Source organism: Homo sapiens, chromosome 7 (genome assembly GCF_000001405.40).
Source record: "Homo sapiens chromosome 7, GRCh38.p14 Primary Assembly".
NCBI classification, from domain to species: domain Eukaryota; kingdom Metazoa; phylum Chordata; class Mammalia; order Primates; family Hominidae; genus Homo; species Homo sapiens.
In genome coordinates, this window is record NC_000007.14 from 155160705 (window position 1) to 155408261 (window position 247557).

Sequence of the window (247557 nt, forward strand, 5' to 3'; positions counted from 1 at the left end):
TTAATTTTCACCATCTGAATTACTAGACTTTCTATCATTTTCCTTGCATTAATTCACAATTTGTCTAGGATAACCCAGGGTCCCCTTCCTTTTATTCTACCAACTTTTGTCCCTCAATACAGGATACCTGGAGCAAGATTTTACTTCTGTTTGGTTTCTGCTGGAAAACCTAGTTTGGAACTGAAGAACTTCAGTCTTAAAACATCAGCTGTTTGCCTGACCTGTTAAGGAGACTATTCTCACCTTTAACTTATCTTGGAAATCTCCCGCCTTTGTTGGGTTCTTTTATTGAGTTCATCTATCTAACCTATTCCTAACTCCCCCTCCCTTGGCTCCCAGGCCACAGAATCTCAGAGTTGGAAGCAGCCATAAGAGCCACATTCTCCAGACTCTCAGCCCAAGCAGCCATCCCCATTGTGTGCCCATGGACTTAGTCAACCAGCATTGGTGCAAATGACCAAGATCTCAAAGTTAAGATTAGTCAAAAATGGCTTTCTAGCCATTCTCTATGCATGGAACTCCAGTCTGCTTGTGTCTCTAGGCACCCTCTTCCTTGTGGACTTAGGATCTCCCATTTTAATGAGACTTCTTATATAAATAACATTTCTAAAGTATCAGTGAAGCTTTCAACCACTAGGTTATCATAGATATGTCCTATCTTCCCTCAAAGTGGCTGTCTCTAGTCCATTGTAATAATTTGTAATAAATAAATGTAATGGGATCATCTATTGGATAGAAGAACTTTCTATTGTGGAGATGAATTATTAATGCAGAAATCCACAAGCTTCTAAAACCTAGCACTGGCTTGGGCAAAGGTATTGTCTCTATGTGAACACCTTTAAAAATAGAAAAGAAATCAGTCAGTGCCTCTCAAATTGATTAATGTATACTAATACCCATTCCTCCAGAATTTATGATAGTGACTCTGTTATATGGGAAAAGTATTACTATCCCATAAGATACTGAAATGAACACCTACATTTATATCAAACACACTTGAAATAAACTGCTCAGTAGCACATCAGGGCTGCACAGGTCAATGCTGCCTGCGGTGAGGTTAGACCAGCTTCCCTCCCAATGGTGGAACACATCACAGATGTCAAGGGAGAGGCAGGAACTCAGGGGAAGAAGACCTGATCCAGACAGCTCCCATGTGCTACAGACTTTTTCATCACATCCCGCACAACTCATGTCCTTGTCTCATCTTTATGACCTATGATGACACCTGGGCCATATCCCACAAACACAAAACACTCCTGACTCAGAAGCTGACGGCCAGTGTTTACTCAAGTGGCAAGAAAGGCTTTGTGTTGAAAAATCGCAGAAGGAAGCCATCTCCTTGGAGGCTCATGCATCGCCTTAACAAGAAGAGTGTTGTTCATATACATTTTCTTGATCAGCCCAGGATCCTCTAATGTTTTTTGAATGTCTAACATGTACCAGTTCAAAGGAAAAACTTCTAGCTTCAGAGAGAAAGATCAGAAAGAATTCAGAAGTTTTCTCTGAAAACAGGATTCTCAGTGTCCTCACCTTTTCAATGTCATACAACTTCAGACACACAGACACATGCACATATGCACACACAGATACACACACACACACACACACATCTTTGCTCAGAAAAATCGAACTCAGTTTATTTGAGATCCATCTACTTTGCTTGAACTACTAATGACTAATGCAAGGAACTCAGAATAGGCAGACAGTACCTCTAGCAAAGCCCTCTTGTAATGAAAGGGCAGCATTCTAAGACATACATGAAACAACACAGTCTAACTATCTAGTCATTCTCTGTATGAAGAACACTGACCACATGTTAAAACTGTTCCTATCCATTCCTGTTCTTCTTGGTTATTCAAATAACTTTGGCTTTAAGACTTTTTTTAAGTGACTTAACAACTTATTAGCTTATTTTCCTGAGGCTAACATGCTGAGCTTGCAAATACAATTTTAAAAGGAGCAATAATTGAATGATTGAATAGAATATTCCCTTCTGTTTTATATGGATTGCAAAGTTTTTGGTATTGAATAGTAGATTCAATAGTAAAAATTAAAAATTCAATATTCAAAAATTATATTTGAATATTCAAAACTATCAAATAGTTTTTAATAGTTTTGAATATTCAAATATAATTTTCTTCTGTGAATTAACTATATAAAGTGTTTTCTCTTTTCCAAAATAATGACCTGGTATTCCATATTCGCTTCCCTTCTGTGATGATTTCTGCAGAAGATGACAGATAATGGCCAAATTCTTACCAATGCTGGGGAGGAAGATATGACCCATGGACTGGTCTACCATTAGCTGTCATTGTGGGTTTTTAAAAAATTAACTAGAGATGAGGTCTTGCTATGTTGCCGAAGCTAGTCTAGAACTCCTGGCTGAAGCAATCTTCCCGCCTTGGTCTTCCAAAGCACTGAGATTACAGGCGGGAGGCACTTCCCCAGCCATTATCACTGTGGTTTTATTTTGCACTTTTATAAAGGTCCATCTTTGAGTTCTTTGCTTTACAGAACCTCTAGTCAGTGGGTTTTTTCCCCTCTTTAAAATAATACAGCTCTCTATTGTATCAACTGAAAGTTTCTTCAGCTCTAAAACTATGATTCTGTCACTAAAATGTATTTTTCTGTCCACATACTGACTTACTCAATCTCAAGTTACAAACTGTTTAATTTAACAGTTGTCAACAGGTGTATCAGCTCAGCCCTGTGACTGGTTCTGTAAAAGATTGTGCCCAAGTTAAACATGGGACTCAGCTCCTGTTAGTGAATTCGAGAACCTGGCAAACTCTTTCTCACTGAAGAACTGTGCAGTATTGAGCACTGTTTTAATCCGTGTAAATCTTCCTTCCTCGGGGCTTTTGGCATAATTGAACACCTGCACAAGGATTGTCAGTCAAGTCATGGGATGTGTAGGATGTACCATGTTTTTATTTACATGTTCCTATTTCCACTTGTGTGATCCTGAGCATAGAGAAATTCTAATCCGGCAGACTCTGGAGGAGGGAAGGAGGGCAGGAATGTTTACTGTGGAGCTGCTGTGAAGGCAGCATTGCACGTCTGTTGTTTCCACTAATTTCATCCTCATCACAGTGCTGTGAGCCAGCTTCTCCTTGTTTGTGTAGGAGGAAGCTGAGGTTCACAGAAGTCAAATAATGGGCCCAAGGTCACCCAGCTAGTAAGTAGCACAGCCAGAATGCAAACATAGGCCCACATCCCTGGCGCACGCCTTCCACCTCCACCAGAGCCAGGAGCCGTGAGTGAGGCCAGGTGCAGAGATTGGCACCTGCTCTCAGCGTCTGATACGAAGGAGAAGTTGACAGATCATATCCCTCCCTAGCGCCTCCTTCAATGATGGGTCTCCAATCCCCAGTTACCTCTATGTTAACACAATTCCAAAAATGTGACAATTCCAAGAAGGAAGTTCCAGTTCATCTTTAGAATGACTTCCTCATCTGTAAAGTGATAATCATACAGCAATATGATGATGCAAATCATGATAACCTGGCTGGTGTCTCTCTGAAGCTCTTGGGGGTGCCGGGCATTGTCCTGGCCAGGTTACCTCCAAGCCTTATAACAATAAAGACAAGGAAACAAAGACTCAGAGGTGTACAAGACCCCATGGCGAGTAAATGACAAAGCCGGGTGTATGAGTTACCTACTGCTGTGCAAGCCACCCCAACCTGTGAGGGAGAGAACAGCGGACGTGTTAGCTCTCAGCATTCGCCACCCAAGAATCTGGAGTAGCTTGGCGGGTGGTCCTGGCTCAGGGTCTCTCATGAGGCTCCTGACTCCTGGTTCAGGGTCAGCTCATTCAACTGGCTGAGGCTGAGGGCAAGTCTCAAATAATCGGCTTCTAACTTCCCTCTCCAAGGGGATGCCTCACTGCCTGGCCGCTGTCTTCCCTACCATACCTGGCAAGGAAGGATGGGCACAGGAGAGTGGCCTAGAGGCCAGCCCTGCCCAATACTGGATCTGGCATCCACCATCTATGCCTTATTTTCTTCATTAGAAGCTAGTAAGCAAGTCTGAGTCACACTCCAGGGAGGTGGTGTTACACCAGGTGTGCGTTCCAGGGTACAGGGGTGATTGGAGCTCCCAAGGCTCCCGTCATACCCGGCAACTGTAATTCTGTGATAAAAGGTTCCAGTCATTCCCAAAAAGCACCCTCCCCGCAGATGAGACGGAAAGTTTCATGTGTCAAATCTCTTGCAAAGTTATTGACTTACTTTTTTTCTTTAAAGATACTGACTTTTTCATCAAGAAACTGAATTTTAGATAAGTGAGGATATAAGTGCAGAGCCCTCTGGGGCTAAACGTTGCCTGAAAAGTTTTGAAAAATAGATGAGCCCCAGGAATGTGGAACACCTTTGGTCTCACTCTAACATAGCCCTAGAAAAACTGCAAACTGGTTCTGTCATGTCGGAATTGCTAGACAGTCAATGGTTTGCACCCTTCCATTTGAAAAAAGTGGCCAATGTAGACGCTTTGCGGCAGCATCAGTTCTGACCAAACCATCATCTGAGCAAATGCGCATTTTCTTCAGGCTCAGCCTTCCCGCTGGTGTCCACCAAAGGAAAATCCGCCCTGGCCAGTGAGTCCTTGTGTCAGGAGCTCTGGGGCCTGTGTTTCCCTTTGCCTAAAAGTAGGGGCTGGCAGCACGGAAGGCCTCCTCATGAGCTTTCTGGAGTGTTTTCTGAGCGCAGAGGAAATAAGCGAGGCAAAGGTTTGGCTAAGGGTTCACACCTGTCCTCTTCTAATCTCTCACCCACTTTCATCATTGTGTATGTAGTCGCCATCGTCTTCCAAAGTTGCTATAATAGGGGTCCTGTTTCATTCTTTTTATTTTGACTACGTTATCTAACAATTCTTTATACTTGTCTCAAAATACTCATTTTTTGGTGGGGGTGATACAGGAGGGGGGCAGGGAAGTGCTGGGTTGTGAAAGGCAGGGGTCCTGGTGAGGGCTCCACCTTCAGGCCTATGCCCACGGACCTAGGTGAAGACAGGCACTCCTGTTTTCACACCCAAATGTTGCATTTCCCAAGACTACCCTGGCCTGCCACACCACCCCCCCCCATCCTGTGCCTATAAAAACCCTGAGACCCTCGCGGGCACACACACAGTGGCTGGAGTCGAGGGGGAATCACCGGCAGAAGAACACACACACACACACACACACGCCGACGGGCCATCGATGGTGGAACAACACGGACACTGAGGGAACTTTGGCTGGGGGCAGTCGGAGGAGAGCCTGGCCTCTGAGTGGCCTGATTCCAGGGAAAGACCACCTTCCCACTCCATCCCCCTTCTGGCTCCCCAGGCATCTGCTGAGAGCTATCTCCACCATTCGGTAAAACCTTACACTCATTCTCCAAGCCCACGTGTGATCCAATTTTTCCAGTACACTAAGGAAAGAACCAGGGATACAGAAAGCCTCTGTCCTTGCGATAAGCCAGAGGGTCTAACTGAGCTGATTAACACAAGACACTTGCAGATGGCTAAGCTGAAAGTCAGACTGTGACACGCCCACTGGGGCTTAGGGAGCTGTAAACACTCAACCCTAGATGCTGCCCTGAGGTCGGAGCCCAGGCTCCCCACGACCTGCCCGTCTGCATGCTTCCCCTAGGGGTTTGAGCTGCGGGCACCGAAGACGGGAGCCATACACCTGTCACACGCCCTGCGAGGGGAATATGGGAACTTATCCAGTTTCAGGAGGAGGGAATGACTAGCTACCAAACAACCAAAGCCAATTTTCCTGTGAAAGGGACGCTGGGGCATCTGATTACTTTTGTTGCTATAAAGGCCTTGGAGGCTGGGCACAGTGTGGTGTGCTTATAGCCTGCACAACGTGGCAGGATCCTGTCTCTCTAAAAACAAGAGGGGGTGCTTTGGTGAGGATGGAAAATTCTGAATAGCTCTGCCTTGATGTCTTCTGCTGTCATTACAGCAAAAGTGGTCTGGGGTGTCACTCAAACAGAAAACTGTCTTGTTTGGGACTTGAGAAGATTTTTGGTGCCTTCACCACCAGAAAATGAGGAAGAAGGAGCAAATAAGGGAGGAACGCCAGGCACTGAGGGCCGAGGGCCTTCACGGCCTGCACTGTTCTGCCGAGCAGGGCTGTGCGCAGCTGAGTTGAGTCACGCTGCCTGCGTCCTGGGCTGTGCGCAGCTGAGTTGAATCACGCTGCCCGCGTCCTGGGCTGTTTACAGCTGAGTTGAGTCACGCTGCCTGCATCCTGCACGCGGCCCTGTGCTCTGCATGTTTGAGGTAGGCTGCTTTCTCCACACGCATGGACATCTTTCCTATGGGGTGAAGGCTAGGCTTACAAGCCCTGTCTTTTGGATGTGGACATGGATCCCTTGCACATGTGCCTTCCGTGGCATGAAGACTGTCAGCACCTGGCAGGACTGGAGCGACTAGTGAAACACCAGACACCAGCCCCTCAGCCAAGGTCTCGCCCAGCACCTCCTTCCGAACCCTGCCCTGCCCCGGAGGCTGCTGGCTCCAGTGCAGGCCTGACTGTCACGGGCACCTACAGCATAACCCTGCCAGTGACCTCGCAGCAGCTGCAGCACCAAGCTCTCCAGGCAGCGCCCTGGCGCAGGTGAAGCAGCCCAGGCCCGCGCTGCAAGGGAGCCACACTCCAGCCGGCGCATTGGCAGAGAGAGTGCTCTCCCAGGAGAGGATGAAGCGCTGCGTGGGCTCAGGGTTTCAAAAAGCCCACCCCAGGTTCACTCCCCCGAACCTTGCCCTGAAGAGCTCCCCAGACTCGGCGGTGCCAGATTCCCAGGGATAGATTTTGTTACTCAGTGCTAAGCTTCTGGACTCTTTATTTTTTCTTTTACAGTGGTCTACAGATATCCCCATAACATCCCTTTCTTATTAATTAATTCAAATAAAGATAAATAATAAACTGTGTGGCTCAGTGTGGTTAAATGTGTATGGCATTTAGAGGTTTTGATGTTGTCGTAGACAAATGCCGCTTCTCTCCCAAATTGTTTCCACCTCCACTCCAGGCCTTTCTTCACCCCATCTCCTCCCAGCCCCAGACCCACTCCTTGCCTGAGCTCCAGGGTCGATCGCCCTGTAGAGCAAGTCTGCCCGGGATGAAGCTGACACACGAGGCTCATGGCTCAGCCCGCGTGTCCTCACCTGCTGATGCAGCCCCAGGTGGCCTCCCCAGGGGTGCGAGCCACACATTAGCGTGAGTTCGTTTTGTATCAGCTGCAACCTAAAGAGTTTCAACCCATGACTCAGAAGGAAAATGCTCCGATAGACCACACAACCCAAACTTGTAGGAGACTTGCATCTGGATGTCATTGTCATTGGTATAGATGAAAGGACACGGCCCTGCCATTGAGAGTGGCCTCACATCCCCCTGTAGGCTCCCGGGATGTCCTGAGCTGCACTTCCTACTTCACCCTGTCCAAGGCTGGCCCGTCGTCCCCCAGCATCCAGGCTCACGAAGGACGGCGGTCCCCTGCCCCCTAGGAGGGAGTCAGCTCCTTGCAGCCACTGGAAGCCCACCCAGCGGCTCACCTGGACTCAGCCCCAGCCCCCAGCCCACATCTCAGCTGGGATTTCCCCTTCCTGCTTCCGAGGCTAGGAGGACCCTGGAAAGGACTCTCACCCTCCTGCTGCTGCATGTTCTGTGTCTGCTTTCCTCTTTCCAAGCCTTCCGTGGTCCCTGCCCCCTTGAAGGGCATATTCCAGTGAGCAAAATGGACATTAAATAGCCAACATTCTCTTTCTAAAGCACCAGCTGGCCCAGCAATACTCCCCGCCCCCGGCCCCCAACCCCGAGGTGGCCACTGCAGGTGTTTTCGTCACGTCCCAATGAGGAGAATTTTAACCAGGACATCAGATGGCTCCCAGTGGTCTTAGCCACTGTCTGGTTTTCTCTCTTCCTGCGCCCACGCTGATCTGGACTGACCTCCTCACTTGCCTGCCCCAAATCAGAAATGACTGCCCTGCTGGGCAGGGAGCTGTGATTTTCATTTTCTTGGGCAGTGACAGATGATGTTGCAGTTTCTGAGAAAATTAAGTCATCAACTCCTGGACGCCCCTGACATCATCAAAATGTCTGGGCTGGAGAGCCACAGGCCCTCAATTTATTATTGGAAATAATGGGGAAAAGACAAGCAATTACGTGTTGACATCGGGCTCTGCTGCTGTGAAGGGGTGGAGAGCTGTAATTCCTGCCCTTGGGTCGTATCAAGATTTGGAACCAGGTCCAATCTGAAATAACATAAACTAAAAGAATTGATTAGACCAGGTGTCATTTGGGGTGCATCTCTCTGAACTGCCCCTAAATCCCTGCAGGTTATAATCTAATGCACAGTGACTGCATCCATTTCCAGGGGCCTTGCAGGGTGGCGTGGAGCAGGTGATGGATGCCCCAAGCCTTGTCTGGACTTGCCCTCCCCAGCGAGACGCCTCTTGTTTCCCTGTCCTTTCTGCACTGCACATCATGAGGCCACCATCACCAGCACAGGTAGAAGCCCTCAATAATGAAGGCAGCTGATCACAGCCAGAGGTGCCCTTTAAACACCCAGAGGCATGTCACAGAGGAGGTGAAGGCTGAGTCTGTGAGGCGACAGGAGAGGTGGAGTTGCTGGGTGCCAGCTCCGGAGACCTGGGCAAGGCCAGTAGTGCCAGGTAACACAGACACCAGCAGCATCCAGGGCTGAGGTTCTGGGGGTCCGCCAGGGACTGGGACTGCTTCGGCTCAAAGGCAGCCAGGCAGGGGCCGGGAAAAAGGAGCAAGTGGTGCCCTGGGTTACTACAGACTTTGCCCACATGTCTGCAGGGGCAGGGACCCAGTGCACACCTCCCGGATGTCCAGGAGCAGACACAGAGTTCAGTGGATGGGCTCCTCCGACACCCTGAGCTGCTCAGGTGAAGGGAGGGTTTGTGTGCAGGTGAAGCAGGCCCCCGCCAACCTGACGCTTTGCCTCGAGTGTTTGCCTTCCCTCTCAAGGCTGTCTCAGGGCACTCTGTGTGCTCTGTGTGTGGGGCCTGGTCTGGCATCCAGGCACCCAGGACACCAGATCACATGGGGGACACGAGGAATCACATGGGGCTCTCTCCACAGATCCTCCATGTTCTCCTCCTTGCCCGGCTCCAGCAACCTCTGTCAGTCAGGGGCTGTTGCCCCTCCACCCATAAGAACCCCAGGACACACCTAGACGTCTCTGGGTCCCTACCCAGACTTTCCTGTTTACTTACTTATTTACGAGATACTGAACCCAATGTGTTGCCAGTCCCCATCCGTGGTCCTCGGGACGCAGTGGTGAGGAGGACAGGCTCCTTGCCCTGGTGGGACTTCCATCGGGTCCTGGGGAGTCAGACAAACAAGACAACAAAAAATGCAAACGTCAGTTACTTAGAGTGACTTAAAAGTAAAGTGAAAGTGGTGGGGAGTGAGAGAATTGCATGTTACTGTAGAGTACGTGATAGGAGACGTTCACTTTGTATTGATTTTAGGGGCAAAGAACTTCTATTTATGTGCATATTGTGTTTATTGCATATATGCCAATTTATAAGACATAGATATCTATGTGTTTCTGTTTGTTTAAGCAGGAAATAATAAACACAAGAAATGGCGAGTCACTCCCAGAAAAAGGTAAATAAATGCCAAGGAGAGGAGACGGATCAGCCCTGGCCGTCACATGAAATAACCAGGTAAGAGAAGATCCTTGAGGTGCCCCAAGTGGTGACTTCACCAAGTGTCCCAAAGAGGAAAGCCAGCGTCGCTTCCAAGGTGACAGCATTAGATATCCCTGGTAGCCATTACATAATATGTAAATTTCCCCTAAATGCTGAGATAGCAAAACAACAGCGCAGTGGTCAAGTCACGTCAGATACTTTTTTAAAAAGAGAAAAATTGAGCAATGCGTTCTTGAAAAAAACACCAAGTCTCAAAAATTAATACATAAATAAAGTGAAACTTTAAAAGATTCAAGACAGGCTAGGCACAGTGGCTCACACCTGTAATCCCAGCCCTTTTGGAGGCCAAGGCGGGTGGATCATGAGGTCAGGAGATCGAGACCATCCTGGCTAACACGGTGAAACCCCGTCTCCGCTAAAAATACAAAAAATTAGCCGGGCATGGTGGCGGGCACCTGTAGTCCCAGCTACTTGGGAGGCTGAGGCAGGAGAATGGTGTGAACCCAGGAGGCGGAGCTTGCAGTGAGCCGAGATCACACCACTGCTCTCCAGAGCCTGGGCAACAGAGCGGGACTCCATCTCAAAAAAAAAAAAAAAAGAAAGAAAAGAAAAAAAGAAAAAGAAAAAAAGGAGAGAGAGAAAAAGGATTCAAGACATAGCAAGCAACATTTGAGTATAGGCAAGAAGTCAGCCAGCTGACTGAGCAACCAGGTCCCACCTGGCCCCAGCCTAGAACTCACACACCAACAACTCAGCTAACAAAGGCAGCTTTCCTGAAATTCTGTTCGTGTTCTGTAGAATTTGGAAAGAGTCATAAAATCATGGGATGTGTAAAAATAGAACCTGATAGAACTCCTAAAATCCCAGGAGGGCCTCAGTAATTGGATCTCCAGGTCAAGGTAAGAAGGAATAAGGACAAAGAAACAAAATGCTTACATTTTTGCCATCACTTTTGCTGTGGGATGCAAGTGTGTTTCGCAAGCATTTTCCTGTAATGTGGGCTTTGTCGGACACCACACAAACTTGGAGCCTGGGGGAGCCCTGAGCAGCTTTAGCAAGCTTGTCCTCCCATAAAGGGTCAGAAAGAAAGTGTTTATGGTTTTGCACAACTCCTCGGCGGTCATCACTATTCAGTTGTGCTGTGGTGGTGCGATAGCACATGCTCAAGTGGTGTGATTCCGTTCCAATAAGACTTCACAACAAACAGAGGAAGGCACCAAACAGAAGGGAAGGGCTCCAGGGAGGGGACATGGCCGCCTGTCTGCAGATAGGCCGGGTCAAGCCTGGGTGGACCTTCACAGCAGTGGTCACAGGAGTGACGTTGGCTGCTGCAGGTGGGAGAGGGTAGTGTGGCCAAGTCCAGCCCTTAGGCTTGTAAGGGACCACAGAGGGTCCTGGGAGGGACAACTGACATGTTGGGAAATTGTACCTGGGAACTGGAAATCCAGTCTCTGTGATTCTCTGGCAGTCTGGGCACTGTCACACAAGAGCACTGGTGAGCAGATGTTCTTTACTGGGCACCGGCGCCCTTCAGGAGTGTCCCAGAGAAACCGCAGAAACCCACAAGGATGCCCACAACCAAAAGACGATTCAACACTCACCTTTACAGAGGGGGAAGTGAGTTCACACTGCCACTCTCTGCACCCCGTTTTCCTTATGTGCCACAGAGAATAAACCAAACTCACTCTGTCTACTCCCCCGCCTGAGGTTGGAAGTTAGATCAAGAGGTTCCACCCCTGAGCCCACACTTGTCCTGCGAAGATCTCGATACCTCTCTCACGGCCAGTGCCTCTGCCTCCTGTGCAGACATGTGGGCCCAGCCACAACACAGACTGACTCCACTCCTCCTAGGACACCAGACTGCACTGAGACGGTTGCTACCTCCTTCCTGCCTTCCTCTACTTGAGTCCCAGAGACCTTGGCTGCCCTCCCTGCTCTCCCAATAGAGCTCCTTCCTCTCTGTTAAGCTTGGCTCCTGGTCTCCCCTCCACTGGCCTCTTAACCAAACACAACACTCAGCAGTAGCTCAGCCCTGCCCTGAGCCTGGCTGGAAATGTGAGGGGAGAAGAAGCCAGTGCATTCGGGGCCCTATAGAGACATCAAGGCTGACAACCAGAAATTCCTGTTGAGGTGGGCACAGAAATTTACACTTACGGTCAAGGATAGGTCAGTCCAGGGTACCCTTACTGAGACGAGTCCTGTTGAAAGAATCAGATGTTGAAGGAAATAGAGAATGTAGAAAGATAAAATAACTTCTAGACAATAGTTTCACACAAAATCAGTGTATCTTTGTACTGACTTTTCAAATTATTTTCCCACCCAGGACAGCACAGAAGAAAGAGCACGCATTTTTGAGGCAGACAGACCTGATTTAAAATCTAGATTTGGCCACCAACTTGCTGTGTAGCCTTTAGACAAGTTTCTTAAACCTCCACACATCTGCTTCCCCTGGCTCAGTGAAATGAGAGTATCAATGGTATTTGCTTCATGCCTGTTTTGAGATCCGCAAGGTCTCATCCCTGAGAAGCAAGCACCAAGAGTGTTCTGGTGAACGCGTTGTCATCACCGCTGCAGCCACCAGCTCTCAAGCCAGCCCTGGATCTCCTTGTCCCGGGAACTGCTCCCCCTCTGAATCTGAGCAGCGGCTTCCGAGGCTCTGACCCCTCTCTCTGCTGCCTGCCTGCTGGCCCTAGGGCCTCAAGCCGCGATTCCTCAACCCTGCTGAGACCAGCAAGCCATTGATCCACACTGCCTTCTCACTCGCCATCAACCAGCTCATGTCTCAAGATTCTTATTAATTTGAATGAAATTTCCAGTATTCAACCATTTTGATCTACACAATGGCTATTTGATAAGGCTCAAACCAATCATAAAAATACAGCAATTTGTCGTAGTGGCTCACGCCTGGAATCCCAGCACTTTGGGAGGCCGAAGCAGGTGGATCATGAGGTCAGGAGATCGAGACCATCCTGGCTAACACGGTGAAACTCTGTCTCCGCTAAAAATACAAAAAATTAGCCGGGCATGGTGGCGGGCACCTGTAGTCCCAGCTACTCGGGAGGCTGAGGCAGGAGAATGGCGTGAACGTGGAAGGCAGAGCTTGCAGTGAGCCAAGATCGCGCCATTGCACTCCAGCCTGGGTGACAGAGTGAGACTCTATCTCAAAAAAAAAAAAAAAAAAAAAAAAAAACAGCAATTTTTCCGAGTAAGTGCATCCCAGACTCTTGGATTCCCAGCTCGAGAGTCCCAGAAGGTGCACTTTGAAGGCATGAAAGGTGCAGGCATGATGAAGTTGTCGTCTTAGCACCTGCAGCTGCCGGGTCTGCACAGCAGGAAGAAGGCAGGCCAGCCCTTGCAGGTGGGGCCAATCTCCTCCTAGACTGATGAGAACTTAACAAAGGTTTTCTGTGTCTTGGCGACCCCAGACACATCAACATAGAGTAAAGAGAGGGCTGGACTAAAGGTTTGTGAGCCTGGGTTCCTAATCCTAATTCTGTCACAATCCTAATTAGCCCCATGATTCTAGAGGCCTCTAAACTGATATTGTCTCTGTTTTCCTTTTTTGGAACGTTGTGTTTTGCCAACCGCACACTGCCAGTCCATGGCGCTTTCTCCACCACACCTTTCTGGGAACCTCCATGCCCCATCCCCCAGAGTGCCAGGTGTCCCCTCTGCTTTGCTTCTGTGATTTGTGAAAACCGACTTCTTAGCACCCCTTCCCGAGAAGAAAACGAACCTGCGCAGGAGGTGACGTCACCATCTGGCCCAAGCTGCTGGAGCCAGCAGATGGAAAAATGAAAAATAGAACCAAACTCCAGGGAGGCAGTGGGGGGGAGATGCTGACCCTCCTGGGGCCCAGGGCCTTCAAATTGTTAATCAGCAGGTTGGAGACAGCCTGGTTCCCATCCTAGATCTACCGCTTACTCTCTGGGTGACCTTGAGCAAGTTACCTAACCTCTCTAAGACTCAGCTCTTTGCCTATAAAATATTATCATAACAATTCGTTCTTCAAGAGAAAAAAATGAGGAAAAAGTACACAGGAAGCAGTTGGCACAGTGGCCGTGTCTACCACAAGGGGTTGGCATATATGGTGATTGTGGTGGGTGTGCAATGCCCAGTGGATCTCACCACCAAAGTGGACTCCTCTGGTTAAAATAATTGAGTTACCAGAAGCTGTGTGTGAAGTGCATATATGGAAAATTCAGCCATTCTCAAAGCTGCTTCACCTTCTCACATGAGCAGATGCTCCCTGCATCGCCCCCCAAGCTCCTTCCTGAGCTCATGCTGATTTGTCCACTCCAATCAGTGACCCCTGAATCCTCAGGTGCTCACAGCCTGCTTCACACCACTTAGCTCTGAAGGTGACCATTTTCTCTTTCTGCCACATGCTTTGGGGCATATGGGGAAGAAAAGGTTATGATCTTTCTGTGTAGGAGCTCATCTAGGAGGAGAGTACAGGTAACACAAGAGGTGTTTGATATGTATTCATGTCATTGAAAAGGAAGATTCCTATTAATAGAAAAAGTTGTCCTCTGTTGCCTACCCCCCACAAATATTCATTTAGGTTTTGATGTGTAAAGAAGGGTGCACCAGACCCTGAAGGCTTTAACATTCCACCCTACAAAATACTTGGGAACGGTTACTTAAGATGTCTACATAAATTGATTCCCTAACATTGTTGGGGTCATAGACCTCTCTGAGAATCTAATGAAAGCTGTGGGTCCCCTACCTAGAGAAATGCACACACATGTGCGTGCGCGCACACACACACACACACAGACACACACACACACAGGCTTCTTGGATGCCCTGAACATTCCTCTCTGAATGAAAGGAACAACTTCAGAGGCAGACAGACCTGAGCTTAAATTCTAACACAACCTTTCTTTCAATAGCTGCAACTCTGCAAGACATACTTACCTTTGCTGGATCTGTTTCCTTGTTTTTAATATGGAGATAATACCTGCTTATAGGGCTACAGTAAAGATGAAATAAGGTAATGTCTATAAAGCACCCAGCACATAGTATGTGTTCCAACACATGGTACCTGGTGACTTCCCCTTTACCAGCAAAATATATTGTTCCCCAATAAGTTATTAGGCGTGTTAGACATACAAAGTTAGATAAAAAAAAGAAAGACATTAAATAAAAAGTTTGAGAATTCTTGCTAAAAATAAATAAATAATCTTCTCTACCACATGTTTTCTCTGAGGCTTTGGTTTAAACTCTCGATGTGGTTCTACAAGTGAAAGAAGGAGGATGTAGCAATTTCACTTATTTATCTGACCTTAGAACATTGTCTCCATGACCATCATCTGGACCCAATCTGGGAACTGTGGCCCTGATGGTCAGTATTTCCACTAAACTGCCAACCTCATGGAGAGCAGCACCAATCTTATTCACTGTTTGTTAGAAGTTAATCAACCTAAAGTTAGAGGTCCACACGACAATCTGACTTCTGACTTTAATTATATAGGTTTGGGGAATTCCCCAAAACACTATCATATTTGCTCTAGAAGCCTTCACAGAACTCACTAAAAGTTGTGAAACTCACAGTTATGGTTTATTACAAGGAAAGGGTATGGACTGGAATCAGCCAAGGGAAGAGATACATGGGATGCAGCCCAGGAGAGCTCCAAATGCAGAGCTTTTCTTGTCCTCTTCCCACAGAGCCAGGACAGCATCAATGTGTGACAATACCATGGAGCATTGCCAACCAGGGATGCTCACCAAAGCCTCAGTGTTAAGGGTTTTTGTTGGGGTTTCCTTGCATAGGTGTGGCTGATTGCCCATATAGCTAATCTCAATCTCTAGGATCTATGACGGTCTGCTGATACCACAGGACTCAAAGCCTCCACCATAAATCAATTGTTGATGTTTCTGGGTGTGGCCAACACCCACTCTAGAACTATCAAGTATGGCCATCCCCCACCTTACAACACATTTTTAGATTTTACTGTGTGGCCAAGACTCCCAGGTGAACAAAGATTCTCTCATCAGGTATGACATTCAAAAGTTTTGAGCTAGCCAGGTCTCTTTTTATGGCAAGTGTAAATTTTTTACTGCACATTGTTATATCTTGATAACCAGAACTTGGTGGATCCTCAATGGTACTTTGTTGTATGGATGAATAATAAATATATTTGTGGAATTATGAAAGGTCTTGTTAAATCCCAAGCTGCTTGGGCTTTCCTGCCAGTTCTGTTGTCCCCAAACACCCACTTCTTATGCTAATTACTGACTCACATATCTCTTATATAAATGTACCCTAATCAATAGCTAAGCAAACCTGCAAATTTCAAATTCAACATCCTTTCATGACTAAAAGTCTCTTATAATGAATAAAGGAGAAATTCCCTAAATCTCTACAGAATATCTAAAAAATACTTAAGAAAAATGTCATTTACTTATTAAAAGCTTTCCCTCAGAAATCAAGAATTAGATAAATGTGCTTACATCACCACTCCTACTTAACATTATACTAGAGATTCTATTCAGTGAAATAAGGGAAGAAATGGTAATAAAAGGCCTAAAAAATGGGACAAAAGAAGTAAAATTTGTAATGTCATTATTCACAAATGACATCATTGCACATGCAGAAACTCCAAAAGAATCTATAGACTATTAGAATCAATAAGTGAATTTAGCAAGGTGTTATGGTTTAATATGTCTGTCAAGAAGCATGTATTGAAAATTTAATCTTTAATGCAACAGTGTTAAGAAATGGGACATTTAAAGAGGTGGTTAAGCCACGAGAGCAGAGCCCTCATGGATTAATGCCATTATTGAGGGATGGGTTTATTATTGTGGGGTGGGTTCTTTATAAAAGAAAGAGTTATCTCCACCCCCCACCCTCTCTTGCCTTATGCCACAGAATGACACAGCAAGAAGGCCCTGCCAGATGTCAGCCACTTGACATTGGACTTCTTAGCCTCCAGAACTGTGGGAAATAAGATGGTTTTCTTTACAAGTTACCTAGTCTCTGGTATTCTTTTATAGCAGCATGAAATGGATTAAGAAACAAGGTTACTAAATAAAAGGCCATATATGATAATCAGTTGTATTTCTGTATACTAGCAAAATGAGTAGAAAATAAATAAAATGCACACAAAGCAGAATAAGAAACTTCAAATACCTAGGAATAAATCTAGTTAAAGATATGCAAAATACATACACTGAAAACTACAAAACATTACTGAAATTAAATAAGACCCAATAAATAGAGAGATATACCATGTTCATGGATTGGAAGACTCAATATTATACATATGTCAAAGCTCCCAATATTGACTTACCAACTCAGTGCAATACCAATAAAAAGCCTAGACATTTGTTTGTCTGTTTAACTCACAGGCTGATTCTAAAGTGTCTATGGACATCTAAAAGACCAAAAATAGTGAAGTCAGTCTTGAAGAAGTAGAACCAACCTGGAGGGTCTGCTTGACCAGATGCCAAGACCTATTTCAGAACTGTAGTGATAAAGACATTGTGGTGCTGACAAAGGATAGTAACTAGACTGGTGACTAAAATGCAGAGTCCAGGAGCAGAACTGTGTCAGTTGCCTATCGCTGTGTGACAAACTTCCTCACTACTTATCTGGGTCAGAAATTCAGAACAACAACAGGGGCAGTCCACTTTGCTCCACAATGCCTGGTCCTTCCCTGCAATAGTCCAAACATCAGAGAATTGGCTGGAACAACTAACGGCAATGATGTATCTAGGGCTTCAGTTCTTGATGTCAGTTTTTCTCTTCACTTCTCTGGGTGGCTAATCTGGGATGCCTCCTAGCGTGATGTTCCCAGGGCAGTCAGACTTTTCATGCAACAGCTGCTTTCCCCTACCATAAAAGTGGAAGCTACCAGATGTCTTGAGGCCTGGCCCACAATAGGAACAGCAGCACCCACATCCAAGCTCTGTTGTCAAGATAGGCTATAATCCTGCTTGGAGTCAGGGAGAAGTGAAATGGTGAGAGAGCCTTCCTGTCCTGATGAGTGGGGTGCATGTATGTGCAGAGTGGCCATCTCAGAAGACCATCTGCCACAGCCCTATATTTGTGCAGGCACCTATTTTGTGGCAGAGGTAACACTACAATGCAGTAGAGAAAAGATGGCTTTTTCGATAAATGATGCTGGGTCAAATGGACATCCAAAGGAAAAAACAAAATAAATTTTGACCTCTACTTTACACACTATTAAAAAATCAATTATAGAAGGATTGTGGATCTAAGTATAAAAGATGAAATAGTAATATAATTAGAAGAAAGCCTAGGGCAATTCCTTTCTGTTGTTGGAACAGGCAAATATTTCTTAAGCAGGACACACAAAATACTGATCATGAAGGAAAAAGATGATAAATTGAACTACATTCAAATTAGGAACCTCTGATTATAGAAAAGGAACATTAAGAAAGAAAAAAGACAAGCCACAGAGTAAGGGAAGATATTGCAACACATACAGGGCTGATATTGAGAACATACATATATTTTAATGGTCTATAAATCAATAAGGAAATGGTAAGGAAACCAATATAAAAATTGAGAAATAAGAACTTCATAAAAGAGTATATTCAAATGGCCAATACACATATGAAAAATTGTTCAACTTCATTAGCCATCAGAGACATGCAAATTAAAACCACAGTGAGATACCATTTTACAACCAGCAGAATGGTAAAATGAAAAAGACAGACAAAACGTTTGTGAAGAATTTAGAACATTCATCCACTACTACTGGGTATGAATTGCTACAGTCACTTTGGAAAATTGTTTAGCAGTATCTACTAAGGCTGAACACACATAAACCTCTGCCTGAGTAGTTTCACTCCTAGGTGTACATCCAATAGCAAAATGCATAAATATATTCACCAAAACACATGTATAGGAATTGCACAGCAGCACCATCCCTAATAGGCCAAAACAGGAAAAAAAAAATCAAATGGTTAGAACAATAGAATGGATAAATAAACTGTGGTACTGTCTATTCATGCAATGGACTATTCTGCAGCAACACAAGCAAATGAAGTACTGAGACACACCACATCGTGGATGAGTCCCAAAGACATATGAGCAGAAGGAGCCAAATATTTAAAAAGTACACTTTCTATTATTTTACTTAGATAAAGTCCAAAATCAGGCCACACCAATCTATGTTTGGTGTGTCCTGACAGACAGGAGAGGGGCTGTATATTAGTCAGGCTTCTCTTAGAGAGACAGGCCTAAAAGGATAGATATGTATTTATAAAGGGGAGTTTATTAAGTATTAACTTACATGATCACAAGGTCCCACAATAGGCTGTCTGCAAGCTTGAGGAGCAAGGAAAGCCAGTCTGAGTCTCAAAACTAAAGAATGTGGAGGCTGAACGTGGGGGCTCAGGCCTGTAATCCCAGTCGTGATTTTTTGGGAGGCCAAGGGGGGCGGATCTCAAGGTCAGGAGATTGAGACCATCCTGGCTAACACGGTGAAACCCTGTCTATACTAAAAACACAAAAAATTAGCCAGGTGTGCTAGCTGGCACCTGTAGTCACAGCTACAGGAGACTGGGGCAAGAGAATCGCTTGAACCCAGGAGGCAGAGGAGGTTGCAGTGAGCCAAGATTCTGCCACTGCACTCCAGGCTGGCAACAGATTGAGACCGTCTAAAAAAAAAAAAAAAAAAAAAAAAAAACTTGGAGTACGATGTTTGAGGGCAGGAAAGGAAACATCCACCATGGGAGAAAGTTGTAGGCTGGGAAGCTAGGCCAGTCTCACCCTTTCACATTTTTCTGTCTGCTTTACATTCACATGAAGCTGATTAGATTGTGCCTACCAGGTTAAGGGTGGGTCTTCCTTCCCCAGCCCACTGACTCAAATGTTCATCTCCTTTGGCAACACCCACACAGACACACCCAAGATTAATACTTTGCATCCTTCAATGCAATCAAGTTGACACTCAGTATTAACCATCAAAGGCTGGCTTGGGAAGGGACAATTACCTAAAGGTTGCAATGCGTCTTCTGAGCTGCCAGAGCTTCTTGTGTCTTGAGCTGGAGCTGGGCATGTGGTGGTTCATTCGCCATGTGACATTACTTGAGCTGAACTTGTCATTTGCATATTTTTCCCTGTGTGTGTGTGTGTTATACTTCAATCAAATTTAGTAAAATAAAAGTAAAAAGCTCTTACTCATGTATTTACTTGCTCAAAATACTCCATTTTTCACAATTACACAAATTAGAAGAGAGAAAAGGGGGAGGTTTGTATGTGAGACCAAGAGAGAAAGGAGACATAGAAAAAAATAAAAATTAGTATTTTTACTGAAAGTGGTAAAACTATCTAAGACATGAAAGGAAAAGAAGGTAATTCTGCTTCCCTGGTTGTTATTGTAATTAAATTAAGTTTTTGCCATTAGAGTTGGGAATGTCTCGTTCTCATTATATTTTATATATAGGCCATGAAATCACCCTTCCAGGACACAGAAGAGGAAGTAAATTGGAATTATTTTTAGTTCTCATAAAGGTTCTAGCCTCAAACAGAAAAAAAGGTCAAGTTTAATGATTCCTCAAAGCACTAAACTAGAAATAATTTTTTAAACTCCTTTACTGTGTCATACCTAGGTCACTAGAAGACACTGTATTTTCATAAGAAATTGCAGCTACTGTCTATGAGAACTCTAATTTTCTGTACAAACTGTACCAGTTTTTTTCCACAGAAAAATTACTGCACTTAGTAGAAGAAAAAAATTCTCCCTAAAAATGAATTGGGAAATTAAAGTGTAAGCAACAGCATGAATTAAAATGAATTCTCCAAGAGAAAAGTAGAACTGGATTCCTACCTCACCCAATATGTGAAGGGGGGCTTAGATGAAGGGAAAGTCTACACATGAAAGGTAGCAATGTGGAGTTCACAGAGGGAAGTTCAGGAGAATATCTTCATGATCTTGAAGGGAGGGAAGGATTTCTTAAACAAAACTTCCAAGCAAAAATACTGTAAGGCACACGCACACACATAAACGCACATACGTGCATATGATTACATAAAAAATAATGGTTTCTGTTCAAAAAAAGACATCATCGGCAAACTAACAGAAGACAGAAAGATATTTTAATCCTCCAAACTGCAATTAAAAAGAAGTCTTGAAGATCAACAAGAAAAAGATGGTGACCCCAACATTAAAGACGGGTAAAGGAGGCTGGGCACAGTGGTTCACGCCTGTAATCCCAACACTTTGGGAGGCCGAGGCCGGCAGATTGCTTGAGGCCAGGAGTTCAAGACCAGCCTGGCCAACATGGTGAAACCCAGTCTCTACTAAAAATACAAAAATTAGCTGGGTGTGGTGGCTCACACCTGTAATCCCAGCTATTCTGGAGGCTGAGGCAGGAGAATCGCTTTAACCTGGGAGGCAGAGGTTGCAGTGAGCCAAGATGGCACTACTGCACGGCAGCATGGGTGACAGAGGAAGACTCTGTCTCAAAAAAAAAAAAAAGATCCAAATCCACTGGTTTACAGAAGAGGAAACCCAAAAGGACACCCAGGATGTGAGGGCGATCTGGTTGTGACATATGTCACCCCTTGATCCCCAGGGTTTATTTGGCGATCTGGCTGACTAGGCGGGTGTCCCCTTCCTCCCTCACCACTCCACGTACATCCCTCCCAAAGCTGCACACTCCGTTGAAGAGGACGACCATCCCCAACAGAGGAGGGCCAGTCTTCGGTCAAGGGTATATGAATAGCTGCAATCCCCTGCTACAACCTCCAAACAAGCTCCCAGAAGGACATCTGGCAAATAAAGAAACATGCACACAACTAATTATCAGAGAAACACGAGCTGAAACATTGTGATATCACTTCACACACTTTTGATTGGCAAAAGTTAGTGATTTGGAGCTGCCGAGGGCTGAGAGGCTTGTGGGCAGCACAGGTGGAAGCATGGCTGGAGTGGCCATTCTGAAGTATGCTTTGACACTGCTTGGTCAGGTAGACCTGCACATACCCTGTGACCTGGCAGAAACACTCCTGGGGATGCACCTGTGGCCAGCGGGACGGCGGGTCCCATTCCACCTTCGCTGTCGTAGATTACACACCCACACCCTTTCCCCTGTGGCTCTGATGCTCCTCACAGCATGGGTGGAGCACACTTCCCCACCCCATTGAGTTGGAACTGTCCAGGTGACTTGCTGGGGCTGGTGGACTCTTAACAGGACAAGACAGAGGTCTCAAGTGTGCTATGTGTTTCGTCTTCATCTCTTGCGCTGCAGCCATTCATAAGAACATGCCCTGGGTAGCTCCTGGTCCAAGGAGAGTGAAGAGAGATGGGAGCAGACCTTAACCCAGCCCACTCTACCCCCAACCAAGCCCAGCAGGTCACCTGGGTGTGTCTGTGAGTGTGCTGCCAGAGGAGACTGACATTTGAGTGGGTGGACTGGGAGAGGAGGATCCACCTTCAATGTGGTGGGCACCATCCAATCGGCTGCCAGCGCAGCCGGAACAAAGCAGGCGGAAGAAGGTGGAATCACCTTACTTGCTGGGTCTTCAGGCTTCCTTCTTTTTCCCCTGCCAGATGCTTCCTTCAGCTCCTCCTGCCCTTGGACATCAGACTCCAGCTTCTTTGGCCTTTGGACTCAGAGACCTGTACCAGTGGCTTGCTGAGGACTCTTTCAGGCAGCCTTCAGCCACAGACTGAAGGCTACACTGTCAGCTTTCCTGGTTTTGAGGCTTTTGGACTAGGACTGAGCCACTACCAGTTTCTCTCTTCCCCAGCTTGCAGACGGCCTATTGTGGGACTTCACCTTTTGATCCCGTGGGCCAATTTTCCCTAATAAACTCCTTTTCATATAGACATGTATCTTACATTTCTGTCCCTCTGGAGAACCCTGACTTATACTCCGGCCAACCACAGATCAGTGAGAAAGAGAAGAAAATGCTTGTTGCTGTAAGTGCCTCAACTTAGGGTGGCCTGTTACACAGGGCTTCTGCAGCAGTAGCTGACTGCTGAGCGGCATGTACAAGGAGATTTACACAGCATCACTTCTGCTGACCTGGTACAGTGGGTTGAATGGTGGCCCCCAAAAGGAGTGCCCACCCGGAACCTGGGAATGGGACCATATCTGGAAAAAGTTCCTTGCACCATTAAGTGAAGGATCTGAAGATGAAGCCATCCTGGACCAGGTGGGCGCTGACTCCAATGGCAAGTGTCCACAGATGAGAGAAGTGGGGGAGACGCACAGACCTGGACTATTCTCCAAGAGAAGCAGACTTCTTTGTTCATTAATCCACTGCATTGTTGGTCCCTTTTGTAGCGTGGTTTAACTTTACTCCAACTACTACCTTTTAAAGAAAAATCCTGCTTAAATAAATGAGGAACACACAGGTCATGGAGATCTGGCTATGGAACAGTGAGTTCTAGTCTGGAGTTTGGACTCTGGCATGTCCCATCCTGCCACCTGAATAGTTTGTCCAGGATTCCCGGGACACAGCTTCTCTGAGGGAATCAGCTCAGCCAAGGAATAAAGGCTCTCTACCCACTCTCCTGGTGAGCCCAGTGAGTCAGAGCCAAGGCCTGGGGCACCACTGCCTGTGCACTCCACCTGCCACCCTCTAAGCAGCAGTTGTCTCTGATGTGTTATGTTGTGGGGGAGTGGTACAGATGAGAAGAGCTTCCAGAGCCTCCCCACAGTCACATCTCACACTTTCTCAGAAGTCAGTAATTCCTTGAAAGGAAGCCTCTTCCTTCGCATTGAGGATATAGAACCCATATACTGTTCACTATATCTTTCTGTATTATTTTGTTAACATTTGCAACATATATCCTTAACTTTTCACACGTTGCTTAGCGTTAATTTTGTACTACTTCATGTAAAATATAGAATCCTTGCAACTGTATGGCTCCATGTACCCTGCCCCCTCCTTGAATGTAACTGATATGCATGCCATCTGCAGATGTTATAACTGGGCTCACTGGGCTCACCAGGAGAGTGGGTAAAGGGCCTCTATTCCTTGGCAGAGCTGATTCCCTCAGAGGAGCCGTGTCCCCGGAATCCTGGACAAACTATTCAGGTGGCAGGATGGGACACACCATATTTATTCTACACTCACACCCTAAGTATTAAGAGGAAAGTAGTCCTTTCAATGTACCCATTGATTTAATATTTCTGAAGATCATCACCTCTTTCTAAAGATCTAGATTTCCATCTGGGATCTCTTTGTTTTTCAGTTTGAAAAACTTTCTTTAACATTTTTACTAATGGCTAATTGTCTTAGTTTTCCTTATTTGAAAATGTCTTTATTTTATTTTACCTTCATTATTGAAGGTGTTTTGTTTTGTTTTTGAGATGGAGTCTCACTTTGTTGCCCAGGCTGGAGTGCAGCGGTGTGATCTTGGCTCACTGCAACCTCTGCCCCCCAGGTTCAAGAGATTCTTCTGCCTCAGCCTCCAGAGTAGCTGGGACTACAGGCGCGCACCACCACGCCTGGCTAGTTTTTGTATTTTTAGTAGTGACAGGGTTTCACCATATTGACCAGGCTGGTCTCGAACTCATGACCTCGTGATTCGCCTGCCTTGCCTTCCCAAAGTGCTGGGATTACAGGTGTGAGCCACTGTGCCTGGTCCTGAAGGATATTTTTGCTGAATATAAATTACTGGGTCAAAAGGATGTTTTTTGTTTTGTTTTGTTCTCATTTTTTCCCCTTTTGTTCCTTTAAAGACATGGTTCCATCATCCTCTAGCCACCATTGTTTCTAATGAGAAGTCAGCAATCGTCTGAATGATTATTCCAGCCCACAGCATATCAGGAAAGAGAATTCACTGGCTAAAGTTTAGCCTCAGTCCACTCAAGCCAGCTTCTTGGGTAGGTGTAATTCCTCCTCCCTTCCACACGTGAGCAGCTTCCTAGAACACCAAGCTCAGCGTGTGCTTCTCACATCGGAAACTTCATTCCTGTTGTCTCTGCCATCTCTAGTGCTATCCTTCCCTCTCTCTCCTGTAGACTCCCAGTCCCTTCTTCCTTCACACCTCTTCCCAAACACTACCTCCTCCACAAATTCTTTCCTGAAGGATAGTCTATTGGGAAGCCTCATTGATGTGTGGGGTTTTTTTGTTTGTTTTGTTTTGTTTTGAGACTTCCACCTGCTTGGGTCCAGGCATCCTCTTGGCAGAAGCAGCTACATTTAACTGAACAGAAAGATTCATTTGGCACCTACAAAAGGCACCAGGCCCTATTAAATCAGTCAGAGTGCATGGGATTGTCACAGTGGTTCCATTTCATTGTCACTTCTATGGAAAGATCTGCTTAAATAATATTCTATTGTTTGAAGTAAAGTCAAGCACTCCCTTCCCATCTGTCTCCTGAAAAGCTGCACCATCACACTAATGGGAAGAATAACTGTAACTTGACCCTTTCCAATGGGACTCTCACCCCACTGAATGCTGAAAAACCTTGGACATTCCAGTTCAGGGCCTGGCCCCTCAACCTTCCTTGCCAGTTATATCTGGTTGTAGCTCAGCCTCTGTAAAGGAGTTTAGGAAAACTGCACAAACTCAGAGGATATCAGCCCCACAAGAATGCCTTCACTTCAGACACCAGCCATAAGTTCAGGGATCCCATGACCACCCTCAACCTTGAACACTTGCTAGAATGACCTACAGAACTCAAGAGAACGCTGTTCTTAACTATGACAGTTTTATTGTAGTGAAAGGATAATAAATTAGAACTAGGCAAAGCCAGAGATGCACAGAGCAGAATCTGGAAGGGGTTGAACATGAAGCTTCTGGTCATCCTTTCTCCATGGAGCTCTAGATGTTGTCACCTCTTCCCAGTAAACATGGAATGCTGTCTGCCAGGGAAGCTGCCCTGAGCCTCTATGTCCAGAGTTTTTATTGGGGCTCCAGCATCTACTGTCCATATGGACAGACCTACTGCTGTCTCCATTTCCTCCAGGGGTCAGAACTGAATTGTCATGTCCCAGAGCCCTCATCATAAGTCACAGCTACACTGTCCAGTAGCCAAAGCCCCCAGGCAAACAAGACACTTCTCTCCAGGAAGACATTTCAGTGACCTGGGGGTCACCTCCCAGTGGCTGAGGGCAAAGGCCAGGCCTCTCTTTAGCCAAGGTTAATTCTTCATTACACAGTTTTTATTTCTCCATTAGAAGAATTATAAAATATTTTATTTTCTTTCTGCTTTTAAAATTTTTCTATAATGAATTTTTTACTTACATAATTCTTGTTAAGATGATTGTGAGGTGGGGCTCACAAGCAGGAGAAACTTCTTTTCAGTGTAGCCATTGATTTAACATTTCTGAAGATTATCACCTCTTTCTAAAGATCTAAATTTCCATCTGGGATCTTTTTTTTTTTCAGTTTGAAAGACTTCCTTTAATATTTTTACTAATGGCCAATTGTCTTGGTTTTCCTCATTTGAAAATGTCTTTTCTCAACCCCAGCTGGGCCACTAAGCCACAGAATGACAAGGTTCTCCCTAGGGGAAGGGCCTCAGAGGTGAAGAGCAGAGACTCGAGCCAGCCACACAGACCCCCACCACCGACCTCATTCACCAAGAGGAGTGCTCTGTGTACTGCTTCATGAATGGCAGCTAGTGTCCTTGACTGTCTGATTACTCCAAAACATTTACCCACTCTCAGCCTAGTCAAATTCTACTCATCTCTGAAGGCCAGTTCAAGTTCGTCCTGCATCAGGAAACCTTCTGTGACTGTCTCTTGCCACCCACTCTCCTGATGCATGTGCAATGAGATAGAATAGATGGTGGGTTTGTCCAAATAATTTGCAAATAAGTTGTCACCTGACCTCGCAGAAGTTTCCGACACCCTGATCCCATGCATGGTCTCACTAAGAATCTACATTCAGACCAAGGCCAAGCTGGGCCAGGTCCTTCCTCCTTGTCCCCTAAGCACCTGGCCGGGCTGCAGGCAGCAGGCTGTCAACCCACAGCAGCTGACGTGGAAACTGAGCTGTGTTTTCCTCCAGCATCGTCTTCTCTCATGAAGCGGCATCTGCAGTGGCATGGGAGGCAAGCCCGGCCCCTTCACGAAACTAGAGGCCACAGAAAGAGCTGCTGCCTCTCCACGCCAATGCCAGCAGCTCTCCTTGTCTGAGGAGGGATGATCTGGCTGGAGATCCCCACGACTTTGGATGGGAGGAACTGTCCTCAGCACCGAAGAGGCACCTGTTCAGTTCAGAGCACAAAGTGGGAGGTTGCAAAAGAGCATTAGCCGTACTCGCCCAGGAGGTCTGAGTGCTGCGCTAAGTGGCCCATGGGAACCTGAGTTCCGTGGGGTTGACCATGCCTGGGGAACTGAGGCTAGGAGGGGCCCCAGTGCCACTGAAAGAAGGGGGCATCCATTTCCTGGCATCTTGGGGAGCCTGAGGGTGACCACAGGGCCAACCCCACTTCCCTGCTGTGCCCTCTGCTTTGGGGGTGCTGTGTAATCTGGGGCTGAGGAAATGTATGGGCCCAAAGGAAGGGCACCAATGTGTCCAGACCACCCCCACACAGCTGCTCAGCCCATGCGTCAGGCCAGGTGCAGAGGACGTGGCTTGGCCTCCAGAAGGTCTGATGGGACCTTTCTCTCATGTGTGCTCCCACACTGGGTGTCCCTGTTGGGGAAACCCAGGCACTCACCCCACAGCCCCCACCATGAGAGAGAGAGAGAGGGCCCTTCTCTATGTGGCGTCTGATCTGCAGGCTCCCTCCTGAAGTCTCTCCAGAGGAGAGCTCTGATGTAGGGATGTCTGCGTTGGGTCTATGTCAATCCATAGTGGATTTTTTTTTTTTTTTTGAGACGGAGTCTCACTTTGTTGCCCAGGCTGGAGTGCAGTGGCCTGATCTCAGCTGACTGCAACCTCCGCCTCCCAGGTTCAAGCGATTCTCCTGCCTAAGCCTCCCGAGCAGCTGGGATTATAGGCGAGCACCACTACGCCCAGCTAATTTTTATATTTTTAGTAGAAATGGGGTTTCACCATGTTGGCCAGGCTGGTCTCGAACTCCTGACCTCGTGATCCACCCGCCTCAGCTTCCCAAAGTGCTGGGATTACAGGCATGAGCCACCATGCCCAGCCCATAGTGGATATTTAGGGCAATGCTGCTGCCAGCCTCAAACGACAGGATGTGGTCAGATGAAGTTTGTATTTGCCTTCTTAATGAACAGTCAGTTACTTAGACACTTTTCTAAGACAAAGAGAAATGTGACTTTGGGTTTATGACTCATGTCTCTGAAAAGGATAAAATGGTCATACATAAATGAAATCAATACCTGTACCCCACCTCCACACACCCTTTTTCCTCTCTAACCTCTCCCCAACCCTGAAGACATTAGATATTCAATTCTTGTTATTTCCAAGTTCCAATCCCAGCTGCCCTAGACAACTTTCTGATGCTGACTTGGATCTGCCTGTAGGGAGTATTGCTTTGTGGAAGGGACTTTGAGTTTTGTGGTCCCCATACAGTCAATTCCCATGTTAGCCTAAGACAGCCAATGGCATTTGGTCTTCTGTGCCCATCTTGCGTGCTTGGCTAATGTGAGTTGTGTCTCAGAGACACAGCGACCCACCAGCCTTGACATAAATACATTTTATGCAGGCTCCAGGCCTGGCCTGACTGGGGCTGCTCCCCGAGGCAGTGAAGGGCTCCCCAAGATCTCCTCACAGGCTTTTCGCTGTCCTGACAGCACTGCACTGCAGCCTGCAGCAGGAGTCGTGTTGCCACACAAGTTGTGAAGGTGCATTCAGTGTCATTCTAATTGCCCAGCTGCAATGTGGAGAGGCTGCATTAAGGTAAAGACCCCGAATTGCATTAGGCTGCTGGGAATGGGACTTGATCTCTAGGAAAGTGGTTCTCAACCTCGAACATGCGTCAGAGCCGTGGACACTGACGGCTGGGCTGCCCCAAGGTTCTGACTCAGTAATTCTGGGCTGGGGCTTGAAATTTTGCATTTCCAACAAGTCCTGCCCTAACTGTTCTAGGGATAATCCAGGGTTGATATTGGATAATCCAGGGTTGATATTGCATCATCAAGGAATTTGTTTCATTGCAAGGCCAGTAAGTATCACCAGTTTGTAAGCAGCTTACTATTTCTGTATCATCTCGTATTTCAGGCATGAGAGCGGAGGCGCCTCTGCCTGGTGAGCTGAACAAAAGTGGATCCACTTCTATCTGGACAAAGGCCCACTGCCAGCTTCACCTTCAGATTTTACACATCCTCTTCCTCAACTTTAGAGTGACAACAAATGTAGTTCACACATATGAACCAGTGAGTGAACGTGTGCAATGAAAATGCGCTTACATTTAAAAATCAAATTGCAGCAGGCCTTTCTGAGCTGGGCAGACCCTGTGCTGGGTCTACGACAGCACATCCCCCTCAGACGTGGCCCGCACGCCGCACATAGCCCAGCGAGGGGCGTTCTGCAGAAACGTCAGCGAGCTCATGGCTAACGTGCTCAGAATAGACACTGCCAGCTAACTTCCAGTCACCTGGCTATGACACACTCAAGCCTGTGAGAGTGAACCGGGTTTGTAAAAACCAGGACTAGTCAAAGCCCATTATTAAGTTTTACACTTTGCTCCCTGGCCTAAGGGAGTAGAAATCCAAGCTTGAAGGGAAAGGAGGGGTCTGATTTGGTGAACAGAGATATGAGGCTGAGGCTTCTGAGCACGTGGGTTTGGGGTAGGGGTAGGGGCGTGGGGGTACTGAAGATCAAGAAGAGGCTGAGGACACTCAAGGGAGAAACCCGGGCTCTAGAGCCAGCCCCCGTGGGACAGGCCCTGGCTCTGTGTGATCTTGGGCAAGTCTTAGCCTTTCTGTGCCTCAGTTGCTTACTGTAGAATGCGGTAACTACTGCTGTTATGGGCAGGGTTATGTCCCCCCAAATTTATAGTTGAAGCTCTAACCCCCCAGTGTCACTATACCTGGAGATGGGGACTCTAAGGAGGTGATTAAGGTTAAATGAGGTCAGAAGGGTGGGACCCTAACCCAATAAGACTGTGGCCCTAGAAGAAGATGAGAAGCTCTCTCTGTCTGTCTCTCTGTTTCTCTCTCTGTCTCTCTTTCTCTCTCTGTGATATAAAGGTGGCCATTGGAAAACCAGGAAGAGAGGCCTCAGGAGAAACTAACCCTGTTGATCTTGGATTTGGACTTGGACTTGATCTCAGACTTCCAGGGTCCAGAACTGTGAAGAAATAAATGATTGTTAAAGCCACCTCGTCTGTGACAATCACCCCCCCCCCCCCCCGCAGCGATTTGGTGAACTGGAACTGAACATACACAACACCCCTTCTTCTTCCAACTCTCCTTCTCTGTGCATTCTTTCACTCCCACCCGACTCCCACCCCCAAATCTTCATAGAAACATCTGGAGAATGTGCTCAAATCTCAAACCCCGGGGCGGGACCCTGCACTACCAAGCGCGGCCACTGAGCGGCACTCACACCCGGCGGCGCGCGCTGGTTCTCCCGCTCCGGCCGCGGGACTGGTGCGCACCTGGGACGCGGCCAGAGAGGCTGAACCCCTAACGTTTTATTCTGATGAATTTAGATTGAAAGATGGAAGCTATGTACGTTATTTTTCCTTTAAATGGACCTTCATGGTTCCACTAGGGCGACATGTTGCTGCAATGGCTAATCATTCAGCCTCCGAAGGAGACGTGCGGCGACTGAAACGCACGCCAGATTTTGAAGACCGTAGGAAAAAAAAAAAAGCGAGCCAGTCATTGAGACTTTTTAAATTGATTACATGTGGAAATGCTAATGTTCCAGCGGGACTGGATTAAACAGGACATTATTAACATGCATTCCACCTGTTTCTGGTTACTTTTTAAATTTGGCTAAATGGGCATTTTACATTACAGGTGTGTGGGGGTGGGGGCTGACCTGTGGCCTCGGCTTCTGGCCCTGGGCCTTCCCTTCCTCCCACTTGCCACGGGGGCCGGGTCCGGGAGCAGAGCTCTGCAGTTAGGGCTGCTGAGAGGCGCAGGTGCAGAGGACGGGTGGGTGCCCAGGCCCAGGGCACAGGGTCAGGGGTCGGAAACCTGCCAGTCTTTAAAACTACATTTCACAGAGGATCCATCCCGGCCGTCTATACATAGGGTGGGTCCTCCGTCAATCCATCCAGCACCCACTGAGTTCACCCCATCTATCCTATGTATAAGAAAATCGCGGACCGATCACGGGGGCTCATGTCTGTAATCCCAGCACTTTGGGAGGCTAAGGCAGGTGGATCACCTGAGGTCTGAAGTTCCAGACCAGCCTGGACAACATGGTGATACCCCGTCTGTACTAAAAACACCAAACTTAGCCCTGCGTGATGGTGCATGCCTGTAATCCCAGCTATTCAGGAGGCTGAGGCAGGAAAATCACTTGAACCCAGGAGACAGAGGTTGCAGTGAGCAGAGATCACGCCACCGCACTCCAGCCTGGGTGACAGAGCGAGACTCCATCTCAGAAAAAAAAAAAAGTGAAAAAGAAAAAAAAGAAAATCACCCAGTGCTTGGCAGTCACCATACAGCCAAGACCCACCCATCATTCAAGTCCACCCCAGGCTGGCTTCATTATTTTTGGGGAGGACTGGACCTTCATTTGACTTGCTATTTACCATTGATTAGGGCCTAGACTTTGTGAAGTTACATGTTAATTTGTAGATATTTTGTCAGTAGAGATGCAAATGATTTCAGTCTGGTGGAGAATGAAATCACTGAAACTACTGGCCCCCAAGGCCGTGGTTTTAGTTTGCGGTAGGATATTGATCACTTTGGCCTCTAACTTAGCAGACTTCCTTTACAGGGGCTGTGTTGGCTGATGAAACAAAACTCTGTCAGCCACTCTTTGAACCAGTTGTACAATTTTGCCCTTTCCCAGTCTGGGCTAAGCAAATCTCTGATGTGTTCATTCCAGATTTGTATGAGAGTCTTATATTTAACTGTTAAGTTTATAAGGTTTACTCAAGTAGTTAACTGAATCAGGAGAGAAATTTGAGATGAGGTTGAGGTTAACCCCTGGGGAAATGATGTCCACAGCATCACAGGGAATGGTTACCCTAAGCCGGGGCATGCACGTGGGGAGGGAGGAAAACTGGAAAGACTCTTTCATCCAGAAAGATGAAGGCTGAGAGGGGAGGCAGGTGGCATTTGTGATTCCATAGACAGCGTCAAAGAGAGGAACCTAAGCTTGTTGCCAAACCTGAGAAGTAGAAACCTCTTTCAGGTGAAAAGAGGCTGTGTGAGAGGAGAAAGGAAGGGAGTCTCTGCTTCAATGGTGTCAGAAGTGGAGGAATCTTTGACAGATGCTGGAGTCAGTCTGTGTCCCGTGTCTTTGAGGAACTAGCCCCGTGAGACACAGCCCCTGACCTCAGGGAGCAAGCAATCTAGCGGTGTCCACAAAAGCAACACCTGAAGATTAAATAATACAAAATACATTTCAGGAAATACGTAGAACATTTCAAGCCACTGGTGCAGACAGTGGGAGCTCAGAAATCAGAGGAGGAGGTGCCAGTGGGACTGGGGTCTGTTATGTTGTACAGCAAAACGCAATGAAGTTAAGGACCTCGAGAGGAGTTGCTGATCCTGGGCTATCCAATGGAGTCCTAGGTACAGTCACATGTGTCCCCATAAGATGGGCAGAGGGAAATCAGAAGCACCACAGAGGACAGACAAGGGTCTTGAAGACAGAGGCAGAGACTGGGGGATGCAGCCACAAACCAAGGAATCTCAGCAGCCACCAGGAGACAAAGATAGATTCTCTCCAGGGCCTCTGGAGGGAGTGGGACCTGCTGGCACCTTGATTCCAGACCTCGGGACTGCAGAGCAGCAAGAGGAGACATTTCTGTTATTCTCAGCCACCTGGTTTGTGGTGATTTGTTACAGCCACCCCAGGACGCGAATACCTTCCCTCACATGCCTAAGCTGAGACGGTTGGAACCACAGGGCAACTGGACACACACCCCGACTCTCTGCGCTGCACTTGGGCTGCCTCCCAGCATGGCAGTCCCAATGGTCAGACTTCACAAAGGTGCTAGCCTCCAAGAGGACAGTTCCCAGGATGGGGAAGCAAGAGCCCCAGGCATTTGAAGAGGAAGTTACCCAGCCTCATCCCTCCCACCCCTGAGCAAGCTTCAGGGCCAGCCCGGCACTAGCGGAGGGGAAGGAGCCCATTCTCCCCATGAGAAGACTACAAAGCACCCACCCAGATGGGGTATGTGGGGCTGCTCCTCTGAGCACTGACCCCCGGCTTCCAACCGCAGACCATCCTCAGAGCTCAGCGGGTCCCTTCTCCACATCCTCAACCCTACAGCCTAGAGTTTTCAGTGCCCAGGACCCTTTCAGAACAGGAATGTGTGGAACAAGCTCTAAATCTAGAGTGTAACTTAACACATACATAAAATTGCTTTCTTTCAGGTTTATTTTTAAGAAGCAAATGTTATTAATTTCCGGAGAAGGAAATGAAAGAAGATGCTGCAATGATAGTGTCTGCAGAACAGCTTCAAAATCACACAAAGAGACAGACTCATGAAGGTGATATTGCAAAACCAGCATGGCATGGGGGCAGACACTGTGCTGTGGAGGGGACAGTGTGGAAGCCACATTCCCTGTTTCCTTCTATCCTCCTCCCACTCTCTTGAGTTGAATCACCCTCTAGTGGGGCCTGGGCCTGCTTGTTCACCCAACGTCTGATGCACAGTTCATTGTTACTCCTTCTTTTAACTGCATCATCCTTTACTTATAAAGAATTTGGAGAGGCAAATAAGGTCGTATTAAAACCAGTTGGAGCATGATATATAATGCATGGTATAGCCAACAAGCAACAGTGAATCCTTTGAACACACTTTCTCCAGTGTGCATCTGGTAAGGAGGCTAAGTTCTTAGTGGGATAGCGCTATTATTAATCAGAAAGTTTGAAGGTGCTTTTTGAGAATTAACCCCAGAGCTACAGAGTTATGCATCATTATCAGTATACCAGCCTATACTTTGTTCAGTGCTTTACAATTTAATAAGTGCCTGATTTCTTTCTCAGCACTATGTGAGGAAGGTGTTACCATTGGTTAAGGATGCAACAGCCAAGGTTGAAGGAGACTAACTGCTTCGCCGTCTGCTTATTCTCAGCTGTAAACAGCTTGCAGGAGGACAATCTGCATTGTTCGCAGAGAAGCAAATATGACCCAGAGGTCAGAGTCGCAAGAGCCCAGCAATTTGTCTTTGCTCCTTAATCCACTCTGTGCCATCCAGGGAGAGATAGTAACACTGATTTCTGAATAGTGCTTTGTGTGTTACACAGTGGCTTCATATCCAGCGCCTCCCCCACCTCCTCCGCCCTCACTAGGGGTGGATTGCCCCTGAGCAGGGTCTGAGGGGCAATGGATCGGGGTGCTGCAGGGGCTGAAAGCTGCAACTTTGCAGGATGTTTGTGTAGTCATGACAGCCTCGCGGAAAGCCTTGGGAGCATGGGGCGTCCTAATCATCCTGACAACTCCGGGTGGAGGGTACACCGCCGTGCTCCATGCCATCGGGACAGAGCTGGGATATGCAGGCCATGGCGAACAAGCACACAGCACAAACCTGTGCCGCACTGTCCAGGTCAGTGCTTCTCATCCAGAGAGGCTTCATCCCCCTGGACAAGCTTGGCCATGTCTGGGGACAGTTTGGATTGTCCCAGCTGGGGAGGGGTGTGGAGGGTGCTGCTGGCATCAGTGAATGAACGGAGACCGGGGATGTTACTAAACATCCTACAAGGCACAGGGCAGCCCCTGCCACAGAGAATCACCAGGCCCAAAGTGTCAATGAGGCAGAGGTTGAGGAAGCCTGGCATAGGGGTTTTACCTGTTATGAACATGTTAATCCACCGGCTGATGTGAAACAGATGCCAGGATCAGTCCCCACTTTGCAATTGAAAACAGAAAAAGCAGGGGTCTCAGTCCTTGTATGAAACAAGGTAGTTTTTCAGCCAAACAAAAAACATTAAATGAAATAAAGTCAAGGTACTTTGAATCATTTTGCCTCATAATTTATAAAAAAAATTAGCAGTAATGAATATCAACAGACTAAGTATTGTAAAAGAGGCTTTCAAAAAGCAGAAATTACAGAGAAGACAAAGAAAATAGGCAAAAACACATGGCTTATAGGAGATTTTGTTCATTTCTTTTGCTTTGTGTTACCCTCTTCCCATGGTCCTGCCTTCCTTGGGTTATTTGAATATATTTTTTATTCCATTTTAAATAATCCATTGTCCTTTCTGGCTATATCTTTTTGTATCAGTTTATTAGTAGTTTCTCTAGGGATTACAATACATATATTTAACATTTTATAGTCCACTTAGAGTTCATATCTTACCATTTCAAGTATATTATAGAAGGCTTATGACTCTATTGGTTCATTTATCCTCCTCTCCTTATGTTATAATTGTCATATGTACCACATCTCAGTAATAATTATACCCAGAAAATGTTACAATATTTGCTTTCAACAGTCATATACATTTTAAATAATTTAAAAAGAGAAAAAGAATTCATTATATTTACCAGATATTTATCATTTCTGTTGCTCTAATGCCATTCCTGAAGTTCCAAGTGTTCCTCCAGATCATCTTCCTTTTTCCTGAAGAACTTGGCTAAGCATTTCTTTTATAGGTCTGTTAGTGACAAATTCTCTTACTTTCTCTTAATCTGAGTATGTCCTTATTTCACTGTCATTTCTAAGATATTTTTGCTGGATATAGAATTCTGGGTTGACAATTATTTTCTTTCAGTAATTTATAGATGTTGTTCCACCATCTTCCTGCTTCCTATTTTCTGATGAGAAATTTGCAGTTATCCAAAGTACTCTTCTCTGATACATAGTATACTGTTTTTATCTGGTTGCTTTTAATTGTCTTTCCTTTACCTTTGATTTTCATTTACAATGCATTTTTTTTAAGTTTATCTTGTTTAGAGTTTGTTAACCTTCTTGAACCTATATATATATACGTTTTTCATCAAGTCTGGGAAGTTTACAACCATTATTTCTTCAATATTTTTCTGCACCAGTGTCCTCCTCCTCTTCTTCTGAGACTCCAATAATAAGAGTATTAGACTTTTTGATATTGTCTCACAGGTGCTTGAGGCTCTGTTTTTGTTTCATTTTTTTTTCTCTCAATCTTCAGGCTGTGTAATTCCTATTGATTAATCTTCAAGTTCACTGACAATTTCCAGGATATCTCCCACAATTTTTGGCATTCAGGGCTCTCCTTTCCTGGTTCTTCTGGACAGAAAGATAGTGTTATCTCCAAGATTTAGCTTCCCGCACTGCCATGCAGCTCTGCGTGACTAGGACTACCTTAGGAATAAATTGGTAAAAGAAAAGACAAAAAAATTAACAGGGATTATCCCCCCATTTTTAAAACAGCTGGAGCTCTTTTTCCAGTTTTCTTCTGTCCAGAAAATCAGGTTTTTCTTAGCTTTTTAATTCTTTGTGCTATTGTATAGTTCCACATGACTGGGGCCATCTTTGGAGCCAAGTGGCAACAGTAAAGAGGAAGAAATAAACAGGGATTCACCCCACTCCATTTCCAGTTCCTCTGGTTGGAGAGTTGGGTCTTTCATCAAAGTTTCAGGGCTTCCAGCACCAGGACCAGCAGCATAGTGGTGCAGCTCCACAGCTGGAGCTGGCCTTGGGTCAGGGTCAAGAGAGGAAAGAAAAAGAATAGTGAAAATTTCTCCCACACTCCCTGGCACGCAGGGGTCCCTTTTCCTGGTCCTTTGGCTGGAAAGAGAGGTTTTATCCCAGATTTTTGTCTTCTGGGCCCACTGCACAGTTCTGAGATTCAACCCACCCTCAGGTCAGAGCTAAGAGACAAAGAAAGAGGAACAAGGCAAAACTCACCCCCATTTGGGGTCATTATCAAGTTTTGACATCAGTTGCCCATCCTTTTGTCGTTACTTACTTTTTAGAGGGCTCAGGGAGTTGTTCTTTATGTTCCTCCCAGAGTTTTCAGCGTTCCCAGTGGGACGGTAGACGGAAGTGCACGTATTCCACCTTGGCTGGTACCAGTGGTCACTTATAGAAAATGCAAATTCTCTCAGCCCAGGTTGGAGCAAATGTACAAAAGAAAGTAATGATATAAAAGACCAAAATGACATGATCAATTTAGTATACCTGAGGGATATCTACTAAACTTTAAATCCTAAAAATATAGACTATATTGTCTTTCCAAGTGACCATGGGACACTTCCAAAATTAACTAATAAACCACACAAATAACTTCAATTAGTTCTAAAGAGGAGAGATAATGCAGAAAACATTTTCTAATCACAATGCAATGAAACTAGAAATTGATAAGAAAGTCACAAAACCAAAAAGGCCTTGACCTAGAAATCGTATGATTCCTTATTAACCAACTTTTGAGTCAGAGGGAAATACAAAGTGAATTATAGAATTTCAGGGAAACAACAATAGTGAAAACATTAAATGTTAGAGTTGAGAATATAAATACAGTAGTTGATAGACTTAAATATCCATATCAGGTATAGATATTTAACAACACTGCACTCCTTACTTCCTGTCCTAGGTCTGACTTCCACGGTCTTGCTGGACACAGACCCTTTGTGGACATTTGACAATGTCTGGAGACATTGGAGTGACATCTTGTTATTGCATACTTAATAGACTACAGTATAGTATAAACATAAATTTATATGCACTGGGAAACCAAAAATTTTATGTGACTCACTGTATTGCCGTATTCACTTTATTGAGGTGGTCTAGAACCCAACCCACAATATCTCCAAGGCCAGCCTGTATGTGATCTCATTTACTCTTTATAAAGACATCTGGCGACGAAAAATCTCAGAACTCTTTCACAGATAAGAAAACTTAGGCTAAGACAGATGTAGGGAGAAGAGTGAAAATCCCCAAACCACCTTCCCCATTTTTTCCTTCCCCAGGGCTCACCCCGAATCACTCAGTGCTGTGTCACGTGTCATCCGGACGTTTTTCCTTGAGTGACAGGCATGACTACGCAGGAAGGCAGAGGATCGCTGTGGGCCGGAGGCCTGACCCACCCTCAGAAATGGTGGCCAAGCCCCTCAGGGCCACTTCGTACAGCAACCCTGTCACCATGCTCACCGGAAACTGGTCTGATCAGTCCTCGTGACAGCAGAGCAGGAAGAGAGCTGGAGGTTCATCAGGAGTCACCCAACACGTCACAGACCGGGACATGGAAGCCAAGAGAGGTGTGGTTATCCTCATCACAGTTGACGATGATCCTCAGTGCTGGCCACCAGGATCAAACTAGCCACCATTGCCTGAGTTCTGCGTGCAGCTGGTCTGCAGCGCTGCCCCACATGGGACCCTCTCCTTGAGGGGCACATGACCTTGGGCAGAGCAGCTCTCTTGCGATGAGGCGATGAGGGCCTCAGCCCGAGGCGGATATGGGCCCCACACCCCAGTGTTCACCACAGCCACCAGGATGCTCACTTTAACCCGGCGGTCACTGAATTGAACAAGGCACAGGTGACCCCTCTTTGCGAGTGACCTCCAATCCAAGCATCCTGCAGCTGACCCAAGTCCTCACCCTGGAACTCTTCCATAAGTGTCGGATAACTCTTATTGCTGACTGGTTTTAGCTCAAGACCCTTTGAGTTTTAGGACCTTCCACAAAACACTTTGCAAATATAGCTCGTGAGCATTGAAAAACAGCCCCTTCCCCCACCAATCCCACGATAAGGGAGCCTGAGAGTCAGATCTCATCTCAACCAAGGCTGTGCTCTGAATCACCCAGGAAATTCCCCACTGACATTCACATGCAATAGATGGGGGTGGTGGAGGCGTCTGTGTGTGTTGTTTTTAAGCATCTCAAGTTGATTAATGTATAGCCAGGTTGGGAATTACTGCTCTAGTGGAAAACTTACTAGGCATAGAAGCAGAAAACGAGGATGTGTGGAAACCTGAGGGAGCAGGACAGCTTCCTTAGCCTAAGTGTCTTTATCCATCAAGCATAGTTGATAGAACAAAGCAGGTTCACAGACACACTCCAGGATGCTGGAGGCTGGGTACGGGCCCACCCCTTAAAGACAGCGCAGTGCCAACTTTTCCCAATTCACAGCAGGGGAAGTTAGTGGATAGAATTGCCCAATTTTAACTTTTGGTTCCTTTTCTCTCATAATCTTTTCTTGGCCTTGACATCTTCTAAAACTCCTCTTTCTAAGCCAATGACCAACAACACTGCCATTGTCCCAGTGAAGGCTGCCTTTCCCATGGCTGAGAAGCCAGGCGAGCCAGAGGCATGGGTTCTTTGCTCCCTGATCTCAGGGCTGGTGCAGGCTCTGCACGGCAAGGTGCTGACAAGGCCTGGCAAACAGGTGCTCAGTGCCTTTCCGGCTGGAATCTTATGCTTTGTCAGGTGAGTGCTCAGCAAAAAGTGAAGCAAATTGGGTCCCCGCCATTCTGTGCCAGTGATGTAGTTTTCAGACGTTGACCTTCCGGGTCTGTGCTGATGACCCCTCATGGTGATCATGAACTTCTCCCTAGACCTCCGTGTGAGGACCCTCTGGAAATCTCTCACCACACCTTTCAACTTTAGCCCATCACTGAAATGATCACATACTGCTTATGAAGACGTTGGGACTTGGAGATGCGTTGATGTGCACATAGCCCAACTTCAAATTCAGGCTATAGCATCCCTGGAGGTAAATATTGATTTGGCATTTCAGTTCTATCAATATTTACCTCTTAAGTCAATAAAGCTTGATGTTTATCTCAACTGACATTGATATCTGCTTAAAGTGTATTTCTCACTTCCTTCCCTTCTTCAAATAGCTGGAGAAGAGCTTGTGTTGGGCAGGTCAGAGGGAATGGCCGATGGACCCGCTGGTATGGAATGAGTCCTGAGACTCTCATTTCCTCTCTGGGCCTCAGTATCCCAGTGAAGCAGCTACGTCGTCTGGGGTAGATCCCCTGGGGCTTGTTGTCGCCTGCCAGGAAAATTTAGGACAGGGACACTAAAGAGGAGTATAGGAGTGGAGGTTTAATAGGGGGAAAAGAGAAAGAGAAACAGCTTCCTCTGTAGAGGAAGGGGTCTCCAAGCAGAAAGGACGCACTGGTGGTGAATGCACTGTGTTTTATAGTCCAGTTTGAGGAGGCAGTGTCTGATTTACGTAGGGCTCACAGATTGGTTCGATCAGGTATGAGGTTTACACAGTGCGTGGGGAAGGCTGCTCTTATTATGCAAATGGGTTTTCCAGTTGATAGGGGCCATCTTGTCTGCTCCTTACAGAACACGTGGCTGGCAGAGAAGTAAAGGTGGAGCTGCCATCTTGAAAATGTCTAGCTCTGACTGGGCTCGGTGGCTCACACCTGTAATCCCAGCACTTTGGGAGGCCGAGGTGGGCAGATCACCTGAGGTCAGGACTTCAAGACCAGCCTGGCCAACATGGTGAAACCCCATCTCTACTAAAAATATAAAATTTAGCAGGGCATGGTGGCAGATGCCTGCAATCCCAGCTACTCGGGAGGCTGAGGCAGGAGAATTGCTTGAACCCCGGAGGTGGAGGTTGCAGTAAGCCAAGATCGCACCACTGAACTCCAGCCTGGGCAACAGAGCAAGACTCCATCTCTAAATAAATGAATAAATAAATAAATAGATAGATAGATAAATGAAAATGTCTAGTCTTTAGTTCCTGCCAGCATTCACCCGTGCAAGCTCCCAGCTTGCAGGCTGCTCTTTGTTAGAAAATGATTTGGGGCTGCTTTTCGTTAAAAAGGAAAGCCTTATGGAGGACTCCCATACCCTTGCTATCTGCCTAAGTAATTCCTTCTTAACTCCTGGATCTCTAGGTTGTTTCGGAGACCACTTCGCTGCTGACATCTCATGGCTCCGCTGTTGCATATTCAGAAGGACAGAGCAGGCGGGCGGCCTCAGGTTTGCAAGTGGCAAAACCTGAAAAATAAAACACTGTTTTTTATTCTGATTGACTTTTTAAAAAGTGCTGATTTCAGCTGGTACTGCTTGGAAGCAAATTTCTGGGGAAAGTAAAGTCATAAAAACAATCAGACAGCCTTAAAACTGGGACCATGAAGATGGGGTCCCATCAAAGAATCCTGGCTCCTATGGTTGAGGCTCAGCGGAGGGAGCAGTAAGTTCCCTGCAACGTCTCCAAGCCTACAGCCCGAGGCCTCTCGGACCCGACACCCTGGCGGACAGCTGCAGAGGGGCAGCCCCACCACGCCTGCCTTGCTCAGAGGCACCCCGGGACCAGCATCAGCTAGCAGAGCTGGGAGGTCACTCAGGCCAAATGCTGGCAATTTCATGGAGAACCCACAGTGACAGAACTTCCACAGAGGACTGTCCTTGAGATGGTAAAATCAGTGAAATGGAGTCAGTAAAACCGAGCACACGAGGCCTGGTGCCTGGGAGTGGGAGGAGCCCAGGCAGCCTTCACCAGTGTGTTGGTTCATTCTAACGTGTCAACTCGACTGGGCCACAGGATGCCCAGATATTTGGTTAAACATTATTCTGGGTGTGTCTGGATGAGATTAGCATTTGAATCGGTGGATTGAGCAAAGCAGGTGGTCCTCCCTGTATGGCTGGGCCTCTTCCAAGCAGCTGGGGGCCTGAAAAGAACAAAAAGCACTGGTCAGGGAGAAGGCCCTCTCTGCCCGTTTTCAAGCCGGGCTGGCAGTCTTCTGCACTCAGACTGGAACTTACGCTAGTGGTTCGCCCAGGCCTCCAGCTTGCCAACTGCTGATTTTTGGACTTGTCAGCCTCCACCTCCATAGCAGCATGAAAAATTCCTCATCATCAATCTCTCTATGCATATATCCTATATATCCTTTTGGTTTTATTTCTCTGGGGACCCCTAGCACACCAGGCAAGGTGAGAGGCCCTTGAGGAGGACCGGCTGTGGCTCGCTGGTCTAAAGCTCTAAGCTCCTACTGCTGCTGACTCCAGCTCTGCAGAAGATACAGTGGTGACATCTCCTGGCTGCCAAAAAGACGGGTGAGTGTGAGCCTGGGGCTCTCAGATGGCTGCAAAGATCAGGGTATCCAGGGTGTTATGTAAGCAGGCAGCTTCCCCTGCAGTCTGTGCTCTAGGCTCAAAGCACAAGGGCCACAAAGAAGCCCAGCCCAGGATCCTGTCTGCCCGGTGAGCTGGGCAAGGTGAGCATGCCTGAGGAGTCATGGCCGAGCACGCAGCACTGAGCACAGATCCTGGAGGGAGAGGGATGACCCTCAGCCCCTGCCCTCCGGGACCTCATGGTACAGGTGAGGGAGGGTGGGTGCTCAGGTTGGAGTCAGTGCAGCTGAGGAAATCTGCATGTGCCCCTTGATGGCAGAGGGCCCCGGGATGCTTCCCCTCTCTCAGCCCCCACTGGAACGCAGCCGCACCTTCCCCAGAGGACGCCAGGTAGACTCAGTGGCCAGAGGTTAGGGGGATTCTGCACAGGCGGCTCAGGGTGTGCTGGCACATACCACCCTCGCCAGGGCCCAGGGCCCTTGAACGCCCCAGTGTTCAGTGCTGGCCTTGAACCAGGGATGGCCTTCGGGTGAGTGCTGTGGGGCTGAGTGAGCCTGAAGGAGGACCCTCGGGTGAGAAGAGGCTTCTGGGAGGAGCAGGAGAGAGAGGAGGGGATTTGGGAGAGAGGGGGAGGGGAAGGGACAGGGAGGGAAGACAGACAGCCCAGCTGAGTGGGGAGGAGACACAGGGTGGAAGGCTGGGGGTTGCCCTTGAGGTTTGGAGTCTGAGTCTGGATCAGGGTTCTGCTGCTGGTGGGTGACCCTGCTGCTGGCTCAGCCCCAATCGGGGGCCTGGCTGCCTCACTCAGATGAGGGGCCGGGCTTCCCTCTCCTGCTTTCCAGTGCTTGGACTGTGGCAGCCACCACACCCACAAGGGAGTTGGTGGTTGATTCCCAAGGGTCCTCATGGTGGAGTTCCCCCTCCCTGCTCTCCCTTGGCCCTGTGGGTGCATTTCCTGGCCTAGGGCTTTGTGGAGTGAACAGTGGCTCCTCCTGCTTTTGTGGGCCCCTAGCCAGTGAGGTGAGGCCAGACCTCCTGAGGGGAGGGTCCCATGTCCCCAGAGTCAGGGGTCGGGGTCAGGGGTTGAGGTCAGTGGGTCAGGTGGGTACATTGCAGTCAGCATGTACTCAGGACTGCCTGTGACCCAGAAAAGGCTTTCTCAGGCCTATTCCCACCCGCACCAGCCTGGAGAGAGCTCTGTCAGGCTGAGGTGGAATTTTCCGGAGCCCCGGGGGCTGTGCAGGTGCGGGAGGGAGAGTCTGTCAGGCTGAGGTGGAATTTTCCAGAGCCCTGGGAGGAGGATTCCCAGCATCAGGTGAGCGGTGACTTCTGACGCACTGTGGAAGCTACAGGCAGGGCTGAGTCGGCGGCAAGGAGCAGGACCTCCTGTTAGAAAGTCCCAGAAAGAAACAAACCCTCGGGGACCACCCAGAAGGCCAGGATCATCCGAGGGGCCGCCCCGTGGGGTCTCCATGGCTGCACGTGCATCCTGAGGCCCAAGTCCTCCTCACAGTGGCTTCACTGGGTGCTGGGACTCTGCAGGGACCGAGCTGTTGGTGCTCCAGCATTCAGGGAGCTCCTGCCTTGGGGTGGACAGACAGCAGGTAAAGAAGCCTCATGCAGGGCAGCAGGGGATACCCTGGGAAGGAAAGTGAGGCAGGAAACAGACACTGGGCCAGTGGCTCCTGGTGAAGGGATGGGCACTCGGGGATCTCGGGGAGGGTCCAGGTGAGGACAGCAAGGGCAGAGGAGCCTGTGGGAGGGGTAAGCACGAGGGAGGCCGAGGCCCTGAGATGTGAGGCCCGCATCCTGCTGCAGGCGCTCTGCCTCCAGCAAGAGGTGGCTCTGGGGGACAGCTCTCCATGGGGGACAGCTCTCCATGGGCTTGGACACCCGTGCTCCCAGACAACAGCTTCTGCCGTGCTCCCAGATGAGAGCCAGAGCCCTGCCTATCGGGAGGCCACACTCATGCCCAAGACTTCTAGGCCTCAGCAGTGCTCCCAAGGGTGTGGCACCAGGTGAAGCAGGGCAGGTGTGTGGACCAGGTGTGCTGGGGGGGCAGAGGGAGGGCAGCACCCCGTGGGCCAGCTACCTCTTGTGTGGGCACACAGCACCTGTGCACTCAAGGTCACCCATGTGCACGCCGCCTCTCCACTCCTGGCAGCAGCCACCCTCGCACCATGTGGCTCTGTGTCCTGGCTCCACAGGGCTCCCTGCTGCTGCCAGGAGCAATTCCTGGAGTCCAGCATGTGGAGGTAGCAGGGCCTCTGCTGGCTTTGGGACTGGACCAGCAGCACTGCAGGTGCCCTGGCTCTCCCACCTGGGCACACCTGAGGCCTCTCGCCCTTATCTCCCAGGGCCCTAGCGGTTCCCCTCCACCATCCCATCCCAAAGCCTCACCTTTCCAGTGTAGCCCCAGGCCCCAGAGCAGGTGTATCCACTTTATTGTACACACAGCATTTGACTCAGAGCCCAAGACATGTATCTGATAGGAATAGGGCTGCTCTGGATGAGGGAGGGGGTGCCCAGCCCCCCAGCCTGGCTCCCCAGCACGCCCACTGCCCTGGCTCTGCGGAGCACCTTCCAGACCATATCAGAAGCCCTCAGGGAGGCCCCTGGACCCTGACATCCCCGAGACCCCCTGAGGGACCCACTTTGCTAGCTGCATGTCTGTGTCACACGGAACTGTCTCCATGCTCTGCAAGCAGGTGGAATGCAGGAGCAGGCAGGAAAACCCAGCTCTTCCAAGTCAGACACTGGAGAGCTCTGCAGACACGAAGACAATGCCATGCCTCCCCCTAAATGCTTTTTGTTTTGGAAAATATAGCTGTTCGTCATAAGGTATTTACGTTGACGTATGACAGGTTTATGATTGTTTTAATGAATTAATAGGTATTTTAAATGCTCTTAGTTTCGATTTCTAGTGTTTCTCATTGGTGATTTCTAACGTGGCATCGTGGCTGCATTCAACCCCCATAAACGCATGCTCCGTGGTGGCCTCCATAGCTCTTCAGACCCAATGTGTGAGTCCCGGGCTCCAGATCGTGTCTCAGCCCCTCCCTGCTCCCTCAGCCAATAGCCTGTGTCCGTGTGGCCCCTCCCCCGAGCTTCCCAGTGACGGAGGAAGGCAGACGCCGCGTGCTTTCCAGGCGCTGTCCTAAGCCCTTTGCAGATATGGAGCCACTTGACCCTCCTATAACGCGTGCAGTGGGTCCTATTACCCCCCCATTTACGGACCAAGGGCAGGGAGGTGGAGACACTGGCTGGAGGCCGCGCAGCAGGGAAGTGGCAGTCAGGAGGCAGCCCAGGCCCTCCCATCCGACTTCAGAGGCCAGACGCACGCCTTCTAGACGCTGACTCACAAGCCAAGTCACTCCTTCCTGACACTCACGCCACCATGTCCTCCCCAAAGTGCATTTGCATTTTAACAGCCATCTTCCGTGAGCTGACTCTGTGGTTTTCAGTCAGTGGTTTCCAGTCGGCTATTTGTCATAAGGTATTTACGCTGACGTATAACAGGATTATGAGTGTTTTAATGAATTAATAGGTATTTTAAATGCTATTTAAATGTACTACCTCAAAAGGCTGAGAAATGTGGGGCCTCTGTGTGGATGTGTCAGTGTGTGTGTCTCTGTGTGTGTCAGCGTGTGTGTCTGTATCAGTGTGTGTGTCTGTGTGAGAGTGCGAGAGTGTGTGTCCGTGAGAGTGTGTCAGTGTACGTGAGTCTGTGTGTCGTGAGTGTGTCTGTGTGTGCCCGCGTGTCAGTGTGTCTGTGTGTGTCAGTGTGTGTGAGTGGTCGAGAGTGTGTCCGTATGTGAATGTGTCAGTGTTTGTGTGTGTGTGTCAGTGTGACAGAGTGTGTGTGTTTGTGCCTGTGTGTCAGTGTGTCTGTGTGTGTCATTGTGTGTTTCTGTGTGTGAGAAAGTGTGTGTCCGTGTGTGTTAGTGTCTGTGTGTGTGTGTGTGAGTGTGTGTGTGCACGCATACACACGCATATAACTCTGCTGTGGCTTCTATAACAAAGTACCGTGGACCGAGCAGCTTGAACAACAGAAACTCCCTTCCCCGCAGTCCTGAGGTCCGGAAATCTGAGATCACGGCGTGGGCAGGGCTGGTTCCTCCTCAGGCCCCTCCGTGGCCTGCAGACGCCATCCTCTCCCTGTGTCCTCACGTGGTCATCCCTCTGTCAGCGTCTGCTTCCCAACTTTTTCTTCTTAGTCCGTTCTCACCTGGCTATAAAGAAGTCCCTGAGGCTGGGTAATTTATGAAGAAAAGCGCTTTAATTGGCTCAGGGATCTGCAGGCTGTACGGGAAGCGTGACGTCATCTGTCTCTGGGGTGGCCTCAGGAAACGTCCAGTCATGGCGGAAGAAGAAGGGGAAGCCAGCTCATCACAGGGGGAAGCAGGAGTGAGAAAGAGGAGGGGGGATGTGTCACACACTTTTAAAAGACCAGGACTCCTGTGAACCCAGGGCTCGAGCTCACTTATCACCAAGAGGCTAGCCCAGCCATTCATGAGGGATCCACCCCCATGATCCAAACACCTCCCTCCAATCCCCACCTCCAACACTGAGGATCACATTTCCACATGAGATCTGGGCAGGGACAAATACCCAAACTGCATCCTAAAGACACCGGTCAGATTAGATTAGGGCCCACTCCAAAGCCCTCATCTTAGTTTAGTTACCTCTTGAAAGACCCTGTTTCCAAATACAGCCACATTCTGAGGTCCTGGGGGTTAAGACTTCAACATATGGATTTGGGGGATACAACAAACGCCATTTGGGGGTCACAGTGACTGAGGGTGCTCCTGGATTTTGTTGGGGTGATGGTTGAGCAAGGTTGCTATTCACCCTTCAGTAGGTAGGACACCCCCCCAAGGGATATCTACCCAGCAAAACGCCAACAGTGTGCTCTCTCAGGAAGACTTCCTGAAAACAAAGAGCCAGGTAGAATCTCAGCACACGGCAGGTCGCTGGTTGATGTTTTCAAGAAGCAGCTTTGGGGGTTTCCTCAAATCCATCCAATGAGATTCCATCTCTTTTATCTGAGCATCTAGGATGTTCAAGGAGAAACGGCTCCGCTTTTTCCTGCTTCTCCAGGAATCCAGCTTAGTGGGTTTACCTGCCTCTGTCCAAGGTGCTCCGTTGTGAGTAGCCCCTGCCTCTGGGTGTGCAGGTGATTTGGGGACTGAGAGCTGAGGCGCTAAAGTTAAAATGGCTTAACGTGTGTGACTGTGTGTGAATGTGTGTGTGTACGCGTGTGTGCGTGCGTGTGTGTGTCTGTGTGTGGGAATGGGTGTGAGTGTGTATGAGTGTGTGTGGGAATGGGTGTGTGTGGGAGTGCATGTGTGTGGGAATGTGTGGGGGAATGGGTGTGTGTGGGAATGGGTGTGCGTACGTGTGTGTGTGGAAATCGGTGTGTGTGTCTTGTGTGGGAATGGGTGTGTGTGTGGGAATGGGTGTGTGTGTTACAGTGTGTGAGTGTGTGTGTGTGGGAATGGGTGTGAGTGTGTGGGAATGTGAGTGTGTGTGTGGGAATGGGTGTGAGACTGTATGAGTGTGTGTGGGAATGTGTGTGTGGGAATGTGAGTGTGTGTGGGAATGGGTATGTGGGAATGGGTGTGAGTGTGTGGGAACGTGAGTGTGTGGGAATGGGTGTGGGGGGAATGTGAGTGTGGGCATGTGAGTGTGTGAGTGGGAATGGGTGTGAGTGTGTGTGTGGGAACATGAGTGTGTGGGAATGGGTGTGAGGGGGGAATGTGAGTGTGGGCATGTGAGTGTGTGAGTGGGAATGGGTGTGAGTGTGGGTATGAGTGTGTCTGTGTGTGGGGAATGAGTGTGTCTGTGGGGAATGGGTGTGAGTGTGTGTGTATGACTCTGTGTGTGGGAATGGGTGTGAGTGTGTGGGGGGAATGTGAGTGTGTGGGAATGGGTGTGTGTGTATGAGTGTGTCTGTGTGTGGGGAATGGGTGTGTGTCTGTGTGTGTGGGAATGGGTGTGAGAGTGTGTGTGTGTCTGTGGGGGAATGGGTGTGTGTGTGTGTGGGAATGGGCCTGAGTGTGTCTGTGTGTGGGGGGAGGGAATGGGTGTGTGGGGGGAATGGGTGTGTGTGTGTCTGTGTGTGGGGGAATAGGTATGAGTGTGTATGTGTGGGGGGGAATGGGTGTGTGTGTGTGTGTAGGAATGGGTGTGTGGGGGAATGTGAGTGTGTGTGGGAATGGGTGTGTGTGGGAATGGGTGTGTGGGAATGGGTGTGTGTGTGGGAATGGGTGTGAGTGTGTGTGGGAATTGTGTGGGGATGGGTGTGAGTGTGTGTGGGGGAATGTGTGTGGGAATGTGTGTGTGGGGATGGGTGTGAGTGTGTGTGGGGGAATGTGTGTGGGAATGTGTGTGTGGGAATGGGTGTGAGTGTGTGGGAATGTATGTGGGAATGGGTGTGTGTGGGGGAATGGGTGTGTGTGGGAATGTGTGTGTGGGAATGGGTGTGAGTGTGTGTGGGAATGTGAGTGTGTGTGGGGAATGGGTGTGTGGGGGGAATGTGTGTGTGGGAATGGGTGTGTGTGTATGAGTGTGTCTGTGTGGGAATGGGTGTGAGTGGGGAATGTGAGTGTGTGTGGGAATATGTGTGTGTGTATGAGTGTGTCTGTGTGTGGGAATGGGTGTGAGTGTGTGAGAGGCTCTTTCTCAAGACTGTAGGAGTGGGGGCTTCTCCATGGGGACACTTTCAAAGGAGGAAGAAAGAACAAAGGAAGAAGGGTGGATTTCACTCCTTTCCTTGGAAATGAGTCATGACTGAACAATGAATTTGGGGAAATTTTATTGAATTTCATGCCACGGCCTTGGTGCAGGCACCACATGATCTACTACATTCGGGGCACATAGGTGACGCCCCCCAGCTGTGAGGGCAGGTGCCCCGAGACTGGGTGTGTGCTGGGCATTCCTGGCAGGCGTCACGTCCCCTTTGGCGGCAGATTGCTCCTGTGGGGCACTCTCCACCGCCTTCATGGGCCACGGTGAATGCCAGCCGTGACATCGGGGCAAGCTGCCCATCGAGGAAGCCGAGTCGGCTGTCTGCTGACCTGGCAGCCATGCCTGCTGGTGCTTCACTCCCTGCGAGCAAGGGGCTTAGGGACTGCTCTAAAGATTGGGGTCAGAATCCCAGACCCCAGGACCCCCCATCCTGGCCCGTCCTCAGGGAGAGCTGCCAACAGGGTCCCCACCCGTTCCTTCCTCTGCTTTCTTTCCACACTTGGAGCCAGCTTTCTTTTTTGTTGTTACAAAACCTGTATTGAAGAACAACAGACTCTAAGACAGAGGTCCCTCAATGTCATCACCAACCCCATCCGTGTTGGCGTCGGCCCTGTGCCTCCTGTTCCTGCCCGTGTGCATGTTCATTTTTACAGATTTATAATGACAAGAGAGGGTATTGTCCTCTCTTCCCTAAGTTTATGCCACGTGGACCTTCTCATTTTCGCTGGTGCCTTCCTTTCTCAGGAACCTCTTTCCCCCGCTCCCTTCCCCCTACCCTGCTCCATTCCCACCCCTCCCCCGCACCCTGCACACACCTTTCATGCCCCTGCTCCTATGAGCAAACACAGCATGCGTGGGGAGGGTCTTCACTACGGCTTCTCCTCCGCAGCTTGCTTAATTGCTCCGTGGTAATCAGGACCATCTCCCAGTTTGGGAACCGGATTCCTTCTGGGAGGTGGGGGAGCTGGAGGGGTAGGAGCCTCAGAGGAGCTGGAGTCCTGCTGAGACGCCCCACCCCCATCACCATCATCTCTCCCCCATCTTATTAGCAGGTTCCTGCCCCTGCACTTGGCGGTGTCTACCCAAGCTGCCTGAGCCGGCCATGTGAGCAGCGCCTCCAGTACCGCCACAGTGAAAGGGAGGCCGAGCATCCTGGAGCCCATGAACCCACACAGCCCCCATAAGCTGCCCAACATCTTCTGGTGGTTTCTGTTCAACCCCAGAGACTCTTGGAGTTTACCTTAACACTGTCACCTTCCCAAACTCCATGGAGGAGGGGCTGAGCCTCTTAGCATCTTCTGGGACGGCCCCTTCCTCATGGGGGTGGGTGGTGAGGGCGGTGCAGGGGGAGACTAGGAGGGCTCCTGCATCTCCTGGTCCCTCTGTGGATAAATACACGGCCAGTGCCCCAGGCCTGGGTCCATATGAACACTCTCCCTCCCCCACCACCAGGAAAAGCAGTCACAGCTACAGGTGGGCATCCTCCCCTCCTCCCCACTGTGCTCCCAGGCACCTGCTGGCTGTGCTATGCTCTGCAACACAGGGCTGCCGGCCAGGGTGGGGCCACAGTTAGTCTCATTCCACCTGTGCCGTCTCTGACTCACTGCACTGTCCGAGTGGGCAGAAGGTAGGTGCCGGCTCCAGGGCCAGGGGACACTTAGCAACTGCTCAGAATCTCCCAAAGGTGGCTTTTCCTCAAGGTACCATCTCCTTCCTCCTTTCACCAGCTCTCCCAAAAACAGGTGTGAGAACTAGTCCCTTGATGTGAGAGATACTGTGAAGTTCTTGCTTTATTTTAAACCCCAGCTTAATCAGATGATTTTTCTTGTGGGCTAAGCACTTTCATCCTTTGCCTCCTTGAGAAAATTGTCAAAGCTGAAGGTCTCCTTGCCAATGAATCAATTTCTGCCTCTAGCACCTTTTCCCTCTTTCACTTCCATTGTGCAAATAACCAGTTCATGCTCTGGGTCGGTTGGCTGAGCAGACAGGCAGGTGGCACCTGCACAGGTAAGTGGTTGGGATGAAAGTCAGGTCCTTTTTTCTCCCTCCACAACCAGAACCCCAATTAACCTGGTACCCACAAGTTCCCGCCCTGGCTAGCGCCCTCCAACTGGGCCCATTTTGCATTCAATGCGATTCCAAAAACAAAAAAAAGTGTTTCACGTAAGCCCTTAAGATACAACAAGAGTAGGGCAGAATTTTAATACTGGTTTTGCTTTAAGACGCAAGTAAGTCTCTTTTGGGAGCCAGCATGAAGTGGGGGCACCACCACTATCCAACTGCAGATGGGGTTGGCTCCAGGCAACAGGTGGATGCTGGACGGGGAAACCAGGAAAGGCTGGGCCCTACAAGGAGCCCACCATGACCTGCAAAGGCCAAGGAGGCCAAGCACTCAGGAACTGCAGGAAGACAGGCTGTAGGGGACATCAGGAGAACTAAGTGTCTTAGTCTGTTTTGTGTTTCTATAACAGAACACCACAGACTGGGCCGTTTATAAAGAAAAATTTATTTTGCGCAGTTCTGGAGGTTGGGAAGTCCAAAGTCGAGTGGCCGTATCCGGTGAGAGCCCTCCTGCAGCATCATCCCATGACGGAAGGTGTCCCATGGTGAGAGAGCACGTATACCAGCTCAGGTCTCCCTTCCTTTTCTCATAAGGCCACATCCCCCATCGGGTCCCATCCTGATGTCCTCATCTAATCCTAGTTACCTCCCAAAGGCCCCACCTCCAATCAACATGTGACTATGGGGAGTAAGTTTCCAGCCTATGAAACTGGGGGACACATTCAAACCACAGCACCAAGCAAGCTGGAGCAGCCAAGAGGAAGCCACATGTTCCTGCAGGGCAGGGCAGCCTCCACCATGCAGGGCTGGGACAGGCCAGGGCAGTGAGGGCTCATGGGGGCCGCACCCACGCCAGCTCCTGCAGCACCAGCCTCTGGCCAGCTGTGTGCCTGGAGCAGAGGGGAGCAGGACCCACGTCCCAGTCCCCCACATCCCAGATCTCACCGAAGAGATCAACTAGCCTAGGGCCAGGCCAGTAGGAGAGGACCTTGTCCATTTTCTCCATGAAAAGTCAACATTTATCTCTCCAAGTACAAGTCACTTCCTAATCTTGAGATGTGTGGAAACAAGCTCTTTATGCTGAAAATCAACTTCTACATTTTAGTTCTGAGATGTGATTCTGCCAGCCATGGTGGACGAGGAGGATGGTAGGGACTTAGCTAGAGTAGCACGTCCTCACTAGACAGGGGTGGGTGGTGTGGGGAGGTGGGGGGCTTGGCCTTAGCCTGAGTGTGACGTTCAGCCTGCATCTTGAGCACAGTGAGAGCCTGAGCCACTGCACCACTGAAGATGCTTAGAAGAGAGACCACAGCAGGCGAGGAGGCTTCCCAGGGGTCTGCGCTGACAAACCAGGGATGAGGGTGGCCAGCTGTGCATGAGCCCCCCAGCGCCCATGCAGGCGTCCCCACCTTCACCACCTAAGTGTGGTCACGCACCCAGGGAGAGCTTTCAACCTGGCTCTCTCAAGTGTGTTTCTAAACACTAGAGCCAGGAATCCTGTCCTGTGGGTCCCTGAAACATAACCGGTGAGCCCAAGATCTCCTCGGAGAAACAAGGCTCCCCTTAGGGAGGGCCCAGGAACGTGGGGGCCTCTGTGAGGCAGAGGGTCCCAGAGGGTATGACCGTTTCTGCAGAATGGTGGCCACTCTGCAGAAACAAAATCACAGCCCAGGAAGAGCTGCCAAAGTGGGGGCCAGGGGAGCCGGAGAGGGGGACTGAGCCAGATGCCTGCAGAGCCGTGGCTCACAGCCTCTAGGAGGTACGCCCATGAATGTTTCAGAACACATTTGAGGACTGACGTATGTGACCAACTTTTTCTTTTGTTAAGCAAGGATTTTTAATCACCATTACTGGATTAAAGAAAAAACATTTTGGCTGGGTGCAGTGGCTCACACCTTTAATCCTAGCACTTTGGGAGGCTGAGGCAGGCGGATCACTTGAGGTCAGGAGTTTGAGACCAGCCTAAGCAACATGGCGAAATGCCATCTCTACTAAAAATACAAAAATTAGCCAGGCCTGATGACACGCACCTGTACACCTGTAGTCCCAGCTACCTGGGAGGCTGAGGCATGAGAATTGCTTGAACCTGGGGAGGCGGAGGTTGCAGTGAGATGAGATGGTGCCACTGCACTCCAGCCTGGGTGACAGAGTGAGACTCCATCTCAAAATAAATAAATAAATGACATTTTAATACCACAATTAGGATAATTTCAGAATAAAAATTTTTTTTCTTTAAAACTTTGTAGAAAATCCCACACACCCAATTTGGCCTTGTCTGGGAAATGTGAGGATTCCTGTCTCCTGGGACAGACAGTCTCACTGCCAGGCATCCTCCCCCTGCAGTGATTCACATCCTACAATGTCTGCCCTGATGTGTCAATTGTAGAGTAGGTCCCTCATGGAGGCCCAGAGGCCCCAGCCCAGAGCCCGTCTGTCAGTCATTGGCTGAGAGTGGTTGGGACAGGTGACCCCGCAGTTGAGGCGACCCCCCACGATCTCTGGAAAAGGCAGCTGAGCCCCAGTTGCAGCAGGTTGGGGGAGATGGTGCTGCCACAGCACAAAGGACCTAGCCCCAGTGGCACCCACCACTGTCAGAACTCTCCACTGAGGGCCAGGGTGGATCTTTCCTCCCACATCCAAGCGCATCTGACATCTTCACCTTGAATCCTGAGTTTCTCTCTTAACTCTGTCTCACTTTGTCATGAACAAACTCTTTCTTGAAAGTTGTATTTCTCTGGGGCCAGAAAGGCGAGGAAAGAGGCGCTTTCTCCTGGGAGGTGGGCCTCGTGTGTCCCTGTCGTGGCTGAGAGTGACTGCCCCAGCACCTATGAAGAAAGCCCAGAGACTCTGGAGGCTCAGCTGGGATAACGCCTGGCGTGCTCGGGGGTCATGGCCACCGCCTGGACTCTGGAAAAATGGGAAAAATGCTCTTGGCAGACAGCGGGGCAGTCAGGAGGGAGCTGGCCCCACCAGCCCAGGCAACGCCCAAGAGCTGTCCTCCCACTCGGCTCCAGGAGACGTTTAAATGGGGCCTGACTCCCCCATCTCTGATTTAAAAGATAACCAGAAGCAGCAGAGAAAACATCTGAAGTGCTTCCTGGACACACCTGTTAGGAAGTTTCTGCAAGAACCCAGGTAAGAGCTGGACTAAGCGGGGGTCCGTGGGTGGGAGGAGGGAGAACGCCTGCCTGGGCATTTACAGAGATGAGTTTGCAGAGATAATGATGCCAGGGTTTCAGCCCCAGCCCCAGGAAGAGAACGGCAGCAGGAAAAGTTAGAGAGGAGAGGGAGCAGGAGGTGGAGAGCTCGGCCCCTCCTTCGCTGCTGCCCTCTGGGTGACGCTCAGCGGAGGCGCCACGTAGCAGCTGCGAGAGCCCCGAGACAACCTCTGCACTGTTTATGGGATCGCATTAGGGGAGCAGCGGCCCTGCATGACCCCACAGGTGAGCAGGACACCTCATCATAGGGTAGGCACGTGAGCAGACTCACCCTCACACAGCTGCCTTCAGGGCTGCCCAGGTCAGGTGCTCAGAACACAAAAGAAAGTGAGACAAAGTCGCCACCCTGGAGTTTACGAGCTGGCGTGGGAGACAGGCTGGCACTGAGGATGACAGTGGAGAGAGATCGGGCTGGGAAGAACCGGAGGCGCTGGGGAAGCCGGGTCAGCAGGGAGACCCCAGCAGAGTGGGAGCCGGAGGACGGCGGCGACTGCAGCCCGACTGTTTCAGGTGGCGTCCTCGTCACGAGAGGAGCTTGAGCGGGTCGTGGCCTTCCTGGCAACCTGCCTACAGAGAAAACGATTGCTGGGTGCAGATGTCTCGAACATTTATTGCATTCCACGTTGTCAGTCAATAAAACAGCTTTGCGAGCGTAATACTGACAAAATCAAGTTCAGGCGGTAAGCCCCAGGGCTTCCAAGAAAAGTGGATCGGGGGGCTTGCTCAGCTCTGGTATCCAGGGGGGGCCACTGCCTGGTTCCCAGGCAAAGGAGTACAAACTGCCGGGAGAAACAAGGACCCTGCAGGAAGAAGGGACCTGCCCGACTTGTTCCCCCGCACCCACATCAGGAATTTTCCCAGAAAGCCATCCACTTTGTTAGAGACAAAATAAAGGTCATTTGGAGAAAAACCTGCCAGCAGCTGCTGCTGCTTGAAAATAGAAAAGATTTTAAAAGTAGCAGTGTTGGGAGGCCAAGGCAGGCAGATCACCTGAGGTCAGGAGTTCGAGACCAGCCTGGCCAACATGGCGAAACCCCGTCTCTACTAAAAATAGAAAAATTAGCTGGGCATGGTGGTGAGCACCTGTAATCCCAGCTACTCGGGAGGCTGAGGCAGGAGAATCACTTAAACCTGGGAGGCGAAGATTGCAATGAGCTGAGATTGTGCCACTGCACTCCAGCCTGGGCAACAGAGCAGGACATCGTCTCAAAAAAAAAAAAAAAATGCAGCAGTGGTTTGAAATCATGCATTTTTATGTGTTATCCTCAAACATCTGAGGGAGATAAGAAAGAATATACCACGGATGAGAATATTTATAATTATCAGAAAAAAAACTGCCTCCTAGGAACAATCCTGTGAGCTCCATCATCAAATCTGATTCAGAAGCCTCCAAATCCCCTACTTGCCCTGGCAGCTGCTACCCACCTCACAGCTGTCCTTTGCAGATTACTACAAATGTTCTCTTAAATATTCATTTATCCCCCAGCATTGACAGGTGAGGAATGATGTTGCTTGGGCTATTTCTGCCCCAGGTGGCCCCTGTAAAGCCGGGACCTTGGATCCCCTCTCTCATATGAGCCTCCTAAGCGGGCTCCCAGCTCCTGGATGGGGTCTTCTCAGGGCCTAGGGCCCCCTCATCTGCCCAGAACAAACTTCCTCATCCAGATGTCACCATTCACTTCCCCAGGTCCTCCTTCCCACCAGACATGAGGATTTTAACTTGATCATCTCTGCAAAGACCTTATCTTCAAATACAGTTACATTCTGAAGTCCTGGGGGTTAGGGCTGCAACACCCGAATTGGTGGAGACAAAATCCAGCTCCTGACAATACCGCGTATGATAGCTGCGTCTCTGCCTGCAGTACTGTTTTCCAGGGAAAGCATCTTTGAGTGTATTCAGAAAGCCTCTCTCTGGGGCCAGGCCTTGCAGAGAATCCTTCAGAAACTGGACAACCCCACCCAAGGCAGTCAGTGGGGAGGACACATTTGGTGCCTCATTGGTCCCTGGATCTGCCTCACAGTCCTCAATGTTCCTCCTCGTTCCCTCTACTCTTTCTCCTCTTTGGTTGACCTTGAAGCTCATTCCTGGTGAAGGCCCCGTGGGAGCAGTGCAATGACAAGAGGAGCCTGTTTTCAATAGCACCCTCACGCTCTCCAGGGGTCCATTGGAGGCGCCTATGACCTCCTGATGCTGAGGAGCCTAGAGTGGGCAGCCCTCGGGCCCAGGCTCCACCTGGGTGAGGCCTGTTTTATTATCAATACTCACCACAGTCATTTGTGGGAGTGTAATGCTCATATTCCCATTTAAGAGATGAATAAACTGAGGCAAGGTGAAGTGACTCAGCTGAGGCCACACCACAGTTTAATGGGGAAGCCAGGATAAGAGCTGGCGGCTTCTATGTCTGATCTACACTCTGATGGGAGGTCGTCAGAGAGCCATGTAAACGGTGAGGAGGTGACATGCTGGTCCCTTCCATAAAAGCTGTTTTGCAAAATTAAAACACACACACAGTAAAGATCCAGATTTATGCAAGTGAGAGTGAGGGGCTGACTATTTACCAGTCAACAGATCTCCCCAAATGGTTCTCTGCTTGGGGTTGAGATGCTCCTGACCAGCAGGGCTTGGGGAGAGACATTCTTGCTCCCCCTAGAGCTGGCTGACCCATACCCAGGGGATTCTGAGCACCAGGGGCTGGGAGCAGCATGTACCACGTGTTTCCCAAGAGTTAGTCATGTTTGCTCCTAAAACTTATTGTAATCGAGGAATCTAATTAAACAATACACCAACTGAAGAAACAGTGCAAAAAGAATGAGTGACTGTTTCTATGAAAACTTAGATGAACTACTTTGGAAAGATTCAATAAAAAGCATGCCTAAATACATATACTGGGGCCAGGAGCAGTGATTCACACTTGTAACCCCAGTGCTTTGGGAGGCTGAGGTGGGAGGGTGGCTTGAGGCTAGGAGTTTGAAACCAGCCTAGGCAACATAGCAAGACCCTGTCTCTACAAAAAAACAAAAATTTTTCAACTGGTTGTGGCAGCACCTGCCTATGGTCCCAGCTGCTCTGGAAGCTGAGGTGAGAGGATCACTCGAGCCCAGGAGTTCAGGCTGCAGTGAGCCGCAAGTGTGCCACTGCACTCCACCCTGGGCAACAGAGCAAGACCCTGTCTCTAAAAAAATAAATAAAATATGTACATCCAGATACAGTATTATGTGTGGGCGAGACACCGGTAAAAGATGGAAACAATCATAAAAGTCAGGCAGGATTCCACCTAAGATTGTCTTTAGCTCTCAATCTACCTTGTTTTAAAATTTTTTTATGAGCCATAAAAGACCTAAGACTAGTCTTTATTGTACAACTTGATGAATTCTGATCCTGTGGCCATACAGTTCAAAATAGAGCATTCTAGCACTCAGAAAGCTCCCTAGTGCCCTCATCAGTTGGTGCCTGTCAACCCCAAGGATGTCATAGTCATTTGGACACCCCTGGCACAGTCATTCCACTTAGAGACTCTGCCAGAAGTCCCAGATCATAATCAGGAGTGAAATTTACACAAGAAGGGGCCGGAAGCCCTAGTGAGTAGTGAACTCAACTCCAAAATAACCCTACACTAAAAATAAAACTGGAACGTACTTTTTATGTTTGAAATTTAAATAAGATAGATGTATTTTTGTTAAATCGTTCCAACCTGTACAACTTTTCTATTCATCAGCCAACTAGCCAGAGAAAGGGGGTTTCTGCTGCTGTCAGAGTATAAAAATGAGCTGCAATTTTCAAAATTTGACCTCATCTAACTTTCTCCAGCTATGCCATTCCTGGAGCATCCTCAGTCCAGTGCCTGATGCGTAAAACATAATAAAAAGGTGACCCCACCACACCAAACACTGGGGTGTCTGTAGCAGTGACCGCGTCTCACGGGGATTTTGTCTGAATGCCTGTTCCTCCACTCGCCTAATCCATGGAGGTCAGGGAACCACGCACCTCAACACACACAGTAGCTTCTTAATAAATGTTGGTCCATGGAAGTCAAGTCAGCCCTTAAAGGGAAGGGTAGGAAACAGGTGTGCAGGGAGGGAGGAGTAAAGCTGCCCTGGGCCTGCCAGGCCTGGGGCCACCCCGCAGGCAACTCTGGAGCCAGACAGCCTCGGGGCACCCCAGGCTGAGGGAAGGAGCTGGGCACAGCCCTGTGTCCCCGTCTCTCAGCCAATGGAGGAGGAGCTTGGTCAGTCCCTACAAAGGTTGCAGTGGAGACCCTGCACCAGGGTACCCACCTACCCATGAAGGCACAGGAGGAACATTCTGGAAATGAGGAGGCCCTTGTGAAGCCACAGAGGTGTGGAACAGCATGGCACAGCACCCCTGCAATTCCCATACCCTGTGAGGACCCCACAGTCCTCATCTGTCCCTGGATGTAGTGCAGTGGTTGTCCTCGGAGTCGCTGGGGTCTCTGCCTGCTGGCTCTGCCCTAGTCCCGAACTGGACGCCCTGGCTCACAGTCCCTCCCCACGGCACCCCCTCCTGCATTCCTTGGCTCACCCATGAGCCCCTCTTGGGAATGGCTCCCCAACTCCACTGCTTCAGGAAGGAGCAGCTTAATGCTTCCCGAAGCTTCTCCAGCCCCACCCCACTTACCCCCATGATGTGAGCGCTTGGACGCACCGTCCCAGTGACCTGCCTCCACGGTAAAAGAGGGCCTGAATGGGGGTTCTTCAGTGCGGGGATCAGGGGCTGATTTCAGAATCTAACGACTGTCATTATGCCGCATACACAGAAAAATGAACACGAGAGCTACAATTTACATAAAAATCCCGGATTTGGGGAGCCCCCATAGAACCCCAAGACCAAAGACAGGTCTCTCAATGGGAAAATTTCAGGAAGCGACGCCAGGTGTCCTAATCCTCTGAAGCCCAGAATGTGTGTGCACCGGGGCGGGGCTGCCCCGGAGAAGGTTCAGGCGACCTTCGCGTGAGGACTCCAGGCCCCTCCGGAGAACATTCCTGAGCCTGCACCAACTGCCCTCCGTTCGCTCCTCTCCAAAGGGTCTCAGAAACCCTCAAAATAGTGTTAGGAAACCATCTTACTAACGAATGTCTGCCTCTTGCTTTCCACCGTATTTAAAACTCTTCCTTAAGCTGATATGAATTTTGTTAAAAGCACACGGAGAATGTTTTCTCATTGCCTCCCACTCTGAGCTAGGTATTCCATTCCCCCAAACACTCCTACATTTAGTAATGCGAAAAACAGTGAAAGATCTCAAAGCCCATAGATGAAAGTTAAATCAGTTCTGACAGACCCCGATGTGTGATGAAATATTATGCAGCCATTTAAAATGATGGAATAATACTTGAAATATAAAAAAGTTTAAAATGCAAACCCCAGAAGCATCTACAGTATATCCCCAATTTTCTAACACACACGTGCACACACAGGCTTCTAAGAAATGATTAGAAGGAAATACACCAATGTATTAATATTGGTTATCTCTGGTAAGACTAAAAGTAATTTTAATTTTCTTTTCTTCTTTCCTGTATTTTCCATGGTAAGCATACATTGATGTTAATTTTTTGATTGAAAATTCTACTGGCTCCACGGCCTGTCTTGTGTAATCACAGCTGAGCTCACTCATCTTCTGGGCTTTGGCACCGTAGGGAGGAAGGCAGCCTTTCCCCAGTGTGCCCTTGGGCAATCCAGATCCACCCCGAGCCTGGGCCCTGCTGGGTACTGCCCAGGCGATGCCAGGAGAGGGCTGAGTGGTGGCCGCAGCTGAGTGCAGACACATGTGGTGCAGAGCACAGCATGATGCAGTGTGGGACGGTGGGCTTTGCAAACCCCAGGAAGGGACAGCGGCCAGGTGCTCCGCTCCAAGCCCAGTCCCCCAGGCCTCAGTGAGCACCCCCGGCTGTGACTTGGGCCAGCCCTCCATTCACTCAGCCACTGTCTCTCTGAACATGCCCTGCCCTCCTGCCGGGCTGGCTGGGCTCTAGGAGGGGGTGTCCTGTGCAGGAGGCACATGTGAGCTCAAGGGCACACCAACCCCTCTCACTAGTCATGAGTTGGGCCCAGTGCAAGCCCGCTCACTCACTGCTCACTCCCGCCAAGGTCAAGCTTCTGAACCCCTTCTTAGAGACAAGGAGACCTGGGCTTAGCCCTCGAGTCCACGTGGTCGCCAACATGACATGACGGAGCCAGGGCCCCCAGCCCTGCCCCAGCCTGGCCCCTCCTCCACACTGGCTTCTGTGCCTCCTGCAGGGCCAGCTTCTCAGCAGCGCCTCTCTCTGCAGGAATTCACTCACTCGGAAGCTGGGCAGACTCAACCCAGAGCTTTGGCCTCCTGGACTTGGGCATGCTCCTGTGTAATGAGGAAGGGCCTCATTTTAAACAACCAGATCTTGTGAGAAATCTTTCACGAGACAGTAGCAAGGGGAGGGTGCTAAACCATTAGAAACTGCCCCGTGATCCAATCACCTCCCACTAGGCCCCAGCTCCAGCACTGGGGATGTCAGTTGAGCCTGAGATTTGGGTGGGGACACAGATCCAAACCGTATCAGAAGGGAAGAGAGCCATCCCGGGAGTGGGCAGGCTTTCCCGGTGGACCTTGGGGAGTCACCCCACATCTGTGTCAGTACAGCCAGACTTAACAATGGAAAGAGCCACCAGACCAGTTCAGGAAGCTGGGCGGGAGATGCCTCAAGGAGATGAGGCCAGCAGTATGGAGCAGCAAGTCCCCCTGTGCCCCCACTCTGGGGAGCTGCAAGAATGACCTCACAGGCCCTGCCTTCCCCCACACCCTGTAGGCTGCGCAGCTCCCCCAGCAAGACATGGAGCTGTCTTCCCACCCCTGGAATTGCTGGTCATGTGCTGTGCCTCAGCCAGCAGAGGTGACAGGGTGACCTTGGCCTGGTTCCCCCTGAGCTCACTGGCTTTTTTTTTTTGCTTTAAGTTCTGGGATACATGTGCAGAACGTGCAGGTTTGTTACATAGCTATACATGTGCCATGGTGGTTTGCTGCACCTGTCAACCCGTCACCTAGGTTTTAAGCCCGGCATACTTTAGGTATTTGTCCTAATGCTCTCCCTCTCCTTTCCCCCAAGGTGAGCAGGTCCCTGGCACAGCCACACCCAAACCAAAGGTGCCCTTGGAAAGGTCACTGTCTTCATTGCTCAGGCTGGTTTGAGTCAGGTTCCTGTCACTTGTAACAAATCCACTGGATTTCCAAGCCTCCAACCACACCTCTGCCTCAGGTCCAGTGCACTGAGACCCAGCCCACAGCTCTCATCATGTTGCAGCCCCTTCACCACTTCCAGCATCATCTCATTTTCCAACAGGCTGAAATCCAAATGTGTTCACTTTCGTAATCCAGTACTCCCCATGACCTGGTCCTAATCTGCATCTCCACCACCATTGCCCATCATTCACTAGATAAGCACATGCCTACTATTGCAGGCACTCAGATCGTGAACACATATTGGATGAAGCAGCAAAGAGCCCTGCCCCCGGGGGGAAGACAGACACCAAATGGGGAACACAATAAATAAGTAAATTGTATAGTATGTGAGAAGATTGTAAGTGCTTTGACGGAAAGGAAGGAAGGGAGGGAGGGAGGGAGGGAGGGAGGGAGGGAGGGAAAAAAATAAGAGAAAGAAAGAAAATGTCCCCTTTCCAAAAACAAGAACGCTGGCTTCCAACAGCACTGGTGGAATCTTGTATTTGCTCAACCCTACAAGACAGAAAATCATTACAGAATTGCTACCTTGCACCACAGTGAAAGCAAACCCACAAGTCAAGTTCAATATTTGTTTGCAGGTATTTTGTCTGCAGGACAAGGGTTATAGGTCAAGGTTCCGTGTTCAATGTTACTTGGGTTAGTTTCTGTTGTGGTGGTGGGGTTGGTTTGTTGGTTTGGTTTCTTGCCTTGTTTTGATTTGGTTTGGTTTTGGCGTGGTCATGTTACTATCTGAAATACAGTTAGCTCATATTTCCCACATGCTGTGATAAATGTTGTTAATAAGTCAGCCTCTGTGGACCAGCTGGATTGTGTGTTCTCCCTGCTAACCCAGAGCACACTGAAGGCAGGTGCTTATTATCCTATTCATCTTTATGTCTTTAACGCCAATCACAATTTCTGTCATAGAGTAGGTGCACAGGAAATATTTGTTAAATTCAACCACTGAACCTAAAGGGTTTCTGGAAAACTTTTTTGCAAAATCCATGTAAATGCCATAATAAATAATTTGCCTATATATTCATAGACTAGCATCCAAACCACAAGCACTTACTTTATGAATAATTCAGACATATGAAGAGCTGATTAATGACTCATAATTTAGAACCCCACCTACTGTCCCCTGGGTGGGGGGGCCAGGGCTGCTCTCCAATGCCTACCTCATGCCCTGTGCAGAACACGTGAGGCTCACCCACCTCCAAACAGATGCAGTGCGCCCTCTGCCTCAGGCAGGGCACTCCCCAACACATGGGCAGCTGCTCACACAGAGATGGTATTAGGGCCTTTTGGGGATTTGGGAATCTTGAACACTCATGGGAAGATTGATAGGCTTCTGGGATGCCTTCCATGGAGCGGCTCGGGACAAATTTGTGAATGCAGCGGCCAAAAGATCTGCAATCCGTCATGGGTTGAGTAGAGCTACCCAATGCGCCAGCAGCATAGGGAAAATGCTGAGGAAAATGTGACGGCAGGTGCCCACTCTTAAAGCAGCCACAAGTCTTTACTGAGGTCCTGCCGGGTCAGATCCTATGCTGGATATAATAGGGAAGGCGTGCGTTTGAAAGGATTTCTCAGCCGCAGACGCAAGCCACGCATAGCGCTCGGTGAGAGACTGGTGTCCAGGAGCATGGACCGAGGTGCAGTGGTGGGGCTGGACTTGAGAATGACTTTCAACTGCCAGGATCTGGTGACCAACCGGATGTCAGGGACAGAGAGAAAGGCCCAGGTGGGGAAAACTCAAGGCTTCCAGTGTGGGAGGCTGCTCCACTCAGCTGGACCCCAAGGGTCCTGGGGAAAGGGCCTATTTGACGGGCAGCAGAATGAGCTGCTCAGAAAACAGGAAAGAGAAGACATCATTTCAGACCTGAGGCAGCGCCGACCTATTTGGAAAGAAGAAATACACAGATGAAGCCCCTAAAATCATTTAAGTGAAAGGAAAATAAAATCTCAAGACCCAGTTCATTCTGCCAAAGGGAAAAGCTAAGCTGGGACTGAGGCATGCAAGCCTCTGCCTTTCCTTCTGCTCCAGAGCAAATTGCTGCGGAAAGCAGGCCAGGGGTCTCCACAGGGAGCTGCTCTTATGCTGACTTTATCTTATGCAAAGATTTACTGAGCACAAGACAAATACATGATGGATGATTCCTGTACCCGCTCCTTTCCAATGCGATGTGTGGACTCAGACATATGACCACACCCCCTCCCCTTCCCCTCCTGCCTGCTTTGCCCCTTTCAGTATTAAAGCCCTCAAAATCCTCTTTGGAAAAATTGGATCTCAGGTTGTTCCTGTGGTTTCCTGTTCCTTTTCCCCAGGCACATCCTGAATGTTGGCAGAATAAACCTCTGAGTTGATTGAGGCCTGTCTCTGCCACTTTTTGGTTTACAACTATAAAGGGTGACTGCATAAGGGCTGAGATAAATGACAAGAAATGTATTGGAAAGACATGGTATTCATCCTGGAAGCCTTCCTGCAGTTGGGGAGACTCAAGCCAGGCTTTAAAGAACATGAGGGGTGACCAGAAGAATATCCCCAAATGAGAAGGCAAATACTCAGAAACACAAACCTCTCGATTAGAAATTCTGTTTTAAGATAAAGCACTGGTGGAGGGGGGACAGAGAGACAGAACCAGAGAGGGACAGAAAGAAAGGGAGGGAGAGAGGAAGGGAGAGAAATAGACACAGAGGAAAGAAGAAAGGAGGAGAAAAGAGAGGGAGAGTAAGAGCGGGGAGAGAGAAGAGGAAGGAGAAACGTTTCATTTTGCTTGGGGACAGAGCACTTAGGAAAACAATTGAAATCTGTCCAGGAAGCGCCTTTCTATTTTCTTTCTGCTTCTAAGTAAATAATCTAAAGCCTCATGTCAAGTTGTTTGCATAGCTCTAGTAGCTAAGGTTAGTTTATTTAATTAAAGTGATGATTTCAGGCCACCACCAGGAGTGAATTAGAACTGTCTCCTCGCTGCTCTCCAAAACCCCATCAAGGTGACTCTCTCCGCCCGACCCTGGAGGCTATTTTTATCCTCTTGATCTTGGTGTGATTAGTAAAGGCAATTAAGCAGCCGGATCAAAGCTCAGGGCCTCACGCCTTTTAGATGTTCCTTAACAACCCTGGCAGGGTTTGCAGGAATAAGCCCGTGTGGAGGCAAGCATGGGCATGAATAAAGATCACCTGAGAAGGCGGAGGGCTGCTGGGGAGACGGTAGCAGGAGGCCATCCAGGGAGGGGCTGGGAGGCAGGGATGCCCCATCCTACTGCTCTGGGGTGCCTGTCCCATTCTGTGCCCTGTGCATGTGCCTCCTCCTAAGAAGATGAATTCTTTGGGGTTTATAAAGAACCTCTCTCTTCTGTCTTAATTCAGTGAGAGACACGCCCCTTCTGCTGTCCTGCAGCCATAAATTGAAGGCCCCTGCAGGCCCCTGAGGCCTACCCTAAATTTTGCTGTGGTCTTAAAAAATAAAGGTGTTCTACATTTTAAAAAAAAGAATTCCTGAGACACAAGGACCAGTCAGTATTTATAGGCTACAAAACAAATAAACCGGGTTAACTTCATTTTCCCATTGAACCTGTGTGAGGGGCATAGAGGGGTCAGGGTTCAATCAGGCTTCCCACAGCAGGGCAGCTCCCAGGAAGAGAGGTTGAACCTGAAAGAGCGCACAGACAGGCGGGGACCGCGCTCTTGCCCAGGCCTACAGCTGGTGGGCACCAGACCCTGGGCTCGGACCCCTGGTTCGATGCCGTGTGATGTTGCACTGGCTGCCCCGCAGCTGATGCAGCGGGGAAGGAACGGGACTGAGGAGCAGTGGCATTTGGAAGTCAGAGTTTCCACAAGCACCAGTTAAGTGCATGGATTTCTCTCCCAGGGATTTCCTTCTTCCCAGACCTTGGGGCCTTCATCTCCAGCCTCTCAGAAGGAATAAATTCTCAGAAATACAGGATCCACACACATAGCCTGCCAGAAGCCTGTGCCACTGCGTAAGTGTGAGTGACTACGGAAGACAAGGTGGACTCCAAACCCGACGCTATGATCCACTCGAGCCTCGTCCAGGGAATTTATGGAGCACGTGGGACCTCCCTGCCATCCAGAAGCACAGAGGAGGTGCGTCCCCACAACAATGCCAGGAACACACAGCGGGGAATTCTCTGACATCGAGAGGCTTCCAGTGAGGGGCACTGGCTGCCCTGGAGGTGACAGAGACTCCACATCAGCTACCTGCTGAGATGGTGCTGGGAGCCTCGTGGAGCAGAGCAGCCGATCCGATCCAGGGTACCTGCTACAGGCCTGGCACCACCTGGTAGGTCATTGCGGGAGGACTTGTTCAGGCTCTGATGACCCTGTCAGACAGAGAGACAGAGAGTCCGAGAGAAACAGAGACACAGAGAAACAGAGAAGCAGAGACAGAGACAGACCAACGGAGGAAGAGAAAAATACAGAGAGAGACAGAGATAGAGAGAAGCAGAGACAGACCGAGAGAAAAAAATACAGAGAGACAGGGACAGAGACAGAATCAGAGTGAGACAGAGAGAACAAGGGAAAGACCCGGAGAGAGAAATGCAGAGAAAGAAAGAGACAGAGACAGAGAGATACAAAGAGACAGAGACAGAAATAGAGAGACACGCGTGTCTCCCAGGCCGCCGTCCCGCCCAGTTCTAGGCCTGGCTGCAGTCCTGCCCCCGGTGCCCAGAGAGCCCTTCTCCCATCACGGGCCATCTCCACTGAGCCATGTGCTAAGCATCAGCTCCTGGGAGCCACGGTGTCCCCTCACACCTGCAGTGAGGACTGAGAAAGCTGCAGATGGGAGGCGAGGCAGCGACACAGCCGGCTGGCACTAGGCATGGGGTGACAAGGTGCATGGCGCGGCCAGGACAGCCTTGTGCAGGGGACAGCGGAAGCTCAGGAGACAAGGTCAGAGGTGGTGGGGCCCCGCCACGGAGGGCACCGAGGGGAGGAACTGGGGCTTCATTTTGCGGAATGAGAGTGGAGGCCATGAAACCGAACCTCATGCACCCCCAGCCACAGCAGCCTCATCAACGGCCCCGCTGCTGCCGCGGGAATCGCCCACACTACCCACAGGCTCCCCACCAGCCCTGGGTGCAGGAGACACTGAGGTAGGTCCTGTCCTGGGAGGTGTGGGAGCCTGCTGAGGGCTGGCTTTGGCGGGAGCTCCAGCCCATGGGGGAACAGTGGCCAGCGCTGGGAAGTAAAGATCCCCCACGCCTAGGCTGGCCAGTTTCCATGGGGGCAGCACAGCCCACCTCACGTCTCCAGTGGCTCACACTCGGAACGTTTGCCAGCCTGCTCTGCTGAGCGGTGTGAGCCACCTGAGTGGCCCCAGCACCTCCCAGCTGATGCCCCCACCTGCAGCCCCCAGGACGCACCCCCACTCCTGCAGGCTCAGACCCCACTGCAGCCTGGGCTCCCAGCCGCCGCCAGTGCTCACACGTTTTCTCCTGCAGGTGTTTTTCCCAATAAAATCTGTGCATCTCTCATCCTGTCTTGGTGTCTGCTTCTCGGGAGACACAGAGTCTCACACGGGAAACGTGTTGTCAGCTGTGAGGGGTGGGTGGGGGTGGAGATAATTGCCATGAGCCATGCCAGGGCCTGAGAAAGGAAACAGACACAGAGAAACAGAGAAGCAGAGGCAGAGACAGACCAATGGAGGGAGAGAAAAATAGAGAGAGACAGAGAGAGAGAAGCAGAGACAGACCGAGAGAGAAAAAAATACAGAAAGACAGGGACAGAGACAGGTGGCGCCCTGCAGGAGGAGGTGGCAGCTGGGTGGAGAATCAGCAGGGGCGGCGGCATGGCAAGCCCACCTCTCTCCCAGGGTTCGCGACCGTGATCTGCTGACAGGTTGGACAGGCACTGGCAGGTCACTACCAAGACGTTAGATGCTGCAAAGCACAAGGCACTCCTCATAAGAACGCAGTAGTAATTAGAGGTCCTGTGTGGGAACAGTGCCATTCATTAACAGTGATCACCGTTTGATATCGACAGGGTCCGACCAACGTGCCCGCAGGATGCAGAAAGGGCGCGTGATGAGCACAGGAGAGTTTAGAGTGGCCCCGCGCCTGCTTCCCAAGCTCCAGAGACACTTTCTGCAGCAGCCGCACTCCTGACAAATGGGATTTTGGGGGAATCAAGTGTGATTTTGATTCACTCGGGGAGCTCACCACTTAGAAGAACGCTGCGGTTTCAACCAGTCCTTCAGAAATGCAGAGAGTGTGGGAATTCCAATGAAAAGGCCCTGAGGAGGGCGTGCGGTTACGGGGTCCCTTGAGCTTGATAAAGGTAAGGACAAGGGACAAAAGCGCAGGCAGAGGCTGCGTGGGGGATCGGAGTGGGGGCTGTGGCCTCGGTACACAGAGGAGGAAGAGCTCAGCAGAGTGAGTCCATGTCCACAGCCTGCTCCGAAGATCAGGGCAGTGACCCCTGGGGAAGAGGATTTTGAAAGATTTGGAGGGAAGGGCTGGTTGCATGACAAAGAAGCGGCAGGAAGAGGTTACAGGTCCTGTCGGAGCCGCGTTGCCTCTGCAAGGCTGGGCGCTGGAGAATTCTGCGCTGGGTGGAGTGAGCATGGTGACCCAGGGCTCAGGCCACTGTCCTGGGGCTGGAGGCGGCCACAGGGGGCTGTTGTCTTGGGCCCCCCGCTGCTCACTGCTCCTAAGGAGACTGAGTGTCTCTCGCCCCACACATCTCTGTCTGGACAAGGAATTTGCCCAAGGGACCTCCCTGAGTCCGGAGGGAAGAAGGGAGAAAAGTTCTGACCCCAGCCCTGCCCCCCACCTTCCAGCCCTGTCCTAGGTCTGCCAGCTGAGCTGTCCCAGCACCGTGCCCCGAGGCCCTAGAGCACATGCGGGCGACCAGCACTAAGTTAGAGGACCAACAACTCAGTGGCACACTGCCTTTCCCCCACCCTGGCCTCCTGATGGGGAAGACAAGAATAAGTAATCATGTTTGCTCACTTCCACCAGGGCTGGTGAGAAGCTCAGGAAAGCCAGGGGTGGTGAGCAATGTCTGGAGGAGGCGATGCTGTGGCAGCTGTTCCCGCATGGCAGCTGGCCGTGTCTCCCTCCTCCCATGGGGCCCGTCAGTGAGCACCGTCCCAAGAAAGAGGACAAGGCACCTAGGCCAGCCAAGGGGGGAGGGGAGAGCAATGAATCAGGGCCTCCTGGAGCCCGGAAGGGCTGAGGCCACAGCAGTCCTGGAGCCCTACATGGCGGGGATGTCAGGCTAAGGGCAGACATGATCTAAAAAACGAAAAGTGGAAGAAGAAAGAAAACCACGAGGTGAGCTTCCAGAGGCTGGGAATACGCCACTCCTGATAATAACAATAACACCAACCACCAGCAGCACATGTGCACACATGGCACGTCCCACTCTCCAAGCTCCTCACATGTGAAGTTCCTTCTTCCAAAGCCCCAGTCTCATTCTGCTCAAGCTGCCATGGGAAAGTACGTCGGACGGGGTGGCTTATGCAGCAGACGCCTGGGAGTCCAAGATCAAGGCGTCAGCAGGGCTGGCGTGGTGAGGGCTCTGCCTGAGGCTGCGGGGGCACCTCCTGCCTGTGTCCTCACCTGGCCTTTCCTCTGCCCACAGGAGAGAAGCAAGCAATGGTGTCTCTTTCACTCCTTATAAAGACACGACTCTACAGGGTTGGGCCTCCCCTGTGGCCTCACTTAAGCTTCATCCCCTCCCTACACACCCTGTCTCCATGTGCAGTCACACCGGGTTAGGCCTCAGCATAAGAGTATTGGGGGCATGCAGTCCAACCTCTAACAGCCCATTGGAGAGAGGCACAATCCTATTATTCAGCCCCTTTTACAGGTGAGGGCCTGAGGCCCAAGAAGTTCTTTCTTACCTAAGTAAGTGGCAGAGCCAGAACTCCAACTAAGGCAGTTTCTCTGTTAAAAATAAATAGTTTATAATCTCCAGAAGAGCGGCCTGTCATGGCAAGAGGTAGGTGTCAGTTTGGCTCAGAAGGGAGAGGTCCTGTGTTGATCTTCCTGTCCCACTTCTCGCATTTTCCAGCCTTCCTGTCTTTGCTAGGGCAGCTCCCTCCTGCTAGAAGGTTCTTCTCGATCATCTCTTTTCCCATTAAAATCTCATCATCTTTCAAGACCAGCTCAAGTGCTGCCTCCTCCAAGAAGTCCTCCTGATCACTCCTGGCAGAAGTCGCCTCCTCTATCTCTCAGAGCGTATTCCATCACAACGTTCCCACCTGGAGAGTGGAATTCTGTACATATGGATGGAGAAGCACTTGTTATGCTGGGAGATGAGACGCTTCACGAGCTACCTGCCTGCTAGATTGCATGTTGTCTCCTGACCTCAAGAGCTTGTTTTATGTGCAGAACACTAGACGTCTGATGATGCGAACACCGCTGGAACCCTCATTCTGTTAGACGGCAGGCCCGAAGAGCACACGCCAAAGTTGGTGGCCTAATCCTCTTGGCATCTGTTATAGTAAATGCATTTTCATGGGAACACAGCCAGGCCCATTTGCCCAGGTATCACCCACGGCTGCTTCTGCACTACAACAGCAGAGTTGCACAGCCACAAACCCTAAAATATTCACTGTCTGGCCCTTTCCTCATATTTACCCGCCCCTGCCCCAAACCCTCCACCACGCGGACCTGATTCCATGCTTCTGGCTCCCCAGGAGCGAAGCCGTAGATGGTGTCTCTTTCACTCCTTATAAAGATACAATTATACAGGGTAGGGGCCCCTCCCTGTGACCTCACTTAGCTCCCAGCTGACCCAATCAGCTCGCCTCCTCCACTGAGGGAACCCTGCCATTCTCGGAGGAGGGAGTGTCGTCTGACCAATACGCTGAGGAATGCCAGCTGTCCACAGGCTGCCATCTGATCCCTCACTCACAGAGGAATCCTTTGTGGAGGTCAGAGTCATTGATCATCATAAAAACAGTCACATTCTTGTGATCTTGGCAGTGCCTCACGAAACACAACCTACACCACATCACTCTTGAATGTTGTCTCATAGAAACTTGTGGACGGATTTTATTCTGTATTAAAAATGATAAAATGGAAGGTGTGGCATGTTACATAACTCTGCATCAGCTGCAGACCATCACTTTCTTTCTTTTTTTTTGAGACGGAGTCTCGCTGTGTTGCCCAGGCTGGAGTGCAGTGGCACAGTCTTAGCTCACTGCAACCTCTGCCTCCTGGGTTCAAGTGATTCTCCTGCCTCAGCCTCCCGAGTAGCTAGGATTACAGGCATGTGCCACCATGCCCAGCTAATTTTCATATTTTTAGTAGAGACAGGGTTTTGCCATGTTGGCCAGGCTGGTCTCGAACTGCTGACCTCAGGTGATCCACCCACCTTGGCCTCCCAAAGTGCTGGGATTACAGGCGTGAGCCACCTCGCCCGGCCCAGACCATCACTTTCATGTGTGGTTGCCAAAAAGCCTCAGTCGAAAAGAACATGTAGATTTACCTAAAGGCCCAGGAAAGGGGCCTGTTGAGGTGAATGATGATGGGCCTCCCAAGGGATGGTCCACCGTGCAGCCGTTACAAATCATGCTGGGGAAGGGAATTATGTATGAATCTTAGGTGGAAAAGGTTAGAAAAGATCCTATCTACCAGGAAAAGAAAGAAAACGTGGACTTAATAAGGTCATTATGCCGAGCAGGGGCTTTGGGAATGTGCTTGATCCCTTCACGGCTCTAGAACAGCTATTCCGCCCCAGACTCCCATCACAAAAACCGCATTCGGGGTCTGTTGCCCGCAGCACCCACAGTTATCCCGCCCCAGACTCCCATCACAAAAACCGCATTTGGCATCTGTTGCCTGCAGCACCCCATGGATCACCACACACGGCTGTTTCTTACATTGGCTCAAGTTTCAGGGATGAGTGTGGGCATGAGTGCCACGGGGAACGAGGTGTGCTCGAGCCTCCTGAGCACTACCTGAAGGAGACAGACCGACCAGTCCTCCCAGGTTTCCGTCTCGGCAGCGGCCGTCCATCCGGCTGGCCCGTCCATGCCCATGCCCATGCCCATGCCCATGTACTGGCGATTCCAAAGCTTCATTTTACGTGAAAATCACAGGGGAAAAGTGCAGCTTCCCTGGCCCCTGTTACCAGGGACTCTGATTCTGAGGGACCAGACTGGGAGTAGGTTCCTTCCTTAACAAGTCCTCCGGGATTCAGACGCTGGTGGCCCAGAGGCCACCCAAGAGACACTGCCGGGAGCCGGGCGGGTTCCCCCACATGGCAGGCCAGAGGTCTCACTCTGCACACATCTCTCCTTTCTGCTGTTAGAGTCATTCTTTTGTGGAAACAGCGGCCTGGGCTGGTCCCCATCACTGAGACAGAATCCATAGGCTCAGATGAGGCCTAAACAATGATACACCAGTCTCATCCACTCCACAGCACCGAATTTTCTGAGATTTAACGAGAGCCGACTCACTGGGAATATCTCCGGAGCAAGGAATTAAACGCCTGACCAGAGCCTCAAAGTGGAGGACAGAGGCCTCCACCCCTGGCTGCCCACTGCAGCTGCTTCGGCCAAGTCATGCGACATTTCTGTCTTGACCAGTGGAAACCCATGCAGTTGTTCCCTGTGGTCGAGGGAACAATGGCCCCAGAGACATCCACGTCTGGATCCCTGGAATGCGAGCCTGTGTCAGGTTCCATGGCAGAGGATGATGGTTGCTCATCGGTGGCCTTGAGACGAGAGATTCTCCTGGATCATCCAGTGGGTGAATGTCATCCCAGGTGCTTCTGGTGAGGAGGAAGGGAGAGGAGTCGGAGGAAGGGCTGCGCTGCCAGATACAGTCAGAGAGATGCTGCTGCAGCTGCAAGACAGAAGGGCCCAAGCCCAGTGAGGTGGCCATCCTCCAACCTGGAAAAGGCAAGAAAACGGGGGCTCCCCTGGAGTCCCCAGAAGGATGCAGTGTGCTGACACCTGGCCGTAGCCCAGTGAGACCCGTAGTGGACCTTTGAACCACAGAACTCTCGGATAATAAATTTGTGTTGTCTTAAGCCATTAAGTTTGTGGTAATTTACCATAATAGCAGCAAAAGAAAACTCCCACAGCCCTTGCCCACTTGAGGACCTGCTGCAAAGCTGGGAAGAGGAAGGAGGCAGGAGGCTTCGCTCCGTCCGTCCTTTCTGTTTTAGGGCCTGCACATTTTGTTGTTCCTTCTTGATTTCTATCCTTAATGATCACAGTGATTTGGGGTAATATGAGCATCAAAGTGCTTTTTTGCTGAAGACCTGTTTGCTTGTTGCCAGTTTTATAGTGACCCAATAGAATAAGACCAGTAAATTTATTGATGGCAGAAATTAGCCATGTCCTTAAACGCTTTCACAGGGCAGACAGAGACGTCTTAGTCTTCGTGGTGGAGTTGAGACCGAGGCAGTATCTTCAAAGGTGTATTAAGGTGCCTTTGTTGTCGGCTTTCAACGCCTCCTTTGAAGGACTCGCTCACTTCCCCGGCAGGTGAGTAAGCAGCTCACAGGGACCCCGTGAGCAAAGCCTGCAAGGGGCAGAGCCAGGCTGCAAACCCAGGCCCTGCACACGGCTCTCACGCTTCTGTCACACCACACCCAGAGCATCAGTGCCTCTAATCAACCAACATTTCAGTTCCTACGGTTCAAAATGGGCCTTACAGGACTTCAAAGCATCGATAATTCAGACATTTGCTTGGTAAATCCTCTATCATGGAATATGATGAAGGCAACTTCAGATCAACAAACTGGTGTCTGAATTATCACACATTCTGAAATCAGAGACGTCCAGTGAAAAGAGATTTGTCTAGTAAAAGTAATTCCAGATGTGTAACCCAAAGGACTCGTCTAGGAAGTTCCAGTGGGAAGGACTTTGCTGCTCTCCAGCACGAGTTATTTTCTCCCAGGACTTTTTCAGCCTGCCAGCCGTACACTTCCCAGACATTTCACCAAATGAAGAGAGAAAGGAAAACAAACAAACGAAAAGCTTTCTTTAAGTAGCTTTGAACTTTGCACTAGACAGATCCAAATTCATTGGCTTCTGCACTAAAGCTGTCTCCAAGACATCCCTGTTAGGTTCGTAACTAAATCGCCCACTAATATTTATGCTCTGTCTTAAACAAAGGAAATAGGAGCTGTTGTCAAGGACACGGTGGGGCAGGCAAGGCGAGCCGGTTTCTGGTGCAGACACAGCCCAGAGACAAGCTTCAAAAGGACAGCTCTGCCTGGGCCCTCAGAGACGCGCAGCTGCGTCAGCGTGGACTCTGGGTGGTGCCGGATTGTGGATAATTTGAGGGAATGCACAGCACATTAAGGAGGCTGGGAATGCCGAGGGTCTGGTGGGCCAGGGTCTCTGAGCCCGACGTCCTCTCAGCCACCGTTCAGCCTGACCCAGGACAGGCCTCCACCCTCCCATGCGCTCGACTTCTCACTCAGCAGAGACACGCAGCTTCAGCCAGTGCAGCAGCACCACGCAGCTTCAGCCAGTGGGCAGCACGTGGGCAGCAGGACCACGTGCCCACCAGATGCCTAGTGTGGTACGTCTTGGTCATAAATTAGATCCTTAAACAAAAATGTAAGTATACAAAACCACGGCCTCACCCCAAAACGCCCAGAAGGCAAACACACTCTCAGCCGAATGGCCTTCTGACCGAGAGCCCTTTTGCGGCTGTTACCCCATTTGATGTTTAGAACAATCCCAAGAGGCAGCTGTGGCATGGGCATCAGTCAGGGCTCCACTGGAGGGCACTGAACCACAAGGAACCAGGGCCAGGGCCTCAACCATCCAGCAAGGTGGCCTTGGGGGAACACACGAGGATGACAGCCGGGAGACTTCAGTCCAAGTCTCTGCTCTGTCCCTTCATCCCCAGACCTGGCTTTTCTTATCTGTAAAATACATGGAGGGCCTGCGGTGGTGTAGACACAGCATGAGAACACTGCTTCTCAAGTTTTATTGCATGTTTTTTAAAAGGCAATATCCCAGACCCTATGTCCAGCGTTTTGTTTTGTTTTGTTTTGCTTTTTGACAGAGTCTCACTCTGTCGCCCAGGCTGGAGTGCAGTGGCCTGATCTCGGCTCACTGCAAGCTCCACCTCCCAGGTTCACACCATTCTCCTGCCTCAGCCTCCCGAGTAGTTGGGACTACAGGCGCCCGCCACCAAGCCCGGCTATTTTTTTTGGATTTTTTAGTGGAGACGGGGTTTCACCGTGTTAGCCAGGATGGTCTCGATCTCCTGACCTCGTGATCCACCCGCCTCGGCCTCCCCAAGTGCTGGGATTACAGGCGTGAGCCACCGCGCCCAGCCATCCAAGGGTTTTGATGACTATTTCTGAGATGAAACCTAGAAATCCATATTTTAGCAAGCTTCTAGGCACTTCTGACACAGGTGGTTCAGACTACTGTCAAAACCTGGAAACTTTGGAGAGCAAAAGTGAGGTGATTAATGATTAAACTGGGGCAACAGCATAGCCTGAGGCTGACGTGGGCAAGTTTCAATGGAAGGTCACGCGAGGGCCGGCCATGCTTTCGGAAGACGTTCCTCTGTGTCATTGGAGGAGCAGCGTTGGCTGATCTGGTCAGGGATTGCACTCATGCCTGTCATAAACATCAGAAGAGGGTTTACTGTCAGCTGTGGATTAAAACTCAAAGGCCAGAGATCAGGCTACTGTTCTTCTTCCCCATGAGTGCAAATGCTTTTCCCCTGCATCAGTTGGCTCCAATAGGCTGATTCTTTTAAGGGTCAAAGTCCCACACTCTCCTTTTTATTATTACCCTGTTTCCTAAACGAATAAGAAGCAACAGCACATTTGAGTCACCTTTTATCATCCTAAGATGCCGCTCTTTAGTTTCTCTTTGGGGCACAGCCAACCGTGTCCAATATCCATTCTGCCTGTCCTCCTCAGTAAGGAAAAACCGAGTTTGAGCTCTCTCTGTGGCCATCTGGAATCAAGATTCTGTTTCCCAGCTCCTCATGCAGTGAATTGTGGCCACGTCGAAGTTCAGGACATGGGATGGAAGTAGACTTGGCCTGGGCACCTTCTTGGAAGTGCTCCAAAAGAGAAGGGCATAATCTTTCTTGCCCTCCTTCCTCCCTGTTGGCTAGAATAGGAATGTAAGAGCTGGCACCCTGGCAGCTCTCCTGGGCTATGAGCAACCTTGGGAATGGAATCCAAGCACAGTGGAACAGAGGGCTAAGGAGGAACCCAGTTCCCTGCCCCAGGGGCACGTTTCAGCCAAGGATGTAATGTTTCCAGGCCTCCTAGCTGTGACAGAGAAGTCTTATATCCTTTACACAATGCTGTTAGTTGGAATTATCCTTTGCTTGCTGTCATAACTAATTCTGACAGACACACCTTGCCTGTTCCCTCTTCTGTCAGCCAAGGCTGGGGAACAGAACAGAAAATCACGATGCCGCTGCGGGAGCAAGAGATACCAGGGTGGTCACGGGAAGAGATCCACCGGGGCAGGTTCCCAGAATTCCTTTTCTCCACCATAATTCCACGCATCAGCCATTGTATGAGGCATCTGTCATATAAGCTCAGTCACTGGAGATGAAGGCACTTCACAAATTCAACGCCTTTTGCAAATGTACCCACTGTCTCTCTCAACAGCTGTGCTAGGTGGCCCGGCAGGGACAGTAAATGCACTGGGCGCTGAGATGAAGCTCCCTGTTCACCATTGGCGGGCACGTGCTCGGTGTTTCACTGTGCGTGGAGAATGCCAGGCTGCCATGTAAGCATCTGAAGGAGGCAAAGCGACTCTACCCTATCACCTCCGGGTCCAGCATCACTGAGGATCCCCCCAAGTGTGGCTCCTGTGGTGACACCCAGACTCACCACCTCAAACGACCCCACCTCTGAAACCATCAGCTCTAACTTCACCTCCGTGCTTCTAGGCCCACCGAGGCCCCTAGCACCCCCTCAGCCCACTCTAGCTTCACTTCCTCTCCAGCCTTTCCCAGAGTCCCCGGCCCAGCACCGAGGGCTCTCCTGCACCCTGCCCTGTGCACATCTCCATGCCACACAGGTCTGTTCCGGCACCTGCCCGCCTGCCACCGCCTTACCCTGGTGTTCCCAGAACTCCTAGAGAAAGCTTCAGTCACAAGGGTGCCACTGCCATCCCTGCTCCAGCCCAGGGCTCACGGCGCCCAGCAGTGCTGCTGCCATCCTCAGAGAGCTGTTCTGCCCTCCTGCCCCAGGCTGCCAGGCCTCTGCCCACTTCAGCTGGAGCAACAGGGCTTCCCCTGGTGCACAGAGCTAACGAGAAAGCCAGAGTGAATCCCACATTCAGCCTTCCTACGCCTCTCTCTGTCCCTATGTCTACCTCTGTCTCTCTGTCTCTATCTCTCTCTGTCCCTCTCTGTCTCTGTCCCTCTCTCTTTCTCTCTTGCTTGCTCTGTCTCTCTGTCTCTGTGTCTGTTTCTGTCTCTGCCTGTCTCTCTGTCTCTCTGTCTCTGTCTCTCACACACCCCTCCACTCCACCCTATCTGTGCCCCTCGCCCCTCAGTGGCCCGGGCCCCCCTCTTCTTCTGCTTGTAGCCACCCCCTCCTACCAGCTGGGTCCTGCCCCATTTCCTCCAGGCCCTTGGTCCATTGATTCTCTTTTAACTCTAGCCTATCCCTTTCAATTTATTATTTTTAATAAGCAGAGAAAGATTCCCAAGACTTTAATCTTAAAAAGAAAAGAAAAGAAAAAATTCTAACCTAGAAACACATCCCCCTAAATGTGGCCCTGTGACTCCCTCCCAGCTCAGGCAGCCAATCCTCCAGAAACTCCCCTCAAGGGCTGGCTTCCTCCCGTCTCTGATTTCCTGTCCCTGCAAATCTTCCCCCCAAGGGAGCCAGGGTGCTGCTGGGCACCTCTCTAATGTGCCTTCTCGGTGGCATGAGACACAGCCAGGCACCCTCCCTGAGGGCGGTCTCCTCTATGACTGAGTCTCTCTGGCTTCTTGTCCTGTTTTGCCACCTGCTCTCCTCCTGGCTCTGTCTTCACTGATTCCCTGAAAGCAGAGCCTGAGCCCGAGCTTCTCTCTGCTGCCCACTGGGGAGTCCCAAGGAGGGGTGGGGAAGGCCAGGAGGCTGATTAGGCAAGTATGCAGAGTCGGGGTCCCCAACCGGCCACTGAGGGCTCCAAACACAGCTGGCTGTGCCCTCTCACAGGGCTGAGAGCCCCCATGAGCTACTGAGGCCCAAGGTGGCCCATCAAAAGGACAAAGGGAGGAGAGCTCCTCACCATCCTTAGTCCAAGGCCCACTCCTGGGACTCTTCAGTAGCACCACTGAAGAGTGCTGGGTGCATCCCAAATCCGCAGCAGCAGTGAGCACGGGGCAGAAGCAGCCAGCACCTGGGGCCTGAGGCACATACTGTGTGCTGTGCCCCAGGGCTCCCAAGACCAGATCACCTCGGTGGTGTCTGGGGTGACTTGCGGGGCCAAGAGTCCAGGAGACAAGTGAAGGCTGAAAGGGCCCAGGGCAGGGCCAAGGGGTGTCTCCCCATGAATAGTAACAGGCCCAGGCCCTGCCCCCGTTCTTCCTGCCCATGCTAGTCTCTCAGCTCCACATTCATATGTGCCATCCACAGAGACCTCAGCTTCACATGTCAGAAACTAGGCTCAGGACGGTGGTTCCCACAAAACTTAGAAACAGAAGTGTCAAAACTAGCTCGGTCGGGGAGACCCTAACCCAGCGGTGCTGGAGGAATTAAAGACATACTCACAGAAATATAGACGTGGGAAGTGGGAAATCAGGGGTTTCACAGCCTTCAGAGCTGAGAGGCCCGAACAGAGATTTACCCACGTGTTTATTAACAGCAAACCAGTCATCAGCATTGTTTCTATAGATGTTAAATTAACTAAAAGTATCCCTTACGGGAAACGAAGGGATGGACCGAATTAAAGGAATAGGTTGGGCTAGTTAACTGCAGCAGGAGCATGTCCTTAAGTCACAGATCACTCATGCTATTGTTTGGCTTAAGAATGCCTTTAAGCGGTTTTCCACCCTGGGTGGGCCAGGTGTTCCTCGCCCTCATCCCTGTAAACCCACAACCTTCCAGCCTGGGCATTAGGGGCCATTATGAACATGTTACAGTGCTGCAGAGATTTTGTTTATGGCCAGTCCAGTTTTGGGGCCAGTTTATGGCCAGTCCAGTTTTGGGGCCAGTTTATGGCCAGATTTTGGGGGGCCTGCTCCCAATATGTCCCCCTTCTCTGATTTGCAAATCGATAAAAGCAAAGGCAGCTTTGTCACGGTGAGCTACTTCTTGCAGGAGTCAGGATCCACATCTGCAGACTATACAAAGACAAACAACACAGATTAAAAGCACAATCATCTTTGAAATCACAGAGCTTCCAAGTGTTTTTTCTCCATTTTCAGCTCCTTTGAGCACTCCAGGTTCTGGAATTAAGGTCAGGTGTGCCTGGGATGCTTTAAATATTTGTTCTTTTCATTTTAAATCCTTATGTTAAGCTCCTAGAGCAGCCCATATCATTTGAGGTTGAGGTGCCACTATACCGCCATGGTTCCAGATAATAGGAACTCTTGCCGTACTTCTTACCATTTCTACCATCTGACCGTTTTGTTCAGATCATCTGAACATAGTGTGGCCGTGGCACGCAGACTGAGAGGTGCAGTTCAAGCTAAACATCCCCTTGGGGGACCAATTAATAATGATTCCGCAGGAATCGTTGTGCAGCACCTCTGCCTGTTCTGCAATGCAATCTTCCAAACAAGTACGCTCATTTTTTCTAACTGGTTCCAATCCTGTTTACAAATAGGTTTTTGAGGGTGGTGTGTGTCAATTATAAGAGCAGATTTATTATGGTGAATACTGAGATCAGAAAGCATGTGTAACTGTCAGAGTGATTGCATCCAGTCATTATTGCCAGCCAAGATGGATAAATAAGTAGAACTGTTCTCTGTGTAAGCCCTTATTGAAGGAATACTCACGGCGGTGGTGATAACCGCTATCAGAGCTATCATTAAATTATTCATTGTGACTGGTTGTCCCGCTTTCCTCAGGTTTTCTTCCGCCATCTGTGACAGCTTCCTGTTCTGTCCCCAGGTGGGTGGCTGTGTTCGATGGGTGTTGCTCGTGACAGTTGGGGTCCTCCGCAGCGTCAGTCTTGACATGGCTGCAACCGGGGGTCCTCGGGATCCTCCTGGAATCTCTTCCTCTGCATCTGGCTCATGATAAGGTTTCAGGTGTCTTGATGGTATCCAAATCGGCTGTTGATTTTGGCCTGGAGAAACACAAGCATAACCTCTACCCCAAGTTATTATTTTACCTATTTCCCAACGTTTTGTAATTGGATCTCTCCACCAAACCAGTTGTTCCGCTTTTGTCTTTGCAGCTGGTTTCTGTAAATGCTGTTCAGCTGCTGATAACATCTGGTCTTTGGGCAGGCTCAAAAAATTTAAAGTTAATAATGCTAGGTTCAGTTGCATCTATGGGGTTCCATATACTCTGTCTCCCCCTTTCTGCTTTTGCAACTGCTGTTTTAGGGAAAGATACATTCTTTCCACTATGGCTTGTCCTTGAGAATTGTATGGGATACCAGTAATGTGTTTAATATTCCACAAAGAGAAAAATGTAGCTAGAGTTTGGCTAGGATAGCCTGGGGCATTATCTGTTTTAATAGAAGCTGGAATGCCCATCACTGCAAAACACTGCAAGAGGTGACATTTAACACAGGCAGAAGGCTCTCCTGATTGGCCTGTAGCCCAAAGTGAGAAAAGGTGTCCACACATACATGTACATAAGCTAGTCTCCCAAACGAGGGAAGATGTGTGACATCCATTTGCCAAACAGAGTTAGGTTCCAATCCTCGAGGATTAACTCCTCCTGTAAAAGATGAAGAATGGGCCATTTGGCAAGTTGGGCATCGCTGGATAATAGCTTTAGCTTCTTTCCAGGTAATACTGCATCTGCGTTTGAGACCAGAGGCATTCACATGGGTTAAATTGTGAAAGTGTCTAGCATTTGAGATTGCATTAGCAATTAGGCGGTCAGCCATTTGATTCCCTTCAGCCAAAGGTCCTGGAAAAGGTGTACGAGACCTAATGTGAGTGATGTAAAAAGGGTGCATTCTACTTCTAACTGCTCTTGGCAGTTGGGTAAATAAAGTCATCAGTTGTTCATCTGTATGAAATCGTAACTGAGCACTTTCAATTAACTGTGTGGAATGAACCACGTATGAAGAATCAGAAATCACATTAATAGGCATATCAAAAGCAGTCAATACCTCAATTACAGCTACAAGCTCTGCTTTTTGAGCTGAAGTATAGGGCATCTGGAAAACTTTACTTTTCGAGCCAGAATAGGAAGCTTTACCATTACTAGACCCATCTGTGAAACAATGAAAATGCTTAGCAGGCTGCAGGTTGTTTACTGCAGGAATTGTAAATGCAAACCCTTCACAGTCTTGCTCAGCTAAAGAGATAGTAAAGAAACTGTCTTTTAAATCTATGACTATTAAAGGCCAATTTTTTGGAATTATAGTAGGAGAAGGCAATCCTGGCTGTAATGCTCCCATAGGTTGTGTAACTGAATTAATGGCTCTTAAGTCAGTTAACATTCTCCATTTACCTGATTTTTTCTTAGTTAGGAAAACTGGAGAATTCCAAGGGGAAAATGTTGGAGCTATGTGCCCATTTTCTAATTGTTCGGTAACTAATTTCTCTAAAGCCTCCAGTTTCTCTTTGCTTAGCGGCCACTGTTCTATCCAAATTGGCTTATCTGTTAACCATTTTAAAGGTATAGGTTCTGGAGGCTTAACAATGGCCACCATCAAAAATGATATCCTAATCTTTGGCGGGAACTTTGTTTTTCCACTTGAAGCGGTTCCTTCAAACCTTGCAAATTTTTTCCTGTTCCCATGCCAGGGACATACCCCATTTCATGCATCATATGTTGACTTTGAGGGCTATATAATTGTTCTGGAATTAGAACTTGTGTTCCCCATTGTTGTAATAAATCCCTTCCCCATAAATTTATAGGTACAGAAGTTATAATTGGTTGAATAGTCCCAGATTGTCCATCGGGCCCTTCACAATGCAAAACATAACTACTTTGATATACTTCAGGGGCTTTACCAACTCCAACTATGTTAAATTGAGTGGGTGGAATTGGCCACGCAGACGGCCAGTGCTGTAGAGAAAGGATTGAAATGTCCGCTCCTGTATCTACCAAACCTTTAAATTTCTTTCCCTGAATAGTTATTTCACAGGTAGGACGTTTATCAGTAATTTGATTTACCCAATAAGCCGCGTTGCCTTGTTTATTTGTGCTTCCAAATCCACCTGTTTGTTTAATTTCACTTTTCCCCATTTTCACATACGGCAAAATTAGGAGCTGTGCTATGCGCTCTCCTGGCTTTGCTTTCCAGGGAACAGAAGTAGATATAACAATTTGAATTTCCCCATTGTAATCTGAATCAATGACTCCTGTATGTATTTGTACCCCTTTTAAACTTAAACTAGGCCTTCCTAAAACTAATCCTATTGTCCCCGCTGGCAAGGGTCCACAGACTCCTGTTGGGACCTTTTGCAGGGGTTCCCCAGGCAGAAGACTCACAGCTTTTGTGCAGCATAAATCTACTGCGGCACTACCGGCTGTGGCGGGGGACAGACATTGTACAGGGTTGAGAGAATGGCCTGAGCTGGAAATGCCCCGGTTTAGAATGGAGCCTGGGACGGGCCCCTCATAGCATTTCCTGAAATCGAGTTCCCTTCTTTATCAAACTTAGAGTGACACTCATTAGCCCAATGTTTTCCTTTTTTACATTTTGGACCTATTTCAGGATCAGCAGTTTTCTTTTTCCCCTATCTGGCAGACTGACTTGCTGATTTTTTCTACATTCTTTTTTAGTATGACCATGCTTCCCACAGTTAAAACAAGCTCCAGGAAATGGAGTATTTTCCTTATCCACTCTCAGTCCTGCCATTGCCTGTGCCATCAAAGTAGCTTTATGCAGATTACCTCCAATACCATCACAGGCCTTGATATAATCAACTAAATGTGCTTTCTCTCTGATAGGTCACAGAGCAGCCTGGCAATCGGGATTAGCATTGTCGAAAGCTAATAACTGCAGCACTATATCCTGAGCAGCCGAATCTGCAATCATCTTTTCAAGAGACTCCTGTAACCGAGCTATAAAATCAACATATGGTTTTCTTGGTCCCTGTTTTATAGCACTAAAGGAAGGGTATTGTTTCCCACCTGAAGTGATTTTTTCCCCAGCTCTAATGCACACTCCTCTAAGGTGTTCTATGGCATCATCCTGCATGACCAGTTATGCATCGAAACCAGCCCAGCCGCCAACCCCTAAAAGCTGGTCTGCAGCTATATTAATTCGAGGTTGGGCCTGGGCATTGTGAGCAGCCTGAATGGAAGCTTCATCTGCCCACGAAGTTTTAAATTGTAAGAAATGAGCAGGAGTTAGACAAGCTCAAGTAAGAGCGTCCTCATCAGTAGGAATCATCCTATTGGAAACAGCAACATTCTTTAACTGTCCCATTACCAAAGGAGAACCTGGTCCATACTGATTTATAGCTTGTTTAAATTCTTTGAGTAATTTAAAAGGAAAAGGCTCAAATGTAGCTATATTTCCCATTGATCTGGGGGGTGTATTCTAACAGGGAACTGCCAAGCCTCGAAATCACCCTCTCATTTAGCTTGCTGAATTCCTGCCTGAATAGAACTAAGAGTGGTCACTCAAGGCACTGCTCAAACAGTCACTGGGGCAACTACTTTTCGCCCAGTGTCCTCCAGAAAAGAAAGATCTGGAGGGTCTTTTTCTTCAAAGTAGTAAGGAGGGAGTGCAGAAGGGTAGGGATGAACCTCTCCTTCCTTTGCTGCTTTAGCTTTAGCTGGTAAATAAACATGCTCTGTAACCCCTTCTGTTACTTCACTATACTCTCCTTCCTCATCATCAGTGTGAAAAAGTTCCAAGGTGAAACGAACCAGACCCCACATCTGTCCCATTGTTACCCTGATGCTTCTGAGCTCCCCTTCTTACTCACCACAGGGATTGCTTTAAGAGTACTCGAGTGTCCTCCAGCTAGTTTTCCACTCCAACCATTGTTCTGGCAACCCTTCGACCTGGATTTGAGTCCCCACGATGGACGCCACTTGCTGAGACCAGCTAGGTCAGGGAGACCCTAACCCAGCAGTACTAGAGGAATTAAAGACACACACACAGAAATATAGAGGTGTGAGTTGGGAAATCAGGGGTCTCACAGCCTTCAGAGCTGAGAGCCCTGAACAGAGATTTACCCATGTATTTATTAACAGCAAACCAGTCATTAGCATTGTTTCTATAGATGTTAAATTAACTAATAGTATCCCTTATGGGAAACGAAGGGATGGGTCAAATTAAAGGAACAGGCTGGGCTAGTTAACTGCAGCAGGAGCACGTCCTTAAGGCAGAAATCGCTCATGCTATTGTTTGTGGCTTAAGAATGCCTTTAAGTGGTTTTCCACCCTGGGCGGGCCAAGTGTTCCTTGCCCTCATCCCCGTAAATAGACAAGCTTCTAGCTTGGGCTTTAGGGCCATTATGAACATGTCACAGTGCTGCAGAGATTTTGTTTATGGCCAGTTTTGGGGCCAGTTTATGGCCAGATTTTGGGGGGCCTGCTCCCAACACAGAAGTGCCATGTGACCCCTCAGTTCCACTTCTGGGTCTATCCCCCAAAGGACTGAAAGCAGGGACTCGAGGAGTATGCCCAGCCATGTCACAGCAGCACCATCCACAGCAGCCAAGGGTGGAGGCAACCCACATGTCCATCAGCCAATGAGGAATAAACACAGTGTGCCCCACCCACGTGGAACAACGGATTATTCAGCCTTAAAAAGGAAGGAAATTCGGACACACAGCACAACACGGAAGAGGCTTGGAGTTGTTACACCGAGTGGAGGGAACCAGCCACGGGACTAGCACTGTGTAATCCCACTACGGGCCCCTGGAACAGTCAACCCATGGAGACAGGAAGTAGAGGGGTGGGTGTCAGGGTGGGTGTCAGGGCTGGCAGAGAGGAATGGGGAGCTAGTGTTGAAGCAGGACAGGGCTTACTTTGGCGACGAGAAAGCCCTAGAGAGCCAGTGCAGAACAATGCAAGTATACTCAACTGTAGAGCTGAAAATGATTCAGATGGGAAATTTTCTCATGTGTATTTTACCAAAAATCTTAAAAAACAAAGCTGCACTCATCTCTCCCTCCAGACTTGCCCCTTCTCCGCATGTCTCACTCTTGGATGGCACCTCCATGCTCCTAGTGGCCAGGCCAGGGGTGGGCCATCCTGACTCACTGCCACCCAGCTGGTCCCAAGTCCTGCATCTCCACCCCAGCGGCTGCAGTCCTCCCCCATCCCCAGCGCAGCACCCTTCCCTCCTCACCCAGATCACCCAAAAGCTTCCCAGCAGTTTCCAGCTTCTTGTCTGTTGCCATCCGTGTAGTTACCCCAGCCATCTATAACTTTCTAACGGTTACATCTTACCATATAATTATTTTCTGTTTAAAGCCCTCCTGCAGCCCTCGATGGCCTCAGGATCAAGTTCAAACCCTCAGCAGGGCCCAAGGCCTCTCCATCCCTCCCTCTGCAGGCCCAGCTCCTGGATGCTCCCTCCTCTCACCCATCCCAGGGGCCGGCACTATTCTGCCATCTGCGTAGAGTGCCACCCCTGCCTGCATCAGCTCATCCTCAAAAGCATCTCTGTTCTTAGGGAGAGAACATCCCCAGCCCATTGCCTCTGCAGGTCTGGGTAAGCTCATGATGTCCTCTGCCCGCCTCCATCATGGGGGCTAATTTGCCTTCTATAATGAGGCCTGAGAGGGAGGGCCCCATCCGTCCATTTAAGCTTTGGACACTTGGAGGCTGAAGCAGTGAGGGGGTGAGCCCCATTTTCTCACCCACTCTGAAAGTGCAGGATGAGCCCTCAAATCCAAAGGCCCGGGCATAGCCAGGTGTCTCCTTGGAAGTAAAGATCTTTTTCATGTGACTTAAAAGAAAATTACAAGGCTTCAGAGACCTAATGTGCTCCTAAAATGTGAAAGCCACTCTTGATAATAAGCCTTAAGAAAGCTCGCTCATTTATGAAGCCAAAGGAAAAGAATGGAATTTAAAAGATCTGTGGGTAGAGCTCTTTTGAAAACCTTGATGTATTAGTCCATTCTCACACTGCTAGGAAGAAATTCCCAAGATAGGGTAGTTTATAAAGGAAAGAGGCTTAACTGACTCACAGTTCTGCAGGGCTGGGAAGGCCTCAGGAAACTTACGATCATGACGGAAGGGGAAGCAAACATATCCTTCTTCACGTGGTGGCAGCAAGAAATGCAGAGCGAATGAGGGGAAAGCGCCTTATAAAACCATCAGATCTCGTGAGAACTCACTCAGTATCATGAGAACAGCATGAGGGTATCTGCCCCCATGATTCAATTACCTTCCACTGGGTCCTTCCCACCATGCGTGGGGATTATGGGAACTAGAGTTCAAGATGAGATTTGGGTGGGGACACCACTAAACCATCTCATTCAATGAGAAGGGAAAAAAGTGAATGATGTTATTTAGGTATCTGTTCATGTATTTAACGAGCATGTGTTGAGCACCAAGTGTATGCCAGGAACAGAGGCTCCTGCAGGCAGTTTCCTGATTTCAGGCACTAATGACGTGACTTGTTTCAGCACAAATTTATCAAAGGCTTCTGTGTTCTGATCACCTGGGTGTAGAACAACACTCAAGGCAAAGTCATTGCTTTCGTAGTTTTGAGTTTTTATCCGCTAAGGAAGTATGACAATATAAAATAAGATTTAGTAAATAATTTCATTCAATTGCAGATGGTAATCAGTGGTGTGGAAGAAAAAAATAAGGTGAGGTGAGTGCGTGAGCGGGTGGGAGACCCTCACTGAGTAAATGGCTTTGGAGCTAGCTAGAATCAAATAATGTGAATAAAGCCATTTTTAATGGCAGGGAACGAGGGTTCTAGGCAGAGGGAAACCCACATGCACAGGCGATGCCAACCTTGTCACGTCTGGGGAGCAGGTGGGGCTGCGTGGTGTGGGCCCATCGCCCACGCCGAGGCTTTGGGATTTGTTCTGGGGAAGCTGGGAGGCCAAGAGAGAGCTTGGGGCTTAGGGCAGAGCAGTGTTAGGCCCTGATTTGTGTTCCAAGCTCACTGGCTGCTCTGTGCAATAGAGGACGGGAACGGCTGCAGCAGGGAGCCCACCAGAGGCTGTCTGCACACTCCAGGTGAGAGTGATGCCCAGGGGCTTAGCACGGCGAGGAGAGGCCCCATCCAGGTGTGTTTTGAAGAAAGAGACAGTCCTGCTGCTTGGTTTGGATATGCAGCATGGGGGGGCATTGAAGAGTAAATAAATGATGCTTTTCAGGTGCTGCCTGAGCAACTGGGCAAAAGGCAGTGCCATTTACTTGGACATGAGAACCTAGGGAAAGTCGGGCTTCTGTTTTGTACAGTTGAAGAGGCCTTTGGATATCAAGTGGAGACGCACCGTTAGTTACAGAGTCAAGTCCGGAGTTCCAGGCTTGTAGACTGCAGACGCTGCGAAAGATGGCATTGAAGCCTTGGAAAAGACAAGAGTGTGTGGAGGGAGTGTGATCGCTGGACACCCTTCCGCAGGGCGTAGGAACACAGGCCCCTGGCAGTTGCAGATGCACAGAAATGATGGTATTGGAACTGGGTCAAGAAGAACACGAGATCTTTAGCAAGTGGAGTTGCGACAAGGTGCTGCGGGCAGATGGAAGGCTAAGCGGAGGCGGGACGAATAAGATGTATATTCCACGTGTAAAATATCTGGAAGCTTAGCATGACTGGAATGTTCCGGAGAGACCTAAGGGATGTATGCCCCCCTAGGGAGTGTCACCTTGATTCCACAGCCAGTGGAGTACCAGGGACATCTTCAGTTTTGTTTCTTAATTGACACAGAGCATGGTGGACCTGTTAGCATCTTGTTCAAAGATTGCCAGTTACATGTTGACTCTTGCTCAAAGAGGAACGCACACAGGCACATGTACTGCACACCCCAGAATCTTCAGCATAGTGTGAATCCTGTGAAGTGAAGCTCTCTGTCTTTGGGTTAAATATCTGCCTTTAGGAGATTTAAATGCTGAGTCACAGTCGTGAAATTCTTGACTCGATTATATGGAATTGACTTATATGAGGCATCTGGAAATTTCTTTTGAGAGGTCAGTAGCAGAAAAATAAAAAAGCATTCTCTGTTTCCCATGATTCATAAACCCATTAGCAATTCTCTGTAAACTGCTCAGAAACCAGAGATGAGCAGTGAGTTCCTGAGCCACCCAGCGAGGGGCTGAGGGGCTCAGGACACCTTCCCAGGCCCAGCTCCAATCTGGGGTGAGGCTCCCGGACAGGGGCCCTTCCTCTCCATCTCCTCAGTGGTCCCCTGTCCTCAGGGCCACGTTGGGACTGCCCCATGCTGGGGCTGTCCCGCAGGCTGGCCCGGGTGCTATTCACCTGCTCACCCTCACAGCTCAGCAGCATGTGCTGCCTTATGACATCAATGTCTCTGTCCCATGGGGCCTCACAGAGCTCCCCAAGAACTCCGTGTTTCCCGATGAAGGGATCAAAGACCCAGAAAAGTGACTGGCAGTCCAGGGCCCCAGATGTCCTCAGCTCAGGGCTGGACACCCGGTGCTGCCTGGGCTCTGTGTCCATCCATAAGCACGTCCCAGACCCTCTTACCTGCCAGGGGCCCTCTTTGTGGGGGACCCTACAGGCAGGACAGTCGGGAAGGTTCCTGCCTTCAGGCAGCTTCTCGCATAGTGGGAAGACAGACCAGAAAAGAAAAGAAACACACAGTGAGGCCTCAGAACTGTGGGCATAGGGAGAATGTGCGTCCCTGAGGGCATCTCACCTGGCTCTGGAGACCCTGTGCATGGGGCAGCTTCTCTGAGGGGACATGATTGAAACTAGGCCAGGACGACAAATCTGACCAGAGCCCAGGGTTGGAAGAGGTGGTGAGCAACGAGGCTGGAGACACTGAGCCCAGCTGCTCTGGGTCTCTCGCAGACCTGATATAGCAGGGACACAGTGTCCATGCCCAAGGTGCCGGTGCTCCGTGAGGATGGCTGGCCCACTATGGACATCTCCCGAGCCTGCCGTGTGCTTCACAGGGTGAGGATAGGGCTTCAGGGGTCGCACACATCAGCTCAGCCTCCATAACAACGTCCCACAGACTGGGGACTCACACAAGAAGTTCATTCTCTCATGTTCTGGAGGCTGGAAGTTCAAGACCAAGTCTAGCAGGGTTGCTGCCCTCTGAGGCCTCCTGTATTCATCAGTCGGTTTTCATGCTGCTAATAAAGACATTCTTGAGACTGGGTAATTTATAAAAGAAAGAGGTTTAATGGACTCACCGTTCCACATGTCTGGGAAGGCCTCACAATCATGGCAGAAGGTGAACGAGGGGCAAAGACACGTCTTCCATGGTGGTAGGCAAGAGAGCTTGTGCCGGGGGAACTCCCCTTTATAAAACCATCAGATCTCGAGAGACTGATTCACTACCATGAGAACAGCATGGGTGAAGCAGCCCCATGATTCAGTCATCTCCACCTGGCCCCAACCTTGACGCATGGAGATTATTACAATTCAAGGTGAGATTTGGGTGGTGACACAGTCAAACCCCATCCCCTCCTTCTTCAGCTGGTAGATGGCATCCTCTCCCTGCATCCTCACAGGTCTTCCCACTGCGTGTGTCTGTGTCTAACCTGCCCTTTGCATATTGCACTAAGGTCCACGCATATGACCCCAACTTAACTCAGTCGCCTCTTGGAAGACCCCATCTCCAAATACATTCTGAGGTCCTGGGGATTAGGATTTCCACAGACAGATTTGAGGAGATGCGATTCAGCCCATACCAGGTGTTACATGGTTTTAACCCACCCACAAACCCTGCAAGACCTTCAAGCTTGACTCTCCAGGGGTCGAAGGGGATGCATCTTGCCCTAATTCACTCAGCCAGAAGTGGCCGGGTCACCTCTCATTCCCCAGTGACACGTTTTCCTTCCACGTCCACAGCAGCTGAAATGTCCTGGCAGTAACCTGAAAGACAGTGAGTAAAGGGCCCTGGGAGCCCCGTGGTTCAGTGTCGCCCGGGTGCTGAGGAGAATGTGAGGAAACCCAGGAGAGGTTCCCTCCACTCAGGACGGGTGCAGTAGTGTTGGGCTGTTGTTCTAACACCCAGGGGATAATTGGGCGCTGTTCCAGTCTCTATCCTAAAGAACATGGAAGGAACTCAACCTCAAGATTCAAGATTCCTTAAAGATTCCCCCAGCCACCTCTGGGACAGCAAGGACAGGGAGGGGAAGGGAGGCCCTGCTGTTCCTGGAGGCAGCTGTGTCCCTGCCTTCCCTGGAGTTGCATCAATTTTCCAATAAATTTCCCCTGCTACCAACATGAATTAGGTTGTATTTCTTCTATTTGCACCCAAGAGAGAACAGTCGCTGATGTAGGCTTTTCTCAGGTAACGAAGGTAAGATGACTGTGACATGGTTTCTTTCCATTGCACAGCCACGGCCTGTGTCTTTCAGGGTCTCAAAACCCTCCAGGGAGGGGGTAGCGGCTGGGGCCACCCTTACCCAGCCTTCCAGCTCCTTAGAAGTACAGCAGAGAGGTGGCCAGGTGCGGTGGCTCACACCTGTAATCCCAGCACTTTGGGAGGCCACGGTGGGCAGATCACCTGAGGTCACGAGTTCAAGACCAGCCTGGCCAACATGGTGAAACCCTGTTTTTACTAAAAATACAAAAATTATTCGGGCATGTTGGTGGGTGCCTGTAATCCCAGCTACTTGGGAGGCTGAGGCAGGAGGATCACTTAAGCCCAGGAGGTGGAGGTTGCAGTGAGCCGAGATCCTGCCACTGCACTCCAGGCTGGGTGACACAGCGAGACTCCATCTCAAACAAACAAACAAACAAACAATAAAGAAGTGCAGCATGGAGGTGTCCTGAGTCAGAGACCCCGCAGACCCATCAGTACAGTTTTCTCCAGCAGGAGGAAGGGCTGCCATAAGAGTCGCAACCCCACAATGGAAGGAGCCCCTTACAGGTGGGCGGAATGGGAGCTGTCAGAGCCCAAGGGCTCCTGTCACCAGCTGCTCTCCCCTTGTTCGACCTTTGCCCTGTTTGGGGCTGAATGGTGTCTCCTCCTCTCCACATTCCTATGATGAAGCCCTGGCCTCCAGCACCTCAGAAGGTGACTTTACTTGGAAATAGGGCCATGCAGGTGTAATTAGCTAAGAAGGGTCATCCTGGAGGAATGCATCCCCTAATCTGACTGCTCCTTATGAAAAGAATACCCTGTGGAGAGAAAAGGGTGCATATGGAGGGAAGACCAAGAACAAGACACAGGAAAAAGGCCATCGCTAAGCCAAGGGGCCAAAGATGGTCAGCAGCCCACCAGGGAGAGAGGCCTGGGGCCAATTCCCCCTCACTGCCTCCAAAGGAGTCAACACTGAGGATCTTGACCTGGTCTCGGACTTCCAGCCTCCAGAACTGTGGGGCTGTCCATCCTGTTGTTTAACCTGCTGGTCTGTGGTGCTTTGTGGCTCCCATGACAAGCTCCCAGCATCCTCTCCCTCTCCTGGACTGGGGTTAGGTCTCTTGTTTGCAATCCATCTCTCTCCACCACCTGCCCTGGGGCACTGGAAGGCAGATGGCACAGGATAAATAGGCATGGGAGGGAAGGGGTGGGATGCTAGTGGGAAAGAAAGAATTAGGATGAATCTATACAAGAGGGAAGTCAAAAGGTGGGGACCCAGGCTCAGAGCATCTCAGCAACAGAAGTCACAAAAATATCAAAAGGAGGGTGAAGAAGCTGGGCTTGGTGGCTCACACCTGTAATCCCAGCATTTTTGGAGGCCGAGGCAGGTAGATCACTTGAGGTCAGGCGTTCAAGACCAGCCTGACCAACATGGTGAAACCTACTAAAAATACAAAAATTAGCTGGGCATGGTGGCACAGGCCTGTAGTCCCAGCTACTCAGGAGGCTGAGGCAGAGAATCGCTAGAACCTGGGAGGTGGAGGCTGAGGTGAGCCGAGATCATGACACTGCACTCCAGCCCACGTGACAGAGTGAGACTCCATCTCAAAAAAAACAAAAACAAAACAAACAAAAGAAAGGTGAAGAGACTCCAGAAGGCAGGTGGCTTAGCAAACTCTCAGCTGCCGGTCTTGTGCCTCTCCGTTCCATGGCCTCAGGGTGGGGCAGAGGTAAATTGCAATCCCTGGACAGGCTTGGATCCACAGTCGACCCAACGTGAACACAGGCTGCGATTCCATGGTCTCTGGTGACCACATGTCCTCCTGGTCCCCTCCCTGATGGAGCACCTTGTATCCTACCTCCACTGCCCACTCGCTCTCTCAGGTCCAGCCAAGTCCTCTGACAGAGGTAGTGTGACCTAGGGAGTCTCCGGAATGGCACAATCTCTCCCAGGGGGTGTTCCCATGGTGCACAGGGCAAGGTTATCCAAGTTCCAAGAAAACATTCTGTTTGTGGACCTGACTTACCGGAGCACATGAGTGAAAGCAGATAGGAATAAGCAGATCACGGCTCAGCTCCGGGTGCGGGGTGGAAATCAGGGTTAACCAGAGGGCAATGGGAGAAAATGATGTGGGGCACTCATTTAAATTATCTGCAGGACTCTGTATCATGAAGATAAACTTATTGCAGCCCTAGCTCATGTTTCCAGAGCAGAGTCCTGAGGAGAAGGAGCACTTACCAAGGACGAATGGGTCACTGCGTGGTCTGCAAATAGCATCTGGAAAACAAGAAGCTGGGACCTTGGAAACAGCAAGAGTCAGAGTTGGTCGGGGAGCTTGCCCTGGACACAGTGGGCTTCAGTCTAGAAGACACCGAAAGACAGAGCGAACTCCCTCCTCCTACAAACTGTTCACACAGTGGGAAGGAGGACGGGGTTTAGCAACACGCTGTCTCAAAAATGTGCACTGTCAGGCAAATATGTGCTTGTAACACCAGCCCTGGAGAGGAAAGTCTCTCTGGGCTTCGGTCCCTAACCTTTACCCTAAACATTAATATATCAATCGGCAGCGGCCCTGGAGAAGTTGCTGATGGCATCAGAGAATGAGGGCATTCACTAAGCTGTCACAGCAGACCCAGATGCAGTGGCGGAATTAATTTTTCCTTCATTAATCATATCCTAATTTGCATGATTAATATGTCATAGTTGATGAACACGGGCGGATACAAATAAAATCACTGAACAAAAATGCCACCTGCTGAGCAAAAAGAATAAGACAAACAAGTGAGTTGGCACAGCTAAATGAGCAGGAGTCACTTTATTTCCCAAAAACAATATTCCAAAAGCTTGAAACAATGCCACTATTGGGGCCGCTTGCCGAGGACTGTGGAGACAGACATTCCCAGAGTTTTCCACGGTGGGATGAGCTCCAGGGTACACACAACTGTCACAGCTTGCCATTGGACAATTCTAAAAACTCACCTTTCGAACCTCGCCTGTTTCCCAAGCGGAACCCAGGCCAAGGGGCGGGATGTTCCAGGACAAAGTGGTGCCACCTCGTCAGCCCAGGCCCACTTCCTCCAGCTACGAACCTCAGCCATTTCTGGCCAGCGGCTCTGGGGCAGAAACTGGGGCAGGGCATTGCCAAGGACACAAGCAAGGGGAGCGGAGGAGGAGAGGAAGCAGGGAGCGACCGTGGAATGGCCTCGGACCTGGGGCAGAGCCTTCGGGATGCTGGAAGCTGCTCAGGGGCCGTGGCTGAGGCCCAGGCAGCCACCAGGGGGGACTCCGACTGGGGTCCAGGGGCAGGCAATGCCCAGCCTCCCTGGAGCGTGGGTTTCCTTCAAGGCCACGTGGCAGAAGCAGCCACAGGAGAAGCAGCGCAGTTTTCCGCAGCGGTGGGAATGTCCTAGACCTGGCACATCCCGACAGTAGTCACTGGCACACGTGGCAGTGGAACACATGAATGTGGCCAGGGCGGCTGAGAAGCAGACATTTTCATTTCATTTTAATTAATTTAAATTGAAAAACCCACGTAGGGCTAGTGGTCCCTGGCGGGCAGCTGAAGGGAGTGTGGGGACCACAGCACTTCCCTGGCTGTGGGACCTGGAGAGGTATTCCTCCTTTGCAGCTCCGTCCTCCTCTGAGGCTGAGGGGTTGGATGGGGGCATCCCTGGAGCCCCCAGTCTGCACTTCCTGACTGGAGTGTGGAAGGCGCCTGCTCTGTTTGTTTCCACTATCCTTCCACAACCTTCACTGTCTCCCTCCCCTCTGCTTACCGAAAACTGCCTCCTGCCAGACTAAGTTCCTGGCCCCTCACTTTCCAGCCGCATCCCCCACGTCTCTACCACGTGAACAGACCCTCAGCCCTCAAACACACCTGTGCCTCCCACACCACCCCGTACCTTGTCTGTGCCATTCCCCATGGCTCTTCCCCACCCACTCAATACTGATGGAGACCCACCTCAAGCCTGATGTTCTGGAAGCTTCCCAGAGCTCCATGGCCCACAGGCTTCTCACTCCCCCACCATTTAGAAGGAACCCAGCCTCTGGCTGTGGTAGCTTGCAGGGCAGTCCTCTTTATCTCACTGTTACTTGATAGCAACAATGTTGCAATGTCTTGGAAACTGTGTAACAACCTGGCAAGGCTGAGCACACCTGCCCACAGAGCGGGGAGGTGCGCAGCCTGTCCTCAACGCCAACTAGCAGGGCGGCCTGAGGAGGTGACTGCATCTCCTCATGGTCTCCTCACCGGAAACATGAGGATCATGCTGCTTCCTTTTGGGGTTCATGTAAGAGCCAGGCGCTCACCTGTGCCAAACGCCCTGCCCGCCCTGGCCTGGGTTCAGGGTTTTCAATCCATGCTGTGCTCCCTAAAAGACAGGCCACTCCTCTGCTCTCCAGCACCTGAGGAAACGTTGTTGCTGGTTGCAGGATTCCTTAGTCTAATCCTAACACCTCAGTGGCTTCATCCTGGCCTCATGCATTGTGCTGGAGCCTGGTTTCTGGTGCAGGAAAGTTGTAAGAATGCGTTCCCTGCCATCTCGTTTCTATTTTGAACTATCTGGCCCAAACCCTTTTCTTTAGTTTTCTCCTCTTCCCTTGGGGAAAAAGAAAAGGAGAAAAAAGGAAAGAAAAGGACAAAAAAGAAATGGAGAAGAGAAGCAAGACAGAGGCTGCTCTGAAATGGTTTCTGCACCTTCTCCAATACAAAGGGCAGTAAGATTGAGTAGGATGAGACAGCTATGACTTCCTATTCCCTTTTCCCAGCCCCCAGGCTAAAAAATATGGTGGGTCTGAGGTTCTACTCCCCAACCCCGGCCAACGCTCAAGCCTAGACAAGAGTTGGATGCTCCACGGGAGTAACGTGAGACCCAGGAAGGCCACGTCTCATTTTAACTTCCTCTCCTCTATTCCATACCACAATCTCCGGGGAGCTTCAATGGATGGAGAAAGTTCTATGCCTGCAAGAACTGAATTTACCATCAGTGCCTTCATATTTGTGATAACCTTGTTTTCCCGTTCCTTCAGGGATGCTGCGCTGAGTGAAGATCTTCATGAATACCGTGTGTGAGGCAAGTAAAAGCGGCTCCTTGTGGCTCATTCGCTGCATAAGGTCCCATTCAGAGACTCAAATCCAGAAACTAAACATCATTGAAAAGGAATCCTAACCTCTGGTGCTCCTAACCAGGAGCCGCATTTCTCTAGGACCTCTGCCTTGGCCTTTCCAGCGCCCTGTGCCCACAGCGGCCCTGCTTGAGCCAGTCATAAGCAAGGCCCCCAGCTCCTCCCCAGCCCCGTCCCTCTGGGCTCTTCTATTTCCCCGCCCAGAGGAAAACATTCCCAGCTATACAGAAGCAGATGGGATGGGGGTTACCAGGGAGGCTCCAGAGAAATGGGGAGATGCAGGTCAAGGGGAGAGAGTCGCAGTGAGGTAGGAGGAATCAGTCCAGAGGCTGGCTCGCAGGAAGATCGCAGTTCACAGCACTGCAGCACACCCCGGGACTTCACCAGGAGAGTAGATTTTAGACTCTCTTACCACCAAAATGATGAAGAAAAAGAAGAAGAAGAGGAAGAGGAAGAGGAAGAAGAAGAAGAAGAAGAAGAAGGGGAAAGGGGAAGGGGAAGGGGGAGAGGGAGGGGGAGGGGAAGAAGAAGGGGAAGAGGAGGAAGAAGAGGAAGAAGAGGAGGAGGAGGAGGAGGAGGACCGGGCGGTGATGGATTTGAGAACTTGCCTGACTGTCTTAATCACCATGTCTATGGATATCAACACAGCAGGTCATAAATGTTAAAAATCACGTCCACCCTTAAACATATGCATTTCTTAAAAAGGAAATGCGTCACCAGCCACATGTGTGAGTCGAAATTATCTCATAGACACATTTGTAAAAAGTAAAAGAAGGATGAAACTTAATATTATGCTTTAACCGAGTACATCCAAAATATCAATGAATTACTTATAAGATACATTACTTTTTTTTTCTAAGCAGCCTTCGAAACGCCGTGTGCCTCTTCCACTTGACAGCATGTCTCCATTTGGACTGGCCACATTCTCAAAAGCCGCAAGTGGCTGAGGACTGCCACGGAGGCCACACAGCTCCAGTCCATTCTACTGGTTGTTATGAGTTCAGTGTTAGTGCCGCCCCCACCCCCCAAAATTTGCATGTTGAAGTCCTAACCCCCAGTGTGATGGGCTTGGACATGGGGACGTCAGGAGATAATCAGGGTTCGGTGCAATCCTGGTGATACAACCCTCGTGCTGGGACGAGTGCCCTCATGAGAAGAGGCCAGAGGACTTGCTCTCCTGCCACGTAAGGACACAGTGAGAGGGTGGCCGTCTGCAGCCCAGGAAGACCCTGACCTGCTGGCACCCCGATCTCAGACTCCCAGCCTCCAGAACTGGGGGACATGACTGTCTGTTGTGGAAACTCCCAGTCTGTGGTATTTTGCCACGGCAGCCTGAGCTAAGACACTGGCTTTGCATGGCGAGAGCCTGCAGATGATCCAGCAAAAACAAACTGTCCCTAGCAGGCCTGGGGCAAGGGGGAGGACCGAGCAGACCCCATATCCAGCATCACAGGGTTCGTGAGTGAGCTGTTATGCTTGGTGTTGTGTGCAGAGATTAAATGTCCACAGTCTCTGAGTTCACGAGGCTTATCATGTCATGAGGGACAAGACGATAACTCCGGTTTATGCCTGCGTTACTACTTTACCCACTTTCTGTGCGCATGGAAAATGACAGGAGAGCACAGAAAAGCACCCGTGTAGCCCAGAGATGGACACAAGTGCTAAGGAATCCAGATGGAAATGGAATGACTTCGGAGTAGGGTAGAAAGAACCTACTGCTACTATTATCTACTCTTGAAAACCTAAAAGGTTCGGGGGTTTTTTTTGAAAGGCCTCTCCCAGCACAGATAGGAATTGTGTCCATAGTCAAGGGTCACTCCAGCTTCTGATGCTGCAGCTAATATGATTGGACTTTTGCCCAGATTGTTTCGAATTGCCCCTGGGCCACATATTAATTTGTTTCAGATGCTACCTTTTCCCACTGTTAGACATAAAAGAATCAAAGTGAAAAAACAAAGATGCAAAGCCCTGGGATTGTTAAAAAGTTAATTGCTCAGTGTTGGCCTAAATGACAGAAAAGTCCCCAACTTCCTCAAGGTCAGAATTTTACGTGTAAAAAAGGAAACCTTGAGAATTTAGAAAACACTTGCCTCAAATAAGCATCATTAGCCATTGCACCAGTGGCTTCTACACACCAGGTTAAGCCACATCAAAGAACTCCCACGCTCCTAGACCCAGAAAAATAGAAGAAAATAATTAAACAAAGTAATTGGAAGCGCCTGGCAAGGTCAAAGTACCAGGAAATGTCCTTGAGTAAAAAGAAGCCTGGGACTAAGCTGAGCACATCTAAAATCTCTCATATCCAAAGCCTGTATTTTCCTTGGCACGGGAGATGGAGAACTTGATCCTGACCATTGACAAGGAGGCCAGGAGGCTAAATCCGCCACATGCAGGCTTCCTCCTAATACCCTGACGGGACTTCCGGCTTCTGTAAACTTCTGTGGGAAGTAGGCACACGCCGACTTGGGGAAAGTTGACCAGGGTAAGCCTAGAGGAGGGACAATATTATAAACTGTGTGGAAGGTCCCCTGAGACGTTCACAGACTCAGAGGGAGGAGCGGCAGTGCGGACTTGAAAGCAATCCAGGCGGAGCTGCCAAGAGGCTTAGCCACAAGCACGGATCCAGCCACAGAGCTGGGGCGAGGCTGTGAGGAGCAAGCCGAGCCATGGCATGCCGCTCGGTGGTGGGGGAATCTGGCGGCACTGTCCAGGAAGAGCCCCTCTGCCTCCCCGGAAAGCTCCCACCGATGATCCACTGAGATGCACAGACACGACCCAGAGGCCGGCTGGGCTGATCCCACACGTGGCTGGTGGCCAAGGGACTCAGCCGTCCACACCCAGCCACACACAGGAGGCTCGTCCTATGAGACCCTCCTAGGATCCTCGCTCCTGATGTGTCCTCATTCGGCCTGAGCAGTCGCGGCCATCTCGCCTCAGGCTGTCCCCATCTTGCCTCCTACCCACCCCCACGGTCTCCCACTGGCTCGAGCCCCTGCCCTCCCCAGGTCACTTCCAGGTCTGTCTCCATCTGGCTGTGCCACTGTGCTCCCAAGGCCTCCCCAGGGAGCCGTCCCTGCAGGGGACATGTGGCATGGTTTTGCTTTGTAGTCGTGATCTTGGAGAGAGACACTATGCCCTAATCTCAAAGACAGTCCCTAAGGCTGTGAATGTCAGGCCCTTACCAGGCCTGGTGGTAGCAACTATTTCAGAGTAGGCACATTCTTTGGGCTCCTTCCAACCACACGCATGAGTAACACTGGGCCTGCCCAGGGTGAAGATCCAGTGGAAGACATCATGTGGATGAATTCAAGCTGGAAAATAATCCCAATGACATGAATATTTCAACCTAAACTTTGATTTGTACCACAATTATATTTTTTCTGATTACAAAAGTAATGCAATGGCATTGTAAGGGATTAAAGCCTTGTTTTATATGTATATAATTTTTTTTTTTTTGAGACGGAGGCTCGCTCTGTCGCCCAGGCTGGAGTACAGAGGCGCGATCTTGGCTCACTGCAAGCTCCACCTCCTGGGTTCACGCCATTCTCCTGCCTCAGCCTCCCGAGTAGCTGGGACTACAGGCACCCACCACCATGCCCGGCTAATGTTTTGTATTTTCAGTAGAGATGGGGTTTCACCGTGTTAGCCAGGGTGGTCTCAATCTCCTGACCTTGCGATCCACCTGCCTCGGCCTCCCAAAGTGCTGGGATTACAGGCGTGAGCCACCATGCCCGGCCTATATGTATATAATTTTTGTAGACTTGTTCTTTCAATATACCTCCAGGAAGAAACACAGCCTAAATTTACATGAATATGTTTCTGGACTTCTTTCTTCTCCTCCTCCTCCTCCTCCTCCCCTCCTCCTCCTCCTCCCCTCCTCCTCCTCCTCCTTCCCTCCTCCTCCTCCTTCCCTCCTCCTCCTCCTTCCCTCCTCCTCCTCCTTCCCTCCTCCTCCTCCTCCCCTCCTCCTCCTCCTCCCCTCCTCCTCCTCCTTCTTCTTCCTCCTCCTCTCTCTCTCTCTGTCTCTCTGTGTCTCTCTCTCTTCTCTGTGTGTGTGTGGATGTGTGTGTACTCACACAACAGAGCTCTGGAGATGCATGCAGCACACGCATATGTAGATATAACCACTATAAGGACAATATCCTAAGAGCTGAGTGTCCAGGTCACTGATTTTCCTTTCCTTGTTTCGTTGCAAACTCAGGGTGTCACACCTGGGCCGTGTGGAGGCTGAGGGATGGGTGAGGACAGATGGGGATGGGCACCCTGCTGTTGTCTGAGGGCCGTCAGCAAGTCTCTCAATTGGTGATACGTATGGACCTGGGTCCTCATGAGAGCCATCCTAATCTTTTCTCAGTGATGCAACACCGTCTGTTTCCATGCCATCAGTCTTATTACAGGATGATGGCCAAGGAGCTCATCTGAACTGCCAGGTGAACAGTGGGGCCCTACCACATCCCCATCTACCCATAGCTTGGTTTGGGTTCACGGTGCCAAAATCATATCCCCAAGTTATAGTATAGGCTCATTGCCAAGGGAGTTTTCTTGTAAACACTCCCTGGCCCTGGGAACCCTTCTCTGACCTAAAGGAGGCATCGCTGGACTAGGTTCCGGGTAATGCAATCACCTAGTGACCCGTGTCCCCAGCCTGTTCTCAGGTCCTTTGCATTTTCCTCAATGTCCTTCCTGCTCATGCCCTCAGGCCCCTGCTTTTGGGATGTGTGGCCAGCAAGCCCAGTGCAGGAAGTACTGAGCTGCCGACTGCCACTCCACAGAATCACAGGACAGAGCCTCCCAGAGGCAGTAAGTGCAGCGTGGGCTGGAGGAGGCCACCTGCTCCGTTGTGATGAGGGCTGGCCTCTGCTGTGCTTTGATTTATGAGCAATCATGTGTTCACAAAGTACCTACTACTATGTGACCAGTGCAGCAGCCAGCAGGGTCTGCATAACAGTGGCTGCAAGCTCTCCACCCAGACTCCTGCCCTCGTCCATGGGGATGAGGTTGGGGCAGCCTCCATGCAGTTAGCACCTCCTTCCACTCTCCCCCTCCAGCCAGCAGGAGCCACAGTGGGCCACAAGGAGGACTCTGCCCTGAAAGTGGCAGATCCCAGCCCAGGAGAACCTGGGTCCCTGGACGGCAGCCTGGGCCTGCACCCCTGACCCGGGCCGGCCCCCAGGAGCTGTCTTGTCAGCGAGCAGCACCCACGTTTTCAGGTTTCAGCAGCTTAGCTTTATCCTGACCGATGCTTGGCACTCAGGACACGCATCTGCTATCCCTGCTCTCCACTCCCCTAAATCTTGAGGACCGGTGTCCTCTCGGTTATAGCCTAAACTACAAGTGTCATCATCGTCTCTGTGCGTCGGTGGTCAGGAAGTTTGATTGTAGAATATCAGGATGAAACCTTTCCGCCAGCCTCGTTTTCCCTGGACGTGATGTCTGGAGTCAGAGTTAACAAGTCTCCTGCTTCCTGGCTGGAGGCTGCGGTCTTTATTCCTCAGAAGGGGGCCCAGACCGTTCCACTGTTGACATTGTGTCTTCGCAGACGGCTCAGTGGCTCCTTCAGGCTGTGCCCTGCTGTGAATCTCAGCCTCGACTCCAGCCTGGTGCAGGGGTGCAGGGCACAGAGCACACGCCACACAGTCACCGCAGGCCCTGAACCCAGTGGAACCTGCCCTGTGGGGCTGGGGTGTTGCTTAGGACCCGAGACAGCGTCTTCCCTCCAGTTTCTCCCCTTTGGAAGGGGACTGGCTTTCTTCTGCCTGTCCCACCATGGCATTTGGGAAGCAGATAACCTGTTTTCCAGACAGAAGATGCCACACCCTGTGAAGACATAGACTCTCAGGGAGAAGACCCCAGAGGACAGAGGCAGGGCTGGGGGTGACATGTCCACAGCCAAGGAACACCAAAGACACCAAGCCACCATAGTATGCCAGTAGAGAGGCCTGGAACAGACTCTCCCTCCCACCCTCGGAGGGAGCCTGCCCTGCCGACACCTTGACTTCAAACTTCCGGCTTCCAGGATGACGAGAGCATCAGTTGCCCTCACTTTAAGGTCTCAAGTTCTGTACATTCTGCACATTCCCAGAAAAGGTTGGTCACAGCAGCCTACAGTATTTCAGTTTAGCGTATTCTTCTGTGTTCAGTGCATATTCCCAACACGGTCTAGAACGCCCTTTACTTCACAAGCACAATTCCATAGTAAAACTTAATAATGGTGCTCTGGGCCAGGCCATTTGATCTGGCTGGACTGTGTTCCCTGGCTGTGCCCTGAATGTGTCACCTGCAGCCACACAGGGCGCCCTCTCATTCTTGCACTGACCCAGCTCCTAAACAGCAGCTTTCCAGCAGTGGTTCCTGGACTTCCAGAGAGCTTTTCTGCCACAGTGGACATTGCCATCCTTTTTTTGGCCACCAGGCATCTGAAATCCTTCCCAGTGTTTGGTGAATCCTCCAACTCGTGACACAGGATCTGAACGTAGCTACACTACATTCAGAAAGTGCAGAGGCCAGCACTCGCTTTGCCCACAGGGGCACTCGCACCCATGAGCCTAGCTGCAAGCCTACCCTGCCGGGAAGCTAGTGACTCCCAGAACTCAGACGGCTCAGACACCACCCTGGATGGCCACGCCGTTCCCATGGGCAGAGGTGTCAGCAGGTCTAGCGGCAGCCTGCAGCCTCTAGCCTGAGGTCCCTTCTGTGTGTGCAGCCAGTAGTGCTGGTGGTAGAGACTTCCCTGAGCGGGTCCCAGTGTCCTTTTTCCCAGCATCTTTCTCGCTGTGGTAGGCTAGGAAACTCGTTCTCCTCCCCACGCCACCTCCATTCCTTGAGCTAGACAATATATAATTCTTTTAATAATCGCTTTAATAATTTAAAGGAATATTTAAATACTCTTTTAACAATTCCTTTTCTGCTTCAGTTACCCAGAGCTGTGTTCTGCCACCTCCCACTGAGAACCGTAAGTGGTTCTTTCCTCCGTAAGCACATACTCCTGTTTGACATGAAAATGTCAGCAGAGATTTTTCGGCGTGATCTAAAGAATGCGATCTTGGCGGCCGTCTACCACACAAGGAGGAGGGCACGTGTGGATTTCCTGGCCTTGCACAGTTGGTGATGAAAGCGGAGTTGCCTAGTGATCAGCTGACTTGTGATCAATTACAATAATGATGGAATTTCAAGGTCAATGTCGTGCTGGTTTTTTTTTTTTTGCGAGCTCATCTTTTCTGCTTAAGGAGAAAATGCTAGATAAATGCATCTCCATGTGGGCCTGGACCTCTCCATGTTGCTCTGTCTTGTCTGTGGATGTTTGACAGAGACCGGAAGACCTGCAGACCAGCCTGCCAACACCGTCTGTCAATGGGGTGCCACTTTCACGGCCCTCCCCTTCCCATCAGCCTTAGCCCAAATCACCCTCCAAAATCACCAACCATAGGAAACATCTTTAATGTAAACTAATTCCTTCACACTGAAAATGTTTACAATTTAGCTGGGTGCGGTGGCTCACACCTCTAATCCCAGCACTTTGGGAGGCTGAGGCGGGCAGAAGGCTTGAGGTCAGGAGTTCAAAACCAGTCTGAGCAACATGACGAAACCCTGTCTCCACAAAAAATTTAAAAAATTAGCTGAACATGGTGGCACATGCCTCTGGTCACAGCTACTTGGGAGGCTGAGGTGGGTGGATTGCTTGAAGCTGGGAAGTTGAAACTGCAGTGAGCCAAGATTGCACCACTGCACTCCAGCCTGGGCAGCAGAGAAGGACCCTGTCTCAAAACAAACAAACAAAAACCAAAAATGAAATAAAATGCTTACTGTCGGCCCCCTTTCTCTGCAGAGGTCCAGATGAGGAGCCTCTAATCAAGGTGGTGACTGGGCCACACAGCCACGCCCTTCCCTCGGGGTGAGCCCTTCCCTAGGGGTGAGCCCTTCCCTGGGGTGAGCCCTTCCCTCGGGGTGAATCTTTCCCTTGGGGTGCACCCTTCCCTCGGGGTGAGCACTTCCCTCTGGGTGCAGCCTTTGCTCGGGGTGAGCCCTTCCCTCGGGTTGAGCCCTTACCACAGGGTGCGCCCTTCCCTAGGGGTGAGCCCTTCCCTCGGGGTGAAACTTTCCCTTGGGGTGCGCCCTTCCCTCAGGGTGAGCACTTCCCTCTGGGTGCAGCTTTGGGGTGAACCCTTCCCTCGGGGTGCAGCCTTCACTCAAGGGTGAGCCCTTCCCTGGGGGTGCAGCCTTCGCTGGAGGGTGCATCCTCCCCTCGGGGTGCGCCGTGGCACATGTTGCCTCTCCACTCACTGCTCTTTCTTGGCTGCCTCCTTCCTGGTGAGTCCTTTCCCGCTGTTGCTCACTATCTGCGGATTTCTGATCACTTGTCTTCCCTCTTGAGCTTGGTGAACAGACCAGGAGGAGGGCACAGGATGACCCCCATGGCTCCCCGAACATTTCTAAGACCAAAACCAAAAAGCCCAAGGGGAGAGGACCGGACCCCACTCAGGGCTCAGAAAGCTGATGCCTGGCGCCCCGCAGTGGCGTGGGGTGGTCTTGCGTGGCTGTGGACCCCTCAACCAGGCAGGCGAGAGCAGGGAGGGAAGTGGGTACAAGTGAGCAAGTGTGTGAGTGTGTGGGAGTATGACTGTTAGTGTGTGTGTGTCTGAGTGTATGTGTGACTGTGTATGTGTGTCTGAGTGTTAGTGTGTGTGTGAGTGCGTGGGAGTTTGTGTGTCTGAGTGTAAGTATGTGTGTCTGAGTATATGTGACTGCGTATGTGTGTCTGAGTGTTAGTGTGAGTGTGTGTGTCTGCGTGTTCGCGTGTGTCTGAGTGTATGTGTATGTGTCTGAGTATGTGTGACTGTGTATGTGTGTCTGAGAGTTAGTGTGTGTGTGTCTGCATTTAGTGTGTGAGTGTGTGTCTGAGGGTTAGTGTGTGTGTCTCAGTGTTAGTGTGTGGGAGTGTGTGTGAGTGTGAGTGGGTGTCTGAGTGTTAGTATGTGTCTGAGTGTTAGTGTGGGAGTATGTCTGAGTGTGTGTATCTGTTAGTGTGTGAGCGTATGAGTGTGAGTGTGTGCATGCTGGGAAGAGACATGGGCTAAGAATAAAACACTTTCCCAGAGTGTAGCAAATAATAGCAAAGTTCACCCATCAGTTCTCCTGCCTTAAGCAACTATGGGCTTTCACTCTTCAACTTTCTTCTCTCTCTCTCTCTCTCACACACACACACACACACACACCATGAGACCTCTTCTGAGCTCTCCTGGCAAGGTTGGGCTCCCTGCTGCCCCCATATCCCCTCACTTACACCAAGTTCCGTCCCCCTGACTGGAATGTTTGGGGTGAGAGCCCCTCCTTTGTCCTATTTGCACCAGCGTCAGCTGAACGTGTTAGGAAGTGTGACCGCCGCCTCTCATGGACCCCAGAACAACCTCCTGTTCGCACAGGGGCCCACTCCTAATCTTCTGGAGTTGGCATCATGGGAGATGACCAAACTCTCCTGAAAAGTCTTGCGCAGTACCATGATCAATAAAACTAGGAGAGTATAACAGAACGCTCTGAATTTGGAGCCAGAAAACCTTGATTCAGGTCCTTCATGTGGCCTTGGGCAAATCACTTAACCTTTCTGAGCCTGTACCCTCAACCGTATCTTCCTGTTTCTTAAGATCAATGTGAGGTTTAATGATAAATAACTCTTAAAAGGGCTTTGCATCATGCTTGGGCATTTTGGCTATTCAAGAACCTCGCGCTGCATGAAGAAAGATGCATTCTGTGTGACTCTGGAGGCTTTTCGAGCAGAGAGAAACAGCAGGTTCACAGGTAAGAACCAGGAAGGCCATGTGGGCTGGGAAGATGGTGAGGCAGCTTTGAATGCAGCAGTGGTGTGGGGGCACAGGGTAGGGGGAGGTTAGATATGCAACTGACTTCAGAGTTTCCTTCTCAGCTTCCCTGGATGGGAGTTAGTGTTAGGATCATAAGTCAGAATACAATTGGGATCGTAGAAATTTCCCAATTCTAGTCACTCTGTGCTCAGGTACAACTACTTAAGCACGATCATTGTCTCGGTCCAGGACACATCCATTCACACATGCACACACACACGCCATGTGTGCACACATAGGTATATACAAGCATTACATGCACACACCCCCACATGTATATACACATATAGACACACATGCACACACCCACATGTGCATGCACACACCCATAAACAGGCACACACGTGTGAGCACAGGCATAAACATGCATACACTTACGCACACACATGCATACATGCCCCTTAAACTCACTGCAGAGTCTGAAGAGAGGTTGTTGACTTGAGGAGCAGCACTGTGCGTTTAAATGAGGCAAAAGAAAGTTGACCACCCCCAGCCTGACCAGGAGTTGTGGTTGGCCAGGAAAATAATATTTGGAGCTCATGAATAAAGAAGTCATGATGACTGAGATGGGGGCACTCGTCTCCACCCAAGGCACCTGCCAGGCAGTTGCATCACTACCTCGCCCCTGTGCCCCAGGGCTGTGAGCCCTCCTGGCTGCCAGCAGTGCCTGAACTCAGAACCAACAGGACCTTGGGGCACAGCTCCGTGGCCCTTTCAGTGACCGCCCTCTTCTTCCTCTTGCAGCCCTCGGCTTGTTCCTCCTCCTGCTCACACTTCACCCTTCACCCTGGCTGACCTGCGTGTGCCAAACACGGTTGTGAGCTCCCACAGAACGAGGAGAGGCAGCCCGTTCCGCTGCATCTCCCCAGGGCACCGGCAAGGACAGGCAAAGCCTCGTTGACTGAATTCACGGAGAGCAGAGACTGCGCCCAGGCCTCGACCCCAGGACTTCTGTGTTGTGTGAGACGTGCTAGTGATGCCGCTTTAAGCTCTGCTTTGAAAATGGTCCTTTGACAGATTCTGAATGCAAGTGGCCTCCTTACGAGATCCTGCAGAATAACAAGGACAACTTATCACAACTTCCTCATTGTAAAATCCAGCTCAGATTGCAGTTGAAGATCACAAATGCTCTCTGTTTCACTTTGCGATGTTTGTGGTGTCTAATACAGCAACACAAGCCTAGGTTTCTGTGCAAAGACTTCCTTATTGTTTATTTACTATCCACTTCCTCTGAGCAGGACTGATCGACTTTTCACTTCTTAGGCCCCTGGTGGGTGGCCTAACATTGGGAACGTCTCTGGGAATCAATGGCCTCCCATGCTATTGCCCTAAGAGGAAAAACTATGGACCCATTTCCGGCTCGTGAGTTGGAAGTGGAGGTCTGCTGGCGGCCTTTGTCTCCCTGCCTTCCCCTCCTGTCACTGGCTGGAACATGTGCTTGATGCCTGGCGTTCAGCAGCCCTGTTGAAACTGTGAGGTGACTGGCAGGTGTCAGAAGGAAAGCAAACTGCCTAGTGACGGCAGAGGCTGCATGCACTCCACTGCCCTCTGCTCCACTGTCCACTCACCTCCGCTGGCTCTGTGCCCCAAGGCCCTGGCCTCTATGGCCGGCATCCATGGGCTTCCCTATCCTCTGGCCTCCAGGTGGATTCAGTCACAGCAGAAGCTGGGAGGGGCAGCTGGAGGTTGGAGAAACATGAGGCTAGTGTCCAGTTCCCTCCCTGGCCGAGGCAGCCGTGGAGGTGCTCCTTTCCAGGAAGCCAGCACTCCTTTCCGGTGGTCCTGCTCTGACCACGGCAGCTCGAGCTGAGCACAGAGTGACGGCTACAGCTCCCTCCACATCTGGCCTGGGGTGGGAACAGCTCCTGGATGCTTCTTCTTCCTGTGCTGGCATCCCTTAGTCCCTCCCACCTTTTTTTTTTTAATATAATAAACCTGCTTTGTTCAATCCTCCTCAACCACCCACTGAAGCAAGCCCTCCTTTCCTTGCCGGGACCCAGAGAGCTGCTGGGAAAGAAAGGGTGGGCCCCCCGCAGTGTGGTCAGCACCTGGGCAGACCCCACCCACCTTCTATGATGAAAGCCCTGGATGGATTCCTATCCCCACCCTGAGCTCCTCCCCTAACTCCCCAAAACATTGGGAAGATGGGCCTTCTGTCCTGGAAGGGCCAGTCTCCTGGGCAGAGCGCTATGCATAAGAAGGAAAGCCGTGTTACTCAATGGTTCTACTGAACCACTAAGCAACAGGGGCTCTGGGGGCACTGTGGAGATAGAGAACCCTTAGGAAGGCGATGCTGGATCCTATGGGTCTCAACAGAGGGCCTTACGGGTAGGCCCTGTAGGAGGGACTGGGAGGCACAGGTCCCAGGAACACGTGTGCTGGGCACACGTGAGTACATGCAGGGTCAAAGCTGGCAGGCAGACGGGTTGAGCCTCTCCGTGCTCCCACGGGGTCTGCATCAGATTTTGCACTTAGCAAGCGAATTTGCTTCCCAGGGCCACTGTAACAACCAACCACGAATGGGAGGCTCAACACAACTGAAACGCACGTCCTCACAGTCCTGGAGGCCCGAACTCCAAAACCAAGGCGCCAGCAGGGCCACGCTTCCTCCACGGAGCCTCGGGGAGCAGACGGTCTTGAGACGAGACTTGCTCCCGCAACCCTTTCCCAGCTGCAGCTGCCTCTCCGCCATCTCTGCCTCCGTGGCCACGCGGCATCTTCTCCCTGGCATGGGCTGAACCACCGCATCTCGGGCAGGTCTGACGGCGTTTCTATCAGCACAGCCCACAATGATGGTCTTCTCCCTCGCTTCCTGATTTTGTTTGACATCCAACCTCCTCTCAGATGCTGTAAACTATAAGCTGTACCATTGTTTTATGCACTAACAGGGAAGAAAAAAATGCTGGCAACTAAACCGTGAGGTCCCTTCAAGAGTAAAATGGAACCTAAGAGGAAGACGGAACCTAACAGAGATGTCGGGAGGAGAAGCAGCATGCATCTTAGAATTGATAAGCACGATACATGACGACAGGTGTTTTGGTTTTTTGTTTGTTTGTTTGTTTGTTTTTGAGACAGTCTCGCTCCCTCTCCAGGCTGGAGTGCAATGGCGTGATTTCAGCTCACTGCAACCTCCACTTTCCGAGTTCAAGCGATTCTCCTGCCTCAGCCTTCCAAGTAGCTGGGATTACAGGCACGTGCCACCACACCCGGCTAATTTTTGTATTTTTATTAGAGATGGGGTTTCACCATGTGACAACAGGCTTTTTAATTAGACACGCCCACCCCCATCGTGAGGTCATCGTTTTCTGCCGGGAGCCTCCTGGGCCCTGCAAGGTTCCATGTTGTTCCGGCTGTGTTGGACACTGCTGCCAACGGCTTTTGGTTGCTCACAGGACTGGGTGGTGCTAATCCTAAGGACTGTAGGGGGCGGGGGGCGGCATCTGCAGGGGAGAGCACTGGGAGCACGTGGCCCTGCAGGTGTGACCAGGACCCAAAGAGCTCCTGGCATATAGCAACTGCTCAAACCATGTCTGCTCAGGAACAAGCGAGTGAATAACTGTCCAAATTCTTCATTTGAGAAATAAGGCACAGATATGGTTTAGCTGGGTCCCCACCCAAATCTCACCTTGAATTATAATAACCCCCACATGTCGAGGGTGGGGCCAGGTGGAGATAATTGAATCAAGGGGTTGGTTCCCCTCACACCATTCTCATGGTAGGGAATCAGTCTTATGGGATCTAATGGTTTTATAGAGGGGAGTTCCCCTGCACACGCTCTCTTGCTGCCACCATGTAAGATGTGACTTTGCTCCTCCTTTGCCTTCTGCCATGATTGCGAGGCCTCCCCAGACATGTCAATTAAACCTCTTTCCTTTATAAGTTACCCAGTCTTGGGTATGTCTTTATTAACATTGTGAGAACAGACTAATACAGGCACCTCGGCCAGAGGGGAAAAGGGCCTCTCCATAGTCACACAGCAAGGATAGCAGATCAAGACCCAGCCTGGTCTCCTGATGCCTCATCCCATGACATCTCCACCACCCCCTGCCCTGGCCTCTCATCTTTCTACCCAGGCTGAGATCACAGCTTCCACCAACAGGAACTGGGGCAGGAGCTGCAGTAGACACTGGAGCTGGCTCCATTGTGACCTCATTCATAACTTTCCTATGAAAGAAATCCAAACTTTACATCCAGAAGAGTTTCAACCCAAAGTGCTGGGTTTGCACTTAGCAGTGGAAGCCTGAATTGGATCCATTCTGTTTTCTGCTGGAAGAGGCTGATGTAAAATTATGTCTACTTTAGGTTTGATACAAAGGTGGGGTTAGAGAATGGGGAGGGAACTGTTGTTTTTCTTCTCACCCCTTTCCAAGTGGGCCCCTTTTTACAATGCGTATCGGTTTTGTGGTCTGTACGGTGCCAATGATAACAGAACCCACTTGGTTGCATTGTGCAGAGTGGAGCTAACATACACTGAGAATTTAGGGTTGTGCCTGGCACAGAGCAAGGCCCATATATGTGCTTGCAATGATAAATAGTAAGGAAGAATGAACCAAAGTGTTCACACGAGGAAGCTCTGACGAGAGAAAAATCCAAGCTAATGAAGACATGCAGTTAAATGAGAAGTTCAGGTCCTGAAACTGTCTCTGTTATGTCCATCAGGCAGGTTCTTAGCTGCAAGCAACAGAAACTGACTCCAGCAGATTTAAGCCAATATGAGACTAATTGAAAATCTCATATTGGGAGTAATTCACAGAACTGCTGGAGAACCCGGCTCAGACGTGAGTCAGAAACGAGGGAGAGGCCGAGCAGCAGCAGGACCAGGAGCCCAGCCAGGGGCCTGGGGGGCAGCAATACTGCAGCTCCAGGGCCAGCACAGGTCAGGACTGGACACGGGCCCAGTGCCACTGACCCACTGCTCCTGAAGAGGGGATGAAGCCACCTCCGAAGCCAAGGATGCTGGCCTTTTGCCTTGTGCCACCAGCTTCCACTTTAGAGCTGGCTGTGTGTGCTGTTGGCTGAGTCTGGGTCCTGCACCTGCACCCAGCAACCAGGGCAGCTGGGAGGTCTGTATATCCCCAAGATTCACCTTGCCAGGCCGGCAGGGGGGTCAGGGGCTGGGAGCTAAACATCCAGTGTCTGCCTCATTGTATGGTCTCAAGTAGGTCGCTTTTGTTTGGTTGGTTTTTTAAGGCAGAAGAAAACGCACTGAAGACACTCTAGACATTGTGCAATTTCATTTGGGGTTTGTTTTCTTTATTATTTTCCTTCCAAGCCCATGACAGTGCATTTGGAATGTGTTGTTTTTATGACGATGCACAAAACAGCGATGCATAGGTTGAAGTAAGGGATGAACTCTGCCCCATTGCTTCACGGACGATGCGTGCCGACAGCACACTCTCGGTCTCCTCCAAACATCTCCACGTGACGGCACCAGGAGTGAAGGGCAGGGCAGGGAAACAAAAGCAGAGGTCATTTTGCAGTAGGGGTGGCAGCAAATGCAAATGACCCGCGATCTGCAGGTGGGACCACTGGCACCCAAATGTGTCACATCTATAGAAATTAAACATAAGCCGAGCACAGTGACTCATACCTATAATCCCAGCACTTCGAGAGGCCGAGGTGGGTGGATCTTCTGAGGTCAGGAGTTCGAGACCAGCCTGGCCAACATGGTGAAACCCCATTTCTACTAAAAATACAAAAATTAGCTGGGCGTAGTGATGGGTGCCTGTCTTTTCAGCTACTCAGGAGGCTGAGGCAGGAGAATCGTTTGAATCCAGGAGGCGGAGGTTGCAGTGAGCCAAGATTGTGACATTGCACTCCAGCCTGGATGACAAGAGCACAACTCTGCCTCAACAATAAAAATAAAGAAATTAAACATAATGTCGAGTGTCACCAGGTACAGTCCCACATAAACAGCCACTATTTTCCACTCATCATTCAGGTGAGAAAAACTTTTCTCTTGTCATTGCAAAACATCCGTTCTGACAAACCCAGAAGAAACTTCTTGAATTGTAGCAACTTAATGTATTTCTCAACCACAAAAAAAGAGTTCCACCTGCACGATTTGGTGTAAATGTAAATAATGCCAGAAAAACACAGGGTGACAAGGAACAGAGGAAGCCACAATTTCTTATCAGTTTCTTCCACTGATAGGCCTGACTTTTGATCTCATTGATTATCAACCCCAATACACACATGGAGAATAATGTATCAGTAGAGTTTTTATAGCAACAGAATTGGCCTTCAATGATCATCATAGAAGAGAGCAATTATAGAAATAATTTTAAGGTAATTTCATGATATTTATTTTTTCAGCAAAGTATGTAAGTGTCCTTATCCCTCAATGGATTATGGATGTACTTACAGTGTCAGAAATCAAAAGGACAAAATAAAACAAATGTCACACTGGGTCAAAACCATCATTCTGTCTTTGATGGGAGTCCCAGGGGATATTTCTTAGAAGAATATGATGTCATTACGGAGGCTAAGGCTGCACTCCAGATATTCAGTTTTCTATCAGATATGGATTTATTTAAAACTTTCTTGAATGAACTTATTTTTCTTACTTTACGTAACAAGGTCAAAAAGGTAAACCTCTCAGTGTAAAGAGGTGTAAAACCTTTTTCAAGAGTGAATACATTCCTGTCTTAAAGAAAAAATGAATTAACAATCGATCCCACTCTCAAAGGAAATGATAAAGCTATACTTCATTCAAATGGAAAAGTTGGCCAGGTGTCGCGGCTCCCACACGTAATCCCAGCACTTCTGGGAGGCCAAGGCGAGCCCCCATTTTGGGTGTGGGCAGGACTGAGAGTCCCTTCCACATCATGGAGTCCGGGAAGAGCCAGTAGTGACTTTACAGTTCACAGTGGGGACTCTGCCAAACGCTGCCTTCCCAAGTGGTAAAGGCCAGGTTCAGCCGGGATTGATGTTGTGGGTACCAGGACCCCTGGATACTGGGGGATGAGAGGGAACCTCACCTCTGTAGTTTTCAAAACTCCCACAACCCCAGTCTAACGGTGAGAGAAATGTCAGACACTCCCAGTTGCAGGACATTCTATGACACACCTGCCCTGTCCTCCTGAAAACTGCCAAGGTCCTGAAACACAAGGGAAGCCCAAGCACCTGCCCCAGAGCAGAGGTGACCAGGGAGACACAGGACTCCTCCTGGACGGAATCCTGGAACAGAAAAATCCGGGCAACCCAAACACTGCCTAGAGTGCAGATGACCGCATGCACCAATATTGGCTTCATAGTTTTAACAAATGTGCTATGTCGCAGTGGGTCATGCCTCTCATCACAGCACTTTAGGAGGATCACGTGAGCCTAGGAGCTCAAGACTAGCCTGGGCAATATAGTGAGACCTCATCTCTACAAAAAATCTTTTAAAAATTAGCTGAGCGTGGTGGCATGCACCTGTAGTCTCAGCTACTTAGGAGGCTGAGGTAGGAGGATCACCTGAGTCTTGGAGGTCGAGGCTGCAGTGAGCCATGATTGTGCTACTGCACTCCAGCCTGGGTGATAGAGCTAGATCCTATCTCAGAAAAAAAAAAAAAAAAAAGATAACATCAGGGGAAACCGAAGACATATCTTTTCAACTTTTCTGTAAATCTAAAGCTATCTCAAAATGAAAAGATTTCTTAAACACTATGAGAGGAAGAAAAATAGATTACTACAAAGGAACAAAATTAGACTGAATTCCTGTCCATAGGAACAAAAAGATGACAACATAATGTATTCAGAGATGTGAGGGGAAATAGCTACAAGCCCCTAATGTTGCACCCAGCTGAATTCGCACGCACGTGATGGCAAGACTAAAAAGATTTTCAGACGTCTGAAAACCCTGAGGGTTTATCACCTATGGCTGCTCTCTGAAATAACAAAGGATGCATTTGACCAAAATAAGCAACAACCCAAAGTGAGGGATGAGGCACAGTATGTTGACAAATGTGATTAAAGATTGGCTGTGAAAAATAGCACGAGCCAATTAATAGTGCTTGTTAAAAATGATATAAACTTGCACCTGGTCAACAACAGAGGAGGGGGTTGCTCCCTGCCGCGAGGGAGTGGGCTGAGGTCCTTGGAGTATCTTGGAGGAGGCCTGGATGGTGCACGTTCTGGTCACCCCGCCCCTCTGACCAGAGCAGCTCTTTCCTAGCTCGGCTCTACCTGTGACACGTGCTGATTCGGGACCACAGAATCCTCAGATACAGGAGCAAGCTGCTGTTTCAAGCTGCCATTGGCTTCTGGTTCAGCTGGTATCACTGTTAAAGCAGAATTCCTACTGTAAAAAGTCTGACCTTTGTGGGGAATGGACAGGGGTGGACCAGGGAGGACCGTGCATGGTTCCTCGGTTACTCAACGCTGAAGCTCAGCTTACCCTCTGCAATGGAGAGATGGAGGCTCCGGGGGCCTATCCGCTCTGCCTGAGGATGTGGAAGGCTGCCCCCACCCTGACTGTGTGTCATAGTTTGTTTTATGCTGTTCTAACAGAATATCTAGGACTGGGTAATTTATAAAAAACAGAGATTTGTTTCTTACAGCTCTGAGGGCTGGGAAGTCCAAGGCTGAGGGTCTCATGATTTTTGGGGGCCTTCTTGCTGCATCATCCCACGAGCAGAAGGCAGAAGGCAGAAGGCAAGAGGGCATAAGAGAGAGATGGAGAGAGGGAGCTGAACTGGCTTTTATAACGAACTCACTCCCACGTAGCATACACACTCCCCCAGGGCTGAATCCACTCTCTTGATGAGGACATTAATCCAATCTCAAGGGTAACGTCTTATGACCTAATCACCTCTTAAATGTTCCACCTCTCAACAACGTTGCCCTGGGGCTTAGGTTTCCAACATATGAGCTTTGGGAGACACATTCAAACCACAGTCCAGTGTCATATTGATTGGGGGAAAGAGGCCAGGTGAGCTTCAAGGGTCCAGGGCCGGGGGAGAATGCCCAAAGTCTTGCCTTTTTTTTTTTTTTTTTTTTGCTCCTCAGCTTATGTTTTCTTTTTCGCAATGTAATTCCTTTCAATTTCCCATAAACTCCTCAGCTTATGTTTTCTTTTTCACAATGTAATTCCTTTCAATTTCCCATAAACTCCTCAGCTTATATTTTCTTTTTCACAATGTAATTCCTTTCAATTTCCCATAAACTCTCAGTAAAAATGTCTTATCTGTGAAAACCTGGGTGTGCTGTGTTTTCAGGAGTTAAGACAGGGGTGGGCTTGGTGAGGTGTGGGGTGAGAGGCCTTTTGAGGGTGAGAAGCCCAGCCGGCAGCAGGGAGGGGTCCTGGAACAGGTACATCTTCCCTGAGAATGGGCAGAAATATTTGCAGAAGGAACCCTGGTCAAAGGCTGCACCTCCCTTATTCATGAAAGAGGGTCTGGATGAGGTCATAAGGCAAGTTGAGAAAATGATCGGCCAGGCACGGTGGCTCACACCTGTAATCCCAGCACTTTAGGAGGCTGAGGTGGAAGGATCACTTGAGCCCAGGAGTTTGAGACCAGCCTGGGCAATATAGTGAGAAACCCGCCTCTACAAAAAATAAACAAATAAAATGGTGGCAGGAGGGCTGGGGAATGTGGGTATGTGGATCATTTACGAAACAGGTGTCAGTTAGCATTTCATTAGAAAAAAAGGTTTCCTAAGTTTACTTTTTAAACATGTAAACTCCTGCTAAGATTATTTCTTAAAGCACATGAATGGATTCAGCCCTGGAGAGAATCCCAAGCTGGCTGGAAGGAGGAAAAAAATATTTTTGAGAGCTAAAAGTGCCAGAAAGATTGAGAAACTTTTTTTTGCTTTCCCTCCCAAACAACATTTCAGGTGGAACAGTGAGTTTTTCCACTTGGTCTTTCCCTTCTTTCTTCTAAACAAAAACGAGCTTTTAAATTGATGACACTCGATATAGAATCAAGACAACAGAAGTTGATCCTATGCCAGCAAATATGTTCTGGAACACTCAAAGCTTTGGAAAATAAATCAGTATTTTGCTTTTCTCAGTTGAGGTTAGGAAGAGAGAACACTTTGTTAAAATGTCAGTAACATCTGTGTTGCAAGGCAGTCACTGACACCAAACACCACTGTGTTGTTGACATCAAACCCCACGCCTGGAGTCCTATGTGCCTCCATCTGTGCCAACCAATGCTTCCCTGCCTGCAACAACCAGCATGTCAAAGACCTGTCCACTGAGAAAGCATTCAAATTTGGGGCATCGATCTATGAACACATCATCAGCCCTCAAATCCTGGGCCTGAAGGACTATGGAAAGGGAAAGAGGAATCCTGTCTGTCTCCCATTCCTGTGGTCCAGTTGGCCCCACCTAACACTGGTTTGGAGCAAAGCAACTCCAAGCTCCAGGGAGTAGTGAGCATCATTGAAGGAGGAATTTTGAGCACCTTTTTGTGCCAGGTATGGTGGGCAACCCAAAGATGACTAGGACATAAATTCAGCCTTCAAAGGATTTATAGTTCAGCAGGGAGGTTCACAAATATTACTAATACCAGTTAATGAGCTTGTAAGAATCAAAAGAAGTGTAGTAGCAGGCCAGGCTCAGTGGTGCACGCCTGTAATCAAAGCATTTTGGGAGGCCGAGGCGGGCAGACTGCTTGAGCCCAGAAGTTTGAAACCAGCCTGGGCACCATGGCAAGACCCCGTCACTATAAAGGATACAAAAATTAGCCAGGTGTGGTGATGCACGCCTGTAGTCCCAGCTACTGGGGGGGCTGAGGTGGGAGGATGACCTGAGCCTGGGAGGTTGAGGTTGCAGTGAGTCGAAATTGCGCCACTGCACTACGACCCCAGGCAACAGAGTAAGACCCTGTCTTGAAAAAAAAAAAAAAGTGTGGTAGCAACCATGAGTGGGAAAAACTGTCTCCTTCCAAGGAGACCAGGGTAGGGCAGTTGAGCTGCACCACGGATAATGTCGCAGTTCTCTCGAGCCTCATTTCTAGAAACACAATTTTAAATTAATAAAAGCTAATTAAATCAAATTTTTGCTTAGTAACATATCACAGTACATAGGAAACTGGGCACACATCTATCCTAATATTTAATGCCTTATGATCACTAAGCGTTTCCTGAAGCGATTCCTTTAAGTGAGCTCCCTGAGAGCAGAAACTGAGCATCGGATGCAGCGTCTAGCCCAATAATGTGCCGACGGAGTGTTTGATTATCTTCTGTCATAAGCACGTCACATGATGCAGATGCTCCATGGTTCAAGGGCTCTCCTGATTTCCCAGTTCACAAGGAAATACATTACAGATAAGGATTTTTAAAATCGTCTCCCAAACTGGCTTACCAACGTCTGAAGGAAAGAGATCCAGGGAAAAGGGAGAGGAGGCGGAGAGGAGACAGCATGATGTATGTTTCTGAATGAATGTTTTTCCGTAGAAGTCTATGCTGACTGAAATCGTGCTCACGTTCTCATGGGAGACAAAGAAAACACACAAGGCAGGTTGCGTCATTTGTGACACGGGTTTCCTTAAAGCCCACTTCTCAAAGTGGGGTCCACAGGCCCACAGCTTCAGCCTCACCTTGGAGCTTGCTGGAAATGCAGAAGCCTGGGCCCCACTCCTGACCTGCTCACCTGCAGAATCTGGGTACCGAGGCCCCAGGGGCTGTGAAGGCACGATTCGGTTTGAGCATCAGCTTCCACTTGCAGATGCCACCGTATCTTAACACATGTTCAAAGAAGCTGAGGGGATTGCAGACAGCCACCTGCCTCCAAGTGTACTGCCCCACAGCCATCCAAAATGACAACCCTGCAGGCTACTTGCAGTGGCCGGTGAAGCCCAAATCTCTGGGAAGAGGGCCTCCTTGGCCATATCCCAAAAGGTTGACTTTCTTTAACTTGCTGCTGTTGGACCTCTCTCAGTTCGGGAAAGGAATACTGCAGGATAAATCAATAATGCTGAGCCAAACAAATACTCCTGACGCAGTCACCACAGGTCATGACCAGAGAGGACAGGAACAGGGAAGCCTTCCAAACCCAGCAGGGAGGACAGTCCGCACCCTCCAGCCTCGCCTTGAAGGACCTGGTGCCTGCAAAGCCATCACAGCTGATCGAGTAAATCTGCTCTGCTGTGTTTGAATACCTTTAATTGCTGTAACCACAATTTTACCTTGAGAGAAGGCAGAATGGGGGATGGGGAACTGCAGAAAGCTAGCAGGAGGGGAGGGCCGAGCAGGTTCCGGGGTCTCCAGGCTGTCTGCAGGCACTGCCTCCCCGGGCCGCAGGACTGTTCTGTGAGCTGGGGATGACTCCTTTCTCCCTTTACTCAATCACGGGAGCACTGAGGCACTGGAGATGAAACCACTTCCCAAAGGTGCTTGAAGGCGGAGCCAGTGCTTTGTACCTGGATTTACTTTCTATGGTTACAACAATTCCACGAAGAGGGTGGGGAGCGGGTAAGCTAGTGAGGGAATCTAGCTGCCACAGATGTTAAGTTCCGCACAAAAGGACTTAGTGTGTTTCCTACGCAAGCACAAGATTATGAAAATATTTCCAGCCTTATTCAAATTTCCTCAATATGCTTTCAAGGGAAATGGTTTTACTTAGATAATTCTTCAAAGACTTTATGCAATAAAACTGTATACCTCATACCTTTTTGTAAAAATGGTTAAAATATCCAAAGCCCAGAATGAGTATCCAATTCCTGGAGGTGGAAATGGTCCTAAACATTATCTGATGACTTTTTAAACTGTCTACTGACTTTTAAGGAAACTGTAGTTCAACGAAGTGTATGACTTATTCCAGGTCACGAATTGAGTGGCCAAGTCACAACCGGAACTCAGAACCTCTGACTCACGGGCCACATTCTGCCACACACACTGCAACTGGAATTAAAGTCAGGATTTCTGATCACAGCAGGGGAAAAGGGGTTTTCTCTTGGTTTGTAGACAGTTCTGCAGAGCGTGCATAGCTGGGTGTCGACTAGGACCCCTGTACTAACACCCCAGCCCTGTGCACCCGGCAGCCCTCCGAGGAAGTTGGCCCAGGGTCTGCCTGCTTCTCCCTCATCGCTGTTGAGGCTTGCTTCATGATTCTGAAACTCTGTTACTGGGCTTATATACATTGTTGGTTGTTATGTCTGTTATGTCTTCCTGGTAAACACACCGTTTCATGATTATGAACATCCCTCATTGTCTCTGGTAACGCTCCGTCTTCAGGGATCTTATCTGATATTCACAAAGCCCCTCCAGCCTTCTTCCCACTGCTGTTTGCGTGGTTTGCCTTTTCCATCTTTTCTTTCAGCTTCTCTGCGTAGCACTGCGTCTTGCATTTTTATCCACTCTGAGTATCTCTGCCTTCTCTTTGGAAAGTGGAATCCAGTGCATATAATGTGATCTTCCTTATGGCTCAGGGTCTTCCATTCGGAGATTTGCTTTCTGTTTGTCCCTCAGTTTCATTGTTGTTGTTGCTGTTTTCTTCCTTTTTTGCCTTCTTTTGAGTTGACTGATTTTTTTACAATCCCATTTTTATTTACCTATTGGCTTTCTATTTATCGGCTTTTTAAGCTATGTTTTGTAATTTTTCTTTTATCATGTCAAAACATATATGACATAAAACTTCCCAAATGGTGAAAACCGTGGATAAACTGTATAATTCAGTAGCACTGCATGCATTCACAATGTTGTGCAACCATCACCACCGTTTATTTCCAACACTTTTGTACCACCCCATCATAATCTATATCTTCTTTTGCACTTTTGTTTCAGTGGTTGCTTTAGTGATGGCAATGTACATCCTTAGCTTGCCCCAGCCTATTTAGTTAACACTGCTTCACTTCACATAAAGCCAAGAACTTTGCACCTAAAAAAGGTCCATCTACCACTGTCCCCCTTCCTAGTGGCCTATGTGTTACCTCCACATACATATAAGCCGCATGAAGTGTTATAGTTGTTATGTAAACAGCCATAGGGGTTCTAGATGAATTAAGCAGAGGCACGAGTATATAAGTCCGCACAGAGCCCTCCCCTGGGTTTGTGTTGCTGCCTCTCAGAGGGGCTTTCAGGCCCTACCCTTTGAGTCTTCCTAGCACTTTGCAGCTGAAGCCCTGGAAACCTCCGCCCAGGGTGCGGCTCTCACAGCACCCACGGCGAGCCCCACCCATGGCTCTCAGTCAAGAATGGTTGCAAAGGGCGGTCAGCTTCCCCATCACGCAGCATTTGGGAGGCTTGTCTCTGAACGTGATGTGGTTGATCCCAAGCTGGTTCTGAAGTTCATGTCCAGTAAGAGAAACATTTGAAACAGAGTATTATTTATAAAGCCAGGGAATGGTCTTACATTCTTGCAGTCAATACATTTTAATCTGAAGCCAGGGTGCACTAGCAAGGTACTACGGACCTCACTCTGATTCTAGAAGTTATTTCAGAAAATAAAAATCAGCAACTTGCCTGCACACAGAAAGATGAAATGACCAGAGACAGCAGATTCATAAGCAAGCCCTTAGGAAAGCCAGCCGCAGTGTCACAGATGGGCGAGGGCACACTTCTCACTAAAGTCCTTCATTCAACATCATTTAGTGATAAGGTAGTTATAACATGGATGAGAAAAAATAATTGATCCCCAGAGGGGCCACTGTCTGTGTGGAGCCTGCATGTCCTCCCCATGTGCTGTGGGTTTCCTCCAGGTACCCCGGGTTCCTCCCACATCCCAAAGCTGTGCACATGAGGCTCACTGGCACATCCCCATCTGAGTGAGTGTGAGTGTGACTGTGCCCTGCCATGGGATGCCGTCCTCTCCAGGACGGTTGCCCGCCTTGGTCCTGAGCTGCCTGGATGGGCTCAGCCCCCTGCCACCCTGAACTGGAATAAGCAGGTTGGAAAATGAAAGGATACAAATTTTGTCAAATAAAAATTCGTAAAGCATACGGTATTCACACAGAGATGCAGGACAATACCAGATGCAGTAGGAAAGGCCCAGCGGGCTGAGAATTGGCTCTTGTTTGTTTTGAAACCACATGATAGGGGGAGGCACTTCAGAGCTTTGGCTTGGCCAACATTATTTTTGATTTAACGCAGCCCCTCCACGACCTGGTCACTCATAGATTCACCAGAAATTGGGTAATGATCTTACTTTTTTTTTTTTTACTTTAAATGTATATTCTCCAATTTAAAACTTAATTAAAAAGTAAACTTTAATGTCGAAAATGCAAACTTGGGGAGGGCAGAAAGATCACACACAAGGCTGTCACTTCACACTTGGAGGGTTGCACAGCGGCTGGGCAGAGGCGCTCCTCGCATCCCAGACAATGCAGGGGCCGGGCAGAGGTGCTCCTCACTTCCCAGACAGGGCGATCTTACCTTCTTAAATGCACGTAGAGCTCACATGTATTTCAGTGTTTCGTATTAGAAGTGTGCTTCTTTGGTGATGTTTTTGTGGCCAGAACTATACCATAGGAATGTAACTCTTGTTTATATCAATTAGCCTCCGGAGAAATTGATGTTTGATATGTGTCGTTTCACCTAAAGTCACAGTTTCCAAGAACCTATGGACAACCCCAAGTGAGGTCTTGCTGTGTAGATGCGTGCACTGTGGAGTGAGTGTGGAGCTCCCAGCAGGGGACACTGGGCGCCCAGCAGGGCTGCCTGTGAGTCTGCATTACCTGAAACAAGAATTTGTATCTTTCCCAGAGACATGAGCTTTCTCCACTCTTATCTGCAGGGACGTGTGCAGGTCTGGGGAGAAGCCTGCGTTCACCTCAGGGTCTCCCCCACAGCGGGTGGCAGCCCTCCCCACCCCCAGCCCCATCTCTGGTGACGCCTGTCGAATTAATCACAGGAGCCACTTTCCTTTTCCTTGACACAGGTTCTCAGCACTGACTCAGTCTGATGGGGCTGTGAGACAAAGAATTTCCTCCACTTCTTACTCTGCTGCTCTAGTTTCCTCCACCCCACCCCAAGTTGCAGACTTTTATTTCATTATTTTATTTTATTTTCCGGTCTGGAGAAGCCTGTGACTCCATACCACCCATCCTAAGACACCGCATTCTCTCAGTAATCCTCTCTTTCTTGCACCTTCAAAACCTGTTTCTGCTGGTTCCTAAATTTCTGACTTTCGTTAACTTAAAGGAATTAGATGAAGGCTTCTTTTTTGAAGAGGCTTTTTGAAATCTCCCTCCCCTGTGTAAGAGGCCAGTTAATTATTTTAACTCAGCCTATTTGGGAAGGAAAAAAAATGTGTTCCTCTTTTTTTTCAAAAGTGCCTACTACAACATCATACTTACCAAAAACATGTAGTAATTGTTCAGCATTGTTGAGGATAACAAGCCTCTTTTGATAGCAGTTGGCTCCTCATTACATAAAAAAGACAAAGAGTGGTAAATTCAGCATCTTCAAGGAATATTTATCAAGTTCCATCGAAAGCAAAGCTCTCAAAGGTTAATGTATGCACGAATCACCAGACTACTGACATTCGGTTCCGGTGCCAGGGTCTGAGTGGGGCCCCAGGTTCTGCCTTCTCAGTGACCCCACAGGGTGTGGACCTTCTCTGGCCAGAGGGTCACACCCACAGGGAGAGAACCATTAGGAGTTGGGGTGTGTGGGTGCCATGTGACTTCTCTGCAGGAACAGATGACCTCTACTTCTAAGCAAGAGGAGACAGCCTCCAGTGTAACCTGTTTTACCTGCAGCCAGGTGTCAGCCTCCAATGCGACTCACTCAGCAGCAGTGCAATGATAAAAGGTCCACACGCTGGACCTCCATACCAGGACCACATTTGGAGCAGCCCACAGGTAGGCTTCTGACGTCTGGCACACTAAACCATGCCCCCGTCCACTTTGGAGAACCCAGAATTTTCCAAGTGTTTCTTATGCTTGGATCCTTAGTTGTAGACTCGGTGTGGAATGGGATGACATTTCATCACCTCATTTGTCATAGCCATCGCTGTGATCTCAACACACAATACTAGTGATAATAAAGTGTATCAACACAAAATTAGTTCAGCTTGCTTTTGTTACTCGCAGTTTTAAAGTAAGACAGTGCTATTAATAAACAGAATAGGTCACTTCATTGAGGCTAGATTTAGCTTGCTTTCACTGTGTATTAAATTTTGCTAAATAACAGTTGAATCTGGCTAATGAAGTTCTTCTTTCTTTTTTGCACTAAGTAAAATCTTTGAAATTGTTAACTTAGTAGTTTAATTAAGTATTGGAGTAATTTCCTCCTCAGATACGAGAGTGTTGGGTGTAAACATGTCTACACGTTAAGGGTTAAGAAAAGAGACCAGGCTCACCCTTCCCCACGCACTGGGGCATTGTTGTTCTCTGGCCAGGGGGTCACACCCAAAGGGAGAGAACCATTAGGAGTTGGGGTGTGTGGGTGCCATGTGACTTCTCTGCAGGAACAGATGACCTCTACTTCTAAGCAAGAGGAGACAGCCTCCAGTGTAACCTGTTTTACCTGCAGCCAGGTGTCAGCCTCCAATGCGACCCATTCAGCAGCAGAGCAATGATAAAACTTCACATAATAAACCTTAACCAAACTTACTGCTGTTAACCTACCTGCCATTCTTTGCTTCTGGATCGCAATGGCCTGGGGTGAGGAGGGGTTGTCATTTTGTTCTGATTTGCCGAATTCTCTCAGCTCTGTCGTACACACAGTTCCTTAGTTATATACATATAGAATGTTCTAGTAAGAGTAACACACTAAGGAAAAAAACTGCTATTGAATACTTAAAAGTACAGTTTAAGGGTTTCTTGTTAAAGCACAGCTTAAGATGTTTTAGGCGAGCTCTGATTAAAAAGGGAAACAGGAAATCATTATGAATGGAAAGCAGAACAAGAGCCATTTGTCCCACAAGCAATGGATGAGGGGACTGGTGACGCCGAGCTGATGACTGATGGCACCCCGTGCCCACCGGAGGAAGTAGAAGAGCCTGTCCAGAGGCAGCACCCCCAGGGCATCTGATGCCAGCGGCAGAAGCCAGGCTGGAGGATCACACATGAGAAAGAATTTCACCACACTTGGTTGACTGTGCAACCAGGTTATTTTATCAGAAGACAGTGCTGGAATTGATCCTAAGGAAAAAGAATAAAAGATGTGTACACACTTAGCACACATATTTGTTGCAGCTTTGTTTACGATACTGAAAAGTATGAAATGGTCTATTAATGCCCAACAATATTAGATAGGTAACTAATCTGTCACACACACACACACACACCCTTATGTAGCCAGTAAAAATGTTGTTGAGAAGGTTTTTTTTTTTGTTTTTTTTTTTGAGACAGAGTCTTGCTCTGTCACCCAGGCTGGAGTGCAGTGGCACAATCTCAGCTCACTGCAAGCTCCGCCTCCCAGGTTCAGGCGATTCTCCTGCCTCAGAATCCTGAGTAGCTGGGATTACAGGCACCCACCACCACGCCTGGCTAATTTTTGTATTTTTAGTAGAGACGGGGTTTCACCATGTTGGCCAGGCGGGTCTTGAACTCCTGACCTCAAGTGATCCACCCGCCTTGGCCTCCCAAAGTGCTGGGATTACAGGTGTGAGACACAGTGCCCAGCTGAGAAGGTATTTCTTGTCACAGAATAATATTTGCCCTGAATTCTTGGGGAAGGGATAGGCTAAGGAACAGGATACAAAATAATCTGTATAGTATATGGTTCTACATATCAAAACTGGTACATAAATTTACATGTATAATTATGTCACAAAAGAACCTGGTAGTGTATATGCCACAATGCTAACTATGACCAGCCCTGAGTTTGGGGAGTATAGGTGAGTTCTATTTTCTTGTTTTTACTTCTCTGTGTTTTCTGGCTTTTCTGCATGAATTACTTATGTCACTAAAAACAAACAAGCTTTTTAAGGCAACCTTCCAGGGCATTTCCCACTTCTAACATATCTCAATTCTTTATTCACGCTTATGCAATGAAATTCCCATAGTATTTTTCACACTCTTAATAAACACATTCTCTAAATTAGGTGCACTCAACCCTAATCATATGCAGTCTCTAGAGTGTGGCTGAAACTCCTTGCTGTGGGCAAACCGTATGTCTTGCCTTGTAAATTAAAGAATGTGGTTTTCAAACAGTTGCTGGGGTTAGTGGTGCCTGGCTGTCACCCTGGTGTCTCCTAATCCCACTCTCAGTAATCCTACTGTACCTATTGGTGCAAGTACAGGAAAAACAAAACAAAAAACCCCATCCCATCAAAACCAAATCATGTTTTTATTGTCTTGGGCTTTTCTTTTCTTTTTTCCTTTTTTTTTTTTTGAGACAGAGTCTCACTCTGTCGCCCAGGCTGGAGTGCCGTGGCATGATCTTGGCTCACTACAACCTCCGTCTCCTGGGTTCAAGCGATTCTCCTGCCTCAGCCTCCCGAGTAGCTGGGATTACAGACGTGCACCATCATGCCCAGCTAATGTTTGTATTTTTAGTAGAGATGGGGTTTCACCATGTTGGCCAGGCTGGTCTCAAATGTCTGACCTCAAGTGATCCACCTGCCTCAGCCTCCCAAAGTGCTGGGATTACAGGCATGAGCCACCTCGCCTGGATGGGCTTTTCTAATATTATTAAATGGCCCAGTGCCTCCGTGTCCAAGCTCCCAGGGAGCCCTGCCCTGGTGTAAGGCAACGGCCCCCCAGCGATCTTGGGTTAAGTGGGAGGAAGCCTGCATGTCCGCAGCAGCCTCCACGTCCTTAGCCCCAGAGATGGCTTTCAGAGGCTTCCGTGTCATCCCTGGGAACCTGGACTGAGGACAGCCAGGCTTGCAGAGGGGTCAGTTCTTCCTGAAAGCAGCTTGCTGAGAGTGGGACAAGAAGTAGTGATAAGTCCTCCAGGTCCCAGCAGGAACCAGAAGTCCCCTGGACCCTCTAAGGAAAGACGCATTAATGAAAAGACTACTTGGAGAGGTGTGGCCAGGGTGAAGGAACAAACAAGGGCTGGTGAGGCAACCAAACACAGGAGACAGAGGAAGTCATTCCCTTCCCCAGGGCTGCAGACCAAGGAAGGAGCCAAGCGGACCCACCTTCCCATCCTCAGGGCTGCAGACTAAGTGGGAAGCTGGGAGGGTCCACCTTGGGAGCAGCTATTGTCCAGGGATGGGGGCACAGCCACTGCTGCAGACAGAGGGCTGGGCAAGGAGGGAGCAGGACGGGCATCCAACCTCCCTCTCTCACCCTCTCAACCTGCTGTCACCACCTGCAGAGGTAGTGGGCCAGCAGGCAGCCTGGGGAGCCAGGCAGGACCCAGAAGGGCAGAGAATGGATCAGGAGACTGAGAGCAAAGGGAGAGAGACCAGCACAGGGGATGAGACCTCTGGGGGACTCACCCTGGGAGAACTCAATCAAGGGACACATTGTTGGATCACCAGGTGACCCAGAAGAGATGAAGGAGATGAGAACAGAGAGAATTCTTGCAATGAAGCTCAGCTCTAGCAAACACTAACCTCCGGAGTGCAGACAGCATGACAGCACACAGATGGAGGCCTGAGAGGGCAGGGAAGAGAGGCCAGAGAATATGCAGAGAAGAAGCTCAAGAAGGACAAAGAAGCCTAATGAAGGACCTGCTGCCTTGTGGATGCCGCTGGAGCTTCCAGCAGCTGAGAGCACAGAGCATTGCACCCAAAGACGATGCCCCTGCCCTCACCCCTCTGCTGTTCTGTCTCCTCTTCATCGCTTTCGCACTCCAACCCCAGGGACTTATGGAACATAGGTCCCGGCAGGACCTAATGTCAAGGAAGAACCAGGCCGATGTCATTTCTGCCTCCTTCCGTATTTTTTTTACTGTGGTAAGTCATATATAACATAAAACTTACCCTTTAATCATGTTCAAGTGCACAGTTCTGTGGCATTACGCACACTCGCATCGTTGTGCCATCGCCACCATCCATCTCCAGACCCTTTTCATCTTCTGAAAGGAAACTCTGTCCCCACCAAACACTCATGCCCCATCCCTCCCCCAGACTCCGGCACCCCCCACTCTCCTGTCCGCCTCTGTGATCTGACGACTCTGGGGACCTCATATGAGTGGAGGAGTCTTTGTCCTTTTGCGACTGGCTGATTTCACTCACCATAACATCCTCCAGTTTCCTCCATCTCCTTCCTGTTTACAGCTGAGTGATATTCTATGGTACGGAAAGGCCCCATCTTGCTCACTCGCCCATTCACCCATCAGTGGACTTTGGGTTATCTCCACCCTTGGCTCTTGTGAATGTTGCTGTGAGGGGCACGGGGGTACCCGTATCTCTTCAAGGCCCTGCACTCAGTTTCTGTGTGCAAACACCCAGAAGTAGACTTGCTGGCTCACATGGTAGTTCTTTTCTTTCTTTTATTTCTTTTCAGAAACCCCCTGTGATGGTTGATACTGAGTGTCAACTGGATTGGATTGAGGGATACAAAGTATTGATCCTGGGTGTGTCTCTGAGGGTGTTGCCAAAGGAGATGAACATTTGAGTCAGTGTGCTGGGAAAGGCAGATCCACCCTCAATCCGGATGGGCTCCATCTAATCAGCTGCCACGGCGGCTAGAATATAAAGCAGGCAGAAAAATGTGAAAACAGACACTGGCTTAGCCTCCCAGACTACATCTTTCTCCCGTGCTGGATGCTTCCTGCTCTTGAACATCAGACTCCAAGTTCTTCTGTTTTGGAACTGGGACTGGCTCTCCTTGCTCCTCAGCCTGCAGACGGCCTATTGTGGGACCCTGTGATTGTGTGAGTTAATACTTAATAAACTCCCCTTCATATATATGTATCTATTCCATTAGTTCTGTCCCTCTGGAGAACCCTGACTAATACACCGCCGTGCTGTTTTCTGGAGCAGCTGCATCATTTCACATTCTCACCAACAGCACACAAGGGTTCCAATCTCTCTACGCCCTCATCAGTGCGTGTTCTTTTCTGGTTTTTGTTTTTACAATACCCATCCTAAAGGGTGTGAAGTGACGACCCACTGTGGTTTTGATTCGCATTTCCCTGCTGACTGGTGAAGCTAAGTGCCTTTCCATGTGCTTGTGGGCCACCTGCACTGTCTTCTTTGCTCTTTCCATGTTTTGTCCATGTTATTGTTGAAATCTGCTGTGGCCCGGGCCCCCAAACACCCGGCTGCCTTCCTACTAGTGCCTGTTCCATGTCACCGTAGGTCTATGGTACACCCATTCCTCTTCCCCATCCTCTGGCTGTCCCCCTGCCCTGCCTACCCCTCCCCAGGGCCCATGGTGGAGCTTGATGGCAGCCTCATCCTCCAGACCCCAGCTGGAGCCTCTGCACCGCCTGTGCTGCTCTAAGGAATCACAGGCGCCTTCCCACCGTCTCCATCCCAGGCCGTCTTTATCCCTCTTCATCCCATCCCGTAGGGTCCTGTCCCCTGTCCCTCCACCACACACAAGCCTGGCTGCAAAACAGGATGTGGCTTTTCCACATTTCCTCTTTCTTGCTAATCTTGAACAGGGGCACGAATAAAGATTTTTCTGCCAATAACTACAGAGAAACTAACAAAAGATTTTAAAAACAACAGGCAAGGGGAAGTCACGAACACCGCACAGTCCTGCAAGCTTCTTAGAGTCCTTGTCGTCACGAACACCGCACAGTCCTGCAAGCTTCTTAGAGTCCTTGTCGTCACGAACACCGCACGGTCCTGCAAGCTTCTTAGAGTCCTTGTCGTCACGAACACCGCACGGTCCCGCAAGCTCCTTAGAGTCCTTGTCGCCAGCCCAGGGCCCTTGGCTCACTTCTGAGGAGGTGAATGGAAGCCACGGTCTTCCCGCCTTTAGTTCTGCGAACAGGGTCCACTGACCCCACCCGTCTCCTGGGAGCTGCCAGGTGGAAGATGATCACCTGTTTCTTCCTCGAAAGCCCTGGGCCTGAAGAGCTATGCAGTGGGGACGGTGAGTTCTGCTCTCTCAGAGATGCTCCAGGTCGTGCGACTCAGCACAATGGTCATAGCCTCCCACCAGTGGGCACCTTTGTCTTGGGGTCTGTGGTAAGAGAAGCCACATGAGACCACCATATTCCACCTCTGAGCTCTCCAGCAAGGCCTCCTCCCATCCCACCAATGCAGGCCTCTGCCACACTGTGTCCTCCCTGCCCAGGGTCAGCAGTGGCCCTGGTCTCGGGCCATCCTGATCTCCAGTCTGTGGCTGGTCATCTTCCAGCACAAATACCAAGCGTGCGCTGCTCCTGAGTTCCAAAGACTTCCCATTGTCCCCAGCAGCACACCCCAGGGGCGCACAAAATGTTTCCAGGAAAATATTCAGCTTTGCTACTACTCAGCAGACGGGGGGACCGTGGCACCCCCGGCCTCAGCCAGACCGTCCGCTGCACACCTGCATGGCACTGACTGAACATGACGTGTCCGATCAACACGGGGCCATGCCTCCGAGAACGCGACTGCAGCTCTCCCTGCACCTCTGTCCCATCTTCAGCTACAGAACCGGAGCTCCATACGCGGGCCTGGGGGTCATCTGAATGTAAACTTCACTTTAGAGTCACCATACTCTCATAATCTACACTGTTTTAATAAAATCTTAGTAATTCTCTGTAAGGAGATGACGAGTGACCATGGAAATATTTCATCTCGTGCAGGGTCTCATTGTTTATCTCATGGCAAAATATACTTTTTTAATGGTTGGATGTAAACATGAACTCAAACACGTTTTATTTATTAAGATACAACCTGAACCACAAAAACAAGGAGATCAAAGATGAAGTGGCTTAGACAGAAGTTTCAGTCTCTCTCCCCAGACTGTCTGGAGGTGAGTGGATGGCGCTTCATGAGGTTGCTGGGGACCCCTGTCTGCTGGGTCTCTTGCTCTGTTGTCCTGTTACGACACGCGGTGCATGGCATGGCACATGGTCGGCATGGTAGATGCTGGGTTGCTGCCACACCCACACTCCCTGCTGGAGGAAAAAACAGAGATCAAGAGGGAGTCCAGGGAAGCGCCTTCATCTTCAGAGAGTGACTGGGAGTTGCAAACAACCCACCTGCCCACTGCCCACTGGCCCAAATTTAGGCTCATGGCCACACCAACCGCTGAGAAGTTCAGTCTAGCTGGTGCCCAGTCTTTAGCTGGTTCGGCTAAAATTCAAGAGGCTCTGTAATTAAATATCTATTTATAATATATCATGTAGTGCATATAAGATATGAGGACAGCTATATATATATATATATGTAGTAAATACATTGATATATGTATTGGGGAGAACAAGGTAAACATCAGCCAACTGAAACAGATGATCAAAAAAGACTTAGCCACACCAGCTCCCGGGACAAAGGCTAAGCTGCTTAGCCTGTCCCCAGGCTTCAGCCCAGCTGACTTCTCCACTCTGTCTCCCACGTGCTCAGAATCCCCCGAGGGCCTCACGCCTCTGCGCAAGTTGTTCCTCTGCTGGAATGGCTTTGCTCCTTCTCTGGGTGACAAATTCATCTTTCGAGACTGAGCTCAAATGTCACATCTCCTGAGAGGCATTTTCTAATTGTCCCTCTTCTGTGTTTCCATAGCACCGCCTGTCTATGAATTTCTATGATAAAAATCACCAAAATGCATCGAAATGATGTTTTCATGTCTGTGGTAGGCAGAATATCAGTCCGCTCCCAAAAGTCCACAGTCTAATCCCTGGAATTCGTGAATGTGTGATGTTACATGGTGAGGGGACTTTGCAAACTCGATTAAAGATCCTGGGATGAGGAGATTCTGCTGGTGTCTAAGCCCATGCGGGGAGCTCTAACAAAGTACCAGCGACTGGGCTTATAAACAGCAGATATTCATTTCTCACAGTGCCGGAGGCTGGAAGTCCAAGCTCAGGGCACTGGGAGACAGTGTCTGGCGAGGGCCACTTTCTAGTTCAGAGATGGCGCCTTCTCCTGCATCCTCACATGGTGAAGGGGCCAGGGAGCTCTCTGGGGCTCTCTCTTCAGGGCCCCGACCCCATTCACAATGGCTCCACCCTCATGACCTCAGCACCTCCCAAAGGCCCCACCTCCTGGCACCATTGCCTTGGGGTGCGGCTTTCAACGTATGAATTTGGGAGGACACAGACACTCAGCTCATACTACCTGGGTTATTCAGGCAAGTCCCACCTAACTCCAGGCCCTTCGAAGTGAGCAGGAGGCCAGAGTGATACCACGACAGGGCCATGAGCAGGGAAGGCAGGCAGCCTCTGGGTGCTGGGAAGGGCGAGGGAACAGACCCCCTGGAGTCTCCAGAAGGAACCCAGCCTGCCAGCGCCTTGATCTTACTGCAGCGAAACCCAGTTCAGGCACCCAACCCCCAGAGCTCTGAGATGACACATGCGTGCTGTGCAGGGCCACCGTGTTTGTGGTCATTTGTCACAGCAGTGCCGGGAGCCTCCTCCTAGGTCCTTCTCCCCCATTAGTTTGTGAGCAGCTCCAGGACCATGCAGCAAGAGCCCTTGTGTATCTCTAGCACAGTGCCTGGGGCACAGCAGGAACTCCAGGGGTGAGAGCAATGGGGGTGCGGGGAGCCCAGCTATGGACTCAGGGAGGCTGGATCTGAACCCCTGCTCTGCCCCTCAGCATTGTCACAGCTTTGAGCACATTGCTTGCTTCAGGACTCCATTTCTTCACGTTCTTCACCAGATAGAGAGAACACTCATCTTTCAGGTGCCGTGAAATTGAGTAACACAGATTATATGGTGTGTCTATATTTTGGGTGGTAGCCACCGACCGTGGGGCCAAGGCCTGACATGACCACACAGGTGGCAAGCCCCTGGCCCCTCCGCCCCTCACTCCTTCCTGCTCCATGCTCCACATCCCTCCCAGTCCCGGAGGACAGAAGGCTGAAAGCAAGGTGTTTCCAGGCCCTGCTCCCTGTGAGAGCCCTACGGGACAATCCTTCCTTACTCCTTCCGGCCTCTGGTGGCTCCCAGCAAACCATGGCGCATGTCCGCCTCCGTCCTCACACGGCTTCTCCTGCATGTCTGTCTCTGGGTCTCACCTCCTCTTCTTAGGAGGAAACAGTCATGTTGGATTTGGGCCCACCCTACTCCAGTGGGAACTCATCTTAACTCATTACATCTCCAAAGACTCGATTTCCAAATAAGGTCACATTCTGAGGTTCCCAGAAGGACATGAATTTGGGGGCACACCATCCCACCCAGTGCACCCCCTCTGCCACTGCTATCTGCTGCCTTCACTCCCCAGGGACTCAGACACCTGACACACAGTCTGTCTCCATATCCCAAACCTGTCATTGTGCTGAGGACTTCGTCCCACTCAAGCATGACTCATCCAAGGCCTCGCCTCTGGGTTCCCTGACCTCCTTGGCCCTGGTGACTCACTCCACACCACTCCAGCCACCCAATCCCAGGCTCATCGTGGGGACTGCCACCCTCTGCAGTGGCTCTCCCCTGACGCCATGTGCCCACACAGCCTCCTCCTGCCCAGGCTCTCGCCTTCAGATCACCCATCCAGTAATGAATCTGTGGGAGCTTGGGTTGCATTAATCAATGAATATTGCTACCCTTGTAGGGCCAATACCCAGTGTTCACATAGGGCAAGCCTCTACACACTGACCCTTCCCTCTGTGGGGCCCTCTTCCTCCCGGCATACTCCTTTCACCTCCATTTCACCTGACCCAGGTTCCATGACGCCACCAGCCGCCTGCCGCTAACCTGCCCTCCACTGCTCCATTGCCCCTCCTTGGCACCACCAGGAAAAAACCAATTCTAGAGGCCCCTCGAATGCTCTGCCATTGCTACCCAGCCTGGAGTGTCGTAGAGAAGAACTCCCACGCCACCCTGCAGATTGGGCCCTGTGAAGTCGCCATCACAAACCTCCACCAGGCACTCCACACCAAAGGGTTTACACTCCCAGTTTCCAATCGCTCCTGTCTCCCTCTTAACTCAGGAGCTCTCCTCCTTCTTCAGAAATGACAGAAACTTCCTGAGGGGAAGGCGACCCCACCACACCGCCCCCATCTCTCCCACCTACTTCCTCAGTAGAGGGTGTGCCTGCCCAGGAATCCCCACTAGGATTGGTCCTAGACACCAATCTCCTCCTCTAATCTTCTCCTCAGGGACCTCACTCTCCACTGCCTGCTCTCACTCCCTCTTCTTCAGTCTTTCTTTATTTTATTATTATTATTTTTGAGACAGAGTCTCACTCTTGTCACCCACGCTGGAGGGCAATGGAGCAATCTCGGCTCACTGCAACCTCCACCTCCTGGGTTCAAGCGATTCTCCTGCCTCAGCCTCCCGAGTAGCTGGGATTACAGGCATGTGCCACCACGCCTGGCTAATTTTTGTATTTTTAATACAGACGGGGTTTCACCATGTTGGTCAGGCTGGTCTCGAACTCCTGACTTCGTGATCCACCTGCCTCAGCTTCCCAAAGTGCTGGGATTACAGGCGTGAGACACCACGCCCTGCCCTTCTTCTTCAATCTTTCTACTGGGTCCATCAGCGTTTATATTTGTTCACGTCTCTCATTTTTTAAAACAAAACAGGCTGGGCGCCGTGGCTCATGCCTGTAATCCCAACACTTTGGGCGGGCAGATCACCTGAGGTCAGGGGTTCAAGACCAGCCTGGCCAACATGGTGAAACCCTGTCTCTACAAAAATACAAAACTTAACCGGGTGTGGTGGCAGGTGCCTGTAATCCTGAGTGGGAGGCTAAGGAGGGAGAATCCCTTGAACCAGGGAGGTGGAGGTTGCATGAGCTGAGATCGAGCCACTGCACTCCAGCCTGGCTGACAGAGCAAGACTCTGTCTCAAAATAAACAAACAAACAGACAGACAAACTAAACTCTTTCCCCATCACTCTCTCCTCCAGCTTCCATCATCTCTCCCCTCCTTCTCACAGCCAGACCCCTTCCAGAGGGATCTTCACTGGCAGCCTCATTTTCCTTGTCTCCTTATCTCATGGAAGCGCAGCTTCCCCCGTGACTCAGGCCACTCACACCGAGCTTCCTGCTGACCACATCACAGGACCCCCAGACATGATTGGTCTCTGTCTTGCATGCCATGGCTGCCACTTTCTCCTTTCCAGAACATCCCCCCCCCGGATTTCTTGGTCGCACACTTTCTTCCTATCTTACTGGACCTTCTGCCACTGCCCCTGGCAGCCCCTTTCCTCTGCTCCAGCCTCAGGGCTGTACGAGGCACACTGACTTCTCATCCTACACAGTCTGCCTTGGCCCACCCTCCACTCCAATGCAGAGTCACCATCTGCAGTGGTCTCTGCGATGGATTCACCAACAGCTCTTCACATTGGAGGGTCATCTCTCTGCCAATCATAACTGTTCTACTCCCCTTTCCAGTGATCAATATAGGCATGGACAGTCTGACCAACTTGACTTGCAGAAGCAGCTCTGGGGTCTTCTTACCACTTGGGGCTCTGAGGATGAGTCCACTGTTGGCTGTGGAATCTGGTTGTCCCATCAGCCGCAGCGTGGGGCTGAGTATAGTCATGTGTCGCGTAACAACGAGCATGTATTCTGAGAAATGCATTGTTAGGAGATTTTTCATGCAGACACCATTGAGTGCATTTACATAAATTGAGACAGTAGAGCCCACTACACACCTAGGCTGGAGGGCATTCCTCGTACACCTGTGCAGCATGTGACTGTACTGCATACTGTGGGCAAGTGGAACCCAATGGCGAGGATGTGTGCATCTACACATATCTAAACGTAGAAGAGGTGCAGTAAACATATGGCATTACATGGGCCCACCATCGTATATGCAGCCTATCACTGATGGAAATGTCATCGTGCAGTGTATGACTGTATTAGAATCAGGAAAACTGAAAGAGTTAATGAAGGAGGGGTAAACTGGGGCCAGTAAGAGACGGAAGATAGAGAGCTACCAGATGCATTTCTTTTCTTTCTTTTCCCCCAAAGGACTGTTCTTGCAAGGCATGGTGGGTCTCCACAGCCTGTACAGAAGGTACCCTGTGTGACTAGCAACCACATGTCACGCAACAGCCATGGTCGGCTCAGTGAGGTGACCCTCACCATAGCTTCTCCTTCACTGCTTCACTCACCTCTTTCCCTCACTCTTGGGGGATTGTGCTTTCATGGCAAGTAAGCTAAGGCACTTCCCTTCATAGACAAACACTATTCTGCTTTTGAAAACGATGACATACCACTTCACATCCACTGAGATGGCTAGAATCAAAAACTCAAGGAATAACAAGTGTTGGCAAAGATGTGGAGAAATCAGAACCCTCATACCCTGCTGATGGAGGTTTAAAATCATGCAGCTGCTTTGGAAAAAGTCCAGCAGTTCCTCAAATGATTAAACATAGAGTTACCATGTGACCCAGCAAGTGCACTCCTAGTAACTCCACCCAAGAGAAATGAAGAGCTACACCCACATGGATGAGCTTGTGCACATTTATAGCAACATCATTCGTAATAGCCGAAAAGTGAGAACAACCCAAACGTCCACTAGCTGGTGAACGGATAATCAAAATGTGGCCTCTCCATACAATGGAACATTATTCAGCCATAAAAAGGGATGAAGTGCTGACATATGCTATGACATGGATGAACCTTGAAAACATTATGTCAACAAAGCCAGTCACAAAACATCACATATTATACGATTCCATTCATACGAATGTCCAGAACAGGAAATCCATAGAGACAGGAAGTAGATCAGTGGTTGCCGTGGGCTGGGGGTGGAAGTCGGGATAAGGAGGCAATAACTAAAGCATATGAAGGTCTTTTCTGGGGTGATGAAAATGTTCTAAAATGGACTGTGATGATAGTTGTACAACTCTGTGAATACACAAAAAAACACTGAATTCACCGTTTAAATGGGTGAATTGCACAATGCATGAATTCGCCCTCACTAAAGCTATTAAAAAATGGCGTAGTCTGTATTGATTGCCTTTAAAAGACGTTCATGATCACTTAATAACTGGTTCCACTAATGTGAAGTTGATCCTATTTGTGTTTTTTTAAACACATTTATGGATAGAAAAAATATTTGGAAATACATACCTCAAAATGTTAACAATGGTCATCTCTAGTTGGTAGGATTATAGACTATTTCTTTAAAATATATTTTTCCACGATGTTTTACAATGAGCATGTGATGCTTTTATATGAAAAAATATATATTTGGTAATCTACTTTATCTTAAGAATATTTCTTACAAATGGTTATTAATGTTATAATAAAAAGAACAGTAAGAACAGACTAAAGGCAAGATTGCTCACTACGTGACACCTCCCAGTCTTTAGGCCTTTATGAGTGCATGATTCTTCCGTATCCGAAAGAGCTACAGCCGTCCTGTGCTCCCTTCCGCCAGCCTGTTCAGTACAGAGGCCACCAGTCTGAGGGTTACTTAGTGATCTGGGAAGGCACGGCGAGGTGTTTAACTCAACAATAGTCAACTCCCCTAGAGTAAGGCCACATCTGTGATGATTTCTGTATTGTGGGGCAATTAAGAACTAAACGGTGCCATCATGAGCAGATTTCCCTAAATGCTGAACTCAGAGTGGCTGACAGGGGCTGAAGAGAATGAACCCCATTATCTTCAACACACGGCCCACGATTAGCAGGGAAACAAAATCAACAACAGCTTTGCTTGAGGATAAGCAAATTTCAACCCCTGAAAATCTTGGAATGTGGTTACTGATATGGAGGCTCGGTCTTCAAAGGGGGTATTCAAGGGGGTAAACTCAAACTCTCCCACTGTCTTTACCCCAGGCTGCATTTCTTCATGGGGCCAGACTCCACAGGCACCTGGGCAAACACACATTGGGAACGCAGTGACAATCTCTACCTACGACTCAGAGGCCACGCTGGAGGCCCTCAGCAGGAACCCCACGGGCAACCTTCCCACATTCCCACGGGACATCTTGGTCGGTGTAAGTGCAACAGCCACAGAGCCACAGGGTGCCTCTATGACTCCAGGATCTTCCATGGTTCATAATGTCCCAGTACAGATGAGAGGAGGGACAGAGTCAGAGAGGCTGGGTTGTATGAACACTGGTTTATTAGGTAGATAGGAAAAGAAGAATGAAGTCAATAGTCTTTAGCAAGCCAACTAGCTCAAGGAATAGACAGCCCCTTTCCATTCTGGAGACAACACATAAATCTATTAATATTAAATATTGTCATGAGGTATGCACCTGCCCACAGGGGTATTATGATGGAAATACTGGGGTAGTCTGCAGGGCCAGGTACAAATGACGGGAAACAAAGCCAGAGAAACTGAAATACCTCTTGGACCCCAGAAGACAGATGTACTGATTTCTGGGATGTCAGGAGCCCAGTGCAGAGCAGCTGGATAGGTCGCTAAGAGCTTTCCCTTCTGCTTATCGGGTCTCACACACCTGGATAAACCAGTTATTGAAAGCTGACCTGCTAATGAGAAGCTTCTGGCACTTGCTGGTGTTTCCTAATTGAATGGGTGACTGCCCCGCATCTCAGGGCCGGGGCTCCCGTGCGGACGCCTCTCCATGAGGTTAGCAGCTTGATTTAGATCAGCGTGCGGGACGGGGAGCTCACAGTGGGGTCGAGGAGACACAGCACAGGCTTCTGAAAGGTGCCCTGTCCATTAGGGAGCACCCCATTTACAGATGGGTCATCCTTCAGCTCACTAGTTTCCCAGCGCATGACAGTGGGTAGCTTTTTTTTTTCCTATTATAAACAAATCTTCGATGTGACTGCGATGATCTACGGATGATCTACGTATCTGGTTGTGTGATCCTCAAGCACTTATGCAAGGTGGAGTGTAAACAATGGCCAAGACCCAAACTGCAATGTTCCCTGAAGTCCAACCTGCTTGGAGTCCTTGGGAACGTGTACAATGGTTAACAGGCTTGAGAGGAGTCAGCTGGGAGAGTGAGAGCGAGACTGCCCTGCAGAGGGGCCGCTGAGGATGGACCCCTGTAGGCCGTCCACACCCACCACGCGTGTCATCCTCAGGAAATGCAACCGGATGCTCGGAATTTCGCCCCTAAAGCGACTCAGGGCAGTCTCAGCTCAGGAAGACTTCTTTTTTTGACCTTCTGGCTTAAAGCCACAACCCCAGGCTGAGGATGCCACATCAACGGCGTTTCCTCGCCACGCTGCAGGCGTGACTCACGTTTCTAAGCCTGCAGGGTCCCCGGGCCAAGCGCGGCTACTGAGAGCACAGCGTCCTCCCTCAGCCCCTGCTCATCTGCACGGAGCAAAGCCGCAGCTTTCTCTGCTGTCAGCGCTTTATACGACTCGGATGTAGGCTCTGAGCGGGCACGGGCCCGCCCTCAGACGGCGACCCGAGGGGCAAACAGGATGGAGGCGCGCTCCCTTGGAGGCTGTGGTCTCGATTTTATCTGCTCCTGGGTGGTGCGGGTGGTTTGCTCTCTAGGCGTGAGCAAAGGCCACAAGGGGCCCGAAAAAATCACCCAAGGATGCAAGCCCGCCATTGCGCTGAGCAGGGGCCTCCCCGCCGCCAGAGCCCGCGCCCCTCCAGGGAGGCCCGCGCGATCGAGACCCGCCGCCTCCCGGCCAGGCGCGGGACACCAGGCGAGGGGAGCCAGGAGCCGGGAGGGGCGGCGCCGGGCCCGCAACCCCACCCTGTCCTGCCTCCGCCTCCTCCCGGCAGGACCGTCCCCTCCCAGGCCCCAGCTCCGCGGCCGCCCACTCGCAGCCGGCCAGTCCCGCTCGGGCCCGCGTGCCCCGCAGCCGCCACGCGCCCCGCAGTCCGTGCCGAGGCTCCCGCCCGAGTGCGCGCGGGCCGGCGGTGGCGTGTGCGCACGTCATATGGGCCGCCGGCCTCCCATTGGTTGCGGCCGCCTCACCAGACCGCGTGCGGACGGGCTCGCGGGCGGGGCGGGGCAAGCTCAGGCCACGCCCCTGGGCGGTGCGCGCGGGCGGTGGGTAGGCCGGGCAGGCTCACGTGATGCGGGCCCCGCGGCCCGCCATATAAACCCGCGCGCCCGCCAGGCGCTGCGGCCGTCCCGGGCCGTGACTCCTCCTTTCCCCCGCCCCGCCTCCGTTCGGAGAGCCGGCGGGCGGGCGCCTCTCGGCCAGGTACGCGGCCGGCTGGGATAGGGGTCGCGGGCGGGCTTTGGTCGCGCAGCAGCCGGTCCTCCCCGGAGGTAGGCGGGCGCGGGCCCTGTTGGGTCTTTGGGACGCGGGTCCCGCTGGGGCCGGGGATGCTGCTCGCTGTGAGCGCGGGTCCCGTCCGCCGCTGGCCCCGGGCGGGCGCACGGGGGTCTAACCTTGGGGGGCGGCGCTGCCGCCTGGCCCGGGTGCCGGGGTTCGCGTCCCGCGGGGCCTTCCTCGCTCTTTGTCTCTTCTGAGTGAACTTGATGACCCCCTTCTTCCAGGAAGCGCCTCTTGGACGCGTGTGACCGATGCCCAGATTGCACGACCACTTCTGGAGCTGCTCCTGTGCGCACAGCGCGAGGCGCCGAGGCCCCCCGCGAGCCAGCGCCGCGGGGCTGGCGGCCAAGGTTGGGGAGATGATCAACGTTTCCGTGTCCGGGCCCTCCCTGCTGGCGGCCCACGGTGCCCCGGACGCTGACCCCGCGCCCAGGGGCCGCAGTGCTGCGATGAGCGGCCCCGAGCCCGGCAGCCCCTACCCCAACACCTGGCATCATCGCCTGTTGCAGAGGAGCCTCGTGCTCTTCTCGGTTGGGGTGGTCCTAGCCCTGGTGCTCAACCTGCTGCAGATCCAGAGGAATGTCACTCTCTTCCCCGAGGAGGTGATCGCCACCATCTTTTCCTCCGCCTGGTGGGTCCCTCCCTGCTGCGGGACAGCAGCTGGTGAGTACCCCTCCTGGTTCTTCTGGAAGTAAAAAGGGTGTCTTTTCGGTTGAAAGTACTTTTCAGCCTATAAGAAACATGCATTTGAAACTGGAACTATCCACAGATTGAAAGTGTGCATCTCCAGTCTTGGGATTTAGAGAAATGAAGGAGGGGTAGAGAGGACCTGGCACCCCCGAGGGCGGGTTCGGGCCACAGCTCTCTGAAGTTTGAGGAAGCACAGTGATGGAGATGAGGCAGGGAGATAATTGGCTGTTCAAGCAGGTGCTGTGCCAAGCTGACTGAGGGCCCTTCCCTCCTGGCGTCCGGGTACAGCCCCAGCTGTCATCCCGCGCCAGCCGCCCCGGATTGGCCGCCTGGGGAACTGGTGAGCAGCGGGACTGAAAGGCCATTGGTCGCGGCAGCAAACATGCTACCCTGCTGGATAACTGAAAACAAACCCGTCACATGGGTTCAGGAGGCGGTTGCCAGGGGAGCAACTTCTCAGCACTTCCTTTTGCCGGGTCGCTGAGTAAACTGTGGTCTGAAGCCAAACCGCCTACACCCTGAACTGTTAGAGCTCTGTAGATTACGTTCTTAAGGAAAAGAGTAACCCCCTTACGGCGTTTAGATTTTCGTACACCCAAGCAGTAGCATAGATGCTGTACAACGTAACACTGAGTCAGTCTGAACTGTGGACACGGGGACTGCTGGGTGTGTGTACTAGACTTTCTTGGCTATCATTGAACCGCTTTTATAGAAATGTTGAGTTGATCTTGGCTCAGCAGATCACTTACTGCTCCTGTAGTCACACAGCATTTGTTTATTTAACGAGCTTGTCGGGTGCTTTCTGCAACCTCAACTCTATAAGCTGTTGAAATGTTAATCCAAAAGTGAGCACCACAAGCCCCTATCCTTAAGCAGCTTAGAGTCTGGTGGGGAAAACAAACCAGTATGTCAGTGACTCCAGTGCAGTGCAGGGAGCATCCTGTTTGCTTTGTGGCTGACGTTTGTCAGCTGACTGCTGACCATAGGCTTCAGATGCTTTGCTGTGTTCATTCCTTACAGCAATACCATGTGTAGCTTCATTTATAGATGTGGCAACTGAATCACAGGTGAAGTCACATCCAAGGGTGCGCAGGTAGAAAGGGGCCAAGCCATCGTTGGTAACTGCTCCTGCTGCCTTGGTAGGTGTGTCTCCTGCACTGTGGAAACACATTGCCTCAGTTGACTCACTGAAAACAGCAAGCAGCAGAGAGGTTTGTAGCAGATTAACAGAGGGCTCCGTGTTGAAGAACTAGGACAGGTGTCTGTAATTATTAAGTAGTGGGTAGAATGTTTTCATATTTGTTCTCGGAGGGACGGGATCCTCTTTCGTTTTTCGAAACACTTTATGTGGCTGTACTAATTGAACATTTTTTGAGAACTATATCTAGATTTAAAATTCCATGTTTCATATACATTTGGCAGAATAGTTTCTTTCCTTTAACCAAAAACTTGATCTTAGAAATGAAATAGTTTAGCCTTCAGTATTTGTAATTGGATCCTCAAGGGTTTCTAGGAATATCTGGACAATTTCTCATACTCTCATATTCTACTTTTTTTTAAACCATCAGCCAAGAGCATAAGTAAAATTTTTCATAGTATGTTTTTTACCTATTTATTTATTAAGCTATAGTGAAGTAAAGTTAATTTGGGGGGTCCATTTTTCAGAACTCCAAAATTAGAACCTGATGAAGTATAATAAATTGAAAACAACATTTTTTATCTGAATGTTTGATGCAAACTGTGTTTCTTGTTTCTCAGTTGAACCTAAAATGTATATTTCTTTCATACTACACTGAGGTGAAACAATTGCAGGGTTCTCAAGAGCCCTGGGACACAGTGACCCTTGTGTCCCAGCATCCAACCCCACGGGCCGGCACCCCACTCCCCCCTACAGACATTCATTCCTGCCTTCATCTTTGCCATTTTACTTCTCTTTTGGAATGCCATTCCTTCCCACCTGTCCAAATTCCAAGTTCGTGTCTATAAAGAATAACTATTCCAGACCACAGTGATCTCTTTCTCTGTGTCCCAGTTACATAATCCTTATAATTTTACACATGAGAAAACAAACATGCAGAGCCACGTCCCATCAGAGGGCAAGCTGGGATTTGAGGCTGAGTTTTCTCTTCTTGGTCTGGTGTTCTTTCCGCAGCTTGAGGCTTGACCATGCGGGAACCAGATGGAGAATAAGCGAAGCCTGTGTGGGGCTGTCTCGCCCCGTACTTGCCCATGTGCATGTGTGCACAGTAGGTGCTCAGTGCCTCGTACAGAACATGCTAGAACCCCCGAAAATCAACTCCAGGGCCACTCTAGGAGCATGTGACCCAGACTGTCAAAGTCACATCAGCAAATATGTATCTCATCACGTGCCCAGCCCCAGTACTGGGTGGTGGCAGGAGTGTCAGAGCTGTGATGTGACAGGGTGTGGACAGATGCTAACCTTTTTATTGTAAGATAGAAATCACACCGGATGAAAAGACAAGGTGAACTACATAGTCATTTAAGTTCTGTGTGCTTTAGGCAAATGTGGATATTAAATATAAGGTTACATATTGCTCATATTAATATGAATAATCCCTGCTTGATTCCTTCCTGTGTTTACTGAGACATGTTCAACTACACTAAATAATAGTGATTTTTAAAAAACTTTTCCAAACAGTACAATTTTGTGGGAGTGGTACTCAAAGAGAACAAGAATATAAAATCACTCTGAAGTTATAGCTGATAATTTTTTCTAGGAAAAGGACTGGTTTGAGTAATGTACTGTGTTACTAATGACCACGTTGAAATTCTGGAACTTGAATCTGCTGTATTCTAACATTGTCAACTTTTTTAAAACAGCTGTTGTTGGCCTACTGTACCCCTGTATCGACAGTCACCTCGGAGAACCCCACAAATTTAAGAGAGAATGGGCCAGTGTCATGCGCTGCATAGCAGTTTTTGTTGGCATTAACCACGCCAGTGCTGTATCCTTAATTTTCTGTGCTACGTCCAGAGTATCTTCTTAGGTTATATATTGAAGCGTTTTGTTTTGTTATATACTCAAATGACTCCATGTCATAATACAGACATGATGGTGGTACCTACCCATTTCAGATTACTAAAAAGAGAAAGAAGAATGGGGCTATCGATGACTTCATAGTAAAATATATTGTTTTATGGTCAAAATAAATATATATTTATTTATATTTTTATATATATTATATATATTTTTAAATATATATAATATATATAATAAATATATATTTATATAAATATATATAAGCACTTTATATATAGCTTTCAGCAAGTTTATTCTTATGGTTAAGTTTTTGACTCAGTGATGGCAGGGAGATTTCAGGTGATCTTAATGATTACTGTAACCTGTATCCAACAAATCCTTTCTTTAGCTTATTACACAGTTTTTATGGACAGTGAATTATCTGTGGTACAATAATAAAATACCCATGTTTTTAACCCTTGTGGTTTTACGTTTTTTTATCTTAATAAGAGTCAGCAAACTTTTCCTTAACTTTTATATCACCAGAAATTGGATTTTGCCAATAATGTCCAGCTGTCCTTGACTTTAGCAGCCCTATCTTTGGGCCTTTGGTGGACATTTGATCGTTCCAGAAGTGGCCTTGGGCTGGGGATCACCATAGCTTTTCTAGCTACGCTGATCACGCAGTTTCTCGTGTATAATGGTGTCTATCAGTAAGTGTGTGTTTTCAAATATTGGCTTTGGAAAGCTTACTTAACTTTCATTAAAACATCCACTAAGCTTAGATATTTTCATATTTTATTTGTTTTTTATATAGAATGATACAGATTTAGGCATGAAATTCTCAAAAATGCTGCTATCCATAACTTAATGTAACGCAAAGGAAAACCAAGTAGTAGCAGTTACAACCAAACAAATATGAACATTCGTAACATTGGATGGTTGATATGCGTTCTGCATATCCCCACTACAGAGAATCTGTGATGTAGAATTGAGCCAGGTGAAATTGACTGCTAAGGTACAGTTTCTTTTCTCGCTCCAGGTATACATCCCCAGATTTCCTCTATATTCGTTCTTGGCTCCCTTGTATATTTTTCTCAGGAGGCGTCACGGTGGGGAACATAGGACGACAGTTAGCTATGGTAAGTGAAATGATCATATTATCTTCTAAAACTTGCGTCTCTTTACCTTGATAGAATGACTTTACATGATACATTCAAATTTGCGTTCATATATTCTGGTTCAGACTTGAGTGACAACTACTGAGAAAAGCTTATATTTAAAAAAATAGGTAATGATACCCAGGTAATTCTTTGCTAAATTATAAAAATTCATAATATTTGATCTAGAAAAGGAACTAGAGCCCTCGCACTGCCCCTTTGAATTGCAGATGTGGTCAGTGTTCTGAATTCTTGAAATTTCTGTAGTAAGCAGTAGAGAAAGTGACTGGTGTGTGAGTGTCCCCTCCTCCTTCACCATCGGAAGCAGATCTGGATGACCTCATGCAGTGATACTTTGCTCCCTGAGCATCAGTCCACCAGTGTTTCTTTTCACAAAATCAGAGTGGATGCAGATGATGCTGGCCTCTTAGTCCACAGTCAAGCAAATCGAGCCTGAGGCTGCAGAGTCTGTCTCGGGCCAGGGCAGGGACTAATGTGGGTGGGCAAGGGGACAGCCTGGTTCAGGCAGGCAGCACCTTTCTGTGGGGCAGGTGGCCCTGGGCATGGAGAAGTGGTGATGAGAGCACCGCTGCACGTGGCCGGGTCACCATGTAGACGGACTGTCCTGCCTGAACATTGCATCTGTTCTCAGCTGCAGGAGAAAGCAGTGCTACCCCGCAGAGCTTCTCTCACAGCCCCCCTGAGGGAGACGGAAAGGTAGTGAACTCCAGGATGGCTTTAGCAGTTCTCATTAGTTAAAAATTGACATCTTAGCACTTCAATTTAAAAACATAGAGGTGGACTTTTAAATGTTATTTTGAGTTGACTTTGGCAGGCTGAAAGAAAGTAAATTAAAAAAAACAACAAAAACCTAGAGCTGTTGCTCTCGGAGATAAGCTCTGGGAAAACTTATCTTAGTACCTCATGCTATTTTTAAAACAGTACATTTATTTTTGCCAGCTGATACCCTTCTGTGAGGAGTTGAATTTGAAGACCACTTGGCTGTTTCACAAAACCAGAAGTAATTACAGGTAGAATTTGCAGTCTTCCACTGGTTACTGACTCTCTGCTGCCAAATTTCTCATGATGGAGAAGAAAGGACTTTGCTTGCCTTTTTTTTTTTTTTTTTTTTTTGAGACAGAGCTCTGGAGTGCAGTGGTGCCATCATAGCTCACTGTAACCTTGAGCTCCCGGACTCAAGCAATCCTCCCGCTTCAGCGTCCCGAGTAGCTGGGATTACAGGCACATGCCACCATACCCGGCTAACTTTTTTGCTTTTTGTGGAGATGTTATCTCCCTGCCTTGTCCAGGCCGGGCTCGAACTCGTGGGCTCAAGCCATCCTCCCACCTTGGCCTCCCAAAGCACTGGGATTATAGGCGTGAGCCTGGCCTTGCTTTTTTTAATATTAAAAATCTGGTCGGATGGTCCCACATGGAAATAGTATGTTGTTTTCATGCATTCGCCATCATCCCCGTTAATAGTCTTCAAAGGAGAGCTGGCAACTCCATCATTGCTTTCTTGCTTTGAGATTTTTGTTTCGGTACTCTTTGGGAGAGAATTCCTAAGAAGGTTTTTAGAATAAAATTGTCCTCAACCAGATTGACTAATTACACATTATAACTACAACTTGAATAACATTTAAAGAGTTGGTTATTTCTGTTTGATAGGTTGGTGCTGTTATATGTCAAGGCTTTTTAAATCGGTTTTAAGAAATAAGCATTATTTTGGTGGAGGTAGAAATTTCACAACATTCATAAGTTCTAAACATCTAGAAATGGTTGGAGGAAACATTTTCGTTTTGAAGATAGTTTCATTAAGTAATCCCTGCTGTGCTCCTTTGCTTACAGAAAAAAATGTTAAAGATAACTCAAAATAGGATAGTTGGTGTAATTATAATTCTCCTTACTTCAGCTTTCTCTTCATCCTTTTTATTCTTTAAGCTTGGGGGAAAATGTTTGGATGTTCTCGTATCTTAAAACTGGAGGAGAGAGGCTGGGCGCGGTGGCTCACGCCTTTAATCCCAGCACTTTGGGAGGCTGAGGCGGGCGGATCACGAGGTCAGGAGATCGAGACCATCCTGGCTAACACAGTGAAACCCCGTCTGTACTAAAAATACAAAAAAAAAAAAAAAATAGCCAGGCGTGGTGGTGGGCACCTGTAGTCCCAGCTGCTTGGGATGCTGAGGCAGGAGAATGGCGTGAACCCGGGAGGCAGAGCTTGCAATGAGCCGAGATTGTGCCACTGCATTCCAGCCTGGGTGACAGAGCAAGACTCTGTCTCAAAAAAAAAAAAAAAAACTGGAGAAGAGAGATCACCACCTTAATCCCCTTCCCTGCTGGGCTATCACATGAAACTGACCTCTGAGGTTCTAAGCCTAACCCGCCTACCACTGTTTTTATTCATAAATACTTAAATCCTTACCTCTGGATCCCAACTGTTACTCTTTTTTTCACTTCAAAATTTGCAAACTCATTTCTATCCATCAAACCCCGGAAATGGCCCAGGGGCTTCACAGTGCAGTCCCCTCCCTCCTGCTGCATCCGTTCCTCAGGCTGTGCCCCAGGTTGCATTCGTGGTGCGTGTTTTCTCCCAGGGCAGCCTTCCCCACATTCCACTCTTGTCATACTGTTGACTCACAAAATGGAAGTGGCTGAATGTTCCAGGGATAGTGTCTAAGAGCTATTGGTTTAAGGTTGAAACCTACACCAAGTAAGGCTTTGTGAAGGGAGATGACGAGAGTGAAGTTGTTGACAGTCTGAAGGTGAAGAGATTCCGAGGCTCAGTTCAGCACCGGGACCAGACCCGCCCAGATCCAGGGTAATTTGAGGTCTGTGTTTGGTGCTGATGGTTTTGCCCAGTGCACTCCACACCCTCTCCTTCTTAGCTGTCTCAGTTCTCTTCAGATGCCTTTGTTCTAACTTATGCTTCCCTCCCTTAAGAAGAAACATAGTTACTTGCAAGAATAACCATGCTCAAAAGTTACAAGTTGGCTTTGCTTCAAGTTATATGGTCTCCTAGCTTTTTCTATGTGGTATTTCCCCCCACACATGCCGTTGTCCTTTGTGTCCGAAAATACAGCAGAAACATTTGTTATCAGCCTGTTACGGTTTTTTTGTTTGCTTTTTGTTTGTTTTTATTTTTACTTTTTTTGAGACGGAGTCTTGCTTTGTCACCCAGACTAAAGTGCAGTGGCACAATCTTGGCTCACTGCATTTGAACCGTCTCCCAGGTTCAAATGATTATCCTGCCTCAGCCTCCCAAGTAGCTGGGATCACAGGCGCCCACCACCGCACCTGGCTAATTTTTCTGTTTTTAGTAGAGACGGGGTTTCGCCACGTTGGCCAGGCTGGTCTCGAACTCCTGACCTCAGGTGATCCACCTGCCTCTGCCTCCCAAAGTGCTGGGATTACAGGCATGAGCCACCGCGCCCGGCCCAGCCTGTATGTTTAAAAGAAAATGAGTCTGTAACCATCATTTATAGAACTTGTAGTTGTTGCTGTTTGTAGCTTCAAGTCCTTTCTCAAGAGTAAGCTGCAAACTGCCAACAGCAATCAAGCCTGTCCTGCTGCCACTGCCCGGCCCCACTGGGCCACCTGGAGGCAGAGTCCCGCCCACCTCAGTGTCAGCTTGGGATTTGATTTGCCGTTCCTGTTTTTGATTGACCCAATTCAGCTGCTAATGATAATAATACTATTATTGTTATTGAGGGTTTACATTTGTTGGGCTCTTACTGCTGCACAGGAGGCATTGTGCTGAGCGTTTCCATTGTTAGCCAGTTTAGTCCTCATAACACAAGTCTTTGAAGTAGAAACTATTATTAGCCCATTTTTAAAAGGGGAAATTGCAGCTTAGGAAGATTAAACAACTTGGCCAAGTGGGTGGCAGAGGTCGACGTGGCACCGTGCTTCTCATTAGCATACCACACTGCCCTTTCAACACATAGCTCGCACCTGCCTTCACCCTGGAAGCAGGTTTACAGCAGCCTGTGTTGGTGTCTGGGTTGCCATTTACAATGTGCCACCATTAGGCAACACTGCTGGAAGTCCCTGTGCCACGTGTCAGGTCCGCCCGGGCTGGCTGTCGTTCGTCTCTGGCGTCTTTGCCAGGCCTCACTGTGGCCTCTGTCGACCAGGGATTCTAAAAGTCCACTTCCCATTTATTTATCAGCACATTAGTGAACAGGGAGTCAAATGTGATGACCAGTTTTCTTTCCAGGTTGCTGCCAAGAGTTTGCTCTTTTGTTTTCTCACCGCAGTTTGTATAGAACCCTCCCAGTGTTCATATCTAAAAATTGGCAGTGCTTTCACATGATCAATTCCTAAAAGCATGTATGTTTCCTAGAAGGTCTTATTGTGTGTGTCCCCAGGGTAGTAACTGGCATACCTGGGTGACTCAACCCAGACTCATGACTTTCTTACCTGTCTGTTCAGATGAGAGGCTCTTGCTGTTTTCTGGATGAGTAATCTCCGTCATTGCTGAAGGTGAGGAGCTCAGCTCCTTCCTCTTAAAGTGAGTGGAGGGCAATTAAGTAACGTGGGAAGTCACGATTCTGAGGGAAAAAAATTCTGTATGGAGGTTTCTCTTTTGCCCTTTAGCAGAAGCTCCGTGGCCTCAGGAAGGTCATTTAATCTCTCTGGCTTTGCTTCTTCATCAGTGAAATACTGTTCTCCATTAAGAATTTACCCTGAGGTGCCTGGTCATAGTAGTAACTGTAGTGTCTACCTCTCAGAAGCTCTGTGAGGGTCAGATGAGGAAGAACATGTAGAAAGGATTTCCCAACTGTGAAGCTCTGTGTGAATTGAGGGCACACAGAGCTTCAGTATTACAAAGCATGACCTATTTCCAATGTCTGTTTCAACAAACTGCTGGTAAGGTGGGTTATAACACAGGCATCAGATACTAATAAAGGTTTGTGGCAGAAACCTCCCTTCAGATAAAGGTTCAATCCCTTAAATTGCAGTTAGAACTTTCAGGAACCTATCATACCCTAAGCATCACCATGCTTTGATAAAATTGGGTGTTTCCTTTATATAGATATTAATTTAGTTAAACTTTCACCAATATCTTACACTTATATAACAGGCTTTATATAAGGGCCTCAGCAGCGTAATTTCACCTGAGGCAGAGAATTATCCTAATTTTGCAGGTGAGAGCTGTGGCTCACGGGGCCAGAGCCATGAAGACGGTGCAGGGGAGCTGGGAGAGCTGGCCTCGGTCTCCAGTTCTCTGCACATGTCCCACCTCTCAATCTTGTTGCTTCAGTCAAAGAAAGTGTCAATCTTTCCCATGTTAGGACCTACTTAATTGGTAATTAAAATATTTATACATTTAGTGCTAATTTTCTCTTTCCTTTTTTTTTTCCTTTCTACACATAGGGTGTTCCTGAAAAGCCCCATAGTGATTGAGTCTTCAAAACCACCGATTCTGAGAGCAAGGAAGATTTTGGAAGAAAATCTGACTGTGGATTATGACAAAGATTATCTTTTTTCTTAAGTAATCTATTTAGATCGGGCTGACTGTACAAATGACTCCTGGAAAAAACTCTTCACCTAGTCTAGAATAGGGAGGTGGAGAATGATGACTTACCCTGAAGTCTTCCCTTGACTGCCCGCACTGGCGCCTGTCTGTGCCCTGGAGCATTCTGCCCAGGCTACGTGGGTTCAGGCAGGTGGCAGCTTCCCAAGTATTCGATTTCATTCATGTGATTAAAACAAGTTGCCATATTTCAAAGCCTTGAACTAAGACTCAATTACCAACCCGCAGTTTTGTGTCAGTGCCCAAAGGAGGTAGGTTGATGGTGCTTAACAAACATGAAGTATGGTGTAATAGGAATAATATTTATCCAAAAGATTTTTAAAAATAGGGCTGTGTTTAAAAAAAAAAACAAAACAAGAAAAGCAGCAGTGATTATAGAGAGGTCACACTCTAAGTGGGGTCGCGGCGTGGCCACGCTTCACGGTCACGCTCGTCCGTCCTGCAGTGGCGTGTTTACATGGTCACACGTGTGTGTATCACCAGTGGGTCAACTGCTTGTCATTCCTCCCGTGGCAGTTTGTGTAGACAATCTTACTGAGCAAAAGGCAATGAAAAGTCTTGGTTCCCACACTGCGATATATTGGAATTTTCACCTCAGTTTATGAAGTTTATTTCGAAATCCATAGTCATCTAAGAATGAATACCTGTCTGCCATGTATTTCAATCTTAGTGAGCCAAAATTGTTTGTTTGTTACTACAGAATAGAGATGACTGTTTTTTGCCACAGCCCTATGGAATTTGCAATCTGTGATTGCCTTGTAAAAAGGAGAGTGCATATGGCACTGCATTAAACGTGTGGTGTTTCTAGTCAATGATATTGGTGAGCACAATGTATTCATTTAATGGCATAGACCATACCAGACCTAATTTGCAAGTATTGGGTCTTAAACTTCAAGTGCAATGTATATGAAAACCAATCTGAGCCTTGTATCTCTTAAATATTTATTTTTTTTAACGTGTGAGATGTTCGAGAGAAGGTTCTCCATTCATTTCAGTGCTGCCTGGAGGAAACTCGGCAATGATTTCTTTCAGTTGTGAAGTTCCTTTCGTGTTACACCCTCCACTGAACCCTCAACCTTCGAAATACTCCAGTTTTGTGGGTTTGGTCATTTTTACTTATAAATTTACCTTTTTGTATTTTGCAATTTACATGTGTTTGGTTTGTTTTAAATTCTGTGAAAGTGGCTTGATTAAAAGACTCCTTTTAAATGGAAGCCACCAGTCAGCAGAATGGAAGCTTAGAGGAACTTGCCTGTGAGCGCTGGTCTTTGTGTTTGGTTTTGTGATGTAACGATCTTTGCTGGGGTTTTTTGCTTTGTTTTGAGGGAAATGTCTTGGAGTAAATTTTAAGTTCCTGGAGTTAATTTGTTTTACAGGAATTTTGTTTTTTAAAAAAATAGGATCATTCTGAACTTTGGAATGACCCCCTTATATATTTTCTGAAAATGAAAACAGTTACATGAAAAAAATTTCCAATGAAGATGTCAGCATTTTATGAAAAACCAGAAGTTATTAGATGAAAGCAGCGAGTGAATCTTTAAAACAGACTTGATCACGCACACACAATAAGTCTTTCTCTCCGAAACCGGAAGTAAATCTATATCTGTTAGAAATAATGTAGCCAAAAGAATGTAAATTTGAGGATTTTTTTGCCAATAGTTTATAGAAAATATATGAACCAAAGTGATTTGAGTTTGTAAAAATGTAAAATAGTATGAACAAAATTTGCACTCTACCAGATTTGAACATCTAGTGAGGTTCACATTCATACTAAGTTTTCAACATTGTGTTCTTTTTGCATTCATTTTTTACTTTTATTAAAGGTTCAAAACCAAGTGTTGTATTTATGTTTGCTTTTTAAAAAACAGTTGGGGTGGTGGTCTCTGTGTAGGATGTTAGAATTTGTAATGGAGAAATATTTTGCAGTTCTTCAAATTTTACTGAATTTTGACACAACCTCTTGGGAAGTATTTGAATCATCCTTCAATATACACAGGACATTGGTTCCAGGATACCCCACGTATGCGAAAATCTGCATACTCAAGTCTGGCACTTGGCCCTACGGAACCTGCGTACACTAAAAGTCAGCCCTCCGTATACGTGGGTTTCACATTCAGCAAATAAACCATGTTTGGTTGGAAAAGCTCCATGTATATAAGTGGACCCACAGGTTCAAACCCTGTGTTGTTTAAGGGTCAACAGTATGTGTTTTTCTTATGGTAGAAAGTTTTAAGTGCAGCACGAGCTGAATTGAACCTGCCACCTTACCCCTCCTCACCACAGGCACCCGGTTTTCAGGCAGGAGGAGCGGGCATGCCTGGCCTGTCACAGGGGCAGCTTCCCTGCTGCCAGCCGGCGTGGCTGGAGTTACTTGCACTCACAGGTTATCACGATGGGATGAGAACTGAAGAGATGCGTTGAGCACCAGGAACATTAATGCTAGGCAGGCTTCACATTACTTGTAGTTGTGAAATCGCATGTCAGTACTAGCAGAGAAAGGCCTTACCTTATATGTACCAATCCATTTTATAACACAGATCCAAACCAATAGGTTTCTACTACATTTAAAACATGAAACATCCATGTATGGAAAAACTGGTAGATCTCATGATAAAAACATTTCCCTCATTACAGAGACTTGAGGTTTGCCTGAGATTAACCCAATTTATGTGGATCAAGTATAGGAATGCCTGCTGAACTAGTCTAAGTTCATGTTTATTCGTTTTTTGAGACAGAGTCTTGCTCTGTTGCCCAGGCTGGAGTGCAGTGGTGCGATCTTGGCTCACTGCAACCTCCGCCTCCTGGGTTCAAGCCATTCTCCTGCCTCAGCCTCCCAGGTAGCTGGGAATACAGGCATTCACCACCACACCTGGGTAATTTTTTTGTATTTTTAGTAGAGATGGAGTTTCACCATGCTGGCCAGGCTGGTCTCGAACTCCTGACCTCAAGTGATCTGCCCGCCTCGACCTCCCAAACTGCTGGGATTGCAGACGTGAGCCACGGCGTCTGGCCTATTCATGCTTTAGAATAAGTTTTGGAGGTTAAACGTTTCCTGGAATTTTTCTGATCTATTGAGCAAGTGATGGAATGAAACCATTTCATTAAGGGTAAGGTGTGTAATTTACAGAAGATTTCCTTGTTCACGTCTTTTCAACTGAATGAGCAAGGCTGAGTAAATAGGAACTCAAGATAGATTCAAAGATGTTTGTTTGGCTAGTTTTAAAAGCCACCTGTGATCTTAACCTAAGCAAGATTTCCGGCAGATTGGTTTAAATGAATTAGATATAATCATTTGGTGACCTGGCACTCTCCCTATCCTTGAATTATAGACATTTCCTTTATCCTGGTGGTAAAAAGAAACGAGAGAAGGGAGCAATTATAAATCTAAACTTGCCTTTTCTACTTTACCTGTTAAAACAGACCTTTTACTAAGAATGTTCACTTTCTCAGAGTTTCAGATCATCTCTTTGTAATAATGTAACTTTAGCATACCCTTCTAGGGATATTCTCTTTGAAAAGTGTTAATGCTGTAAAATATTAATAAAGATACTAAAATTTAGCCTTAATGTATATTATGCAATAAGCTGACCTAGTCCTCACTAATCCACCATTTTATTTACTCTTGGACTGAGGTGAGCTTGTAAGCAATAAATTAGTCACAGGAGGGATTGCATATTGATCCCTAAATGTAGTCAAAATATGCAAAGAAAAAGGTGCATGAAATAGATCCAAGTCCTAATACCCAAACATAGTGCCCTGCAGACTTTATACATCTTGGTAAGATTCATACCTGAAGAATGGCTTCCCTGAGCATTTATAAAAACACCTAATAGTGCCTGGCACAAGATAAGCTCTCAATAAATGTTACTTTCTCTTCTTGCCCCAGTTTTCTCAGGGAAGAATAAACGGCTGAGATCGTGCGTTAGGTATGGTAGTGCCAGTCTACGTTTGTAGTCTTCAAGACAAATGGTCACATAACATGAAAAGTGGTTTTTTTATTACTATTTCCACGTATTCGACACTTAATTTTTCTGAGTGCTTTGACACCCTTTTTTCCTCATTGTTCTCCACGTTCCCAAGTTCAGGAACAGAAGGAAGATGAAGTCAAAAGCGCTGGGTCCACAGAAGTAATTTCCTCATCAGAACCTAGCTCTTCGTATTTTTTTCTGTGTCTTCTCTCAGGCAAGTTTTTCATTTAAAATCATAGGTGTCTTCCAGTTCATCCCTCAGACCTCACCAAAGGGTCATCCCTGGCTCTCCTCTTCACATCAAACCTCCCAGAGTTCCTCCGGGCTGCAGAGCCCTTGTCACAGTGGCCACCAGAGTGGGCACTGTCAGGCTGCTTTCCTCCCGCAGGCCAGATTCCCGGCAGAGAGGAGCCGCCTCCTTGCTTGTCCTATCCTGGTGCCTCGCCACAGCCTGGATCCTGCTTCATCACACGTGTGTGCTGGAAGCGTGTGAAGAGATGACATCCCCCACTTGGTCACTGGCCATCCAGGAAATATTTCTGGGTGCCTATCATGACAGAGGCAGGCACATGGGCTGTCCCCAGTCCCATCCTGTTGCCAACAGCCCTTGAGTCCCCTTCTGATTTGTGATCTCCAATCTGTGGGGAATGAGATAAATAAAGCTGTTAGAATCAATCATACAATGAAAATCTGGGTCAAGATCCAGGGAGGACTCCTCCAAGTAGAGTGGATGAGTTTCAGTGGCAGGATTTGTTTTAACACCAATACGAGCTGTTACAGGATTAGGGATTCTTTTTCCCAGGAATGGGGTTGGAAGTGTGCTGAACCGTCCACACCCTCCCGCCCCACTGCACTGGTGCCCGGCATCTGCTTGTGGGTGGCCAGTGTGACACCCACAGGCCCAGGAGGAAGCACCCCACGGGCAGCACCAGTACAGAGTCCTTGAATCCCTCAGAGCCTTCGCCCATTCCCACCTGCCAGCCTGCCCTTCCCGGGTACACACTGATTCCTCAGAAATTCCATCTTTTCAAGGAGGAAGGCTGCTTGCTTCGGTATGTGATATCTGTCCCTGCCCTTCAAATTAGGTCTCATTTGCCATCAACTGCTTTCAAACCCATCCCTATTTTCTTTAGTGCCCAGGGGCCTGCTGACCCAGGCTAATGTGGACATTTGGCCTCCCCTTTTCTCCTCATTCTGCATCAATCACGTTAGTTGCAAACACCCAGCTAGGGCAGGGTGCATGTGAGCAGATGACTGCGAGAGAAAGATCCCAGGGTCAGGAGGGTAGCAGTGTCCACGGACCTGCACCAACCTTGCTCCTAAAAAGCCACTTCCTACCGCCTGTTCCCTGTCCTTGCCAGCCCAGGAGTGGTGTGCGAGCCTGCGTGTAATCAATCCCCCTCCACAAGCCCGGCTTGCTGGGCCGGCTCTGGGGCTTCCTGCCTTTGCCTCATCACACACTGCTCTTCATGTCTTCCTCAAACATCCAGCCAGCTGTAGGAGCTGCCTGAAGAAAGGTCAGCATGCCAGCAAATTATGTGGAAGACCGTTTCAGAGTTTAACGCATCCACCAGGAGGGAGAGTTTGCACCGTATTAATCTTGCCAGGACTGGAAATAAATCGTGAGTCCTTTTATTAGGCTGGGCACATGGAAAAGCCCTTTCCTAAGGTTTCTCCTGAATGAAATTGTTGCATTTCCTAAGCTCCACATACAGGTATTTGCAATTATTTGATTGTTCATTTTGAAACTGTGGGGGAAATGTTCTTGAACACTTACTGTGTGCCAGGAATCATGCTGTGCTCTGGGAGCCCAGCAGTGTGCAAAGCAGGTTCCTGCCCAAATAGGAGCTGTCAGAAATCTACCTGTTCACTGGAGATCCTGGTTACACTTCTGGAGACTTAAAATGCTTTGGGGAATCAACTCAAGATGGATCAAAGACTTAAACGTAAGACCTAGGACCATCAAAATCCTAGAAGAAAACCTGGGCAATACCATTCAGGACATAGGCATGGACAAAGACTCCATGTCTAAAACACCAAAAGCAATGGAAACAAAAGCCAAAATTGACAAATGAATCTAATTAAACTAAAGAGCTTCTGCACAGCAAAAGAAACTATCATCAGGGTGAACAGGCAACCTATAGAATGGGAGAAAATTTCTGCAATCTACCCATCTGACAAAGGGCTAACATCCAGAATCTACAAAAAACTTAAACAAATTTACAAGAAAAAAACAAACTACCCCATCAAAAAATGGGCAAAGGATATGAACAGACACTTCTCAAAAGAAGACATTTATGCAGCCAACAGACGTATGAAAAAATGCTCATCATCACTGGTCATCAGAGAAATGCAAATCAAAACCACAATGAGATATCATCTCATGCCAGTTAGAATGGTGATCATTAAAAAGTCAGGAAACAACAGATGCTGGAGAGGATGTGGAGAAATAGGAACGCTTTCACACTGTTGGTGGGAGTGTAAACTAGTTCAACCATTGTGGAAGACAGTGTGGCGATTCCTCAAGGGCCTAGAACCAGAAATACCATTTGACCCGGCAATCCCATTACTGGGCATATACCCAAAGGATTATAAATCATTCTACTATAAAGACACATGCACATGTATGTTTATTGTGGCACTGTTCACAATAGCAAAGACTTGGAACCAATCCAAATGTCCATCAATGATAGACTGGATTAAGAAAATGTGGCACATATATACCATGGAATACTATACAACCATAAAAAAGGATGAGTTCATGTCCTTTGCAGGGACATGGATGAAGCTGGAAACCATCATTCTCAGCAAATTATCACAAGATCAGAAAACCAAACACTGCATGTTCTCACTCATAATTGGGAGTTGAACAATGAGAACACATGGACACAGGGAGGGGAACATCACACACTGGGGCCTGTCGGGGGCCAGAGAGCTGGGGGAGTGATAACATTAGGAGAAATACCCAATGTAGGTGACGGGTTGATGGATGCAGCAAACCACCATGGCATGTGTATACCTATGTAACAAACCTGCACGTTCTGCACATGTAACACAGAACTTAAAGTATAATAAAAAGTAATAATAATGAAAAATAAAATGCTTTAGGGACACTGTTTCATCTTAGTAACCCCAGGTTTTCTCCATACTAGATATTCAAAAGAAATTTATGAATGAAGAAATGAAAGAATAAAAACAAAAGGAAGAGAGGGGGAGAGAGAGGGAGGTTGGCTGTTAAACGTTCAGGTGCTGAGCATTATTAAACCAATTTTTAAGTTAAAATAGCCTATAACCACCCACCAAATTCAGGTGCTAGCCTACCTAGCACCTGAATTTAGTGTCCCCTTGGCTCTCTGGGCAGTAGGAAGAAAGTGGAGCTGGGAGAAGCGTCCCGTCAGTGTCAGCGTGCCTCCTGTGTTGAATCCACAGGCTGGGAGTTTGTCCATCCTGGGTCATATTGCTCTGGGATCTCATGTTCTTCACTCTGTGTTATGGGTTAAATTGTGTCCTCCCCCACAAGAAGATATGTCCAAGTCCTAACCTCCAATGTCAAAGAATGTGATGCTATTTGGAGATAGGATCTTTGCAAAATTAAGCAATTTAAGATGAAGAAATTAGGGTCCTTATAAAAGGGGAAAACTTGGACAGGCACGCACAGAGGCAGACGACATGAAGAGACACAGAAGGAATACCACATGAAGACAGAGGATCGAGAGGTGCAGCTGCAAGTCTGGGAATGCCTGCCGTTGCCACAGATGGGGAGAGGCTGGGACACACTCTTCCCTGCGCCTTTGAAGGAAGCAAGCACAGCCCATACCTCCAGCTCAGACCTCTGGTTCCCAGAGCTGTGTGACAACAAATGTCTGGTGTTTAAGCCAGGTGGTCTGCGGTACTTTCTTGGGGCAGCCCCAGGGGACTAAGAATGCACCACGACCTCAGTCCCAGCTTGAAGACCATGCATCCTGAGGAGGCATCAAGCCCGCTTGGGTGTCCAGCTTCAAACAGGAAGGAAGAAAGGGCAGCTGCAACGCCCCTGCTTCCCAAGGAGTGTGGACACAATTATAGGTTCTGAGATAATTGTCTGGAGGAGCCTCAAAAGAGGCGGCTCTGCACCCAGAACTTCCCTCAACAACTGTGCGGGCAACGAGGGAGGTGGGGAGAGACGCCCCATCCATGGCATGAATGCGCAGCTGCAGTGGGTGTAGGTGAAGCCTGCTGAGGCCTGAGCAAGGGCAGGGGGCAGAGCATGGGAGGCAGAGGCTCCTGATGGCCTCAGGGTACGCTCGTCATCAGGGTGTTCTATGTAAGGCAGGAGAAAGACGCAAAGGATTTCAGAAATAGTTCCATTAAAAATGGTTAAAATCTAAGAGTCTACTACTTGAAGCAAAAGATTCTGTTATTTGGAAAATGTCCTCATGTGGAAGCACTTATTTCCACCCAGGGTGAGGACACCAGGACACGGAGAACCAGGGCCATGGAAGACAGTTGCTGAAGGGCTCTCCTTAGCAAGCAGGGGAAAGTTTGCTAGTCCTGTGTAAACATACTTGGCTCAGATGAAAATCAGCACTAAACAGCAGAATTTCAACACCCAGTGTCAAATTCCCCTGCTGAGCAGATCAGTCCACCTCCTTTCAGCAGCCAGCCCCTACGCAACCGACTCAAGGAAACAAACAAAATAGAAAGAACCGAAAGCAGAGGCACGTGGGCCTTGGGGGCACCACACTCAGACTCAAGCAAGGTTGGCAGCCGGCCCTCCCCTGTGGGCCATGGCCCAGCAGCTTTCCTTCCCAGGGGGCCCAAAGGGCACTCCCACTGTGGACTCTGTGGCTGGAATGCCCCCTGTTATTTGGAACGCAGTCACATCAGAGACCAGAGTGTCTTCGGACTTGTCCACATCCACTCCTTCCCCACCACCACTTCACAGCCCAGAAGCTCCAGTGCCCTTGCCCTGCCTGCCTCCAGCCACTGTGCCTTGCACTCCCCATTGTCTTCCATCCCCTGCACTAGGGCACCCAGTTGTGATCTTTTAATGAGGGAGACCTAACCCTGTTGTGCTCTCACTGTGAGCCCCGTGTGTCCAGTTCACATAATTAGACCCTGCAGTGCACTGGTCCTGGTGCCTGTCCCTGCAGGTGGGTGCCCTTCTGCAGTGGAGCCTTACCTGTCTCCCTAGACCTTCCTGATAACTGAAGTCCTGTGGCTACTGGAAGGCAGGTACATCGAACTGCCCTCCAGGGTTCTGAGGGTGTCTCCCCAGAGCTTTGGGGTGCTATGACTAGACCCTTGGCACAGGACCATGAGGCCTGCTCCCTCTGCCTGAAGGTATCCTAGTCCCAGAGTGCTCTGCTTTATTTACCTGGCTAACTCCTTCCCTCTCTCAGCTGAGGAGGCCTCCTCAGTGCCTCTGCAAGCCTCAGGTCAAGTCCTACAGTGGAGACAAGGAAAGAGAGAGCTGGGACATCCTTCCTGAGACCAGGCTCAAGTCCAGGGCTCCATCCCTTCATAGCTACATGAGCTTGGGCTCATGACCTCTCAGTATCCCATTTTTGTTTTCTGTAAGATGGGAATAATAATAGTACCTTCCTCATGGGGCTGTGATTACCTGACAAGAGTGTAAGCTCAATAAATGTTAGCTATGACCATTGTCATCACTATCATCATCACCATCACTATCATCACCATCATTATCACCATCATTGTCACCATCATCATCACCATCACCTTCACTATCATCACATCACTATCATCATCATCATCACCATCACTATCACCATCATCACCATCATATCATCCACCATCATCACTATTATCAGGATGATCATCATCATTATAATCATCATCACCATCACCATCACTATCATCACCATCTCATCATCACTATCACCATCACCATCATCATCATCATCATTATCATCACCATCATCACCATCATGATCATCACCACCATCATAACTATCAGCACCGCCATCATCATCACCATCACTTTCATCATCACCATCATCATCAATGCCATCACTGTCATCATCAACATCACTATCATCATCATCACCACCATCATCATAACCATCACTATTACCATCATAATCATTGTCATCACTATCACTATCACCACCATTATCATTATTATCACCATCATCGTCATCATCACCATCACCATCACTATCACCATCATCAATCATAATCACATCATCATATCATCATAATCACCACCATCATAATCATCACTATCAGGATTTCCACCATCATCATCATCATCTCTTTATTCTTATTATTCGCTCTGCCCTGCTTTGCTTCGTGTCTATGTCAATCCACAGAAAGGCGCATCAGGAGAATTTTACAGCTCACATTTACAGAACCCTAATTCCGATTTCTAGAATTATAACCCTGAAGCCTAAGGGCTCAGGGTGCTAGAAGTGAAAAATAACAATTCTTCTTAAGATGGAAAAATGTACTGAGCTTCAGCACTCCCAGGCATGCATTTGTCTTTAGTTAGGTAGCCAGGTATCATCTAACTCTTTACCTATTTAAACTGTTCAAATAGTTAAACTTATGTTTATAGTTTTTAAAACTGCAATAGTAATATACTTTTCTTCTGGAAACGTCAAATAATATCAAAATGGATAAAGTGAAAACTGGAATTCTCTTCTCCGCCGGGGTAAATACTATTTACAATGTGGTGTGTATTCTTCCAGGTCTTCATCAATACACACACACAAAAAATCAGAATAATGGATGCACTATAATGGTAAAAATAATTTGGCTGGGTGCAGTGGCTCATGCCTGCAATCCCAGCACTTTGGGAGGCTGAGGTGGGCAGATCATGAGGGCAAGAGATCGAGACCATCCTGGCCAACATGGTGAAACCCCATCTTCTGCTAAAAATACAAAAATTAGCTGGGCATGGTGGCATGCACCTGTAGTCCCGGCTACTCAGGAGGCTGAGGCAGGAGAATCTTTTGAACCCAGGAGGCAGATGTTGCAGTGAGCCAAGATCGCGCCACTGCACTCCAGCCTGGTGACAGAGCGAGACTGTCTCAAAAAGAAAGAAAGAAAGCCTGTGCTGTTTTTATTGAAAGAAAGCCTGTGCTGTTTTTATTGTAGTAAAATATACCTGTCATAAACTTTACTATCTTAACAATTTTCAAGTGTATAGTCCAGTATTTTTAAGTATATTTAGAGTACTGGGAAACATATCTTCAGAACTTTTTTGTCTTACAAATCTGAAAGTGTATACTCATTAAATAACAACTCCTCTTTGCCACCTTCCACTATTCCCTGGTAACCATCATTCTGTTTTCTCTATCTATGAATTTGACTCATCTAGATATCCTATATAATCATACTGTATCTGTCCTTCTGTGACTGGCTTATTTCACATAACATAACATCCTCAAGGTTCATCCAGGTTGTAGCATGTCAGAATTTCTTCCTTTGTAAGGCTGCATAGTGTTCCATTGTATGTATACACCACATTGTATTTAACCAGTCACCCACCAACAGACATTTGATTTGCTTCTACTTCTGGGCTTTTGTGAATAATGCTGCTATGAACATGGGTATGCAAATATCTTTTTGAGACCCTGCTTCCAATTCTTTTGGATATATACCCACAAGTGGGATTGCGGAATCATATGGTAGTTCTATTTTTAATTTTTTGAGAAGCTGTCATACTGTTTTATACTGGTTGCACCACTTTTCATTCCCACCAAGAGCATACAAGGGTTCCAACTTCTGCACACCCTCACCAACACTTGTTGTCTTTTGGGGGTTTTTTTTTGACAGTAACCATCCTAATGGGCGTGAAGTGGTATCTCATTATGGTTTTGATTTGCAGTCCTCTGATCATTAGTGATGCTGAGCCTTTTTTCATAGTCTTGTTGATCATTTTATATCATCTTTGTAGAAATGTCTATTCAAGTCCTTTACCCATTTTTTAAATCAGGTTACTTAATTTTTTATTGTTGAATTGAAGGAGTTCTTTATATATTTGGATCTTAACCCTTTATCAGATATATGATTCACAAATATTTTCTCCCATTCATAGGTTGTTTTTTCACTTTGTTGATTGTATCCTTTGATACATAAAAGTTTCTTAAGTTTGATGTGGTCTTATTTGTCTATTTTTGCTTTTTTGCCTGTGCTTTTGGTGTAATATCCAAGAAATCACTGCCAAGTCCAGTGTCACAAAGTTTTTCTCCTATGTTTTCTTCCAAGGCTTTTTTAGTTTTGGGTCTTATGATTAGGTCTTTAACCCATTTTGACTTCATTTTTGTATGTGGTATAAAGTTAGGATCCAAATTTATCCTTTTGCTTGTGAATATCCAGTTTTTCTAGCACCATTTGTTGGACAAACTGTCCTTTTCTTATTAAATGGTCTTGACATCCTTGTGAAAGATCAAAGATCATCATTTTGACCATATACACGAGAGTTTTCTGGGCTTTCTCTTCTATCCCATTTGTCTATATGTCTCTCTTTATGTTGGTACTATACTGTTTTTCTTACTATAGCTTTGTTTTTTTCGAGATGAAGTCTCACTCTCTCACCCAGGCAGAGTGCAGTGGCATGATCTTGGCTCATTGGAACCTCTGCCTCCCTGATTCAAGCAATTCTCCTGCCTCAGTCTCCCAAGAAGCTGGGATTACAGGCATGCACCAGCATGCCCAACTAATTTTGTATTTTCAGTAGAGACGGGGTTTCACCATGTTGGCCAGGCTGGTCTCGAACTCCTGACTTCAGGTGATCTGCCCAGCTTGGCCTCCCAAAGTGCTGGGATTACAATAATATAGTTTTTTAATATATTTTGAAATCAGGAAGTGTAAGTCCTCTAACTTTGTTCTTTTTCAATTTTGTTTGGCTATGTGGGGTCCCTTGAACTTCCCTATAAATCTTAGGATGACTTTTTCAATTTCTGCAAAAAATGTCATTGAGATTTTGACAGCGATTATGTTGAATCTGTAGATTGCTTTGGGTAGTATTGACATCCTAACTTAAGGACTTAATTAAGTCCTCTGATCCATGATCATAGGATGTTGAAAATGATGATTTTTACTCAACAATATATCATCATGAGTCAAACATACAGATTCATCCATCCATGTATTCAGTGAGAGTTCAATAAGTGCCTACTACATTCCAGGAACTGTTCTAGGCACTTGGGATATATTGGTGAGTTGAGATGGGGTCTCACTCTATGGTTCAGGCTGGAGTGCAGTGGTGTAATCACGGTTCACTGCAGCCTTGACTTCCCTGGACTCTGGTGATACTCCCACATCAGCCTCCCAAGTAGCTGGGACCACAGGCACACACCACCATGCTTGGCTAATTTTTGGATATTTTTTGTGGAGACAAGGTTTTGTCATGTTGCCAAGGCTGGTCTTTAACTCCTGGGCTCAAGCGATCCACCTGCCTTGGCCTCCCAAAGTGCTGGGATTACAGGTGTGAGCCACTGCACCTAGCCTGTCCCTGCCTTGTTGAAGCTTCTTTTCTAGCAGGGGGAAACAGACAGTAAACACCAGGCTAATAAGTAAGTAAATGGTATAGTAAATTAGGACCTGATAGGTACTGTGGACATAAAAGAAAAAGTACAGCAGAGTGAGAAGAATTAGGAGGGCAGATGGGAAGGTGGGCTGTGATTTTAAGTAGGATGGTTGAACTAGAAATCTCCTTGAGAAAGTGGCTAAGTCCATGTTACTTAGAAAAGAGAGCCCAAGGCCAGGCGTGGTGGCTCACGCCTGTAATCCCAGCACTTTGGGAGGCAAAGGTAGGTGGCTCACCTGAGGTCAGGAGTTTGAGACCAGCCTGGCCAACATGGTGAAACCCTGTCTCTACTAAAAATACAAAAAATTAGCTGGGCATGGTGGTGGGCACCTGTAATCCCAGCTACTCAGGAGGCTGAGGCAGGAGAATTGCTTGAACCTGGGAGGCGGAGGTTGCAGTGAGCCAAGATCGTGCTACTACAACTCCAGCCTGGGCAACAGAGCGAGACTCCATCTCAAAAAAAAAAAAAAAAAAAAAAAAAAAAGGAAAAGAGAGCCCAAGGCAAGGCTTAAGTGCTAACACTTCCTTGGAAGGTGCCATCCCAGAGCAGCATGGTGAGGACAGGGCATCAAGGCAGGGAAGCCAGGGAAGACCATGCAGGCTGAGACCGCTGCAGGCTGAGCACTGCTTCGTTACGAGCCACAGAGATACAGACCAGGCGCTCAGCCAGAGGGGCATCTCCACACAGTTCATATGGAAAAACCATGCCTGAGAACGGCCCATTGGAAGCAGGGCGAGAGAGATCTTTTTGGCTGCTCACTCCTACCTCCCATCAGATGCAGCTGGAGCTGCAGGAGTCATGAGTCATGTCGCCTGGTCTCTGAGCTGTGTTGCTTGGACACTTTGGCAACTCCTACAGGAAGCAGCTCCCATGTCCTCCAACTGGGGAGTGTCCAGAAAGGGCGAGAGGAACCTGAGGCTCCGGGCATGCAGTCAGGAAGGTCTCCACGGTGAGCAAATGGCCAATGTTTCTAGGGACAGAAAGGCTGAGAGACTCAGAAGAGGCATGGTTTGTCGGATGCAAACTACCTATGTCATTCTTTGTGTGACAATCTCTTTCCTCTTATTAGCAGCATGCAATTTTATGGAATGGATTTTAAACTATTTAAACATCTCCTTCTGAGAGCATTTAAGTTGATTCCAGTTGTTCACTCTAATCAGCATTGCCAAGGCATAGATACTTGTCCATAGATCCTTGTGGAACTTGACTCATTATCTCTACTGCTAGAGCTCTAGAAGGGAAATTTCTGAACTTACATCATTTGCATAACTCAGTTTTAACAGATGCTGTGAAATTTCCCTTCAAATATTTTGTTCCTATTTACTTCCCCATTACACAGCCTTGAACCCTTGTGATATGGCTGGGCTCTGTGTCCCCACCCAAATCTTATCTTGAATTGTAATCAAGGGAGGGAAGTGGGGTTGGACTATGGGGGCACTTTCCTTCATGCTGTTTTTGTGGTAGTGAGTGAATTCTCAAGAGATTTGATGGTTTTACAAATGGTAGTTTTTCCTGCTGTCTCTCTCTCTCTTTCTCTCTCTGTCTTGCCTGCTGCCATGTAAGAAGTGCCTGCTTCCACTTTCACCATGATTGTAAGTTCCTGAGGCTTCCCCAGCCATGTGGAACTGTGAGTCAATTAAATCTCATTCCTTTATGAATTACTCAGTCTTGGAAACTTCTTTATAGCAATGTGAAAATGAACTAATAAACCTTGCCAATACTGAGCAGCTTTTAACTTTTTGCCAGTCTACAGGTAAAAATGTTTTCTGATTTTTATCTTGCATTTCTCTGATCACTAGTCATTTGTTTATTAGCCATTTGTCTTTTTCTGATTAATTTTCTGATCTATTTTTCATTTTTTTAATTTAAAAATACTTTATTGCTAAAAAAGGCTAGCAATCACCTGAGATGTCAGCGAGTAGTAATTCCTTTGCTCATGAAGGATCTTGTCTCTATGTTGATGGCTGCTGATTGATGAGGGTGCTGGTTGCTGATCTATTTTTCTACATGGTTGTTTATTCTTAATTGTTGCTATTTCTAACTTCCAGGGCCTATTTGTATGTTAGGAACATAAACCCTTTGTCTTTTATGTACAGGGCGACCATATGCCCTCTGTGCTTGGGACGGTCCCAGCTTGTGCCTTCTGTCTGGGTGTAATGATTAGCTGCTCCCCCTTCACTCTCAAGCATCTGGGTTGGAGTGATAAACAATACCTAACACTGCAGCCTCGCTGTGTCTGCCTCTCTCTTCCTCCACGGCACCTGGGTTTCTTTTATTTACAAAGGCCAAGTATGATGAAGATAACACAGAATCAACTGCCCCAGAGTTGCACGAAGCTGTCTGTCTCTGCAGATAAACACTTCAATTCCCCTTTAGAGCAGACAGTTCTTAGTTTAAAAACAAAATCACCAGGATAGATCTTTCAGCTGTATAAACACAATGCATTATTGCATTACTTAGTAGAGATAATCAGCACGCACATGTTTGCTGAATGGATGAGCAAATGAATGAGGAACCAAAAATAAGGATGTTTCTGTTGGATTACATTCTTAGTTGAAGGTAAATGGTGGAAACATAAAGAAAAGTTGGATCTGAACCAAGAACTTGGAATTAAGCAGAACAAAGTACCACCTAATCTCCCCTCCTGGTGCTTCTACCCCTCGTCCAGTGATTCTGAAGACCCGTATGTTAAGGCGCACCTGGTAACCTCAGCTGCGTACTCTGTTGTGTAACCAAGAATGTCAGAAGAAGCTGAGAAGAGTCCCGTCAGCAGATGGAAAGGGCTCTAAGTGGACGGCCAGGGCATCTGCGCCGCTGCTGGGTACCCTAAGCAATACCGGTGTTTGTTCTGGAAGCTAAAGGCTAAGCGTGCTGCAGGTGCTGGTGATGAAAGTCTTATCTAAGCCATGGGTCATTCCAGTGACTTCTAAGGCGGCTACTGTGGAGGCCAGAACTGCCAAGGCGTCCTGCGTAACACTGAACATGGCAACAGTAATCCCAAGCACGGCTTCATTCACTGGGGGCTCGATGCGTGTCAGGCACTGTTCTAACCCTTTGTCTGTATTATCTCATTCAATCCTCATCATAACCTATGAAGTAGGATTACTCCCATTTTAAGATGAGAAAACAGGGCACAGAGAGGTTGAGTAACTTGCCCAAGGTCACACAGTCAGCAAATGGCAGAGCTGGGGTCAAAATTCAGCCAGTCTGAGTCTTGAACACTGGTCAGATTAAAGAATAGTTACTTGCCTCTACACATTTTTAACATAGATAACCTTTGAGCAACCCTATGGAACAAACTGAGCAGAGATCAAAGGAGTGCCTGGATTAAAAGCTACAGAGGATGGACTCATATTCCAATTTGGTGGAAAGGCCACCAGGGGCTGTATTTTCTGTAATATTAAATTTAAAAATGGCCTTCCAGAATCTAGACCATCCCAAGTAAAGGAATCCCTGAGCCCCAGAACTAGGCTGAATGTCTGGTTGACTTCCCACTGCTTCTATTAATGGAAAAAAGACATGTGAAAAGCTGGAACAGACATCTATCTATCACCTAGGCTGGAGTTCAGCCCTCTGGCCACAGAGCCCAGGTAATTTTCCAGCTACCTGACTACTGTGGATGAATTAAAATTAACTCCATAACTCTGACTCACTCAGACTTCTACCCAGAAGTGCTTTTTGGTCAAAGGTGCATCATCTGCTGGGCATGGTGGCTCACGCCTGTAATCCCAGTGTTTGGGAGGTAGAGGCAGGCAGATTACTTGAGCTCAGGAGTTCGAGACCAGCCTGGCCGATATGGTGAAACCCCGTCTCTCCCCAAAATACAAAAAGTTAGCCAGGTGTGGTGGTGCTCGCCTATGGTTCCAGCTACTTAGGAGGCTGAGGTGGGAGGATCACATGAGCCCAGGAGGTGGAGGTTGCAGTGAGCCGTGTTCATGCCACTGCACTCTAGCCTGGGTTACAGAGTGAGAGCCTGTCTCAAAAACAAACAAACAAAAAAGAACAAAGATGCATCATCACAAGTTTTGTCCCTGCTTTGAAAACCCTGAAGGTCACGTTACCAGGATCTGAGATGGGGAACGAAGTGGTGGCTGGAGCTTTACAGACACAATCCCAGATCACAACGGAGCCCTCTCTCCACCAGGCCCCGGCACTGGCTCCAAGTACTCTGGGGAGCCATGGAGCTTGGCCAGGCTCAGGCCCATAGACCATTAGACCCAGAGCAATTAGGAAACAAATTCAAGACTGTGCTCTGTTGAGGGTGGTTTTTCGAGCTATTTCTCTTGTCTTAGCCTGTTCCTGCTGCTGTAACAAAACACCACCACCTGGGTAAGCTGTAATAATAGAAACCTCCTTCTCACAGGTTGAGTGTCTGGAGAGGGCCCAATCTCTGCTTCCAGGACGGTGGCTGGGACGCTGTGTCCTCACGTGGTGAAAGCAAAAGAGCGAAGGGGTAAACCCTGCGTGAAGCTTCCTTTACAAAACACGAATCCCACCCACCAGGGCAGAGCCCTCCTGACTTAATCACCCCTAAAGGCCTCACCTCCTAGTATCATCACGGTGGCAATTAAGTTTCAGCACGTGAAATCTGCAGGGCACATTCCGACCCCAGCATAGATCTTAGCAGTTACTTGGATAAATCTGTCAAACAGGGGAAGCTGAGAAGCAGCCAGCCCGGGCTATTCCCTGATGAATTTGCGCCCTGCTCTGGTCTGTGCCCACCCACTCTCGCTCCATGGTCAGTGGTGGCTGCAGAAACACACATGAGGAGAGGGCCGAGCAGACTCGACCCTCAGTCACTTAAACCCTGCCCAGCCCCACAAAACACTCCCCAAGAGAAACCTCCTTCTTTGTTTCTTATGCTTACAGTGGGGGGCCATTAAACATCTGGAGACGTGGCAGGGAGGCGAGAGGAGACCCCGCCAGAAGCTGTGCCTTCCTAGGGGGCAACCATATGGGGCCCCTGCCCCCTGCTCACCCAAGAAGCAGAGGCCCCATGTGCAGGGCCCTGGGTCCTTTCAGAAGGGGTTCTGTACATTCTCTCATGGCCGGGGTCCCCAAGAAAGCAGATACACCCAAGACAGCAGGGAACCCCCAGACAGCAGGGGCACCTAAGACAGCAGGCGCCACCAAGACTGCAGGGGCCCCCAAGACAGCAGGCACCCTCGAGACCTCAGGGAGCCCCAAGACAGCAGGCACCAAGACAGCAGGGGCCCCCAAGACAGCAGGCACCCACAAGACTGCAGGGAACCCCAGGAAAGCAGGCACACTGGCCACCAGAATGCCAGGCCTGCAACACCACAGAGAAGGTGGAAAGCATGCACATTCAGTGTTTCTAAAAGGATGTTCTTACGGCCATGAGTCCTTGCTATTTCTGGAGTCTTTATCACACAGATTTATATAGCTACAAAATTAAGTATATTATCTCTGAGCTACTGCATAGAGTAATGGTATGAGATTCCTTCCTCCCTCCTCCACCTGGACAGAAAGCTGAAAGTTGGCCCAGGTCACCTCAAGTCAGGGGCGACTTCAGGACTCATGTGCCAGGACAGACATCTCACCGTGGTGGGAGCCAGTGATGGGGACTCCTGAAGACTGGTAATGATAACAAAGACACTCTGTACCACCGAAGGGAGTTAACTGGGAGATACCCCAGTGCCCCCCTCTCTCCCCCAACCCTGACCCTGTCCCGGCCCTGACCCTGCCCTTACCACACCAGCTGCACCAGCCCCACCCATGATCCCAACCTCCACCCCCACCTCTGACCTCCGACCAGACCCAGACCTGAAACCCCCTCCCAGTCCCATGCCCAAATCACACCCTCCCAACCTGCACCCTAACCACAGCCAGGCACCTGGGCTCCCTGTGCACAGCCTGGCCATGGGCACGGCCCCACCCCCAAACACCTCCTAGCCCTGCCTACCAGCCCCGCCCTAAATACACCTCCTAGCCACTCTCACAGCCCTGAGCCCCATCCCAACCACACCAAGCCCCGTTTTGCAGTCCCTCCCCCTACAGGATCCCTAAGCATGCCTCCCATGCCAGCCCCAGCCCTCCCTCTCCAAGGCCTTGGGTGCACGGTCCACAGGCCACCATCCTCTGTCCTGGGTGGGATGGGTCCAAGCGTCATGCGGAGGATCACTGGGCACTCCGCCGCTGAGCCTCCCCAGGTCCCTTCCCAGAGACGGGGTGGGCACTGCTGATTGGCTTAGGCCAAGCAGACCCCTGCTCAGACCACCCCGGGTGTGTGTCCAGACTGGAGGCATGTGCCTAGACTAGGGGAGCAGGGTCTCTCAGGCACCTCTGCTACCTGAAAGGTGTGTGGCCCTCAGCCAGGTGAGCAGCCACAGCATTGTACCATCTGACACGGGCTCCCAAGGCTGTCTAGTGTGTCTGTTGCCTGAATCCAGAGTTACCTTTTTCCAGTGTTCTTGCCCTTGGTTGGTTTATCATCTAAAGTATTCTAATCTCACTTCCATCGGGAAAGTAACTTTTCAAATTGTCCCAACTTTCAAAATAGCTGTTAAGGATTATTATCGTGATTACGAATAAGAAATTTGCTTTTTAAAGAATTGATTCACTGTGTGTGGTGGCTCTCCCTCTCCCCAAAGACACCCACATCCTCATCTCTCCCTCCCCAAAGACACCCACATCCTCATCTCTCCCTCTCCCCAAAGACACCCACATCCTCATCTCTCCCTCCCCAAAGACACCCACATCCTCATCTCTCCCTCCCCAAAGACATTCACATCCTCATCTCTCCCCTCCCCCCAGAGACACCCACATCCTCATCTCTCCCTCCCCAAAGACACCCACATCCTCATCTCTCCCTCTCCCCAAAGACACCCACATCCTCATCTCTCCCTCCCCCCAGAGACAACCACATCCTCATCTCTCCCTCTCCCCAAAGACACACACATCCTCATCTCTCCCTCCCCAAAGACACCCACATCCTCATCTCTCCCTCTCCCCAAAGACACCCACATCCTCATCTCTCCCTCCCCAAAGACACCCACATCCTCATCTCTCCCTCTCCCCAAAGACACCTACATCCTCATCTCTCCCTCCTCCCAGAGACACCCACATCATCTCTCCCTCCACAAAGACACTCACAGCCTCATCTTTCCCTCCCCAAAGACACCCACATCCTCATCTCTCCCTCCCCAAAGACACCCACATTCTCATCTCTCCCTCCCCAAAGACACTCACATCCTGATCTCTCCCTCCCCAAAGACACCCACATCCTCATCTCTCCCTCTCCCCAAAGACACTCACATCCTCATCTCTCCCTCCCCAAAGACACGAAAAACTCATCTCTCCCTCTCCCCAAAGACACTCACATGGTCATCTCTCCCTCCCCAAGACACTCACATCCCCATCTTCTCCTCTCCCCAAAGAAACCACAGCCTCATCTCTCCCTCTCCCCAAAGACACCCACATCCTCAACTCTCACTCCCCAAAGACACCCACATCCTCATCTCTCCCCCCCCCCAGACGCCCACATCCTCATCTCTCCCTCCCCCCAAAGACACCCACATCCTCATCTCTCCCTCTCCCCAAAGAAAATCGCATCCTCATCTCTCCCTCGACAAAGACGCCCAAATCCTCATCTCTCCCTCTCCGCAAAGACACTCACATCCTCATCTCTCTCTCTCCCCAAAGACACTCACATCCTCATCTCTCCCTCCCCAAAGACACCCACATCCTCATCTCTCCCTCTCCCCAAAGACACTCACATCCTCATCTCTCCCTCCCCAAAGACACCCACATCCTCATCTCTCCCTCCACCCAAAGACACTCACATCCTCATCTCTCCCTCCCCAAAGACACCCACATCCTCATCTCTCCCTCTCCCCAAAGACACTCACATCCTCATCTCTCCCTCCCCAAAGACACCCACATCCTCATCTCTCCCTCTCCCCAAAGACACTCACATCCTCATCTCTCCCTCCCCAAAGACACCCACATCCTCATCTCTCCCTCTCCCCAAAGACACCCACATCCTCTTCTCTCCCTCCCCAAAGACACACACATCCTCATCTCTCCCTCCCCAAAGACACCCACATTCTCATCTTTCCCTCTCCTCAAAGACACCCACATCCTCATCTCTGGAACCTGTGAGTATTGCCTTATGTGGTAAATAGGGGCTTTGCAGACTATGATTAAATGAAGGATCTTCAGGTGGCGGGGTGGGTATCTAGGTGGGCCTTAAATGCAATCACATGGGTCTTTCTAAGAGGGAGGCAGAGGGAAATTTGACAGAGATCCACTCAGAGAAGAAGGCCATGAGAAGATGGGGCAGAGAGAGATGTGAAGATCCAGGCCTTGAACACTGGAGCTATGCGGCCACAAGCCCAGCAATGGCAGCAGCTCCCAGAAGCAGAAGAGACAGCGAACAGATTCTCTCCTGGAGTCTCCCAAGGGAGCACGGCCCTGCTGACGCCTCCAATTCTACCCTGGATATGCTTTCAACTTCCAGCCTCTAGACTAAGAGAAGAACTTCTGTTGTTTTAAGCCACCCAATTTATAGTACTTTCTTTAGCAGCCACAAGACACTAATACACCCTGGCAACTCCCGCCCCTCCAGAACATCAGAATACTTCCTGCTGACCAAGCACTCCAACTGGGGGTCAACATCAGCAGGGAAAAAAATCACAGAGGGGAGTGCATTTGATTTTGGGTCTAATCTCTGACTCTCACTACATCAGGACCCATCATGTAATTTCGCGAGATTATTGCTTTATTTGTAAAACGTCTGTTCGTTAAAGTGATGGATTTGAAATGGGTTTACAAACTGTGACGCATTTGCAATGTTCATCAACACACAGCCAGGGAAGGCAAGCCAAGTCTAAGGAGAATTCCATTTTCCCGATAGGTGACGTGAAATTTCAAAGATTACAATAGAGTTACTAATTTTGTTTGCATCTCTAAAATTGGTAAAAATCATCATTAATTGAGCAGTAGGGTGGATGCCAGAATCTCTCATCTTGAAAGAGATGCCAAAAAGAAAAGAAAGAAGGTTCAACAGCTCTGCATAGCACTAACAGAAGTGCACTGGAGAAGCAATGTAGGCACAATAAGTAAACTTTTCTAGAAGTCAAAAGTGTATAAACAAAAACACACAAGCTTCTTATTCTAAGGGCCCTGTGCCTCCCCACCATTCCAGAGCACTCATCAAAGTCTTCACTGAGTGTTTCCAAGAGCTACACCATTAACCTTAAGTGCCTCTTGCTGTAAATTACCTTTGTTATATTGATGGTCTTTCAGAAGCAGCAAACACTCACTAGTCCAGACACACAACGGACACAATCATTGTGCCGCGGTAATCATGGTCACCTCTGGCGGAGTACAGGGATGGGACTCCTAGGTACATGCAAGCTACTGGCTACACTTCAGTCCTTAGTTGAGAAGTTGGTTCCAGGGGTTCATTATATGAGTATGTTTTGGAACTTACATGTTACATATATTTTTATGTATTAAAATATTTTAACATAATATTTTAATTATGGAGAATGGGAAAAAGAGAAAACAAAACTTCACTTATAGCACATTTCCAGGAAGCTTAGATATACCCACGACTGCTCCTGTCAAGCACTTCCTTCTGTCTGATGTTCTCCTGCCAGTTCAATTTATTTCCAGGATTCATTGGAGACACAGATGGCTTGGGGGCATCATTGCCATTACAATGTTGCCTGCCTTTGCCAGCGTACTCAGAGAATAGCAGGTAATGAATTCAGTTACCCTGAGCTGCACTTCTCCTGTGAACATTTCCCTATTCCATTTGCACCAGGTGTTTTCATTAGGCTAGGAGGAGCCCCTCTAACAAGAGACCCCAACGAAAGCACAGCTGAAAGAACAAAGAAGGTACTTCCCACTCGCACAGCTGGCAGAGGTGAGCGTCCCCGCTGGCAGGTAGTGGACAGAGCTCAGTGGACAGAGCCTCTGCCGTCTTGACCCCGCGGCTTCCAAGGCCACCCCAGTGGATGCCATTCCAGCCAGGAGGAAGGGCTGCAGCTGGAATCCAAGAAGGAGATCTCTTAGGCCAGCAATATGGAAATCGCACAGACTGCTTTGTTAGTGCTTTGCCCCCCAAGATTTTCACATTAAATCCTCATCCCAGGACCTCAGAATGGGACTGTATTTGCAGATGGGGCCTTTGAAGAGGCGATTAAGTTAAATGAGGTCACAGGAGTGGGCCCTAAACCAATACGACTGATGTCCTTATGAGGAGAGGAGATTAGGATACAGATACACAGAGTGGGACGACCCAGCAAAAGACACTGTCTGTAAGGAAGGAGAGGAACCAGCCCTGCAGACACCTTGGTCTCAGACTTCCAGCCTCCAGAGCCGGGAGAACAGATATTTCTGTCGTTGAAGCCTGCAGGCTGTGGGGCTTTGCTCCGGAAGACCCGGAAACTCATAGAGGCTTCTAGTGACATTGCCCTCAGGATAACAGCCACACGTCACAACCAGCTACAAGGGAGGCTGGAAAATGAGGCCTCCAGGACCCAGCTCCATTTCTGCTGCTGTGGAGAAAGGAAAGACGAATGTTGATGAGTGGGCCTCACCTAGAGATAGGTCTACGGCCACGCCACCCTGTGCAGTCAGTCAATGAAGACCTCGGAGAGTGACGTGGCAGGAGCATCTGCCCAGCTTGGTGGGGGGAATCTAAAAAGTGTAAGACCTGTCTTAAGGAATGGGCTCCTTATGTGAAGAAACAAATAAGTTGCAATGGGAAATAGAAAAGAAAGAGACGCAGACCAGAGTGATGAGGGAAGACCTCCACAGCAGGCAGGGCTGGCTGCAGCTCGTGAGACTCCAGTGAGTGGGGACGAGGGAGCAGGCATGCGTGATGGGTGTGGCATGACCGTGGGAATGAACACCGTGCCTGCATCTGAACCTTCCGTGTCTATCTGGAATCTAACCCCGGTGCCCTCGGTCCCCACGTCTTCCAGATCCCACACTCTTCCAGTACCTTTGTTATCCGTGTAAGCTGAGCAGAGTGATTTCTTCTGCTAGGAATCAAGACCCCTGGCTACAAAACAGATCGGCTAACCTGGAATGGTGGGGGCGAGTGCAGGTTCAAGACAGAGGTGCAAGGCTTCAGAGGACAGCAAATGCAGTCGCTCCAAGAACAGATCTAATATGTGCACAATGCACAAGTCCCTCTTGGCCGTGGGCTGCATTTATTCATTTATTCAGCACCCACTTACTGGGTGCTTTCTGTCTCCCACTGTTCTGCATGTGAAGTTTCTGGATGGCCCACCCAGAAGGTGGGAAAAATGGGGATTCTCTGATGGAAATCCTGGCTTTACAATGGGAATGGGAGCTCAGTGGCAGAGGAGCTGAGGATGAGAGGAGGACAGGATGTCCTAGATGCCCCCAGGAAGCTGCAGGTGCAACCCGCACACAGATGGGGCCCCTGAGAGAGTGAGAACACGGGGAAGAAGGAAGCAAGGCATTGGGGAAGACACTTGGCAGACAGAGGGAACAAGCAAAGGTGTGTTCTGAGGAGACAGAAGGCATCAGAGAGGCAGAGAGAGGTCCGGGAAAACTCAACATCACAGAAGCTAAGAGACGACAAAGCTGCAGGGAAGAGGTCAAACGCTGGCCAGCTGAGCATGACTGGCTAAGTGAGCTGTCGCCCACATATTGGAACACTAAACTGAATGTTAGCTATTCCACGGTAGATGAATATTTGTTTTCAATGAAAGATATTTGCAATACACTACAAAGTAAAAGCCTCAGCACTCGGACATGTGTGCAGGAGTTCTGAGGACAGAGACCTGCGTGTAACATGCGGGTTACCGGGGCAGGCGCCAGCAGCAGAATGGAAGTTGAGCTAGGTTCATCTCTCGCCACAGGGCTTCCTTCGAGGCATGCTGTGCAGGGCCGGCACCAATCTCCCATCTCTGTTGGGTAATCTGAGCCTGATCAGTGAACATCTGGCGGAAGAGAGGGAACGGGCTGTTGTTGAGAGTGGAGGGGAGCACACGGCAGATCTGCAGCCTAAGACAGAATAAACAACCTGCGTAGAGCTCTCACCTCTCACCTGGATGCCTGCAGAGTCCAATGCCCAGCTGGGTTCAGAGGCCCTTCACTGGGCTGTCAGCAGAAGACGAGATTGTGGATGCGTCCCACTCTGCAAAGCCTGGCTCTGCACGCCCACAGCCACCCAGCCTTTCTCCCCAGGTGGTTCCAATCTTCATTCCCCTCAGTCCTCATTACTCTCAGTCCTCACTGATCTCAGTCCTCATTGCTCTCAGTCCTCATTGATCTCAGTCCTCATTGATCTCGGTCCTCATTCCCCTCGGTCCTCATTGCCCTTGGTCCTCACTGATCTCAGTCCTCATTGATCTCGGTCCTCATTGCCCTCAGTCCTCATTGATCTCGCTCTTCGTTGCCCTCAGTCCTCATTGATCTCGGTCCTCATTCCCCTCAGTCCTCATTCCCCTCAGTCCTCATTGCCCTCGGTCCTCATTAATCTCAGTCCTCATTGCCCTCAGTCGTCATTGATCTCAGTCCTCATTGCCCTCAGTCCTCATTCCCCTCAGTCCTCATTGCCCTCAGTCATCATTGATCTCAGTCCTCATTGATCTCAGTCCTCATTGATCTCAGTGCTCATTGCCCTCAGTCCTCATTGCTCTCAGTCCTCATTGCTCTCAGTCGTCATTGATCTCAGTCGTCATTGATCTCGGTCCTCATTCCCCTCAGTCCTCATTCCCCTCGGTCCTCATTCCCCTTGGTCCTCATTGCCCTCGGTCCTCATTGATCTCATTCCTCATTGATCTCAGTCCTCATTGATCTCAGTCCTCATTGATCTCGGTCCTCATTCCCCTCAGTCCTCATTGTCCTCAGTCCTCATTGATCTCAGTCCTCATTGCCATCAGTCCTCATTCCCCTCAGTCCTCATTGCCCTCAGTCCTCATTGATCTCAGTCCTCAATCCCCTCAGTCCTCATTGATCTCAGTCCTCATTGCTCTCAGTCCTCATTGCCCTCAGTCCTCATTGATCTCAGTTCTCATTGCCCTCAGTCCTCATTGCCCTCAGTCCTCATTGATCTCAGTCCTCATTGCCCTCGGTCCTCATTGCCCTCGGTCCTCATTCCCCTCGGTCCTCATTGATCTCAGTCCTCATTGCTTTCAGTCCTCACTGCTTTCAGTCCTCATTCCCCTCAGTCCTCATTGCTTTCAGTCCTCATTCCCCTCAGTCGTCATTGCCCGCAGTCCTCATTCCCCTCAGTCCTCATTCCCCTCAGTCCTCATTCCCCCCAGTCCTCAATGATCTCAGTCCTCATTCCCCTCAGTCCTCATTGCCCTCAGTCTTCATTCCCCTCAGTCCTCATTGCCCTCAGTCCTCATTGATCTCAGTCCTCATTGCCCTCAGTCCTCATTGATCTCAGTCCTCATTGCCCTCAGTCCTCATTGCCCTCAGACCTCATTCCCCTCAGTCCTCATTGCCCTCAGTCCTCATTGATCTCAGTCCTCATTGATCTCAGTCCTCATTGATCTCAGTGCTCATTACCCTCAGTCCTCATTGATCTCTTTGCTCATTACCGTCAGTCCTCATTGATCTCAGTCCTCATTGCTCTCAGTCCTCATTGCCCTCAGTCCTCATTGCCCTCAGTCCTCATTGATCTCAGTCCTCATTCCCCTCAGTCCTCATTGATCTCAGTCCTCATTGCCCTCAGTCCTCATTCCCCTCAGTCCTCATTGCCCTCAGTCCTCATTCCCCTCAGTCCTCATTGCCCTCAGTACTCATTGATCTCAGTCCTCATTGATCTCAGTCCTTATTGATTTTAGTGCTCATTACCCTCATCCTCATTGATCTCAGTGCTCATTACCGTCAGTCCTCATTGATCTCAGTCCTCATTGCTCTCAGTCCTCATTGACCTCAGTCCTCATTGATCTCAGTCCTCATTCCCCTCAGTCCTCATTCCCCTCAGTCCTCATTGCCCTCAGTCCTCATTGATCTCAGTCCTCATTGATCTCAGTCCTTATTGATTTTAGTGCTCATTACCCTCAGTCCTCATTGATCTCAGTGCTCATTACCGTCAGTCCTCATTGATCTCAATCCTCATTGCTCTCAGTCCTCATTGCCCTCAGTCCTCAGTGATCTCAGTCCTCATTCCCCTCAATCCTCATTGCTCTCAGTCCTCATTGATCTCAGTCCTCATTGCCCTCAGTCCTCATTGCCCTCAGTCCTCATTGATCTCAGTCCTCATTGCTCTCAGTCCTCATTACCCTCAGTCCTCATTGCCCTCAGTCCTCATTACTCTGAGTCCTCATTGCTCTGAATGTTCATGAAGGGCATGATTTCTTCCATGTGGTTGGTGCAAAAGTAATTGCAATTTTTGCCATTACTAATAAATAGTAGCCAACAATGTTATATTTTGTAGGGACACAATTTTCCACGGGTCTCCTGACTGTCTGTACATCCTGAAAGCAAAGATCTCAATAACCTCTGCCCCAGGATGTCTTGTCACGGATGTCTGCAGACAACCCTGGTTTGGAATATGAAGTTTCCCCTGCAGAGAAAAGATCCTGGTTCCCTAAGCTGGAGGATCCTCTCCTGTCCCGGAATCCACAGTGAGTGCAGGTCTCGTTCTGTGGGGATTAGGCCTTAAATAACTTAGACAAAAACGGCTAGTACTCTGCCTGCTGCTGTGACTGTGAGTAATAACACCATCCTTGTCTCTGATGCAGCAGTCTTGTGTCTTTTGCCAGCATCCACAAAACTATGGCAGCCTAACTTGTTAGCCCGCAAGTAGAGTAAGATCTCAGACCCTTCACAGCTCTCAACCCATTTGTAGAATTTTATTAAAAAGCAGACAAACAGTACTAGCAAGAGTTATAATCTAATTAAAAGAGCTGGAGACTCCTATATAGTTCCTAAAGATGAAAGTGTGTCCTGGGCTCCCACCCTCTCCCTGCCTGTCCTATCACCCACCACAGTGCTGACACAACCAAAGGTGCTTGGTGAAAACTGGGCTAGAGGTGAGCTCTTGGTGCCTGTTTCCAAAGCAGGCGTTGTCAGACCTGAGCAGCCTGCTTCGAGTGGGAGAGTCGTCCACTCTTCCCAAGACCTCCTGCTGTGCCAAGTCAACCACAGCCAACAAGAAGACCAACGTGGTGCATGGTTGTGTTGCTCTGATGAGGACGGCGGCATGGACAGCTTCAATTTTCAGTGAGGCTGGCGCACTTTACACACACATTCCTTTGAATTCTCAACACATCCTGTAAGGTTGAAACTCTTTTCCCCACGTCACAGATGGAGAAAACTCAGCCAGATCAAAGTCATGTTGCTAGAAAGTGACCTAACTGGGTTTAAACCTACCAGTTTGGCATCTCACGAGTAAGCTGCAAATGCTGGATGGAAGCTTAAAACCGTGTTGGTGTTCATCAGGCAAAGCCGAGGAGTGCCGGCGAGGAGGACCAGCCCGGGCTGCCGGGTGCTCCGCGTCCTGCAGACACAAGGTGGCTTTTGGAAGACAAGCTGCTTACATGGCCTTGTGGCCATCTGGCTCTTGTTTGTGGTTGGGGGGGGGTGACTGAAGGGCATGGGGTGTGGAAACCGATCTATCGTTTCTTGTATCTTACTGGGCACAGGCTGTATTTATATATGTGGCTCCCAGGGCCCGAGGGGGGAGGGCCGGGCTTGCCAGTGGCCAGTTCTGCTCACTCAGCAACCCAAAGTGTGCTCCTGAGGGGGTAGAGCATAGAGGGCCCCCAGGAAGGACCCACCTAGAACTAGATTCTATCTCTCCTTATACACCCCAAAAGTCCTGGGCTGAAATTTCACACCGAATGCATCCCTTGCCCTCATTTTTCTTTTCTTTCTTTTTTATGCTGTTTCTTGTCTTCTCTTTCTTTCTTTTGGGGTGGAATTGTGTCCCCCTAAAAGGTTTTTTGAAAACCTAACTCCTGGCACCTGAGAAAGTGGCTTTGTGTGGAAAGAAGGTCCTTGCAGACACAGTTAGTTAAGATGAGGTCACATGGAGTAGAAGGGTGTTTGCACAGTATGCCAGCAATCTTAGAAGAGAGACACACGGAGAGGGGATGCCACACAGAGACAGACACACAGAGGGATGCCAGCCATGTGACGGTGGCTAAGGAGAGGGGAGTTACAGAGCTGCAAACCAAGGAACGCCAAGCAATGTGGCAAGGCCAGCAGCCGGGAGAGAGGCGCGTGCAGGGAGGCCAGCGGCCGGGACAGAGGCACATGTAGGAGGGCCGGTGGCCAGGACAGAGACTCATTTACGGAGGCCAGAGGCGGGCACAGAGGAGCATGCAGGGAGGCCAGCGGCTGGGACAGAGGCACATTTACGGAGGCCAGAGGCAGGCACAGAGGCACGTGCAGGGAGGCCAGCGGCCAAGACAGAGGCGCATGCAGGAAGGCCAGCGGCCGGGACAGAGGCACATTTACGGAGGCCAGAGGCAGGCGCAGAGGCACGTGCAGGGAGGCCAGCGGCCAAGACAGAGGCGCATGCAGGGAGGCCAGCGGCCGGGACAGAGGCACGTATACCGCGGTCAGTGGCCGGGACAGAGGCACATGCAGGGGGGCCAGTGGCCAGGACAGAGACTCATTTACGGAGGCCAGAGGCAGGCACAGAGGCGCGTGCAGGGAGGCCAGCGGCTGGGACAGAGGCACATTTACGGAGGCCAGAGGCAGGCACAGAGGCGTGTGCAGGGAGGCCAACAGCCACCACAGAGGCGCGTGCAGGAAGGCCAGCGGCCGGGACAGAGGCGCGTGTACGGAGGCCTGGAGCCAGGACAGAGGCGCGTGCAGGGAGGTCAGCAGCTGGGACAGAGGTGCATTTACGGAGGCCTGGAGCCGGGACAGAAGCGCGTGCAGGGCGGCCAGCGGCCGGGACAGAGGCGCGTGCAGGGGATCCGGCCAGGACAGAAGCACAGAGAAGATTGGCCCTCAGAGCCCCCCCAAGGGGGAACCACCTCTCACCAAGACCTTGGTGCTGGCCTCTTGGCCCCCTGAACAGTGAGAAGCCATGCCTCTGTGGTTGTCAGCCCCCGTCTGGCTGTGGTTTGCTGTGCCACCCCCGGACTGTCACCCCCCTTGCAGTTTTTCTTTCTGTGGCTTTCATTTACTCTCTTTCTTCTTCCTTTCTCATGGGCTTCCCCTGCAGGAAGTACACTTACTGCTATGTCACAAGGTGCAAGCGAATGCTATGGCTGTGCCCCCTGGCTCCCTTTGGGATTTTCCTGGGGCCCCAGGGACTAGAAATGAGACCAGGTGGTCTTTGCCCCCAAGCCTGGCTGCCACCAGACTCAGTCCCGGCTCAGTCTGGCTTCCATCTCTGGGGCGGCCTCGAGCACGGGCTCATCTTCCCCACACAGCAAACAGAGCCTCGGCAGGCTGTGCTTGGAGAAGCCACATCCTCTCAGACAGCAAGAAGGGTTTTATCCTGAGTACGTTTTTTAAAATTAAATTTCAGGAGTGGGGTTGGGAGCAGATTCTTTATTCTCCCACGAGTAGGTCTTTCCCACGGTGATGACCATAAGGACAACAAAAGAACGAGCGAGAGTCAGCATCACCTCCCGCCTCCCGAGCGAGGGTCAGCATCACCTCCCGCCTCCCAAGACACACGGGGAAGCCAGGCGCGTCTGTCACGGGTGAGGGCTGCTCTTGCCCAGGGCAGCCCAGGGAGGGGGTAGGCTGTTCAGCAGCCTCTGGGGCCTGGAGAAAGCGGGTCCCTTCTGGAGGTGTGACCCGGCCGGAGTCCTCCTGGGCTGACCCAGAGGGGCCCTCCTCAGCCCCTTCTTCCCACGGGAACTGCTGGATCCAGGCCTGCTGCGCGCCGCAGTGGGGCCAGCTGGCCTGTCCCATGTCAGGGGAGACACCCCGCCCAGCTGCCCAGGCACACACCAGCCCGCACCCACCCTCTAAGCCCACAGCTAAGCGCCCATCATGCACTCCAGCTTCAGACCCCGCTCTGGGGCTGCCACTGACTGCTATTTTAGCCGCTTGCTCCAGCTACCTTTTCATCAAAGGCCTTGAGACTCAGCCAATTCAGGAGACCACAATGGGCCCAAGAAGGCATCTGTGAATATGGCGTCTGCCTGTGGGGCCTCGTTCCCAGCAAAGGGACTGTCCATAGCCTTTCAAAGCGACAGGGCCCGATGGGAGAAGGGGGCAGAGAAGGAGAAGAGCAGCGGAGAAGGGAGCCAGCAGACATACTGGCCCGAGGCAGCGGGTTAAAGGCTGTGACGCCTGCTTTCCCAGGTCACAACGGAGAGGAGAGTCCGCTGGATGCTGCCCCAACCCTGGCCTGTGGCTGCAGCCCAGAGCCCTGTCCACTTCCAGGGGACCCTGTCATGCGTGGCAGCAGACACCCATCCCTGGACCGCAGGGTCTTCTTTCCTCTGAGCCTGTGGCCACACACCTGGCACAGGCCTGTGTCTGATCTGTTTGACTGGCTTGGCCCACTGTCCCGTGTGAGGCACACGGGACAGTGTGAGGCACAGAACCACAGGACCCCAGGGATGGAAGAGGTTGCGGAGGTCTGTGTCCAGCACCCCGCTGTGCAGAACGGCCTCCTTGCTTCCTGACGGGGACAGGGAACTCACTGCCTTTCTTGGTGCCCACTCTGCCTAGGATGCTCTGGGAGTGTCACTCTGTCACCAGCATTTGGTGTCACTTTCCTGCGGCTGTGGTGAAGCGTATCTAACAGAGAATTGACCAGCTTCGAATGCACCGTTCAAGGGCACAAAATCCATTCACAGAAATGTGCATTCTTCCCCACCATCTGCCTCCAGAACTTTCTTCCATCTCCTAAATGGAAACGACACCCACTAAGCAGTAACTCCCCACTCTGCCTCCCCAGCCCCAGCACCCACCATTCTACCTTCTGTTTCTGTGAATGTGACAACTCTAGGGACCTGCCATGAGTGGGATCATTCAATACTTGCCCTTCCGTGACTGGGTCATGTCCTCTGAGCTCACTCCTGCTGTAGCGTGGTTCAGGTCCCTCCCCGTGGCTGAGCACTCCTCTGCCGTATAGCGTGGGTCGGGTCCCGTGGCTGAGCACTCCTCTGCTGCACAGCGTGGGTTGGGTCCCGTGGCTGAGCACCCCTCTGCCATGCAGATGGACCACATGGGGTTCATCTCACCAGTATTTTAGGCTACCCTTGTCTGCTGGCTTCTTCCTCACAGCCTAAAAGTATGTTTAGGTCTCTTCCATGTATTAGCACACATAAAAATCCACAAAACAGCAAAATAGGGGCCTGAGACCCACCCACTTTGACATGGTGAAAACCAAGAGCCTGCGAACCACCTGCTTTGACACAGTGAAAACCAAGAGCCTGAGACCCACCTGCTTTGACACAGTGAAAACCAAGAGCCTGAGACCCACCTGCTGTGACACAGTGAAAACCAAGAGCCTGAGACCCACCTGCTGTGACACAGTGAAAACCAAGAGCCTGAGACCCACCTGCTGTGACACAGTGAAAACCAAGAGCCTGAGACCCACCTGCTGTGACACAGTGAAAACCAAGAGCCTGAGACCCACCTGCTGTGACACAGTGAAAACCAAGAGCCTGAGACCCACCTGCTGTGACACAGTGAAAACCAAGAGCCTGAGATCCACCTGCTGTGACACAGTGAAAACCAAGAGCCTGAGACCCACCTGCTGTGACACAGTGAAAACCAAGAGCCTGAGACCCACCTGCTGTGACACAGTGAAAACCAAGAGCCTGAGACCCACCTGCTGTGACGTGGTGAAAGAGCTTTCAAACACTCCCTAGCAACGCACCACATGCAGGGGGCTCAGACATCACAAACGTATCTCCTCTCAGTTCTGGAGGCTGGAAGTCCAAGATCAAGGTTGGGCAGGGCTGTTTTCTCCCGAGGCCTCTCTCTGTGGCTTGCAGTCAGATGCCATCTCCCTGGGTCCTCACATGGTCATGCCTCTGTGTGTCTGTGTCCTTATCTCCTCTTCTTCTAAGGACACCAGTCCTATGGGATTAGGGTCCACCCCAGTGAACCCATTTGACCTTAATTTCCTCTTGAATGGCTCTAGCTCCAAATACAGCCACATTCTGTGGCCTCCCCCCGGGGCTTGCAGACAGCTATTTTTACCTTCCCGCAGGGCTCTCCCTGTGGGTGTCTGTGTCCAATGTCCCCCATGTTTAAGGACACCAGTCATACTGGACTAGGGCTCACCCTAACAACTTCATCTTAACTTGATGACCTCTGTAAAGACCCTATCTCCCTATAAGGTCACCTTCTGAGGTCTTAGGGGTTAGGACTTCATCCTTTGGATTTATGGAGACACAATTCAGCCCCTAACATCTTGGAAATTCTAACCCACTTAACCCATTCTCTTCCCTGGAAGTTCAATATTGTTTTGATGTTTATGTGTAACATTGCTTTAAAAACTCTGTCTCTTGATCACAACAAGAAACACCAATGGTCTGCGTGGCTGTGGTTTCCCCGGCTCCCTTGTGTGGCTGTGGGTCCCCAGCTCCCTTGCTCCGAGATGTCTCTGTTTTGCTTTATGCAGTTTCCTTCAAGCCCAGCATTTCGTCCTAGGGGCCTCCCATGGACTGAATGTTGGCGAGGCCCCAAAATTCCCATGCTGGAGCCTCAAACCCCGGTATGGCTGTACGTGAAGTAAGGCAGCCATTAAGGTTACACGAGGCCATAAGGGTGGGCCCTGATCCCACGAGATTAGTGCTCTCATAACAAGGGACACCAGAGAGCTCGCTCATTCTCTCCTCCGATGCTGGCACCAAGAAAGGCCACTGAGGAGGGCAGGGCAAGAAGGTGGCCTTCTGTGAGCCTGGAAGAGGGGCCTCGCGAGAGCCCAGCCATGCTGGCACCCACCCCTCAGGCCTCCAACCTCCAGAGCCTGAGGAATAAGTGTCTGTGGTTCAAGCCACCCAGTCTGCGGTATTTTGTGAGGCAGCGGGAGAAAGCTATGGAGGGCTGTTATTTTGTTCGTATCATCTTTCGTGATGTGAAAGCTCTCTGTACTTTTAAAGTAGTAACCTTGACATTTTTCTAAACCATTCTTTACCATCTGCCTCTTTAATATTTGTTAGCAAGAGCTCCCCAACCCCCACTGCCCAATATAGTTCAAATATCTTCACTTTCCTCTACTTCTTTCTCACTCCCCACTTCCAAATTCCTGGTATGTTGATAGATTTTTGAATCATGCATCACCTCTTTCCACAAACTTTGTGATTCTGCATTCAGTTTACAAGCTTGGTTTTCTGTTGTTCTGTTTTAACTATTTCTACTTTAGTAACCCTACTGATTTCTTTTGTTTAACTCATCTTTGAACACCAATAACTCTGTACGATCTGTCTTGCTTAACCCACTCAGAACATGCACTTCACGCAGCCAGATCACAGCAACTACTGGGGTTTCACCTGGCATAATCCAAGCCTGAGGGGCCACTGTAGCTCTCCCCACTGCGGTCCTAACAGATGGAAGGGGACCTGGTCTCCCTCGTGCGATCTGAACTTGTAGTGTAGGCACCCTGTTAATATCCATGGAGTGATGGTAAACAGAGTCCAAATGCAACAAGAAATCTGCAAGTAACTGTCCTGGAGCCCAGGGAACAGGGCCAATGCCCACACTGCCAGGGGGACGGCTATACTGTACGGCTGAGTGGCTCCTCACCCTGTCCCCATGCCCCTGGGAACCCATCAGAGCATTTCTGTGGATGCCTGTCTTTGTCTCTCTTGACCAGGATATTCAGCCTCGCCTCAGTGGCATTTGAACAGGATAACTGTGTGGGGCTGTCCTGTGCAGGGCTGGGGGCCTCTCTGTGGGGCCATCGTGTGCATGGCGGTGGGCCTGCCTGCATCCCTGGCCTCTGCCCGTTTAGATGCCTGTGGCAGCCCCTCCTGCAACCAAATCAGCTTCAGACACTGCCAGTGGCCCCTGGAGCCAAAGACAGGGATTCAAAGGCAGGCCAAGGCTTGTCACCTGTCTCTGCCCCACACACAGCAGGCGCTTCAACGGCCTCAGCTCGCATTCCAGAAAGATCTGCCCACTGTGAGGCACAGGGCCTTTCTCCCACCTCACCAATGGCAGAAACGCACCTTTAGTGACCTGCGGCCCACCTGGGGATATTACCTGGGCATCGTGCCTCATAAAACCACACCCTAGGCTGGGCGCAGTGGCTCATGCCTGTGATCCCAGCACTTTGGGAGGTCGAGGCAGGTGGATCATGAGGTCAAGAGACTGAGACCATCCTGGCCAACATGGTGAAACCCTGTCTCTACTAAAAATACAAAAAATAGCTGGGCGTGATGGCATGTGCCTGTAGTCCCAGCTACTCGGGAGGCTGAGGCAGGAGAATCGCTTGAACCTGGGAGGTGGAGGTTGCAGGGAGCCAAGATCGCACCACTGCACAACAACCTGGGCGACAGCGCGAGACTGTCTCAAAAAACAAACAAATAAACAACAACAACAACAAAACAATGAAAAAACCCACACCCTACACTGTGGGGCCCTACGGCCGGCCGTGGTGCAGGCAACCTCCCCTTGACACCACTCCTGTTGCTGCGGGGCCTCCCGACCTGGGGCTGGTTCTGCGCTTTCCCTTTTCTGGGGCTTTGCCGGGCGCTTCCTGGGGCCCTCCTGGGACCTCCCTGGGGCTCTCCCGGGACCTTCCTGGGGCCTTCCTGGGGCTCTCTCGGGACCTTCCTGGGGCTTTCTCGGGATCTTCCTCGGGCTCTGCCAGGGTCTTCCTGGGGCCCTCCCGGGACCTCCCTGGGGCTCTCCCGGGGTCTTCCTGGGGGCTCTCCCGGAACCTTCTTGGGGCTCTCCCTGGAGCTTCCTGGGGCTCTCCCGAGTCCTTCCTGGGACCTTTCTGGGGCTCTCCCGTGGCCCTCCCGGGGCTCCCCCGTGGCCCTCCCGGGGCTCCCCTGCGCCCGTGTGTCCTTAGTGGGAGGGCGCTTTCAGCCTCCTCCTCCCACACACCTGTCCCGCCAGCGCAATCCAGGGGCCAGGGCGGCTGCTGAGGCCCCGGCCCGAGGAGGGGCGGTCACCCCGCAGTCGGACGCCGCCGCGCCCCACGCCGCAGGGCAGCGCGCCCCAAAGCTTCCCGCGCGGGGACTGAGTGGCGCCCTGGGCTAGTCCCCGCCCCTTCGCCCCCGCCGCGCCGCACCAGCGCCCCCTGGCGGCCATCCGCGCGCCGCGCGCTCCGACTCCCGCCCACCCTAGAGAGAGCGCGGAGCCCTGCCGGCGACTGACTTCAAGGCACAAGGCAGTGGGAATTTCGTCGCTGAGAAATGCAGCGTGTACGTCGGTTGTCTTTCCTTAAGCTGTATACACACTAGACGGAGCTTTCGGCAATGTATTCACTGAGGTTACAAGAGACAGGGACTTGGGGCTTGTTTTCTAGATTGCTGAAAATGAAGCTTTGAGAGCAGGGATGACACGTAAGTGGCTGAAACGTAAAAAACTGGAAGGTCAAATTACAAATGTAATAGAAATAGCCACCGGGTCCACTCAGTCCCCAGCCGCCTTGCAATCTGCTTTTTTAACTAGCTGCTCTCATCCGATTATAACAACCATCCGCCCCTTCAGTGGTTCCAGGGACTGCAGAGTCACATAAGAGAGCATCGCATAGAGCAAGTAACACATTGAGGGGGCACTCACTAAAGACAGCACCCACATAAAGAGAGCACCTACATACATAGAGCACTCACATAAAGAGGGCGCTCACATAAAGAGAGCACTCACTAGAGCATCTACACAGAGAGCACTCCCATAGAGAGAGCACCCACATACAGCACTCAGTAAAGAGAGCACCCACATACAGAGAGCACCCACATAGAGGGAGCACCCACAGAGAGAGCACTCACATAGAGCACTCACTAAAGAGAGTGCCCACATAGAGAGCACTCCCACAGAGCACCCATATAGAGCATCTGCATAGAGAGAGCACCCACACAGAGGGAGCACCCCCATAGAGACAGCACTCACATAGAGCACCCCCCTAGAGAAAGCACCCCCATAGAGAGAGCACCCTTATAGAGAGAGCACCCTTATAGAGAGAGCACCCCATAGAGAGAGCACCCCTAGAGAGCACCACCATAGAGAAAGCCCCCACACAGAGGGAGCACCCCCATAGAGACAGCACCCCTTAGAGAGAGCACCCCTTAGCGAAAGCACCCACACAGAGGCAGCATCCACACAGAGGGAGCACTCACATAGAGCACCCCCTAAAGAAAGCACCCACATAGAGAGCATCCCTATAGAGAGCACCACCATAGAAAGCCCCCACACAGAGGGAGCACCCCCATAGAGACAGCACCCCTTAGAGAGAGCACCCCTTAGCGAAACCACCCACAGAGGGAGCACGCACACAGAGGGAGCACTCACATAGAGCACCCCCCTAAAGAAAGCACCCCCATAGAGAGCATCCCTATAGAGAGAGCACCACCATAGAGAAAGCCCCCACACAGAGGGAGCACCCCTATAGAGAGAGCATCCCTTAGAGAGAGCACCCATAGAGACAGCACCCACACAGAGGGAGCACCCTATAGACACAGCACTCACACAGAGCACCCACTAGAGAAAATACCCCCATAGAGAGAGCACCCCATAGAGCCCCCACACAGAGGGAGCACCCCCACAGAGAGAGCACCCACACAGAGGGAGCATCCCATAGACAGAGCACTCACATAGCGCACCCCCATAGAGCACCCACACAGAGGGAGCACCCCCATAGAGACAGCACTCACATAGAGCACCTCCATAGAGAGAGCACCCCCATAGACCACTCACATAGAGCACCTAGAGAGAGCACTCACATAGAGAGAGCACTCACACAGAGAGAGCACCCACATAGAAAGAGCACTCACATAGAGCACCCATAGAGAGAGCACTCACAGAGAGAGCACCCACATAGAGAGCACCCACATAGAGAGAGCACCCACAAAAAGAGCACCTACATAGAGAGCACCCACATAGAGAGAGCACCCATATAGAGAGAGCACCCACATAGAGAGAGCACCCAAATAGAGCATCTACATAGAGAGCACTCACATACAGAGAGCACCTACATAGCACTCACATAGAGAGAGCACCTACATAGAGAGAGCACCCACATAGAGAGAGCATCCACAAAGAGAGAGCACCCACATAGAGAGAGCATCTACATAGAGAGAGCACTCACATAGAGAGAGCACCTACATAGAGCACTCACATAGAGAGCACACACAGAGAGCACCCACAGAGTACCCACATAGAGAGAGCACCCATATAGAGCACCTACATAGAGAGAGCACCCACATAGAGAGAGCACTCACAGAGAACACCTACATAGAGCACTCACATAGAGAGAGCACCTACATAAACAGAGCACTCACATAGAGCACTCGCATAGAGCACCTACATAGAGAGAGCACCCACATAGAGAGAACACCCACATAGAGAGAGCACTCAGAGCACCCGCATAGAGAGCACTCCCATAGAGCACCTACATAGAGAGCACTCACATAGAGCACCTAGAGAGAGCACCCACATAGAGCACTCACACAGAGAGAGCACTCAGAGAGAGCACCTACATAGAGCACTCACATAGAGAGAGCACCTACATAGAGAGAGCACCTAGAGAGCACTCACATAGAGCACCTACATAGAGAGAGCACCCACATAGAGCACCCACATAGAGCACCTACATAGAGAAAGCACTCACAGAGAGCACCCACATAGAGAGATCACTCACATAGAGTACCCCAGAGAGCACCTACATAGAGAACACTCACATAGAGAGTGCACCCACATAGAGAGAGCACCCACATAGAGAGAGCACCTACATAGAGAGCACTCACATAGAGAGAGCACCCACATAGAGAGAGCACCCACATAGAGAGAGCACTCACATAGAGCACTCACATAGAGAGAGCACACACATAGAGCACCCACATAGAGAGAGCACCCACATAGAGAGAGCACTCACATAGAGCACCCACATAAAGAGCACCCACAAAAAGAGCACCTACATAGAGAGAGCACCCACATAGAGAGAGCACCCATATAGAGAGAGCACCCACATAGAGAGAGCACCCAAATAGAGCATCTACATAGAGAGCACTCACATACAGAGAGCACCTACATAGCACTCACATAGAGCACCTACATAGAGCACCCACATAGAGAGAGCATCCACATAGAGAGAGCACCCACATAGAGAGAGCATCTACATAGAGAGAGCACGCACATAGAGAGAGCACCTACATAGAGCACTCACATAGAGAGCACACATAGAGAGCACCCACATAGGGTACCCACATAGAGAGAGCACCCATATAGAGCACCTACATAGAGAGAGCACCCACATAGAGAGAGCACTCACATAGAGAACACCTACATAGAGCACTCACATAGATAGAGCACCTACATAAATAGAGCACTCACATAGAGCACTCGCATAGAGCACCTACATACAGAGAGCACCCACATAGAGAGAACACCCACATAGAGAGAGCACTCAGAGCACCCACATAGAGAGCACTCCCATAGAGCACCTACATAGAGAGCACTCACATAGAGCACCTAGAGAGAGCACCCACATAGAGCACTCACATAGAGAGCACCCACATAGAGAGAGCACTCAGAGAGAGCACCTACATAGAGCACTCACATAGAGAGAGCACCTAGAGAGAGCACCTAGAGAGCACTCACATAGAGCACCTAGAGAGAGCACCCACATAGAGCACCCACATAGAGCACCTACATAGAGAAAGCACTCACAGAGAGCACCCACATAGAGAGATCACCCACAGAGTACCCCATAGAGAGAGCACCTACATAGAGAACACTCACATAGAGAGTGCACCCACATAGAGAGTGCACCCACATAGAGAGAGCACCCACATAGAGAGAGCACCTACATAGAGAGCACTCACATAGAGAGAGCACCCACATAGAGAGAGCACCTACATAGAGCACTCATAGAGAGAGCACCCACATAGAGAGAGCACCCACATAGCACCACTGTCAGGGCTGAGTGGTGCAGTTGCAGAGGGAAAGGGCTGCCAGGTATGTCCCACCCTGCTCACTGCCTGCCCCATGCCAGGACCTCTGGCCAGGTGGCCTTACTTGCCTTCAGGTGTCTGGCTGCGAACCCGTCTGTCTGACCTGGTGGAGAATGGGGCCTTCCATTAATCCCCAGATGCTCCTGCCTACTGTCAAAACCTAGGAAGAGAGAGAAGATACTTACCAACAATAATTTGAAGCCAGCAAGGCAAGAAGCTTTGCCCTTGGGGACCAGGTAAAAATTATAACAGATGCTGCAGCCTCTGCCAAAATGAATTTGTAAATGCGTCACTTTGGTAGCAGGCGCAGTAATGAAGAAAAATACACTTTTTTTCATTCGTGGGGGTAAACAGCTGGAAAATAATATTAGTAAGGGGGAAAAACAAAAGAGAAGGCTGGGGAATTCTTCCTGCACAAAAACAACAGGGCCAAAACTCTCGGTGCCTGTGGGAGGAGATGACGACGCTCATTCTTGCCTCGTCCTGCCACCGGGCACCACACTTTGCCCTTTGTAGGCAATGACAGACCTGGGAGGTGGAGAGAGCAGGAGAGCCACGGAGTCTGGAGCCAGCCACCAAAACTGCTGAGAAGCGAAGGAGGGACTCTGGAAGGCAAGGCATGAGTGTCCTTCACACAGCCTGCAGATCTCCTTTCACCACCTCCGTCCTGGAGGCTTCCTCCGCGTCGTCCTGGGGTTCTCCTGCCTTGGAAACCCAGCTGCTCCCCATGCAGCGTAGCCGGCCCCGCCCCCCTCCCGCAGGAAGCTCAGAGAGGGTGCAGAGACCTCGCAAGTGCAGGCTCGGCCATCATCGGAGCTCCACCAGTAGGGTCAAGGAGTACGCGGCTGGAGCAGGTTTCCAGCCCGGAAGGCATTTCCCTGAAATGTTTGAAGACGCCGCTGCACAGGCTTCTGACCTGCAGTGTCGCTGTGCGGAAGCTCAAGGCCACTTCAGGGCCGGAGCAAGACTTTGGGGTTCTTCACCCCGCGTGTGCTGGGCCTCACTCAGTGGGTAGACTTTCCCCGAATCCCCACTTTCAGCCTGGGCCCTACCCTGAACCCCGGTCCCGTGACTGCTGCTCCCAGGACAGAGCGTTTCTGGTTCAATTTCTCCCGAAACCAATGCCCTCGTCGTCGGCCGGAGCAGGGTTGGAAGACCATGCCAGCGCCTAACTGCTCCCCGAAAGACGTCCAGCCACTCTTCCTCTTCCCTCTCATGCTGTCCCTCGGGGGTCTCGGGTCCCAGTTTCCCGGCCTGCTGGGCTCACACACTCCCTCGGCTTCCTAGAGACCCGGCTTCCGGCTTCCTGCGGTCTCCCGGGCCGGCCTCCCCTCCCGGCTTCCTGAGGTCTCCCCGGCCGGCCTCCCCTCCCGGCTTCCTGCGGTCTCCCGGGCCGACTTCCGCTCCCGGCTTCCTGCGGTCTCCCCGGCCGGCCTCCCCTCCCGGCTTCCTGCGGTCTCCCCGGCCGGCCTCCCCTCCCGGCTTCCTGCGGTCTCCCGGGCCGGCCTCCCCTCCCGGCTTCCTGCGGTCTCCCGGGCCGGCCTCCCCTCCCGGCTTCCTGCGGTCTCCCCGGCCGGCCTCCCCTCCCGGCTTCCTGCGGTCTCCCGGGCCGGCCTCCCCTCCCGGCTTCCTGCGGTCTCCCCGGCCGGCCTCCCCTCCCGGCTTCCTGCGGTCTCCCGGGCCGGCCTCCCCTCCCGGCTTCCTGCGGTCTCCCCGGCCGGCCTCCCCTCCCGGCTTCCTGCGGTCTCCCGGGCCGGCCTCCCCTCCCGGCTTCCTGCGGTCTCCCCGGCCGGCCTCCCCTCCCGGCTTCCTGCGGTCTCCCCGGCCGGCCTCCCCTCCCGGCTTCCTGCGGTCTCCTCGGCCGGGCTCCCCTCCCGGCTTCCTGGGCCACACAACCCAGTGCTCGTTATTGCATTAGGTGTTGTTTCCTCCTCTTCCCTTTATTGTGGTGGGTTTATATATTTTCCATTCTTTACTTCATTAAGACAAATAAAACATACAAAGAATAATGAAATGGATACAAGTTGTTCCCGCCCTGTTAAGAAACAGAACGTGCAACACAGCTCAGCCCCCTTGGGCTCCCCTCCTCCTGGCCTCTCCCCGTTCCCCCACCCTAGATAGAACCTTTGCTATGGGTTAAATGTGTTCCCCCTAAAATTTATATGTTAACAGCGTAACTCCCCAGCACCTAGAACATGAGCTTATTTGGAAATAGGGTCTTTGGCACTGTAAGAAGTTCAGATGAGGTCATCCTGGAATACGGTGGCCCCAAATCCAGTGTGCCGGCGTCTTGGTAACAAGTGGAAATATGGACACAGGAACGCATGAGGAGACTGCCAGAGGAATAGTGGAGTGATGCTGTGGCCAGCCAGGGAGCCACTGGCAGCCAGAGAGGATGGGACAGACCCCCTCCCTGGTGCCCTGGAGAGACTGTGGCCCTGCGACGCCTTGCTCTTGGATATCCGGCTTCCAGAATCGTGAGATGATCCATTTCTGCTGAGGCCACATGGTCTGTGGTGCTTTGCGTGGTAGTTGCAGGAAGCCCATACGCTCCCCCTGAACTGGGCATTTGTCTCTTACCCCTAAGACCCTTTCTGTGAGTGTCTCTTGGTTTCTTCCTCCACAGGATGGACAGCGAAGGTGAAATGGAGGAGGAAAGCCTGGGGAGGCATGAGGAAGGCGGCTGGGCACCTAAGACCTTGGGCAGGACCCATTAGGGACCCTCAGCCACAGCTCAGCCCAGCCAGGGCCCTCCTGGGTCTGCACAGCCCCAGGCCTCATCACAGCCGTCATGGTGCTGCTCCTGCCACACCGGCAAAGGTCCCACTGCAGGAGTGGAGGGAAGAGCCTCCCTCACACTTTTGGGTCTGAGACTGCTTTGGACTGGAGGAAGCTCCATTTTGGGGTGGGACCAAGAGGCAGAGACCCCCTCAGAGGCAGCTGTGAACATGTGGACAAGTTACTGTGCCTATTCAGTTAGATCAGTCCAGCCACCTGATGCATTTGTGGCTGCACCAGAGACTGCCACTTGTCCTCTAGTATCCACTTTTCCTTCTAGAACCATCTAGGCTGCCCCGGATACTCTGTGAAAGATTTCGCTCCCCAGTCTCCATGTAGCTAAGGGAACATGTGGCCCAGGACAGTAGCAGAAGTGGCCCGAGAAGCTTCCGGCTGGGGTATGTATAGGGTGGCACATCTTGCCCCTTGCTCTGCTGGTGTGCAGGGGACACGGACATGAGCGAGGACCCAGGAGGATGCTGGACGGCTCAGTCTGGGGAGGAGCCATCCCTCTCTGACTCCTTTCACCTCCTGATGTGTACCGGGGCGAGGCTTACCTGGATGAACACCGTGAATGAAATGGAACAGCAGTGGGTCGAGCCCCGCCTTGGGGCATCGCAGCACCAGGAACGTGGCTCACACTAACATGCGTGACCTCGGCTAAGCTTCATGACAGTCCTGTAAGAGGAGGGCTGTCTTTATCCTCTTTCTCAGATGAGAAGACTGAGGCCCAGAGAACTCCACAGCCGCTCAGACCGCACAGGCAGGAAAAGGCAGATGTGGGACTCAACTCCAGCCTCTGCCGTTCGTCACCAGCTGAACGTGGGCAGTTACCCCTCTGAGTTTCCTCAGCTGTCCAAGTGGCAACTGGTGCCCTCAGGGCTGCTGTGAGGGCCGAGTGGGACAAGGACCAGCCGGTCCCCATTAAAGGGCCATTTTGAGGTGCAAAAAGGCTGATGTCTGCAACTCTGTTGGTGCAACCTCATATATAAAGAGCCAGGGGAGGGGCTAGACCTACAGCAGACACTGTCATCATCCTGATCTGGGGGGGCACCTTAAAGGGGAGCTGCACCCCCAAATGCCGGGAGCTTTTCCATTGTCCTGGGAGAACAGGGGAAGCCTGGGGTGGAAAATGCATTGGGTTTAACCGCAGCCTTTTGTGGGTGGCAGTGCTGTGCATGTGTGTGTCTGTGTGTGTGTGTCCAGGGATGGGGATTGTGGCATTTTATTGGTAACCTAAATAACTGTGGCGAAAGCTTCCAGCACAGTAGAAAGGCGAAGTCACTCATTGTTTTTTCATTAAGAGCGTCTAAATGACAGATTGGAGCAGGTGCAATATTATCATTTAATTTGTCTCTCTGCCATTTTTTAGGCTACAAGTGTTCTCCTGGGTCTTAGGAGGAACTAGTTGAAAACGTTCAAGGCACCGACCGTTCCAATGTTTTTAACAATTTAAAAGCAACTGAAGCTAGCAGAAATACTCCACTGTGAAAACATCAGTGCCATTAACCCACTGGACAGGACACCCCAGGATCACGCTTAAGTTGCGCTTTATTCTCAGACGCTGACTCCATTCCCAAAGGACACTATGACAAGAATTATCTTCTCCAGAGCAAAGGCAATCTTGCCCAAGATGCTCCAAAGATGTCCAGGCATAAAGCCAAGCCCTCGTCTTTAGGAATGATCAAGTCAGGCAGCAAGCTTGCCTCCCTGGGAGACCCCACCTCCACCCCACCAACCACATGTCTCTGCTTGGCTCTTCAGACTCCGGGGCTGCAGGCCAGGACCCCAGACACTAGAACTCAGGGGACACCTGGCTGCACTCCTTATCCTAACCAAACCATTTGGTAAGTGTGATCTTACCAGCCAGCTGCTTGTAGGGGAGATGGGGTGAAAACTGTGGTCCCCAGGAAATGGGATCCCCATCCTTGGACTCGGGTGTCCTGCCTCCCCGCTGAAGGGCAAGAGACACATCTCGCGTTCCTGCAACGGGTGTGGGGCTGGGGTACTCAGAGAAGATGAACAGACCGGCCCACACAGGAGAGGCTCAAGTGCCCTCTGGAATTTCCCCACCTGGGGTTATACAGCAAATACATTATGTGAAAGGCAGCCCCCAACTTTTATTAGATTTTCATCAGGAATGATCTTGTTAAATATTTAAGATGGGCTTTTGAGAATGATATTTTTAAAGAATCATGTGACAAAGAGAAGAACACGGGGAAGCATAAATTTTTAAAATTCATTCCCTCGATATAATAATTCTACGAGGCATTTATTGCTGCTCAGCTCTAAGGAGAACCAATCAGCAAGTATCTTTCTTGTGGCCAACTATCCTGTCCTCTTGGCCCCAGGACCCCCATCTGCAATCGCCAATCCCAGTTGTTTACCTGAACTAATACCAGCTGGCTGGATGAAGACGGTAACTCAGATTTTTTTTAAGGGGACTGACTTTTGTGTTCCCACTAAATTAGCACTGTCTCTCTTACTGAATTAAACAGATTCTCTATTTTGGCATAGTAAGGTCCAGTCAAAGCACACACATACACACACATTTGCATGCACAGACATGCCATGCAAGTTCACACACACACACACCTGCACACACACTTGCATGCACAAACACTTGCATGCACAGACAGGCCATGCAGGTGCACACACACACACGTACACACACTTGCATGCACAGACACGCCATGCAGGTGCACACACACACCTGCACACACACACAGCATGTACACACACTCGCACACACACACTCACCTGCACATGCACACAGCATGCACACACACTTACATGGACAGACATGCCATGTAGGTGCACACACACTCGCAAACACACACTCACCTGCACACACCACACATGGCATGCACACACAGACATGCACACACACTTGCATGCACAGACACACCATGTAGGTGCGCACACACTCGCACACACACGGCATGCACAACACGGCATGCACACACACTTGCGTGCACACACACTCACCTGCACACACCCATGGCATGCACACACTCACACACACTCACTCGCACACACACAGCATGCACACACACGTGCACACACACTCACCTGCACGCACACACGGCATGCACACACGCACGTGCACACACATGCACATACATGACACAGACTTGCACACACATAAGACATGCACACACTTGCATGCACCAATATGCCATGCAGGCACACACGCACACGACACACACATTCACATGCACACACGCACATATGTGATACACTTGCACACACATGACGTGCACATACTTGCACACACAGGCACACTATCCCTTCATGCTGTCAGACACATCCTGTCACGCTCAGGCTGTGGGCATGGAGCCCGAGGGCAGGACAGAAGGTTGGGAATCCCAGGGCTTGTGTGTTTCTGGTGCTGCCCAGCCCCTGTCTCCTGCTGGGAAGGCAGGGACATGGGGCAGGGAGCTCACCAGGGTCACAGAAGCCCAAGACGAAGATGATGATGATGATGATGGACAAAAGGAATAGTGGGGGCACCTGGGAGGCGTGACATCACATGCCTGAGCCCTGGCCCTGCCCCATCGATCCCGCCTTCCCAAGGGTACCCAGCAAGTGTGCCCTGCTTCAGGTCCCATTTCACTATTCAGCCAACACAGAATCCCCACCGAGGTGCCAGCAGATGCAGAAGATGGGAGGGGCTGGCGAGCCAGGCAGGGCACCCCCAGGCGAGCCCCCCAGAGGGCAGAAAGGCTGGGACTTGTCTCTCAAGTAAAAGTCGAGGTTGCGTGACTGGGGGTCTGTCCCCAAGGCTGCCCCCGGTGGAGACGGCCACCGCCAGTCCACAGGACAGTGGAACAAGAGCAGATTCCATCCACTTACCATCCACTCTCCAAAGTGTAGCCCTTAGACCTCACCTAACTGCAGAGGAGATGGCAATGTGTGCCCCTAACATGTAGTTCCCTGACTAAAGGGACACCTGCCGTCTCTGCCACACTGAACACAAACCCTGGGCCTGCACCCTTTTCTCGGTTCTACAGTAGAACATACTTGAGAAAAGAAAAGCTGACTTCAAAGGACAGGACGGGACCTGCTCAGGGATAGCTGAACTTGAATCTGGGTTCAAAGCCTTTGAACAACATATGATGGGCCTAGTATTTGGGGTCAGGGATCCACCTTCTAGACCACCAGGACGGCGGAGGGGAAAGGAGCGTTTCTTGTAGCATTCCCCTTGCCCCTCCTCCTGACAGGCTGAGGCACCTGGTCCCTGAATTGCAGGAGGCAGTGCCCCTCAGCCAGGCTGCACAACCTTCCGTGGCCGTGAGGGGCAAGGCTGGTCCTGGCTCCAGCCCCTGCCACACTGCTTTGCCCAGCAGCCCCGGACTCTCCTGCCTGCGGTGTGCAGGTTCAACACCCCCATATGATTTACAATACATCATTTGGACTAACAGCTGTTGTCTAAGCTGCCTGTTAGGCAGGGTTCTGCAGGGAAGCAAAGCTAATAGGGTGTGTGTGTGTGTGTGTGTGTGTGTGCACACAAACGTGCACACATCTATATGTCTGTATCTTTGTCAAGAGGAAGAGAGATATTTATTTTAACAAAAATTCACTCACTGATTGTGGGGACTGGCGGGACTGAAATCTGTTGAACAGTCTTGCCGGCTGAGATTCAGGTAAGAGTTGATGCTGAGGTCCTGAGCCCGCGTTCTGCTGGGTAGCCAGTGGGGAACTCTGGCTGGGTTCCTACATTATCAGCTTGAGACAGAATTCCTCCTCCCTAGGGAGACCTCAGTCTTTGCCTTTAGACCTTCAGCTGATTGGGTGAGGCCCACCCACGCTGTGGAGGGCCATCTGTTTACTGAAAGGCAATTGGTTATAGGTGTTAAACACTATAAATAGTGTATCTACTATTTATACTATCAATAGCGTAGCAGGTACATTGAGTTAACGCTGTCAGAGGAGACAGTCCTCTGCCTAAAGACAGACCTCAGGACATGTGAGATGTCTATGCAAAGCCTCCTGCCCACACAGAATATAAGCAATATTAGCTTATAAGCATGACAAGGTGACACTCACCACCACAGCTGCCAACAGGAACTTGCCTCCTTCTCCTGCCTGGACGTCCACCAATACGTTTTACATTTGTGTTTTAATTCCTTTGAAGGAAACCAGGAACTTTCTCTAAAAACAGTGCCCTCCAGTGGGCAAAATTCCATCGTCTAGCCAGGGAGCTGGGCCAAAGGCGGCCCCAGGCAAGCCGACTGTGGTGCCTACATCCCTGAAGGGTTGTCAGAAAACAAAGACAATGATTCAGGCAGGCCCTGGGTGGCCCACACAGCCACCGTTCCTTTATTTGTCATCTGGCCTTTGTAGAGAAAGTTTGCCGAGCCCCGATCTGAGCATCTTTCATCTTCTCTCTCCATGTCTTGCTCCACACGCCACCATCTGCCACTTTCTGGATGGGCATTGCTTACTCGGCCTGAAGCGACGCTGTGCTGACACTAACAGTCTTTAGGTATTTCCCCTTGCCTTGGTGCATCTGCCTCCCCCTCCAGACCCCACCTGTCCTGCTCACGGTGTTTGTCCTTTACCCAGAACTGATCTGGCGCATCTGCGTATTCATCAAGCCTAAGTATTCATTAAGCGTAGCAGGTGCATTAAGTTAACGCTGTCAGAGGAGACGGTCCTCTGCCTAAAGGCAAACCTCGGGACATGTGAGAGGCCTATGCAAAGCCTCCTGCCCACACAGAATATAAGCAATATTAGCTGGTTAGTCATTTACACATTAGTATAAACAAGTACTCCCATCCTAGCCATGAAGGATAATTTAAAAGAGAGGAAAGTTTGGGCAGAATCAGAACACTGATGCCTGAGCAAGTGGATGACCAGAGAGGAAACCCTCTCTGGAGACAGGAAAGAAGTGACTAAAAAGGGGAGGTTGCCAGCACTGAAGACAAACCGTCTCTATTTCATCACTTCCCCAGGACTTGGCCCAAGTAACAGCTCCTCAAACCTTTCATTGGGCAAAGACTGCTCGATGAGTGACTCATAAACACAAAAAGCACAGGCACCGCTGCTCTGCACCCAGAGACTGTTTCCCCGCAGGGCTGCCAGGGAGGATCCCCCCAGGGTCTCCAGAACACAGGGTTCTGAGGTGTCAGTCCACCCTCCGTGGGGGAAAGGACTCCAAGGGAAATGTCTGGTTAGATAAAGCCACGCATGTGTACTTCCTCCGGGGCTGCTCGGAGCCTTCCCTCTGCTCACACATATGCCGTCACCTCTAGGAGAGGTCACGGGTGGCGGCGTGTCCCGAACTCTTTCCAACACGAGCTGCCCCTCACTTTCTGCCTGGTCTGCCAGAAACACCGAGAGAAGCCAATCTTCCAAGGCCCTCCGTCTGGGAAACTCTGACCTGGGGGCCACGCTAAGGGGAAAGCTCCCGTTCTGTAAATCAGTGCTCTCTTCCGAGGCCCAGCTGGAGGCAGGGATGATGTCTTTCATCATTCGCAGGAGGATGGCGTAAGCCCTGAGAGGTGTGAAAGGTAAGTAACGCCATGCTTTCCAAAGTCCCTCTGCCCACAGCTCCTCCTTCTGAAGGGAAGAAGAAAGGAAAGGGAAGGGAAGGCGATCACGAGGAAAGGAGGGAAGGTGGGGGTGCCAGGCGAGGGAGAGGCTGGGGGAGGCCCTGCCGCACCCCCTCTGTGCCTCCCTGGGACAGGCCTCCTGCCCCTCCCTCTGCTGGCAGCCTCGGTCTGTCCAGTCTCAGTTCCGCCCAGATGCCTGCAGCAGAGCCTGCTGTGGGGACCTGCTGGAGACGTGCAGCGCGCACCCAGCCTCTCATCAGCTCCAGGCTGCGCTGTCACCCCATGGACAGTGACTTCTGGCATCCACGCACTCCAGACAGATGTGCAGCCAGCGCCGCCAGCCCGGAAGGGCATCTGACACGTTTCTCAGCTGTGTTCCCTCTTTCAAGGTCACTGGCTTGAGCTCTTCCCTGCCCCGAGCACACGGACGTGGCAGCGGGCAGCGGGCAGATGGTGCACAGTCTCACATCCTCGGGCATCCGGCGGCGCGGGGACCCCTGTGGTCTCTGCACTGCGGGCACCTGCAAGCAGAGCTCTGCAGACAAAACTGAAGCCCCCCATCATCACAGGCCGGGCTCCTGCCCCAGCCCCTGCGCTGCCCTCGGAACCAGCCTGCACGCCCGCCCCACGGAGAGGCAGAGCTCTGCAGCTCCACAGCCCACGTTGTGCTGGCCAAAGTCACCACTGAGATGCCGGGGACTCAGGGGGCACAGGTGACCCCGAGCTCTGGCTCTGCAGCCCCGCCCACTGCAGGTCTCCGTGAGAGTAATACCTGTGTGTATTGTATATATTTTCTAAATTTTCTGTGTATTATGTTTTGACATCTTAGAAAAGCTTTCTGGCTGGGGAGAGCCTGCCCCTCCAGGGGCTGGCCAATTCTGATACAGCGAGGGCTCAGAGCATGCCTTTCATACGCAAACTAGCCAGCATACCTCCTCTCTCTGGCCCTAAACTCCCCGGGCGATATTCCCCTGCCCTGACCATCACAGCGCCAGGTCCTGGGTGACTAGGGACCACCCCCACCCACAGCCAAACCTGCTGAGATGATTCCAACTGGCCAGTCCTAAAGCATACACCTCCCTGCCCTTCCTTTTTCACGGAAGCCCCACTCCTGCCCAGGCACTCCCCTTGCTCTTGTCTGCTGCCTCCTGACCGCCCTGGCACCCCCCACCATGGCCCAGAGTGCACTAAACTTCCTCCTCATCCCCTCCTGTGGCCACATGACTTGACCGTGCCACATGGGCACGACATTCTCAAAACACCAAGGCAGGCCCGGGGAGGTATTTTTAGGTGGGGGCTGGGGCTGGGGAGTGGCTGGAAGGAAAAGCAGGGCAGGCTGCAGCATCCTCACTCACTTCCCCCCATCCCTGGGCTTTGCACTTCCCCCCCCTCAGGGCAGACAGGTGAGGACACACGGGCACCAAAATAAGCAAAGTGATGCCACAGCGGAGGTGGCAGCTCTGGAGCTGCTGGCCTTGCTGCCCTTCTGGCTGTCCACTGACCCCCTCCTCCAAGCGCTGTATGAGTCTCCTGTGGCCACCAGAATGACGTCCCACAGACTGGGCACCTTTAACAGTGGACATTCCTTCCCTCTCAGCTCTAGAGGCTGGAAGTCCTAGATGAGGGTGTCAGGGCCTCACCCCCTCTGAAGTCTGCAGGGAGGATCGCCCTGCACCTGGCCCAGTTCTGGTGTGGCCGGCAATCCCGGGGGTCCTTGGCTCCAGCCTCCCCTCTGCTGTTGCATGGCTATCTTCTCTGGGTGTCTCTCTGTGCCTCTGCTCCTCCTACAAGGACACCAGCCATTGTACTGAGGGCTCACCCTACTCCAGGGTGACCTCACCCCAACCTCACCAATGACATCTGCAGAGACCCTATTTCTATATAAGGTCACATTCTGAGGTTTGGGGATGGACCTTAATTTGGGGCACACTATTCACCCAGTACCAGCAAGTTCTGCTCAAGAGCCTGTCTGTCTCCCCAGGGCCAGTGCTCCTGTCTCCCCAGGGCCGGTGGTCCTCTCCGGCTCGCTGTGAGAGGAGACAACCTAGAAGCCCAGCAGTGGACCAGGTGCAAAAAAGCCACAGTCAGAACCCCTGTCCTGGCATCTTAAATCACAGCAGGTGGGAGCCAACAGCCATGGCCAAACACAGAAAGCTCGCGATTCCCACACCCCTCCCGCTCTGACCACGGACGTCACTTCCCGGGGCCTCATCTGCAAAATGAAAGGCTGGAGTTACTCGGTCCTTTCTCTATCTCCCTCCAGACCCAAGGCTCAGACTGCCTTCTCCCAGGGAGGCAAGAGGCCATGACCTTCACCCTGGGAATGTGACTGAAGAAGCTACTGGCTTGCCAAGGTCACACAGCCAATGACAACAGAACGGGAATGAAACCTCCTCTCCTTCCTGACTCCCCGGCCAGAGCTGACTCGGCTGCGGGAGGACGCCTATCCCACCTGACCCACTTCTGGGCCATCTGCGCCTCTTGGGCACCCCCAAGCCCCAGTTCTTTGTTCCGTTAGTGCTTGCCTCTCCATCCTATGATTATCCTCTGATAGTTTCTAGTCTCTAGGACAGCAATCCTGTCCTGCCCTGTGAGTATTTGCTGACAGCAGAAATGGGCAGATAAGGAATGGACTTTCCGTGAAAGGAGGGGCTGCAGGGGTGTTCACCTCTGACACATGGGCAGGACAGTGGTGAGGTCCCCATCACCGTGCGTCGAGCCACAGCCAGGCAGTTCCCAGAAGGTGACATGAAATATCGCACTGGGGAGAGGGCAGGTTAGACCCTCCCACCGAGGAGCTGGGAAGTTCGCTGGGGGAAAGACACCTGTAAGAGTCAAAATCAACCCAAATAAGAAGTTTACAATCACTGAAAAACTGCCACAAGGTCCCCAGAGTATTGCAGACAGCTGCCACCGGAGCAAGAAAGGAAAGGAGAAGGAAACACCATCACCCACGTGCTTTCTCAAGGCCAGGAACTGGGGACGTTTATGGAGGAAATGGAGTCTCGGGGGAGTTAATCACCTCAGTGTCACACGGCTAAGTGCTGAAGCCAGGAAGGAAATCCAGATTCATCTAAAGCCATGTGCTCCCCCCGTACCTGGGTGGTGTCAGGGAGGCCCCACAGGCACCGAGGTTCCAGCTGGTGGAATGTGGATGGACAGGGCGTGGGGCGGGCCAGCATCCCCCGTGTAAGTCAGGAATGCTGGCTGCACGCTTGCTCATGGACGATGCATTTGACAGTACGTTCACTAGAGTGCTGTCATCCACGGCACCATCAGGAAGCACCTGGGGATGGATAGCGGCTGGCCAGGCCCCGTGGGACGGGCCTACAACATCACTCTATTGGATCCTCACAACCCAGGGTGGTGATGAGGGCACCCAGGCCCCAGAAGGTCAATTCACACACAGTCCCACCAAAGTGGTGCAACAGAGACTCAACCCCAAGACGTTCTGGCTCCAGAGGCCTCACTCCCAGCCACTGGACTGCTCCAGCCGACAGAGACAGCCCACGGAGGAAGGAGTGGGGGAAAGGGCTAAGGGCACAAAATGTAAAACACGCTCGGGATGCCACCACTTAAAGGGCTAGAGGATGGAGAGAGCAGTGAGGGAGGACGGGCGCTGGGCTGCACACAGCAGGGGCCCCACCTCACGGGATGCTCTCAGTCTGCAGGCCCAGGGGCTTGTAAGCACCACTGGGGAATTCACTAAACCAGCTTGGAAATTCACTAAACCAGATTGGAAAAGCCAAGCTCAGGCATAGCCCTCTCCAGCATCCTTGGCTCTCCAGCATCCTCGGAAATGCCAAATGTTTGGGGCCTCCCTGAATTACAGCTGTCCTCCAGACACCCTGCCTGCCCCTAGGCAGTGATGCTGCCTGGCATCCACTCCCTGCACTGCGAGATGGGACAGAATAATTTGGAACTGCCCGAGCCACCTGCCTCAGCCCCAAGGAGCTGCAGGAGGAGGGAAAGAGGCCTTGGCCTCTCTGGGACCAATGCGTGCTTCATGCGGGAGGGAGACCGTGTAGACTCCATTTCTATCCCATCTTTCTCCTTCCCGACTCTCCCCCAGTTAGTCCCTGATCACATGTTTTTTTCAAGAGCCTTGGAACAGATTCATTAATTAAATCCACAGAGCACAGCCTCCTGCAGCCCTTCCACAAGCTCTGGAAGCTGAATGCACCCGGAAGGTACCAAGAATTCTCGGGGTAAGACTGGAGGTGCTCTAAGGGAGGATCAGAGATGCCAGCTCACTCTGGAGTTCATCTGAACCACCCCAAGTCAACCACCGAGACAGCTCATGCATGGAGAGCCCAGATGATCATGAAATCAGATGCCTGCTGAGGGCTGGCCAACCCAGAGGCTTCTCCCACCCACGCCTCACCCCATCACTCCCCAGACTTGGCTGAGAGGTGGCCCTGCCCTAAGGAAGCACACATTCAGCAGGGAGAATCCTCCAGAAAGAGACCAGCTGTGAGGGGTGCCCACGGGCCACAGAGCCCCAGGGTCCACAGAGAGTGAGGCCACCTTGGGACCTGCATGGATACTTTACCTGCATAGTCTGTGTGTTGATTTAAACAGCCTCCTGGGATGCGGGACCCTGGATGGTGGTGAGCCAGTTCCTGCTGTAATATGTCCCGTCTGGCCTTCTGTTTCAGGAGCTCTGGTTAATGTATGATTTGTGAAGCTCCCTGGGGGAAAGGGATCCGCTACCAGACTGATATTTACAAAACCAGGCCTGCAGGGAAGGCGGCAGCTCGGTGTTCAGGCCTTACCAACACTCCCCTGGGCTCACTGTCATCTCCATTTAAAAACCAGACTGGACCAGATACCGTGGCTCATACCTGTAATCCCAGCACTTTGGGGAGCCAAAGCAGGAGGATCACTTGAACTCAGGAGTTCAACACCAGCCTGGACAACATGGCGAGACCCCCATCTCTACAAAAAAACAAAAAACCAAAAAAACAAATTAGCTGGGTGTGGTGGCCCATGCCTGTGGTCCCAGCTACTTGGGAGACTGAGGCGGGAGGATCCTTGAGCATGGGAGATGGAGGCTACAGTGGGCAGTGATTGCGCCGCTGCACTCCCGGCTGGGTGACCAAATGACACCCTGTCTCAAAAACAAAAAACAAAACAAAATGAAGTACAAAAAGACCCGGCCTGGGCACTCCGAATTCAGGAAAACCGTTTCAGGTGTCACACAACAGACCTGACCTCGGTGATCTAACCCCCATCTTCTTCCCACATTAGGCACCTTCTAAAGTGATTTGATTTTCTCTGAGTGAAAATTCACTTGCCACCTGCAAAAGTGACAGGGAACCCGGCTCCCAAACTTCTAAGTCTCCCCTCTGCCCAGACGCCAGGGCTTGCAGGTGCCTTCCCTTCACAGTGAACGCTTCTTCCCGTTTAAACTTTCATTTTGCAACTCTAGGTGAACTGAATGTCAAGAGTTTGGAGTTTATTTTCCTCCAGAGAAGGTCAGTGGTGGCTGGGTGAGGTGACCACAGAGGCGGGAGGGCCAGGGAAAGACTTACCAGGAGTTTTCATCTCTTTAGACTACATTAAGTCCAAACCAGGGAGCACTGAGTCAGCTCTCAGTTATCTGGGGGCCCATGAGCTTAGGGACTAACACCCCCGCCCACACCGAAGCCCTCTGCACCTTGCCTGCCTCACCCACGGAGACTTTGCACCTTTCACCTGCACGGACAGAAAAGGTCGGCAGAGGACAGCATGCAGCGGAATTCAACCCTGCCCCTTTCTCTGCCTGCAGAGGGTGCAGTTAAAAAAAGATAAAGTCATTGATGCTGCATCCGTTTATGTGGCTTCAGAGAACAGAGAATCGGTTTGAAGCGGGTGATTTCTCAAGGCTGTTCCCATCCCCCACAGTGGTCTATGAAGCTTTGAAATCTGGAACCTTATTTGTTATACAAGCAACTCGGGGGCAGTTTTCAAGACAGGCCAGTACAGGAGCCTCAGGGCTCAGCTGCCAGGGGAAGGAAGCCTCACTCTTTCCTCCACACTGTCAAGATACAAACGTGGATGGGAAGGGCACACTCCACAGAAATTCAAAGACCATGCACCCTGGCTGCGGAGCTCACGGAGGACAGGCCAGATGCGCAGGAAGAGTGAAGCAAGGCCCGTGAGGCAGGTCAAACGTCAAACCGACTCTATCGGCATCCAGAGGGGCTGTGCAGGAGCAGACACACCGTGGGTATCCCCATGGGACACTCTTGAGTGTCTGTCCAAGAAAGAGCTGAAGGGGGGACCACAGCACCAGTTCCTCCCAACCCCAGCACCTTCTGCTTCTCTGCCCCGTGGCCCTATTTCTATTCCTCCCTCCTTGGGCTCGTTTCATCTTCTCCCTGACCTAAGCCCTCGACCTGGGATTGACAGCTGTGGGTACAGACGGGCATGACTGAGCCCCGCTGGTCTTGCTGAGGTCTAAAGAGAAGAGTGGCTGAGAGCAGCTAGCGTTAGTGACAGGAATTGATCCCCAAGAGTTTCTCTCGTGCAGCATCCCAGCATCTGTGGTTATGATTCCTGCCCCACTTTGGAGGGAAGAGAATAAGACTCAGAGAGGTTGGAGGACAAAGCCACACAGCTAGTAAGCTCTAATTCAGCCTGCTGGGGGCTTAGCCCATGCTCAGAGCCACCATCCAGGCAGGCTCCTAAGTCTTCATTCATGGTTGTTTGCATTGCAAAGCCTTGGAATGAACTACAGCAAAACTCTTTGTTTTTGTAGGGAGCTAAGTTTTCTCGATGTGTAATAAGAATCTCAACTTTTAATCATATTTTGTCCACTTTGGAAGAAATCATCTAATTTGTTATTAAGCAGACACATCTCCTGACTTTTAATTGCAAGATATTAACTAAGCTTTCCTTTTTTTTGATGATTTGGGGACATTTGCTGGAGGGAGCAGTGACAGCCTCACTCCAGCTGTGTTGGTGCCATCCCTTGGGAAGGCAGGAGGTTTCAGGAACAGGAATCGTTGATGGGAACAGGTGTTTAGGCCAAAGAATTCCGAAGAGGTTGGCATTGCTGCCTTCCCAGATAGTGGACGGAAACAGGTGGATGGAGGCCAGGTCACCAGCGGGGATTAAGACTCATGCGATCAAAGCCCAGGAAAGAGGGTAAGTGGGAGCTGAGGCTCGGGCATTAAGACAACATCTGGAGTCTCTCCCGTGTGGGTTATTGGGTGAACGGCATTCAGGGCCAGCTGTGTCCTTTCAGATAAAACTAGAAGATTCAAACCTTCTTTCATTACATCTGCCCTCAGGGACAGGCAGGTTCTGAGGATTAAAGGCAGGGACTCTGCAGCTGGGTGGGTGGCTGGGCCTTCCTTCCGCCTCTCTCTTATCTATGCTTATTTATCCACATTGGATGGGACAGGAGTCTCTGTGAGAGGCAGTGCTGGCCAGTAGTTTTGAGCCAGATGGCGTGGTTACCATTCAAGGGAACGGGTCACCACTTAGCACAGTTAGCAGGCTGTGTGGCCTTGGGGAAGTCACCAAGCCCCTGGGTGCCTCTGTAAGATGAGAAGAAGAAGAGCATCTACCTTTGGGGCTTGCTATGGGGCTGCACTCACAGAGCTGCATGATGCCTGGCGATGCTGTGGGTTATTGTTATTATTATTACTACTACTATTACCTGCCAAGGCTTCCGTCTTTGGGTCTGTGGTTAGGGACCTGATGGTTGATCCTTTAATCCTTTTTTTTTTTTTTTTTTTTTTTTTTAGTTTTGTATAAATTATGTTTCATATCTTTTTATTTCAGAAATAATCATTGCTGGAAATGCTGTTAAATTTTTTGGAACTCTTCTTTTTTTTTTTTTTTTTTTTTTTATTGATCATTCTTGGGTGTTTCTTGCAGAAGGGGATTTGGCAGGGTCATAGGACAATAGTGGAGGGAAGGTCAGCAGATAAACAAGTGAACAAAGGTCTCTGGTTTTCCTAGGCAGAGGACCCTGTGGCCTTCCGCAGTGTTTGTGTCCCTGGGTACTTAAGATTAGGGAGTGGTGATGACTCTTAACGAGCATGCTGCCTTCAAGCATCTGTTTAACAAAGCACATCTTGCACCGCCCTTAATCCATTTAACCCTGAGTGGACACAGCACATGTTTCAGAGAGCATGGGGTTGGGGGTAAGGTCATAGATCAACAGGATCCCAAGGCAGAAGAATTTTTCTTAGTACAGAACAAAATGAAAAGTCTCCCATGTCTACTTCTATCCACACAGACCCGGCAACCATCCGATTTCTCAATTTTTTCCCCACCCTTCCCGCCTTTCTATTCCACAAAGCCGCCATTGTCATCATGGCCCATCCCCAATGAGCCGCTGGGCACACCTCCCAGACGGGGTCGTGGCCGGGCAGAGGGGCTCCTCACTTCCCAGTAGGGGCGGCCGGGCAGAAGCGCCCCTCACCTCCCGGACGGGGCGGCTGGCCGGGCGGGGGGCTGACCCCCGCCACCTCCCTCCCGGACGGGGCGGCTGGCCGGGCAGAGGGGCTCCTCACTTCCCAGTAGGGGCGGCCGGGCAGAGGCGCCCCTCACCTCCCGGACGGGGCGGCTGGCCGGGCGGGGGGCTGACCCCCCCACCTCCCTCCCGGACGGGGCGGCTGGCCGGGCAGAGGGGCTCCTCACTTCCCAGTAGGGGCGGCCGGGCAGAGGCGCCCCTCACCTCCCGGACGGGGCGGCTGGCCGGGCGGGGGGCTGACCCCCCCACCTCCCTCCCGGACGGGGCGGCTGGCCGGGCAGAGGGGCTCCTCACTTCCCAGTAGGGGCGGCCGGGCAGAGGCGCCCCTCACCTCCCGGACGGGGCGGCTGGCCGGGCGGGGGGCTGATCCCCCCACCTCCCTCCCGGACGGGGCGGCTGGCCGGGCGGGGGGCTGACCCCCCACCTCCCTCCCGGACGGGGCGGCTGGCCGGGCAGAGGGGCTCCTCACTTCCCAGTAGGGGCGGCCGGGCAGAGGCGCCCCTCACCTCCCGGACGGGGTGGCTGGCCGGGCGGGGGGCTGATCCCCCCACCTCCCTCCCGGACGGGGCGGCTGGCCGGGCGGGGGGCTGACCCCCCACCTCCCTCCCGGACGAGGCGGCTGGCCGGGCAGAGGGGCTCCTCACTTCCCAGTAGGGGCAGCCGGGCAGAGGCGCCCCTCACCTCCCGGACGGGGCGGCTGGCCAGGCGGGGGGCTGATCCCCCCACCTCCCTCCCGGACGGGGCGGCTGGCCGGGCGGGGGGCTGACCCCCCACCTCCCTCCCGGACGGGGCGGCTGGCCGGGCAGAGGAGTCCTCACTTCCCAGTAGGGGCGGCCGGGTAGAGGCGCCCCTCACCTCCCGGACGGGGCGGCTGGCCAGGCGGGGGGCTGATCCCCCCACCTCCCTCCCGGACGGGGCGGCTGGCCGGGCAGGGGGCTGACCCCCCTCCCCCCTCCCGGACTGGGTGGCTGGCCGGGCGGGGGGCTGACCCCCCCACCTCCCTCCTGGACGGGGCGACTGGCCGGGCAGAGGGGCTCCTCACTTCCCAGTAGGGGCGGCCGGGCAGAGGAGCCCCTCACCTCCCGGACGGGGCGGCTGGCCGGGCGGGGGGCTGACCCCCCCCACCTCCCCCCCGGACGGGGTGGCTGCCGGGCGGAGACGCTCCTCACTTCCCAGACGGGGTGGCTGCTGGACGGAGGGGCTCCTCACTTCTCAGACGGGGTGGTTGCCAGGCAGAGGTGCTCCCCACCTCTCAGACGATGGGCGGCCAGGCAGAGACGCTCCTCACTTTCCAGACGGGGTGGCGGCCGGGCAGAGGCTGCAATCTCGGCTCTTTGGGAGGCCAAGGCAGGCGGCTGGGAGGTGTAGGTTGTAGTGAGCCGAGATCACGCCGCTGCACTCCAGCCTGGGCACCATTGAGCACTGAGTGAACGAGACTCCGTCTGCAATCCCAGCACCTCGGAAGGCCGAGGCTGGCGGATCACTCGCGGTTAGGAGCTGGAGACCAGCCCGGCCAACACAGCGAAACCCCGTCTCCACCAAAAAAAAACGAAAACCAGTCAGGCGTGGCGGCGCGTGCCTGCAATCACAGGCACTCGGCAGGCTGAGGCAGGAGAATCAGGCAGGGAGGTTGCAGTGAGCCGAGATCGCAGCAGTACAGTCCAGCTTCGGCTCGGCATCAGAGGGAGACCGTGGAAGGAGACCGTGGGGAGAGGTAGAGGTAGAGGTAGAGGTAGAGGTTAGAGGTTAGAGGTTAGAGGTTAGAGGTAGAGGTAGAGGTAGAGGTAGAGGTAGAGGTAGAGGTAGAGGTAGACGTAGAGGTATCCTTTAATCTTTCTAGGACAGGTACAGTGGCTCATGCCTGTAATCCCAGCACTTTGGGAGGCCGAGGTGGGAGGATCACTGGAGGCAGGCGGATCACTGGAGCCAAGGAGTTCAAGACCAACCAGGGCAACATAGTGAGACCTTGTCTCTACAAGAAGTTTAAAAAATTAGCCAAGCATGGCGGCGCATGCCTGTAGTCCCAGCTACTTGGGAGGATGAAGCTAGAGGATTGCTTGAGCCCAGAAGGCAGAGGCTGCAGTGAGCAGTGATCACACCACTGCACTCCAGCCTGGGCGACAGAGCAAGCTCCTATCTCAAAAAAAAAAAAAAAAACAGATAATCTTTCTAGGACTTGATTTCCCAGGCTCCATAATGGCAATCTGCGCAGGCAGCTTCTGGCTCTGAGTCTTCCTGTTTCTGTGGTGCCACTGCCAGCACAGGGAGGTCATTCTGTATCATGTCACTTGCTTGGTGTTTTACACCCATGGATGATGAAACAGCAACTGCAGCCTGGAGTGCTGGGAGGCAGAGAGAGTCTCGCTTCCCAGGCCATCTGGCTTACTGTGAAGGCCAGAAGCAGCACAGCCTCTCTTGGTCACCAGGGATCAGGACTCAGGTGGAGAGGGTGGGGCAGGGGCTGGCAGTGGAGACAGGTCCACACTGGGAACCAGCTGTGCCAGGCAGTGTGGCCCTGAAGCCCCTAAGGTGTGTCAAGAGGGGTCTTTCAGGAAATGGTTAGAGAGTGCAGGTGTTGTGTTTCTCTCTGACATGTAAACATATGTCTTTCTAGACAGGCAGGTCTCCCTATACCTGCCTTACGTGGGAAGCACGTCCGCAGGAGAGGTGCCACCCAGTGCCTCCAGCACTGATCAGGCCTTTCTCAGGTGTTGGGCAGGGAGAGGCAGAGCCCAAGAGAAGCCTCAGCAGAACACTAACAGTGGAAAGGAGGCAGTGAGGTGGAAGCAGCTTCTTTGGTACATGCAGAAAGTTCTAGAAAGGCCTTTTGGCTTAGAATCCTAGCTCTATTCACGTGAAGCAGCACTTCGGCATGAGGTGGTGCTTGAGGGCCCCTTGTCTGAGTAAAACGTGGATGTTGTAGCTGGTTTTGGGGGCTGTGGGACTCCCCCATCTGCACACCCCCTACTCAGCCGATGTGGTAAGCATTTAGCCACAGCAAGTGCTTACTTAGTATTTGTTGGTTCCTGATACACAGAAATCTCTGTGATCCAAGCAGTGTTTCTCCCATAGGACTCTACCCTGCCAACCCTCAGCTCGGCTCAGCTCAGCAGCTCGCTAACTGTGAAACTCGGACGGACATCCTGTGATCACTCCAACGCTTTAAAATTCATCAAAGCGCAGAGCGCTGCCTGGCCGCAGCCCATTGCTCTGTTGTTCTGAGGGGCAAGGCCACAGCGACCTACAGCAGGGAAGAGACAAACACAGATCTGGTGCAGAGATTATTCGGGTCATCGATGACAGGCAGGCAAGAAAGCAGGAGCGTTTCCTGCACGGCCACACCCAAGCAGAACCTTTTCAGGGTACTCATCCCTTTTTAGGCTGGGCTTCGCTCCCCAGCGAGGTCAGCAGGGCCAGCTGATTGTTTTTATTTTACAGGTGTGGGATTCCCTCTGGGGTCTGACTGCCACACTCAGACACAGAAGGGGCAGCAGGGGCAGGGTTTCTAGAGACAGACCTCCTCAGTCAAATGCTGGCCACTTACCAGTCAGCAGGCTTGGAAATGTTATTTTGCCCCTTTGTGCCTCAGTTTCCTCAGATGTAAATGGAGATAATAAATGTACCTATCTCGAGGAATAAATAAAATCACCCACAGGCCAGCTGTGATGGCTCATGATTGTCATCCCAATGCTCTGGGAGGCTGAGGAGGGAGGATCTTTTGAGGTCAAGAGTTCAAGACCAGCCTGGGCAACATAGTGAGACTCTGTCTCTACAAAAATTAAACAATTGGTGGTGTGCACCTGTAGTCCTACCTACTCGGGAGGCTGAGGTGGGAGGATTGCTTGAGCCCAGGAGGTCGAGGCTGCAGAGAGCCATGAGTGCGTCACTGCACTCTGGCCTAGAAGACAGAATGAGACTATCTCAAAAAGTAAATAAATAAAACAGGTCGGGCGCGATGGCTCATGCCTGTAATCCCATCACTTTGGGAGGCTGAGGCAGGTGGATCACCTGAGGTCAGGAGTTCAATACCAGCCTGACCAACATGGAGAAACCCCGTCTCTACTAAAAATACAAATTTAGCTGGGTATGGTAGCTCATGCCTGTAATCCCAGCTACTTGGGAAGCTGAGGCAGGGGAATCGCTTGAACCCGGAAGGTGGAGGTTGTGGTAAGCCAAGATAGCACCATTGCACTCCGGCCTGGGCAACGAGAGCAAAACTCTGTCTCAAAAAATAATAATAATAAATAAATAAAAATAAAATCACCCACAAAACATGCTGAAAAGACACTTGGCCTGCCGGAATCACTCGTGAAAGTTAGTCATTGTTACAGGGGTGGCTACTAGTTCCACCTGTCCCCAGACACTGTGTGCCCCACCTGAAAGTTAGTCATTGTTACAGGGGTGGCTACTAGTTCCACCTGTCCCCAGACACTGTGCGCCCCACCTGAAAGTTAGTCATTGTTACAGGGGTGGCTACTAGTTCCACCTGTCCCCAGACACTGTGCTCCCCACCAAGTGATGGCTAGGAATCCACTCATGCTGTATTCAGACGGCCACCCCCAGACCCCTCGACTCCTACCCTAAAGCCCTGTTTTGCAAGGGCTGGGTATGTTTGCAGGATTCTGCAAGAATTCTGGTTCAAGGTTCAAAGGAACCATTTAAGAGTCCAATCGGACACCATCACAACCCAAGGACGGCCCTGGCCCCTCTGCAAGGGGTTTAGCTCAGCAGCCCGCAAACCTGCAGAGGCCTGCAGGAAGCCCCATCCCACCTGCGAGGACCCTGGCTGGGCAAGCAGTCCCTTCTTGTCAGTCGATCGAACAAAGGCCTCTCGTCCTTTCCGTACCTGGGAACGCAGGGCAGGTGGGGCGGGGAGTGGAATGAAACAGTCTGATCGGCGGTTATTGGCAGAGGAAAATGAAAGAACAAACTCCCTTTGCATTTTTTGGCTTGGTGTGCAAGAATGATGAATCCAGCCAGGAGAATAGGAAAACAACTTCGTGACCCGCTCCATCCCCTCTTTCCCTGTTGCAAGGCGAGCGGACCGCGCTGCACGGGTCCAGGCTGGGTGCCCCTCTCCCCTGGGGTAAAGAGGCAGCACAGGTTGGGACAGCTAGATGGGGGCAATCCAGGCGTCCTGCCCACGGTTTCCTGGGAGCCAACAAAGGCGCCGAGACCTCACCCGTGTGAGGCAACCGCCCCGTGGTCCCACAGAGCTTCTGGAAGTCTGCGTCCCGGCCTTCCCGATGCAAGGCGCCCTCTCCACCTGCCTCGGCCGTGAGCAGGTTCAGGAGGGCGAGAAAGGTTAGGCCGAGCGGAACCGCGCGGCCAGCGTTACGCAGGGTGCCCTGGACACCCCTAGGCGCCCACCTGGACTTGTTCCCACCTCCTCTCGCCCCTTGCCTTCTTAACCCGCATTACCCGTGTAGGCCTGGGGTGGAATCGGACTACTTGTTCGGGATTTGCTCGAGAACATTCTAGGGAGAAGGCACGCCCGGCTTTGGGCTTGGCCGAGAGTTTAGGGCAGGAGCGCCGGCGGGGAGCTCCCCGGGTGCTGGAGAATGCGTGTCCGGAAAGAAGTAGGGCGCGCTTCGTGGATGCAACCAGGGCCGTCTCGCGCACTTTCTTCCTACCCTGGGACAGCGCCTGAACTGGAGCTGGGCGCACACACTTTACGGAGCCAGCTCGGGTTCTTACGCCCTGGCTCACCCCCGCCCGCCGCCCCAGGATGCAGGTGCTGCGGCGCTCCCTGGTAGCCTCCCGCGCTCCCTGGGGGCGCGCTTTCCTCCATTTCAGGGAAGTCCCCGGACAGGTGCCCACGTTTTACGCTGTCCGGTAGAAGCCCGCGGGCTCAGGCCGACTTGCGCGGCCGCTTCTCCCCAGGGAGAGAAGCTGGAGCTTCCCCCACGCGGCCCTAAGGCGGGGCCGGCTGGGCCGGAGTGGGCGCGGCCAGGGTGTCCCAGCGCGCCCCCTGCCGACCGCGCGCTGCGGGGGGCAACTCCACCTCCCCTGGGGAGGCCTCGTCCCCGCTGCAGGGAGACTAAAGCGTGGGTCCGCGACCAGCCGGTTTAGGAACGAAAACTCTGGAACTAAAAACAAAAAATAAAACTGGTGAGTGCGCAGCGTGGTCAGTGTTTCCCTCTGGGTAATGCTTGGCCAAGGGGGAAGATCGAGTACTCCCGCCCACATCCGCCTCCCCCAGGAGGGAGGATTCCCTCTCTGCTCACCCACCCTGACCCACGCCTCCCGCCAGGTCCACTGCTCAGACAAATCTGTAGGTTTCTGAGTATCCGTATCTCGAAAAGCTTCAATGCACAAACGAGGTTTTAAGCCCATCGCGGCTTCGCAAGGGGAAGGGGCTGCTTCCCTAAAAACAAAACACAACAAAAAAGGCAAGGGGGTACTCTTGCAGATGGACTGGAATTAGTAATTTAGCCAGGGTCTCTTCCAAACTCACTGCAAAATTCGCCAGCGTCTCATTCTTCACACACGGGGCACCACACGAGAATCACCCCCTCCCCAGAATTTTGCAAAGCACGTTTGCTGAGTTTTCTCGCCTTTCCTTCCGACAAGCTCGAACTGGAACCAGCGCTCTCCCCTCTAGACCTGCCTCCGCGCCCCACCCTTCTTCCCCCACACAGTCCCTCCGCAGGGAGAATTCAGGTGCTAAAAATGCTCGGGCCTCGCAGCTTCCTCCCTCCTCCTCGGTTCCTCGAATGACCCAAGCTGCCTCTTTCCGGGCCCTTGGAAGACGGTGCGAATTCCGCGGCGGCCCGCTCTCGCCAGCGCCACAGCCCTGACTCCCACCCGGAGGCCTGAGTTCAACCGCTTTCGCTTCCTTGCGGGCCGTTCAACCCTCTGAATACGCAGATTCATTTATTTATGTTTTTTAATGTAGTAAGTGGGCAGCTAAATGAATTGCAATTTGTCATTTTTATGGTTAATTTGAAATCTCGCTCTTGTTGCCTAATCCTGTTAGTTGGTGGCAAAACAAGGAGAAACGCGTGTTTCGGCAGCAGTGATTCTAACAGGCGTTTTATGTTAAATTACAGCAGAACCCAGAACAAAAGCAGGCGGCGGACTTGCAGTCCCAGCGGCCTCGGCCGGTCCGCGCTGCCGGTGTGAGCCCCGAAGGAAAGCACCCCAAGCTGGCTGACCCCGCGCACCCCCGGCCACACCCGCCCATCCTGGCTTCGAGATTAAGAAGCCCAGTTTGGCACCCCAATTATGTTTGGCAATGTCCCCGGTGCCCCAGACCCGCACTCCGCTGCCTCCTGGCTTCTCATGCCCGCGAAGCACGGCCTCGCCCTGGGCGCGGGGCATCACCGGCGCGGAGGCCCGAGGGCGGGTCACTTCGGATCCCTTTCTTCCCTTCCTCGTCTCTGCCTCTTTTCCTTTCTTTTCTCCCTCCGCCTCTCTGTCAGCTCTTCCCGTCGTTTCCTCGGCACCCAGCTCCAGTCCAGGCGCTGTCCCAGGGTAGGAAGAAGGGCGATGCCCCTTCTTCCCCTTCTCTGGTCCCCTCCCCAGCCTCCGGCTCCCCAAGGTGCAGGGCTCCGGCGGGGGCTGGGCCGGGCGGGTGGGTTTCTGAGCCGCAGCGCTTGGAGCTGGGGGAGCGGGAGCAGGGGCGGCCCGGCGGGCGGGCCGGGACCCGGCTTTTCCGGCTACCCGTGGGCCAGGTGCGGGTTTCAGCACGCGGGGCGCGTGTGGGCGGAGGCGCCGGGGCCCGCGGCTCCGCTTGTTCGCGCGTTGTCGCTGGCGAGGCGTTTCTTGTCCCCGGCGCCCGCTCGGTGCCGTCTCAGTGAGTTTGATTGAAACGCGGCTGCGGGAAGGGGTCGACAGAGGCAAGCTGCGAGCAAGGCGGGGGTGGGGGCGAGGAAGGGGACCCGGAGAGCTCCCGGAGGGCTTGGCCGGCCACCGCCGCGCGGCGCTGCTCGGGGACTGCTACTTTGCAAGGCGGCGGCTGCCCCTGCGGGGTTCGGGTTGCAGGGTCAAGTGTCACGTCCTCCGCAATCTCCAATATTCCTGTAATGTATTTAAATGGACGAATTCATTACGCGGGGCCGTGTGAATGGGGCGAGGCCGCGAGCGCGGCGCGATCAGTAGCGCCCACTAACAGTTCGTTCTGCACGGCGGAGCGCGAGACCGCGGACCCACGGAAGCCCCCTCAATGGTGTTTGCGTCCTCGCCGCCACCGGCTTGGTAGGGTCCTTTAGGGAAGGAGGAAGAGTTCAGGCACCCGGACAGATCCTAATGGTCTTTCTGATTTTTCTTTCCCTTCGGTCCGCTTTCCCCGCGACCTCCTCCACCCTCAGTCCGCCTTTCAAACGTCGTCCGCGGGGATGGCTGCGCGATGGAGAAATTGGTCTCGTCCAGAGACGCGCGCACAGCCGTCCCCGCGCACACGCGACACGCCCAGGGCCGGCGTCCACGTGAGGGCAGCACCCTAGGTCGGGTCAGTCAAACCCCACAGCGGGGTTTCAAACAGTGTAGGGGAGGGGAAGTAGGAAAGGTCATTAAGATAAAAACAAAAATAAAAACCAGTGGCTCTTCTAGCTAAGGGGATGGCAGCGGGGGTGGAAAGTTAATAACAGGTAAGATCGCTGCCTACCCTCCCTCTGTTTTTAAGACAAAACATTGAATAAATTAAAAGGGAAAATACCCCCTGTCCCTTCCACCAGGCCTCCCGCCACATCAGGACTCCAGTGGGGTAACAGTAGGTACACACTGGACTTGCCAAGTCTGCAATCCAGCAGTCCTCAGATTAGGGACCGGAGGAAGGAAGTGCAACTCCCAGAGAGGGCAGCCAGCCTTAGCGGCGGTGACAGCTTCCTCACGGTGGTCCTGCAGCTGGAGCTCCAGAGAAAGAAGGGAGGAAGCACTTCCGGAAGTCTCTGCCAAGAGATTTTAAATTGTGTTGCCTGCGGATTTTGTGGTTGAAAGAATTACCTGGTGACTTGCCAAATCTCTGAGTTTGTTGAAAGGAGATGACCTGCCCTTAGAAACCCCTCCATTCCTGCCTACCTCCGAGACCAGAGGCTGTGCCTCTCTTTCTCTTTTCTTTCCTAGTCCCCACAGGAGGGAGGAGGAAGGTTACAGCGTTTGTGGAATCAGGCTGCCAGGCGACGTTTCGTGGTTGTATTTGGCCCACTAAATCCTAGGTCGCTCTTCCTATGTACGACTGTAGACTCACCTTCTGTATCTTATACAGGAGATGTGTAGATGGCCCATAAAGGGCAGACTTCATACAAACCCTGTGTGAGCAGTGGGATTCACTGTAGGAGGTGCAGTGGGTATTTTCTCAAAGGCATTTACACCCAAGAGTTAACACCAAGTTGACGGGACCAGAGGGTCTTTGGTGAGCAGGCCACCAGAGATGGAAAGGAAGCTTCTCTTGTTCTCTGGTGCCAGTTGTGGCTGGATCTTCGCATCCTGGAGCCCAGCAGTCCTGTGATGTAGTGAGTCAATCCAAGACCCAAATGTAGGCAGGAGGCATCCTTGCTTCCTTCAAGAACAAGTCAGAGAATCAAGTAAGGAGGAAATAAGTGACATGCTAGTGAAGGCACAGTTATCTAGATGGTTGTTATGGGGTTCTCGTCTCGCCAAGCTTTAGATAGATCTGTTTCCGGAAAGCTCACTTTTAAAAAAATCAGATTTGAAGATTGTTGGAATTCTGGCTCTTTATAGTGAGTCACATCTCTATAGTCAGTTCATTTTCACTCGCATATGAGGTCTCAGTTTGAGCATCATGTTTTAAACTGTCTGCAATTTGATTTACTGGAAATACACCTCTACAGAGAAGGTGTAGTCTTTCCTGGTTCCATTCCCAATAGTATGAGGGTTATGTGTGAAGTTATTTGCATTTGTGTTCTCTGTCATTTTCAAATCACGGAATTTAAGAAGTATGTATAAATAGATTAAGTGCACAATAATACAACAAACCTAAAAGAGTTGGCAAATTAAACCTTGAAATTCTTTACAAAATTCCATATCTTATAAAGGACAACCATTAAGGGGACTTTGGTGTCAATATTTTCTGTAATGCAAGCCCTTTAATACTTTTCCACCACAACCTAAATTTGTCTGTAATCAAGCTACTGAGATAGGAATGCTGCATTCTCATTTTCCTCCTCCTATAAGCCTCTGTACCAAAACATTCAAAGGCCAGGCATTTACTTTTTATTTATACATATTAAAAATTTCTTCCAGGAGTGAAGTTTCCAAACACAACGTGTCTGGACAGGAAGCAAATGTTGTTTTAGGGGAAAGTTCTAATAACCCCATTTATGCAAGCACATTAGAGCAGAAAGAATCATTTCTGTTAGTTAACATTTTTGAGCCAGAAAATTAAAAACAAATATTTAACTTCCCAATTTGGAATTCAGGCTGGCATTGACGTCTAAACTTTGACAATGCATACTCAATGAATTAAACACAATCTCTACTAGCCAAATAAAACTGCCTTCATGTGGCTCAAAATAAGTTTGAATAAACTGAAAGATAAATAAAATGCACGGGGGACACCCAGGAAGAGAGCTGATGTGTGTGAGCTTGGCCAAAAGACGGCTTTTGGACTCTGCTCAACTCAGGGGTTTTATGACACCTAATAAAGCTATACTTAGAGAAGACAAATATTCAATAAATATGAGCACATACTTACAAACATATGTACTGTTTTCACTTTTCTTCTTCCAAACCTACTTTTACAGCAGTTTATTATTGGATATGAATTTCCCCTTCTCCATTTCTCATCACAAATTAGGTGGGCTCCTAAAGCGTCCCATTTCTCCCTTTAGATTTGGGGCCCCCCAGCTGATAAAGGAGTTGTGATTGCAGGTGGATTTGATCTGATTTCCCCTGAACAGGCTGGCGGTGGGAAGCAGGCATTGGAGTCCCACGGCTCACTGGACTGCAGCAGCGAGCCCTTCACGGTTGCAAAGGAAGGAAATTCCTAGCGGGGCAACTCTTCAGCGTCCGCCCCACAGACCTAGCACGATGTCCTTTTCTGTCTCAAGATACATCTGGCTGGGCTTCCCTAAAACCGGGCTTAGTTGGACTCCTTGGACCTGGGGATGAATTCTTGCCAACTATCTCCAAATATTTCCCCTACACCATGCCAGTGCAATTCATGTCTCCAAACCCCCTCTCCTCCACAAAAACGAAACAAAACAAAACCCCAGGTCCAGGAGCTCAGGCCCAGGCCGGATCCAAGACGCGGCAGCCAGGCAGCCCCGCCGCGAGCCTGTGCGGGCTTGAGCCGGCTTGGCCCCCGGAAGCCCCAGCCCCGCGCTCGGCAGCGTGCGCCCAGCGCCCAGAAGAAGCAGCTCCAGGCGGCCGCGCTCCCCGTCCCGCCGCGGTGCGGTCGGATGCCCAGCTCGCGTCCAGACCCGCGGGATGCAGACCCGGATCAGTCAGGCTTGAGGGCTGCTCCGCATAGACCAACGTCCGGGGAAGGCACACAGTGGCCGAGGGCCCGCGCGCTTGGGCTACGGCTGTGATGGTATCTGCGCTGCTTGCGCCTTGGGGATGGGAGGCCGCCTTTGCTGACTGAAGGGCCTGAAGAGGAGGCTTCTGGGGTCCCTGTAGCCTCACCCTGGATTCACAAAATCAAACACTATCTCCTTTCCCCTTCACCACCCCCACCCCACGAATACACATGGTGAAGAGAGGTTCACTTCTGTTCCTGTTGCTGAGTTTCAGCTATGCCCCTCGGCCTCGGAGGATGGCTCACCTTTACTGTGAATTTCTAGCTGAAAGAACAATGCTGAGAACAGGGATAACAAGAGGACCTCTCTAACAAATGCATCTGCTAGTTACAAAAGGGCTGGGAAGAACGGCTCAGGGACATTCCTCCCAGACCCAAGGAAAGGGAATGGAGACACATTTTGATGTTTTCTACATACTTGGTCAACTTGCAGCTACTATAGAACCCGCTCCCCACGGCCAGCTCTTCCTCCTGTTTTAGGGAGAATTTTGTTCAACATTCTACATTCTAGGGACCCTTCCTCATCAGATTAAGTGCAGAGTTACAGCAAAATAAGTCAGAGGAGAAGGATGGGGTAGAGATGGAGCGGAAGCTGGCGCTGGAGCCACTGTGTCCTGCCGGCTGCACCTGCACTCAATCTCAGGTACCATGCTGGACAGTGGGGAAAACAAAAACCTGGAGAACAGCCCAGAAAACTCCGCCAAGGTTTTATAGCTTAAAGATGGGGAGAGGAGGAGGCAGGAAGGGTTGGGCTCTGCAGGCCTTTAGAACGATCGGAGGTCTAATGAAAATAAATACCTTGTAAACATGTGGGTACCAAGTAACCAGAAGAGAGCTTAGACCAAGAAGGTCGGGGGGTCTTTTCCCACCTGTGAGAAAATAAGAGATCCTGGAGCTCTGCAGCCTTAGCAATGAACTGGATTACTGATTAGTGTTTAGAGGCACCCATGCATGAGTTGGCAAACCAAGCCATTGAAATGTGGAATCAGCAGGATCTGGCTTTTTGAATGTCCATTACTTCTCATGTACATGCATATCTATGTTAAATATGGAAAAGAAGAAAAAATTTAAAAGAGAAACAGAACCCTGCTTTACCAGATTAATCAAAATGGAATGATAGATTCTTGAGTTTGAAATAACCCCCGCCCCAGGAATTCTCCAGCGTCTCTGCAAGAAGCTCTCAGACAGACAGCAGTTAAACAAGGTCGGCAAAACCGACTCTCAGATTCAACAAACTGCTCTTTCTGTTTCTGCAACAGGAAGAAAACATTCCACGAGCTGATGGAAGCCCTCACAGACATACATCTGTTATGGCTTTCCCAGAATCCTGACCCCTGGACAATTCTTTTGGGAACACCCTTCTCTATCTAAGGAAAATGACATTCCTAAACCCTGCCCTGCCACCTCACATATGCAGAGTCTGAAAGGGAAGCCAAAACCCCTTGGTCATCCTCACTCTCAGCCCTCTGCCCAAAAGGGGGAACTTTGATCAAATGCAACTTTCTTCTCCTTTGGCCCCAAGCTTCTGTGCCCTCAGTTCACACTCACCCAGAATGCAAAAGCATTTGGATTCAGTGCTGTCCCCTCTGGCTTTCTGTCTGTCATTTGGCCTGGAAAGGACGGTCAGAAATGCCATGGACAGTTACAATTCGACTCAGTAACTTCCACATGGCTCATGAATGTCCTTGGCCACCCGGGAACTGCAGCCCTCTGCCCCCCAAGTTAATTGCTAAATGATTTGCAAACTTAAACAATTATACATTCTCTCTTGACTTGCCCCGAAGAAATCATGTTAATTTATGACACACTCACATGATCCTGATTAACAAACCTAGACTAAATTTGCATGTGGCAAAATGCAATACAGATATATATTTTAAAAAATAATATAAGCAGGTTTTTGCCAACTCTTTTCTCCCACGGTTTAATGACCTACCATCCTGGTTCATACGTTTTTTAACACCTGACTTTGGATATTTTTTTAAAATGAATCGATTTGTAGTCATTGCCTGGCTGCCTGTGGGGAAGGAGCTCCTGCCGTTGGCAGACACCTCTGCAGCCAGGCGTGGGGTGTCCTTCCATCAAAGCAACGCCAGGGGGCAAGAAGCGTTAACAAAGCCCGGGACGCTCCGCACTCTCCCTTTATCTACCCGTGTGTGCGTGTCACACTTTCCAGGGCGAAATGTCATTTTGCAAGGTTATACATTTCCAATTCCTCATAGAGCCTTATCGCTCATCATTTACCTCTTGGGCACAAACAAACAGCCTCTTTAAATAAAGCCAGGGAAGGGAAGCATATACCTTTGTACAATTAAAAATAGCACAAGAATGCCAAAATGTATTGGACCTTGCTGTTAATCCGACTTACCTGGCTGACACTCTGGCCTAATCCTATTTTCTCCTCGCATTAGAATGACTCTACAAGGCTACGTTTTGTTCTTCGGGAGCACAGTTTACCTGGCCAGTGGGCTGAGGATCAGAGAAGCCTCACCACCTAAGGTGGGGAGAGGGGCTGCAGACTGCCCAGCCTGGCCCCAGCCTGCTGGAGGTCCCAGTGCAGAGCCTGCTTGGCGAGACAGAAAGCAAACGAAATCACTCAAGGGAAACTTCGCTGGAGACAAAACACATTCAATTTCCTGAGGATTCTGCTTTCTCTCAGGAATTATTTGCTTTTGCCGAGGCACATTAAACAAATTAAACACTAAAAATGGAAGCTCCTTTGCTTCCTGGCTCAGAAAATAGTTTTTTTTTTAAAGGATATAGTACGAACAGTAATACAAATGAAAGAAAACAGTAACACTCTAGCTCTTTAAAATAAACTCATGTGGGCACCTAAAGTCCTTTTTGGCAAATTCTTATCTTGTGGGGCAGTGCAGACAATGGGAGCTTGTGCTAAACGGCTGCTGTCACTCTGCTGACATTCCAGGAAGCTTCCACGCAGCTACTTGGGCATCTTTTCACACCTTCACCTTCCAAACCGCAGTCCCTGGTGATCCTGACTTTTGCAGCCTGGCTCTGGGTCCACACGGGGCTGGAGAAGGGGATTCGGTCTGAATGGGTTCGTGGAGGGTGGGGCAGGGGGCTGAGCTGAGGAACGCGCTGGCGAGGGAGTCAGATACTGTTACTTCGTATTTTAGGAATGTATTTCTCCTGCACACCCCTCCCTCCCCTGCCCACCCCCCTCTCCCAGTATCATTGCTCTTTGAAATGTCATGAACTTGGCGCTTTCAGACCAAACCGCCGGGCTCAGGCCCGAGACAATGGGATTGTCAGAGGGCCAGCGCGGAGCTTTTTCTGCGTGTTCACGGAGCGTTAAGCCTTTATCCCACAGAACGGCTCTGTCTGACCGGGTCAGACAAAAGCCAACTTGCATCTTCCGCTCCGAGGGGATCTGGGCAGAGCCCGGGTACAGCCCTGCGCGGCCCCAGGGAGAGGGGGGAGAGGGCGCGTGTCCCCAGCCCTGCCAAGTGGCGTGGGGAGCGCGAGGCCCTCCTCGGTCAGAGCCACCAACTCTGGTCTCCGTGGACATCCCCCTTCCCCCGCCCGCTCCCGAGGCTCTAGGGCGGCCTCCTGGCCGCTGCCTTCTCGCACCCAGGGTCTTCGGCCTGGGCTCCACACCTCAGGCCCCTCAAGTAATCGGCCTCTTGGTGGCCGGGCACTGCCTTTCCGGCTGCTCTCTGCACCCGTCTGCCCCTCCGGCCTCCCCTGGCGGCTACAGGCGTCCGGGGCCCTCGCTCCCCAGCTCCAGGCGTCCCGGGAGCCAGGCGCGCAGCGGGGCGAGTTCTCGTGTCCGTGTGAGCGCGGGCGTGTGTATGCGTGCGCGTGCACGAGCGTGAGTGTGCGTGAGCGTGAGTTTGAGTGTGCATGCGGGTGTGAATGTGTACATGTACACGAATGTGAGTGTGAGTGTGCATGAGCGTGAGCGTGCGTGTGCGTGCGAGTGTGCACGAGCGTGACTGTGAGTGTGCGTGCGTGGAAGCGCGGCGGGGAGCCTGGCTGAAGGCCTGCTGCCTGCATGGCTGTCAGAGAAAAACAGAAGTGGGAGCCTGCTGCGGGCTCCGAGAGGACTTGATGGGAGCCCTGGCGCGCGCTGGGCACCGCGCGGTGAGTGTCGGGGGTGGGGGCCGCGGGTCTCCAGCAGCCCCTGCCCTGTGCGGACCGCCGCCCCGAGGGTCCCTGCTTGCGGGTCCGGGGCTGGGCGTGCCTGGCTCCCCCTTGCCCCCTGCTCCACCGGCAGGATTCAAGGGACGAGAGCTCTGGGCTGCGGAGAGTTGCCCTGGCTGGCCCCGTCCTGCAGCAAAGGGCGGGCGGCGCGAGTGGAGTGTGCGGGGCAGGCTGGGCGGCAGAGGGAGCCCAGGGGAGCCCATGGCATGGCACCGCCAGTGTGGGCTTATGAGGAGGTGCAGGCCGGGACCTCAGGCTGTGGGCAGGACCGCAGGCAGCGGCTGGCAGGCTCCAGGCAGGCTCTGGAGGACCCGGGATTTAGGTATTTATGCAGTGAGAAGGCAGGGGTTTGGGTGTTCTTTCTCCCCTCTTCCTCCTTGGAATTCAATTTCTTCGAAGGGCAGGGGGCAGGCCGGGAGGGAGGGACAGAGAAAGAGGCCGCGAGCCACAAATGCCGCCCCCCATCTGTTCAGTAGGGCTCACTTCCTGAGGCAGGGGTCCCTAGCACAGGGTCTGGGGAAGGCAAGGTGGGGGGTATAGGCTACCCAGATAAGGAGGGACTTGCTAGGTAGTGGCCCTGGGTCTTGAGGGGCTGGTTCCATCCCGATTGGTCCCCTGGTGCCTGGAGGGCTGTGGAGGGTCCCAGGCCTAGAGTTGGGGGCTGAGTGGGAGGACGGGCCTCACAACCTGGGATTTCTTTCCAGCTTCTGGGTCTGGATCTGGGCCTCCAGTCCCCAGCTGTGAAGCAGGAAGGGAGGGAGGGAGCCTTTCTGAGACCCTCCAGCCTCTACCCTGCAGGAAGAGGTGGATGTAACCTTGAGCATAACCTTGAGCAAGTCTTCCCAGCTTTTTAGGCCTCCACTTCCTCACCTGTAAAAGGAGCTGATGGGGGTAGACCATGTCGAATGTTACTTCTGGCTGAAACATTTTTTGTTGTGTTTTGTTTTAATTTGTGCAGAGTTGGACCTACTCTCTCATGGTGCAAATTTATTTCATTTCAGTTTCCGAGGCCAGGCATAGAATCCCTGTATATTCCCAGGGACAGTGACGCCTTATGCAGAGGATGGGCAACATAGAAAATAACCCTACCTGGGGGCACAGACAACTTATTCTTTAAAATGACCAAATGAAGCTAAATTGAAACAAAATTTTTTTTAAGTGAAATGAAACCAGTGATGCTGAGACTGAGTTGGCAGGCTGGGGAGGAAGACCTGGAAGCGTGTGTGGGCTCTCTGGGGAGTGCTCCTGGCTGGGTGCGGTCTCGGGTGGCCAGGCTGGGCAGAGGCGTTTCAGGATTTGATGGGAATCTTTGGCCTTGAGCTGTCTCCCCTACCTGCAAAGGCCAAGGCCTTCCCTCCACTGGCTGAAGTTGGTTGGGCTCTGCCCATCCATCCGAGCCTGCAAATTACTCACGGGGGGCTGCTAGTGCTGCCTGTGCAGGCTGGGGCCAGATGGGAACACTTTGTGGGGGCTGGCCAGCCTGGGACAGCAAGCAGCTGCTAGATTATTCCAACCCCTTTCTGTGTTCTTCACACCAGCAGGGGCTGGGGAGGCCGAGAGCCACAGCACAGCTTCAGAGAGGCCCCTTGGAGGTGTTCACAAACCCCCTGCTTCCCAGGAGGGGCACCCAGGTGTAGTTCCAGCCTAGCCTCTTTTCCCACGCCCGCCTTCTCTGGGGGGTGTCTCTGGGGGGTGTCTGGTCTGCGGAGCAGGGTCCAGACTTGCTTGTCTCCACGCTTCTCAACGCCTCCCCTCCACTGCCTCCTGCCTGGCTTCTCAGCAGCGGTGGGTGCTGGAGGTGGACTGGGTCATCTCCCCAGCCTCCCCAGCCTCCCCAGTCCTGCTCACCTGTTGGGGAATCACTGCCTGATTGTCACTTTACCCCTCTGCATCAGCTTCCCGGCATTGCCTTAGCGAAGTGCCACAAACCGGGGGGCCTACACAACAGGAATGTGTTCCCCCACAGGACCGGAGTCCAAAGTCCAGGCGTGGGCAGGGCCCTTCCCGCCCTGTTGGCCTCTGCTGTCTCCAGGAACGCTTGCTCCCTGGGCTCAGAGGTGCAGCATCCCAAAGCCACCTCTGCCTTCGCCATGTGGCTCTCACATGGTGCGCGTCTGCCCTTCCCATCCCGGCTCCTGAAGGAGAGCACTTGGAGAAAAGTGGGGATGCTCTATTGCTGCTCTCCCCACTGCTTGGTGTACCCCTGACGCCCTCCTGGGCCCTCACACCCTGGAGCACCCTGTCCCTGCACCCGCCCTGAACCAGAATCCAGGTCCAGCCAGGGCTGCAGCACAGCAGCACCAACGACGGGCGCATGGGGACAATAGCTGGAGGAGATTTGGGGCTCAGAAGAGAGGGGCTCCGGGGAACCCTCAATTGCTCATTTTGGCAGCATCTCCACTGGGTCTACATGCCAGGCAGCACACAGCCAGGACTTCAGGTTGTGTCCCCTGACTCGGAGTGGAGAAGGGGCAGGTGCTGGACCTGCAAACCTCAGACCCCACGCCTGGCTCCTGCTCTGTCTACGGTGTTTGGGAATTCACTTGGCCTCCAGGAATCGGCTTTCTCCTCTGTGAGATGGGAAGGCCATTCGGTATCCTAAGTACCCAATGGGCTGAAGATCAAACAAGATACAGGGTACGTGAGTTCTAAGAGCAAGGCTGAGTGTCACTGTTGGGGGCGGGGGTCCTTGCTCCCAGAGCTCCCAAGATGGTGGCGGGTGGCTTCCAAGATGGCAGCAAGCCTCTTGCTCTCTGACCTGGGGTTCTTGGCTTCACGGATTCCAAGGAATGAACCCTTGGGCCATGTGGTGAGTGTCATAGCTCTATTAGAAGCCGTGGGTCACAGAAGAGAACCGCGGAACCCAGCGACTAGTGTTCAGCTCGATTAGGATGAACCCGGGCACTTAGCCGTGCAGGAACAATGGTGAGCCTTTAGCCCGATCGGGAGCGGCAATGGGCGCCTCGCTGGATCAGAAGCGCAGTGGACACCCTGCTGGATCCGGAGGGATGGAAGTCGGCGGCGGGTCTGCGACGGCGGCAAACAGCAGTGGTGGACGGCGAGTGAAAGCTCAGCTCCAGCCATAACAAACACGGACCAGAAGAGTGGGCAGTTGCAAGATTTAATAGAGTGAAAACAGAGCTCCCATACAAACGGAGGGGACCCAAAGAGGGTAGCCATTGCCGGCTCGAATGCCTGGGTTTATATCCGGATCACTGTCCCTCCCGCTGTGCTCTCAGGCAATAGATGATTGGCTATTTCTTTACCTCCTGCTTTTGCCTAATTAGCATTTTGGTGAGCTCTCTTTACTACCTGATTGGTCGGTTGTGAGCTAAGTTGCAAGCCCCGTGTTTAGCGGTGGATGCGGTCACCTTCCCAGCTAGGCTTAGGGATTCTTAGTCAGCCTGGGAAATCCAGCTAGTCCTGTCTCTCACCACCTGGGAGCTTTGGCTCTTTGGGTGGTTCTAAACAGCATCAAGGTTGAGACCAATGTTATCTTTGGGGTCTCCACCCCCTGAAAACTGCCCCTACTTGCTAGTTCCTGCCAGGAAGACCCAGGTGATCAGCTTCCCTCAAAGCCCAGGGCAGAAGCACTCTGGTGGCCCCAGGTGCCTAGAGACAGGCAGAAGGGAGACACCCATGAGTCACTCCTCCACTTCTTCCAGAGACCATGCCGTTTTTTTCTTGTTTGTTTTTTGAAAGTGTCAAAAAGCCATGAGCACAAAGGCTCCCCTCTGCGCTGTGACTCTGGGAATCTGGAATAGAAACAGAAGCTCTCATCCCCAGGGACACCTTTCCTGGCACTGCTCCCCAGCCTCCTCCCAGCTCCAGGCTGAGAAGGGCGTCCCTCCTCCGTGTCCCTGCAGCAGCCAGCACCGAGGTCTGCCTCCACCCTAGCCACAGTGTGCTGCCATGTTGTGTTTCTGGGCCTGTCCCCAATGTCAAATCCTAGAGGCTAGGCCTCTTGTCTCTGTATCTCCAGGACAACAGGGTGTTTCACAGGCCTGCAGGCAGCAGGTGCTTAACAAACGGGTGTGAATGCAACCCTGGTCACCTCTCTGTCCATGGGGATGAGGAAGCTCTCCCCTTTGCCTGGAAGTTGTATTCCAAAAAGACATGACATAGGGTAGCATTGAATCAAAGCATCCTTCCCACCCTCAACTCCATAGACAGGGACAAGAAGAGAAGTCTTGTTGCAATGAGGAAGGAAGAGATGTAGGTTAAAATCCAGACAAGTTACCACTAACCCAGAACATTTAGGATTCCAGCTGTCATGTGCGGGGATCCAGATGCTGCCATCAGAGGGGTGGTGCTGCAGACGGAAAGCAGCTAGAACAACTGGCTGCGAGCCCCTCCCTCTGCAGCCCTGGGAGATGACTTCGGAAAGCCATCTCAATCCCTCAATCCCAAACCGCAGAGTGATGCCTCAGGCTGTGGGTAATTTCCCAAGGCCACGATCTCAGATAGGACCCCTTCGCCTCCCAAAGAGTTTGCTGGGCTTTCCCCAGTCTTGGGCGGACTTGGATGAGTGATCTTCCCTCCCTGCTAGAACCTTTGTGCTTGCAGTTCACATGAACTTGAGCGTGGATCTAATCATAGGGATGCAGGCCCGCAGCTGTGCAGACACAGATGCTGCATGAATGCATGCCTGCAGAAATGACGGATGCCATAATTCAAACGCTGAGGCGGCAGGCACAGGGGCCGGGTGTGTGTGCACACTTCCTACGTGCAACGAACTCCTTCGGTCCTCAGGACACATCTGTGAGGGTGGCCTGAGATCACCCCCATTTTGCAGATGAGGAAACAGATGTGTGGAGGGCCTGGGACGCACCAGGCCAGTGTCTGCCGGAGCTTGGGCTGTGCTGTGGGGGTGAGGGGCAATCGTGGGCCAAAGCCAAGGCCTTGCTCCTGGGGAATCCACTTAGCTTGACTGCTCGGTGGCCACCTCCGCCCATCACCACCCAGGGGAATAAACACTGCAGGTCATGTGGGGCGGGGGCAGTCTGCACGCTGGGGGTAGATCCACGCAGATTCCGTGCCTCCCGCAGAGGGGCTGAGGGTAGCACTTGGGTGGCTGTGCCAGGAGGAGCCCAGCCCAGGGAGAGGGTGTGTGCAGCTGGAGTCCTGGCTGCCAAGATCTAGGCAGTGGGGGCTTGGGCAGAGCCAGGTCTCATCACGGCATCTCTCAGGCAGGCCTTGTCCTCTCATCTGCAGAATAGGGCTACTAAAACCTCCCGTATGGGGTTGTTGAGATGAACCAATTGGGGAAAATGGAAAGTACTTTGAAAAGTTTGAAGCTGTATACAATAGCCATCTGTTGTCCTCAAAGTGAGTGGTCCTTGGGGGCAGGCTTGCTACAAAGTAAACAACCTGGGGCAAAAGGTTTTAGTTGTTTAGACAAGAACACACTGCCTTTCATCAGTGTGGGAAAGAACTGGATCGGGAATTAGACCACGTGGGCTTCAGCCTGTCAAAAGGTGTTTTCAAGTAGCTTATTTTAAGGGCCCTTTTATAATAGCTCATTAGCTCAAAATGTTTGACATTTTATATCTGAAGATGGGGCGAACAGGTGCCTTCATCAGGTGGGAATTCTGGGGGTGCTGTTGTGGCTAAGGGTGGTCCCTTTGATTGTCATTCATGTTCTGTCTTTCCTTCAGTCCCCTTGTGTCTAAAAACAATGCATTCTTATTGGGACTGCAATTTTGGTCATAGAAAAGCCTTTTGGTCTCAGGTTCCTGGGGCCGTGTGGCCACTGGATGAAAAAGCATTAGGTGGAGTTTATCTAAACTATAAAATAGATTAAGATTAAAAAAAAAAAAGAATAGGCCAACCTTAGTCAAGGGGAGAATTAAGATAAAAAAAAGAAAGCATAGGCATCTCCAGGGTATGCCCACTCTATGGCCCTAGGAACAAAAAGCAGACACTCCTCCAATCCCATCAGTTTCCAGAAGAAGAAACTGAAGTCCTCAGTGGTCCAATGAGTTACCTGATAGCTGCTTACTCTCCCACTCTTACTGATTTCATCAATCCACAGGTTTGTACTAATGAGTCATACCTGCAAATTTTTCAGTCCAGTTAGGAAGACAAAGCCACTGACAAGAAGCACCAAGGGGAGGACAAGGGCTCAGTGTCACGGAGAGTGTGCCAGGTGGTAGGAGTTCCTGGAAGGGAGGGAAGCTCCGCAGAGGCTGAGCCTTTCCGAGGGCTCGGAGGAGGGCAGGGGTTGACCAGAGAAGGCCTCCTCTGCACCTGTGCCCCATCCTTCTAGTCTGGGCCTGCTGGGCTTTCCCTTGCAGGACTGGTGGCTTTCACAGTGAAGACTGTAGAAGGTGTGTGCACTCCCCGGGCCCCTGTGGTCGTCCCAGCTCAGTGACAGCATCCCTCCTGTGATCTCTGTCAGCCCCAGGAGCTGCAGCGTTGCCCCCCACCAGACGATTGGCTGCTGCCCTCAGTGGCTCCCGGAAGCCAAAGGCAGTCTGCAGCCGGCCTCAGTGAGCCTTCGGGGGTCCTCTAGTAACCGGGTTCCTGAGCTCTTCCTGTGTGCAGACTGTGCTGTGTTCATTGCTGCCCAGCAGCGGGGCAGGTGGGGCAGGTGGGCCAGGGTTGCTGTAGCTTCCTCCCTTCCCAGAGAAGGGGAAGAACAAAGCCTCAGGAAGGAAATGAGCTGCTCAAGGTCATGGGTGGCGGTGAGGCGAGCCCCTGGAACCTGAGGCCATGCCACGTCCTCTGGGGTCAGATGGGAGCGGGTAGGGAGGGGCAGGCAGCCCTGACCCAAACCTTGGAAAGTGTGTCTCTTGTGTGCTGTGAAGAAGCGTAGTTCCCCATTTTACAGTGGAGAGGACAGATCATTTGTCGGGGGGTCACCAGGTGGCAGGGCATGGAGCCAGAATTTAAATCCAGGTTTCCTGATGCCAAAGCTGGCCAATCCTCAACTTCTATGCTGAAGTCAACCTTCAGGCCAGGTTGGTGCTGCCCTGGCTAAGAGGCACTGGCCATGGAGCCTCTTCTCCTCCTAGACACAAGCCAGATCCTCCATACGTAGAGGGGCTCCCAGAGCACGACAGGCATGGGTGCCACATCCCAGCAAGGCAGCCCCAGGTGGACGCGCTGGGGTTGGGGGGGCGGGGCTTGCTTCCCAGGAACATGGACCAGGTACAAGCGTCCAAGCTGGGAGGATGCTTGGAGAGCAGCTGCCTAGTGGGAGAAGATCAGGAAAGATGCCCCTGAAAGGGATTCGGAGTCAGGGCCCATCTGTCCCCTGGAACCACACAGTATGCACCACCAACTCTGGAAAGATTCAGGTGAAATGCTCAATTTCTGCCTTCTTTAGAGGACTGGGCTGTATGAATGGTCATATATTAAGTGGGAGGTGGCAGTGACGGGCTGGCACAGATGAAGCTGTCACTGCTTACATCAGCTGCTGAAATTATGTGCTCTTTGAACTAAGCAAGGGAGAGCCAAACTCTCTCATTTATCTCTGTGAAGTCCTCCGGTCATGTTTATACCATGAAATAGGACGGGAAATCTGAGCAGAAGCACCTTGGCCTAAAGCTTAGGAATCCGCTTGTTGAGTGCCCATGGCCATCAGCACTTCCCGGCTTCATGGGAGCCACAGCCAGAGATTCAGAGATGCGTGGACAGAGGCACCAACATGCTTCTCACTCAAACCACAGCTCAACTCACTGCATTATGTGCCAAGGGCAAGGAGGGTTCTCATCAATGTTGGTGACCAAAGACATTCACATCCAAACAAATTCAACATTATTTCTTCGTTTTTTCTTTCTTTTTTATTTTTTAGATGGAGTCTCGCTCTTGTTGCCCGGGCTGGAGTGCAGTGGTGTGATCTGGGCTCATTGCAACCTCCGCCTCCCAGGTTCAAGCGATTCTTCCGTCTCAGCCTCCCTAGTAGCTGGGATTACAGGAGCGCACCAGCATGCCCGGCTAATTTTTGTATTTTTAATAGAGATGGGGTTTTGCCATGTTGGTCAGTCTGGTCTCCAACTCCTGACCTCACATGATCCACCCACCTCAGCCTCCCAAAGTGCTGGGATTATAGGTGTGAACCACTGTGCCTGGCCAACATTATTTCTTGAGAACAGTGTGTCTTCATAAATTGCGTATGTTTGAGTGGGAAAAAATCATTAAGTAAAAAAATTCACAGTATAGTATTTCTTGGTAAATACCAGAAAAAGGCACTTTGGGAGGCTGAGGCAGGTGGATCTCTTGAGTCTAGAAGTTTGAGACCAGCACAGACAACATAGCAAAACCCCGTCTCTCCAAAAAATACAAAAATTTGTGGTGTGGTGTGGTGGCGTGTGCCTGTAGTCACAACTACAAGGGAGGCTGAGGTGGGGGGATCACCTGAGCCTGGCAGGTCAAGGGTGCAGCGAGCCCTGATCACACCACTGCACTCCAGCTTGGGTAACAGAACAAGATCCTGTCCCAAAACAACAACAACAAAAAAAAAAAAAAAAGAAGAAAAGCATAATGCATTTATCTCCCAATTTCATTAAAATATGAGCGTGACACCCTGTGTACAAGGGTTGTATACTAACCTAATGCTGGCGTGGCTGAGAGTTCACAGTTCACGTAACTGAGCTCAAAATCCTACCGTCTTGAAAGGGTCCGTGCCTGCTGGAGTCTAAGATGTCGGAGAGCTGGTTTCAATATGCACAGGCTGGGAGGCAGGATTAATAATGCATCCTCCTTCACAACCACAGGTTCTACAGCTGTGGATAATATTGCAGAGAAAGCGTAGCCAGTGCAGTCCCTGAAGCCAACATGTGAACGGCCTGGAGTCAAACGTTTAAGGAGCCTAAGCTCGAAATGGCGATGAGTTCAGAAAATGTGCAGTCATTCAATACCCAAATGCTTCTTTCCTTTTCTATGTTCGTATTAGACCTCGTGATAAATTGAGGGAGTTAAAGCAGTCCATTTATTTTAGGTGGGCCCAGCCCAGTTATGAACATGTTGAGACCTAGGAGGCCAAGAGGACCCACCTAAAACCCTCCCCCATTAAGGGCTGATGTGGTACCCCTGCAAACCCACTCCCTCGGGGCAGGAGATGCCTTCTCTGCAGAGTCCTGTTTCTGAAATCTGTGCAGTGTGTCCAGGTGAGTGAAGATCAGGACACCGTGAGGGAGAGCTGGGGGTACCCAGAGCTCTGCACAGGGGTGGGGAGGATGGCCAGAGCGGTCCCAGGTTGGAGATACGTGAGGAGAGCCGTGAGCCTCCTTGCTGCCCAGGGCCCCGTGTCCAGCCCACCTGCAGGGAACAGACCTCAGCCTCGCTTCCCCCTGTGGGGCCCATGTCCATGAGGGTTTGACCCTATAGACAGAATACTCTCAGATTGCAGCTTTCAAAAGTCAGCGCACTTTCTAAAGGGCTCCCCAAATGGGAAATTAGAGTACTGTGTAATTCTGTAAGGTTTCTGGAATTTCCATCCTAAGCATTGGAAAAAAGGGTAAAAATCCAAAAAGTCAAAAGAAAAGAGCCATTTACCATTGCTCAGAAGAAACAGTATAAAATATGTGCATTTGTTTTTCATGGAAAGTATGAAAAACCAGTTATGTGTTGCTTTAGGAATTGGGCTGGGCTTTGAAAGATGGAAAAGACAATTTAAAATTCAATTTTAAATTAGTGATGCTTTCTCTGGAATCTCCATTTTGTACCAATAGCCCTAGCAGCACGAGATCAAATTTTCCTCAGATATCAACCAAATGGCTTTCCTCGGAAGCTCAGGGGCGACCCACAGAGCGAGGGAGGGCCTTCTCCTGCCACCTCACCAGCGCAGTCAGAACTGATGTTTCTATCAGATGCCAGGCGTTTTGCTGCTGTCTTTGGTGACAACGATGGAAATGCCATTTTGCACAGACCGGGTTTGAAAGACCTTTTCCAGACTTGCTTTGGGAAAAGCACGGTTTTGCACTGAGATGGGTGATCTTTAGATGATACCTGGAAGGAATCCCTGGGGATTCTTTGCGGTGTGGCTCTGCCTGCGGATAGATGTCCCAGGAGCCATTGAAAGGTGGCCGGCCATTTCTCATTTCCCCCCATGATGGACTTTGCCCGGCGTTCCATAACGGCGCAGGCTTACCCACCGGGCCAACTTCAACCTTTCTACCCAAAGCACCAACACTGAGCCTGTGTCTGGTCTTTGTGTGAAACACTTTCTTCCTAAGTAATCCTAGGGAGGAGGAGAACCCGGGACCAGGAGAGAGGTGCTGAGAAGCAGGCCCGGCTTCCCACCTGCCTGCAGGGCCTCTGCATGCTGGGGACTCGGGTGACTGGGTACGCAGGTGCCTCCCGCCATCCTTGCTTGGCGGTGCTCACTAGGCAGGTTTCTTTCTGAAGGTGTCTTCTGGGAACAATAGCGTGGGGTTTTTTCTTCACATGGCTGGGAATGGCATTGTCTGGAAGAGGAGGACTAGGGCAGGTTCCAGGGGCAGGCGTTACCCTGAGCAAACACTATTTTCTGCTGTGAGTATTTTGGCTCCAGTGAATCAGTGTGTGAATGCTCAGCAGTCCCACATCAGAAAGCCAGCAGCTGCAGAGCACTCATCCACAGGCGCGGACAAAGAGGCTGCGATCTCATCCACTTTGCAGAGGACGGTGAAATGGTGACTTACCCCAACCTGCATCTCTTCCTGTTCTCCAGGCCCATTGTTCCTCCAGCCACGTTTCTGAATTTACAATATTTAATTGCAGCTTCACGAAAAAATAATCCCTGCTTAAGGATGTTCTAACAATGGCATGCCAGGGAGCCGGCTCATAATCACACAAGGTAGTGAGTGGCCTTGTGTGACTGCTGAGCAGAGGGCCTGGGCAACCTCTGAGGGTTCCTCCTGCCCCAGGGACCAGCAGGACAGATAAAAACCCTCTCGGAAGGGATTTGCACTCACAAATGTGAAATCATGTGGGTTAGCCCTGGGGACAGCTGCTGCCACCCTCGGCTTCATCCAGAGTTCTGTGACTTTCAGCCACCATGGACCAGCCAGGCATATCAGAACTTAGTAGTCACTCACCACATGAGGTCTGCAGTGAGTCACCTGGGCTCATCATCAAATACAGGACAAGAGGAGGAAACAGACCTGCCACCTAACCCTTCCAATGTGTCACCCCTCTACCCCATCCCTGCCATGTGAAGGGAAAAGAGTCAGTAATAATGTTGGGTGGGAGTGTTGGGCTGTGGTTGAGAGTTCTTATTTATTAATACTTCATTCTTAAACTTTCTTAGAAACAGGGAACTTACCCTATAAAGGGAACCAGCAATTTATATTTAATTAATTAATTAATTAATTAATTTGTTTTTTGAGACGGAGACTCACTCTTTCACCCAGGCTAGAGTGCAGTGGCGCGATCTCGGCTCACTACAACCTCTGCCTCCTAGGTTCAAGCAATTCTCCTGCCTCAGCTTCCCAAGTAGCTGGGACTATAGGTGCGTGCCACCATGCCCCGCTATTTTTTTGTATTTTTAGTAGAGACGGGGTTTCACCATGTTAACCAGGATGGTCTTAATCTCCTGACCCAGTGATCTGCCCACCTCGGCCTCCCAAAGTGCTGGGATTACAGGCGTGAGCCACTGCGCCAGGCCAAATTTCATTTTTTTTAGAGACTGGGTCTTACTCTGTCACCCAGGCTTGAGTACAGTGGTGCAATGATAGCTCACTGTAGCCTCAACATCCTGGGCTCAAGCAATCCTCCTGTCTCAGCTAGGACTATGGGCATGCATCATCATGCCTGGTTATTTTTAAAAAAAGTTTTTATAGTGATAGAGTCTCACTATGTTGCCCAGGCTGGTCTCAAACTCCTGGGCTCAAATGACCCTCCTGCCTCGGCCTCCCAAAGTGCTGGGATTACAGACATGAGCCATTGCACCCGGCCTGGAACCAGCACTTTCTAAGAGAGTCAAGTTCAGGAGGAGTTGGCCTGCTGGAGATGAATGTGCATGGGCTTTGGAGTCAGCAAAGCCAAGCTGGAATCCTGCCGCTGCACAGCAGTGAGATGTTAGCAACGGATTTAATTTTCCTGAGCTTCCATTTCTTTTATCTGTAAAATATGGTTAAACATGAAGTGATGTTGTATTAAATGAGATCCTGGGTCTGAAGCCTTAACAAAATGGCGACACACTAACACACTCGGTGCCACCATGCCGCCACCATGACCCCATGGCATCACTTTTGTACGGAGCTTCAGTGCTGGGCTCCCACTCACAGAGCAGTTTGTGGAGCACCTGCTCCATGGTGGTGGAAGCAGGGAGACATGGCACTCATGGTTTTGCCATAGAGAAGCTTACAGGTCCCATAGCCGTGAAGGCAAGGAGGCACGAGGTTGTCTGGCCAATGCTGGCTCCAGGTGTGACCCGAGTGTGGTGCTGAGGAATGGGACAGCTCCATGGAGGAGCTGCCTCTCAGGGGGTGGTCAACAGGGAGTTTGGGCCTGGGGGTACCAGTAAGGCAGGAAAGGACATTTTGGCAAACTTCAAAGCACAGGGCCATGGCAAGACCAGCCATGTTCCTGGAGCTTCTGGGGGTCCGAGGTGTGCAGGTGCATGCGAGATGAGGCTCAGGGCAGCATGTGAGGCTTCTATCCTGTAGGGAAGGGGAACCGGGGCTGGGGGTTGGGGGGCGGGTTGTGATCAGAGAATGACACTGCCATCTTTTTGTTTCAGGAGAACAATATTGCCAAGAATATCTGGATGGATGGAGGTGGCCGGCAAATCGTCAGAAGCAACTCAGACAGTCCAGAGGAGGATGGTGCAGAGCCAGAGGAGGCACAGGGAGGCGGCAGGCAGATCTGAGAGGCATCACCAAGGCAGCGCTAAGGAAGGAGGGTAGGGACAGTGACTGCCTCGGGCTGCTGCAGCTCAGGAGGCCGAATGATGCCCTTCACCAAGCAACACACGATTATAGGTTTAATTGTTTTCAAAAGACTTCGCCCTGCTCTGTAGGATTGGCGGCTCGATTGGCATTCTGCCTGCTTCACAGATGTGCCAGCCGAGGCTTGGACAAATGCAGTAATTTGCCTGTGATCTTGTAGCTAGCAAGGGCTGAAACCAGAACTAGGGCCTCTGCTCCAAACTGAGCGCTGTTTTGACTGTTCCACAGCTACTTCCCAGGACCCCACAGAACAGCCAATGCAGGGAACTGTGCCCCCATCCGCTTCCTTTGGGACTGCCTTCCTCTGTCCCCTTGGTGCTCAGGGCCCTACGTTTTGCCTCTGTTGGGGCCGGCTGCTGACTGGCACTGCCTGGTGCCCTCCTGGCTCCTCCCACAGTTTCCCAGACCCCCGAGGTCCCAGCACTCACACTGCGGGGCCGACAAACAGCAGGTGTCCTTGCGTCTGACTAAAATGACATCCACTTAGTGTGGTGACATTGGTTATTCTGGGTTGCCCAGATGCTTAACTCGTTGTTGAATGTGAGAACTGGGGAGAACTAATTTCTTCTTAATTCATGTCCTCTTTGTTAGTGGAACAATTTCATTTCAAAATGAAAACACACTTGGGAGAAATTTTTAAAAAGGGATTCTAGTAGTGAAGAGATGGAGAACAGCTGTTCAGGAATCTTTATTCCTTTCCACTCTGCCCCAGCTCCCTGGATCCTACCCCAGCACCCCAGGCCATTTAATCACTCTGTTCCCTGCCCTTTCTGAGCTCTTCCTTCCTTAATTGCTCATAACTAGCATCTCAACACTTCATGATTGTCTCCCAGATACGGGTTGGGGTTGTCATCCAGTGGGAACCTGGGTTTTCTAGCTGGTGAAGACACTCCTGCAGGCATGAACCTTGTTTTGGTTTGGTTGTTACTCTCTGTTTCCGCATACCCTCCACAGTGCTTGAGACATAATAGTAGCTCAACAGAGAGGGTGCCGTGGCTCACACCTGTAATCCCAGTACCTTGGGAGGCCAAGGTGGGCAGATCGCTTGAGTGCAAGAGTTCAAGATCAGACTGGACAACATATTGAAACCTCATGTCTACCACAAAAAAAAAAAAAAATTAGCTGGGTGTGGTGGCACACACCTGCAGTCCCAGCTACTCGGGAGGCTGAGACAAGAGGATCGCTTGAGCCCAGGAGGTTGAGGCTGCAGTGAACCATGATGGCGCCGCTGGACTCCAACCTGAGCAGCAGAGCGCAGCAGAGCAAGACCCTGTCTCACACACACACAAAAAGTAGCTCAATAAATGCATGACTGGATCTCACCTGAGGAGGGAAGAGTGAAGCGAAGGGCGATGAATTGGAATCACCCTGGCGGCCTATTTAAACCAGACAACCTCAATCTGTACTTAAACACATTGGCACCCACAGGGGGAGCTGACTGAAGGCTGCAACGTGAGTAGCAATACAGCGGTGACGGCCACCGATTATGAAATAGGACACAGGGATACAGCGGAAACACTCCCCGTGGATAGGGCAGGTGGTGAGAGGCTCTTCTCAGAGTCACATTCTGCTGGAGCTGGCTCCTGGCTCACACGAGCCGGCCGTGCACATCTCTGCAGCGCCTGGTTCAGACTCTTCTCTTCTGAGGCTGGAAGTTGGCCTTGGTGGGGGCAGCTCGTGGGGTGCCCCAGAGCCGGTTAGTGACCGTGGCCCCGCACAGCCTGCTTGGTCTCCTGCTGTGTTATCAGGGAATGGGTTCTTGAGCAGCAATTGTGCCCCCGTGGCAAAGGGAAGCGAACACAGACTTAGAGGGTTTGCTTTTTAAACACTTGAGGTCTCACAAGGCCTTAGTCCAGATGTAAGCAGAAAACCTGGGTCTCCATGGCCTCAGACCATCCAGCTCCCAAGCCCAAACCTCACCTTTAACATGGCACAGAATGTTACAAAACTCTTCCCAAGATATCAGTAATAATAGGTCATGTTGATGTGGCTCTTAAGATGGGCCAAGCTCTAGTGCAAAGAACTTTCTATGCATTAATGATTTAATCCTTTCAAAAACCCTATTGGGTGGGTAACAGTGTTTCCCTCCAAGTTGAGGAAACCGAGTGTTACAAGCTGAATTGTGTGTCCCTAAATGCTATGTGGAAGTCCTCACCCCAGAACCTCAGGGCGTGGCCTTATTCAGAAGCAGCGTCCTTGCTGATGGAATGAGTTAGGCTGAGGTCAGGCTGGAGTGGGCAGGGGCTACTCCAACATGACTGTGTCTTTCTGTGTCCGAATTGGTGGGTTATTGGTCTCACTGACTTCAAGAATGAAGCCGCGGACCCTCGCGGTGAGTGTTACAGTTCTTAAAGGCGGCGTGTCCGGAGTTTGTTCCTTCTGGTGGGTTTGTGGTCTCGCTGGCTCAGGAGTGAAGCTGCAGACCTTCGCGTGAGTGTTACAGCTCTTAAGGCAGAGCGTCTGGAGTTGTTCGTTCCTCCCGGTGGGCTCGTGGTCTCGCTGGCTTCAGGAGTGAAGCTGCAGACCTTCGTGGTGAGTGTTACAGCTCATAAAGGCAGTGTGGACCCAAAGAGTGAGCAGCAGCAAGATTTATTGCAAAGAGAGAAAGAACAAAGTTTCCACAGCCTGGAAGGGGACTGGAGCGGGTGGCAACTGCTGGCTCGGGCAGCCTGCCTTTATTCTCTTATCTGGCCCCACCCACATACTGCTGATTGGTAGAGCCGAGTGGTCTGTTTTGACAGGGCGCTGATTGGTGCGTTTACAATCCCTGAGATAGACACAAAGGTTCTCCGAGTTTCCACCAGACTCAGGAGCCCAGCTGGCTTCACCCAGTGGATCTCGCACTGGGGCTGCAGGTGGAGCTGCCTACCAGTCCCGCGCTGTGCGCCTGCACTCCTCAGCCCTTGGGTGGTCGATGGGACTGGGCGCCATGGAGCAGGGGGCAGTGTTCGTTGGGGAGGCTCGGGCTGCACAGGAGCCCACGGAGGCGGGGGGCGGGGGGCGGGGGGGGCGGGGAGGCAGGGGACGGGGGGTGCGGGGAGAGGTTCAGGCATGGCAGGCTGCAGGTCCCAAGCCCTGCCCTGCGGGAAGGCCGCTAAGGCTCGGCGAGAAATTGAGCACAGCAGCTGCTGGCCCAGGTGCTAAGCCCCTCACTGCCTGGGGCCGGTGGGGCTGGCCAGCCACTCCAAGTGCGGAGTCCGCCGAGCCCACGCCCACCCGGAAGTCACGCTGGCCCGCAAGCACCACGCGCAGCCCTGGTTCCCGCCCGCGCCTCTCCCTCCACACCTCCCGGCAAGCTGAGGGGGCCGGCTCCGGCCTTGGCCAGCCCAGGAAGGGGCTCCCACAGTGCAGCGGCGAGCTGAAGGGCTCCTCAAGTGCCGCCAAAGTGGGAGCCCAGGCAGAGGAGGCGCCGAGAGCGAGCGAGGGCTGTGAGGACTGCCAGCACTCTGTCACCTCTCACTTCTAAGACCAGAGGAGACACAGAGACACCTGGGGGAGACCAAGTGGAGACGGAGGCGGAGACGGGAGCAATTTATCCATAAGCCACGTGACGCCAAGAGTTACCAGTGGCACCAGCAGCTAAGAGAGGGCCTGGGACAGACCCTCCCTCGAAATCTCCAGAAGCAGCCAGGCCTGCTGACCCCTGGGTCTCTGCCGTCCAGCCTGCAGAGCTGTGGGAGGATACATTTCCACTGTTTTCAGCCCCCGGGTCTGTGGCACTTTGTGAAGGCTGCCCCCACAGAAGAAGACACTGAGTCTTCGAGAAGTTAGGAAGCCCTGAACCGTCCAAAGACACCAGGAGGGAAAAGGGTGGGAGGCGAGGGGCCAGCCCTCCATGTTCACGTGGCAAGCCGGAGCCAGGCTGGAGCTGAGGCCTCCACTCACCACCCAGGGTGCGCTCCGCTCACTGCCGCCCCCTGCAGGCTACCCCTGCCACCGAATCCCCCCACGTCATGGACTGCAGCCTCGCCAGCTGCCAGCCACACCCTTGCCACGTTCCTCCTCCTGTTCTCCAGCCCTGCCTCTGCTCCTGCTTCCCCTGCTGCGTGGAGACCCAGCACATCTCTTGAGCTGTGTGGCTTCTCTAAGGTGGCATCCGAGAGTTCCGCAGTTTTCCGAGAAGAGATAAACAGAACTTTTTCTCCATGACCAAGATGTCTTTCTCTCCACAACTCTGGTGTTCAATTCTTTTTATGCCAGGGAAACAGTCTCAATTTTACACTTCTACTTAACACCTGACAATTTTCCTGTAACTATTAGTGTTCAGTAGTAGTAACTATTAGGGTTCAGTAGTTGTAACTACTACTACGCAAGGAGGCGTTCTGGCGACCAGAAAAGGCTGAGGAAGGACAGGTGACAGGTGGGGCCACAAACCTCAAGGCAGGAGTGCGGGAGGAAGCACAGCACCTGGGACCACTGGCAGACCCGTCCCCTGCCTCGGAGATGCCTGTCCCTCCCGCTGAGATCACCGCCCGCCTGCCCTAGCACTGACGCACTGACCACGTTGCTGTCCTCAGGGCAACCTGTCTCCCTTCCCCTCTGACTGGCATCCCCCTGCAGACCTGGCCTTTGTGTGCCTAGAGCCGCACACAGTGCCTGACTGTGATAGATGCCAGCCAGGCTTGATCACGGCCACAAGCTCACACTCCGGGGCAGTCAGCCTGGCTCCAGCCCCAGCTCTGGTGCTTCTAGATAGCTGGTGAACCTCTGTGCGCCTCCGTCTCCTCGCTTACAGAGGTAATAGTGCTTGCCTCATTTGGGTGTTATGAGGATGAGGGGAAAAGGACCAACCCTGTGCGATGCTGGGATGTGGCCAGCACCCTGGAGGCAGCCCTAGAAAACTCCCTCCCACCAGCAGCCTAGAGTCCACAGCATTCCCACGGTGCCCGGGGCCGGGCTCCCCCGTCCCATTGCCCTGCCATCCTGGGGCATCACCCTCACCTGGGTGACTGAGGGGCAACAGCCCCACATCCGTGCTGCAGGTGGAGGGAGTGGGAAATGAGAGCGGATGGCAAGCAGCCTCCTCCATGAGGACGAGTCAAGAGGAGAGGGCGTCTCTGCACACCCCCCTGCCACCCCAGCTGCAGCCCCGCTGACACTCGTTGGCCAGGTTCCATTGCTGAAAGGAGTTAGGGGAGTCTGGACACCATGGGACAGTTGGCAGACTCAGCCCCAGGGTGTAAAACACAAAGCAGCTGTCATCTCGGGGCCAAGGTTTGCTTTGCGAAAGAAGCAGAGATGAAGGCCACGTGGAAGCCTCTGTTCGCTTCGTGCACACGATTCTGCACCCACAAACAGCCACGGTGCTAGGGGTTTCCACATGGTGTCCCCTTGACGCTCACAGAACTCCGGGGAGGCTGTGAGGTCACCCCATTTTCTGGATGAACCTCACAGTGGGAGAGGGATTTGTCACGGTCACACAGTCCAAGCATGTAAGAGAAGAGGTGCCTTCAGGACTGGCACCCAGGCGTCACTCCTGTCCCCCACTCCCTCTGCAGAAGCCCCTCAAGCCCACCGTGTGCCTGTTGACTTTCGCCCTGTGCAGCCTGCTCCAGCTCCTGGTGCTGTGCTGCGTGTACCATGCGTGCCCCTGTGGCAACGAGTCACCGACTCATCTCGTTTCCTTCCCGTGCAGATGCTTCGGGTAGCAGCCCAGCGCTCTTCACTGGACTGAAGGCACCTCTTCTCTTTAGAGAGAGAACATTTTCAAAGGTTAAGCCTAAAAATCAGGACAGATTTTACTTTGTTATTGTTGTTTCTTGAGGCCTAATTTTTAAAAAGCCTGTGTGCTGGCTGCTGATGGCCTTGATGAGAAAGTGGCCGTCAATTAAACAGACAAGGGGGAACCGAGGAATCCAGGTCAGCACGATTTCCTGATCTGTGGCAGTGACTGTGACCTGACTGGACTTGAGCTGGAACTTCAAATAACACCATTAGGTCCTAATCATATCAGAGGTGATCTAACATGACTTCCCACACCATCCCCTTTCAAAGATGCAAGTCACATGGGCACGTCTGTAAAATGCTGAAGGCTGCACCGTGTGAGCTGCACAAATTCAAAGTTTTCTGACTTTGCCAGCCCAGTAACACTGCCAGGTGCCAGCTTGTGGCATTTCTGTCAGAAACCCAGCTGGCATGAAAGTGGGTTTTTCATCCAGCCTGGAGTAGCCCCCTGCATTCAGAAATTCTTTGCCTGACTACAGAAGTCTAAATCAGGACTCACTTTCCCCCGAGCTAGAGGAGGAGGAATGTGAAGCCTTGGAAAGAGTCGGCACCATTCTGGGAGTCAGATTAGTACACCCCAAGAAAGGGAGAGTGGCTGGGCCAGCTGCGACACAGTCCCCAACCGCTACCCGTTCCTCCACCGCCCACCAAGCCCAGAGCAGCCTCCCTCAGCCAGAAGACAGCTTGGAGGATGGAAGACTGTTCAACTTGTGGCTTAAGCACATTATTAAAACCAAAGAGGAAAATTCTTTGAAGAGATGGGGTGGAGCTGAATTTAAGAGAAATAATAAAAACCATGACCAGGTTTTTCTGTGTCTGTTTTTCCTCCCTCATTTCTCCAGCAGCCTGGGGAGCACTGATAGAATAATTCCCCGGTGATTTCATCATGGAACTTCCCTTTCATCAACCTTCCACTGATCTACGTTGCCTGTGGAATAAAGTCCAAATGCCTTTGCTTGATTCTCCCTCTTCTTCCTCACCAAGCAAACGCCTTTTTAAACTAATAACGGTGGCCACCTGTGTAGAAAGCAGAAGGAATGAGGCAGGTGTGGGACAGGAAATGAGGTTGCTAAGGTATCAGTCAGCCACTGCTGTGACAAGGCTGCATAACAAATGGCCCCAACATGGAAATGGCTTCCTGCAGCAAACGTGTGTTTTTCTTGCTTTGGGGTCTCTGGGCAATGAGCAGCCCTGCGTCAGGCTGTTGGTCAAGTCTGTTCCACATGTTTCTGATTCTGGGATCAGTGGGGTCTGGGAACACTCTCCTGAGTGGATGGCAGAGATGCCAGAGAGCAAACCAGGCCGTGGATCATACTTAGTGTCTCTGCTTAGATGGGGTATTGTCACTTCTGTTCATGTTCCATTGGCAGCAGTCACCTGGCCAAGGCCAAGTCCCAGGGCAGGAATGTGTACTCCGTCCACCACAGCGGGGACCCTGCAGAACCCCATGGCACAGGTCAGACAGGCACCAATCTGTAACAGGCGGTGAAGAATTGAGAGCCATCTCTGGTTCACCACACATGCACTGTCTGAGTTTTTGGGGGCTGCCCTAGCAAATATTAATACCATGGGTGGCTTAAACAAGAGCTTTCCTTCCTCACAACTCTGGAGGCTGGAAGTCCAAGGCCAAGGTGTCAGCAGGGACTGGTTTCTCTCGACCTCCCCTCCCCCCGCCCCTGCCTTGGCTTGCAGTCAGCAGTCTCCTCACAGGGCATCCCTCTGTGTGTGTCTGTGTCCTAATCCCCCCTTCATATAAGCATACCAGCTATATTACACTAGGGCCTCCCATGTGACCTCATTTAACCTTCATGACCTCTGTGAAGACCCCAGCTTCACATACAGTCACATTCTGAGGTCCCAGGGATCAGGATCCAGCATATGAATTCAGGGGATTCAGCCCACAGCACACACCTTCTTATGTGCTTCCCCTAACCTGTAACATGGCAGGTTATGTGCATAATAGAAGGAAGAGCGGGTCCAGGTGCACAGACTTTCTCTGTTGGGGGCTTGCAACCCATGATGCAATCATGTGGATGCCCAGAAGACCACTAGGACATCCCATTGATCTTCATCATAAGAAATACAAGAGCAGTGCTGTCTCTGGTCGTGCCCACAGAGAAGGGAGTAAATAGTGAGGATTTTGTAGCCATGGGAACAAGAGGTCCTTCCAGAAGAAATGACCTCTTTGTTCTGGACCTCCAAGGGAGAGCAAGGGTGTTAGGAGCAGGGAGGGGAGGATACTTTGACTGAAAGTCTTTGCGGTGTTGGGGTGTCGTGCGCCTGGCATGGTGGGTGAGGAGGGAGCCGGGCAGAGGGCCTGGAGGGCAGAGAGCATCCCAGGAGGCCATGTTCTTTGGAGGGATTGGGGGCACAGCAGAGAAATGCAAGATTTCACTGGTCACCACGCTGCAACCAGGAGCAGATCTCGGAGAGAGAAAAGTAAGCCCAAATGGCCTCGCACAGGGTTAGAGACCAGGACCAGTACAGGACCCTCCAGGACACTGACAGGACCTGGCATGCAGGCTGGGACCGCTGTCCAATGAAGCTGCCAGGGTTCAAGCCCAAAGCCTCTCCCAGAGACAGAAGTGACCCAGGAGCCAGGGCAGGAGTCCGCAGATGCTGTTGTGCGCCTGGCGGGAGCCGTGGGTGAGCCCAGCAGGGAGGGCTGGCAGCAGACTCTCACTGGCAGCCACTTGGGCCTCTGGCTCCAGGAAGAGATGGGTTTTTGAGTCTTCAGATTAAAGGGCTTTACTCCCAGGGGCTGCGGAGGCTGGACAGAGGGGCTAAGTGGTGGGGACCCAGTAGATCTGTGACAAAGTGTCAGCCTGTGCTGCTGGCATGGGAACAAGGATGAGACCCAGGATTCCTGGCCCCACTGCAGCCTCCCATACCTCTCACCTGGTTTCCCAGGCTCCCCTTGGCCCCAAACCCACCTCACCCACCTCACCCTCATCACACCTGTCAGCTCCAGCCCCTTTCCTGAGCTACCCCATGCCAGGAGCTGGGGCTGAGACTCCCACTGAACCTTAGCTATGGGACCAGGCCAGGTGGCCAGATTCACAGCCCCCCAGTTCTAACAGCCTCTGCGAGTCAGGTGGATTTGATGGGGGGTGGGGGTTGAGCCTGGGAGGAAGCTCAGTCCATGCAGGCAGCCCCCAGCCACTGCCCACCCACCCCTCAGTGGCCCCCTCTCTACTGCGGGGATCCCTGGGGGAGCCCCTTCCTAGGGGCAGGTGCCCTCCTGAGCCTCGGTCACCAGCACCTCCCAGAAGGAAACAAAGGGGTGGGGAGCAGCCTAGGGCTCTGGCCTCGCTGCTGGAGGTGGCTGGAGGGACAGCCACCTCCAGGCACCAGGCAGGGGTCTGGCAGCTAGGGAGTGACAGCGCAGACCTGCTTATTTGCATGCCATATACTGCAGGAGACCTGCCACCGCCAACCCAGGAACAGAGAGGGAGAGACCCGCTCTGGTTTGAAGATGTCAGCACACAGCGGATCAAAAGTTTAGCCTGGAGGCTGCTGTCAGCCACTCAGACGCATAACTTTATACGGTTCCAGAGACGTGTGGTGCAGGAACTATGATGGGGAGACGACAGCAGGAGGAGGGCCATGGGGTGGGGAAGTTGGAGGTGGGCAGCCCCTGCTGGGGCTGGGGATTGGGCTGGTGCAGCCCCAGGCTGGAGGTGGGTGACTCCACCCTTTTATTTTCTGGGGCCTGCAGGTTCGGGTCCCTCAGCCCGGGCAGCAGCGTGGCCTCCACACCACGGGCCCCCCAGCGGGGCCCATCTTCCTGAGAGGTGGGGCGCCTGAGGGACTGCACCAGCATCCCCTTCAAAGCCTTCCCTGTCCCTTTTTTGCCCTCTCCCCAGAACAGCTCCCCCAGGGCGGCTGCTCTCTTCTCCACTGGGCAGGGGAGGAAGCAGGCCCAGCACTCGCCCAGGGAGGTGCCAGGACCAGAGCCCATCCCGGGAGGTGCTGCCACCTGGTCCCGTCCCCACTCACGCTGTGGAGAGGGCTCCTGTGGGTCAGAAGTCAGTTGGCACAGGCCCCCGCCTTCATCCCCAAGTGGTACCCATCATCGTTACATGGCACCTGTGGCCCCACCACCGGGTCAAGGGCTGAGCTCAGGGCCAGCATTCCCGTCTCCCCGTCTGGTGCCTGCCCAGGCCTGCTTGTGGTCTTGTGAGGAGGTGGCTCTGCAGGCTGCGGCCCTGGAAGGGGGATTCAAGCCCACCCGACTTGCTGAGGCAGCATAGGTGAGCGTCCTGCGCCTGGGGTCACCTGCCCCGCTGCCCCGGCCCCAGCACCACCGCCCGGAGGAATTTGTGGGTGTCAGTTCCCTGCTTCTCTCCTATCAGGAAACAGCTGCTTGAAATATTTTTTAAAGGAAAATATGAAGAATCAATTAGAAAGAGAATATCAAACAAGATTTTCTTGTTTAAAAAAATGACAAAATCCCTCCATATTTAAACTGAGTTCGAGAGAACCGTCCTGGTGTCTTTCTGCCTTTTCTGTGCTGCTGGCTTGGAAGCCTGACAGCAATTCTCCCAGTTTCTGAAATCTTTTTTTCACAGTCCACGGGGTGGTGTTTGCGAGACACACAGCAGAGGGCAGAGCTAGAAGGGGAGACGCAGCCGGTCCCTGGGAGAGCCACAGGCTGCCCCCGAACCCTCCACCTGTGTGCTGAGGCACGGTCCCCTCGGCTCGCCCAGTACGACTCGACTGGTTACAGGACCCCAGACTCAGTCCTCGCCCCAGTCACCCCTGCTCAGAGGTGCCAGTGGCTCTGGGCCTCTGCCTTCCTCCAGAGCCCCTTGGCTCAAAAAACCCTCAGCATCTCCCGCCCACAGCCTGTGGGGGCCTGTGCTACCCGGGCAGGGTGGGAACTGCCAGCAGCTCCTGGCCTCCCAGCAGCTCCTTCCTCCTGACACATTCCCCGTCCGGTTGGACCGTCTCCAGGAGTCCACACTCCAGCTCAGCCGGGCCATGCGGATCCCCTCACCGGAGCGTTCTTTAAGGACCAGGGCTGCCGAGCAGGTGATGGGCAGAAGGCCCCACCTCCCCACTGTGAGCCGTGTGTCTTGTGTGACCTTTCTGAGCCTTCGTGTCCTCATCTAGGTGGTGGCATTCGTGAAGCCCACAGGACGCCCCAGCAGGAAGCGGCTGTGGTTCTTGTCACCCCCACCATGGCTGCTGCCTGGCCCCACTTCAACCATGCCCGCCCCTCCGCTCGGCTGCACACAGTTTTGCTCCTCATTACAGGCTTCTCCACAGGTTTTCCTCCTGAACCATGTGGATTCTTCTTGTCTTCCCAAATCCACCAACCTCTCTGAGGGCAGGGATCAGGCATTCTTCTCAGTGTTTACTTGTGAAAGCATCTAGCAGAACTGGGGGCCTACAGACCACCTCAGAAATGGTTTGAAAGCAGAAAGTGCTACCATATGCAGTTGAAATTCCCAGGCAATTATGCATGTAAAAATTCCTGGTTGTATACATGGAACATCAAAGATCAGAAGGAAAGAATCAAATGCCTGACTGTGCTATGATAGCGCCATTTCCTTTAACTCGTTTCACAAACGCAGATAGAGCGCTTACCCCGAACCAGGCATGTTGCTGCGTGATTGATAAATATTAACTAAATTAATCTTTGAAACCACCCCATGAGGTGGGTATTATTGTTGTCACCCTTTCAAAAATGTGGAAACCGGGGTGGGGAGATGTTAAGACGCTCAGTCAAGGTCACACAGCTCACCCGCGGTAGAGCTGGGGTTCAAATGCAAGTGGTCTCGGTCCAGTGTTTACGGCTTTAAGGTGTGTTGGCTCCAGGGATGAGTCTTCATTTCTTCTGGGGGCTGCGGTTATGAAGAGACCGGCCCCAGACCCAGAGCCAATGCCGCCAGGCACTTTCTGAGAGGAGCAGCGGCGGTGTGAGAGTGTGGAGTGTGAGAGTGTGGGGTGTGAGAGTGTGGGGTGTGAGAGTGTGGGGGTGTGGGAGTGTGGGGTGTGAGAGTGTGGGGTGTGGGAGTGTGGGGTGTGAGAGTGTGGACTGTGAGAGTGTGGGGTGTGAGAGTGTGGGCTGTGGGAGTGTGGGGTGTGGGAGTGTGGGGTGTGGGAGTGTGGGGTGTGGGAGTGTGGGGTGTGGGAGTGTGGGCTGTGGGAGTGTGGGGTGTGGGGTGTGGAGTGTGGGGTGTGGAGTGCGGGGTGTGGAGTGTGGGGTGTGGGAGTGTGCGGTGTGGGAGTGTGGGGTGTGAGAGTGTGGGGTGTGGGAGTGTGGGCTGTGGGAGTGTGGGGTGTGGGGTGTGGAGTGTGGGGTGTGGAGTGCGGGGTGTGGAGTGCGGGGTGTGAGAGTGTGGGGTGTGAGAGTGTGGGGTGTGAGAGTGTGGGGTGTGGGAGTTTGAGGTGTGCGTGTGTCGGGTGTGGGAGTATGGGGTGTGGGATGTGAGAGTGTGGGGTGTGAGAGTGTGGGGTGTGGGAGTTTGAGGTGTGCGTGTGTCGGGTGTGGGAGTATGGGGTGTGGGATGTGAGAGTGTGGGGTGTGAGAGTGTGGGGTGTGGGAGTGTGGGATGTGAGAATGTGAGGTGTGGGAGTGTGGGGTGTGAGTGTGGGGTGTGTGAATGTGGTGTGTGAGAGTGTGGGGTGTGGGAGTGTGCAGTGTGTGAGTGTGGAGTGTGGGGTATGGGGTGTGGGAGTGTGGGGTGTGAGAGTGTGGGAGTGTGGGGTGTGGGGTGTGGTGTGTGGGAGTGTGGAGTGTGTGTGGAGTGTGGGGTACGGGGTGCGGGAGTGTGGGGTTTGGGAGTGCAGGATGTGGGGTGTGAGAGTGTGGAATGTGGGGTGTGGGAGTGTGGGGTATGAGTGTGTGGGGTGTGGGAGTGTGGGGTGTGTGAATGTGGGGTGTGAGTGTTGTGTTTGTGGGGGGGTGTGGGAATGTGGGGTGTGGGAGTGTGGGGTGTGAGAGTGTCGGGTGTGGGAGTGTGAGAGTGTGGGAGTGTGGGGTGTGAGAGTGTGGGGTGAGTGTGGGGTGTGAGAATGTGGGGTGTCAGATTGGGTGTGGGAGTGTGGGGTGTGAGAGTGTGGGGTTTGAGAGTGTGGGATGTGCGAGTGTGGTGAGTGAGAATGTGGGGTGTGGGAGTGTGGAGTGTGTGAGTGTGGAGTGTGGAGTATGGGGTGTGGGAGTGTGGGGTGTTGGAGTGTGGGGTGTGAGAATGTGGGAGTGTGGGGTGTGGGAGTGTGAGAGTGTGAGTGTGGGTGTGGGAGTAGGAGTGTGAGAGTGGGGCGTGGGAGTGTGGG

The 247557-nt window shown here is 50.8% G+C and overlaps 1 protein-coding gene, 15 long non-coding RNA genes and 1 pseudogene across 33 annotated transcripts, besides 30 other annotated features; 8 read left to right on the forward strand and 9 right to left on the reverse strand.

Moving 5' to 3' along the window:
* Nucleotides 6973-7474: an enhancer, noted in NCBI's record as "H3K4me1 hESC enhancer chr7:154959387-154959888 (GRCh37/hg19 assembly coordinates)". NCBI's record gives its function as "activates a minimal SCP1, AML or CMV promoter by ChIP-STARR-seq in naive H9 embryonic stem cells {active_cell/tissue: H9 hESC(naive)}" and the evidence as "EXISTENCE:reporter gene assay evidence [ECO:0000049][PMID:30033119]".
* Nucleotides 7475-7974: an enhancer, noted in NCBI's record as "H3K4me1 hESC enhancer chr7:154959889-154960388 (GRCh37/hg19 assembly coordinates)". NCBI's record gives its function as "activates a minimal SCP1, AML or CMV promoter by ChIP-STARR-seq in naive H9 embryonic stem cells {active_cell/tissue: H9 hESC(naive)}" and the evidence as "EXISTENCE:reporter gene assay evidence [ECO:0000049][PMID:30033119]".
* On the forward strand, nucleotides 8632-12615 carry LOC105375584 (uncharacterized). Of its 2 annotated transcripts, none has more exons than XR_928222.1 (3): nucleotides 8632-8661; nucleotides 9586-9687; nucleotides 11996-12615. It is a non-coding gene; the product is annotated as an uncharacterized LOC105375584 (long non-coding RNA). The 2 variants fall into 2 exon arrangements; XR_928221.1 differs by lacking the exon at nucleotides 8632-8661 and adding an exon at nucleotides 8675-8901.
* Nucleotides 21177-21412, forward strand: RN7SKP280 (RN7SK pseudogene 280; annotated as a pseudogene).
* Nucleotides 25267-25521: a silencer, noted in NCBI's record as "fragment chr7:154977681-154977935 (GRCh37/hg19 assembly coordinates)". NCBI's record gives its function as "represses an EF-1alpha promoter that drives an FKBP-Casp9 reporter gene in an ReSE screen in HepG2 liver carcinoma cells {active_cell/tissue: HepG2}" and the evidence as "EXISTENCE:reporter gene assay evidence [ECO:0000049][PMID:32094911]".
* LOC124901782 (uncharacterized) lies at nucleotides 34881-37751 on the reverse strand. Its single transcript, XR_007060602.1, has 2 exons — nucleotides 36558-37751; nucleotides 34881-36283 (listed from the first exon to the last, which is right to left on the reverse strand). It is a non-coding gene; the product is annotated as an uncharacterized LOC124901782 (long non-coding RNA).
* Nucleotides 37230-38429: an enhancer, noted in NCBI's record as "BRD4-independent group 4 enhancer chr7:154989644-154990843 (GRCh37/hg19 assembly coordinates)". NCBI's record gives its function as "activates an origin of replication core promoter dependent on BRD2, P300/CBP, MED14 and CDK7 cofactors, and independent of BRD4, by STARR-seq in HCT116 cells {active_cell/tissue: HCT116}" and the evidence as "EXISTENCE:reporter gene assay evidence [ECO:0000049][PMID:35650434]".
* Nucleotides 44562-44741: an enhancer, noted in NCBI's record as "active region_26891". NCBI's record gives its function as "activates an Ori minimal core promoter by ATAC-STARR-seq in GM12878 lymphoblastoid cells {active_cell/tissue: GM12878}" and the evidence as "EXISTENCE:reporter gene assay evidence [ECO:0000049][PMID:35858748]".
* Nucleotides 44752-44801: an enhancer, noted in NCBI's record as "active region_26892". NCBI's record gives its function as "activates an Ori minimal core promoter by ATAC-STARR-seq in GM12878 lymphoblastoid cells {active_cell/tissue: GM12878}" and the evidence as "EXISTENCE:reporter gene assay evidence [ECO:0000049][PMID:35858748]".
* Nucleotides 44832-44901: an enhancer, noted in NCBI's record as "active region_26893". NCBI's record gives its function as "activates an Ori minimal core promoter by ATAC-STARR-seq in GM12878 lymphoblastoid cells {active_cell/tissue: GM12878}" and the evidence as "EXISTENCE:reporter gene assay evidence [ECO:0000049][PMID:35858748]".
* Nucleotides 44932-45181: an enhancer, noted in NCBI's record as "active region_26894". NCBI's record gives its function as "activates an Ori minimal core promoter by ATAC-STARR-seq in GM12878 lymphoblastoid cells {active_cell/tissue: GM12878}" and the evidence as "EXISTENCE:reporter gene assay evidence [ECO:0000049][PMID:35858748]".
* Nucleotides 45000-56457, forward strand: LOC124901783 (uncharacterized). The gene is made up of 2 exons (XR_007060603.1): nucleotides 45000-45123; nucleotides 50896-56457. It is a non-coding gene; the product is annotated as an uncharacterized LOC124901783 (long non-coding RNA).
* Nucleotides 48111-48620: an enhancer, noted in NCBI's record as "H3K27ac-H3K4me1 hESC enhancer chr7:155000525-155001034 (GRCh37/hg19 assembly coordinates)". NCBI's record gives its function as "activates a minimal SCP1, AML or CMV promoter by ChIP-STARR-seq in naive H9 embryonic stem cells {active_cell/tissue: H9 hESC(naive)}" and the evidence as "EXISTENCE:reporter gene assay evidence [ECO:0000049][PMID:30033119]".
* Nucleotides 48255-48549: a silencer, noted in NCBI's record as "tiled region #14434; HepG2 Repressive non-DNase unmatched - State 10:DNaseD". NCBI's record gives its function as "represses a minimal TATA promoter and a strong SV40 promoter by Sharpr-MPRA in HepG2 cells {active_cell/tissue: HepG2}" and the evidence as "EXISTENCE:reporter gene assay evidence [ECO:0000049][PMID:27701403]".
* Nucleotides 48428-49341, reverse strand: LOC124901786 (uncharacterized). The gene is made up of 2 exons (XR_007060606.1): nucleotides 49193-49341; nucleotides 48428-48910 (listed from the first exon to the last, which is right to left on the reverse strand). It is a non-coding gene; the product is annotated as an uncharacterized LOC124901786 (long non-coding RNA).
* LOC124901784 (uncharacterized) lies at nucleotides 52607-56638 on the reverse strand. The gene is made up of 2 exons (XR_007060604.1): nucleotides 53928-56638; nucleotides 52607-53345 (listed from the first exon to the last, which is right to left on the reverse strand). It is a non-coding gene; the product is annotated as an uncharacterized LOC124901784 (long non-coding RNA).
* Nucleotides 53335-53629: a silencer, noted in NCBI's record as "tiled region #4112; K562 Repressive DNase matched - State 4:PromP". NCBI's record gives its function as "represses a minimal TATA promoter and a strong SV40 promoter by Sharpr-MPRA in K562 cells {active_cell/tissue: K562}" and the evidence as "EXISTENCE:reporter gene assay evidence [ECO:0000049][PMID:27701403]".
* A 4701-nt stretch (nucleotides 56639-61339) lies between the features above and the next one.
* LOC124901785 (uncharacterized) lies at nucleotides 61340-66532 on the reverse strand. Its single transcript, XR_007060605.1, has 3 exons — nucleotides 66317-66532; nucleotides 65087-65208; nucleotides 61340-62762 (listed from the first exon to the last, which is right to left on the reverse strand). It is a non-coding gene; the product is annotated as an uncharacterized LOC124901785 (long non-coding RNA).
* Nucleotides 64037-64538: an enhancer, noted in NCBI's record as "H3K4me1 hESC enhancer chr7:155016451-155016952 (GRCh37/hg19 assembly coordinates)". NCBI's record gives its function as "activates a minimal SCP1, AML or CMV promoter by ChIP-STARR-seq in naive H9 embryonic stem cells {active_cell/tissue: H9 hESC(naive)}" and the evidence as "EXISTENCE:reporter gene assay evidence [ECO:0000049][PMID:30033119]".
* Nucleotides 64539-65038: an enhancer, noted in NCBI's record as "H3K4me1 hESC enhancer chr7:155016953-155017452 (GRCh37/hg19 assembly coordinates)". NCBI's record gives its function as "activates a minimal SCP1, AML or CMV promoter by ChIP-STARR-seq in naive H9 embryonic stem cells {active_cell/tissue: H9 hESC(naive)}" and the evidence as "EXISTENCE:reporter gene assay evidence [ECO:0000049][PMID:30033119]".
* Nucleotides 65197-66110: an enhancer, noted in NCBI's record as "H3K27ac-H3K4me1 hESC enhancer chr7:155017611-155018524 (GRCh37/hg19 assembly coordinates)". NCBI's record gives its function as "activates a minimal SCP1, AML or CMV promoter by ChIP-STARR-seq in naive H9 embryonic stem cells {active_cell/tissue: H9 hESC(naive)}" and the evidence as "EXISTENCE:reporter gene assay evidence [ECO:0000049][PMID:30033119]".
* Nucleotides 65421-66363, forward strand: LOC124901787 (uncharacterized). Its single transcript, XR_007060607.1, has 2 exons — nucleotides 65421-65779; nucleotides 65888-66363. It is a non-coding gene; the product is annotated as an uncharacterized LOC124901787 (long non-coding RNA).
* Nucleotides 67195-67489: a silencer, noted in NCBI's record as "tiled region #9102; HepG2 Repressive non-DNase unmatched - State 20:ReprD, and K562 Repressive non-DNase unmatched - State 20:ReprD". NCBI's record gives its function as "represses a minimal TATA promoter and a strong SV40 promoter by Sharpr-MPRA in HepG2 and K562 cells {active_cell/tissue: HepG2 | K562}" and the evidence as "EXISTENCE:reporter gene assay evidence [ECO:0000049][PMID:27701403]".
* Nucleotides 67939-68852: an enhancer, noted in NCBI's record as "H3K4me1 hESC enhancer chr7:155020353-155021266 (GRCh37/hg19 assembly coordinates)". NCBI's record gives its function as "activates a minimal SCP1, AML or CMV promoter by ChIP-STARR-seq in naive and primed H9 embryonic stem cells {active_cell/tissue: H9 hESC(naive and primed)}" and the evidence as "EXISTENCE:reporter gene assay evidence [ECO:0000049][PMID:30033119]".
* On the reverse strand, nucleotides 77565-93402 carry LOC105375587 (uncharacterized). Of its 4 annotated transcripts, XR_001745437.2 has the most exons (5): nucleotides 93312-93402; nucleotides 91209-92828; nucleotides 82861-83012; nucleotides 78787-79079; nucleotides 77565-78129 (listed from the first exon to the last, which is right to left on the reverse strand). It is a non-coding gene; the product is annotated as an uncharacterized LOC105375587 (long non-coding RNA). The 4 variants fall into 4 exon arrangements; XR_001745438.2 differs by lacking the exon at nucleotides 93312-93402 and having other exon boundaries at nucleotides 91589-91730; XR_007060608.1 differs by lacking the exon at nucleotides 93312-93402 and having other exon boundaries at nucleotides 82861-88165; nucleotides 91589-91730.
* An 8786-nt stretch (nucleotides 93403-102188) lies between these two features.
* LOC105375588 (uncharacterized) lies at nucleotides 102189-105975 on the reverse strand. 3 transcript variants are annotated; one of them, XR_928227.3, is made up of 5 exons: nucleotides 105897-105975; nucleotides 104740-105377; nucleotides 103755-103981; nucleotides 102755-102903; nucleotides 102189-102228 (listed from the first exon to the last, which is right to left on the reverse strand). It is a non-coding gene; the product is annotated as an uncharacterized LOC105375588 (long non-coding RNA). The 3 variants fall into 3 exon arrangements; XR_007060610.1 differs by lacking the exon at nucleotides 103755-103981 and having other exon boundaries at nucleotides 102755-102845; XR_007060609.1 differs by lacking the exon at nucleotides 103755-103981.
* A 521-nt stretch (nucleotides 105976-106496) lies between these two features.
* Nucleotides 106497-107349, forward strand: LOC105375589 (uncharacterized). Its single transcript, NR_187968.1, has 3 exons — nucleotides 106497-106656; nucleotides 106824-107085; nucleotides 107217-107349. It is a non-coding gene; the product is annotated as an uncharacterized LOC105375589 (long non-coding RNA).
* Nucleotides 109277-109777: an enhancer, noted in NCBI's record as "H3K4me1 hESC enhancer chr7:155061691-155062191 (GRCh37/hg19 assembly coordinates)". NCBI's record gives its function as "activates a minimal SCP1, AML or CMV promoter by ChIP-STARR-seq in primed H9 embryonic stem cells {active_cell/tissue: H9 hESC(primed)}" and the evidence as "EXISTENCE:reporter gene assay evidence [ECO:0000049][PMID:30033119]".
* INSIG1-DT (INSIG1 divergent transcript) lies at nucleotides 127892-138276 on the reverse strand. 3 transcript variants are annotated; one of them, NR_183448.1, is made up of 2 exons: nucleotides 137447-138276; nucleotides 127892-128160 (listed from the first exon to the last, which is right to left on the reverse strand). It is a non-coding gene; the product is annotated as an INSIG1 divergent transcript (long non-coding RNA). The 3 variants fall into 3 exon arrangements; NR_183447.1 differs by having other exon boundaries at nucleotides 127892-128163; NR_183446.1 differs by lacking the exon at nucleotides 137447-138276 and adding an exon at nucleotides 135600-136954.
* Nucleotides 130251-130850: a transcriptional cis regulatory region, noted in NCBI's record as "candidate enhancer chr7.5881 targeted for multiplex CRISPR interference". NCBI's record gives its function as "positively regulates INSIG1 gene expression with high confidence in K562 cells {active_cell/tissue: K562}" and the evidence as "EXISTENCE:mutant phenotype evidence [ECO:0000015][PMID:30612741]".
* Nucleotides 136170-136219: an enhancer, noted in NCBI's record as "active region_26895". NCBI's record gives its function as "activates an Ori minimal core promoter by ATAC-STARR-seq in GM12878 lymphoblastoid cells {active_cell/tissue: GM12878}" and the evidence as "EXISTENCE:reporter gene assay evidence [ECO:0000049][PMID:35858748]".
* Nucleotides 136680-137509: a silencer, noted in NCBI's record as "silent region_18844". NCBI's record gives its function as "represses an Ori minimal core promoter by ATAC-STARR-seq in GM12878 lymphoblastoid cells {active_cell/tissue: GM12878}" and the evidence as "EXISTENCE:reporter gene assay evidence [ECO:0000049][PMID:35858748]".
* INSIG1 (insulin induced gene 1) lies at nucleotides 137174-149531 on the forward strand. 8 transcript variants are annotated; one of them, NM_001346591.2, is made up of 7 exons: nucleotides 137174-137323; nucleotides 137555-137993; nucleotides 140862-140986; nucleotides 141547-141713; nucleotides 142043-142142; nucleotides 143121-143191; nucleotides 147537-149531. In NM_001346591.2, the coding sequence occupies exons 2-7, from the start codon at nucleotides 137582-137584 to the stop codon at nucleotides 147652-147654; spliced, it is 993 nt and encodes a 330-aa protein (NP_001333520.1). In that variant the 5' UTR covers nucleotides 137174-137323; nucleotides 137555-137581; the 3' UTR covers nucleotides 147655-149531. The 8 variants fall into 8 exon arrangements, with proteins under 8 accessions (NP_001333520.1, NP_001333519.1, NP_001333521.1 ...); NM_001346590.2 differs by having other exon boundaries at nucleotides 137174-137255; NM_001346592.2 differs by lacking the exon at nucleotides 143121-143191.
* Nucleotides 138630-138699: an enhancer, noted in NCBI's record as "active region_26896". NCBI's record gives its function as "activates an Ori minimal core promoter by ATAC-STARR-seq in GM12878 lymphoblastoid cells {active_cell/tissue: GM12878}" and the evidence as "EXISTENCE:reporter gene assay evidence [ECO:0000049][PMID:35858748]".
* Nucleotides 149489-176757, reverse strand: LOC105375592 (uncharacterized). Of its 3 annotated transcripts, none has more exons than XR_007060612.1 (3): nucleotides 176540-176757; nucleotides 172990-173148; nucleotides 149489-152302 (listed from the first exon to the last, which is right to left on the reverse strand). It is a non-coding gene; the product is annotated as an uncharacterized LOC105375592 (long non-coding RNA). The 3 variants fall into 3 exon arrangements; XR_001745442.1 differs by lacking the exon at nucleotides 149489-152302 and adding an exon at nucleotides 171094-171217; XR_007060611.1 differs by lacking the exons at nucleotides 172990-173148; nucleotides 176540-176757 and adding an exon at nucleotides 161969-162298.
* Nucleotides 184042-184431: a silencer, noted in NCBI's record as "silent region_18845". NCBI's record gives its function as "represses an Ori minimal core promoter by ATAC-STARR-seq in GM12878 lymphoblastoid cells {active_cell/tissue: GM12878}" and the evidence as "EXISTENCE:reporter gene assay evidence [ECO:0000049][PMID:35858748]".
* Nucleotides 188417-189283: an enhancer, noted in NCBI's record as "H3K4me1 hESC enhancer chr7:155141824-155142690 (GRCh37/hg19 assembly coordinates)". NCBI's record gives its function as "activates a minimal SCP1, AML or CMV promoter by ChIP-STARR-seq in naive H9 embryonic stem cells {active_cell/tissue: H9 hESC(naive)}" and the evidence as "EXISTENCE:reporter gene assay evidence [ECO:0000049][PMID:30033119]".
* Nucleotides 189284-190149: an enhancer, noted in NCBI's record as "H3K4me1 hESC enhancer chr7:155142691-155143555 (GRCh37/hg19 assembly coordinates)". NCBI's record gives its function as "activates a minimal SCP1, AML or CMV promoter by ChIP-STARR-seq in naive H9 embryonic stem cells {active_cell/tissue: H9 hESC(naive)}" and the evidence as "EXISTENCE:reporter gene assay evidence [ECO:0000049][PMID:30033119]".
* Nucleotides 196284-207229, reverse strand: BLACE (B cell acute lymphoblastic leukemia expressed). The gene is made up of 6 exons (NR_103545.1): nucleotides 207105-207229; nucleotides 202400-202493; nucleotides 202108-202246; nucleotides 200224-200380; nucleotides 199196-199339; nucleotides 196284-198076 (listed from the first exon to the last, which is right to left on the reverse strand). It is a non-coding gene; the product is annotated as a B cell acute lymphoblastic leukemia expressed (long non-coding RNA).
* On the forward strand, nucleotides 203477-210327 carry LOC105375593 (uncharacterized). The gene is made up of 3 exons (XR_928236.4): nucleotides 203477-203762; nucleotides 204476-204686; nucleotides 209098-210327. It is a non-coding gene; the product is annotated as an uncharacterized LOC105375593 (long non-coding RNA).
* Nucleotides 211184-211695: an enhancer, noted in NCBI's record as "H3K27ac-H3K4me1 hESC enhancer chr7:155164583-155165094 (GRCh37/hg19 assembly coordinates)". NCBI's record gives its function as "activates a minimal SCP1, AML or CMV promoter by ChIP-STARR-seq in primed H9 embryonic stem cells {active_cell/tissue: H9 hESC(primed)}" and the evidence as "EXISTENCE:reporter gene assay evidence [ECO:0000049][PMID:30033119]".
* Nucleotides 211889-212078: a silencer, noted in NCBI's record as "silent region_18846". NCBI's record gives its function as "represses an Ori minimal core promoter by ATAC-STARR-seq in GM12878 lymphoblastoid cells {active_cell/tissue: GM12878}" and the evidence as "EXISTENCE:reporter gene assay evidence [ECO:0000049][PMID:35858748]".
* Nucleotides 212720-213231: an enhancer, noted in NCBI's record as "H3K27ac-H3K4me1 hESC enhancer chr7:155166119-155166630 (GRCh37/hg19 assembly coordinates)". NCBI's record gives its function as "activates a minimal SCP1, AML or CMV promoter by ChIP-STARR-seq in naive H9 embryonic stem cells {active_cell/tissue: H9 hESC(naive)}" and the evidence as "EXISTENCE:reporter gene assay evidence [ECO:0000049][PMID:30033119]".
* Nucleotides 217382-217882: an enhancer, noted in NCBI's record as "H3K4me1 hESC enhancer chr7:155170781-155171281 (GRCh37/hg19 assembly coordinates)". NCBI's record gives its function as "activates a minimal SCP1, AML or CMV promoter by ChIP-STARR-seq in naive H9 embryonic stem cells {active_cell/tissue: H9 hESC(naive)}" and the evidence as "EXISTENCE:reporter gene assay evidence [ECO:0000049][PMID:30033119]".
* Nucleotides 220618-221429: an enhancer, noted in NCBI's record as "H3K27ac-H3K4me1 hESC enhancer chr7:155174017-155174828 (GRCh37/hg19 assembly coordinates)". NCBI's record gives its function as "activates a minimal SCP1, AML or CMV promoter by ChIP-STARR-seq in naive H9 embryonic stem cells {active_cell/tissue: H9 hESC(naive)}" and the evidence as "EXISTENCE:reporter gene assay evidence [ECO:0000049][PMID:30033119]".
* Nucleotides 221372-241078, forward strand: LINC03010 (long intergenic non-protein coding RNA 3010). The gene is made up of 3 exons (NR_147174.1): nucleotides 221372-221611; nucleotides 234342-234503; nucleotides 240185-241078. It is a non-coding gene; the product is annotated as a long intergenic non-protein coding RNA 3010 (long non-coding RNA).
* Nucleotides 221430-222241: an enhancer, noted in NCBI's record as "H3K27ac-H3K4me1 hESC enhancer chr7:155174829-155175640 (GRCh37/hg19 assembly coordinates)". NCBI's record gives its function as "activates a minimal SCP1, AML or CMV promoter by ChIP-STARR-seq in naive H9 embryonic stem cells {active_cell/tissue: H9 hESC(naive)}" and the evidence as "EXISTENCE:reporter gene assay evidence [ECO:0000049][PMID:30033119]".
* Nucleotides 241079-247557: the final 6479 nt, after the last annotated feature.

Coding starts and splice junctions, on each gene's coding strand:
- INSIG1 (NM_001346591.2), top strand. CDS start 137,582: ATGCCCAGATTGCACGACCACTTCTGGAGCTGCTCCTGTGCGCACAGC. Junction 137,994..140,861: donor CTGCTGCGGGACAGCAGCTG/GTGAGTACCCCT, acceptor TTTTTAAAACAG/CTGTTGTTGGCCTACTGTAC. Junction 142,143..143,120: donor TAGGACGACAGTTAGCTATG/GTAAGTGAAATG, acceptor TATTTTTGCCAG/CTGATACCCTTCTGTGAGGA.